Genomic DNA, 251,610 nt, shown 5'->3' on the forward strand with positions numbered 1-251,610 from the left:
GTTCTGGAATGACTATCTCAGTCCCCAGACCTGAATATTATTGAACATTTGTGGTGTGATTTAAAGCAGACTGTCCATGCTCGGAAACCATCAAACCTGACTGAACTGGAGATGTTTTGTAAAGAAGAATGATCCAAAATACCTTCTGCCAGAATCCAGACTCTAATTGGAAGTTTTAGGAAGAGTTTAGAGGCTGTTATTTCTGCAAAAGGAGGATGCACAAAATGTTTCTTTTATGGTGCCTAAACTTATACACATGCCTTATTTTGTTTAAATAATTCTTGCACACTTTCTGTAAATCATATAACCTTTATTTCACTCTCAAATATCACTGTTTGTCTCCTATATGATATATTTAACTGAAATTTCTTATTCAAACTACAATGACTTATAAAGGAAAATCTGAATTCTTTTGGTTATCTTGATAAAGACGGGATTGAATCATCTCCTGTTCAGTAGCAACAGTGTGATATGACGTGCAGATACTCTGCTTTTTGTTACATTTAATTTAAAAACTATGACTCGACAAGAGAAACGATGATTTTAAATTTTTTTTAACCACTTTTCTGACAACGTTTTTTCCCTTTGAGCGTGCGTGTGGAAATCCCTGCAAAACAGTCGGTACAGAAGCAAACAGCTCAATCAATATTTGACACAGCACTCAAGAATCCAGAGAAACATGTGAAGTAACACGTTACGTGATAGAGGTAAGATCTCCGACTGTACATAATAGCAGCTATATACAGATCACAAAAAAACATAGCGACTAGCCATTTTAGTCAGATACCATATATACAAATTGGCCACGCTCTGTTTCAGAGTTCTAGATAAAGAAGTTTCAAGTTCCTTTAAAATCATTCAAGTTATCCGTGTGAGTATGTTTGGGGATGTAACGGTATTTTTTAGAATTCACAATATCGCAGTGTCTGGATACCATCGTAGTGCATGTGATGTATCTTGGAGCAGAGCGATGGAAAGGTAGCCATCATCCTTTCATTCGCCTGTATATGCTCATCCTGAGCGATGGAGATGGAGGTCTCTGGGTTACAAATACAAGTCCAAATCTCTTTCCCTGGGAAGACCATTTGTCAGCTCCATGATTTGACAAAATGCGTAGTCACCGTTTGTATTTACGTTACCATGACGACCAGATCGATAAAAAGACAAAAGTTAATTAACTAAAACATTTTTGCAAAATTAGGATAATAAGCAACAGACGTGACACTGTGTGAGGCTCTGTGTATAGAGCCTCACACAGTGTCACGTCTGTTGCTTATTATCCTAATTTTGCAAAAATGTTTCAACTTGGGGGAGTTAAGTTTGGTTGGAAGTTGAAAATACACAGCCAAGAAACACATCAGACTGTCTAAAGTAATTACGGCGAGGGTCCAGCAGGGGGGCTGTGAGTGACGCTTGTGCCACAATTTGTTTTGTTGTAAAAATGATGGACACAACTTAACTTAACCGTCCCTCTGAGTGAACAATCACAAAAGCGAAGCATGTGGAAATTATTCAGGGCGAGACATTTGCGAGATGCATCGTATTGCCTTTAAAATGCATTATCGGCAAACACACCTCTCAAACTATTATTTATTATGATATTCATTTCACAACAGAAGAGACTAAATGACCTCTACAGTTGGGAACACAGAGAAAAGTCAAAAAATATCAGTATTGATATCGGTTATCGCCGCAAGCATTGCCAATATATTGGCATATCGGATAAAGGCAAAAAAGTCAAATATCTTGTGTTTTTCAGCCCAAAAACACTTTCATGCTATCACGATAAAAATCTTACTTGAACGTCAATCTGTATTATTCTATCGTGGGATTTTGATATCGTTACATCCCCGTGTGTGTTTACATGATTTCCAGGTTTACACAGGAAACTTGTAAGTGGTGTAAATGCATATTCATTTTCATGTTTCATACACAGCATCATCAATTCATGCATAGAGCAACTATACTGAGAAAACAAATGCTACATAAACAGTGATACAGAGCACGGTGCTGCGTTAACGGTGTTCATGAGATACTGAAATCAATAAATAACTTCTTAAAAAAACAAGCCTGAAGCAAATACCTCGATAAATTAAGCAGTGTTTACTGATCGATAAACATGAATGTTTATAATGATGAATTCTTCGGTGTTGCTTGGTGGCATGAGGAAACTTTGGAATGGATTCTGTTCTTTTTGCGACAGTGTTACAGAAGTGTTTTCTTTTAGTTTAAATAAAAGAGTGTCAACTATTCTGAGAAATAATAAAAAAGGATGAGGGTGTAATCAAAAAAAAGAAAGAAGAGAATCGGCTGTAAAATGAAAGACATTGGTCCAAGACTTCGTCCTGCGTCAAACAATGCAGCGCTGTGACGTCCTTTAAGAGTGCATGAACGTCTCGCCTTGTCCTCCTCCACGTAACCTTACACTTTCCCCACATTCCCAGATTCAGTCCAATCAAAGGAATGTGGGCTGCTCACAGCGGTGTATGTGAGTGCATGTATATATATGTGTGTGTGTGTGTAAATGTAACAGATTGTTTTTTTGTAGTTTTTTTACACGCAAGTGCTGCATTCAGTGTAAGACCAGGTCCAGGTTTGCTAGCGGAACTTGTGGAGGTAAATCGGCGTGTCGTCAAACAGCGGGTTCTTCACTTCCATTTCCCCTGTCTAAATATGGAGAGAGAGAGAGAGAGAGAGAGAGAGAGAGAGAGAGGGAGAGAGAGAATATTTTCAGATATCGTGTTTTCACAGTAGAGCAGGGGAGTCAATGTCAAATCCAGAGGGGGTCGAAATCCGAGTCAAGGTTGAGTGACACTGATTAAATAAAGAAATAAATCAGAGATTTATTAATTTGAAAAATTTGAAATGAAAGATGTGTCACTAGATCCACGAGTAAAATACACTAGTGCAAAATTAATACGTTTTGCATAAAATGAAATGTATTGATTTACACATGGACCTGGGTTCGTGACCCGGTCGGAACAGGAGCCTTTCTTCATGGAGTTTGCATTTTTCTCCCCGTGTATGCAAAGGGTTTTCTCTGGGTTCTACGGATTTCTTCCACAGTCCAAAAACATGCAATATGGAGATTAGGTAAATTGGACACTCTGAATTGACTGTAGGTGTGTGAGTGAATAGTTGTTTGTCTCTATGTGACTATGTGATGGGCTGGCGATCTGTCCAGGGTGTGACCCTGCCTACCACCCTATGTCAGCTGAGATTGGCCCAGCATACCCTGCGACCCTCATGTGGAGGATGACGCGCCACAAGATGGATGGCTGGATTTACACATGAAATAACCTTAGACGGGCTATAATATCAACATTAGACAAACGTTTCAGGGTCCATACCCGTGAAACTCCGCAACCGATCCGGAACTGTGATTAAAAACACACAGGCTTCTTGAGTCTGACAAAGCGTATAAACGCAGGAGTAATCTGACTATGAATTGCATTGTCCAGATATGCTCGCTTACATGACATAAAGAAAACCCAATTATTGTCATAGTCTGACTAAAATTGGACTTTAAACATGCATGTAAACACACAAAGTGTGTCCAGTATTGATTCAAAAGCTGCATACCCACAGAAAGGTCAGAAACTCGTAAAGCTCATATAAACCATTCTTATGTCAACGAAACACAGTTAGAATCCACAGATTCCAGCGGTACAATTTTTATCATTCTACGACGAAGATTCACGGATCCAGCCCCAAAATAAGAGCAAAACAACAACTGACTCAAAATATACAAGCAGAAATGTTGTCTTACCTTTGCTGTTAATCAAAGCAAATTATTTCCACTGGAACAAAACCACTTCTAATGAAGAACTACACTTTCCAGCATGCTTTGGGAACAAATCCCGGTCTGATTGATCATTACAGAGCGACATTTGATCGTTCTGATTAGAGAAAGGTGAATGTCCACACAAATGCGTCATATGCATTTTTGTCCTTTTGACTCGCTAATGAAGTGACACACGCATTTGGAGACCGGGGTCTGATTCTACCGGTTTAGAGGTTTAAAACGAGCTGTCAAACACCCTAATTGACCAAGGTAAGCCAGAGCTATGGTGCTGCGTAACTGAAGACGCTGCAGAGTCACATAGTTGTTATTATACACCGCACAGGGAGCACCGATTTACAGCCAGTTATCATACTTTTTTTTTAATTTTATTTTTTTAGACCAATAGTCACATGTAAATGAAATTAAATGAGTTTTAATAATTTTGGTACCTAAGAAATCTCAAATGGCACAGATGGTGCCAAGCTGTGCCAAAAGAGAGAACGCCTAGACATCTCTTTACTAAAACCTCTGTAATTTCACTCTGCTTCACTTCAGCAGCATCAGACTTTGCACAGCTCACAGTCCGCATGTTGTTACATGACCTCCGTGTGTTTTTAAGTTCCTGCTTCATATTTTAAATGTGATATTTGCTATAAAATGCAATATTTTTTTTTTGTTTACTCACAGGTGCCAGTCCAGGACACTCGTATACTGTAAAATCTCCGTCCTCATTCTCTTCATCAGTTGATGCCCCTGAGTCAGGAACCTTTGGCTCTTCCCTGTGTCTGTAAATGCCACACACACACACACAGCGGATTAATCAGATTAAATAAAAGCAGAGAGGGACACTGGATGAGGGGCAGGAGGAGACAGACATGCATGGTCGAGGGGAAAGATGTGTGTTAGTCTGGGCTGGACTGATGACTCACTTCTCCAGGGAAAGAATCTGCTGCTTCTGGTGCTGGTAGTGGTACATCTGGGCGCTGTGTGCAAGCTTCTTGTCTCCGGGCTAAAACGCAATGAGAAAGTCAGTGACGATTATCCACATCCAATCACACTGATAAAAGACCGTTTGACATTCACTGTGCAGGAAATGTCTCTGCTGCACTCCCAACATTGTTAACCCTTTAACACAGAGCACACAACGTGTTTGCGCAAGAGCACTTTGCATTACCGTAATTACGCGACGGTTTGTGCTATCGTAAAAAAATCCAACGGTTTCTGAAAGCTGAGAAGTTGTGTGGTTATTACGGTATTTTCACCCACACTGTTTTAGGAAGCCCGCAAATCTGTGTCTTTGTCACCACAGAGGAAAGAGTTGGAAAAACACCTATACAAAGTTTCCATTTTTTGGCCCGTTTTTGGGCATTGAGACAAAGACTCAAACAAATGTTTTATTAAACATGTTAATGATGTTCAAATTTCAAATTTAAGGCACACAATCTGGTGTTCATGTACAGTGTTTTTCTCAATTCATTTTATTTTCAATACACTATTTTAACATGCAGTAATTGTAAATAACTTAAGTTATTCTGGAATAAATGGGCAAAAGCACTAAGTTGCAGAACATTTTCTGGCCCTTTTAATGTTTAAAATAAGCAAGAAAGTCCAGTTGGACATTTTGAGGCTGAGGTGACAAATAATTAAGCGGACTGGTTTTTTCATGATCTCACAGTTAAAGCTGTAGCTACCAATATTAGGAGGGGGTTTATTTGTACCTGTATGAATGTATGTATATATGTATAGCGATTAGAAGTTTAATCGCTTCTAGTTTTTGTAATTCTATTTCAGGTATTGGATAGTGCTTCCTCCCATCTCATTATAGAGACGAGTTGTGCCCATGTCCTCAGAGTAAAGCCATTTTCACACAGAAATGAGTGGGTGTACCTGTGATTTTTAAACCTGGATGACGCCACTAAAAGAAGGCGTTAAACATCATTCCCATTGCCAGTGGTTGTTCTGCCCTCCTACCCACGTCTCTAACTTAAGTCCATTATTTAGATGACCCAGTTGATGAAATAATCAGAGCCAAAGCTGTAGTTGTTTGTTTTTTAGACCACTCTAGAGATTATCCTGCTCACCAAGTTGTCAAATGCCTGGGCTCTGATCAGTCGATGTGTGGGAGAGTCCATCTTCTGAGTGAGCTGCAGACCTCTCTGCAATCTGTGAAATTAAAAGAGTACTTTCAGATGTTTCCGCAGTGTCCTTATGACATAACCACTAAAGTGGGAGTCCAATAAAATGTCTTTGCATTGTTCTCAAAAGAATCGAAAAATCAATCATTTAAAATTCATCCCCACCCAGTCTAGTTCTTTTTATATCACAATATTCCCATCTGTTGTGTAGATTCATGGATAATTCATGGATTCTACTGCTGAAACATCTTATATTACTACTATATTTTTAATCATGGTATCAATTTTGGCCATATTTCCCAGCTCTAGACACTAAAATCATTTTAGTGGCAGCCCTTAATCAGAGTTAAAAACTTGAGTTAAAAATATGAATCATGTCAAAAAAGAGAATGAGACAACGTGAAGAGCTGCAGAGAGTACTGAGGATTTAATTTCTTACCTGACCCAACAAGCTCCTGCCATTATCAACGCCAGTGACCCTGCCACGATGAAGACGCTGCTCATGACTGAAAAGAAGTACATACAGACGGTGAGGGGGAGAGGGAACCGAGCAGACCTAAAGGAAGACATGATTCCCCAACTGTTGTGCAGATGTGAGTGAAGCAGATACAGATGACGGCACTGGTTAATAAGCCTCTGAAGGACCAAGAGTGGGGAAAAAAAAGCACTCCTAACAGAAATGGAGCGAGGCAGAACTAATGTAGAGAAATGAGCATGTCCTGTTCTGAACAACCGCATATTGAATTGGAGGTCAGTCCCGAGATTTGACTTGACTTTTGGTCTGACAATGGGTTCATTTTACTGGGTCTGATTTTCTTAAACCAGAGTCATCAGGAGAGTAACGTAAGACCTACTTACGTACGTCCACAAAACCTAAAGGAGATCACAGTGGCCTAAAGTATTAACAACAAAGCGTGTTCTCAACTTTCTTCTCACAAATCAAGGCCATTGACATGAAGACAGAAGTGTGATCACTTCCACAGTTAATGCCAGGGGGGTAATGATAATAAAAAAAGTTTTTTCAGCATCTGCCACTGGTCGATTACTGGAAAAGATGGGGTGGTGTTAAATAAAAGCTGAACCTGATCCACCCAGCCTACAGTGTATATGTTAATTATGAGCTGAGCCAAATGTATTTAGGCTTTATTTATCTTATTATAGACCCGCAATTAACAGGAGCTCTCACTCTGAGTGCGGTCCTGACTGCTGATGTTGCTATTATACAGGGGTGGGAATCACAGGGTACTTCACAATACGATACATGATCCATAATACCAATAACATCACGATACAACGATTCTATGATCATCAATATATTGTAAGACAATCCTATAGCGATACATCGCGATAACACAGAGAGCAAAGTGTATAACGTCTGTGTTGTACGTGGACAGGGCATCTCTTAACACAGGGTTGCCAGGGTTACGGCCTGGGGCCGGACCGACTGTACGTCACATCCGATGGGTGATTTGTGTTGGACAGAAACAGAACACATTCTGAGTTATGATGCAGAGTTACCTGCACCATTTGATAAAATATGACAGTTAAATTATTTTAATTCACTTTGCACAGACTGTAAAAATGTAAACGAAAATCGGCAAAACCATTTTAGCCGAGTCATTCGGTTTCGGTTGACAATATCTGTTGCACAGTTAGGAGAATGATGTATTTGAAGTGACTCAGCACAAATGTGTTGTTAACAGCTTCATACGTTCATAAATGGTCTAAAATGACTGTGGGAATAATATCGGTATCAGTAGATAGTGATACTAGAGTTTTCGGACACAAAAAAGTGGCATCGGGACATCCCTAAAAACAAATCGAGTAGGGTTGTCAAAAGATTTACATTTTTTATCAGATTAATCACAGGGTAGCTGTGGATTAATCACGATTAATTACCATTCGTAAATATGGGTCAGGGGGCCCCAAGCAGTTGCCTGCCTTGCCTGTTCATAAATTGCACGTCTATCCGTAGCGCAATGAAAGTGAGAAAGTGCGTTAAAAAAATTTACTTGTTGATTCCACAAATTAATCATCCTTGACAGCCCTAAAACCGAGACATTACCTGGTTTTCTACCTGGAGTAGAGCATATTTAGAGTAGAGACGTTTATCCTCTCCTGCCGCATGAAAGTTACGGCAGGAGAAGGGACAACGGAGACTATGCCTGATGTCAGGCATTAGAGACTTACTGATGAAGATGTTGTCGTTGCTGGGGTAGGGGAGGATGACGGGGTCACTGAGTAGAGTGTGGTTGGTGGTGTTTGTGGCGGCTGTGGTTGTCATCAGTCCGGTGTTTGGTACGCTCTGCCGCGTTGGCGTTTCTGTCATAAACACTCTGTGGTCGTCGACGGGCTCACTGAGCTGCTTGGGTTTGGCCTCAGAGACGTCCTGGGAGAGTGAAACTGAGAGTAAAAAGTAAAAAATATACTAAATGAAAGCCTTTGCAGGGAGAGAGGTAGAGAGGTAAACATAAGCACATCGACAGCCTGTTCATTACCTGGCAGCCTGGTCTCTGTTCTCTGCTCACTGATGATGGCAGACAGGAAGTCGATCTCCTCGTCCAGCTCAGGATATGAGCTCATTTTACCTGGACAGATTGAATGAGGAAGTGATGTTTAAAACCATGATCACATAGTTGGAGGAAACAGGAAACATCAAGCCACAGAAACAGCTTATTCCTCTCTGCTCTATGTTTAGAGACGAATGATGATTCACATCCTCTTCATGGACATTATAAATGACATTAATGTATTCACTGTTGTACAAAAATGTCAAATTTAAGATATGTGTTTAAAAAGAGTAACTTGAACCTGCCACAGACTGTTACTTGTGTCTAAAACTCTTCTTTGACTGAGTTCATCTTTTCTTTCAGAATGAACACTCTGAATTGAGTGAAGAAACCCAGCTAATTTTTGTGCTGAAATCCATATTGGAAATATTTCTAATCACACTTTTATGCATTTAAGAAATGACATGTCGTGATTGACGGCCGATATTGACAAGTGATTGGTTGGGTGGACGGTTTACGTCAATCAATTCCAAAACAAAAGTCCTGGAGTGGCAGGAAGAACACAATGGGGGTCGATGATCCAAATTCACAAACTTCAATAACGTGTGTGTCCACCATTAGCCTCACGCAGAGACTATGACATGTCGTGATACACGCAGAGCGGTACAACGGCGACGCATGGACATCACCAGGTTGTCGATCGTGGCCTGGAATGATCGTGGAATGATGCACATTCAGTTGTGTTGCCACAGCTGTAACGCTCAACCCAGCACTCAGCATGCCAATGGCACGCTCCCTCATGATTTGTGACATCTGTGGCATATTGACAAGTGACAAAAGTCCACATTTTGGTGTGCCCTTTTATTGACCAGACTATAAGGAGTGTCTGTGTACTGGTCACGCATATTGACCACCACTCTGCCATGCTCCATGACTCTCGTGAAATACTTAATCTGAGATTGTAGTCAATAGGAGTGGCCAAGTGACACTGGACTACTGGGTTTGAGCAAAACAAATAATTCCATAAACAAATGCATCAAGAATCTGAGCAAATGTCATGACATTCTATTTTTGTTCACCATTTCAAGTGTGTGCGTTAATATTTTTGTTGAGTATAGTTAATCAGATGAGATCAGCTGATCTGATGCATCTGTTATTCCCTTAATTGCAGCACTAAAGGATCTTCTACACAAAGCGAGATCATGGAATGAAAACAATGAAAAGTGCACTGCTCATAAGAGTCTGTCACCATGGTTTAATAAGATCTACTTGGATCCCGTGCACTTCAACGCCAGTGTACTTGATCCTCGTCATAAAGATCATTATGTGGATGTAAAGATAAAGCTGTGCACAACACAGGAGAGAGAGAAGACCATAGCGCATGGACGGTGCGCAGTAAAAAATATAAAAAATATAATATAATATAATATAATTCAATGCCTTGACTTTAGTGGGGTTATGTTCCTTCAAAAAGGCTCAGAATGCCCCATTTGTTTTTAATGAAAGAGAGAACCAGTGTTCTCAGTGTCCTCAGCTGCACTGCAGCAGAACGTCGCACTCTGCCTGGGGTCGTGGAGTGTGGGAGAATGTGTGTGCGTGTTTGTTAGTAGTGACTGGAAGTGGGTGGAAATACGTCATGCAGAACTATTTGGTGTGAGGTAAAAAAAAAATGTGGTACTCTCTCTCTTTGTCTCTGTGAGTGAGTGAGCGGGTCTGGTCCTTACGAGGCACAACCTTAAGTTAGGTTGAGGATAAGGTAAGGCATAAACTAGTTATGGTTAGGGTCAAGGGATAAGGCTTAGAGAAGAATAGTTGTGTAAATCTGTGTGTGTATTTGTATTTGATTTAGGACCTTGTCAGGACCAGCAGACCTCACAGAGACTAAAACCTGGTCCTAAAGAGGTTAAGTTTAGGGCTGAGATTTGAATTGTGGTTAGGTTAAGGTTAATGCTTTCATTCAGTTTGGTCCAAACTGAATGGAAGTCAATGATGTGACTGAAGAAGAATATCTGCAAAAACCCGTGTGTGTGTGCATTAACGTGTGGTTGGAAGACTATGATGTACTGTCATGCACAGCCGCTCAAAGTGTGGGCGGATGGCAATACACAGGGAGAAGACCTGAGAAAAGGAGAATGGGAAGAGAGAGAGGGTGTGTGGAGGGGTGAGCGTTCCTCAGATTCATGAATGAAAAAAAAACATTACTGTAGAAACAGTGAGGAGAGAGACGAGTGGCTTTTAAATACACCTCAGACTGAGAGCCTGGGTCATTATACAGCATCAAAACAGCAACAAAAAAACATGGGTTGCAAATAAATAAATTAATATATATGACATTTACAGCTTCATCTCAGACTCAACTTGGGACTGAAGTTTTCCCTGTAAAGATCCCTGTGGTTTGGACAAAGAAGACCTGCCCCGTGATTATGAATGGACATTCACAACTGGTACTGCCGCCAGTTTATAACCAGTCATCCATCATTCATCAATCTTCTACCACTTTATCCTCCACATGAGGGTCACGGGGGAGCGGTGTCAATCTCAGCTCGACATAGGGCGATAAGTGTGGAGTGCTAACCTCATAGCTTGGGATGGGGCCAATCCGATCCGTATCGGGTTCCAATACAGACGCAATTCACAGATTGGAAATTTTTTTCGATCCAACTGTAGAGATTCCGATCCGATACGTCAGTGCTTTAATGTTGTCTGCAAGTAGTACAATTAGTGCTGCTCCATGTGTGTATATATACACGCACACAAACACACACACACACACACACACACACACACACACACACACACACACACACACACACACACACACACACACACACACACACACAGCGACAAATGGAAGCTGGAACATCACAATGAATGAACCCACCGGGAGTCCCTGATGTCCCGCTTTACTAAAACTCATGACGTGTGCAGAGGAAGCACAGATGGGAAGAAATGCTGATTAGTATGGAGTAAAATTTGTTCCACTGATATTTGTGAATGATTGAATTATTGAAGTAATTTATTTGTATGCGTGTTTTGAGATCCACAAATAAAAAAATCCAATTTGTATTTTTCTACCCTTAAGAAAGCTCTGAGTCTCCAACAGGATGGTGAGCTCTGGTGTCTTGTCTTGTCGATGTAGAGGGCTAAAGGCTAATAAGCCCTTCAACCACTTCAAATGAAGGATTATGAGATATTTCCCAGCTTAATTGAATCAGAATGAACCATCACAAAGGTGCTATTAGATAGCTAGTTGTGTAGCTACGCTAACCCCAACTAAACATATTTACAGTCTTTCATGTGTACCATAAACTGCTCCACTGGTATTCCTAGTCATTGGAGAGTTTTTCCTACATGCTTACGCTGCATTCTCACGCTTATAGACCACGATAGCGATATCTGACAACAAACTGACATGATGTTGCGTATGGATTTGAACCACCAACCATGCAGTTACAAGCCCAGCTCCCGACCACTTGTCCATGGGCTGCCCCATTGTGAGCAACATGCACTTTGCAATTCTGGCAACTCACACAATAACACAGTAAGAACCTCCCACGCACCTTTAATGAGGTGAGCAGACTGAGTGACATGTCTCCTCTTGACCACACAGTTGCCATGGGAGTTCTCCACCAGGGGGCGCAGGCAGGGGCCACAGTGTGAGCTGCCCGGCTGACAGAAGTGTCTTCCTGCTCGGGCGCAATCTAAACTCCGAGGGCACAAGTGAGACCCTGTGGACAAAGACACAGAAGACACAGTTCAATACAAAAGCCCCAAATCACTTCATACATTTTGACCAGTAGTCAGTTAGCTTAGCTCAGACAGCTACCCTGATTCAAGACATACAAGAACATATCTACAGTGTTTAGATTAACTGGTGGATGTATTTTCTTACCTGATTCGCTGGTTTCTAGCATTTGTGCTAAAAATAAACCGTGTATATCATGAACTAAAATAATAGGTTCTGTATAATTTGACAAAAACACAACTATGAAGAAGAAGAAGTAACTGTTTAAAAACAGTATAGTTCATGAAAAGAACTACATAAGACTCTTTTAACTGGCCTCATGGGTCTCACTTCAAAACATATTTTAATCTTCATGTGCCTTTAAGATAAAAGGTTGAAAAAGAAATGGACACAGGAAATCTTAATCTTGTCAAAGCAAGCGACTTTATCTGAAGGTCAGGAATGATGACGATACTTTATTACACAGCAGTTCAAGGAAAATGCCAGCTGGACAAATGTCCCTGTAACTTGAGAGCAGATGAGAAGGCAACCAGATCTCATTTAAGCTGATGCTCTGATAATATTTCATTTTATGTATGGGGGGTTGATGTGATAACCTTAACCTGTATGGGTGGTTTTCCTACAGGGTCTATATAGGGTAACTTAGTAAATTAGTGTAAGAAAACTTGTCAGGTGACAGAAAGGAAAAACCACCGCTCCCTCCCTTGTTCATTGCGCTCCCTCACTTGTTCTCGGCCCTCCCACTGCATGAAAACTCAGATTATCGGCGCCCTAAACGCCTGATAATTGCTGCGAAAGCCCATGATTCCCGGCAGTTATCAGCCGTTCGCCGCGAAGTTCGCCCGTGCCCGATAATTGTCGATAAACGAACGGGGGAGGGGGGAGGGGGCCGTCGTCTGACCTGCGCTGACTGACACAAACAACCATTGGATGAAACCACAGACAGTTCAAAAGTAAAATCCCCTGTGATTGGACAGCATATACCTCATTCATTGGTCACCTTGGAACACATGGCCATTTGCTCCTCCGATTTTTAATAATGATTATAATAATACAAATATTAATAATAATATTATTATAATGATACTACTACTAATAATCCTTATTGTTATTATTATTTAGTGATAACTACGTCACAATACAGAATAAGAGACATAGGAACGTACATATAGAAAGTGAAGCTTTATTTACAAAAGAAACCACAAATAACAAACGTTATGAAAAATCTCTCTTGGCTGCTTCAGGGTCATAAGTTGGAGCAGGTCTTGCAGAGAGTGGTCCATTATGCAGCCTTGTGTGGTGGGTTGCTCGGTACTCTGGGTCCCTCCCCAGCCTCTCTTGTAGTAGAGAACACAGTTCGTAAAGCTCCTGGCTCCTGAAGAATGGAGGCTGAACTATCCAAAGTAAAAAAAAGTTAAAGTTACTTACATATAAAGACTCCACAGTCTACTCCAAACATATCCAGGATTGCAGAGAGAGTTTCCACCAAATGTAAAGTCACAGCGGAATTGTGGGGCGACTCGAGCTCAGTCGTATTCTGTCACACTTATATACGCATCCTATACAAGTTTTTTGGGGATTATGCGCCCGTCTTTTCCTCTTCATCAGAACAGCCACAGTTTGTTGCTCTGGATCCACAGCTGCTTCCTCCAGAGACACCAGTCTGACCTCCATGGCCCCCATTTTGGTGTCTGTTTCCCTATGGAGTAGATGTGTGAACATTTTATGCTCTTCAGTATTTGGATTCTACAAAATTACAATTCTACTTACTTTTGCTGTTCACGTGTTCTTTCAAGGTCACACTTGACAGCTGATTGGCACAGTTTTTAGCGTCTGTTTGAGTGTCTGTGTGGATAATATGACCCTGGAATAGAAAATAGTAAAGGTTAAAATAATATTACGGATCATACAGAAAAGACTGGCATTACTTTACTTGAATCTTCGTCATATTTACATTAAGTTGTTCTCTACTCGAACAAAATACAAGTCTTTAGCTTTAGCTGCATATCTCAAGTGTTTCAACATATGTAGGATAATAAACACACATTTCCTGCACGGCCTGCAAACAGCTCTTAGCCTGAAGAACGTTATGTTTACCGACGTGAGAGACACATATACACGCAGACAGTTTCTTTGTTGGAAATACTTACAACTTGAGCTGCAGGTAATCCACCAGGTATTGTTGACACTGCTCCTTCGTTTAGATGAAGTCTTCTGCATGGTACTGCCCGAAGTTTGAACAACACTTCTCTGTGAAGTGGTTAGCACACACACAGAGTTTTATTTTGGCAATGTAGCAGCGGCATTCCTATCAAAAATAAAAGATATCCAGTTTCTTCTTGGCCTCAACTCCATCCAGACAGACATTTTTAATGACATCCAGTAGAAGTTTGGAGTTTGCAGGGAACAGACACATCACACCCAGAATGGTTTCTCCCTGTAGAACACATTGCTGGAAGATGTGTTATAAACACATCCACTGTGCAGTTAAGCTGTACTAGAGAAAAGGTGACAGTAGTCATACCACTCTGCACGCTGGCTAAAATTTAGAACAATTCAGTTCTAAGTCTTGGTGCCCTTTCTCTGGAAACCGCTGAAGTGTAAAAATGTAAATGTTTTCATATGTAGAACCTTCTCTTCTTTGTTGGGGGCTGTTTATATAGATATTGTTGTACAATATGAAACATGTAAACAGGCACCATTATAGATTAAGTTATTTTCTTATGTTTTCTCATCATTCATAGTAAACAATGAACAGGGTCCAAATGGACGTTAGCAATAATTATTAATCATTCTATCAGTTACCATGAAAAGCTGGGAATCTCAATGGCTCCCTGAGACTTGTGTATCTTTTCCGTGGAGACACACACTCCTGATTTGCATTTGAACAGATCACAGCATGGTCATTTACATGTGAAAACCTTACCCGCTCCTAGGAGCTGAGGGGGTGACTTTCTCACCTTAGAATGCTTATGTTTACAGCAATTCCTGGCAGTTATCGGCAACTGACTAAAACTTCCAGTTGACTGTGAGTTTCACAGCAATTCTCAGGGACGATAACTGCAGCAAATCCCACTTTCCATGCAGTGTCCCTTATTTATTCTCGGTGCTCCCTTTGTTCTTTGCGCTCCCTGATTTGTTCTTGTGCTCTCCGATTTGTTCTTGTGCTCCCCGATTTGTTCTTGGCGCCTGATTTGTTCTTGTGCTCCCTGATTTGTTCTTGGCGCTACCTGAGTTGTTCTTGGTGCTCCCTGATTTGTTCTTGGTGCTCCCTGATTTGTTCTTGGCGCTACCTGATTTGTTCTTGGCGCTACCTGAGTTGTTCTTGGTGCTCCCTGATTTGTTCTTGGTGCTCCCTGATTTGTTCTTGGCGCCTGATTTGTTCTTGTGCTCCCTGATTTGTTCTTGTGCTCCCCGATTTGTTCTTGGCGCCTGATTTGTTCTTGGTGCTCCCTGATTTGTTCTTGGCGCCTGATTTGTTCTTGGCGCCTGATTTGTTCTTGGTGCGCCCTGATTTGTTCTTGGTGCTCCCTGATTTGTTCTTGGCGCTACCTGATTTGTTCTTGGTGCTCCCTGATTTGTTCTTGGCGCCTGATTTGTTCTTGGTGCTCCCTGATTTGTTCTTGGTGCTCCCTGATTTGTTCGTGGCGCTACCTGATTTGTTCTTGGTGCTCCCAGAATTGTTCTTGGCGCCTGATTTGTTCTTGGTGCTCCCTGATTTGTTCTTGTGCTCCCCGATTTGTTCTTGGCGCCTGATTTGTTCTTGACGCCTGATTTGTTCTTGGTGCTCCCTGATTTGTTCTTGGCGCCTGATTTGTTCTTGGTGCTCCCTGATTTGTTCTTGGCGCCTGATTTGTTCTTGGTGCTAACTGATTTGTTCTTGGCACTGCCTCACTTGTTCTTTGAGCTTCCTGATTTGTTCTTTGCGCTCCCTCACTACCTCTCCCTTAAACCTGCGTATCCCAAAGACCACAACACTGATAAAGAAGTCGACAATGGATGGATGGATACTTCCTGTGGTATCATAAAAATATGTACTATGAAACTGTAGGGGGAGCTTCATCAAGAAAATGGCACAAAAATGTCCAGACAATGCAAAGTTCTGATTAAACAATCAGAGTAAAAATCAAACCTGCACGTCCAACATGGATAATCATACAATAGTCAAAGTCACTGAGATCACATCATTTTTTGACGTCAACATCAACTGAAAGAGATACTGATCTGTGCAGGAATTAAACCATTCATTGCTGCTACACGACTTAACAGCAGAACACTTGGATAAATAAGTTAATAGTTTGTATTGAGCAAATTAAAGCTCCTTTTAACACAATACAGTGGAAGAAATAAGTATTTGATCCCTCATTGATTTTGTAAGATCATCCACTAACAAAGAAATGACGTGTCTATAATTTTAATGATATGTTTATTTAAATAGGGAGAGATGGAATATCAAAAAGAAAATCCAGAAAATCATATAAAGAAGAGACACAAATTTATTTGAATTTCATTGAGTGAAATATTTGATCCCCTACAAACAATAAAGAATTGTGGCTCCCAATGACTAGACCTGCACAAGGCCGGAATGGACTACAAGACCATAGGCAAGAAGCTGGGTGAGAATGAGACAACTGTTGGTGCTCTATTAGAACAGGGGCGGAACTGCTGCCCAGCTGCCCCCCTACCTTTTGTGTTTTAAAAACTTCACTTGTAAAAAAAATCTGCGACTATGTCCACAAGCTTTTTAAAGTAGTGAAACAAACAATAAATTGACCAAAAGTCAATAATTGTAATCTTAGGCCCCTGACTCACTTTGAGTGAGTCTGCTGCAGTGGCTCTACATCCCGGGACAGAGAGGAGCGACTGCACTGCCCCCCTGACCATCTGAAGGTGAAGTCAGTTTCCCCAGGTGAAGTTTAAACACACAAATTTAACTGAAAGTTACATTTATAATGAATATAATCTAAGGTTATTCATTTGTAAAAGAGTTTTGCTCTTTGATTAGTTTTGATTTTAGTAAAGACAACAACAACTTCATACAATATATTAAAACCTGACATGTTTTAATCCATAAAGTTTTGCGGGATCGCCGTTTCGCGGGATTACTTTACAACAACACACTACGCATCAGTGTGTTGTAGCAGTAGACCTGCTATAAAACCACTTACTGTCACCTATCACAGCAATGAGTTAAACCAGGTCACATCCTTTACTTTTCTAACTGGGAAAATAACACATACAGTAGCATTAAGTAGTCTAAACATAACTGTTCTGTGTTAAACGTATTTGCTACATGGCCCTACAGAGTAGTGATACAAGGATAATCAGAGCTTCTCACAATGAAAAGGAGAGCAAAAAGGGGGACATTGAAAGGGTTTTTAGTAAGAAAGGTGCACAGCAGAAAGAGAAGGAGGGAAATGAAGGAGAAGGTAGTGCACTGGAGGCTCAAAGCAGAAGAAGACCACAGAAGGAGATGAAGAAATAAGTGAAGGAGAAGAGGATGTGAGGGATGAAGAGGAGGAGGCTGCTGCAGATTCACAAAATGAGACAGAGACAGGAGTGACAGGGAGGAAGAGGGAGTTTTTTAAGTTTTTTATTATTTTTGATTATTAAACTTTTTTATTTTAGATGTTAATTTTGCTATTAATACTTTTACTTTTTAAGAGATGCACTGGGCTTGTTCCTGTTGTTCATGATAAAACAGTAATTAGTTTTAAAGTATTTTTTATGTTTGTTATGTTAAATCCATTTATTACATTTGAGGATTCTTGCATACCGTCCTCCCATGCCACCCTGCCACCTTGCCCCTGCTTTGCCACCCCATGTAGAATTTCCTTGATCTGCCACTGTATTAGAATATGGAAGAAACTTAAAATGACTGTAATTGCCTCCATGCAATATTTCACCCTTGTGGGGGTATCAATGATCATGAGAAAGTTGAGGGATCAGCCCAGAACTACACAAAATCTTCTTAATGATCTGAAGGCAGCTGGGACCACAGTCACAAAGAAAACCATTGGTAACACACTACGCCGTAATGGATTAAAATCCAGCAGCTCCTGTAAAGTCCCCTTACTCAAGAAGGCACATGTACAGGCCCCGTTTGAAGTTTGCTATGAACGCCTGAATGATTGGGAGAAGGTGATGTTGTCAGGTGAGACCAAAATCGAGCTCTTTGGAATCAATTGAACACGCCGTGTTTGGAGGAAGAAGAATTCAGACTATGATCCCAGGAACACCATCCCCACTGTCAAGCATGGAGGTGGAAGCATTATGCTTTGGGGGTGTCTCTCTGCTAAGGGGACGGGTCAACTTCACCACATCGAGGGAAAGACGGATGGGACCAACACTGTATCTCAGCCAGGAAACTTAAAATGGACGGGTCTTCCAGCACAACAATGACCCAACACATACAGCCAAGGCAACAAAGGAGTGGCTCAAGATCATGGAGCGGCCGAGCCAGTCTCCAGACCAAAATCCTATAAAAAAATCTGTGTAGGGAGCTGAAGCTTTGAGTTGCCAAGCGACAGCCTCGACACCTTAAGGTTTTGGAGAGGATCTGCAAAGAGGAATGGTCCTAAATTCCTCCTGAGATGTGAGCAAACCTGGTGATGAACTACAAGAAACGTCTGACCTCTGTACTTGTATGGAGAGAATTTTGTTCCTTTATTATTCAATCAAATAGCATAAATTTTGCGTGTGCCGGGAGGAGAATTTTTATTTTTTGTCTATAATTAGCACGTTTGAAAGTGGCACAGCCGTGCGCACAAATGGCTGCAGTTATGCTACACCCCTGAGACACAATCCTCTGATTTTGCAAATCAGGAAATTAGCTTTTCCAGAGCATGTTCAACTACACATTCACAGATGACGCACATTAATTTCTTATGTGGTATATCTGAATAAATTAACTATAGATATCCATAGTAGCAATGCGTGTTTGTACTGGTATGGGCTTAACTTGGTCTGCAGTTTGTGATTCAAGGAGGGGTCGTCTATGTATCCTGGTTAAGACCGGAGGAACGGAGATCCCCGCTTTACCTTAAAGCAGACCTAGACCAGAAGTTCACATTAACGCTGTTTTTTAGTGTGTATCTGTGTCATTACCTTGTTTAAGAAGCCCTGAAGGTTCTAAACAAACAGTTCAGCCACTGCTGAGAACGCTGTGTTTTATTGTAATCTCGGGCTCAGCGAGATCTCTGAAAAAACCCGGTCCGGTTACGTAAACAGCGGTTCTCCTGAACAGCAGACCGTCTGTTCTCTGCTCCGGGCACTAGTCCGGCCACATCCGGTTGTGTACATTGAACCGCAGAAGAAGAATAACGTCCGTTGTGGAGGTGTTTCAAGAGCGACAGTGGACAGGGACTGCGGCGGGGAGTCGTGAAGAAGCTATTTTTAAACACTCTTAAAACAATGTTTTGATAATGAGTAGCAGTGCATCCACCGTTCCAGAGGGGGGAGCAGTGCTTCTGAGAGCGGGTGTGCTGTAAAGTATTGGCCAATCACAAAACTCTGTCTTCTGGGGGTGAGAGTTCACTCTGAAATCTCGCGGCTCAGGAACAGCGTCAGAAAAGAGGATTTCTATCGGCTCGTTTACAGCAACTAGGAGGTTTTTGACCATAAAAACAAGTTAATGTATGTAAGTAGACCTCCATAACTAACATATATGTGCAACAGGACCACTCTATGTCCGCTTTAACACAAACGTCACTAAAACCTCACAGGCAGGTTTCCACAGTTCCAGGCACATGCAATAAAGAATCACAACAATCACTATTTAATGTAACTATCTGAACCAGCTATAGATATCTCATCTATATCGATTATCCCGTCGCCTCTGACGTCAGATCAAAGGCTGTTGGCGCGCGTAATGGAAACTCAGCCTGACAGAATGAACACAGATGCAACCAGGGACGGACCGCGCCATGGCTGCCGTTGTGACGATCCGCTTTATTTATTTATTTACCCTTTGACAAAAAAGTCACTCATCCATTAAAAGTAGACCTATGTGTCATCTTGAGAGAAACAGCAGAGCGCCCCCTGGCAGCTGTCAGTGAGCTGCAGGTGAGTCAGGAGGAGAGCTTTTTTTTTTTACGGCAACATCCATAGTCCATAGTTTTTTTTGTTTGATACGTCAGGTAATGATGGAGCTGTCCAAAATACCGACGCAGGAATAAAATAATAATAATATTAATAAAAAAGGACCTATGGACCCGGGAAACAAGGATGTCATATCCCTCGATCCCAGTTCATCGCAGAACGTCAGCTGTACTTTCTGTTCAGTAGCTTCAAATTTAATTTTGCGCTTCTGTTGAGTCTGTGCTTTCTCTTTAGCCATGTTAACAACTCTTGACTCGATCAAAATCCTCATTTAAATAGGGCGGTCTTAACCACTTCTGCGCCTGTAGTCATTTGCGGTCGCAATCTTAATAGTTCACCTGCAAAACGCAAACCAGCAGCAGGCGCAAACTTTAAGCATGCGCACGCAATTTAGTGCTCTCTATTTGGGATCTTAGTAAATCAGGCCCTAAATCAGGGGTCTCAAACTTAAATGACCTGGGGGTTTGGTCAGTAAGGGGGGAGAAAAATACATGTTTTTTTATTTATGATGATATTTCACATAATTTCACATTAAAAGTGATTGTTTTGATATGGAACAAAAACAAGTTGACATAAATATATTTTTTAAACTGTAACATTACATAGTAATAAAAAAACATACAAAAATAACTAATTTAGAGCTGCAACTAATGATTATTTTCGAAATCGATTTATCTGTTGATTATTTTCTCAATTAATCAATTGGTCCATAAAATGTCAGAAAGTGTTCAAAAAAGCGTTGATCAGTGTTTGTCAAACCTGGAAATGATGATGTTCTCTAATGTATTGTTTTGTCCACAAACCAAAATGATTCCATTTTAATGATATAGTTGTTATATTTTTGTTAAATTTAGAATTTGGAAGCAATGAGGACTGATTTATAAGCAAAGTGGTATGTGTTTTTAATTACAAACATTATTTTTGATTGAATGTGAAGAAATATATTCTCTCAATTTTTTTTTTTTTTTTTTTTCAATTGCAGCCTGTTCTGTTTCGATCTCAAAACATTTTTTTTGATTGTAACTTACTCTTTCTTGCTCTCAAATCTCTTTTTTGGTTTCAAATCTATTCTGTTTGATTGAATAATACACAATACACAATTCTCTCCATATACTTGCCAACAAGGGTTTCTCCACCAAGTACTAAGTAATGTTTTGATAGGGGTCAAATACTGATTTCACTCAATGAAATGCAAAATAATTTAAATCTTTGGTTTTATGTGATTTTATGGATTTTCTTTTTGATTCTGTCTCTCCCTATTGAATTAAACATATCATTAAAATTATAGACCCTTCATTTCTTTGTTAGTGGATGATCTTACAAAATCAGTGAGGGATCAAATACTTATTTCCTCCACTGTATATCGGTTTTAAGGGTGAGCTAAAAGGGGTTAATTGGAATTATCCTCCATTAAACCCCAACCATACTCTGAACGGTGAAGTCAGAGCAGAGCTGTGTTTCCCACAGGGAATATCTATTACACTTGTTGTTGGTGTGTTGCTGCATCCATGTACTGCAAATGTACTGAGCAACAGTAGCAGCATGAAGAGCAGAATACAGCAGCTGAGCATATGAAAGTGCGGGGGGGGGGGGGTATAGTTAGAGGCAAATATCAATATTAACCCTTTTTCATCACAAACGCTCCCGTCTCTAACGGAACCAAGACAATGGTTGCCATGACGACTTTCATGGCAACTGAGGAGGTGTGACATCATAGAGGGTGGTGAGTCACCAACACGAATGCACAAGTCAAGGATGGAAGCGTTTGTCTCAGACTGGCGTATAGAGGAAAGGAAAAGGCAAGAATGACAAATGGCTGAGGGAAATGCAAACAACGGCTAAATCAGTGAATCTGCTCTTTTTCAGAGAGTCACGTACTGTAAGTGCAATGCTAGATGCTGCAATGGGTAAAGTGAACAAATCACAAAGCTTGTTTTAATCATTATCAAAATACCTGACAATTCATTTAGTAATCAATTAATAATCGATTCATTGAATAATTGTTGCAGCCCTACATCATACACACCTGTTTACATGCAGGTTTTGTTATCTGAGTTTTCAGCTTTTTAAATGGGTATATTTTCTGGTTTCTTTGCTCCACATGACAAATAAATCATCCAAACTGAATCATTTGTGGTTTGTGGACAAAATAAGACCATCATTTGGAGTTTGGGAAACACTGATCAACATTTCCTGACATTTTCTGGACTGAACAACTTGACCAATTGAATATATGTCAATATATATCAATTATATATCAATATAATATGAAAATAATCATCAGTTGCAGCCCTAGTATGCCACGGCTGGATTTGCACATCTCATACACAGTAGATAATAGCAGCAGCTAATCTATGCAAAGCTTTTACAACTGGAGGATGGAGAGCTCAATACACTGGGACTGCCAGCTCCTCTGCTTCCCATCTGATGAAGTCGCTGCGCTCACTCAGTTCATTAACACAACCAAATTGAAATGGAAGAAGAAAACAGCTGAAACATATTATCTGTGAGGGCTATGACGCACAACTTTACTGCGAATGACGGTGTCCTCAAATGTCTTGTTTTTTTCTGCCAACGTAAAATGCTGATACAAAAAAACACATAACAGAACACGGTGTACTACTGTACAACTGTGCCAACACAACAGTGTGTGTGTGTATACGTGTGTGTGGGTGCACCTGTTGCACACAGGAGAATACTTGACTGTTATTCTGAATGGAAAAATATTTATATGCATTTTGTTCACTGACACTCACTGGTGATACATCACAGTAATAAAGTCACCGTCTCCAAGCAACTTATTGTCCTGGGTACGGTCAGAGAAAATGAAAGCAGTTTCTCATTCTTCTTTGACTTCATCTCAAGTGAATTACAGGAATAGCCCTGATTATACTGTTCCTGTTACCTACATTCTGCTGCCCGCAGGTCAATATTATCGCAGCCTCTGTTACAAAACTCCAGAGTTAAGATTTGAAATTAGGCCGTAAGACGAGACACACGGACAGGTAGGAGGAGAAAAGTGGCTTTTTGTGGAAGGGGCAGTGTATAATATTAGCTCTTTCTTTCATATTTTAATTTTTTTTTAAACTTAAGCCAAAAAGAAGGAATGAGATATTGAGTCCGTTTATGGTTTAGGTTTCATCTCAAGAAGACACCTCTTCGTTAAGCGATATTTTGACGTCAGGGTTCGGTACATTTTTGGTGCCGAAAGAAAGGTGAAAAAACATGAAACAATTCATTCCCATTCAAGTTCACGTTCAGTGTTCAGTGAAATCCCTTTCCGTGGTTTCCACTCTGCTGTAGTAGTGAATGATAATATAGCTGGTAGCTTGGGCTTGAAAATAAGTGAGCTTTTTTTTCCCTGCGGTGGGAAGACGCACTAAGAACATAACCTAAGACAAACCCCCCCCCCCCCCCCCCCCCTGTTTTTTTGGCAAATCGCACCCTGTGCACCAGTGGTGTAGTGTGGTCTACTGTAGTGGGTATACTGTCAGTATGGGTTGCCAAACCAGGAGCACAATAACCTACAAAAATAATTGTATTATATTTTGTGTTTTTAATGAAAACAACTGCCATCTCTAGTATTTACCAAAAAAATTACATGAGTATAATTTCTTTCAAAAACGGAGTTGATAAGTATGAATGCCCATTTTTAAGTTATTATACCAAAATCCTGGCCTATCTTGTAGACTACACCACTGACCCGCACTGAAAATTTGTATTCTTCATCACCATCCATTTTGTATTTATTTCTCCTTAGCACACTCTTTCTTCTATGTTCTGCTTGTAAACTCTCGACTGCAGACGGGCTTCCGTCTCCACTGAATGACATGACATGAAGGCGCTTCATATGTTGAGAGAGAAGGCAGCGACAAGGCTGCGTTTGTGGTGAGAAACTCCGAGTGGAAAATGTGACCGTTTATTTGCGATGCAGGTCATGAAATAAAATGCAGAAGAATCGTTGTCATTTAGAAACGAGAGCAAGTGAAGTTGTGAAAACGGTTTATGGTGCAGCCCTACTGCCATGCAAATCAGTCTTGGACTGTGTAGGATAAAGATCAACTACAGGCTTTACACGATAGATCAGGTTGAGTCAGTTAGCGACAAGGACTAAGACCGCTCTCTATTCCTGATCTTCATCGTCGTCTGAAGAAATGTAATAATTCCATCCATTTATGTCCCTAAAAATAGACGACAGTGAGTTAATTCATATGCTGAAATAGAAACCGATGAGGGATTATTACAGTCCATCAGGCTTCATCTTTTAAATAACAGGCCACTGGGTATCAGTGAATGGTGATTATTGAGTGTGTTTTTGAGTCATCACTGTTACAGAACCCTGCTGTCTACTTACCCTGTTAACAGTTCACACACTATGGTGCCTAATTTCAAGCCCGTTCTGTTGCACAAAGCTACCAGTGTGAAGAAAGCAAATGAGTCCACTGAAGATTTTTCGCTATTTTCTGCGCGGTGACAAAGCGGAGCTCCGAGAGACAACAATGTACTTTTGCTGCGTTCCAGAGCCCATCCAAACAAATCGTCCAATTAGAATAAGTGCACTGGAATACCTGTCGAAGTGGGACCTACTCGTGAAGTCGGGGATGATCGACCTACCCCGACTTCACCAAAATGATGTCGGAGAATAATGGCGGCGCCCATGGAGTCACATGAATAGACTATAAACTTTATTTTTCTGCGTGTAGAGCTGTTGTTGACACAGCAATTTTATCACAACTTGTTTTTCATGTTATGGCGTGAAATTATGTCGTAGTTGTTATCTGTTAGCATGAAGATATGTAGGGCTACGGTAAAAGTATACTCATGACGTTACATATCGATATGTATGGCTTTTACATATGCGGCTTGCTTGTGTATGTAAGTAGACTGAATTGCTGACAGTCAACATGCCTCTTCAAACATAAGTCTAAAGCGCCGCGATCGTCCATGTTATCTAACATTCGACTTCAATTGCTGGAACACTTTGAAGTCGGGTAAGTCCCACATCCCATTTGTTTGGATGGGCTCTAGAACGCAGCATTAGACTGAAGGCGGACCACAAAAACATGAGTGAGTCATCTTTTTTCACACTTTGCCTACTCATAGGGTCTCCGGAGTCGCAAATATAAGTATTAAAATGATTGAAAAGTTGATTTTGCATGATATGTCTCCTTTAAACTACGTATCAATATGTTTTCGATGTACAATACCGTTTAAGTGTTTATCAACGGGGGAAATTAAGGGCAATAGGATGAAAGCAGTGTTGGCGCATGGTACAATACAAGAGTATTGTTTAAAGAAATTGAAATCAAGTGATGAAATAGTGATGAATATGTCAATATCAACATTTGTGACAAAATGTCAAATATTATTTGACATCAAGTGTTTGTTTTGATACATAATCTATAAATACCAAAAATGTGGCAGGCCGTACAAATAAATGTTGTGTTTTACAGACTTCTTGACTCTCAACAACAAGAACATGACCAGAAAAATAGTGATCGAAGAGCATAAACAATTCAGATTTCAGGCTAATTTTCTCATGAACTCACCCCCTGATGGCCATTCAAGAAAATACGACTTTCAGAAAACTCTACATTGGCTTCAGTCTCTCCTCTTTATGTCTTTAATGGATATTATGAGATCACATGCACCTTTCTGGAGTTCCAGCACTACATTTGACAGGTCAAATGTGTGTGCACAATGCTAAGTGGTCGTCCGGGTCAGTGACGGAGAGCTCTTCAGCTCTGACAGGAACGCGTCTCTGACGACAGCCAGACACACACCAACATGTCAGCTCTGATAACCACCAACATGCCCGGTGACACACTCTGAAAACATCCATCTCTCTGGCAATGAATCAGCCAACTGTCCATATGCAAGCTCACTGCCTCCTGTTCTACTGTACATGCAGGCAGAAACACCACACATCACTGGCTGACAAAATGCCCACAGTCGACATGGCACCAAGTGTCGTGACTGCACTTTTGCACAAACACGGCTTCAGATTAAAATGCTCAGCTGTCTCAACGGCAGAGCTTTATAGTTTTGGTGTTCAAGTACTTCTATCCTCTATCTATATGTTTTCCTACAAGTTCCTTGTTCCTTATTATAGGTTGATCGATAGCACTTTTTTGTGACCGATATCTCAGCACAATCTTACATGAACAAGGGGCTGAGTAAATGCTATCTGATCAGGTTGCAAATGAGGAAACACCAGAGAGTTAAGTATCATTTATATGGAGACGGACGGAGCCTAGGTCCGTACTTTGTGTCATTGCATTCGTCATTGCACACGTGACATAAGAAGTTATGATAGTGGACAAAATGGCAGTATAGAGTCAATGGTCCAATCAGTCAGAAAACGACAAAGACAAGTTTCTACGGGCATTTAAAACATTCTTACATTAGATCAAGTACAATAAAATGGCCGTCATGGACGGACAGACTTAAAACAAAGACAAAAATTGAGAATAAATGGGCCTTTATAGATGCAATACAGGTTAGACTTGCACTGCAGTGTGACCATGACCTCCAATTCAACACAGACATGTTGGCAGCGGGGTTGAATATAAAAATAAATCAAATCTACATAAATCGTCAAAATCGTGCTCCAAACAAACAGAATGCATAATTGACAGCAGAGGAATGGTCAACAGCTGTGTAAAAAAAGAAAAAAATGCACTGATCAGGAGCAGAGACGTATCACAATGTCCTGTTATATGAATGTCCGGTAAATCACAAGTGCTTTATTAGTGATATTATTATTCCTGTGAGTCATTTATTGCAGAGATTTAAACATTACAATCCAACTGTGCGTCCATTAGAGAAGGACATTCTCTCCCTACCACTGCACCACCAGTCAGCCACACTGGGACAAATCCTCTTTCTGTACTTGTTGCTTTGAATGGGGGACACAGTATAACTCAAAATGTGATTATGTTCCGATTACTTATGATTCAGTACATAAAACGGTTGATTTGAGGGGTCTACTCTGCTGCTAATCCAAAAAAGAATTATTCAATCCAACGACACGTTTGTGTAAGTACATTTTGCATGGTTGTGATTATGCACAATATGTGCTACCGGACAGATTCCAACAGTTTGTGAAAGCTGAGAAGTTGCATGTCAAAGCCAAAACGGGGTAATTACGGGGCAGAAAGGGGAAAAAGTTGGAGAAACGCCGATATACAGTTTCCATTTTTTGGCTTGTTTTTGGACACTGAGACAAAAACTACAGTGTTTTTTATCATTAAATATAGGCAAAAAAAAGTCCAGCTTTTGAAGCTTAGGTGTTTAAAACTTGTTAAACTAACCTGGGTATAACTTTATGTGAGGATATGACATGGGGCTGGGTGAAAATAACCATTTGGTGATATATTGTTGTCCTTCCTCATGCAATACAATAATCGATATACCAGGGCAAATATCAATATTTTAATTAACAAATGAATGCGCTCTAACGTAAACAGTCCTTGCCAAAGCTACTTTAAGAGTTGCTCCATCCACATCCACTACATTCTGAATAAATACTAAATAGAGAAATCCTGCACTAATAACTTTTCACAGACTTTTTGTTTCCTTCATTTGACATATCGTGGGTACCCTGTGACTCACACCCCTACTTCTTATACACATAAATATCCTTATTGAACGTTACACACTAAATCATATCACCTGAAATCGTACATAAAGAGTATATTACAGTCTTTATAATGTTTTGTTAGTTTCCTGAGAGAGAGAGAACACGTGTGGTCCTGATTTATATTGCATAACCTTACAATACCAGGATGTTATTTATAAGCCCAGACCTACAACAGACCAAAACTAAAAGCAGCCAGTCCTCACACTCTGTCAAAGTGATTAATCAATAACCAAACATTTCTTGATGATTCATTGACTACTAGATTAACTGTAATTATTCCAGATCTCGTCTGCATCAATTCACAACTCAAACACAAAAGTTAAAAATCCATAATAATAATAATAAAGTAGAAAATGAGCATTTTACACTCACGCTCACTCAGTGTGCACTCAAACACGACAGTAACGTTACAGTAACATCATCATCATCATCATCATCACGCACAGTAGTCGTAGCATGGAGGCCATCTGCAGCTTCACAACAAAGACACAGCAGCAGCTTCTCACCTGTCAAGCAGGTGCTCATCGCCCAGAGGGCCGCGAACACGGCGGCCTGGCCGAGCAGTGGAGCCCACATCCTGGGCACAGCTCCGACGACTGTCAGGGCACACGGAGGGAGACCGAGTGAAGTGGGTGAGGAGGAGGATGAGGCGGCTGCGGTGGTGGAGGGGAGTCGCTGTTGATCATCCCCCCATCCCTTGGTAGTCGGGGAGGAGAAGACGACGCAGATGAACGAAAGACGCGTAGACGATGAAGAAAGGACAGACAGAAGACTGGGTGATCTTCCGAGCTTCTCTGTTGTTTTCCGCTCTGGTCTGCAGACCTGCCGCTCACAGGCACTGAAGCTTGACTGCTGCTGCTGCTGCTGTTTCTCCTGCTGACACGTAACGGAGTACAGTCAGTCTGTGACGTCAGCACGCTGCGCGTCATCCGCGTTGCCTTCAGGTGCGACACTGCCCAGATGACCAATCTTTTTACCAATCGTTTTAAATTCAAATGTATTATTGTTATTATACGGAAGAGTAGTATGGCCACATAAAATAGAAAGAAAGGAATGAAAGGAAAGGAAGAAAAAAAAAACAGCATGAGAAAAAGTCTTCAATCTCAGAATTCTGATATTTATTTCAGAATTAAAAACAATAACAACAATATTATCTTAGAATATGTATCTTGCCCACCTCTAATAAACATAAGATAAATGTTTATTTTATTTGTATAACTTTTCTAGTCACCTGCCCAAGGCATAAGCAAACTAAGCAGCTGCTTAGGGCCCTGTGACCACTAGAGGTAAAAAAATAAAATAAATATAATAATAATAATAATAATAATAAAATAAAATTATTCATTATTTTTTTCCATGCATGAGTGATGATGATTCATATATCATCAAATGTACATTCTTGTACAAAAAAAGAAAAGGAAAAAAAAGTAGTAGTTTCCTACTTCCTCTCTGCTCGAAATGTCAGAGCTCAGCTAGTAACGTGTGCATCCAGGAGCGAGGAGCAGGAAAAGTGTTGCAAAAAAGGACTTATCCTTCAGGGGCAGAAAAAAAAGAGGAGAAGGAGAAAAACGTCAAGATAAAATGTATGTCTTGGTAATGTAACATTTGTTGATATTTTGTTTTAAGTGCGTTAGCCTATGACAGCAAATCGCTAGCTAACATGAGAAAATGTCTGACTAGGTTGGATAGCTTACTCTTCAAGCTAACCTGTTTGTGTTTGTGTAATACTTTGAATAAGTTGATTCTCAGTGTATATATATCATTCCATGTCGCTTTTTGGCATCAAAACAATGTTTGTGATGAGTGTTTGATATCAAATGTTTAATAACTAATGTAATTACAAACCCGGTGATGTTTGCTAGCAATATGGTTTTGCATTAATTCATTTAGTTAACTTATTTTGAGCTATGTTGTTTGCAATTGTTTGTGGCAGAACACAGTAAAGTATGTGAGTAAATAAACATATTCCTTTTACACCATCTCCCAATATACTAATATTATAACTATGAAGTTTCATATAGTTATATGAAACTTCACCAGGAGCAGTGTTGGGGTAACGAGTTACAAAGTAACTGATTACTGTAACAACATTACTTTTTTGGTAGAGAAGTAAAGTAACGCATTACACTAAAAATGTAACTACACTACTTTACTAGACTTTAGTAACACGCTCTTCTGCTTTACCCATGCCGTGTTTGCCTGTGTGTTAAATTCTGATCTGTTTAGTTGATGTGCATGCGTGTTGCTTGTGTGTGCTCGCCTGGGCACTGTTGTCATGGCGATCGATTTGAGTGACGGAGCTGCTGGTGCAAAGGAGGGAAATTGAGATGGATATGAGACGCTGGAGAATAGACTTTTAGCCAGCAGGGTGTCCGGGCGTCCTGGGGACCTGTTCTAAAAATATTAAGAAATTAGACGCCCTACAGGATGTCCTAAAGACACAATTTTTTCCTCCCGTTTCCCCCGGTAACCACCGAAACTATGTTGCGATGACGCACGCAAAAACTGCAGCCAGCACACGTCTGTCTATACCCACTTAGAGTCTGTGCAAGATCAGTTTGGAACACCAATTAAACGATTCCAACAAGATGTGAGTACACTGTGGAACAGCACCTATTAAATGCTGGAAAGTCTCTGCACGAAAGTGAAACTTGGCTGCAAACAGAACTGATCATGAACTCCCCGCGACAGAACTCTCTTCTCTCTCTCTCTTTGAGCAGTTAACTAAAGCGATCAACTGATCTGATGCATCTGTTATTCCCTTAATTACAGCGCTAAAGGTCTTCTACACAAAGATTGAGACCATGGAGTGAAAACAATGAAAAGTGCGCTCTTGAGAATCTGTCAACACGTTGTACTAAGATCTACTCTGATCCCCTGTATTTCATCGCGACTGTACTCGATCCTCGTCATAAAAATCATTATGTATGTGTCATATATGGATGTTGGGATGTTAACTTTGCATAGAGAAATTATCCATTCTGCGTTGGATCATATGGTTTTACATGCCATTTTGTATACATTATACAATAAACACTATGTGGGTAGGCTGTGATGTTTGTCCATATATATATATATGTATAAATTAAGACACGGGAAAGTAAATAATAATAAGTAGTGAAGTTACTTTTCAAATCCAGTAACTAGTAAAGTAATCTCATTACAATATACAGAAGTCACTAATAACTAATTACTTTTTTTGAGTAACTACCCCAACACTGCCCAGGAGCACTATTAAAATATTTTGGAGGAGGCACTGACTCGGCCCAGGGGCAATCCACCTCCTCAGGAGCAGCCACGGCTGATGAATCAGGTGATCAAAAACTGTCACCATATATATTTAATTTCTAGTCAAATTATCTCATTAAGATATACTAATATAAGATATAATAAGGGATATATTTTTCATCTCAGGTCCATCTGGAGCCTCTGCTCCTACTGTGCCCACTGTCCTCCCTGCACCCTCAGCTGTACCTGGTAAGTTAACAACAAAACAGCCTTTATAATTGCTCAGTGTACTGCAGAATATCTGAGATTAATAATTTTGTCCAAAAATAATGAAGCTTCCACCATCATTATACATACAGACACCTTGTCAATGGGGAAAATGGGGTGCTATTGGGTTCACGCCTGCCAGTGTTGTTAAAGCTGACACCGTCACTCCGTCAAGGGACAACGGAGACGGCAAGGGCTGCGATTGGTCCTCAGGACAGGCCGAGCTAACGCTGCTCTGTGCCGGCCACAGTGCGCACGGAGGGTCCACAGAGGCGGAGCTGATCACCGCCGACAACACCGCTGCCAAACTATAAATACATCATATCTTAATACACACAGCACATGTTTAGACTCTAAATGACTAATTTCTCGCCTCAAATTATCTTAAAACTGCGTTCCGGGACACAGAAAAGTGAGAAACGGCTACTGTTTCAATGTTTTTCCAATGCTGCAACAACAACAGTCTTTCCCTCTCGGACGCCATTGCTCACTGTAGCCAGAAGCACAACAACCTTGCATAGCGACCCCTACTGATCGGGCGGGATGCCAGGCTGCTCTTTAAGGTATTATATATTGATTCTCTGTGTCGCCAGTAGGGGGAGTTGCTGATATAATAATAATAATAATAATAATAATAACTAGCCTACGCTGTCGGGGGCCGACAGCAAGGGGTATATCCGTGAACTTGTCCAATCCTCAACTTTCCAATATACCCAAAGTATACGCACCCGCACCTGCCACTAACTGTTTTAATTAATTATTAATAAATTCAACAAAATAACTGTTAAATATTATGATATAATGCTGACTACACTTTATACATGTTCAAAGTATCCATATAAACTCGATATTGAACACAGAATACCTGAACTCATAAATTTCTCTCTAGTTTTTAATAAAACTAGTTAACCTATTATACCTTGTTAAATATTATGAATATTAAAATGCTAACCACACCTGCCATATCTTCAAAGTGTCCAAATGTCATGAAAAAGCATACACTATGTTTATTAAATTTCATGAAAAAGCATACAATATGTTCAAACTTTCCATTCAATGCATTAATAAAGAAATGGAGGCTTAACTATTTTTTATATGATAATTAATAGATGTATATTATAATGTTTTGTGTAAACTCAAAATCAATAGGGATCATCTACAGGGGGTATGTGACCCATAACATTTTTTTTTTTAATCTTAAACGCCTTTCCAGTTATCGCGTTAACGGCTAAAATCTGCGGACCACGGACGCGCGAGACCGATTCCATAATATCTGCATTTTTCACGGATATAATAATGATTATTGATCATTCACACACCTACTATACTATACTACTTTGCATGGGCATCACATACCACCTGTAGATGATCCCTATTGATTTTGAGCTGTCTACCATTATTATTAATTAGTTAATTAATTAATTAATTAATGATATAAAAACCATATTTTCGCTTGTATCTTCCAAAGTATTGCAGGTATTGGCTTCAAATTTTGCATGGGCATCACATACCACCTGAGAATTATCCCTATCTTTGTAGCTTTATTATTAATTAGCAAATTAATTAATTTATCATGCTAAAAACACATTTTCGGCTTTATCTTCCAGACTGATGGAGATATTGCCTTCAAATTTTGTACAATGATTCATGTAACAACTATCTACAAGTACAAGTACATTATTACTTTGGCTATGATTGGTAATAGTTACATAATAAGTTAACTGGTTAACTTATTAGTGGACACAGAAAAAATAGTTAAGGCATTTTTTCTTTATTTTTGAGCTCATTTGGACACATTGAGGATACCATGGGTTTATTTAGCACTTATTCATAATATTTATTACATTATAATATAAATGTATTAATCATCATGTAAAAAATAGTTAAGCCTCCATTTCTTTATTAATGCATTGAATGGAAAGTTTGAACATATTGTATGCTTTTTCATGACATTTAATAAACATAGTGTATGCTTTTTCATGACATTTGGACACTTTGAAGATATGGCAGGTGTGGTTAGCATTTTAATATTCATAATATTTAACAAGGTATAATAGGTTAACTAGTTTTATTAAAAACTAGAGAGAAATTTATGAATTCATGTATTCTGTGTTCAATATCGAGTTTATATGGATACTTTGAACATGTATAAAGTGTAGTCAGCATTATATCATAATATTTAACAGTTATTTTGTTGAATTTATTAATAATTAATTAAAACAGTTAGTGGCAGGTGTGAGTGCGTATATTTTGGGTATATTGGAAAGTTGAGGATTGGACAAGTTCACGGATATACCCCTTGCTGTCGGATGAATATTCATTTATGAAATATTTGTCATATTCTAAACAAGATGCATCCAACGATTCTGGTAAATTTTGTCACTTCTGTGTGATCTACAGCATTGTGAACAGTGCAGCTTCAAGATGCATTCAAGGAATCTCTTACCCACCATCCTTTGCATAACATTTAAACTTTATTGAAAACCATTCAAATATACAAATGGAGCGTGCATGTGCTAATTACAGTGAACATATGAAAATGAACAGAAAAATAAAAATCTAAAAGATATCTAAAAATATAACATCAATGTCATGCTTTCCATGTACAAAGTACTTATTATCATTTGAACATGTAATTCCAATATTTTAATTTCAAGCCCAGAAATTAATTGACTCTATGCAGCTGTAAAATTGATGTGTTGAGGAAGCTGGTTCATTGTTAAAAATGACACTTGTCAATGTCTAAGATTTTAGAAAACTATAACGTTGTCAGGTTTTGTCGGATGAAAGCTTCTCATTGGTGTAATGACACACTTGCTGTTACTCCATGACTGAGAAACACCACAAGACTTTTAGGCTAGTTGCCTGGCAGCAAGAAGGTTGCCAGTTTGCATCCCGGTTCGCATCCTTTCTGTGTGGCGTTTGCATATTCTCCCGTGTGCGTGGGCCAGCACTGGAGCACTGCATCTGCTATTCTAACTGCATTGAAGTTGGGAGATGGGAATACTTTGTATTTGAAAGTCTCTACAACATTAATGTTGTTTTATGAATTTTATATTCATTATTTTGTTAATGCAAAGGAGCCAGTACTTATTTAGCAAGGTCTGCTCAACACTGAAAAAACACAGTGCATTAGAATTGACAAGGTATATTTGATCTTATCTGTGTATATGGACTAAACATTAGTAGCAACAAAGTAATATCCTGTCTGCTCACACCAAGGCAAATCCTCCTAATTGACATACAATTTTTTCATAGAACTTTAAGTGTGTTAATTGATCCCCATCGTCACCTGTCATCTGTGAGAGTGTGGTAATACGGTGTGGAGTGTTTGCCATGTGCTTTCCTTTGGATGTAGTTATGCAAAGTAATTCATTGTGGACAGACAATTGGGCGACACGTCCACCGCCAGACAAACGCACAGCTCTCGTTTCTAGGAGCCTAACTTTACTTTGTGTAAACAGGGGCGGGGCAGCAGCGCTTATCTGTGACAAAACACCAATAACACCTACTTGTGTTATTGGTTGCCTAAGACGATTTTACTATCGAATCATAATACTGATTTCAGCATATAAATCAGTCTTAACTAGTCATGAATTAAAATTCTGAATCCTACATGACTGAGACCAAGACAAGATAAAAGTGGTCTTGAGACCAAGACCGATATCAAGTAGTACAACACAAGGGACCACATTTCTTGCTCCAAAATGTTTAACCTTGATGACAGAAAAAATGTTTGTCAGGTCAATACATTCTCATGCTGAAAAGAATCTGAAGATGGCATTGCGCTGTTTGTTTAGTTGATTCTTACAAGAGCTGGCGATGCACTTGGGAAGATCCGGATCCCCTATTTCCATAGCAACAAGGATTTTAGCAGCAGAGCCCCACTTCTTCAAGAGGTGCTGGAAGGTGGCCTTGGCAAGGTTCTCAACCTTTCGTAGGGTAATGTTTACACTGGCGTCATCGAGTTGAGCCCAAGTTTCGTCTACCAGTTGTTGAAAGGTGGAATCCAAGTCCGTAAAAAAGACCTTGTCCCCTTTCACTGCTGAACAAACTCTTTTGATCAGTATTGTAATGAGAAGCCTGAGACAAGTCCTGCTAATCTTTGTTTGTGCTTCATCCTCCAAAAGTTCAGCAGTGGTGGTCAAAGGCCCTGCTTCTGGCTCCTCCACGATGTCTGGGAGTTTTACTCTAGTCACTGTCTCACTCTCCATTAAAGCTGCCATCACTCTCTCACTGTAGGAGTGAACCTGGTTTTCCAGCCACCAGCTCACCAGAGACAGGAAACAGGTCACTCTGTGTTGTATGTCTGCGTACATGCTAGCATATGGCTGAAGTTCAAACACTGGTCGACTAGATGCCTCTGCCCTGACTGTTTCTGTAGCATTCCTACCTGTGATGTGGCTGTACAGAAGATCACTGAGTTTCCCTGTCAATTCAAGAACATCATCGGGTGTAATATTTTCAAGTCTGCGATAGATGCTAATCTCACCATCATCCACTAGGGTTTTACCAGTGGTCTGCAACACAGATTCGGCATCAACCAACAATGACTTCACTGAGTCACTGTCTCTGATTTTGGCCTCATTTTGAAACTTTCCCTTTACTTGTGAAAAGATTCGACAAATTCCAGCTTTGGCGAACATCTTCACAAAAAAATTACAGATCTTATTCTTCAGTCCCAGCTGTGTTCCTTTGGTGCTTGACTGATCAAATCCGTTCTCTCTTGAATTGATGTACTCAGTGACAGACTGACCAATGTCCTGTGCAGCATTTTGAATCTCCAGACTAAACTGCTCTTTCAGCTGCGTGTACTCGGCATCTGAAACATCCTCCAGAATGGGTTCGATGATTGAATTGACCTCATTACTGATGATATCCTGGACAGACTGAAGGACTGATGAGATCTGTGTGTCCGTGTCTGACTGAATAACCTCATTTGGCTGTATTTGGACACTGCTACGTCGAGATTGTGTCTCTGTGCAGCACATTTTAGCTGCAAACCTCTTCAGCATTTTGCACACTGAATGAATCATTGATTTGGATGGCTTGGGATACAAAGAACCAGAGGGGGCAGTGACCTCTTTTGCAATCAACTCTGTCAGTACAGCAGAGCTGGGACCTCTGACTGAATCAACACCCAGAGCGTCTGCAAAACTACGGGCGATCGGTTCGTCCAGACTTTCACGGACACGCTCCTCTGCATTGTCTAGTTTCAAAAAGTCTGACATGACGTCCACAATACAACAGATGACTTTCACCAGCATGTCAGCCAACCTGAGTCTGGTGTCATTGTCAGGTTTACCTAGTGCCAGCAAATTCCACTGCTCTGCAGTCAAACCTTTTGTAAAGGATTCAACATGCGGGCGAACATTGTCAAGCGACATCCTTGGTAGCTCTATGGAAAAACTCATCTTCTCACAGCTTCAAATTCTTCTCTTGTATTTGTTAGTGGTGTTTAACAGCAGTACTGCCTTTTGGATTTTTATTCCTACATGATGTCACTGGCATATCAATGGATCAGTCCTTTGATCTGTGATCCAGTATTTGTGATATCACCTGTGACATATATGGCCCAGGCAACTAAACCAGTCCTCATTTGCTTGGTTAAAAATTGTAGTTGTTATCTGACAGACTATGGTTGCTTGGTGAAATACAGCTGTTGCCTGGATAATACTCTCAACTACCAACTACAGTCTTGCTCACTTTGCATTTCCATCAAATGGATTACAATTGTTTTTTGGTCTTCTATGAATTGTGCTCTACTTGACTCTCTTGCCTGAGCTTTCTTTACATCTTTGGGTTCTGTCTCATGTTTGGCTGTTCAAACACAAATAATAATTCAAAATTTGTCATGGCTCTGCAGAACTAAACAGTTAACCTAATAAGTTCATCAATGGCGCATTTCCATTATACAGTTCTAGCACTAGTCGACTCGGGCTGAACATGTGGTTCGGCTCACAATCGCTGGCTTTCAGCAGTGCTGTCACTAAATACACCAGACTTCGCTGAGATTTTAGAAATGTTGAAGATTGAAGATTATTTTTATGTCATGTTGTTTATTTTCTGCTGTCTTAAAAAGTGCACAAGTGTGAGGTTATTTAAAAATAATGAATTACTTGTTCGGGTAAAATTTATTTTGTATTTTATTTTGTATTTTCACTGCTTTCAGGTTGGTTTGTTACCTGTACGCAGTGGAGCGTGGGTAAATTCCCTTGAAAAGTGTCAGAATGATCGATGCCAAGTAATGAAAAGTAGCCATAGAGTGCTCAAATTTGCCACTAGAGGGCCCTCACACACTTGACTATTTCACATTAGGACAAGCCTAAGCCCTCACAGACTGATTGTGTGAACATCCAATAGTTTACAATGTCATGTCCACCATGGCTGGATCCACAATCCAGTTTGGCAGAGCTCCGATTTAAAGTGAATGAGAAGTGTTCCAGTTGACGCTTCCATCTTGTATGTGTGATTGGGGTTAGGTTACTCTGCAGGTGTAAACGTGAGTGTAAATGGCTGTCTGTCTGTATTACTGCCTGTCTGTATGTTTGCCTCTATGTTGATTCTATGACAGGCTGGTGACCTTTCCAGTGCATATCTCGCCTTTCCTTCTATGTCATCCCAACAGACAGCTGAAAACCTCCTGGTGACACAGAGCAGTTGCTAGGCTGTGGTTGCCAGGTGACAATTTGAGTTAATTCATATTCATGCCTGCAGTAATGGTAATAAAAGCAGAATGTACCTTCAAAAAATATGAGATTTCATAATACTTTCGTAAAAGTAATGTAGTCCTGCACACGCAGCAGCAGCAGAGCATCACGTTGTTTGCCTCGGTCGGTTTATCCAGCTATTTCACAGGTGCCCCTCTGTAAATTTTGGGTTCAGTTTAGAAAAATCAAAGGTCCACCGGCTTCTCTCTATCACATTCACACACCACATCGAGCATAAATAACGTTTTCTCAGCAGTATATTTATTTACAATTTTAAGACATGACTGCCACCTTGTTGTTACACTGTTTTGTGCAATGTAGCTGTTCCACTCTATAGGTTTCCATATTGTCAAGCTGCCTTATGCGAAGAAGGATATTAGAATTTGATTGTATCAGTTTTTTTTTTTTTTTTTTTTTTTTAAATCTCTAAATATCCATATTATCTTCATACAATTTCTAATCACTATTCAACCAGCGAACCAAATAATCAACCTGCAGGAATAAAACCTGATGACCCAGGTCAGATCACCTCCATTGACATGAGTGAAGAAATACATAAATCAAATTAAAGGGAAATACATGAGTTGGGAAATTAATATTGTTCTTTAAATAAGGAAATTAAGAAATATATCATGTAAAGAATAAGGAAATAAATAAATCAGGAGAATTAATCTGAAAAAACAAAACCTGAAACCCATAAAATAATAGTTTCAGAAAAGGAGTAATACACAAATGGAAAAAAAAAAAATCATTTTATTCAAATTTTGATCTTTTTCTCTGCCTTAAAAAAATAAATAAAATGGATGTTTCATTCAATCTTCTTTATTAATTAATCATTGTCTTTAGTCACTGGTTTCTTTATTATTAATTATGGCAGATTTAGTCCTCCATTTATGACACGCTGGGCAACCTGGCCTTTTTCAGCTGGGATGGCACAGAGGGAAAGACTCCAGGTGACATACAACAGTTGCTAGGCTGTGGTTACTAGGTGACAACTGCTGTTGCTATGTGAAAAGTTTCTTCATATTCAAGATCAAAGATAAATTAAAGAAAGCATAGATATATGTATATTTTTTCATAATACTTATATCTAATTTATCTGGATGACATGATCGTCTTGGATACCAACACACCCACATTCACACCCATGAATATACACATACTGCAGCAGTAGTGTTTTTTGCTTCAGTTTTTTTCACTTTGGCTCCAGTTTAGAAAACTGTAGATCAGCTGCTTCTGCTGTCACATTTGCATGAAGCAGCTAAATGATGTATTCTTTCCTTGCCTTGTTTATCTTGGAAAACCTGTGCTCTGCTGTTCCTTTTATCTCTCACTGTAGTATGTGTACTGTATATTCATGGCTGCCACATTGTTTTTACACTGGTTTGTGCACTTGCTTTTTCTTCACACTTCCGGTTTCCATCTTGTCTATACTCTATGGCAGTAGGTCTAAGTTCAGCAGAATGAGGTTTTAGTGTGAGTTCATCTGCTCACATAGCTTATCTCATCTTCGTTCTATTACACCGTTCATTAAAAATCTGCGTTCCTCTTGAAGCCAACCAGGAAATGAGAATATAATGCAGTCACTCGGCGACGTTTTGGTTGCAAAAAGAAGATAATTTGCCTACTTTCAACTTCTTCTCTTGATGATTTACAACAGGTTGTACACCAAGAGGTGCAATGCTGCCCTCCACAGTTTGAAGTTCTCAATCACAGTTCCAACTTCCCACTTGATTTATAATGTCAGTAAGCATCACTTGAGGAATTAATGGTCTTCATCTAAGTCTAAAAATATTTTCCTCATGATCTCGATTGCTTTGGGTCTTCATCGATAGCATAGGATTTCATATTTTGTAAATGGCATCTATGAGTGGACACTTATTTGGAAGTTTACTGTCTTCCAAATAATATAAGTTGTAGGAAACACCTGTCAACCTCTGCCAAATGACAACTCTTGAGGTGTTAAAAACAGAAATACAGGTTCTTATGGAGGATGTCACAACTGGTTGTCACTTGACAAACTGAAGTGTCTGGATTAAACCCCCCACTGAAGATGTTTTCCAGAGGAAAACTGGAGTGTGTGACAGGTATTCTCATGCTGAAAAGAATCTGAAGATGGCATTGCGCTGTTTGTTTAGTTGAGTCTTACAAGAGGTGGAAATGCACTTGGGAACATCTGGGTCCCCTATTTCCATAGAAACAAGGATTTTAGCTGCAGATCCCCACCTCTTAAAGAGATGCTGGAAGGTGACTCTGGCAAGGTTCTCAACCTTTCTTGGGTTGATGTTGACATTGGTGCCTTCAAGTTGATCCCAGGTTTCATCTACCAGACGCTGAATGGTGGAATCTAAGTCTGTAAAAAAGGCTTTGTCTCCTCTAACTGCGGCACAGATTCTCTTGATGAGTATTGTAATGATAAGACGAAGACAAGTCCTGCCAACCTTCATTTCTGCTTTGTTATCCAATTCAGCAGAGGTTGGCAAAAGCCCTGCTTCATCTTGCCCAGGTTCACCAGTGGTTGCCTCCGTCTCCTCCATGATCACCATCTGTTTTCCTTTAGTCACTGTCTCACTCTCCATTAAAGCGACCATCACTCTCTCACTGTAGCAGTTAACCTGGTTTTCCAGCCACCAGCTCACCAGAGACAGGAAACAGGTCACTCTGTGTTGTATGTCTGCGTACATGCTGGCATATGGCTGAAGTTCAAACACTGGTCGACTAGATGCCTCTGCCCTGACTGTTTCTGTAGCATTCCTACCTGTGATATGGCTGTACAGAAGATCACTGAGTTTCCCTGTCAATTCAAGAACATCATCGGGTGTAATATTTTCAAGTCTGCGATAGATGCTAATCTCACCATCACCCACTTGGGTTTTACCAGTGGTCTGCAACACAGATTCCGCTTCAACCAACAATGACTTCACTGAGTCACTGTCTCTGATTTTGGCCTCATTTTGAAACTTTTCCTTTACTTGTGAAAAGATTCGACAAATTCCAGCTTGAGCAAACATCTTCACAAAAAAGTTGCAGATCTTATTCTTCAGTCCCAGCTGTGTTCCTTTGGTGCTTGACTGATCAGATCCGTTCTCTCTTGAATTGATGTACTCAGTGACAGACTGACCAATGTCCTGTGCAGCATTTTGAATCTCCAGACTAAACTGCTCTTTCAGCTGCGTGTACTCGGCATCTGAAACATCCTCCAGAATGGGTTCGATGATTGAATTGACCTCATTACTGATGATATCCTGGACAGACTGAAGGACTGATGAGATCTGTGTCTCCTCTGCGTCTGCTTGAACCTCATTTGTCTGGATTTGGACACTACTACGTTGAGATTGTGTCTCTGTGCAGCACATTTTAGCTGCAAACCTCTTCAGCATTTTGCACACTGAATGAATCATTGATTTGGATGGCTTGGGATACAGAACACCAGACGGGGCAGTGACCTCTTTTGCAATCAACTCTGTCAGTACAGCAGAGCTGGGACCTCTGACTGAATCAACACCCAGGGCTTCTGCAAAACTGCGGGCGATGGGTTCATCCAGACTTTCACGGACACGCTCCTCTGCATTGTCTAGTTTCAAAAAGTCTGACATGACGTCCACAATGCAACAAATTACTTTCACCAGCATGTCAGCCAACCTGAGTCTGGTGATATTGTCAGGTTTACCGAGTGCTAGCAAATTCCACTGCTCCGCAGTCAAACCTTTTGTAAAGGATTCAACGTGCGGGCGAACATTGTTGAGCGACATCCTTGGTAGCTCTATGGAAAAACTCATCTTCTCAGTTTCCAGTTCTTCTCTTGTATTTGGTAGTGGTGTTTAACAGCAGTACTGCCTTCTGGATTGTTTTCTTACATGATGTCACTGGCATATAAAAGGATCAGTCCTTTCATCTTCCAGATGATCCAGATCTCGTGATATCACCATAGCAACTCCAAGTTGTCATCATGCAACCAAAATTTAATTTTATTAGCTCCTTTTGCCATGTTTTTTTTCTTCTTACTCTTCCAATAAGTTCAGGCAGTCTGCACACCAAGAGGTGCCCTCCACAGTTTGTAGTTCCCAGTCATATTTTGACGTATCTGTCATCTTGGATGAAGGGAATGTGATTGGGAACCTCAAACTTTGGCACACACAGCCTATGGCTTTGGCACATCAAATCAGACCTCAGTTGCCTGGTGATATATTGCAGTTGGTGTGTGATGGACTATGGTGATCAATAGTGGTTACTAGGTGATGAATAGTTGTTGCTAAGTGACAGACAGCTGTTGCCTGGATGCTAGATTTCTGTCAACTACCCATTGCAGTCTAGCTCACTGTCATCTCCAGTGTGACGGCTGCTATCTACCAATTCCTATTAGTTGCAGGTAACATCTGTGAACTTCTGTTTGCAAAACAAAATCTCCCACTGCAGTTTCGGAGTACATATTTTTATGACAACACAGTAAAGCATCCATTCATCCATTCATTGTCTTATTCATTTATCCTCACTATCGTAAAAACTTGCTCCCCCCCCCCGCCCTCCTGGTCATGTGCATTTGTTTTCAATGGAGCCGGCTAACAAAAACCATGGAGCCATGTCCATGCCATTTAGCATCTGTTTTGCATGCTTCTGTGTTTTTCAATTCTCGCCATTCTTAAAAAGTCAATGTGATGTTTGTGCATGGCCCCTTGCTCAGATCTTGCAAGGCTGGTTTTCCGCTTGAAGACGGTAGTGGGAATGGTTTTTTACCAGCAGTTATCAAAATACCAAATAAATATTCATCTGCTTGCCTGACCTGTCAATCCGAATTTCCTAAAAATAATGTGGAAAACTGCATAGGTAGATTAGTATTAAACATGCTCCTAATAATTTGTGAGGCTCTGTCCAGAAGGATTTAACCACTGCATTCCCAAAAGCGATGCCAGTGATTGGCTTCCCGGTGTCCGCATAGTCTCCAGCACGTAGCTTCGCCTCCAGCAAAATGTGCCTTTTGTTTGAAAAAGTAGACCAAACACTTACATCCAAACTCCCACCATACATGCCGCTGGTCCATTTCAACTGGGATTGGCAAACGCCAAACCAGGCCTCCTCAGATATTGTTAGATTACCCTCTCTCTCCCATTTTTCCTTAATATATCCTATACTGTGTGGTTTTTAGAGGAACTAGAGGAGATGATACTCTTATTCGATTTACTTTGGTATGCATCAATAAAAATTGCCGGGTCATTAAGGTCGGTTTCCTTTCTGACATGGAATCTAAAAATATATGTTCTTTCAAGATCACAGTCTTCTTTCAACTTCTTTTCAAGTTTTTAAATTGTCCCTTTTCTGTAAGAGAGTAATATGTTGTTATTCCTTTCAATAGCCATGATTTAAATCCCTTATCTATTGTGTTAGGCATAAACTCCAGATCATAGGCACACCATTGAATTATCTGCAATGTTTATAATTTATACTCGTCTCTCATTATATTCCAGATTTTTAGCTGCACTTTGATCCATTGGTTCTGTAAAGCAGTATGTCTGTACGTCCATTACAGCTGGTTGAGCCCTGATTCAATCAGATCTTTCACCCGTGCCTTTAAATTAACCCGTGAGTTGCGAGTCTCTAGCATCAATAACCCGGATCAGTTGAGTCATACTACAATTTCATTTAAACATCGCCACACACAAACATCTTGCAACATTAGCTACTAGTCCTAGCCATCTTAGCTGCCAAAATTTCGAAGGCAACCACAACTCCAGGTCCGAGATAGGAACTTTCTGCAGAGCCGGAAATATAGCTCTTGAGTCAGTCGAGTCACGTGAGTCAGCCGGCTACGTTGTCATGAGTGGATCTGTTTCCTAGCAGACGAGAATAAGTAGGCTATTTCTCCACGAGTCAGTTCTAACAGCAAATCCACAACTGTGGGCAGTTCTCCGTTCCTGTTTCTATGTCTACATTGAAAGCATATACAATGTTTATGCTACACTAAGTTAATAGTGAGTCAAGTTAATAGTGAGTCAAGTGAGTCAAGTGAGTCAAGTAACTCAAGTGACTCGCATAACCCGGATCACTTGAGTGAGTGACTCCGAATAACCCAAATCCTTAAAAAGAATCGAGTTTGCCATGTCTAACGTCCATAAACTGTATATTATTTAAAACAGTACAATTTCATGAAATAAATAACTAAATAAAAATAAATAAATATTGGATGTGTTATTGACTTTACCTGTGACATTTCCCGTGAGTTACCGGTGTCCCGTGAGTGCACTGCCATCAGCCGTCTTTGGCGCATGCAGTTTGGAGCAATCGGGGTTCGATTACTTTCCTCTGTGAGATGCCGGTGACCTATGTCACATCATTTCACAGCGTCTTCACAGTGAAGACTTCATAGTCGTAGAAATTAGAGTTGTATTCACAAGACTTTGCAAGAGCACTTTACCTTAGGGGCTTCAAGTGGCTGACATGGAAGTTGGGGTGGACCTGCATTGACCTTGGTAGTTTGAGCTGGACAGAGGCAGGGTTCATCACCTTTGCTATGGGAAACGGGCCGACGAACCTGGGAGCGAGCCTCTTAGACTCCACCCGGAGAGGCAGGTTCTTGGTGGATAGCCACACTCTTTGGCCGCTGAGATAGTGTGGCGCAAGGGTCCTCTTGTGATCCGCGGCTGCCTTGTAAGACTTGGACTGCCGAAGTCAAGGCCAATGCGGAGGGAACAGAGGATTCAGAGTCCATGGGAGAGAAGAGACATGATTGATAACCGTGGACAATGTGGAAGGGAGACAGACCAAAAGTGAAAACAAAAAAAGTGAACCATCTTGGAGAATCTGTCCACCACCGTCAAGGCCACTGTGTTACCATGTGGAGGGGGAAGTTCTGTGACAAAGTCCATGGAGATGTGGGACCAGGGGCGTTGAGGGATGGGCAAGGGCCTGAGTTCTCCTGACGGTTTCTGGTGAGAGAGCTTGTTAGTGGCGCAAACAGAGGAGGCATTGACATAGTCAGAAACATCGGTGACCAATTTAGGCCACCAAAAATGTTGTTGCAAAACGAATAGTCTTTTTTATACCCGTATGACAAACAGTATTATTGGTGTGGGCCCAATGAATCAGGAAGGATCGTCTTGGGTTCCGAATTTACTTGGTCATGGGTGAATATTTGAGATAGTGAGTCAGGCTTGAGATTCTTTGAACCGGGTCGATATGAGAGGGTAAAGTTAGCGGCTGAAAAAAATAGCCCATCTGGCTTGTCTGGCGTTTCACCTCTTAGCTGATTTTATGTACTCTAGATTTATGATCTGTCCAGACTCTGAGAAACGAATCCACGCCTTTATAAACTCTAGGCTGGATTACTGTAACTCCATAATGTCAGGATGTCCTAGTAAGTCCCTGAGAAGCCTTGTTTTCAACATGGAGAAAGAGAAAGAGCAGACTCAACGGAGGCGCAAAATGAAATTTGAAGCCACTGAACAGCAAGTACAGCTGACGTTCTGCGATGAGCAGATAACTGGGATCGAGGGATATGACATCCTTGTTCCCCGGGTCCATAGGACATTTTTTATTATTATTAGGGCTGTCAAAATTAACGCTTTAACGCAGGATGATTAATTTGTGGAATTAACACGTTCATTTTTTTAACGCGTTAACACACTTTCTCACTTTCATCGCGCTACGGGTAGACGTGCAGTTTATGAACAGTCAGGCAGGTAACTGCTTGGGGGGGGCTGATAGGGGGGCTCCTGACACTCAGCCTAAATGCATCAGTGAGCAGCCGCATCTCTGTCCCACTTAAACAACGATATCTCAGTAGGAAACCTCCATAACGGGGCCCCACGTCACCTCATGTTAACCTGTGTGAAGTTATCGTTCTGCAAGTTGTAAATGAAGCTGAAGGAAAATGAAGAGGAGTTATCAATCAGGGGCGGTATTTATCAAGTGTCTAATAAAGCGTATGTATACACTTCTTTTGTTCAAGAATCCCATTCCATATGTGAGGAGTGTTCATCCACCCCAGCAGAGCCATCAGCTGCTTCGTTATCGGGGGCACCAACTTCGCCACAGACCACAGCTCTGTGCAACTGGTAAGAAATAATAAACATGATTTACAGCATTTGTGTATTTCCTTAATAACCCCTTTCTTCTTCTCTATAGTGTTATGGAGGGAAGAGAAAAAGAAGCTCACGGCTGTCCTAGCAGAGCTTCAGGTGGAAGATGTTCAGTAGCAGGAGTGGAACCGGACACAACGTGACCGCCACACCACGGGAGTGCTGCGTTCAACCACGCATTCCTTTGAGTGATTGGGCAGCTTGTCCAGGCAATAGGTGGCAGGAGCATGTGACCTATTTCCTCCCTCCTGTCCTAGGACTCCACCACCTATGTACAGTTTATTTGATTTGCTGTGCACTTTAACTTTGGTTTGCTGTGTTTTTTTGTTTGAATAAACAACAATGTGACTTATGTGATTACGTCATGCGTATTTCTTTTCTTTTTCTTTAATTGTGGCAGCCTTTACAAACACAACGTATACAGACAAAAGGAGACATCTCTGCAGAAAGTACAAACTTTTATTTGTAATTCAGTGAAAAACAGTACAATAATAAAGCATTTTACAAATTCACAACAAGTGACACATCAGGCCCTCACCTACATCTCTGCCCTCCTCTACACCCTGTGCCACTGCCACAACAGGTTTTACCACTGTAGCTGCTGTGTGTGCATCTCATTCAGTGTCATAGGTCTCACCATGATTTTCACACAGGTTATGCAGAGCACAGCAGGTCACCACCATGGATTTCACCAGCTGGACATCACAGTCATTCCTTTTCAGGAGTGACAGAACCATCTGAAACACACAGGCAGCATGCTTACGTTAATACCAGAATACCAAAAATAGAGATTGCTTTCGGTCATTACTACACTGTACACTTGTACAGTACTATGTAGAAGTCTGAGGCCACCATTAGATTGTTGCTATAATGACAATAGAGGAATCATTATTTTTATTTCACTTTACTGGAACACAATCAGAATATATGTATGCAGTTTTTTGTTGTTTAAAAAAAACATCCTCTACAGGTGTCCAGTATTTAGTGTGATCTACCCTTACACTTGAACAATAACACAACTCTGTTAATACTGGAGTGGAACCTTAATTAATGTTTCTGGTTCAAGACATGCGTGAGTATTACATACTCAAAAAACAACAGCGTTTCTGCACAGTACTGTATATGAGCTAGTTATCGATAGCAACTATATTTAGCTTACCCTCACTCGTCGTCGAGTAACATCTCCTCTTCAGTTTCATGTTGTATGACTTCCCAAACTTTTCTGTACTCCTCCACAGTATTTCTTCTTGCCGCCTGTAGCTTTTTCTGGCGATCTTCTCTTCTGTGTGTGAACAAATGCCACAGACCGAGCAACAGAACGAGTCCACGTCCGTCATTGTTTATGTGCGTGTGTGTCTCGCGTATAGGACGTCATAGCAGTTTCGCGCAGCCGGGTTGCAGCCGTGTTGTGATAACCACGCCCACGTTGAGAAGGTACGTTCTCTGTAGTGGAAACACAACTAAACCGTGCCGTTTCGTGCCGTGTCGCTCAGTGCCGTGTAGCATAGAGCTAGTGGAAAAGCGCCATTAGAGTGCCATTTTACACTGAAGTCCTGAAAATTTGTGAAATTTAGTCCTACTCTCAAACTTAAGAATAAAAGCTATTCATCAACTTTCTTAAGTCTAAGAATCACTCCTACTCTCCCAGATATTTAAGAGACCTGCAGAGGTGTCTTAAGTGGTTAGGAGTTGCCAGCAGGGGATGGCACTGAGGTGAGAAGGATGTCCTGGCTTTGTTAGATGACGAGCAGCAGATCAAACGTCAGGGGCGCCGATTTATGTTTTTGCTGGTGGGTGCTCATCATCGTGCTTGCATGATTGTTGCTATTTTGACACGCGCACATTCGTCTCATAGTAAAACACATTAGATCAATTAACAGCAGCGGCCGCAATGAACGCACGCACGCACACGGACATGATCTTTTTCACAAAAACAGTCGACGTGATGCATACAAGGATTTTAATGTCAATTATGCAACCCTAACGCAAAATACTCAGATGAAGAAAAAAGAAAGAGGAAAAACAAAATCTACAACCCAACACCACAGCCTGGATTGAACAGCGTAGCTACCATAACCGCCTATAAGTTTAAGGTAATAACAGCCTACCAACTCAACAGCAACTTCACTCATTAATTAATCAAAAGCTGATATTAATGATACTGTCAATGATCACAACTGGCTTTAATGACACAAATGTAGGTTAAATAAAAGTGTTACTAACTACACACACCAGGAAAGAAATAATCACAACCACCAAAACTACAGCAAAACGGCTCAAATAAACGCAAATCATGGACCAAATCCACAATTCAAAACCATCCCGACACATCCTTTAAAATATAGTACCACAGTAGGCTATAACAAATATTTAATTTGTCGTTTTGTCACTCACCATTATTTTTAATTGGTGAGGAATGTGTTTCCTCTGGTAGTGGTGCGTCTTATAAACTGATCCGCAATTATTTCCAGGTTGTTATTCCTTGACAATGTCTTGTGACAGTTCAGTATCGCAGGGTGGATCAGCCTTGGTCCATTATTGACGGTTTTCCGACATTACAATGCAACCCGTTGATAGGTGGTGGTCATTAATAAATCAATGACAAGCGTAGGCTGGCACATGTGAGTGCTCGACAATCTCCGTGGGTGCTCGGTAATATCCGGGACCACCCGCGGAATCGGCGATATTTCTTTATTCTTAGACAAGGGATTCCCTTCCGTGATTGGTCATTTCTATGGACACGGAAGTATGGCGTCATTATAGTGCCATATTCCGCGAGCATAAAAACATAATCAGCGAGCAGAAAGACCACTCTCCGCGCGCTCGCGAACACTCTCCGCGCGCTCGCGAACACTCTCCGCGCGCTCGCGAACTCTCTCCGCGCGCTCGCGATCTCTCTCCGCGCGCTCGCGATCTCTCTCCGCACGCTCGCGGTCACTCTCTACGCTCTCGCTGTTTCTCTCTATAACTTCTGCTCGCTCGACTTTGCTGACTTTTGGCACTGGGGGGCGGGTATTGAATAGACGCCCCGTAACACCCCTCCTTTCTGATTGGTCACTTAAACGCCTGGGTCAGAGCCAATCCGAGGCAGAGTAGGGCGGGTCATCATTGCAGTTGGTGGCAGAAGAATGTGATTTAGAACGGAGAAAAAATAAGTAAGTAGAGGAACAGACAGATATTTAAATTAAGAACTTGCTTCAAGGGAGGATGGAGGCTCCTTGAAATCAAAGCACATGGGTTATCAAAACAGACTAGACTTTCATAGTTCCCATAGTTTCTGTAGTGGCCGTTTGTCAAACAAATAATGATTTCAAATCAAACTTCAAATTATGTGAATCAAAAGGCCACTGTTGCACAGAATAACCAAAACTAACTACTCACTAAACAAAAATACTAAACTAAACAGCACTAAATAATAACAATAAATAAATAGCTCCAACAGTTTCTATGGAAGCAAAACGTGTCTAACATTTAAACTGAAATGCATTTGCATTTCATGTTAAGAATAATAAATCAATCAATCAACCTATTTTATTAAAATCTCCTTGTCTTTTTCATTTTTATTAAAATGTCCTTTTCTTTTTCATTTTAATTAAGTGAAAGAATGAGTAGTTTTGAAAGAGTCAATTTTATTTATACTACTCATTCTTTCACTTTTTTCTCTGACATCTCCGTCCGCCGTTCTAAATCACATTCTTCTGCCACCAACTGCAATGATGACCCGCCCTACTCTGCCTCGGATTGGCTCTGACCCAGGCGTTTAAGTGACCAATCAGAAAGGAGGGGTGTTACGGGGCGTCTATTCAATACCCGCCCCCCAGTGCCAAAAGTCAGCAAAGTCGAGCGAGCAGAAGTTATAGAGAGAAACAGCGAGAGCGTAGAGAGTGACCGCGAGCGTGCGGAGAGAGATCGCGAGCGCGCGGAGAGAGATCGCGAGCGCGCGGAGAGAGTTCGCGAGCGCGCGGAGAGTGTTCGCGAGCGCGCGGAGAGTGGTCTTTCTGCTCGCTGATTATGTTTTTATGCTCGCGGAATATGGCACTATAATGACGCCATACGGAAGTGACATCACCTAAAATTCAGTTTACGGTTTACAGTATACAAGTTATTTACAGTATTTTATTGTTCTTTACATTTATATTTTCACATACTTTATTTATCTCTCCGTTCCTACAACAATATAAAGAGAAAATTAGAATTTTTCTGGCATATTTTTACGAATGGTAATTAATCGTGATTAATCGTGATTATTCCACAGCTACCCTGTGATTAATCTGATTAAAAATTGTAATCTTTTGACAGCCCTAATTATTATTATTATTATCTTAATCCATCTGTATGATGGACAGCTCCATCATTACCTGAGGTATCAAACAAAAAAAACTATGGACTATGAGTAGTATATAGACTGGTGCTCTTAGTTCCCATACCTGCCACTAGGGGCAAACATATCTATTTAATATAAACCTAATTAATTATGCATAAAATAAAATTGAAAAAAAAATGAAAAAATGCGCTTTGCGCGACGGGAGGAGTAAGGAGGGGATGCCCCTCCTTTAGGGTGTAATGCATCAAATGGTGACATTTATCCAGGGATGTGTTCATGACCCCGGTTACAAGCAAGAGGAGTGTGTGTGTGTGTGTGTGTGTGTGTGTGTGTGTGTGTGTGTGTGTGTTTGTGTGTGTGTGTGTGTGTGTTATGCTGATAAGCAACGTTTGAAACAATGTATGGGGTTTCTCGTCTCAGACTGCCGAAGTAAATTAGCACAAGGCTAATTATGGTGTAATGCATCAAACAGTGACATTAATGTTTTAAACGGCCCATGGTCCCTTTTCACGACCCCGTTACAGACAGGATGTGTGTGTGTGTGTGTGTGTGTGTGTGTGTGTGTGTGTGTGTGTGTGTGTGTGTGTGTGTGTGTGTGTTTGTGCGCGTGTGGGTGAGAGAGAGAGAGAGAAATAAAAATATTTTAATAAAAGAAGCTTGAATAAGCTTCTTTTAGATATTCTATCGTATTCATGTATATTACACCTTTATCACCATATCTATTTTCTGTCCTCACTCTACAGCATACCCTAAAACAATCAACTTCAACACATAAAAGACAACAGCTATGTACCCTATTCCTAGTTTTGGATACAAATGTAAGCTAAAAGGCTTAAATGTAATTTGTTCCAGATCTTACGAGTCGGATATGAGTCAGTGAGTGTGTGTGATTACCCTACCCGTCTGAAATGTGTACCAAATAGGGTTTCTCATCATTGTCCAGCATGGCCGGACAGAGGCAACATTTGGTGAGTCATACTAGCCAGGTCAAAGGTTGCTGGTCTGGCCAGAAAGGAAGTCAGGAGTGGTGTGTGTGTGTGTGAGAGAGAGAGAGAGATTTTTATTTTATTTTTAAAAATAACATTTATTTACATATTTCTACATGGAAAAAACATTAATTCAAAAAAAGCTTCACATCTAACAGATTAAATTTAAAAAAGTGCAAAAACCAGGTCATTATTTTTAAGACTGCAGATGACATCATTAAAACACCATTGATTTTGTGTCTAAATCTTTTGTCATTTTTTAAAAAGCAAATTCTAGCCGTAGTCTGGCTCTAATGTTGCAGGCTAACACCGCATTGACCTCTTGACCTCTTTGTTCTCTAACTTATTTTTCCTGGTAACATAAACAGCAAGCTTTGTTTCACCTAAGATAAAGTTTAAAAGCTGCCATTTAACTTTGTTTGTTCTGTTAAAACCAACACCAAGAATAAAAACAGACAGAGAAAACGTTTTATTAAAAAGACTAAAAACATGAGTCAGTAGATTAAAAAGAACAGTGAGCCTGCAACAATCAGTAAAAATATGAAAAACCGTTTCCTTTAAAACACAGAAAGGACACTTGTACGCAACAGTCAGGTTAATCACAGTGATGAAAGCATTGGAGGCTATAGCACCATGTAAAATCCTCCACTGGAGGTCACCAGTCCTTTTTTTGAGGGGAGGTTTATAGAAACTTTTCCACTGTGGATAGATGGGGTTTCCCCTCAGTCTCTCTGTCCACACAGTGGATGGTCTGTCACGAAGCTTGTTCTTATGGATGGCCTTGACACAGTTGATGTAGAGGGTTCTTTTGTCTGCTTTCTGGAGGCTCAGTCTCTCTGGGTTGTGTGGAGTCAGTAGGGGGCCACTCAGCTCACCAATATCAGGGCAGAGGTCGAGGTCAGGGAAGCAGTCCAGCTTGTCCTGCACAGCGGGAACTTCTCCAGGCCGAAGAAGAAGCTAGAAGGAGCATCCGTCTCAGTGATGTTTTGGACCCAGGACCTGACTAATGCACGTGTACTTTTGTGTCCAGCAGGTTGGCTAAAGCCATTTTTTTGGATTTGAGGACGTCAATATGTCCTCGATTTCCTGTGGAATCACTCAATGATTCAAGTTCCACTATGTTTATCTCCAGATCTTTAATAGATCTGGTGATGTCTCTGGTGACATTGAGAGTATGCTGTTGACATAGAAGTTTAATCTCTGTTTTCCCGCGGTCCCACCACTGTCTAAGACAATTAAAATCACTCTTTCTTTGTCTAAAAACTCCCCAAAAAAACGTAAAAGCATCTTTAAAACTCTTATCAAGCGTCAGGGCAGAGTTAAAATGCCAATATGCGCTTCTTGGTGAAGTCTTTTTTTAAATAAGTGTGACATAAAATCAAAGAATGATCGCTAAAACCAACCGGTAAAATCTTACACAACTTAAACACATTAAAATCTGAATTTATTTGTGCGTACGACAGTTTCTGGGTTTTGGCGTACGCCAAGATTTAGTAGGAAATCCATGCAAGACTTTGTACATGAGGCCCCTGTTCTTTTTGTGCCTCACCTGTCTGTGCCTGACTCACACACACACCAGTGTTGCCAGTCACTCTTTTCTGGGTCTCACTCACACGCACACCAGTGTCACCAGTCACAACACACTCACCTGCATCCATGCCACTGACTCCACTCTTATTCACATCACCCTGTGTTACACCAGCACCAGTTTTTTCCGAAGCGTTACCGGGTCGCTCAGTCGCAGCTCCTCCTGCGGTCCCGGTCTGCACCGTAGCGATCGACTGCCAGGGTGCGGTCTGCGGAGCGGCAGCGGCTCGCTGCCCAGAGGCAGCGTCGGTGGCATTCTCCCAATCTGAAGTTGCCCCTGCTCGGTTGGGGCAGGTTTTAACTGTATGTCCCTCTTCACCACAACCAAAGCATTTCATTACCTTGGATGTGGCGAAAAGGACATACTCGCACTCATCGACCTTTAGCGGAAAACCAGATCTAAATCAGCATCGCGTTTGTTCATTATCATGAAGAGTTGTCTCCTGTGGGAGACAACATGTTTCAGCAGGGGGCGACTTACAGCCGATACTGATCTTTTTAATGGGGGAGAATTTTACCGGGACGTTGGACAGAATAACCTTTGTGGCAGGTAGTGACAGAGGCTGGACTGGAACGAATGTGTCTTTTAAAGTGATTCCCGTTTCTATGACCCGGTTCGCCTTGTCCACCTGATCTAGAAACAGGACCACCGCACCGTTCATCCGCGCCAGAGACTTAATTCTGCTGTGACCCACGATCTCACCCACAGCCAGACCCACGTCCTCAGTACTGCATGCAAACCCGGCAACAATTTTGATGCCGGGTTTGCGTGTCAGTCGTGACAGGTTGTCACTGCTGACAACCATGTCGGCGTCTGAGACGCCTGCAGCCACGAGGCTGCACACAAACAAATCACACACACACACCTAAACCAACAGTGAACCCCTATGAACACACCTTATACCATTAACTGTGATACTGTACAATATTACCAGAAAATATTAGAGCTAGAGAGAAATTTAACAGAAAGTCAATCGCACTCTCGCCAGACGCTCCGCACACACTCACTCACTCAGAGATTTTGATTTTTGAATCAACTTTATTTTTTCGTTGTTTTTTGTTTTGTTTTTTTCAAAGAATAACAATCAGTTCGTTCTTACTATTTAGAGTAAGTAAGTAAATAAAAAAATATATAAATAAATAAACAGTTTAAGCACACGAGCACATCTCCAAACTGCAGTGTGTGGTTTTCCACAGAACACAAAGCCTGATTAAAACACCAAACCTGCTGGAAATAGTCCAGATCTCCTGCTGCTTTATAATAGTTAAAATCAATGAGGAGTCTGGACTTCATCATGTTCATACACACCGTGACAGGTTCAACAATAAAACCATCCTCCACCTTTCTTCTTCGACTAAAATACACCGCCATTTTGGCCTTCCCTAAAACAAAGTTTAAAAGCTGGCATTTGTTCTTGTATGTTCTTGCTGGCATTTAAAACCCCGAATAAAAAGCTGCTTGGTAAAAACCTCTCCACATTTGGTAAAAACAGTTTGTAAAAACAGAAACAAGGGTAAAAGACGAAGACACTCATAAAAAAACAGTGAAACACAGTCTCTCTTTGGTCGCAGTAGGGACATTTGTCCTCTACTGCTGGATTTATGGTGGACACAAAGGAGTTCACTGCTATGACCCCATGGAGGACTCTCCAGTGAATATCTGCATGTCTCTTTGAGAGTGGAGGCTTGTAGAAGGCCCTCCACTCAGGTCTGGCTGCAGGAGCCAGCTGCAGATATTTCCTCCATGGGGTGTCAGGTCTTTTGTCCAGTTTCACTTTGTTGATTGTTTTTACCAGTAATCTGTATAAAGTTTTTCCCATGGTACCATCCAGTGGTGTGAGGTGTGTATAATCCATTAAAATCCCAGAGCAGTCTTTAAAATCCGGTGTCAGGAAAATGGCAGGAAAAGAGTCATCATCTGTCACGGTTTGATTAAAAGAGGAGTCTAAGAGCAGGCGGTCGTGTCCTGTGAGTCTCTGTCTCCAGTGATCCAGGAGCTTCTGCGTCACCCTCACCAACGTCAGTCCCAGCCGGGCAGCGAGTCCAGAGGGATCGTCCATCTGGGGTCCAGTCAGCGCCACCACCTGCCCCAGAGTGACGACCCTCGCAGTCTGCAGTCTTGTGGCCAGACTCTGACCTGCCCAGCTGGGAAGGTCCAGACGTGTCCCCCACAGGACCGGCTCCTGGAGGATCCAGTACGGGGAGTCCGCCTGCTCTCTCCTCTCTTTCCTTAGCAGGTTCCACACTCTAAAAACACTTTTATAAAAAGCAGGCAGAGGAGATGTGCTCATGTTTGGTATATTCATTAAAAACAAATTAAAATCATGACCCCGGGACAGGGGTCTCCACAGAGTGTCCTTTGGTCCGGTTAGTAGCCTCTGAATAAACTGGAGGCGAAGAGCCGACCCCTGCTAGCTAGATGGAACAGGCCTTGCCCCCCCTCCTCTTTAGGCAAGAACAGGGCACTCCTTGGGACCCAGTGCAACTTGTCCCAGATAAAATCAACTAAAACCGACTGAATTTTAGATAGGAGAGAAACCGGAGGATCGACACAGGCCAGCTGGTGCCACAACCAGGTTGTTGGCTATTAAGGTCCGGCCTCTATAGGACATCTTTGGGAGTAACCACCTCGACTTCTCCAGCCGACCTTTGACCTTCTCCAGGACATTGTCCCAGTTTTTGCTTATGCTGGTCTCATCCCCCAGGAAGACTCCAAGGTAATTGAGTCCTCCCTTTTTCCACTGTAGGCCACCAGGCAGCCTGAGCCGGCCCCCCAGCTCACCTCCTGCCATCAGAGCCTCGCTTTTCCCCCAGTTTACTCTGGCGGATGAAATAAAACCAACATTTTTTACAGTGTCAGTTAAAATGTCAATATCCTGTTGTGAGTTAGTTAAAACAATGAGGTCGTCTGCGTACACAGACAGTTTAAAAGACACAGGACACTGGGGGAAACACACACCTGTAAGTTTAGCTCTTAGCTTGTGGAGCAGCGGCTCGATGGCTACTGAATATATCATCCCAGAGAGAGAGCAGCCCTGTCTTACCCCTCTCTGGATCTCAAATGGGGCACTCAGCCTGCCGTTAATTTTCAGAACACTCGCAATGTCACTATAGAGAACCCGGACCATGGCTATGAAGCCAGGGTTGAACCCAAAAGCAGCCAGAGTCTGCCACAGGTACTGGTGTTCAACCCGGTCAAAAGCCTTTTCTTAGTCTATTGAAATCAGACCAATCTCTATACCCAATGAACTGGAGAGCTCAGGTTCTCTAAAGAGAACCGGGGGCGAATGTGGTGCCAACTTCAGCGTCGTCACGCTGGCTATCCTCCTGTATGCTGACGTCAGATCCATGTGCAGTACAGACAAACAACAACAAACATGTGGATTAGAATCCATCAGTCGCACATTCAAGTCGCCTTAGCTGCTCTGATACTGATCCAGGAGTCATTTCAGCAATTACGCAGAGTCAATGTTTTGGTTTTCGACTGTGGGCTACTCAGTGCTACTAGAGAGAAGTAGAAGGACGTTTCAGCGCATGCGCGCGCTCCTGGTGTTGTTGTATGGCAGTGCTTCACAGCGCCACCTAGCCACCTGGCATGCATACTACTACTACCATATTTCACACACTTTAGGACCCGAGAGAGAGAGGGGGAGAGAGAGAGACGGGGAAAACAAAAAAGCACTTGTTTAATGGTTGTAGTAAGAGGGAGGATAGAAAATAGAAATGGCGGTAAAAGTATAATATAATATAATAATATACTAGTACACATGTGTACTTAATATTGCGTTTTTACTTCGACGTTGGATGCATTGCACAACATATTAAAAGACTTTTATTTGTCGCCTCGTTCTCTAAAGCAAGGAGCCACTGCAGAAAGACTGAAGAGCCACATGTGGCTCTAGAGCCGCAGGTTGGAGACCCCTGGCCTAGATGATGCCTGTGTAGATTGTTTAGTGGAGTCGGTAAGTGCGAGGACAAAAATAGCAAGTATAATATGCATGAATGAAGAATACTATTGAAAGTATTAAAGAGCATTCATTCTTTTTTTTAAATTATATCTCTCTCTCACACACACACACACACACACACAAACTGGCTGTTCGTAAATGGGTTGTAAATAGGTCCACCGTCACTGGGTCTGCCTGGTCAGAAACAAACTTCCAAACAATACCTATGCCAGACTCACCTATCGTGTTAAAATGTCACTGATGACGAGAAACACTAATTGGGGCCACAGTTTCACACTTGGATCATCACATACATCCTGATCATAAACAGATGTCCGCTCTTTCTAGCCAGTTCAGACATTCCTTATTTTATATATCCTTTACTTTATTTAAACGTAAAGTCCCTTCATTTTATTTGTAAATAGATTGTTTAAAACAAAAAATCTCTTCCAAACATGTACAAATAGTCAAACACCGTTAATCTGAAACACTATTTGAGGGCCACCTTAGTCTCTAAAGAGAATATCAGTAGATACAAAGTGACAAAGTACACTGACAAAGTGAGTGATATAGTAGAGAGTGGTGTGGTGGTCGCAGGATCACTGGTGCAGGCGTTACCTCTGGTAACTCCTGCCAAAAAAATGATTATTTCTAACGCACCTCCGTTCCTGAGCAACGAAGCTCTGGTAAAGGAACACAGCACACAGGGTGATGAGGAGGGCAGGGAGGTGCACAGTGAGTACACCTTCTCACATGTCAGGAATTTTTTAACTAAGACAAAGGGAATGAAGGGAGTGAACATTGAGGATCACTTGCCTGATCTGCGTCTCCTCAGTCAGTCTTTAAGGACTCTGATGAGAAATAAAGGAGACCTTGGTCAGCCCACTTTTATGGACACTGAAATTTTTAGGCTGAAAAAGATTTTATGCAAAGTTCGAAACCAGTTAGAGAAAGAGAGTCCTGAATGAGTGGTTTTATTCTTTCTTTCTTTAGCTTGTTAAGTGTGTTTTTGTGTGGATGCAGCTTTTATATTAACATGTGTGAGTTAAAGCTGGGCTCTTTAAATATTAATGGTGCACGTGAAGATGTGAAGAGGGCTTCACTCTTCACTCTCATTCAAACGAAGCAGCTAGATGTAATTTTTCTCCAGGAGACACACAGCACCTCGGAAAATGAGTGTGACTGGAGAAGGGAGTGGACTGGGGAGGTGGTTTTAAGCCACAACGACAGTAACAGTGGGGGGGTCGCAATTCTCTTCTCCAGAGAATTCACACCCTCGTCTTACACTGTCGACGAGATTGTTCCAGGACGGTTTTTAAAAATAACAGCAGAGTTCGAGAGAACTAAAATGGTTTTTATGAATGTATATGCTCCTGTTGTAGCTTTAGACAGACTGGTGTTTTTAGACACTTTAAAAAAAGCGCTTTTAAACTGTTCTAGTGACACTTATCTGTTTTTAGGAGGTGATTTTAATTGCACTGTAAATCCTGTGCTAGACAGGAATCACCCAGAACCCAATGCTGCTTCCAAGAAATGTTTAGCAACAATAGTAGAAGCCTTTGAGCTGTGTGACGTGTGGAGATGGATCCACAAAAACCAGCGTCAGTTCACCTGGACTCACTGCAGGGATAACCTGTTGTCTTTGGCCAGGCTTGATCGTTTTTATTGTTATGAGCACCATGCTAATGTTTTTAAGAGCTGTTTTATTTGTCCTGTGGGTTTGTCTGATCATTCTCTTGTACACTGTGTGGTTTTTATAAAGAAGATCAGATGTAAAAGTGCTTATTGGCATTTTAACACCACACTGCTGTCAGACACTGGTTTTAAGAATGTATTCAGTTATTTTTGGTTTTATTTTAAACAAACTACATGCGAGTACAGCTCGTTACAGCAGTGGTGGGACATAGGAAAGGTCCAGATTAAACAGCTTTGTTTGCAGTACACTCTCAATGTGACGAGAGACATGAGCAGATCTATGAGAGATCTGGACAGAGAAGTGGTTCAACTGCAAAGTCTAGCAGTTTCCACAGGAGATCGAGAACAAATTAAAGTTCTCAAAGCCAAACGCTCAGCTCTGTCAGAATTGCTGGGTTTTCATGCACATCGTGCTCTGGTCCGGTCACGCTTCCAGAGAGTCGTGGAGATGGATGCTCCCACTCATTTTTTCTTTGGGCTGGAACGCAAGAGTGGCCAAAGGGACTGATGCACTCACTGAGGTCTGAGGATGGACAGATACTGCAAGAGGACGCTGACATTCGGCAGTGTGCTGTCAGCTTTTATCAGGAACTGTACTCCACAGAATTTCAGGAGGAACCGGAGGTGGCGCTGTCTTTCTTTGAAGGACTGCCAAAGGTCACAGAGGACCACAGAGACGGTCTGGACGCACAACTTTCTGCCCAGGAGCTGCAGGTGGCGCTACAGACTCTGCAGGGCGGGAAAGCTCCCGGCATAGACGGCCTCCCTGCAGAGTTCTACAAGACCTTCTGGGCAGTCATTGGGGAGGATCTTCTGTGTGTCCTACAGGACATCTCTCAAGAACTGGCGTCCGGTGTCTCTGCTGTGCACCGACTACAAGCTGCTGTCCAAGGTGCTGGCCATGAGGCTCAGGAAGGTGATGGAGCAGGTCATCGGTGTAGACCAGACCTACTGTGTGCCCGGCAGGCTGATATCTGATAACATCACTCTAATTTGAGACATTTTGGAACTCTCTAGTTCATTAGGCTCACAGTTTGGTCTGATTTCTCTAGATCAAGAAAAGGCTTTTGACAGAGTTGAACACCTTTACCTGTGGCAGACGCTGCAGGCTTTTGGCTTCAGCTCAGGTTTTATAGCTAAGATCAAGGTCCTGTACAGTGACATTGAGAGTGTGCTGAAAATCAATGGCAGTTTAAGCGCTCCTTTTAAAGTTCAGAGAGGTGTGAGACAGGGCTGCTCAATGTCAGGAATGCTGTACTCTCTGGCTCTGGAGCCTTTTCTACACAAGCTCAGGTCTCGTTTGTCTGGTCTGTCTTTTCCGGGTTTTGAGAACTGTTTTAAAGTGTCAGCGTATGCTGATGATGTCATTTTCTCTGTGAGGTCTCAGGGTGATGGGTTAGGGTTAGGGTTAGCATCTCCCAAACTGCCGCTGACTTCAAGAAGCTTTCCTCTGCAAAGATCAACTGGGGGAAAAGTGAAGCTGTGGCAGTGGGGGAGGGGCTGGAGAATGCATTGTCTTTACCAGGGGGCTTAGTGTGGAGAAGGGGAGGACTGAAGTATCTGGGTGTTCATCTTGGAGACGCAGCCTCTACCTCCAAGAACTGGGATGGACTCCTTGAACAGGTCAAGGGTCGTCTTAGGAAGTGGAGGTGGATTCTGCCTAAGATGTCCTTTAAAGGTCGAGTCCTCGTTATAAACAACCTGGTGTCTTCCATACTGTGGCATCCACAGAGTGTCCTCTTCCTCCCCAAAGAAGAGGGAGGCCATGGATTAGTCCACCTGGCGAGCAGGAGAGCGGCTTTCAGACTCCAGCACATCCAGCGCTTCTTAACTGGACCTGGTCTGGAGGCCAGTGGCTCGTGCCATACTGGAGCGTTGTGGTGGACTGGGTCTGGCAGACTCTCTGTTTTTAATGGATTTACGTGGTTTTAACCTGGGAAACTTCCCTACCTTCTACAAGGGGCTTTTTAAAGTGTCGGGACTTTTCTCTAAGACACGAGGGAGATGTGACTCTCTCTTCTGGCTCCTAAATGAACCAGTGACTCACGGGACACGTTTTCGCTGCATAATGGGACCGTCCCTACTGCAGAAACTATATGATGCCAGGGTCGTGACTCTGACTCTGGGCCGTGTGGTTCAGGTGTGTGGACCTCACCTGGACAATGCTGCTTCTCTGACACAGTGTCTGGGGACCAGGGGCCTCATTTATAAACGTTGCGTACGCACAAAAGAAGGCGTACGCCACTCTCTACGCAAACCGTGGGATTCATAAAAAGAGAACTTGACGGGAAAATGTGCGGTCCTCCACGCCAACTCTGACCCATGCGTACGCACATACCTGGGTAAGGCGAAACTGCGCCACTGATGGCAGAAGAAAGAAACGGGAGAAATATGTGAAACTGATCGTGTAAAATAAATTATAAGTTATATTACCTCTCATATATGAACAGTTTATTTGCAAGAAATGGATAAAAACAATTACATTTCTACAACGAACAAACAAACAAACTCCCTGGAGTGCACACAGGAAACATATGATTTAGGACAATAGTAAGACAACAGTAGGGCAAATTATGTATTCACTGATATCAGGGTAATTCTAACACGTGTAGCAGATACCTAATCGATGGGCATATAAAGGCAGGTACTCACAATGCGTCATGGCGCACAATGGCTGCTTTGGCACTGTTAGAGGATGTGGCAAACGGAAGGATACGGAGGGAGAGGAACTTCTGAGACCAGCAAGATCCACTGGCCAACAGTGATGAGTGGCTGATGAGCCGTTTCCGACTCCCACGAGCTGTCCTCTTGGATCTGTGTGCGGCATTGGACCCATCCTTAGAGAGGAGCACCCGCAGAAACCACGCCGTGCCAGTCCCGCTCCAAGTGCTCACAACACTCGGGTTTCTGGCGACAGGTGTTGTGCCAATGTAGGTATCCCCGACAGAAAGTGTTTACCCTGGCCACGGAGGCGGAGGCGGAGAAACAGTGGTGCGCTTGCTTTCACCCAAGTAAATTAAAACTAAAAATTGCATTGTTTAATGATTTATTTTATGTATACTTCACATACTAGTCTATAACCTCTGGTATTATGAACAGCTTTCTTCTATTCTAGCCGAAAATATGGGGGGATACAAATTATGGCAGACAGCTAAACAGTCTGAAATAATGTGTTTCCCCCATATCTTTGCCAGAGGTTATAGAGTAGTATGTGAAGTATACATAATATACATCATTAAACAATGCAATTGTTTTAATTTACTTGGGTGAAAGCAAGCGCACCACTGTTTCTCCGCCTCCGCGGCAACACTTTCTGTCGGGGATACCTACATTGGCTCGACACCTGCATGGGTGTCCCCCCAAACCTCCGTCACTTCTCCACTCAGGAGGGATTCCCCGATGATCCCCGCCAGTTTTTCATCCAGCGGGGTGAGCTCCGGTTGGCCCGTTCCCCCGCCCGTGGCACAGACGCTCTGCCTGTGTGACTCCAGGCGCTTTTTTGCGTCTACTTTAATGTCTGATCACTTTTTTTTCACCTCGGCCACACTCCGACCTTCTCCGCCACATGCTGTACACTAGAACATCAAACAATAAAGCCTTCCTCTTCTCCACCTCCCCAACAAGTACTTCCACCTCGTGAAATTACGTTATTTGGCCTTTCTCTCCGATTTCTGCATGATTTCAGTCATGAATCAATATTTATGAGGGGCGTTTCTCTGAATTTTATCGGCAAATATGGGCGTGGTATGACCCGCAAACAGGTGCGCCACATTTAGAGTGGATTGTGATTTATAAAGGGAAATCGGCGTAGGACGTGCGTGTGCACTGTTTTATAAATCAGGATATTTTTGTGCGTAAGCACTTTCTGTGCTTCGTGCGTACGCCAATTTTGACATCGGTCCTACGCACAGTTTTATAAATGAGGCCCCAGGTCAGTCAGGGTGAGCGGTCTCCTGCTGAAGGACTGGAAGCAGCAGCTAACTGACTCTGAACTGACTCTTTTAGCTCAGTATTGTAATGGCTCAGCTCAGCCTGATCCCACTGACTCCTTCCCAAATATGAAAATCACCCCTGTTTTTGAAAGTGACTCTGGTTTTTATTTAAAAATGAATGTTTTTAGTGATTATGGTTTAGACAACATGACAGGTAGGACAATGTACTACCTGGTTTTAAAAGCATTACTGCAGAGTAAGCTCAGGGACAGAGTGGACACTCCCTGGAGGACTCACCTGTCCCTCACAACTGTCCAGAAGCCAGAGTGGAAAACTCTGTATAAGCCACCGCTGACCAAGAAAGCTGGAGACCTCCAGTGGAGGCTTCTCCATGGAGCGGTGGCTGTAAATGCTTTTATTTCTGTCATTAACCCTAACGTCACTGATTCATGTCCTTTCTGTTCACACAGAGAAACCATCTTTCACTGTTTTATACACTGTGTCAGATTAACTTCTCTGTTTCTTTTTCTGGTTCAGCTTTTTTCTTTGTTTAATGAAACGTTCTCTCACTCTGTTTTTATTCTTGGTTACAGATATGACAGGAGGAAGAAAACTCACTGTCAGTTATTTAATTTTTTTATTGGTCAATCAAAAATGGCCGTGTACATAACACGGAGGAACAGAGTAGAGAACAGCGAGGACGTGGATGCAAAACGCATGTTTGTGAGGATGTTAAAAACCAGACTCAAAACTGATTTTACTTTCTTTTAGCTAACGAATAACTTGGCGGAATTTTTGCAAGTGTGGGGAGAGAAGAGTGTTTTATGATCAGTGGAAAACTATTTTTTAGTTTTTGGTCAAATCCTGAGTTGAATGTTTTTTATGTTTGTATTTTTCTTCAGTTTTTTTCTCCTTCAGAAAAATGTAAAAGATAATTTTTTCTGAGCAAATAAAGGAGACTTAAAAAATCAAATCTCTCTCTCTCTCCCCCTCTGAGTGAGTGAGTGTGTGCGGAGCGTCTGGCGAGAGTGCGATTGACTTTCTGTCAAATTTCTCTCTAGCTCTAATATTTTCTGGTAATATTGTACAGTATCACAGTTAATGGTATAAGGTGTGTTCATAGGGGTTCACTGTTGGTTTAGGTGTGTGTGTGTGATTTGTTTGTGTGTGCAGCCTCGTGGCTGCAGGCGTCTCAGACGCCGACATGGTTGTCAGCAGTGACAACCTGTCACGACTGACACGCAAACACGGCATCAAAATTGTTGCCGGGTTTGCGTGCAGTACTGAGGACGTGGGTCTGGCTGTGGGTGAGATCGTGGGTCACAGCAGCATTAACGCTGAATCCCAATTCCACCCCTTAAGCCCAATTTATACTTCTGCGTAAAGTGCTCTGCGTAGGCTACGTAGAGACTCTGCGTCGACGCAGAGACTGTCGAAGAGCCTCTGCGTAGTCTCCGTCTGCACGAAATATTTTTTAAGTGTCCGTCACTCCGTCAAGGGACTACGGAGACGGCAAGAGCTGCGATTGGTCCTCAGGACAGGCTGAGCTAAGCTGCTCTGTGCCGGCTCTCAGTGCGCTCCGGGCGTCCTGACAGAGGCGGAGCTGATCCCCGCCGATAACGCCGCTGCCGAACTATAAATACGTCATATCGTAACACACACAGCACATGTTTAGACTCTTAATGGCCAATTTCTCGCCTCAAATTATCTTAAAACTGCGTTCCGTGACACAGAAAAGTGAGAAACGGCCACTTTTTCAACAACAACAGTCTTTCTCTGTCTTTCTTTCTCGGACGCCATTGCTCACTGTAGCCAGAAGCACAACAACCTTGCGCAGCGACCCCTACTGATCGGGTGGGAAATTGCAGCGAGTGTCCGTCACCACGACGCAGAAGTATAAATGCTCGAGGCGTCTCCGTGGTGACGCAGACGGATAACGCATACGCAGTCGGAGAAGTATAATGTGGCCTTTAGCCCTCCAACTTCCCCCTACCCCTTGTTTTCGCGCGTTCATGTGAGGGGTAGGGCTGTCTCATTTCTCATAAGGGTTAAAGGGTAGGGCCAAGCCGAAGGGCTACGTACCCCTCGAAACGAAGCTTCCTCAGGACCACACTTGAAGAAAAATAGCCCAGGCAACAGACATTACTTGTGAGGACGGCATTTTTGGATTGTTACATCAACAAGCATCGCATCGGCTTGTTGATGTAGCAGTCCGCGAGCGTCAAGTCCGGACGACGTGATGACGTAATGGAGGTGTGTCTCATTTCTTAGGGGAACGTTCGTACCTCTCGCTCCCTCAACTCTGTTTTGAGGGCCAAGGGGAACTCCGACATAGGGGTAGGGGGAAGGGGGAGGGCTAAGGGGTGGAATTGGGATTCAGCCTAAGTCTCTGGCGCGGATGAACGGTGCGGTGGTCCTGTTTCTAGATCAGGTGGACAAGGCGAACCGGGTCATAGAAACGGGAATCACTTTGAAAGACACGTTCGTTCCAGTCCAGCCTCTGTCACTACCTGCCACAAAGGTTATTCTGTCCAACGTCCCGGTAAAATTCTCCCCCGTTAAAAAGATCAGTATCGGCTGTTAGTCGCCCCTGCTGAAACATGTTGTCTCCCACAGGAGACAACTCTTCATGATAATGAACAAACGCGATGCTGATTTAGATCTGGTTTTCCGCTAAAGGTCGATGAGTGCGATTATGTCCTCTTCGCCACATCCAAAGTAATGAAATGCTTTGGTTGTGGTGAAGAGGGACATACAGTTAAAACCTGCCCCAACCGAGCAGGGGCAACTTCAGATGGGGAGAATGCCACCGATGCTGCCTCTGGGCAGCGAGCCGCTGCCGCTCCGTGGACCGCGCCCTGGCAGTCGATCACTACGGTGCAGACCGGGTCCGCAGGAGGAGCTGCGACTGAGTGACCCGGTAACGCTGCGGAAAAAACTGGTGCTGGTGTAACACAGGGTGATGTGAATAAGAGTGGAGTCAGTGGCATGGATGCAGGTGAGTGTGTTGTGACTGGTGACACTGGTGTGCGTGTGAGTGAGACACAGACAGGTGAGGCACAAAAAGAACAGGTGAGTGAGGATAAGGTAGGTGAAGAAAAATTAAATGAGGATCAGGTTGATAAGAAATCAAAAGAGAAAACAAGTGAGGAACAGTTGAATAAAGAAAGTGAACAAAAAAATCGAACAGATGTGGAGATGGTAGAAGAGGCAGTGATGTCTAAACCAACTCCAACTAAAAGAAAAGCAAAAGCAAATAATGTGTGTGGTGAAAGGAAGAGCAGCAGACTGAGTGATCAGAAACAAACAAACAGTGACAGTGAAGGTGATTATATGTCTGACAGCAGTGATGCAACACTGCTGAAACTAAGCAGCAGTCAACAAAAAAGAATTTACTCCGCTAAAATGATTAGCCTGTTTCTCCATGAAACAAAAAATATGAGACAGCCTAATATAAATGAATACTTCCCTGATCTGGAAATGTTCTGTGACTCAGCCAGATTCCACATGAAGAACAGAGGGGAGTCTGCTTTTATAGATCAAGAAGTGTACAGATTAAGGAAACTTGTACGCAAAGTCAGAAAACATCTTGATGGCGACATTGACAAAAAAGTATGTTTTCAAATTTTAATTAAGTTGTTTTTATTTAGCATTTTAAACTTCTTACTCTTTATGGCGTTTTTAAAGGTGGGGAGTTTAAATGTTAATGGAGCCAGAGACATAAAAAAAAAGAGCTTTTATTTTTGAAACCGCTCGTTTAAAACAAACTGATGTTCTCTTTTTACAAGAAACTCACAGTGATGAAAGCATGGAGGTAAACTGGAACAGAGAGTGGGAAGGTGACATTATTTTAAGCCATGGCACCAACACCAGTGGAGGAGTCGCCCTCCTTCTCTCCAGGAGCTTCTCTCCTGTTTCCCTGGAGGTCGAACATGTTATAGAGGGGAGGTTCCTTTTAGCCAAAGCTGTTTTTAATCATTTATCTGTGTATTTTATTAATATTTATGCCTCCAACAACGGTGCAGAGAGAAAACTCTTATTTAACAAGCTTTTAGATAAGCTGAATAACATTTCCCAGGAGGATTTTTTATTCTTGGGTGGGGATTTTAATTGTACTGAAAATGAGTTTTTAGATCGTAATCATGCAGAGCCGCATCCAGCTTCTCAACACGCTCTGAGGCAGCTTGTTCACGCTCACAGCCTGGTGGATGTGTGGAGAAGGACGCATACAGACTCCAGACAGTACTCGTGGTCCCATCACAGAGAAGGTATCATTTCTTTAGCCCGTCTTGATCGTTTTTATTGTTTTAAACACCATTTTAATGTGTTTAAGTTGTGTAAGATTTTACCGGTTGGTTTTAGCCATCATTCTTTGATTTTATGTTACACTTATTTAAAAAAGACTTAACCAAAAAGCGCATATTGGCATTTTAACTCTGCTCTGACGCTTGATAAGAGTTTTAAAGATGCTTTTACTTTTTTTGGGGGAGTTTTTAGACAAAGAAAGAGTGATTTTAATTGTCTTAGACAGTGGTGGGACCGCGGGAAAACAGAGATTAAACTTCTATGTCAACAGCATACTCTCAATGTCACCAGAGACATCACCAGATCTATTAAAGATCTGGAGATAAACATAGTGGAACTTGAATCATTGAGTGATTCCACAGGAAATCAAGGACATATTGACGTCCTCAAATCCAAAAAAATGGCTTTAGCCAACCTGCTGGACACAAAAGTACACGGTGCATTAGTCAGGTCCCGGGTCCAAAACATCACTGAGATGGATGCTCCTTCTAGCTTCTTCTTCGGCCTGGAGAAGAAGCTTGGACAGAAGAAGGCGATCCTTTCAGTGCTTTCAGACACAGAGCAGGAGCTGAATGAACCTGGCCCTAATTCGGGGAAGAGCAGTCCAATTTTATTCTTCACTTTACGCCTCTGAACTCGAAGAGAACGAGCAACTGTTCAACACTTTCTGCAGTGAGGTGCCCCAGGTGTCTGAAGAGACGAACTCTCAGCTGGAGGCACCGCTGCAGATAGGTGAGCTTCACGCCACTCTGCAGGGAATGCAGGGACGGAAGGCTCCGGGCATTGACGGCCTAACAGTCGAGTTTTTTAAGGCGTTTTGGACTGTTCTCGCTCCGGATCTTTTAGATGTTTTTAACGAAAGCATGGTCATGGGTTCTCTGCCAGTGTCCTGCCGAAGGGCAGTGATCACTCTCCTGCCCAAAAAAGGAAACTTGCAGGAGATAAAAAACTGGCGCCCTGTGTCTCTGCTTTGCACTGATTATAAAATTCTGTCCAAGGCTTTGGCTAACAGGCTGGGAAGGGCTATGGAGCAGGTCATCCACCGGGACCAGACGTACTGTGTACCTGGCAGGTCTATGGTAGATAACATCTACCTAATTTGTGATGTTTTGGAAGTCTCCAGTCACTGGTTTAATTTCACTAGATCAGGAAAAGGCGTTTGACCGCGTTGAACACGACTTCCTGTGGAAAACCATGGGAAAGTTTGGGTTCAGCGCCGGTTTCATTGCTAAGATCAAGGTGTTGTACAGTGAGGTTGAGAGTTTGCTGAAGATAAATGGTAGTCTGTGTGCGCCTTTCAGAGTGGGTAGAGGTGTCCGACAGGGCTGTGCACTCTCTGGCATGCTCTACACACTCTCCCTCGAACCCCTCCTACAAAAAATACGAACCAGTATTAATGGCCTCGTTTTACCTGGTTTTAATGAACACATTGTTTTATCTGCTTATGCAGACGACATCATTGTTTTTATTAAAAACCAAAATGACATTGACTTTTTAAACAGCATTACCAAAACTTTTTACACTATTTCAAAAGCAAAAATAAATTGGAAATAAAAGTGAAGCACTTGCTGTTGGTCAGTGGCGTGGTGGCCCCCCAGTTCTCCCCCAGAACCTAAGCTGGATAACAGACGGCCTAAAATACCTTGGCGTATTTCTGGGCAATGACCCTGTGGTCAGGAAGAACTGGGAGGGTGCCACAGAAAAGGTTGAAGGAAAATTTGCCAAATGGAAATGGCTGCTCCCTCAGATGTCTTATCGAGGCCGGGTTCTGGTTTTAAATATCTGGTGGCTTCCCTTTTATTGCACCGCCTTAAATGTGTGGACCCTCCCCCCGGTTTTTTAGCTCAAACTCAAGCAAAGATGATCAATTTTTACTGGAATGGTTTTCATTGGGTCCCACAGGCGGTGCTGTTTTTACCCAGAGAGGAGGGGGGACAGGGCCTCATCCACCCGGCCAGTAGAACAGCCACCTTCAGGCTCCAGTTTACTCAAAGGTTTTTAACAGGCCCAACAGATTTAGTTTGGAGAGGAGCGGCGAGCTGCATCTACAGACGTGTTAATAATCTAGGGCTGGATGCTGCTCTGTTTTTAACTGATTCTAAATTTCTAAATTTAAGGGTTTTACCTCCATTTTATCAGGGTGTTTTTAAATCCTGGGCACTTTTTATCTGCAAAAGGAAAAAGTGTGAGTCTCTGCACTGGCTGTTGAAAGAACCACTGATCCACGGAGCGAGGCTGGACGTCAGCACTGATGCCACTCCTGGACTGACGGCAGCCCTAAAAAAAATCGAAAACTGTGTGCTTGAGGGGGCTCATCAGAACAGCAGGACCTGACATGAAAAACACTTAAGCTTTGGCGTTTTTATTAAATCTTCACTCTAATAGGATGGCCCAGAGGGTTCTGGAGCTCTGGAGGCAGAGGCTCTCTAGAAAGGAGAAGAGCCTCATCGTGGAGTACAGTAAAGGGGCCGCTGTGCCGGACGAGCTGGACTGCTTCCCTGATCTCGACCTCTGCCCTGATATTGGTGAGCTGAGTGGCCCCCTACTGACTCCACACAACCCAGAGAGACTGAGCCTCCAGAAAGCAGACAAAAGAACCCTCTACATCAACTGTGTCAAGGCCATCCATAAGAACAAGCTTCACGACAGACCATCCACTGTGTGGACAGAGAGACTGAAGGGCGGAAACCCCATCTGTCCACAGTGGAAAAGTTTTTATAAACCTCCCCTCAAAAAAAGGACTAGTGACCTCCAGTGGAGGATTTTACATGGTGCTATAGCCTCCAATGCGTTCATCACTGTGATTAACCCGACTGTTGCGTACAAGTGTCCTTTCTGTGTTTTAAAGGAAACTGTTTTTCATATTTTCACTGAATGTTGCAGGCTCACTGTTCTTTTTAATCTACTGACTCATGTTTTTAGTCTTTTTAATGAAACGTTTTCTCTGTCTGTTTTTATTCTTGGTGTTGGTTTTAACAGAACAAACAAAGTTAAATGGCAGCTTTTAAACTTTATCTTAGGTGAAACAAAGCTTGCTGTTTATGTTACCAGGAAAAATAAGTTAGAGAACAAAGAGGTCAAGAGGTCAATGCGGTGTTAGCCTGCAACATTAGAGCCAGACTACGGCTAGAATTTGCTTTTTATAAAATGACAAAAGATTTAGACACTTTTAAAAATCAATGGTGTTTTAATGATGTCATCTGCAGTCTTAAAAATAATGACCTGGTTTTTGCACATTTTTTAATTTAATTTACTGTTAGATGTGAAGCTTTTCCTTGAATGAATGTTTTTTTCCATGTAGAAAAATGTAAATAAATGTTATTTTTAAAAATCAAAAATCTCTCTCTCTCTCTCTCTCTCTCTCTCTCTCTCTCTCACACACACACACCACTCCTGACTTCCTTTCTGGCCAGACCAGCAACCTTTGACCTGGCTAGTATGACTCACCAAATGTTGCCTCTGTCCGGCCATGCTGGACAATGATGAGAAACCCTATTTGGTACACATTTCAGACGGGTAGGGTAATCACACACACATCCTGACTCGTATCCGACTCGTAAGATCTGGAACAAATTACATTTAAGCCTTTTAGCTTACATTTGTATCCAAAACTAGGAATAGGGTACATAGCTGTAGTCTTGACAAGAAGTCTATTAGATAGGAACATTCGAGATAGAAATGTTGGGCCTATTGGCAGAGGAGAGTAAAAAACTGGATTTATGTGTTGAAGTTGATTGTTTTAGGGTTTGCTGTAGAGTGAGGACAGAAAATAGATATGGTGATAAAGGTGTAATATACATGAATACGATAGAACTTATTCAAGCTTCTTTTATTAAAATATTTCTTTCTCTCTCTCTCTCTCTCTCTCTCACCCACACGCGCACACACACACACACACACACACTTCCTGTCTGTAACGGGGTCGTGAAAAGGGACCATGGGCCGTTTAAAACATTAATGTCCCTGTTTGATGCATTACACCATAATTAGCCTTGTGCTAATTTACTTCGGCAGTCCACGACGAGAAACCCCATACATTGTTTCAAACGTTGCTTATCAGCATAACACACACACACACACACACACACACACGCACACACACTCCTCCTGCCTGTAACCGGGGTCATGAACACATCACTGGATAATCGCCTTATAACCCTAAAAACATTAATGTCACCATTTGATGCATTACACCCTAATGGAGGGGTATCCCCTCCTTACTCCTCCCCTCGCACACGCGCATTTTTTCTATTTTGTTTCAATTTTATTTTATGCATAATTAATTAGGTTTATATTAAATAGATATGTTTGCCCCTAGTGGCAGGTATGGGAACTAAGAGCACCAGTCTATATACTACTACTATGGATGTTGCCGCAAAAAAAAAGGTGCTGCACTCTCCTCCTGACTCACCTGCAGCTCACTGAGAGCTGCCAGGGAGCGCTGTTTCTCTCAAGACTACTCTTAAGATTCTCTCATAGGTCTACTTTTAATGGATGTTTGACTTTTTTGTCAATCATTACATAAATAAATAAAGCGGATCGTCACAACAGCAGCCACAGCGCGGTCTGTCCCTGGTTTCATCTGTGTTCATTCCGTCAGGCCGAGTTTCCATTACGTGTGCCAACAGCCTTTGATCTGACATCAGATGCGACGGTACAATCGATATATATATATATTTATGCGTCCAGCCATGGCAAAACCGGTCACAAGTCTACTTAGGGACATTTGGAGTTATTTACAGATTCTGGAAGTGTGATTTCACTGTGTCACAATGTCCAACACATGCAAATCGGATAATATTTGAAGAAGATATGGCCATTTGAATGTAGGCACTCCTCAAACTGCTTTAAGGAGAATTTTAGCCTCAAAGATTTACACCTTCTGAGAGCCAAGAGACAGAATCATCACATTTACATAGAACAACCCCCTCCTGGTCTAAGCTGTCAGTGAAACCACAAGCTGCTCTGTATGAGCACAGATACTATTGTTGTGAGCTCCACTGCTACACAGAACAATACATATACAATACATGAAAAAACTGGACAGAATATCCTGTAGTCATTGGTACAGTCAGTGGTATGCAAAAGTTTGGGCTCCCCTGTAAATCTTCATGATATTCCTTTATAAATCATTGGTTGTTTGTTAAATATATCATATAGGAGACAAACACAGTGATAATTGAGACGTGAAATAAAGTTTATATGATTTACAGAAAGTGTAAGAATTATTTAAACAAAACTAGCCTACGCTGTCGGGGGCCGACAGCAAGGGGTATATCCGCAAACTTGTCCAATCCTCAACTTTCCAATATACCCAAAGTATACGCACTCGCACCTGCCACTAACTGTTTTAATTAATTATTAATAAATTCAAAAAAATAACTGTTAAATATTATGATATAATGCTGACTACACTTTATACATGTTCAAAGTATCCATATAAACTCGATATTGAACACAGAATACCTGAATTTCTCTCTAGTTAATAAAACTAGTTAACCTATTATACCTTGTTAAATAAATGAATGAATATTAAAATGCTAACCACACCTGCCATATCTTCAAAAAGTCTCCAAATATCATGAAAAAGCATACACTATGTTTATTAAATTTCATGAAAAAGCATACAATATGTCAAAACTTTCCATTCAATGCATTAATAAAGAAATGGAGGCTTAACTATTTTTTTATATGATAATTAATACATTGATATTATAATGTAATAAATATTATGAATAAGTGCTAAATAAACCCATGATATCCTCAATGTGTCCAAATGAGCTCAATAATAAAGAAAAAATGCCTCAACTATTTTTTCTGTTCACTAATAAGTTAACCAGTTAACTTATTATGTAACTATTACCAATCATAGCCAAAGTAATAATGATTGTACTTGTAGATAGTTGTTACATGAATCATTGTACAACATTTGAAGGCAATATCTCCATCAGTCTGGAGGATAAAGCCAAAAATGTGTTTTTAGCATAATAAATTAATTAATTTGCTAATTAATAATAAAGCTACAAAGATAGGGATAATTCTCAGGTGGTATGTGATGCCCATGCAAAATTTGAAGCCAATACCTGCAATACTTTGGAAGATACAGGCGAAAATATGTTTTTTATATCATTAATTAAGTAATTAATTAACTAATTTATAATAATGGCAGACAGCTCAAAATCAACAGGGATCATCTACAGGGGGTATGTGACACATAAAAAAATAAGAAAATTTAATCTCAAACACCTTTCCAGTTATCGCGTTAACGGCTAAAATCTGCGGACGCGCGAGACCGATTCCATAATATCTGCGCGTGTTTCTTGCGGATATAATTAGGCATGTGCATAAGTTTAGACAAGAAAGAAAAATTGCATCCTCCTTTTGCAGAAATAACAGCTTCTAAACGCTTCCTATAGCTTCCAATTAGAGTCTGGATTCTGGCAGAAGGTATTTTGGACCATTCTTTTTTACAAAACATCTCCAGTTCAGTCAGGTTTGATGGTTTGCCCCGGCACAACTTCAACTTTGTCACTAATTTCTGGACATTGTCCTCCAGAATCTGCTGTGTTTGTCTCCTATATGATATATTGAACTTAAATTTCTTATCCAAACAACCAATGATTTATAAAGGAAAATCAAGATAATTTACAGGGGTGCCCAAACTTTTGCACATCACTGTATTTCCATCATCTGTTTTTGTTGTTTCATAAAAACAAAATATACTATATATACTTAAGAGAGAAGGATCAATGACAGATATTTCTAATATCAAATCAAAACTGCCTTGCTAATGAAATTGAAGTGGCTCTGTGGTGTAGTGTGGATGGATCAGTCTGTTACTGAATGAGCTGATGATGTCCTAACTCATCTCGTTGCTAAATCATTAGCATCACAGTCAATACTTCATACACAAAGCTGTGTCATCCACACATGATTCAATGATTCAGCATAAAGGTCGCTAACTTAAAATGCTAACGAGTCCACTCACCGAGCAGAAGTGAGCTCTGTCTCTGTCTTTGTTAAGAAGTTCAGCCACAGTTTAATTATTCACATTTCATACTGCACAGCTCAATAACTGTTAGAAAGTTCCAGACACTCTCTCTCTCCCCCTCTGGGCCCCCTTTGGCCGTGGCGGGTCACATTTGTGTTCAACCTCCACAAAGTTCTACCCAGTTTATCAATATTGTCCACAGTGCAGGAGCGTGGGGAAAAGGTCAAATAGATCAATACATCAAATATCACAATCATGTATTCTATGACGATCTCTCTTTAGTACAAAAAAATAATCTATCCTTGAATCGTGTGCTGTGAATAAAAAGTATAGTCCTGTCCTGATATAAATCCCTCCATAAATCTAATATACCAAGCTCTGTCATTAATGCGTTCATTTACCTCGAGTCTGGGTCCTCTTCTGTCGAACCTATGCTTAATCCACTTCTAGAAGTAATCCCTTTCCTCATTCTTTTATGAAATACCCACCAGTGTTAACAAAATCAATCTTTTTGGGGGTTAACCGGTAAAACCTTCGGGAAGCTAAAAGTTTAGGCTGCCATCCTCTCGACGCCGGAACCCCACACACACTCTTTTTTTTTTTTATAAATGTCTTCCTATCATCTTTAAATAAAAATCTTAATCTTAAATCTTAAAAATAATAATAATTCAGATGTATAACAGTATATTTACATGCCACAGTTCACCATAGAGGTGTTTCCAACTGAAGTGCTGACACAGTCAAGAGTTCATATGGGTTCTCTGGTTTACATTACTTTCCTTTAAACAGTCAGTGTTTCCAACGAAGGGAAGTCGGGCTACTGTTGCAGGCTGCTGTGGAAAAGGGAAGATAATATGAGGTCAAGTGACCTTTGATGAAACCCCCTTCTTTCTTTTTTTTTTTTTTGCAACGAGCTGCACATTTAGATGCATTATATGTCTACATATACGTATTGTATACGTATATCATAGTAACTATGACATTAAATATAAGTATAACAAATAAAACCAAAGGTAACATAAAACGTGTATTTTATTTTCTAAGAATAAATACTAAAAATAAAGATACCATAAAAACTTTAATTTAATGAATTACATTTTTTTTTATGTCAAAAATGTATATTAATTTAATCAAAATGTAATAAAACATTGTCCTTTTTAAAATCCCTGAACCTGCAGTAAATCATTTCGACAGGAAGTAGACATATTTTGCATGACAAATGAAGTGAAGATGGTAACTAAAATCAGGGTTTCCCTGAGTTTGTTGACAGTGGTAAACTTTCATCATGTTATAAATGCTGAGTCATGATTACTGTCGGTTTTTTTCTGCAGTGATTTCCACATCTGCTGAAGAGCTGATATTCATCAACTGAAATTTTTGGTTGATCGTCTGTAGTGATCACACACAGGCATTTGTCACACTCAGCATTACTTGAGTACAATGACAGACAGACTGTTATTTAATATTCAGTCCACCCACATATCCTGTTGAGCAAGTGATGACGTCATCATGCAGGGAATTTCCCTTTGAATGGAGTGCAAAGACCATTTACTCTGAACCGAAAGCAAACTTGTGCTGATCCAGAAATGGGAGGAATGGGATTTTCAGGAATCTATCCCTAATAAGAAAAATGTTAATGGTGCTGTTTTAAAATATGTCTCTAAATTGTGCTTTTGTTGAAGTTTAAGTTAATTTCATCCTCATTTGATATTGACTATAAGAATGTATGCAACTATGTCAGTTCCTCTTTACATAGAATACTGACCCCTTATCACGTCATGCCATTTTTTCAGCTTTTTTAATGTGATATGATTTTTAATATAACACTTGCCTTTGCACAAAGACCTTTCTGCATGTTCTCCCTGTGTGCGTGGGTTTTCTCCAGGGTTCTCTGGTTTCCTCCCACAGCACAAAAACATGCAGAGGTTACGTTGACACCCTCAACTCACCATAGGTGTGTGAATGGCAGAGTGAATGGATCACTGAGATTGGCACAGCACTCCCCACGACCCTCATGTGGACGATAAAGAGTTAAAAAATGGATGGATGGATGGATGGATTTTCAAACATATTTTAATAACTTTTTCATTTGGATATGTATACACTGTTCACTCAACACTCAATGTGTTTAGTCGGACTAAGACAATCATTTGGTTTTCCTAATGTCATGTAAACACGTTAGTCCGTCTAAAATCGAGCTAGTCTTAGTCAGATTAACTTACTAGGATAATGCGATTCAAAGTCTAATAACTCCTGCTTATTTTTGAAGGAAAATCATTGTTTTGCAATGAATATAACATTACATTACATTACATAACACACTCTATACATTGTTAATGTGGTAAACTATATTCTAGCTGCAAACGTCTGGTTTTTAATGGAATATGTACATACAGTAGGTGTATAGAGGCAATCATCTCTCCACTGTTCTAATGGTACATTGTGTTTGCTAATCATGTTAGAAGGCTATTGGATGATTAGATTGAACCCTTGAAAACCCTTGTGTAATTATGTTAGCACAGCTGAAAACTGTTTTGGTGGTTCTTTGAAAGCAAAGTTGGAAGGGCAAAATTATTATTTTGAAAAAATAAATCATTATATATTATTTATATACATTTAAAATCTATATTTTATATTCATTTTGCAACTCTTTTTAATGGAAAACACAAAAAAATGGTAGCGGTGACCCCAAACTTAACGGTAGTGTATATGCTTAGTCAGACTGGAGTCAGACATAAAAAATCCTTCTCAATATGTACAGCATGTACGAAACATACAGAACCACAGCACCATCCATCTCACCGTTTTTCTGTGACGTAGAGGTTAACAGGAAACGAAAACCGAAAACGATTAATTAGAACTATACACTTAGAAATAAAAGTGCTAAGTAGAGCCATATAAGGTTCTTCAGCTTGTCCTCATAGGAGAACCCTTTTTGGCGCCAGGTAGAACCATTTTATAAAGGTTCCACCTGGAACCCTTTTGGAGGGTTCAACCAAGAACCCTTTTAAAACCCTTTATTCAGAAAGGGGTTTGAAAGGGTTCTCTGGATCAAAATGGTTCTTACTGGAACCATTAGTGTTACCAAGAACCCTTGAAAAACCTTTTCTTCGGGGAAAGGGTGATAATTAATTGTTCTGTCAATTATTTTCTCAATTAATTAAGTACTTTTTAGTGTTTGAAAAAATGTTGAAACGGTGATCTCAAATGTCTTGTTCTGTCCACAAAACAAACTATTTCCATTTTAGTGATTTCTTTGTCAAATGGAGCATGATGAGTGATTCTGGGAAACAGTCAGGCTGAAGGAGAAACGGAAGGGACAGAGAAAGTGAAAGTGAGCCACAGCGACTGTCAGTGTATAAAAGAGGCAGCACTGGTCAGTAGTGTGTGCATCAGGAGTCAGACTGAAGAAAGAAACAGCCTGTCTTACTGCTTGAGAAATGAACTCAACTGCCATCATCCTCCTCAGCTGCCTGCTGGTCCTCTGTGTTCAAGGTGAATTTTATTGACACGTGTGATATGTAGAATTTGTTGGATTGTATGAAATGTTACATTTTAATTTGTCTGATATGGATATAGATACTGACTATGGTATCAGTATAAACTGTTTAAGTGACCACTGGTTACATGTATGTTCTGCAGTCTGCTGATCAAGATCAACACTTGTGTATGTTTTTCCTCACAGGGCAGCCAGGCAACACATCCAGAAAATGCAAGTGTTTGAACGGTTACATCGGCCGAGTCAACACACAGCTCATCAAGTCAGAGCCGCTCGTTTATCAGCCAAGCAACTTCTGTCCAAAATTGGAGATTATCATGTGAGTAAATGAAGGTGAATGGAAGCATGTGGACTGGTGTGTCATTCTTCATGTTCTCTCTGACACGACTCCTCCTTGGTCTTTCCCAGTGTTCTAGGAAACAAGGAAAAATGTGTGAACCCAGAGTCAAAGCTTGGTCTGCGTATCTTGACAAACAAAAGCAGGTGAGTTCACCTCAGCTGCACCAACTTCACACAACATGATACAGACCTCTAAGCTGAAATAACACTGAGACTCTTTCAGATTCACATTGCTTTGTTTGTTTTTTATACCAACTATGTTTTGTGAATTCAGGCAGGAGAGAAACAGAGCAGCGAGCACGACAACAGCCAGTCAAACCAACACTGGGAGCTCAACGAGCCTCTAACACCTCAGCATCTTCACTCAAGACGTTACAGTGGCAGCAAAACACTGCTGAGTCAGCAGAAGGAATTCTTCACATGTTAGTCATGTTTGCACAATAAGTTCTCAGTGTTTTTTTTCTTTCTTTTTTTTACTGTTTGAGTTGTATTTTAATGTATATATGAATATAAATAAGCTGTACATACATTCTGTAAAATAAAAAAACACCCAATGTACCTATTGTTGTTTTCGTCTATTTATTTGGAAAGTTTCCCAAATTCCAGAATTAGAGTTCCCAATTCCATGGAAAATTTACAAGACGGTGAATCCGTTCAATGGTTTACTGAAAAAAGCAGATGGTACATGGGAAGGAAGCAAACAAACCCAAACTCTCCAGGTCAAAATCTAGACAATGGTCTAAAACACTAAGAATAATGGAACAATGATCTGGCAAAGAATGAGAGAAAAAAAACACAGACTATACAAAAGGAGGAGGGAAGACAATGCGAAACACATTAGAAAGGAGCAGAGAATCACAGTAGCAGGAAACTTGACAGGAAGTGAAAAAGAAACAAAGCAAAGGAAACCAAAATGAAACAGGAAGCACAAATTCAGAAAAATAAGTGGCTAGCACTTTTGCGTCACAGTTTCTGTTTCAAGTCACCATCCAGGCCTTTTTTGTGGAGTTTGCATGTTCTCCCTGTGTGTGAAAACATGCAGTTTATTCCCCCCGGTGCCTTAATGGGTAAAAATTCAAATGCTAAAGTTTCCTCTAGAGTTGTAAACAAGTGTCCAACTTGTTACCATTCATTTGTGGCCTCTAAAGCAAAATATGTAAGGGGTGCCTTTCTAGTGGTTAAAGTGATGCAGTGCCCTATAAGATATCCTTGCAACTTTGTTTCCTATGGGTGAGCTTCCAATCAAAAAGGGTGCTGTTATGAAGTTCCCTACTGTTCCTACATGATAGTGTCCCAAAATGTCCTTAATGGAAATTATATTCAGTGCTGTATATGTATATCAAGTCCTTAAAAAAGCGATGCTGTGCTGTAAAGGATGTCTGTGTATGTGTGAGAATGTGGGAAATTACATAAAAGTGGCACCTGCCCTTCCAAATGTCTTTGCCATTACCACGTTGTAATTATCAGTAACTCTTTTGACAAATGTGCCTTTTGAGAATGTAACAATAGCAGCACCTATAACAAAAAAGTGTCTGAAAGTAGAAGATGAAATTGGAGTGAATTAAATCATAGAATTAGGAACAAGATTGTTGTTGTCGTCCTCTCCCACTTATCTACATATGGTTCACGGGGGCAGCAGCTTCAGCAGTGAAGCCCAGACGCTCCTCCTCAGCTACTTCCACCAGTTCCTCTGAGAACACCCAGAGACGCTCCCAGGACAGCTGAGAGGTATAATCCCTCCAGCATGTTCTTGTAACAGGGCAAGATTAGCTGAGTTGCCTGATGAGGAGGGAGTGGCTATGAAGGTATATTTGGTGCAAAAGTCACAAGCACATGTAACTGCAGATTTCACATGCGCAAACAAAAGTCACAAATGTGTAACCGTAAAGTTGAAGTTGTACATGAAAGTCACAAATGTGTAACCGTAAAGTTGAAGTTGTAAAAAATTTTTTATACCTTGTTAACACAAATCCTTATTACAGGTACACAAATCCGTATTACAGGTACACATATCCTTGTTACAGGTACACAACTTTTTCTCCTCCCGCTAGGTGGTATAAGTGGTGCAAAAGGATTTGTAACTTGTGCACGCCGAGCGAATCGATCGATAAGAAAACAAGGCTTAGAGTGGGCGGGGCTTAGGAAGCTCTCTGCTGAGTTTTGAGTGACAGCTCGGAGTCGCAGATTCACGACATTAAAAGTGTCAAATATACGAGAAAATAAAGTCGCAGATTTATGAGATTAAAAGTACATTTCCATTTTATTAAATATATAGACTCACGCCCACCATTTCTCCCGCTGTTTATGTGTTTTATACATATGAACCGTATCTATATCAGTTCAGTCTGTGTGCTCCCGGCTGCCTCGCTGGAGGAGCATCCAGCTGCAGCCCCGGAGACCAACACCCTGGCGTGACAATACTGGATTTTTTCCCTAAAAACTGTATTTACACACCGAAACGACGGGAGTGGTTTGACGGAAGTGATTATTATTTTATTTTTTTTAACGAAGGAAGAATATAAAAGTACGTTAGCCTGTCCATGTGCTTAATATATTGAGTATAAATACCACAAGTATCTCCCCACGGAGCTCCACGTTTATATTTTTTTCAACTTTTTACACATTAAACACACTATTTAGATTAATAATAACTGTTTTACGTTAGTTTAACTTTGCTATTTTCTTCATTTTCACAAATTTCCCTGCTCCACACCCTGGAGCACCACAGCAGGGACAACGACCACCACCTACCCGCCTCCCTGGAGCCCCAGAGCGGATACAACAAGCACCACACACACCCCCTGGAGCTCCGCTGTTAAACATTTTTTTCACCTTTTCACACTATTAACTAATCTAACCTTGTCAGATATTAAGGTTTCTTCCATGTACTACTACTCACTTACTGTTGTAAGTTTATTTGTAAAACTAACTAAAGAAAATAAAGTTAAAAAATTAAAATCTGTCACGCCAGTGTGTTGTTGTCACTACTGTTGTCGCTACGCTTGGCGAGACACTGCACCCTCTTCCGCCTCTCCTCAGAGATAGGTGCACGATCACGGCTTTGCCTGGGCGAAGAAAAAAAGTAAATTAATCAGTTAAACACTGTTGATTTCTTTTCATGGAGCCGATATTAAAACTATTCTGGTTGAGTAAATGTCTGCTGGTGAAGGCAGGTTATCCAGCCGCTGTCACCCACAAAGACTGTCTCTCCCCCAGCGCAGCGAGTCAGCCGGGAGCACACAGACTGAACTGATATAGATACGGTTCATATGTATAAAACACATAAACAGCGGGAGAAATGGTGGGCGTGAGTCTATATATTTAATAAAATGGAAATGTACTTTTAATCTTATAAATCTGCGACTTTGTTTTCTCGTATATTTGACACTTTTAATGTCGTGAATCTGCGACTCCGAGCTGTCACTCAAAACTCAGCAGAGAGCTTCCTAAGCCCCGCCCACTCTAAGCCTTGTTTTCTTATCGATCGATTCGCTCGGCGTGCACAAGTTACAAATCCTTTTGCACCACTTATACCACCTAGCGGGAGGAGAACAAGTTGTGTACCTGTAACAAGGATTTGTGTACCTGTAATACGGATTTGTGTACCTGTAAAAAGGATTTGTGTACCTGTAATAAGGATTTGTGTTAACAAGGTATAAAAATGTTTTTACAACTTCAACTTTACGGTTACACATTTGTGACTTTAGTTTGCGCATGTGAAATCTGCAGTTACATGTGCTTGTGACTTTTGCACCAAATATACCTTCATAGTGGCTGGCAGACTAAGGGAAGCAGTGGCTGAGAGAAGGGAAAGTACTGAGAGGGAACAGGGCCACTGAACTCTGATGGTTCTGGGTCTGTCCTGCAGCCTCTTACCAGAGGGACATGTCTAGAACACCTCAGCCAGGACGAATCCTTATGAGATGGCCAAAACATCTCAACTGACTTGTCTCCACACAGAGGAGCAGTGACTCAACGCTGAGTCTCTCCCAGATGTCCTTCAAACCTTATCTCTAAGGATGAGCCCAGCCACCCTGCAGAGAGAAATCCTTTCGAATTTAGGATGTCGCCTGTATACACAATCTTCCTTTCTGTCACTACCCACAGATAGTGACCATAGGTGAGGGTTGGACTGAGATTGACAGGTAAATTGAGAGCTTTGTTTCTGGTTCAGCTTCCTCTTCACAACGGACTGGTTCAGCATCAGCATTACTGCAGACTCTTCCCTAATCAGTCTGCCAATGTTAAAACAGTAGTTTCAAGAGTGTTGGACTCGAAAATGCAGAGGAAATCCACTTTTTTATACATATTATGTGCTCCTTTCGTAGTGTTTCAAAAAGTCATGTAAAATAACATGGTCGCGGGCCGCTACTGCATTGCCACGACGCCATGTTTCTACGGGAGCCTGTAAGGACAAACGCGAAAGAACAAATCAAGCGTCTCTTTACTTGTAGCGGAAGTCCCGCCTCCTCTCTCTCCGCTTCGTCTGCTACGGCCGTGGTAGCTCGCCCTGTCCCTCGCCTCACGAACCTCATCTGCTGACACGGAGAAAGACGACGAGGGCAACATTAAACCTGATGAGGATACCGTAGCACTCAGGGAAGGGAGGGGGTGAGCAGAGGAGCAGTTCTTTGTTGTAAATTTCAGCCTCTCCTCTAGCTGGCACTATAAACAACTTACTTCACCTTTAACAAAGAATGATACAATGCTACAGAGGGGGGGCTAGGGAAGAAGGCCGATGCAGCTGTACCGGGGAAGGGCGAGAGCTCAGGGCGAGAGTCAATGTTCTGGAAAGGATCTAGATTGGAACAAACTCACTCGATGTAGATCGAGTCAGGGAGAAGTTCCAGGTGCTGAGTGTAGTGGTAGCAATCCGTAGCTCTCGGGTGAAACAGAGATGTCCGTAGCTCTCTCGACGCAGGAGACGTGGCGACCTGAGGCGGAACAATGGTGAGTCAAAAGTCCAGGGTGAATGGGCGGCTCAGGTTTAAGAAGCCTCCTGATTGCAAATCAGGTCAGGTGGGGAGGAGCTGCCACAGGTGTAGCTGACCACCAGCGTCCTAAGTGGAAGTAGGTCAGCCACACTTCCTGCAGAGAGGGGAGAGGGAGAGAGCAGCACGCAAGAGCCACAAGCCATAATAATGATAATAATGATAATAACAGTGGTGAGGGAACGTGCGATCGTGACAGCCAATCTCCCGCTCCCTTCCTCACTTGTGAACAAGACCCCTGGGATACTTGAACTCCACCTGAGGCAGACACTCCTCCACGACCCGGAGTGGGCAATCCACCCTTTTCTCCGACTGAGAACCATGCCCTCAGACGCTGATCCTCATCCCAGTCGCCTCACACTCTGCTGCAAACTGTTCTGGTGCAAGCTGAAGGTCACTGCCTGATGCTAAAAGAACCACATCATCCACAAAAAGCAGAGAAGAGATCCTCGGGTCACTCAACTTGTTTTCTTGTTTTTATCACAAGTGGTCAAATTTACGTTAAGCACTGTAAATATTTTCAATGACTTCACTGACTTCTTCCTAACGTAATCTCTTTTTTTATTTTTTAAACTCTTTTCTTTTGTGTTGCTTAAATGCTATTATTATTGTTATACATTTGTATTATTATCATTGATCTGCTGCTGGTAGAAAAATTGTCATTTATGTTCATGCATATTTCTTCATTTGTGATCTTTCTTTTTGTCCTGGAGTGGAGTAATAACTGCTGAACTATTCTAAAATATAGACAATATATATATAAAAGTAGAATCACTTCCATAACCTCAACAACAATGACATGGAAAAAGAAACCACATTCTTCTTCTTTTCACACCACACTTTTCTGGAGAAGAGCCCTGATGAGTGATTCTGGGAAACAGTCAGGCTGACGGAGAAACGGAAGGGACAGAGAAAGTGAAAGTGAGCCACAGCGACTGTCAGTGTATAAAAGAGGCAGCACTGGTCAGTAGTGTGTGCATCAGGAGTCAGACTGAAGAAAGAAACAGCCGGTCTTACTGCTTGAGAAATGAACTCAACTGCCATCATCCTCCTCAGCTGCCTGCTCGTCCTCTGTGTTCAAGGTGAATTTTATTGACACGTGTGATATGTAGAATTTGTTGGATTGTATGAAATGTTACTGTTTAAGTGACCACTAGTCACATGTATGTTCTGCAGTCTGCTGATCAAGATCAACACTTGTGTATGTTTTTCCTCACAGGGCAGGCAGGCAACACATCCAGAAAATGCAAGTGTTTGAACGGTTACATCGGCCGAGTCAACACACAGCTCATCAAGTCAGAGCCGCTCGTTTATCAGCCAAGCAACTTCTGTCCAAAATTGGAGATTATCATGTGAGTAAATGAAGGTGAATGGAAGCATGTGGACTGGTGTGTCATTCTTCATGTTCTCTCTGACACGACTCCTCCTTGGTCTTTCCCAGTGTTCTAGGAAACAAGGAAAAATGTGTGAACCCAGAGTCAAAGCTTGGTCTGCTTATCTTGACAAACAAAAGCAGGTGAGTTCACCTCGGCTGCACCAACTTCACACAACATGATACAGACCTCTTAGCTGAAATAACACTGAGACTCTTTCAGATTCACATTGCTTTGTTTGTTTTTTATACCAACTATGTTTTGTGAATTCAGGCAGGAGAGAAACAGAACAGCGAGCACAACGACAGCCAGTCAAACCAACACTGGGAGCTCAACGAGCCTCTAACACCTCAGCATCTTCACTCAAGACGTTACAGTGGCAGCAAAACACTGCTGAGTCAGCAGAAGGAATTCTTCATGTGTTAGTCATGTTTGCACAATAAGTTCTCAGTGTTTTTTTTCTTTCTTTTTTTTACTGTTTGAGTTGTATTTTAATGTATATATGAATATAAATAAGCTGTACATACATTCTGTAAAATAAAATAAAACACCCAGTACTTCATGTTAATTTTTATTTCATATTTTTTCTTCATGCATACAACAAAACATTCTTCAGTCAATATACTGAGCTTACAATAGGCTCACAGTAAATGCAGAGGTGGAAAGAGTACTGAAAAGATACTCTGATTAAAGTACAAAGTAAAAATGACTTGACCAAGACCAGGTTTTGTCTCCAGCAGCTGAGATGTTAGATCTCTGTGCTCTTCCACAGTCATCTTCACCATAAGTCTATCGTGGTGTTGTTGAGGAAAAGATTGTAGTGGAACTGTCTCAAATTGGCATATTTAACAAAATAAGAGTTTGACAATAGTTTTAGAGAAGTACAGAGTCTCTCAGGATGGTGTGGGGGAATACCAGTGTAACTATACTCCCACAGAACAGCTCAGGAGCTTCATGATTTATGATAACATCCAAGGCCAAATTAAAACAGGCTCCTGTGCTTTTGAAGTCTGTGAAACCAGCTGATGGGAATAGTGAAAAAACTCTTCCTGAGACAGAGACAGGAGAAGGGTGTATATTTTAGAACTGTCATACTGAAATGCTTCATTATAACCAAAAGTGTTATTGTCTTCATAATGAATGTGTGTATTAAGTGTGTATCATGTACGGACTGATGGGTAAACTTCATAACCAAGCCAAGAGGAAAAAGTACGGTATCAGCCTCAGATAAGACGAGACAATTAAAGGCCACAAATCTTTAGTGGGGATTTGGAGATTGCAGGTATATATTTTATATATATATATATATATATATATGAATATAAATAAGCTGTACATACATTCTGTAAAATAAAAAAAAACACCCAGTACTTTGGGTACTCTGTTGTTTTTATCTATTTATTTTTATTTCATATTTTTTCTTCATGCACACAACAAAACATTCATCAGTCAATATACTGAGCTTACAATAAGCTCACAGTAAATGCAGAGGTGGAAAGAGTACTGAAAAGATACTCTGATTAAAGTACAAAGTAAAAATTCTCTTGGTACTCGCTCTACCCAGGCTAGCAACTGTTGTTGTTACGGTGTCAATAAATAAGACTTTGTTAAAGTCATAAAACTGACGTGTGCTCTTCCAATTATCTGCTTAACCCTATAACGCCAAACGTATCATATGTGATACATGCGTTTTTGAGCCTTCCACATGAGCAGTTTGATAATTTTTTCCCTGAAAACCTGATGTATAAAATTATGGGAAACCCGACATTGATGCATGCAATGCGTAGGCCACTTTGCCCATGTTTACTGTGAGAAATGCAGAATGCATCTTTGTCTGAACAACTGTTTTCAAGCCTACCATCACTCAAAATAAAAAGGTTGTGAGCCGCAAAAATGCATTGTTTTTGTTGGATGTGTTTGTGTATTTTTTGTTCAAGAAAAAAAAGAATATTTGAGCATTGTGACCCGCTGTATCAAATATGATACAAATTAAAACTCCTATATGGAAATTGATATTTGAAAAAAATTAAAAATAATATTGTTTGTTCAGAAGGACCAATAAAGGCTCCAGTTTCAAATAATTTGAATATTCTGTCAATGATTTAATGGTTTGGGCTTTAGAACACATTAAGTGCTGTTGTTCATAGTTACACCACATCTATGAACATTTAACACCAAAGAATGATGTTTGATGGATAAAATGACAATGGACTGCATTGTATGGTTATTTAGTACATTATTAAGCATTAATTAACTGTTTAATAATATATTATGTATTACTTGGCATTAGTAATAATATTAGTTAATGCATTAATACACAGTTAATTAGTTAGTACAAGTTAGTTATTAAATTATTAAGCATTAACAACAGTTTAATATTGAAATTAGTTATGTATGCATTACTCACATGAATTAACACATTAGTTAATATATTAGTAGTAATCATTTACTAATGGTGTTTATTTGGAGTGAATAAGCATTAAGTAACTATCTTAACTAACTAACTAATGCATCTACTCATCATTTGCTATATGGTGTTTCGTGATTGTGTATTGATAAACAATTCATTTAGGTCTTAATTAATCGTTCACTGTTGTTGTGTTGTGTATGTCATCAGGTAGCCCTGACCTACCCTTATGTTATTGTGGCAGTATGAGCGTTTTGTCTTATTTTCCCCCTCGCTGTTTTTGTTTACATTCGTTGCTATGGTTTCCGTTCTTCACCAGCGGCTCTAACCATTGAGGTGAGCCGGTACAAAAGCCGTAGTCCGCCCACAGCACCGGTTCTTCCTCTGTGCTCCCCTCGTCACTTGCGTCACTCCCGGGTCAGAGACCACGTTCCTGACAGGTATGGCTGCACGCTGCTTCACCACACTGAGTCGCTGGTCCTTTCTTTTGGTCATTATGCTCAAGGTATTTGCGTTGTGTTGTACGACGACTGGTTGTGTGCTGATCCGTGCTCCCTGTGTGTGCTGCTGTGGTTGTTTTGGCGGCAATAAGTGTCGTTTCTCTCTGCGTTATGGTTGGTGCTATAAGGCTAGGTGGCTAATGCTAGCGTGGTCACAATGCTGGTGGCTGCCTGGAGCCCTTTTTCCCTTCCTCCTCTCGTGTGTGTGGGTGTCAGTTGCTAGTAAAAATCTATGTAGGTTTATTGTAAATTATTTATTTATTTATTTTAGTGTATGTGATTCAGTTTGGATTGTTATATTGTGTTACACCACAAGGTGTCGCTGTGTGCATTTTGGGCTCAGAGAAGTGGGGGCTTCTGGGTAATGCTAGTATCGTTGTAGCGAGTTGAAGAAGTAGCAACAGTGTGTTTACACGTTGACCATCTGTGTAGTACAGGGTCTCTGCAGGTTTCAACAAGTAAAATTTAAGACTTTTTAAGACTTTTTTAAGACCATAATGAATACAATTTAAGACCCATTTCACATCCATAATGGCAAAAAAATACAAAAGGAAGAAAGGAAGGAAATTTAGAGCCACAAATCGTTGAACTTGCACTTACCCATCTTATGCAAGCAATTCGGCTTAGCTGTGGGCTTTAGTTAAGTTTTTTTAAGTTAGTGGTGCTCTCTAAATTCTCACCGGGCAGCACAGGTGACCTACTTTAGTTCCGTGTTGTAGTTATGTTATCGCATCCTCAAAAATCGCATGTTTATGCATGTTTTAAATAAAAGTAACGTTCATAGATTTTTAAGACCTTTCAAAATTGTATTTAAGACCTTTTAGGAGATTTTAGGAGAATTTAAGACATTTTAAGGCCTTAAATTCAAATTATTGGATTTAAGACTTTTTAAGACCCCGCGGATACCCTGGTAGTAGCTGCTGAATAAACGAGCATGAACTTACAGCAAGTGAGTCCGTGAACTTCATGACATGGTGTCAGAAGTGGTTTTCCCGACGAGAGAGAGAGAAGAAACAAGTTTGGAGCGGTGACATGGCACCCAGCCATCGACATGGCCGACATGGAGACAGCGTTTCTCTCGATATCGGATTGCTACTAAATTTGACCAAGAAGACGTTGAAGTGCAAGTAAACTCTTTGTTATGCTATGCGGAAGGAAGCAGAGCCCATATTCAGCACATTCACATTCCCTGAGAAGGAATAGGATGATTTTGACGATTACGGAGCAGTAGTCAAAAGGTTTGATGAAAATTTCGTGCCTAAGAGGAATACTTCACACGAACGTGCGTGTTTCCACAGACGCTCTCAGCGACAGGGAGAGAGTGTGGAGGCATTCGTGACTTAAAGGTGAAGTAAGTAGCTTATAGTGCCATCTAGAGGAGAGGCTGAAATTTACAACAAAGAACTGCTCCTCTGCTCACCCCCTCCCTTCCCTGAGCGCTACGGTATCCTCAGCCGGTCAAATGTTGTCCTCGTCGTCTTTCTCCGTGTCAGCAGATGAGGTTCGTGAGGCGAGGGAGAGGGCGAGCTACCACGGCCGTAGCAGAAGAAGCGGAGAGAGAGGTGGCGGGACTTCCGCTACAAGTAAAAAATGTAAAAATGGCGTCTCGCTGCTAACAGTGGCAATGCAACAGCGGCCCGCGACCATATTATTTTACATGACTTTTTGAAACACTACGAAAATGAAACAAAAACTATTATACAGCGAGGAGCAGGAGCACATAATAATGTATAAAAAAGTGGATTTTGGGTCATATAAACCCATAAATACTACACAGTGTCCCATTAACACTGGAAAAAGCCATCAGCATTGCTCGACAGTCCGAACTTATTAAAGTGCAACATCCCTGTGACAAATCGACTGAAAATTAAGTAAGTGCTGTTACAAGTAAATTCAAGAAATTCAAGCCATTCGGAAAGAGATATGCTAAAGACAGAACAAATCCACAGTTTGGACACGTAGCAAAAACAGATTATGGAAAAGACTGTACAAATGGCTACAAGATCTGTGCATTAATGGGACTACTGTGCAATTCAGAATTGACACAGGCGCTGATATAACTGTGATATCAGAAAACACTTACCTGAGCCTGCCACAGTGAAAGCTACTAAAGCTGTTTTCACAAATCCTGGTGGAGTACTCATTTGCAAAGGTAAATGTATGACTGATTGTGTAAATAAGGGAGTGAATTACACTTTCTGGATATACGTGATGGGAGGACCATTCACCACTAACATGCTTGGAAGTGGAAGAGTGGAGAGTGGAGAGACAAAGTGGAGTCATATGAGGATGTTTTTGGGGACATTGCACTATTGAACTGTGACCCTGTGAAAATAGTGCTTAGGCCTGATGCCCAGCCATACAGCATCACTACACCACGGTGTATTCCTTTTCCCATCCTGCCACAAGTAGAGGAGGAACTAAAACGAATGCAGTTACTTGGCATCATTGAGGAGGTAAAGGAGGCAACTGACTGGTGTGCGCCTATGGTGCCTGTGATTAAAAAGAACAAGAAACCAAGAATATGTGTGGACTTAACAAAACTTAACAGAGCAGTGAAACGTGAGAGGTTTATTTTACCCACACTGGAGGACATTGCACCTAGGCCTGGCAAACTCGATTCTTTGTAAGGATTCAGGTTATTCTGAGTCACTGAGTCAGTATTGCTAAATCGCCAAGAGCACTCAGTCCTAGTTTATTTATTGTATTAACTTAACTAAGTATGTAAACAATGTATAGGCTTTCAGTGTAGACATAGAAACAGGAATAGATAACTGCCCACAGTAAATAATTATTAGCTAGCTATTATTATTATTATTATTATTATGATAATAATGAGTATATTATTATTATTATTACTAGGCTATTTAACAACTAGACCAACATAATTATAATAGGAGGATTGTTTTCTTGGCGATTCTTAGGCTAGTAATTAGCATGCATTTTTTCCTTGTTTCTATATTTATTTGACTTAAATCTCCCAGTAAACACAGTGCAGGAGTCGGTGGTATAGTGTGTTCCATGCATGCTGATAGGTCCTCACATATCTTATACCTTAATGTATGTACTGGTGTGCACATCCATAAAGCATGCTTATAATTATCGGCTTTGTCTTCATTACAGTTTAAGCAGGTGTTTGATTGTGAATACCCCATTCTGAACATTCTTTTTTTCTTGTATTCTGTGTAGAACTTTGTATTGTATGAGTTGTAAGTCTGGGGCTTTAATCATTTTGAACATTTTAGCTGATATTTGTCTCCAGAAATTTTCATCTGGGTTGATGCCTACGTCTGTCTCCCATTTGTTAGTTGGTAAATAGATTATTGTGTCATTTTCTGTCAGTAGAGCATACGTTTTTGATAATATTCTGAGAGATGTGAGCAATTTGCTAGTTCTAAACCTTGTCCGAATTACAGATTTAATTTGCAGGTACTCAATTAATTTACTACTGTGGATGTTATATTGGTCCACCAGGTTCTGGAATGGAATGAATGTGTTATGTTCGAGTATTTGTTCCACATTACTTTATTTTGCAGGATGTCAGAATTATTCCAGATTGGGGTGAGTTTACAGGGTATATGAGCCAAATAACGGCCCGTCCACACTCCGCAACTCCAACAAACTGGACCGGACCCACGGACGGACCACACAACTTGATATCGGCTAACAGTAAGAGGCAACGTGTTCTGGGCAGAGTTAGGTTATGTTTCTGTGTTTGTTAACTTTTATTTGTGTTGAACGTGTTGGATTGCACCCACACGCTCGAATTTGTGTAATCGTCATAACCACGTTTCCTTGTTTACGTTTTGTGTTCGTTATTGTGGTTTTACTGTTGAATGCAGAGCAGCGTGGCGAGAGCAGGCAGATCACGTGGTGAGATAATGGCTGTTTAAACGTTATGACTCACAGACTGGCCTGGCTTCGCCTGCGTCAAATCTGTGTGGTTTACACTGCCATCAACTTACGTTACACGCGATCCTGTTTTTCATTCATAGAACACGCTGGGTTGAAAAACACTCATTCACTCTCTCTCAGCTTCACTCTCTGTCTCTTTCATTCATGAATGAAAGGTCTCACAGGTGCCATCTTGAGCAGAACCAAGCTCCTACAGCCATGCTGTCGCGCGTTCACTGTAAGATCAGCAGCCTGGTGTTAATGTGTTTGGCGCCATCTTCGGTGGAGGCGTGCATTTACAGTCACAGCTACTGCGCATGCTCCACCATCTTGGTCCCAAAAGGGGAGTGACCATCAACCGCGTCACTCCCTTCTCTTATCTTATCTCTTCCTGTTCACTAACACACACACACACACACACTGGTGTTTATGTTGTCGATAGCTTGTGTGAATTTAGCTTTAGCAAGTAAGATTTATTGATTCAAATTACTAAATTATCATTATGCTTTAATGTTCATTGACTTAGATCATTCAATTAACCTTGGATATTTAATGTTGGTGGATGAAGTTGTTTATTGATTCTTATCAATTTATTTGATTTAATAAATCAGTTATCAGTTATTTGATTTAATAAATTGTTACTTTTGTTTACTTAAAAAAATGGTCTGTGTCTTTTGTACATGAATATTGTGACAAACAGGGGTTGAGAGAGTCAGTGCTCGGATTCATACCTTCATTACTGTTCAATTTGGATATCTTTGATATTATAGTCTATTACAGTGATTATTTAGACTGATTTTGAAAGGCATATATTGATTGTCTTTTCTCTGATTTCAGGGTGGTGCCCCGATCTAAAGTTAATTAATTATTAAAATTAATTAATTAATATTTATTACTTTATTTTTATCAATCAAATTATTGCCACTTTTGATGAACCACAACATAATGGTGCCCCGTGCAAGGGTTTAAGAAAATGAATAATTTAAATTAATTGTTAAAAAATTAATCATTCATATTCATATTTTCTCACCAATTACAAGGCTGGATCACAACAATGTGTCTCTTGTGTCTAGGGATGAAAGAAGCATCCGCTGTCTTGACTTGGCAGTGTTGGTAAAATAATACACACACATACTGTATGATGTATATATATATACGTGATATTTGAGAAGTGAAATAAAGTTTATATGATTCACAGAAAGTGTGCAAGAATTATTTAAACAAAATTAGGCATGTGCATAAATTTAGGCACCCTTGCCATTTTATTGATTTCAATACGTTTAGCCCTAATTATTGGAACTCAAAATTGGTTTGGTAACCTCAGTGACCCTTGACCTCCATACACAAGTGAATCCAATCATGAGAAAGGGTATTTAAGGAGGCCAATTGTAAATGTTTCTCCTCTTTGCATCTTCTCTGAAGAGTGGCAACATGGGAGCCTCAAATCAACTCTCAAATGACCTGAAAACAATGATTGTTCAACATCATGGTTTAGAGCAGGGATGCCAGGGTGAAATTGGACAGGGGGCGTCAAACACTGACTCAACACATGGAAAAGGTTGGCGATTTGAAATTATTCATGAAGGAATATCATAAAGAAATTGCATTGGCACCAAATCGGAGGGGAATCGTGCGTGTGCCGTTCCCTTCATCGCGCAGCAGTCTCGCCCCCTCCGAAACCCGCCGGTGATCGTGGACTTTTCTACACTGTCCCACACTGTCAGGATCCACCGGCAGGCCCGAGCAAAAGCCGCCTCGCTTGTGGCCAGCCCCAGTGAATGATTTCTCGCGCGCTGGTCATCCAAGCCAAGGGTTCAAAGCGTGTGAAAAAAGTAGGGGCTTATAATCCGGAAATTACAGTATATATATTTTAAAATGAGATAAAAAAATAAATATTTTCCCCTTATCACCCCGTGGGCCGGATGTGATGTACAGTTGGGCTGGGTCCGGCCCGTGGACCGTAACCCTGGCATCCCTGGTTAAGGGGAAGGATAAAGAAAGCTATCTCAGAGATTTAAGCTCTCAGTTTCAACTATGAGGAACATTGTGAGGAATGTGAAGACCACAGACACAGTTCTAGTTAAGGCCTAAATTGGCAGACCAAGAAAAATCTCAGATAACCAGAGGCGAATGATGGTGAGAACAGTCACAGTCAACCCACAGACCAGCTCCAAAGATCTACAACATCATCTTGCTGCAGATGGTGTCACTGTGCATCGTTCAACTATTCAGCGCACTTTACACAAGGAGATGCTGTATGGAAGAGTAATGCAGAAAAAGCCTTTTCTCTGCACCTGCAACAGAGTTGGGTGAGGTATGCTAAAGCACATTTGGAAAAAGGTGCTGTGGACTGATGAAACTAAAATAAAGTTATTTGGGCAAAACAAGGGGCGTTATGCATGGTGGAAAAAGAACACAGCATTCCAAGAAAAACACTTGCTACCTACAGTAAAATTTGGTGGTGGTTCCATCATGCTGTGGGGCTGTGTGGCCAGTGCAGGGACTGGGAATCTTGTTAAAGTTGGAGTCGCATGGATTCCACTCAATATCAGCAGATTCTGGAGAACAATGTCCAGGAATCAGTGACAAAGCTGAAGTTGTGTCGGGGCTGGATCTTTCAACAAGACAACGACTCTAAACACTGCTCAAAATCTATTAAGGCATTCATGCAGAGGAACAAATACAACATTCTGGAATGACCATCTCAGTCCCCAGACCTGAATATTAGTGAAAATTTAAGGTGTGATTTAAAGCAGACTGTCCATGCTCGGAAACCATCAAACCTGACTGAACTGGAGATGTTTTGTAAAGAAGAATGGTCCAAAATACCTTCCGCAAGAATCTAGACTCTAATTGGAAGCGTTTAGAGGCTAGGTTATTTCTGCAAAAGGAGGATGCACAAAATGTATCTTTTAAACTCATGCACATGCCTAATTTTGTTTCAATAATTCTTGCACACTTTCTGTAAATCATATGAAGTTTATTTCACTTCTCAAATATCACTGTGTTTGTCTCCTATATGATATATTTAACTGAAATTTCTTATCCAAACAACCGTTGATTTATAAAAGAAAATCATGAAAATGTACAGGGGTGCCGAAACTTTTAGATTTATATAGATTATATATATATATATAGATTTATATACTGTACATGTATAAAATCACCATGCTGAAATTTGGACAGCACACATGTTTGATAATAATAGAATTTAATTGTATAAATTACATTGTCATCATCATCATGTGCATTTCTTTCTGCAGTGACATATTTCATGTAAAGCTGGAAGTTACTTTCAACAGGGTTCCCACACCTCAGTTGACATCAAATTCAAGGACAAGGACTTTGGAAGGACCAATTTCTTCAAATTCAAGGACAGAATGTGCTGACGTGCTTAAGATGGGAGCCACTTTGCCCAGGGGGTCCACTTTCATTGATTTGCAGCATGCTCTGCATCTGGACAAGTGATTGTCCTTGGGATCTTGGTCAAAGTCAGTTTCTGAAGATCTTGGAATTTTTATTTCCCAGACATCATGTCGTCATTTTCTCAATCTTGCTTAACATTACTCACTCAGTGGACAGTGTCCACAACACCGCTAGTAATTATGAAACCATGTTTATTCTGCGCAGGCCTAGGTAAACAAAGCATTTCAAGGACCCGTGTCTATTTCGGGAGAATTTCAAAACCTTTCAAGGGCCTTGAACATTTTTTTTTCAAGAACCTGTGGGAACCCTGTTTCAGAGTCTTAAACCACAGATATGAATATGAACCATGTATGTTACAGAACATTCACAGCATCATCACAACATCAGTTTTTTTTTTTTTTGGTTGTTTCTTTTTCTTCAGGGTAAATGTGCCAGCTGTGCAGTGTGAGCACGAGGGAAGAGGAGAAGTGCTTTTTCTTGGGTCAGAGGAATTCAAACACACACGAAAAGACACAGTAAAAGGGATGAGTGAATTCATGTATATTAAAAATTCTGGCTAATACTTTACATCACAGCACAGTAACAACATGGTACTGAAGTCATTATGTGTACACACACACCTATATATATATAAACAGTTTTATTACTACACTATTATCTCTGTATTACCAAAAATAAGACGGTATTATATAATGCCTCTATTGCCTCTATATTAAGATTGTCGCCACGTTATTACCATCTTGTTACTGTAATTACAATATATAAATAAATATTTATTCTTTTAAGTGGAGCAGTTTTTACATTATAAAAGTAAATAAATACATCAATTCAGCTTCCAGTACATTGGTAAGCAGTTTAAATGCAGCCTCTTTTTTTTTTTAGTTGACTGCATCATTCCTTTTTCAGTCAGTTACTCTGACAAAGTCTGAGGGTCAGCACTGGCTGCGGTCAGTGGTGTCCCACAAAATGTCCCACATTTGTTGGTGGACGAGACGGAGTCTGAGCTTCACAGCGTGGTCTCGCTGCTCATGTCCCGCGGCCGATGGTGGTCGATGTCCGAGTCGTAGTCCGACTCCATCTCAATCTTGACCTGGGGCACAGGGCAGGTCACCCCTCTGCCCATGGGCACGGCCGGAGAGGACGGGCAGGAGATCTTCAGGTGGAGGGTGATGCTGAGGAAGGGCAAGCTCCAGTTACCACACACACACACAGCCAAATACACTGACTGAAGGGGAGGGAGGAGGGGCTTAACTCAGGTGTGAGGCGTGGTGACTCAAGTCTAAAGACCCTGGTATACTCGTGCGTCAGGGTCCTGTAGTATCACACTTCACCATTGGGTGACGGTACAAGTCTGGAACCAGGGAGTAGGATGCATTCCTACTAAAGAAGAATAGAGCGATGCTACAGCTACCTTAGGGCGCTTTCACACCACTAGTTCGATTATTTGATCCGCACCAGGCGATACAATTGTTATTATGTAACATATGACTCCAGTGTGGTCCGCCTTCACACCAGCAAACGAACCAAAATTGGCCCGATTGACGTTTCATCAATGTGTTTATATCTTCCGGTAGAAAAGCACCAATTTTGACTCACTATGGAGCAACACGTTCGCACATTGCTACTTGCTCTGATCTTCGTTTATTACATTCTCTGTATTGGCCATTTTTGACAAAATATCCAATTTGAGAATGAGTCGCGGCTGCGTCTGGAGAACAATCTGCTGATGCACTGGAGTAGGCGAAGATAGCGTCATTTCAGACAGAGGAGACGCGCTATTTTCATGAATGTGGTCGCGCTAACTATGAGACGAAGATTGCTCCAAAGACCTACAAGGTAGGCTATGTCCATGGCATTTACTGCAGAATCTAATCTGTTGGGCCAATAGGCTACAGGGTAATTTCCCACTGATAGCAAATGAGTTTATGTAAAATAACTGAATTAATAGTCTAGCCTATTTGGACCTGAGTTCGCGTTCTCACCAGAGGGACCGCACCAGAGTCTGACATTTGGTGCGGAGTCAAGCGGACCGAGACCACCTCTTTTTGGCGGTCTCGGTCTGCTTGATTTGGTGCGGACCCGAGTGTGATTGATGCTTTCACACCAACGAAAACGAAATGAACTAGAGTTTTTGGTTCCAATGGATCGTTTGGTGCGCACCAACTGCTGTTGGTGTGAAAGCGCCCTTAGACACATCTGGTTCGAGAGGATCATCAGCCGAAAGGCTGGTTTGAGAGTCACCAGATCAAGGCTTGGATGACTATGTTTTTTCTGCTTGGTGAGCGGGGCTTAATACTCCACCTATTGGTGGCACAAAAATTCAGTTTGCGCATGTGCTGTCCACGCGCACCCAACACGCGGTTCTGGGCTGCATGCGCAGCCTCCGCTTTGATGTCGCACGGACGTATACCAGAGCCTTAAAACTACAACCGCTCATGTTAGTGATGTGAAAGAGTATATGGCCTGAGCTGCTGTAGTGTGGTGATTCTCTGTGGCCATAATATCTTGTGCGGAAGACTGAGACTGGTGACATGGTTCGGTAACTTTAAAGGTGAATTGTGTAAAACTTATTGGTGAGGTTGCATGTTGCTGCTGATTATCCCTTGTTCCCGTCTAAGTGTGTTAGAGAAGCTTTAGTTCAATGTTTAGTTTGTCCAGTAAAAACATGGTGTTTATAATAATATAATGTTACATTTATTGTGTTTTTATTCTATTTAAAAATTGGAAGGAACTTATGAAGCCATAATATCACAACTACTACTAGAGATAGTAAGAAAACACAAAACTTCATAGCAAATCTTAGTTTCTCTAAATATTAATATGTACAAGTTCAAGATTAAACTACATCTCGAAAGTTGACTCCAAACCATACTTCTTTCAAAGCAATGCAGACATGTTGGGGAGCAATTTTAAAATCCTCTATCTACCACAAAAGGAATTAAAAAAGTCAATTTGTCATAAAAATGTTAAATGCTAAATGATTTTTAGTACAGAATAGTTGAATCGAACCTGCTGCAGTTCCAGGTAAACGGATCGGAGATTTGGCACAGGCAGGAAAAAAAGAAACAACCAAAACAATGATGCTTGTTGCATGTGGACGATTATACAGTAAAGTTGTGTACTGATCAATGGTATAACAGATGGTATATTTATCAACAAATATTCACAGCAGATTTAAGATGCCACACAGTGTTTCTATATTATGTTAATCCACACAGGTCTAAAGCAAACATGTCTCTTCATCACCTCTGGGGATTCCTTTTCTTCTTTTTTTTTTAATGAACAATGCACATCAATGTAAAAGTACAGTACAGAGCAGTCAGTGCACAAAACACAGGGAGAGAAGCAGCAGGATTATACATTGCAGGGATCTGCATTGCCTTAAAGTGCATGGAGTGGAGACATGACAAAAGAAAGGACCGTGTGTATGTAGCGCCCCCTTAGGCCTGGGTCATGCTTTTCATGTTCGTCCTCACTAGTACGATCATATTACACTTTTACTATATACTGTAAGTGTTTGGGTGCCAATGAAAGTATAACCTCAAGCAAGTGTCCATGGTTGCCGTCTTCACCCAATGCCTCTTTTGAGCAAAACTGAAGTGCGCCACCAAGTGGACAGAGAAGTGTTGTGCTACAGGAAGCCTGGAAGATTTAGCCTCAAACTGAGGGAGGAACAGGGGTACAAACATGTAGCTGATTCCAGAAGTGGTTTGTGTTAATGAACTCACTTGAGGAGTTCAATTGAACATGCACTGGACTGACAAAATGAGAAATGGTCTCTATGAGGACTACTGGTACTGTCAAGGTAAATGTTTATACCAGAAATGTTCAGAAAGTTTAAATTGTGGTGAAGTTAAGTTTAGGGTTAACTGGTGATGGTTCATGTACGGAATAAGGCTTTGGGTCAGTGCAGTGTCCTAAGAAGTACAGCCGTGTAAACCCGTGTAGAGTTTACTCTGGTTCTGGGAAGAGCGTGAACGTGAACACGTGAAAATTTTTTTACAGAGCTGAGAGAAAAAACAAAAGTCTATCAACTCCAGAGCAGGAATCTTAGAGGCAGAAGAAAACTTTGGATAAATATTTTGAATTAAGCTACACTGTTACTGCGTCACAACATATTATAAAAGATCCTTATTATCATAGCATTCAATAGCACTCTTATACCTAGTATTACAAGTCTCACAGTACAGTAAATCTCCATGACGTTCCTCTGTCTCTTAATCTGACCCTTATTTTTTTCTCCCCACTATAAACTCTCATTTGTTTTGCAAGTCACGGCTGAACTATTTATTGTATCTATTGAATTGTATCAACTTTGTCTTGTGTTAGTATGTTTTGCTATTTTGTACTCTGAAGCACTTTGGTACAACTTGACCTTTTGACCTTAAAGTCTTGGCCTGTGGAGATAATGTGCACTGTAATTTGGCGCGATGTAAATGTCATTTAAGATATAGTGACATCTTGTGGCGAAACTGCAGAATGCTTAACAGATGTCATTACAATGTCAGTCTATTTTGCTTGTCTGTTTGGCTTCTATAGAAACAATAGGAGCAAAAGATGCAGTGTCTGTGGGGCCCGGCTTATTACATTTTTGCCAATAAACCTTCATAGATGTTACGTACATACGCAAGAAGCTGTGTGTGTGTGTGTGTGTGTACAGTTAAGAAAAATTAAATTTTTTGTAAGATTTTTGAAAGATGGGACATATGATTCAGAATTCTAATTAATGAATTAATGATGGAGAGCGTGTGTGAAAATGTGTCACTTAGTTAAAGAATTTGAACAAACCAATAATACTTAAAAAAAATAATAATAATCGAACTAATCGATCTCTCATTATTTTGCTAACAAAACAAATAAATACGTCTTTATGACATAATGATGCACACTTTCTAACCGGTTTCATTTATGTGTTCCCAGACCTGACATGAAAGGGTCCTCTATTAACTCTTTTTTTTTTTTTTTTTTTTTTTTTTTAACCCGGAGTAGCAACACATGTGCAGAAGTGACAAAACAGACAATTATTTATTTTATTTTTGTTCATAAAAAAGAGCCAAGTGAACTTTGAAATGTGATGTGTTTCCAAATTTCAAGAATTCAATCGGATTTTAAAAGATTTCAGTACTTTTTGCTCAGGTGCGTTAAATTTAGTTGGTGAGCAAGTTAAAAAAATCACTCTGTATTGCACATTCTATATGTTCTTATATCTGTATATATTTTAAAGTAGTGGGAAAAAATCAGCCTAAATGCTCTGTGTTCTAAGGGTTAAGAAATGATCTTTGATTACATGACTCACAGAATATCGGGTTTATCCTCTACACGCGGGTGGTACGTTTTTGTTTTTACATAATTGTTTGTACTAAACTAAAACGACATTAACGGACGTATACAGAAACATTTAAGGGAGACTGTGTATGGCTAAAAGTTCACATGTACATCCTGGACATCTTTGTAACAGTTATGTCATGTGTGTGACTGTGTGTTAAAGAGCACTGTGTGCAGTACATGCAGGCTGACAGTACGCTCCCCACTGAGACTGTGCCACATCAGGATATACCAGGTCTTTGTAGGGGATGTGCAGTTTGAGGACACAGTACCTGCGATCCAGATCAGATTCCGAACTGGGCGAGTGGTTGTAGTAGGTGTGATACTTGTCCTGTGGAGGAAGCCCACAAGTGACAAACATTAGACACGCATGCATTAATATTGTAGTATTCCTATAGGTGGCAGCATAGGCTCACATTACCCACCTCTTCCTCACTGTCATCTGGTTTGGGCTTCTTCTTTTCCTTTTCTCTCTCCTTCTCCTTCCCCTTCTTCTTATCCTCATCCTCAACCATCGTCTTCTTCTCTTTCTCAGGCAGGAGGTCGTCCACCCAGGCCAGGTCATGCTGGGTGAAGACCATGTCCAACATCTTCCTGACCACCATCAGACCCAGGATCTACGTGTTTGGCAGAAGGAAGCAAAGTCATTTTAAATCCCATTGACTGTATGTTCATCTAATTTGAATACCTATTTCTTTAAGTTTATTAGAGATTGTGAAAAAACAACTCTCCCTTGATTGTAGTGAATATCAATCATTAAAATAATTATCAATTGGGGAAAAAAAAGGTAACATTTAATGTGAGTGACTTAAAAATGCTGCCTTATCTCCTTATCTCTGTTTACTCTGAAGTACCACTCGAGGGAGTCTGGGTCCTTCCAGTCATTCTCCGACTTCATGACTTGTCACAATCGTCTAAGATTCTTGTTTTTCCATGATTAAAAATGTGAGGTAAAGTTATTTCATTGTGCTTTAGAGGAAAATGAAAGGTTTAAAGGATAAATGTGACTTTATATCTTCACAGAGGGTTTTTGTGTTGTCATTTATATTCTCTGAAAAATGGCCAAGAAATTGTTAAGTCTGTCAGGGTATGTACACTTATGAGCACAACTGTAATGAGTGACAATGGAGGCAGGGAGCAGATGCCAGGTGGCCCACAGGCAGCCATTTGAATAGACTTGCCTTAGAGTCCAGTGGTATGCATTGCATGCAAGTACATTCTGTCACGTACCATCACAGGGAAGATGATGGCCAAGAAGGTAGATTTGAGGATCCAGAGCACAGCCAGACAGGTGATCTGAATCAGTGTGAACAGGTGGACTCTCCTCAGAGGAACATGGCGGAGGTACGAAAAGTCTGGCTGGTGCTTCGATGGCATCATGTACAACTTTATCCTGTCCCAGAACTGTGGAGGACAATGAGAGGAGGAGGTGGGAGAGGGGAGCAGGTCTGAGTGGAATAGGGTTAAATACATGCAGAGCTGTGATATGAATGATTAATCATAAGTGATTGAGGGGAGATTTAAATGCGTCACAGCTCCACTTTTCCTGTGTGTAATGAGTTGGAGAAAAGTTACCAATAGAGCACCTGAGCCTGAGTGCTAAAGTGGCTTCCGAACTCATCTAAATGCATATGTAAGTGTTATTCTACATATAAATTAGACGACCAGACAAAATGAGTGCATATGCAGCTAACATACCTAACATGTGATATCTAAGTAAACTTTTCACAAATATTTATTTTCCATGTGACTCTGTCGTCTCGTCGTCCCGATTGCTTGGCAGCTCTAAATAAGTGTTTTCTCGCCCACTGTCAAAAATGCAATATGTGAGACGTCCAGGGATGATAACTCAATTCATGATGATAAATAACACCGACAGCTGCTCACAGTGTACCTGGATTCCACTGAGCGAGGCCACACCCATGTAGAGGAAGACGCCGTACAGCACAGGCATGGGGATGAACTACGAGCAACAGCAAAGGAAAGAAAACAATAAAATGCACTCAGTAAAATATGATACCAAATTTTTTTTTAAATCTTTAACATTATTCATGATATTTTTGGGAAAATGTAAAAGTTAAACTTACAGTTATTCTATTCCCTAATTGTTAACCATTTATTTAACTCATGTCTGCAAATAATTAAATAAAAAATAAATGGAAGAAGGATTCAAGGACAACTAAAACCCCTCTTTTAAATCTAACTCCGCCCAATGCCTGATTTTGAAAATGCCAAGAAGCGTGCTGAGAGTGGCGGAGTGAGAACGGTGACAAAGCCAGAGCTCTGGCGTTTATAAACCGGGAGGAGTTTGGGACAATGTAGCATTGCACTGATTGGGCAAGGAATTGATGAAAGCATAGACTCAGGAAGCCAATGTCAAAATGTTGTGTTTGATCACTTGTATAAGTCTATATTGTGAAGATTTGCAGTTAATAACATTGTTAAAATACCCATTTACAGTGGTTCACACCTGAAAAAGTGATTCGGGAGTTTAGTTACACTTAAAAGTAACAAATAATCCACATAGGAGTGAGAAACACCAATAACTAAGTGTAAAATTGTAAAATTCAAATAAACTACAGCCATATCTTGAGCACACAAGATAAAAATACACTTTTTTCCGACTTTGGATTTGCACACAAAGGCCATGAAATGTTCATGTTGACAACACAAGCACATCATGCACTTTATACCTTAAGTACAGGTGCGAGGAAGATGGAGACTCCAGTGAGCACAAACACCAAAATCCCTGTCACTCTTTGTTCTCTGCAAATTGGACATTGATTAAAAGTACATTAAGTCTCTGTCATCAGACGGAAATTTTGTAAACAAGTTTTTTTTCCCCCAAGTTTTGTCTCTCTCTGTGACTGACCTGACACCGAGGAACTGAGGCTGTTCTCCGGGAGCGCTCGACTCGCTCTCCATCCTCAGAGAGTCAATGTGTGCGATGGAGATGACGGTGGCAGCGACGTACCAGGGCAGACCCATGAGGGAGCAGGTGACCATCAGGATACCGACCCAAAACAGATCCAAGTGGTAGCCACAGCCTTTCTGTTAGGGAAAGCAGACACAGCAGTTTTTGGATCAAGAATGAGGTCAGCGAACTACCTAAATACACTGAATCACTGGGCATACTCCAAGATGAAAATGTCATAGTGAATTGTAAAAGAATGGTTCAGAGAGCATGAGCCATCATTTTCCACACATGGATTGGCCAACACAGAGTCCTGAACTTGGAGAAGACTTAACACAGAGGTCTAACTCTCCCATCAATACTAGAGTTTGGTGGAATATTAATGCAAATGACAAAGCCCAGGATTATTGAAGCAATGCCACAGAGAATTTATAATTATATACTTTTCAGTTTCTGCCAATTTAAAAAACGACTTCACTTCAATTTTACACAGTGAACATTTAAAGCCACATGTGACATGTTATGTATTATACTAAATGGGTGTGGGCATGAATAAAATGCTTGGGAGGATTTTGCAAAGCCTTCCTTACAAAATACAGCCTTAACTAAACACAAAATAAAAAAAAAAGGTCTGTAATTTCCAATGTAATGTGAGTTTTTCTAAAGATTTAGTGTCTTTCTTCCGTGATGAACAACAGTGGAGCACGAACCTTAAGTTTGTTCTCTTTGCGATTGACAATGACAGCGCTGATCTGCTGGTCCATGAAGATGAGGATGGTGACGAGGAGCGCAGGGACAAAGCTGGCCACATACACCCACCACGGGTTCTTTCCAAATGGCATCACCAACCAGCCTCGATCAGATCGAGTTGGCTAGTGGGAGAGGGAAGGCGCCATTTTATTTTCATTTCCACAGTGGTACATAAACAATTTCAACAGGGTAAGCTGGAAACAATTTAGATGAGAAGATCAATTCCACCTTAACAGCAGTCTAATACTACAAGATACAGCTATGAGTTGGCTCACCTAACTTAGACTGAAGACCGGGTTTGCTCTTCTGTACATTAATAAGGGGGAAGGCATTTTTGTGCGACTTTTACTGTGTACAAATGGAAACTAAGTAATGAGCATTCTGATTCTGTACAATATTGATCATTACCTTGGAAAACAATGGCATATACATTCATTATTTTAAGTACTGTATAAACTACATTCTTTTAGGTGTGGTCTTCATATAATCTACAGCAGCCATTCTCAACCTTGGGGTCCTGACCCCAATTGGGGTCGCAAGATGATTTCTGGGGGTCGCCAAATCATTTTGGAAAAACATATATATCTTTTTTTTTAAATTCTTTTTTTTATTTATTTTTTTTAAATCAAAATAAATGTAGCGTCCGATCAGACGTTAGAATGACGCCGAGTGGTTGGGCCGAAAAAGTACACTGGATACACCAGCTTTTCGCGGACAGCCGTGCATGTTTAATTGGGGTTCACGACTGAACCACTGATCTACAGTGGGTTTCTCCTCACATATGCTTGTATTTTTGTGTGTGAAATAAATTATATGAGCCACTGACTGTTAGTCTTCAAGTTTTAAAGTTTGATTTGACAAAAATACTACTTTGTCTAATTACTTCATTTTTTAAAGGTTCAATTGGACAAGAAAACTTAACCTCATGTTGTTCCTGACATCTGTGCCGGCTCATCAAGACTAGAAAAGCGATATATACAGCCATTTTTAATACTAGACTATTAATCAACCCCAGGCCAAGCTAGGTTATTTATCTTTTGAAAGCCTTATTCTTAATGTGTCTCATCCTAGTTGGAAAACACAAAAAACAATTATTATAGTCACAGTTTACGGTCCACCTGCACCTTATTCAGACTTCCTGTCAGAGTTCTCTGAATTCTTAGTTAGTACTAAAGACAGATAAAATCATAATTAGGGGGGGGACTTCAACATCCATGTAGACCGTGATAGTCTTAGCATTTAATTCACAGCTAAGACTTGGTTGGTTTCATTCAACATGTGAATAAACCGACTCATTGCCTTAGTCACACCCTCGATCTTATTTTAACTTACAGTATTGATATTGAAAACTTTTTCCCCCAAAACCCTCTCCTAACCGATCATTATTACGGCGGGTAAAACCCACACTACGGCGAGTATAATCAAGGCTTTAGATTCTATTGCCCCCCTGAAAAAGAAAGTGGTGTATGGTGTCATTATAGTGCCAAATTCCGCGTGCATAAAAACATTATCAGCGTGTAGAAAAACGACTCTGCGTGCTCGCGGTCACTCTCAATTTTTGCATGGTGGCCACTGTGGGTACTGCAACAAAAATCCCATGGGGCCCAAAAAGCAATTTTTCCACTGACCGCAATAGTAAAAGAGACGCGTGTAAAAGTGTCCACAGGACACCTCGAGACATGGACACAGGCTTTTATAGATCTTGATATTCTATAGTTTTAATTCATGGAGTTTTATATTTGAAAAACAAATATACCTAAAGGCCCAGACAAATCTTATTTCCCAGAGTGACGTTACAGCTGTGGACGAGCACAGCCAATCGCGGTCATGTGGCGTCTCTGGAATGGCGCCCCTGTCAGTGAACCGTAGGACATGAAAACTTTATGAGAAATGTGAATAAATTAAGACAATGAGGGGGTTTCATGTACAAGTTTTGCTGCTGTGTGGATTCATTGAGGAGAGGAGACATGCTGCAGTGTATCACAGTGTTCAGTCCCGTGACACTGCTGACGGTGTGGACTGTGGAGCTGTGACCGTGTGATGCACCTGCGGTCACTTCACGACTGATTCCTGTTAGTTGAATATAAACAGGTTGAGTGAATGAAATAATCGGGAGTTTTAAAACTACTTCTAACAGGCTGTTATTGTTCCTAATGAAAATGATATAATTATATAATTATATGAGGGAAATCAGGCAAAAACAACATGATTCCTGTAACAACACATAAACTAATAGCCACGGTTAAATAAACCATTTTTATTGATCTTTTTAATCTTTAACTATGTCATTGTACTTTTCAGCTTACTATATTCACTTCACTATGATTGGTTTTGTATTTATTTACAAAACCATGGTTTAAAGCCGAAGTTAACATGACGGCGGTATTCATGAAATCCACTAGCGCACGCCATTAGCGTACTCCCATCATGCCTTTCGCTGTTCATGAACACGCCGAGCAAGATAACGCGAAAGGCTCGTTCACATAGCCGAGAGGCATTATGGGAGTGACACTACTGCGCATGCTCTATGGGCACAACACTAGACTTTCATAGTTCCCACAGTTTCTATGGAAGCGAATGATTTTAATTTAAATATTAGTCGCGATTCACCTCCATATGTTGCAGCAGATATAAACAGTTAGGGTTAAACAGCCTACATCATTACATCTATGTGTGTTGTTGTTGTTGTTGTTGTTGTTGTTGTTGTTGTTGTTGTTGTTGTTGTTGTTGTTGTTGTTGTCTTGTTAACTAACTTGTACTTAATACTGTGCTCAGCAAATCAATCTGCTTATGGTAGGCCCATACATATATTAATGTTACTCCATGTGGACTGTAATAATAGGGAAAATTGCAGGATGCTGCGCACCAGCTGGTGTCGTTGCTGCAGAGTACCCTGGCTGGAAAGATTCTTGGGGAAATTTCACATGGGCACATTTCAGGCTGAGCAGAGAAGCCGTGGTTGTGCTTCTGGACCATCTCAACTAAGACATTTATATTTTATTTAATGTAAATGTTGTTAATATCGTGTTAATAGTGCTTGTTTTTTAAAAATTATTATACATATATATATATACATATATAGAAAAGGCCAATCAATTTTGTGAATATTTGCGCATTAATGGCCTGTTGGAAGATTTTCAGTCAGGTTTTAGATTACATCGTAGCACAGAAACAGCAAGTCTGTACTTGTCCTGTTGGCAGCGCAGATTCCAACTGTACCATTTTATCACTCTACGACCAAGATTCCAAAAATAGCACGGGACCTCCCGCACAAGAGTCCGAGGATCCTATTGAAATAGCTCAGATTCTAATTAATATTTTTCTCCGCCAGGAAACTCGAATTTGACCCACTAAATGCGTGAAAACTGACAAAAATTGCCAAACACCAGAACTGGCGAAAAATTCGATAAAATAATGGACTTGCGAAAAACCAATGCAAAAAGGCTCAGTATCGCTCCCACAGGTGAAACCCCTATGGAACAGGCCTAAAATTTAGTTGGTGGGAGCATTTTCCTGCCCGAGACAAACAAAATAATCCTCTTGACACCATGACCTCAAATCAACAGGAAGTCAGCTATCTTGGAGTTGGCTTTTTGCAAGTTTTGTTACTGAGCTTGCTAGTCTGAGGGCGTTTATCCTAGGAAGATGAAAAAAGTGTTAAATTGTACTAGACCCATCCAAGATCAAATGTTATCAGAATATTTCGCAGATTCCATACATTGACCGATTGGCATGAAACTTCATAGGTGACATAAGACCCCGCCCTTGAACATGTCTACGAACGCGAATTTGACCCAGATGCAATGTCAGCCATCTTGGATGTGTTAATCTCCCACCCAAAACTTTGACATGTATCTCCACCCACAGTTTGGCGAAAACCCTCACACATCCTATATCAAAATGTGTGGTTTGATCGGGAATAGCCGGCTATGACTTTTCTAAGCATTTTGAAAAACGATTACTGGCAATAATTGGGTAACTGGAAAAAAATCTTTAAGGTGTATATGTCTCTAAGAAATCAGATCAGACAGAAACCTAGGTGTGTTAAACAGGTTTTTCAAATGATAATGATATTGGTTTATTCCGTTTACATGAACACTTGAATAACCAGATAACTACAAAAACCCAATAATAATCAGTTTTTTAGTGTGCATGTTAACGCATTCGTTGACTCCCATGTTAAAAATTCTGATTTGGAGTTTTGAAAAATCAAGACGAATTGATTTTAAAACTGTCGTTACTCAGTCAATTCACGATAGGTATTCTAAATAGATTTACAGATTAGATGGGGTTACTCAGCCGTGGAAACCTAGAGGGAATTGGGTTACTGATAGTGTATTGCTGGCATGACAATCACCATTTCATCAAAAAATATGGAAACTCACTCCATCCATGCTGTTACTTAAGAGTAAAAAATGCTACTTAGTTCTTATGGAGCCCAGGAGGTAACATCTGTGGTAAAAAAAAAAAATCAGCGCATTAATGACACATAGGACCTAGATCCATAACTCGTGGCCATGCATTAATACACTTGTTATTGTCTGTTATGTGACAAGCTAGAACATTTTTTTCTTCCTGTTAAATTGCTGGCTGTATTGCTGGCCTACATTTTTGATGATTTTATAGGCTCTACACTATGATATTAACTGATAGCCTGAACAAAAATTGCCCACAAAGTAACGGAAAAGCATGTTCTTACCAAACAGGTGTTGTAGTATACTTCAGTGGAGACATATAAGCTGTATAGCCATTTTAGAGACATTACACTGTATTATGGTGAATATATTGAACATTTGCTTTGTCAGTGTTGCAATTCGTAACGAACAATGACAATAACATGCGTTATTAAAGCATGGCACGTGATATTTTTTTCCCCACAGATGTCTGGCTTCGTAAGTTGTTACTCCAGAAAGAAACTACGACTTGGAAATGTCTTGATGTACCTTGAACTCTGTTGGAACGATTAGCTTGGGAGTTTTGAGTCCTATCAACATGTCGAGCCCCACAAACGTCATTATGGACATGAAGATGGAGAAGTCACTGATGAGTTTCCTCAGCTGTAGAGAAACATAGAAAAAATAGAAAGAAAATATTATTTTACTGAAGTGAAAGCAGAGAACACATCAGACAGGAAGTGAAGTAACTGATGCTGAGAAAGATGTGTCTTATTGAAAAAACCAAAGGTCACCAGATTTCTGATACCATTCAATCCCTCAGCTGTTGAATTTTTAAAACAGTGTATGTGATGTGAAGTTGGTATACGCTATATGATGAATAACCTAGACGTATTCTATGTTATACTATTCATGCAACTTTTATTTCTGTTTCTAGTTGGTGTGAATTTGTGTGTGGACTACTGTTACAAACCAAACTCATCCCTGGAACCAGAGCCATTGACCTAGGGCCCAAGTTGAGAACTGGTTCAGCCACAAGGTCATTTGTTAACTGCAGAGAACAACGAAATGTCAGGATACCATCTAACGGGGGCCCAATTAGTTTGTTGTCAGAGTCTGCAGTGATGCATGCCTCAGGACATCTACAAGAGACATCCCCAATGTCCCTCTTTGCCCAAAAAACATTCCTGCCCAGAACAATGAAGACATTTATTTTTCATTTTTTGTATGTGTCTGGCTATACTCCAAGTTTCTGAGGTCAAGTTTCAACATTGCTTTTCAATCAACAACAGATTACATTTAATTTGTGACAACACATTGACCATCTGTGATCTGCTGCACTTTCTTATTAAAGTAGCTTTTATCTTTTAAATAGTTTGTGTTATAAAGAACATAAACATAACTACAATAGTTGTGTTTTGTTGGTCTGTCTGTCTGTCTGTCTGTCTGTCTGTCAGTGTCACACTTTTAGTAGTATGAGCATAAGAATTTATTTTCTTCTCCATACTTTTTGATTAGTCAGTATTGTTCAAAATCAAAATTGGATAGCAGGAAAACTGTAAAACCCAATATGAACCCGTGACACATAAATGCTCCATTAAATACAGAACGCTATATCCTCCACATGAGCTGGAGCCAATCGCAGCGGGCACTGGGCAAAATATTAGTAGTATTGGGCCATGCTTTTAATGGCCTTGATGGCCCTTTATTTAGTTTCTCTGTTCATGCACAGTTTCACCTGCAGTTCACAGGTGAGCATCGATGCTCATCTATTCAATTTAATGTCTTTAATGTGTCTTAATTTAAAGGTTTTCTATCAATTATCATTAAACTGCCCATAAAAATCCAGATAAATCATTTTTTTCCCAAAATAACATTGCTATTCAAAGCTTAAATATTAAAGTTTAAAATGTATTGATTTTGAATCATTTCTCACAACCCACATGCAGTACCTTCACAGGCCACTAGAGTGGAAACTTTTTGACAGTTTGATTTACTAGTGCAGTGCCCGTAGGAAGTATGTACTCCTATAGTGGGAGCTGAAGAAGATTTTTCAGTTATGGCCAAATGAGGCTGTGTGTGAAGGTTGGATGTACAAAGAGGAGTACTCTTGTGTAGTATTAATACACAAAGTGTATATTGGGTAAGACATGGATGTGTACATTGAGGTATAAAGAGACACAGAAATAGTTATTTTAAGAAAAATGAAATTATGTTTGCATTGAGAAGATGCAGTAGATGGTAGTATGGAGAGTGAGGTAGAACCGCGTCCATTGTGGCCACATCCATGCATTTTTAAAACACTCACTCACGTTAAAAATGTTTTGTCACAATAAAATACTCGTCAGTCCTTAAAGTTATGAGCTTGTACATGATGTCTTTACAACAAACACACATTTTTTTGTGTTTGTGACAGTGTTTGCAGATGCATTACTTTAAAAGTAGCCTGGGAGGACTGTGCTTACTATGAAAGACAATCCTGACAGCATCCCTGCTTGGTGTAGAGTGTTAAATCAGCAAAATTAAAAACTAAAAAAACTTGAAAATCAATGATGCACACCATCGGGCCATGCTCAACGCATATCCAAAATGTTAGGTCGATCTAACGGTCAGAGAGATACTGTATGCCCGTCACATACACACACACAGATATAACTTTTTTAGATAGATGCCATTACATACAGCCTTACACGTTACAGTCTTTATTTTGTCAGTTATTTGCATTTAAAGATTGCCTGATTAAGGCATTTATAAATTCCTCAAATTGAAACAAACTATTTTTGAAAAGATTAAAGATTCACTACGTAAAACCTCACGAAAAAAAAAAAAAAAATATTGTGAATATAGTAATAATAATAATTGTGATAATATTGTGAAATTTCATCTAACATAGATATACAGAGACTTTTGGCACCTTGGTGGGGAAGTAGCGGCTGAACTTGAACTTCTTGAGCGACACAGTCATGGAGTAGGTGCCAAAGAAGAGTATGAAGGACATGAGGGCTAGGTCAGGGACATATTTGCAGGACTTCCCCACCAGAGAGCCTCCGTACGTCAGACACTCCTTCTTACTCAGCTGGCTCCAGTCGAGAGCTGTCACATTCAACTGGGATGGTGGTTGACAGTGACAGGGATTCAGGAGAGGGTTGTTTTGACAAAGACATACAGGGAAAAACCAAACACAGACGGTAAAAGTTGTCAAGAAGAATGTGAAGGTATAATCTCATGGAGGTGTGTAAAATGTTGATGTACAGCGTGTGAGAAACAATGGAGAGCAAAGAGACTTCTCCTTTAGAAAGTGGATATCTGGAGCATGTTCTGTCATTTGAACATATTGCTGCCACACCAGAAAAATCTATCACATCACAATCTGCATAATGCTACAAAAAGACGCTTTTCCATATTATGAGAAAGTGGCAAGGATGTAACCAACTCCCCGTCATCATCATGTGCTGTGCTCTATCATCTATTTGGTAATGTTTTTTTTGTGCAGTTCATAATCTAAGCTGTCGATGACTAGTCGACAATTGAAATAGTAATTAGTTGCAGAACAGATTTCACAGCGTATTTGGTATTGATTATTATCTGGAGATATGAAGACTGTAAACTAGAAGATTCCAAACAGAATATGGCTGTACATAGTTTTTAGGGGTTGGTGTGGGTGATATGGGAAGGTCATGTCAATAGGACATAAATGTGAAATGACCGTAGAATAGTTTGCTTATGTTGGGCCCAGCCATAGACTCTTGAGGCCTACTGGGAAACTGAAAGCCTAAAAAACCACATGTTGAGGACAAAGGAAAACTCCTGACCCCCCAGGGGGTCCAGTCTGTGATGGACTCATTCCCCACAAGCCACTGCGGTGCATATCATCAGCAGCAGGCAACTCGTTCACCCATTGGTGGAAGTCATGGGATGCTATAAAAAAAGACTATAAAAGCGATAAGCCCACATAACTTTTTCCCTTCCAACCGGACTCCGTCTGCGTTAAAGGAGGTGATCACCACCTGAAGAATCGTCTCATCCTCGCTGACCGAGCTGAAGATTTTTCCTTTGTCCGTCCCTGTTCGTTTTTGTTTTTGTGCCGCAGTTTAACTGCTGATCTCGGATCCCTGGGAATAACTCACAGTCAGAGTTATTCCACCATTCCATGGCAATCATGCATACTTCTACTCTAGTCGGCTGCTGTGAGGTGTTGTAAACAACACTTATGTTAGAAAACAGAATTAATATTATTATCATTAATAAAATGTATTATATGATGAGGACGGAGGTGTGATACTTCTTTTCTGGTGTGGCATCGATATGCTTCTGTACATTTGAACTTCAAAAAAACCCCCACTGTGATACATTCTGCAAAAACTTAAATTCTCTTTAAACATTCAACTTTTGGTTGATTGGTATGCATGAAAACTGAACGATAAGAGGCACTTACCCCAGAGACACTAGAGCTGTTATCTGGCATTGGGACTAAACCATCAAAGATCAGCCACTGTTGATAGAGAGTGATAGACACAGAGACAGCGAGGTAATGATAGAGAATGAAAGGAAAACTAAAATGAATGCATAATATAATAAGAATCCAGCAAGTGCACAATTGCAGAGAGTAAAAAAACAAAAAACAGACTGACTATGAAGTACTCACTTTGCAAGAGATGGCAGCCAAGTGATTAGTGCATGGCAAAAACAAACAAGGGACGAATCAGTTACAGATATATCGATGTCTATTACTGCAAATCACAGCCATTTTCACAAAACAATGAACTGATTGTTTGTTTGTTTACTATCATCATAACTGATGCTTAAAATCAAGGTTCATTTCCATCACGGCTCACTGTTTAATAGACATGAATTGTTAAATGTTGATTATCAGATAATATTATTTGAGAGTTTTGAGAACCCTCCAGTTTTTACCTAATACCAGCTGATAGATTATATTTGAGCCTGTTCCTTGTATTCAGGAAATGGACATAATCTCAGCCATTTTGCATGTTGACTTGGAAGGAATTTACAGTTCATGAGGCCAAAAGTAGGATATGTGAGGCCAGTGTGAATGCGACCATTACCCAAAACAGCATTATGATTAATTTATGATTAATTTGTTCAAGGGCTAAAATAAATTATAATCTTTATGATTTTATATTTCCTTTGACAAAATTAATCATATCACATCAAAATACCACATATCATGTGTCTATATGTGTATATTTGCCCTGCTTCAGCTGGGATTGGCTCCAGCCCTTCTGCGACTCTCGTGTTGAGGATAAAGCGGTAGACAATCATGGACTGATTGGTTTCAGCAAAGCACTGAAGTTAAGCTGAATCATTTTCATAACACTGTGACGCAACAACATCACAAGTTAGGAAGTCAAAAGGCTCCTAAGCAGCAAGGCAGCGTAATTAGATTCTGAGGTGCTGACAGTGCTGTCAGTGCTCTGCAACAGAGCGGGAGGAGTTTGGGGAGGCTGTGGAAAATAACTGGAAAAAGAAAAATCACAGGAAATTTCTGACAAACCATCACCTGGGACAGTGCCTGTGGACTGATGGACTGAGACGGTGGAAGAAAACAACACAAAATAAATGACAAATCTGCACTACACGGATGTTATGGTGGCGCTACAGCAACTGTCTGAATTTCAAAATCATTCATACGTGCTACAGAATTGCAACTCACAGCAAAATGTAAATAAACATTATATTCATTTAAATGCTGTGCACATTATGAAATAACTGTTTTTTATTCAAATCTGTAAAACTAATTAAACATAATCTTCTTCTGCTCAATTGTCACCAAACTCTCAAAAACTGAGCCAACTTTTGCAATTTTACAGTGAACAGTGTAGAATGTGAGGCCACCCATGATTGTTCACTTGCAAATTAAAATTTGCCCTTGGTGAAAGAGTTCAATGATCAGATGACGCAAAACTGCTGACATCTGTGTGACATCAGTACAATAATGCAAGGCCATGGTCAGTGCTGCCTGCAGGTTTAATATCTGAAGTAAAATGGTCAGTATTCATCATTTGTTCTTTAAGTGTGACCATATAAGTTTCCTCTATAAAGATTTCATGAAAGGAAACTGAACAGGAGAAAGATTTCACCCTCATCAGCGACGTGACTTTGATATCAAAACCCTCACTTCCATCGCCCCGAGTCAAGGAATGAACTCACCCGGGTCTGGGGCAAGGCACTCGCACTTGTAGGCGGTGACGTAGTCGGGCTTGAAGTCAGTGTTGATGGGGTAGTATTTGAAGGAGCCCACCATCTTCTTGATGGCGTCTGAGATAAAGATGAATGAGATGAGGCTGGAGAAACCTTCCTCTGTGAAGCGCGTCATGTACTTGATGATGTAACTGGCGTCAGTCGCGACCAGAATCAAACACTGCAGGCAGGAGTGGATGCCAATCCACAGACGCAGCTCCAAGTAGTCTATGCTGTTGTTCCTTTAGGAGGGAAAAGTCGGAGAAATGTGGTGAGTGCATCATGGAATACAAAACAAACACATCCAATCATGCCTCTGTGCCCGTAAATCACAGTTAGGGTATTACCTGACATTAAAGAGGGTGAAAACAGTATTATCCCATATTATTCCTATTCCCCACAATACCTTGCATGAATTGCGGGCTAGACTTCGCTACGCTAATCAGCAAGCGCAATTGTGAAATATAACATGTGGGAACATGAACCTGTTACACCTCAAAAGGGATGATGTCTTCTTCTACACAGTCAAATCTGTAGTGTGAAAGTAATGTTGTGTTCTATTTGTAGTCAGCTCTATGCTCTGTCTTGGAACTATGTTAAACTGCAATGTCCATATTGAATTAAAAAAAAATTCAATATGGACAAAAAATATATATATATATATATTTATATATATATATATATATATATATGTATATATATATATATATATATATATATATTCCCGAGAGAGGAAACTCCTCCCGACCTCGTATCTACTGAACATGGAAAATTGGAGCAACCCTCACATACCAAGTTCAGGACTCCAAGATTTTGGAAAATACTAGGTACAGCATTTTAATCGACTGGCATTGCTATAAATGGTTATTATTGACTAGATTAGAGTTTGTATTTCCAACTTCTCAGCTGGAATGTGGTGAACACCGGGGGGGTTACGGCTCCTAGCTCTGAGTAGTGTTGTGTCGGTCATGAGTGATTCGTTCGAATCATTTCAGTGAACGAACTGACTGGGATCACTTCATGAACTGATTCGTTCCTTTCTTAGTTCAGTTGAGCTCAGCAGCAACCGTGGTGGCCGGGAGTGGAACTGCCGCGTTCTGTGAATCACTCGTGAAGTCGTTCGCCGACGCCGTCACTCACTCGTGAATCTTCGGCAAACGACGCCAGCCAACGTGCGCCAAGAGGGGAGGGAGTGACTGGTAACAAGAACTGTGTCTGCCGTGCTGCTGTGATTCGTTCGCGCTGTCAGTACACTGCCTCAGTCATGATTTGCGAACGAACGAAGAGAACAGAGAGGACTGAACTGTGGCTGTGTACGTAAATCTCGCGAACGAAATGACACTCAGAGAACTGAACTGTGGCTGTGGACGTGAATCTCGCGAACGAACTGACACAGAGAACTGATGAACTGTGGCTGAGGAACAAACTGACACACAGAGAACTGGAGAACTGTGGCTGAGGACATTAACCTTGTTCGCGCTGTCACTCACTCAGTGACCCGTGGTGCGAACGTACTGCACTGAGGGAGGACGTGAGTCACATAGCAGGGCACTGGGCTCCTGCTAAGCACTGAACGATTCTGTGAACAAATCTTTTGAACGAATCATTTTAATGAACTGATTCAAGTGATTCAGTACACTCAAATGAACTGCCGATCCCATCACTAGCTCTGAGTTCTAATGTAAAAGGAATGCAGAAAGTGTCAATTTATCTACAATATTGATAAGACACTATAGAGATTTGTGTACAAGTTAACTAATTTAGTGTTAACATAACATTACTTTGTACTTTAACACTGTTGGACAGCTTTACTCTTACTGTATAAATATCACATTTGAACAATGCAATGTAAGTGTCTGTATTTCCCAAATAACAATAAATGTAAAGCATTAAATTGACTGTTTTCAACTGTTAGATTTACTGTGTATTGTGGGATGGGATAGACGCGCTGTAGAAGCAGCAACAGCTAACGTCCACTTGCACATATGGCCACTTCATTAACTTCTTGAGACTGTGAAGCTCGGAAGACTCTGAATAATTTACTGATTTAAACAACAATACGTCATGTTTTGTTCAGGGGAAGTGTGATACAATCTTATTTATTTAATAAATAACACATCACCAAGCCTGGGTTTTAGTTTCAGCATCTGGCGAAATGCAAACTGCAGGATGATCATGCATTGCAGGAAGTGCAGGTTCATTGGGTTCAGAAAAAACTCACTTGCTGAATTCAAACAGGAGCTTTTCAAAGATGAGGATGGGTCCAGTGGAGCTGAGGATGATGAGGGGCTGACCGCTAAAAAGACAGAAGACAGACCCAGCCAGAGCCGTGCCCAGGAAACTCTCCATCACACCCTGTTTGGTGAGTCAGATCAAAGGCAGAAGGTGATTTTATACTGAAACATACGAGGAAGACAGGAGCCTTAAGTTTGACAGTGAACTGAACTGAACTATTGGTTTTGATGGAGTCAACAAAACAAGCAAATTATTCATGTGTACAACTGTGCCAGTGTGTGTACATAAGAATGACTGACATTATTTTAAACCAAGCATTTAAGTCAAATTAAAGTTGTTTCTTTCTTTTTCATAAAGAAAATTAATATTCTGGAATAGAAAACCTGATTTACTTCAGGACAAACTAAACGTAATACAGCAAACAGTGCAAGCGTGGTTAAACACTGTCTATATATCCGAGCTTCACATGACACACAGATTACAACTTCCTGGGCAGTTACTGCAACATATTTACATGCTTTTTCATCGTACACTTTAAATGTACATGTGTATCAGATTCATTTGTTACATGCCACATGTTGCGGAGATTTGATTATTTAGTGAGTCGACCGAAGATGGAGTTTCCTGGAGTCAGAGATGAGTTAAGTTGAAAAGCTTTATTGGAAGCTACTCAGATGTGAGGAGAACTGAGACAATGCCAAACATAAAACAAGTATGTTAACAGTTGGGCATCCTCTGTCAGTCTGCCTGTGAGTCCCAGAGTTAGGATACTTAAAGGTGCTCTCTCTGCTGATACATGGAGCTGGCCTTGGGGAGTAGCAGTAGCATCATCAGTCGTCTGCCCCATTCCGGTCAGGCTCAGCGAAAATATGAAGAGACGAATGAATTCTGTAGACAACAGTGCTATACCGAGGTCGCTGTGATTACAACAGCTGCAGCAGGCGCCGTCCTGAATTGTTTAGGCTTGTGCTTAGGAAAGGGAGCTGATAACTTTAGAGAAGGCCGAATAATGTTTTTACCTTACACCACACATAAGATTTATTTTTTTACTGTATTATTAGTCACCACTTCTGTTGTAGATGGTGGGGAGGGAGCCCCAGGGGACCTGGCCGTGGCTTGCCATGACTCCTTGGATGGGTGGTGTTTGGCGGCGAGCCGGTCGCTCGGTGGGCTCGGTGCTCTGGGTGCCTTGGCCTTTGGATGTACGGTGGGTCCCTGTACCGGGGGGAAGCAGGGTCCGCCATGACGGAACCTTGGGCCTCTGACCCATGCCTGTGCTGGGGGGCTTGCCCGGGGCGGGTCCGGGATATTGCCGTATCCTGTTTCCTGGGGGCCCCTGGCTGGAATCCCTACGTGAGCCTCTGCCTGCTTCCCTCGGGAGGTTAAATTGTGTGGTTGTCTCCGGGGTAGGCGTCGGTGGTAGCTGGGCAGGCTCTGGCGGTGGGCTGGGTTGCCCTGGGTGTGGGGACCTGGGGCCTCAGGACCCACCTGGGCATTTGATCTGTGCCCGTGGTGTGCTCGCCTCCTGCCCCCTCCGGGGGGCTTTGGGCTCCGACCTCGTGGCTCCCTGCCCTGGTCCTGTGTGAGGTGGATGTGCAGCTGACCCTGGGACTGGTGGCTGCGGGTCTCTCCTGGCCCGGGTGGCCGGTGGACGCTCCACGTGCCTGGGTTACTGGTGGCCTTCTCCCAGGGGGCTGAAGAGCGGCTTCACGGTTTTCACCACGGATTCCCGACCACGCCAAGTGACAACCTCCGCACATACATATACACGGATGCACGCACGCATTGTTTCGTTTCTTGCCAAAAGTGAGCTGAGGAGATCAATAACATGCTAATCTGTCTGGTAAATATAAGACTGCAGACAGTAGCTGGTTAGTTTAGCTCAGCACAGACAGGAAGCTGCTAGAAACTGCTATCCTGGCTTTGACACAGAACAAACCAGTAAACCAGTCTACAGCTTGATTTGATTTGATTTGATTTATGCAATAGAACACACAAACATAACAAAAACGTTAAAAGAGTAACTAAAAAGTGGCATAAAGTACATTAGACTAATTAGAAGCCTCAAACTAAATACATACATTTCACTGCATATACAAATAAAATAATATGTAATAATAGCTCCCTAGTTAATGTGCTTTATGTAATGTAATGGGTATTTTAGGAAGGTATTTAAGATAGTCGATGGTCTTCATCAATAGAACATTATTTACTTTTTGTAAATGATGTTATCCATTGTAAATATTGGTGAACACCGGTGTTCGTGAGACTATTATCATCCAATAGGAGCTTTTATCAGCAGCATAAGCATTCTCTAAGAGTACACCACTGCCACTGCCTCACACAAACAAGCTCATTTGTTGCTCAATGTGGTAGAATATACCATCTGAATAAAACATCTGAATATATTAATACTTTTTTTCACATCTCTTTTTGACCAGGGCCAGTGATTTGTGCCCCACTGGAATCTCAAAGGTGCATTCATCTCTGTAATGAGGAGTTTATGCACTGCACCTGTTTGGCTCTTTATACAGAAGCTATAAGATGCCGCCCGACAGAGCCAGACATACATTTAAAAGCATAAACATGAAAGTTTTATGTATCTCTCGGAGGAAAAAGGAGTTTGAGAAAGAAAAGCAGCAAAAACTGACAAATATGACAATAACTGTAATGTGATGTGCTATATTTTGACATTTAGGGAGCAATGTTTTATTCTCACGGTGAAAAATTCAGTACCCTGTGTTTTATTGAACATTTTATTTTAAGATTATTCATACAACTTTGATTTTTATACAATATTTAATACCTTTCTACTTTTTTATTTACTGGTGCACCTTTATACACTTTGTTGTCAGGTAATTCTGTTGCTTCTTTGTTTGACTGTAAAGCTTTACTGCTACTAAATAAATGACTGCAATTCCAAAACTTGATTGGTGAATTTCCTAACCATATTGTGGTAATTTAATTATTGTGACTAATTTATACCTGGTAGTTGTCTGTAGCGTCTCCTAATAGGCCACCAAAGGTGATGGCATTGGTGATGCAGCCCAGATAGATGAAGAGCACAGCGGAAATGGACTGGATGTGGAAACCCTCGTAGAAATCGCTCGGCAGCCATGGCAATTTTCGCTTTATGTCCAGGTACAGCCCCCCACAGAAACTATTACACATGCACAGAGAGAGTGTGGTAAAGAGAGGACACTTTAGTTTCTCTAAGGCAGGAGAACACAAGCCAACACTTCCCATGACGACATGAATGAGATACTAGATACACTGATTTTCAGAGATGCAGTCAGATGAAATACTTTTTTGAAAAGATAAACCTACGCTGTGTTTTTGGTTTTGACAAATTGAGGCCATGGCGGTAGATGTTTCATTGTGTGTTCAATAACAAAGGCAACATTCCCACACTGCACACAGGAAATGATTTTATGCCAAGACAGACAGAGCATTGACATCATTGAGCTCGTAAAGCAAGACTGATGAAAACAATGAAATGCCTATATAAAGTTTCAGAAGTGAATTCTTCCCTTTCAAACAACAGAGTTTGGAATAAATGGTTCTTGTCCCCACCTGCCCCTGCACTGCTTGTGTATACACACAAATCCTCCCTCAGACAGGTCTGATAGTATTGCTTCAGACAGCATCCAAATAATCTAAATTTTTTTCTGTTCATACAGACCAAACAGAGGCATAATAACATCAAAAAGCACCTAAAGTTGTACGCTGCTGGCTTAAAATCCAATTTAATTATATGTCTCTTGCTGTGAAACAACACTAAATGAGGAATAATAGTGTTGTTGCTTCTGTTGGTTTAGGCACAATTAAAACTGCCAGCAAAGCATTAACCTGACTGAGGATTAATCGTTGTGTCCTCATTTAAAGGGCTTATTACGGGCTGCCTGCTTCTATTGTAAGCAGTGAGATTTCCCACTGCCAAAAATTTGGAGTAATTCATATTCACATTTCATTTCATATGCCAGGGCCAGGTTAATATTGACCCAACCCTCTCAGCAGTTTGCCAAATGGCCTGGACTACCTACCGTCCAGTGAATGCCAGCTCCTCTCCAAGCTCATGCTGCTCTGGCATCGCCTCGTCCTCGGCCAGGCCTCCTCCTCCCCCAGCTGTACCGTTCATCTGTCCCAGCTCATTCAAGGAGAACACTGACTTCCTGCGGAAAGGAGGTAACCAAGTACAAAGTCGAAACAAATAGTAGCTCTATCCATTCATCTATTTGTGTTTTCTGAAGGCTTGTTCAGAAGCTTGCAAGCTTTGACTGATAACACGGAGAGGCCCTTTTCACTGTGTATTAAGATCTAATCTCTAATCTTTCATTCAGGAATTGCCGTGGGTCTAATTCTATCACAAAAGCAGTTGATTTTGGTCAAGGTCTAACGTGTTTGTTGTGGGTTGCTCATTGTGCCACAGGCAAAGAAGATGAGTTATTTATGTGTAAACTGAGGCGGATGATAAAACTCTAACCTTTTGTCAGCTGACGGGACTTTCTTTGGCGGCTCAATGCGGATTTTGGGATCCCATTCTCCAGGTGGAAGCACAATCACTTCATCCAGAAACTCATCTATGCCTGCAATGAGGTCTTCCCGATCTCTGGCCTTGTAGGCTACATCACTGAAGAGCTGTGAGGAAGAGAGTGATAATATCAACATATACTGACAATAAGCAAAGGAGAAAAAAAAACCAGCCCTAATTCAATATCAGTCTTAAGCTTTCTTTTCAAATGGAAATTAAAAGGTGTCTACAGCCTGAGGGAAAAAATAATCTTTTTCCCATGAGGGGTTTGTGGTGCATTCATTGATTTTCCTCCTCTCACACAAACAACCTAACTTGATTTTGGACCGGAGAACAATCACTAAATGTATCGGAGTAGTTTGCTCTATGCTGCCAAGTTTATAGAATGACTAAAATCCAGCTAATAACTGGAAATAGATTTGAGTGCCGCTTGCACCAACTGTATGTTAAGTAAACACAAAAAGACAAATTAAAACACTAAAAGAGACAAATGATGTTTCACAATTGAAGTCAGTGTTCCAGTTTTAAGTTCTGCTTTTTTGTCAGCCAGTTTCATGCACAAGAAAAAATCCACAAGGAAACATCCGCTGCCATGGCCTCAGCTGCCACTACTATGCTAACGACATCCAGCTATATCTCACTACATTTACCTTTAGGCATTTAGCATACACTGTTATCCAAAGCGACTCACAAGTCAGGAATATGCTACATGATTGTAGAAGTCTTGGAAGAAATCCACTAGATATGAACAGTGGCCTGAAGGAGGGTGAGATTGTGAAGGGGAGGGGTAAGGAAGGTAAGTGTTAGGACAGAAAATGCTCTTGGAAGAGCTGGGTCTTCAAGAGCTTCTTGAAGATAGAAAAGCCCTCACTACAAACCCTCCACCCTGGAGGAGATTAAAGCCTGGATGACACCCAACCTACTCAAACTCAACAGCAATAAAACTGAAGTTATGATCAAAGTTCTGAGAGGTTGGCAATATCCTCTTCTCTGATATTGATACCATTACCAACCGTCTGGACTAATGCAACAGAGTCCTATTGAGTAGCCACAACCTATGTGGGTAACCACTGTCACCTGCAATGTTAGTGAATGTTAGAGTGGTTAGACAGTGTAAGGGGGTAGTTAGTCAACTAGTGATAACAGTAAAATGCAGTACTCAAGTTGCCAACATTGATTAGGGCTTCTACCTTGTGGCTGAGGGGATTTGTTGTTGTTGAAAATATGTCATACCCCAATGAAACAGAGACCAAATCACTTTTTGGCAGCTGGAATGCTGCATGTTACTATTTGCACTAACCCTTTACGGGTATTTCAACAGTTAGAAGGGCCAGAGAGGACGATAAATTATGTCACAATCCAATGGAACAAAGTGACTTTGACACAAAAATGTCCCCCCAGTTAAAAGGTAGAAGCTAAAACCTGGATACTACAAGTACTGTTTGCATCAACCCTTTACAGATATTTCAACAGGTAAAAGGGGCTGAGAGGGCTATGTTTAAAATATGTAATAGAAGTAATGAAACCAAGTGATTTTGACACAAATTATCCCCTCGGTCTGTAAAAGAAAATGCACATTTATATCTTTTCATCCACTACTGTAAAGAATATTTTGAGTTCTAGGGGAGCCCAAGTTTTGACTTGTCTGATCAACTGACTCCTGTGTTTGTCCATTAAAACTATGATTTTGTTGCGTGAACTCTTGTGCCTCATGCCCTGTGTCTTTGTCTAGGCGTGACCAATCCTTACAGGTTGGCCAACATTAAAGGATGTGAAAGTGTAACTTGATGACATAGATAAAGTGTTTTCAAGCAGGATCAGATGATTCTTCTTCTTTTGTCTTCTCCCTTTAGGGATAGCCACAGCGGATAATCTGCCTCCATCTCGCCTCATTCCTGATCACTTCTGTTACACCAACTGTCCTCATGTCCTCCTTTTCAACAGCCATGACCATTCGCTGTGGTCTTCCTCTTTTCCTCCTGCCTGCCAGCTCCATCTTCAACATACTCTGTCAAGTATAATCACCAAACTATCTCAGCCTCTTACTTTATTTCCAAACCGTTTAACCTGAGCTGTCCCTCAAATATTCTAATTTCTAATCCTGAGTCACTCCCATCTCTTATTGTGGTAACATTCAATATTCAATTAATGTTTTCATTGAACTTATTTGTTATACATACCCCCAAGATTTCTACTTTCCTCAATTGTAAAAATGTATTCAATCTTTGAAGACTACATTTCTGTTTCTATTTAAGTTTTTTAATGTCCAAATCAAAAAGAGGCTGATGGAGAGCACACTTTTTACAAGCCTCTTATTTCTTCACTACTTATTTTATAAAGTCCATCTGGTGTAGTGTTTAGTGATTTTACAGCAACATCTGCAGTCACAACAACAATCTTATCAGCACTCTGATTAGCAACCACAAGCAAACAATGGGTGATTATTATAGGGGAGGGTTAACCCTAACCTTGACTCGTCAAGCAGATGCTAAACAATTAGCATCACTCGCTTGTGTAATTTAAACACAATAAGTGTGGGTTTCTCAGTGGTTCGGTAAAACTCATGCACTGAACCACACTGGCTTTGTTAGGAAAAAAAGGCACACTGTCTTTTTTTGTGACATCATTAGTGAGCTGTTGACAAAAAGGACATGGCATGCAAATATTTGAAAATGCAGAAGCTACTTACATCATCCACCATTAGGGTTGCTATGGCTCGGCCAATCTCATTATACGACTTGGCCTTTCCTTGGGGCCCCAAGAGAATAAAGAGGAATCTGTGCATCAACAAAACAAGTGTGAGGTGTCGATGGCAATTGTCTGTAAAAAAAAAAAGGATCTGTTAAATGATAAATAATTGTTTGATACTGTAGATGATCTCACCTGGTGGGTACAGGAACCTCAGTCAGGCCTCCGAGTGTTGTGGCTTGGGCCAGTCGGACAAAGGCAACAAAGGGTTTGCTGAGGAAATCCACTTCACCCACTAAGACGTTGGATGCCTCTGCATCTCGAGGGATCTTCTTCATGAATTTGTTTTTTAGCTATAGGAAGTAAAAACAGTGAGACGCCACCTTGTGGTAGAAGAGTTTGCCCCAAAAATATAATGTGTCACAATTTTTGCTGCAAAATCGTCAAAATGTATATTTATTTTGAATAAGCTTGAAGCACTGACATAATGCGGTTTGAATCTGTATTGGAAAGCTTTATATTGTGATAACTGTCACTGTTTATACTCGGTGACACAAGTTTCTGACAGTAAATCTAGGAAAAACCATTCCAGTATCAAACTGCTATTTATCCAATCAGAAGCCAGAATGCCACAAAGGTTAGGCTGTTTGTCTATGAATAAATTCACCATATGTACAAGGAGGGAGGAAAATGCTAACTGAAGATATTGATCACTTATGAATAATCTGCGTCGGTCAAATACTACCTATAAATTGGCAACCTATTAATAATGTATGTAGTTATGTATTGATAGTATATATATCACCTATTAATAAAAACATTTGAATTTGAATTTTCAGAAGCTTGATAAATGCTGCCAAGTCACCAAAACTTTATTGTTAGAAAAGGTTTCTGGAGCAACATTAGCTCCTCCTCCAGGAAGTGTGCAGGTTGTAGGAAATCCTACTTGACCTTCTTGTCCGACTACTTGAAAAAAGTACCAGGAATTAGGTACTATCACTGATAGAAACACAAAATAACCATGCCGAGGCAAGGTGAGTCGAGTCGAGCCAGTGAAAACACGCCATAAGTGAATATTAGTGACTAGTGTAACTCTAGGCCCAGGACTTTTTTGGAAGGAGGCCAGAATTAGAGGCCAGAATTAGAGGCAGGCCTCTATTTCTATTTGAGCAAAACAGACTACCAGTTGAATGAATAAAAACAAGATTGTGTGTCTATTAGAACCTATAAAATACTAGGTTCATTTATTGAAAAAGTACAGTTACCATAATATATGGTATGTATACAGAACACCAACAACAAATACCGGTAATTCAGGCTAAATTAACAAAAACGTAGCAAACATACCAGTAATGCATTTAAAACACTTAGTTAAAAACCATAAAAATCATCCTCATCAGTTTCCTCCTCCTCTTCATCTCTCCCTGTAATCTCCTCATCACTCACGCCAGCCTCTAAAACAAGTTAATTCAGGGATGCACCAATTTTTGGGGCCGATTTCGATTTCCGATTTTTCAAGAAGTTTTACCTGCCGATACTGATTTTAGCCGATTCTGATTTAAATTTTTTAAACCACTTTACAGCATACAGAAAGATATATATTTTCTTTAATAAAACATTATAAAACCGTGCCAACAATGCCTCTCTCTCTCCTCACACAGGTAAATGACAAACAAACAAATGCTGAGTGCTGATCAAATGTTTTGTGCAAGTGATTTAAGGTCCTGACTCTTCATTCAGTGATTTAAACAAATATATAAACATTAATGAAACGTTTACATGCAGAGCGAGCGCTCACTCGCTAAGCAGACAGCAGCGCCGCGGCTGCGCAGATGTTGTGTAATCAAATACACCGGTGTGGCGGTATATTAAAAATTCATATCATAACGGAAAAAAAAGCGGTATTCGGTATGAACCGGTATACCGCCCAGCCCTACACTCTACTACATGTGCGTGTAGCCGCGTGCACGTGTGTTGCTGATGCTGCGCGATGCGGGTGCCGGCTTATTAAAATCGGAATATTTCTGTCTGACCGGCCGGTCGCCGATTGCAGCCGATCACGTGAAAATCGGCCGGTTCCGGTCACTGGCAGATTCATCGGTGAATCCCTAATTATTATACAGTTCCTCTTCGTCCTCCTCTTATCCCGCTGCGTGTCTGTTCTCTTCCTTGCACAGGCGGGCATCAGTCAGGGTGCAGCCTCCTGAGATCACCAGAGTTGTGATGTTGTAGAGCCTCAATTCCTGGTTAGTAGAGGTGGTAGGCAACCCGCACTAGCAGGCGTGGGCGAAAACTGAATTTGCCTACCACTCATCACGAATGGCCCCCCAGAAGAGGACATACGGCTTGAGTTTAGTGCCATCAGCCTTGGCAGCAAGGACAACAGTGAGATGACTTTTCTCATAGCCTGTTGTTTTGAGCGCAACACTCTTCGTCCCTCTTTCGTCAATGGTGGGAAACACCATATCGAACCAAACAGTCTCATTCATTGCAATTATGTCCTTCTCTGAAATCTTTTTGGAGACGGCAGTCTTGCTCACGTAGTCGACAAGTTTCAGTTGTCAACCCCTGCTAGCCAGAAATCGCTCACCTCAATCACTCACTAGGGTAGAGCCTTGTTTCTGATAATTTTTCTCGACACTCGGTTACGATTGTCCCTCATTGAATGGATCCACTCAGAGAGTTTTGTGTCCTCGCTAACCTTTTTTCTCCCCCCTCCTCATGGCAGTCTTGCTCTCTTTTTGTTTGCCGGGGCTGGATCTACTTTCTGCTTTTTCCAGTATCTTATTCTTTTCGAGTCAATGTTAAAATGTTGAACAGCTTGCTCCCAAGAGTGCTCTGCAGCATATTCCAGCACGGTCTCTTTGAAGTTGATGTTGAATTTTCCTCTCCTCTTTGGCTCCGCAGCTGCCATGGTTAACAACGTTAGCCTACCGGTGACTGAAGTCTCACGTGCTAGTCAGAAAGATCGCTTGGAGGAAAAGCGCAGAGCGCAGCAGCGACGCACAACGCAGCAGAGAGAGAGAGAGAAACCACAGTGCAGGTGCGGTGCACAGAAAAAAAGGCCCGTCTGCACCAGATGAGGGGGCACACTCTATAATATAATATACTATAATTGTAATGCCTTGACTTTAGTGAGGTAAGCACACACAGTCCCTGCCATAACAAAAGTAGAAGAAGAAAAAACAATGGTACAGAATTAGCACAATAACTTATTTCGGTTTTCTGGTTTCAGCCAACTGTTTCCTGATTTTCGGTGCATCCCTAGTTATATTGCTCTTGCCAATAAAGACATTTCATGCTCATGTGTTCCCCCAGCTGCTTCTCAAAGTAGATGTTTTCTGTAATACAGAGTTCTGTAATGTTTTGAGTTACTTGGCCTTACTTCATGAGTCACCATAATGGTCCTTCAAAAAGCCTCAGAATGCCCCATTTTTACCTCAAATTTTCAAATGATCCACACCAACCCGCCACCGCTCAGTCGCTCCACTCCCTCGCCATGTACTCTCCATAGTGATTCCCAAGATGGCGGGGCGGGCACACGCAGCGGCTCGAGGCTCTTGGCTTGTTATGTTTGTTTTCATGTTTTTGTTCGTGTTCTCACCTTTAACACGTATAGTTGAGGCATTGACCCAGTACAGTAGGGCTGAACTATGGGATTTGGGGAAAAACTCCGGACTTTGCCCACCTCCAAAGCTGGATTTTATCAGAGGCTCTCATCACACCCCTTTTGTGGCCAAGGAGACGGAGGAGAAAACGTAAACAAAAGCGGGGCAAGCGGAGCGGGGTGCGTGCTAGGCTACAAGCTAAACCACACAGACCGGCGCTGCCCAGTCTCCTCCTCGCGAACGTCAGGTCACTCACCAACAAACTGGACGAGATTCGACTGAGGATCGTCTCACGAAGAATGGACAGCTGTGTGGCGATTTTTACCGAGACCTGGCTGGATAACAACATCCCCGATGCAGCGGTGGAGCTGGCAGGACGCTCTCTGTTCCGGGCCGACAGGACTGCAGCTTCGGGCGAGACCAAAGGCGGAGGTTTGGCACTGTACATTCACAACGCGTGGTGTACAGCCACAAGCATAATTGGAACTTTTTGCTCCCCCGATTTGGAATATCTGGTCATGAAGTGCAGACTGTTTAAACTAGTTAGAGAACTCACCTCTGTCATAATCATAGCAGCCTACATACCACCGCGAGCTCACGCTAAACTAGCACTGGAGGAGCTGTACTGCCTGATTAGCAGCCAGATGAACGCTAATCCAGAGGCGGCTGTGATTGTGGCGGGGGACTTTAACCATGTGGAATTGAAAGCTGTTCTCCCCAAGTTCCACAAATTCATAAACTTTCCGACCAGAGACTACAACATACTGGACCAGGTTTACTGCAACATCCGAGGGGCATACAAGGTTGCAGCAGCTCCTCACCTCGGCATGTCAGACCACATCTCTGTGGAACTGACCCCTGCATACAGACCTCTGATCTGCAGGACCAAGCCCACCACCAGAACCATTCAGGTTTGGACTGAGGAGGCTTCCTCAGCCTTACAGGATTGTTTTGAGCAGACAGACTGGGGAGTGTTCAAGGAAAGCACTGATCTAGAGGACTACACGTCATCTGTGCTGTCCTTTGTTCACTTCTGCACTGATGCTGTCCTACCCACAAAGACAATCATGGTTTTTCCTAACCAGAAGCCTTGGATGGACGGCACAGTGCGGCACCTGCTAAAAGCCCGGAATGCAGCCTATAGGTTGGAGGACAGGCTGGCGTATAGCAGGGCCCGGAAAGATCTGAAAAAGGGCATCGAGCTGGCAAAGCACAGGTACAAGCAGCGCATTGAGGAGCACTTTAAGGACAACAACCCACGCAGTATGTGGAAAGGCATCAGAACCATCACAGACTACAAACAAAGCAACCAGCAGGTCAGCCAGGACCCCACTCTACCTGACACCTTAAACAACTTCTTTGCACGCTTCGACTCTCCAAGCAGCAGAAGGACTGTAACCTTCCCCGACAGAGACACATCATCAGCCTCTCGTCCTGGAGCTACACCAGGTGACATCCGTCTTGATCGGACCCTGAAATCATGTGCTGACCAACTGGCAGGAGTTTTTCTGGACATCTTCAATCAGTCTATGCAGCTTTCCACGGTCCCTGTGTGCCTGAAGTCCTCCATCATTGTGCCTGTGCCGAAAAAAACCACCATCACCTGCCTCAATGATTACCGCCCTGTTGCTCTGACCCCGGTCATCACGAAGTGCTTCGAGAGGATCCTCCTGAAGTACATCAAGGACGCCATCCCTGCTGGGCTGGACAGCCTGCAGTTTGCCTACAGGGAGAACAGTTCTACGGAGAATGCCGTCTCATTAGCACTTCACACGGCCCAGACTCACCTGCAGCATCCTGATACCTATGTTAGGATGCTATTTGTGGATTTCAGTTCAGCCTTCAACACTGTTCTCCCGGACATGCTGGCCCTGAAACTCCACAACCTGGGTCTGTCAACATCGCTCTGCTCCTGGATCAGAGACTTCTTCACCAACAGGCCACAGGTGGTGAGGATAGGGGAGGCCACATCTGCCTCACTAACCCTCAACACTGGCACGCCGCAGGGCTGTGTGCTCAGCCCTGTCCTCTTCACCCTCTTCACACACAACTGCTCTGCCATTCACGCCACAAACATGGTTGTGAAGTTTGCAGATGACACCACCATAGTGGGTCTCATCTCCAACAACGAGACCCACTACAGAGGAGAGGTCCAGAACCTGACCCAATGGTGCTCCGGAAACAACCTTGTCCTAAACACCAACAAGACCAAGGAGGTCATAGTGGACTACAGGAGGTCCAGGAAGACTGAACACGCTCCCCTCAGCATACATGGTGAGGAGGTGGAGCGTGTGGACAGCATAAAGTTCCTGGGCATCCACATTTCCTCTGACCTCTCCTGGTCTGTGAACACTTCACACCTGGTGAAGAAGGCCCAACAACGGCTCTTCTTTCTCAGGAAGTTGAAGCGGTCTGGTCTTAAACTTTTACAGAGCCACTGTAGAGAGCATCCTGTGTCTCAGCGTGACAGTGTGGGGCGGGACCTGCACCGCACAGGACAGGAAGAACCTAGCCCGGGTGGTGAGGACAGCACAGGGGATTGTGGGACGCCGTCTCCCAGATCTGGACTCAGTTTACACTGCCCGAGTCCAGAGAAGGGCCAGACGGATAGCATCAGATCCCACACACCCGGGCTACACGCTGTTTGTTCCGCTCCCATCAGGAAAGCGGTACAGAAACATCAAAGCAAAAAACAATAGACTCCGGGACAGCTTCTTCCCCAGAGCTGTGAAAGCAATCACCCCCCTGCAGTGAAAACGACTCACATCGCTTCTCTCCACCCAACACCCACACGCACCCTCTCGCTCCTTCTCACACCTTCTCACAGACCCCTGCTGACCAACCCCCCACCCAAACTAAGCCCCCACACACACACACACACACCATCTACACAAATGACTGGACTTGCACTAAGCTGCACTTTTATATTTTGTTATATGTTGTTGTTAGTCATATATTTTGTCGTGTTTTACATTTTTGTGTCTGATTCAAGTGTTTAAGTCTTCTGTTGAGTTTACATTTTGTTGTGTCCTTTTAAGTGTTAAGTCTTTCGTCAATCTTGTTATTTTATCGTGTGCTTTTAAGCCGGGAGTCACTGCAAAATTTCGTTATGTCCCCATAATGACAATAAAAATTCTTGATTCTTGATTCTTGATAGTGAAATTTTACTAGAAAAACCCCTGACACCCTTACAACACACGTGCCTAGATGTCCTACATTAGTCGGCTCCGTGGTGGTCATGGCCCCGAGGAGCCACGGTGGGGCGTCCCTTATTTTCATTTCTGAAAGGTGGCAACCCTAATAAGGACTCGCGTTAGTTGTGGATTATAATGAATGAATGAATCGTTTGTTTTGATTATAATTGTTCAGATGAGGAGCATTCCAGCTGTCATTTAACTATTTCACCATTATACAGTAAGCAACTATTGCATGCGTTTAGCAGAGTTTAGTTGATTGTATAGCAAAGAAATCTAATAGTCTTTGCTTTTAGATTTTTGATTAGGCTACCATTGATGTAATGTTAAAAGCGATATAAGCTGTACAGGGGTGTGCAGGATAATGTATGGCTACAAGAATGACTGGAGGAGTGCAGGTCTCTTGCATTTTGATTCGTAACGTTATAGCGATATTTTAAGTGCTCTGGTGACTTTCTAATGAGCTAAACAGTCTCATCTGTATATTTTTGCGTTCAATTAGACATTTAAAAACGTTGGTTCTAATAATAGCCCCGGCCTCTATTAGAGACCGGCCTTTATTTACCCCCGCCGACAGCGAGACCCGGCCGCTAATGGAATACAGGCCAATATTAGAGGATTTATGGTAGTATCCTCTATCTGCCTCTCAATGATGTCATATCATAAAATAAGTGGCTGTTTGGAACAAAACAACCCAGTGTTTTTGCACCAAAACATAATGTATCCACACACAGGAAACAGAGGAATGGCATTATTAAGTTAAGCTACAGAAAATAACAATAACACACAGCAAAGGAGAGCTCTGCCAATAACCCGCAGCCCGACTGTGCTGCTACATGTGAGGGCCCAGCACGCGGACTAGGACAATGAGATCCATGCTCTCTCTCAATGTCAGTTCAATATTGACACAGGAAATGCAGCACGTATACAAATACACAGTAGCACAATGTCATTTCTCTGTTGGCACATGTGACCTAGTGTAGGCCTGTAAATGAAATTTAAAAATCCAAACACTCATAGCTGAGACAGCCAGCACTCGTACATCCTCATAGCTGCACAAACAAATAAGGTTCACAGCCCACATTGCACACTGCTAAACAATTTCCCATTAATGGTTATTTTATATTATCCATTGAATTGAAAGGCACTTGATACCGACATCTCTGTCGACAAGCCCAGTGTCCTAATCCCATCAACAACAACACGCCCTTGTAACTGCTCAAGCATGTGTCACCAGGGTTTAAGCCATATCATGACAATCAGCCAAAAACAATGAGTGAGTTATGTGTTTGCACGCTTCGTCCATCACAAGCTGTCACCTTCTCTGGCAGCTGCAATTAATGATTGATGCCTCTCAGGACAGAACTCACTCTCACCACATAACAATGCCTTACCTCCACATGAGATAGGTTATCTCACAATAATGGAAGCAACAAAGTGAGAAATGAGTGTGTTCTCCAGAGACTGTGCAGATAAACACATGCATTAGAAAAGACTGCAGCATGAATTTGGTTGTTGTATTTAGTCTTGTGTATAAAAGTAAAGCTACACATTTTTTTAATTCATGTACTGTGTAAAGATGTACAGTAGACGTGTGATTTACGACTGACTTACCTGGTCTGTGCTGGGAGTATCTGCAATATCATTCATACTTCTACTCTGAGCATGACCTGGGAGACAACACAGGAAGAGTAACATGAATAACAACTACTGTAAACTGAACATGCTCTTAGATAATTTCATATATACACATACATTTACATATTTATATACAGTACTGTGCAGAAGTCTTAGGCCAACATTGTTGTTCTAGCAATGCTAGACAATAGAGGATCATTATTCCTATTTCCCTTTACTGGAACACATCCAGAAAAGTATGTATGCAGTTTTTTTTTTTTAATTTCATAAAAAAAAATCAAAAAAAAATCCTCTACAGGTGTCAAGTATTTAGCGTGATCTACCCTTACACTTGAAGAATAACAAAGCTATGTTAATACTGGAGTGGAACCTTAATTACTAGTTAGTTACTGGTAAATCCTGTTTGTTCTACAGTGAGTGCGTTTACATGCACACTAACGACTAACAATTACTGGCAATAATCGGGTAGCTGGAATAAACCGTTTAAGTTGTATACATGTGTCTAAGAATCAGATTATTGACAGAAACCTCGGTGTGTTAAACAGTTTTTCAAAAGCTGATAATGGCAATAAACTGATAATGATATTGGTTTATTTCGTTTACATGAGCACTTAAATAACCAGATAACCTCAAAAACCTGATAATAATCGTTTTTTTTAGTGTGCATGTAAACGCATTCTATTTAATTTAAAGAAATATCTGCTGTAAAAAACGTCTTTTACACCAGGTTTATTCAAGACATGCTTGAGCATTACATACACATGTTGCATGAGTTAAACTCATTGACAGCTCGCTATAATAAAACCAGCTTTGAGTCACATCACTTCATTCCAAATTCCAATGATCACAGAATTTGACAGACAGAAAAAACAACAGAGCTGGTGGTGCCTGAAACTTTTGCACAGTGGTGTACATTAAATACATGATACAAGCAGCATAACATGTTCATTTAACATTCACTCTATTTTGGAACTTGTGAAACTATACTTAAAGAACAGACATGGGGGGTCATACAAAACCAGCTCACTGAGCTCAGACGTTCTTCAACCTGTCAGGACACCCAAGTAAAAAAAACCCACAAAAGTCATACATTATAGCTGGCCAACAAAATTATATTAGGGCTGTCAAAATTAACGCGTTAACGCAGGATGATTAATTTGTGGAATTAACGCGTTCATTTTTTTTAACGCATCAACGCACTTTCTCACTTTCATCGCGCTACGGGTAGACGTGCAGTTTATGAACAGGCAAGGTAGGCAACTGCTTGGGGAGCCCGAGCCGATAGGGGGGGCTCCCGACACTTGGAGCCTAAATGCATCAGTGAGCAGCCACATCCCCGTCCCCCCTAAACAACAATGGTTGATTTGCAATGACATCTCAGTAGGAAACCTCCCTAAAGGGGCCCCACGTCTCCTCACGTTAACCTGTGTGAAGTTATCGTTCTGCAAGTTGTAAATGAAGCTGAAGGAAAATTAGTTATCAATCAGGAAGTTAGAAGAGGAAGAAAAAAAAGAGGATGAAGAAAAAAGAAAGAAAGACACACAGTTGTAAGTGGCGCTACTGGTGCAGATAATGATATAATCATAACATTAACAGTCACTGTCTAACTAACGGGGACACAGACAGCAGCTAACGTTAGCGTCAGCTAGCATTCTGACGCTAATGTTAGCTGCTGTCTGTGTCCTGTGCTAACTAGTAGAAGCAGTGCTTCTCCTGCTGTGGGTTTAGTTCCCCAATAAAACTATTTAACTTCTATACTTTATATTTTGTTTATAATGTGAGTTATTTACAGTGCAATGCATTAAATAAAAGTTTTTTAAAAAGTTATTTACAGTATTTTATTTTTTCTATTTATTTATATTGTATTAAAATGTGGATTATTTACAATGTAATGTTTATTTTTTACTAAGTTTGTATAGGTTTTTTTAAAAGTTATTTACAGTATTGTATTGTTCTTTACATTTATATTTTCACATACTTTATTTATCTCTCCGTTCCTACAACAATATAAAGAGAACATTTTAATTTTTCTGGCATATTTACGAATGGTAATTAATCTTGATTAATCGTCATTAATCCACAGCTAACCTGTGATTAATCTGATTAAAAATGTTAATCTTTTGACAGTCCTAGTTTTTAATGTAGAAGTTATTGTTTCTTGCATTTATTGTAGCAAAAAAAACACATTATGACATTATGACCTGTTATTACATTATGAGTTTCTATATAGTTGGGCTCATAATATAATAAATTGTTACATTATTACATTACGGGCAATTTACGTTATGTTCTCATGATTTTATTACATTATGAGCCGATTATTACAATATGAGCTATTATAGGGTCTTAAGAGTTCTGGGATAATTTATGTGGAGAATGGTTCATGGATGCTGATACTGCAGAGCAATCACTCACGCAGGTGGCCATAGTTGGCAGATTGTTGTTTCATTCTGAGGTCTTCTGTGGATCGGTTAAAGTTAGCCATTGGCCCCGGTCCTAACCCTGGTCCTGGTCCACCTCGAGAACCTACATTACGATCTGCCAAGGGACAGGAAGCAGAAGAAGACACAGTCAGAGGGGACGCTTTGGTATTTACAGTGTCCATGAGATAAGATGAGGTAATCCCACAGCGGTAATTAACTCATCAAATATTAATACACTCCCCATGGAGGATATGAGCCTTGTTGACTTCAGGACTGTGTTGATTTATTTACCATGTCAATATGTATAACGAACACTCATATGTGGGCCTGAAATAAACCAATCGGTGGTAAGAATTGCTCTATCTCAGGCATGCACAGCGTTTCGCATGATGGCATGTTATAATTCATGCATGCACTCATTCGTGTACGCACTCACCCACGCAAAATTACCGACATAGACATTGAGTGGAGGGGGGGCGGGGTTTAGTGGGAGTGCCCTTGATCAGAAAAAGCATTTTTTTTCTCCATGTGCCAAAAAAAGAAAAATGACGTAATCTTGATGGAAATCATTCATGTTTTTTACTTTATAACAAAAATAGTGATTTGAATGGGTTTCAATTAGCACATTTTGGTGCGTAGGTGAGTATTTTAGTTCAAGTTGTTTAAAATGGACTAGAAATACACATGTCCATTAGTACAATTTTTTAACAATATGCATGAAAAAGATATGCTAAAAGGTGAACACAAAAGGTAACATGAACCTTTAAAAAAGGTCAATAAAGCAATTTTTAAAACATGACAGAATAATCATGGTTTTTGTCAGTGTTCAAACTCAAGGGAATTTTAGACCTATTAGGTGAGTTTGAATGGATCTTGGGCTCCATTCAGACCTGGTCTTAACATCTGTCCATAGTGACATACAACTGTTACTCTGCTGTACAACTGCTGTAACATGAAGTAATGAATGAGAACAAAATTAGTGTAAAAAACATCAACTTAGGAATGTTGTTATGTGGGACCTAAAAAAGAATGTGATTTTTGGACAAATTTTTTGGAGCCTTAAGACCAGAACTTATGCATTATGTTGGGGATAAAACAACTGTACAATCAAACAGCCACTTCATATTTACTTTATGTAAAACATGATCAAAATGATGTACCCCCATGAGATTATACCAAGGTTTTACCTTTTTGAACAATGTTTTTATGTTTCATATTAAACTGCTGCCAATCGCACTTCTCCCCCACGGGATTACACCTAAATAAATAAATTAATAGTCAACCACTCAAGCCGTTTCCCCCTGTAATATTATTGTGATTGTGCAAAGGACGACATTTAAACTTCCTCATCAGCAGCAGTGTTCTCTCCGACGCCGTCTCTCTCTCTTTTGCTGCTGTGTTACACTTCCTTCTAAAAACTTGCTCAAACTCACGCATTAATATTTTCAACTCCAGTGGGTGAAGAACGTCACCCTCCGCTTCCCCGTTGTCATGGTGACTCGTCGAAACGGGGCTCCGTTCATGCTGTCTTTTTATACTTGTGGTGCAAACTTGAACAAACTAACTCAAATCAGCTGTTGTTGAACCGAAAACTCAGAGTTTCCTATCTCAGAGTAGATCAACTCAGAGTTCAGGGTTAGACTGAGTTTGTTGAACCTGCTTTGTGAAACGGACCCCAGTAGGTGTGTGATTATAGTCTATGGGTGTAAAATTATATAATTTTTAAAAGCCTTAGGACAGACACTCACTGGTGCTGGAGGAGCTGGACTTGCCGATGTCGGCCAGTGAGCGGTGGATTGGCTTCTTGGTCTGGTGCCGATGTTTCCTCAGCAGGACAAAACTGATCTTCTCTCTTAGGTCAGGGGATATCATGTCCTCCTCTATCTGCCTCTCAATGATGTCATCTGGAAAAGACACATGTATGTTACATGAGGAAATATGACATAATACGTAAATCTAGGGTTTACAATGGTATGCTTTCGAAAAGTACAATATTGTAGTATATTACTCTATTATACACTAGGTTCTATGTATAGATTCCATAGGGTATAGTATTATCAATAGAAAAATAATTCAAATTCTATTTATTTATTAACTGCTTAATTCAAAATATGGTGTAAACATGTAATAAATAGATGTATAACAAGTAAAGATAAATGATAATAAATATAAAATCGGTCAAAGTGATTGACCTAGTGATTCTGTATAGAATCAGACGATTTATGACTGTCTGTGAGATAGTATGATAGTGTTTGTGAGAGAGGATGAGTGTTTGTGAGAGAGCACGATAGTGTTTGTAAGAGCATATGAGTATGATAGTGTTTGTGAGAGAGTATGATAATGTTTGTGAAAGAGTATGATAATAAATGTGTGTGACTATGATAGTGTCTGAGAGAGAGTATGATAGTGTTTGTGAGAGAGAATGAGTGTTTGTGAGAGAGTATGATAGTGTTTGTGAGAGAGTATGATATTGTTAGTGTTTGTGAGAGAGTATGATAGTGTTTGTGAGAAAGTATGATAGTGTTTGTGAGAAAGTATGCATATGGTAGTGTTTGTGAGAGAGTATGATAGTGTTTGTGAGAGAGTATGAGTATATTAGTGTTTGTCAGAGAGTATGATAGTGTTTGTGAGAAAGTATGATAGTGTTAGTGTTTGTCAGACAGTATGATAGTGTTCGTGAGAGAGTATGATAGTGTTTGTGAGAAAGTATGCGCATGGTAGTGTTAGAGTAGAGTATGATGTAACGTGAGCGCAAGACTGAATTATTTCTCAAACGGCCTCTCATAGAATCTTGTTCCTTTGTTCTTAACATGTTTGAATGACAATATTTCTACATCTGAGTTTCCTCTCTGAAATGGAAAAACGCTGCGTTTCTATCATTTCAGGTGTAATAATATCTGAGTTTTCCCTAATCCTGCTTTCCACTGCAATGGACCACAGATGTCCATTGCAGTGTCCTCATCATTATTATCACCACAGTGACAGCGGCAGTGGTGGTTCCTGAAGAAAAAAAATGTTGGGGGGGGGGGATTTTTTCTGATAATAATAAGGTGACCTATTCAATAGGTGTATAAAGAAAGACAGTATCAATTTGCTGTTAGATGATTAACAGTCCTTCTACTAGAACTCCATAAACAAAAATGATTTACATAAATCTAATGTTGTATGATGTAAAATAGCTAAACAGGACACAAGATGTGTCCAGCAACCACATAAAGACAGGGGCAGCATATTAAGTCAAGTATTTATTAACTGACCAAGGATCAAGAGCTTTTACAACCTTTACCAGATACAAACAAGATAGTGCAGTCAAATGATCAGTCAAAATCATTATTGAGATGAGTTGCTAAAGGCATCTTAGAATACTTTACTGGGAGACGTGATGTGAAAAGAAGAGAAGTTATCCCCTCCTCTCTTTGCTCAATTTACATATGACGCAAAGACGATTCTGATTGGACAATGACAGATAATATGTCTAGAACACTGATAATAACTACCTTTGCTGGCAGAGACAGCTGGAAGGAATATTAGTACTAAGGATTTTTGGAATTGCTTAGGAAAAAAAATTCTCTTTCTCCTCCTCTGCATCTAACCAATCTGATAATGACTTTAAAATATTAAAGTCTGTCTGAAGCTGTGAAGTTCTACAATTACTGCTCCTCTCTTCTCCACTGTTGGCTGTGCTCAGATGTTGCTTTTCTTTTTATTATTTATTCAGTAAAATTACTTTTTTGTTGTCCTATAATTTATTTGCTCAAAGTTTGTTAAATGCCCGTCACCATGCTGCTGTGACACAACCAATTTCCAGCTTTCAATGACATCAATTAAGTACCAATCTGTCACTCTCTATATATGTGAGGATGCATCAAAATTAATCTGGGAATCATTCACACTTTTGTGTTGTTTATTTGCATCATCATGGATGTTCAAAGGCCTTTAGGCTGTTGAAAAAAAAAAAAAAAACGACTAAAAGGTAAATGAACTGCGATCGTACTTACTGTAGGTCAATGAATAAAGTTTATTCTGTCATCTTCTATGTTCCGTGCGCTCAGCAGTGAAAACACACAGCTGCACCTCATCACTCCAATCAGAAGGCGTGTGTGATTCAGAAAGCAGCTGTCAGCTGGAACACAGTGGCTGAATCTAATCCTTAGTTTTGAGTTAGTTTTATATCATGACTACTGTGGATAAATCTGTTGGTGTCACTCCTAGTTTATAGTCTGTCTACCTACCTACCTACCTATCCATCCATCCATCCATCCAACTATAAATAGGATCAAAATTATGCTTCGTTATTGAAATGACAGCAGAACATTCCCAGAAACTACTGGATTCTCACACTTTATGAGAAACGATCAGGAAAGAGACAAAGCCCTGAAGATCTCACCAATTATTTGAGGCATTGAGTAGCCGTCCAAGTCCAGCAGCACCGTTCCTGTCTGGAGACATGTCCTGAGTTCGAAAAGGCTGTGCAGCGACAGCGTGGACACATGGGGTTTACTCCACCGCTCGCCACCCTCCTCTACCTTCTCCTCAAACTTCACCCACCTGAAGGAGACAGAATACACAGAGAATAAAGTCAAGGTGGGGAATAAACACATCTGCTTGAACTTTTGTTTGAGTTTGGCACTGAGGCTCTGCTGGTGCTGAGTGCTCTGTGGATGTCTGAAGTCTGAGTTGGTGGCTTTAAGGCATGACACGGGTTGAATGTAAAGTAGAGCGTTTGTGCTAAGAATCACAAGCCTCAGGTCATTCACAGAGGAACAGTGAGCTGCTCAGCACTGGCCTTATATTGCAGTATATTTTAATGTTGCAGTACATAACTTTTTGTGATTTATTGTTGAAAACAGTCAAACTGTATGACGCAATACTATGAGACCTGACCAAGGGAGTGTTTGTGTGTATATCAATCAATCAATCAATCAATCAAATTTCAACTGTCAAAAACAAAGTTTGTCTCACAGGACTTCACAGGGTTGGTAACATCCTCTGTCCTTAGACCTTCGACCAGGGTAAGGAAAAACTACCAGGGAAAAAACCCTTATAACAGGGAAATAAGGTAGAAACCTTAGGGAGAACCACAGGTGAGGGATCCACTCCCTGGACGGACAGTAGATGTTACCCAAAACATACAATACATAATTACAAAGACATATGTATAAAGCAACGGAGGCGAGAAGCATTTACCACCAACCTGCTAAATGGGTGGGTTTTTAGAATTCAAAATAGAAAGGTTTGATGGGACAGTAGTCATTAAAGATTGACAACGAGAGTAATAGTGAAAATAATAACATTCAATTTATGATTAATTTTATATTGCTTTTATTTTATTTTTGTCAAGTGAACTTTGAACTGTAAGGTATTTTGAAATTTCACAAATTCTGTCCGACTTTATACATTTTGAGTACTTTTTGCTCAGGTGTGTTTAAATGGTTGGTGAAATGTTAATATGTTTTTCATCAGATTGTCAATAGGTTGTGCTGGAGAAAAAAGGATATAAGACACTCTATAGTGCACATCCTTATAGCCTCTGTATATACAGTACATTTTAACATAGTGTTGGAAAAAAGCAGTTAAATGTGTTCTAATGGTTAATAGGTGGTACTTGGTATAAACACTTTGAAAAACACTGCTTTAAATGTAGGCTGTCATCTCATTAGCATCCATTTAAGTAGTATCCCTTTGAATCCAGCAGATAAGTTAAGGTTTCTTGGACATAATCATTTACAGCACACGATGTATACTCCTATTTCGTCTCTCTCTGCAGACAGCACCAAATACCTGCTAATAAATCAACCTAATACTCTCTTTAAGCTGGCTCATAAATATCTGTGTGTTGCAGGGACATCTGTATGTTCTCATCTCCGGGCAGTAAATAAAGACAAAACCCTCCAATACATTATTTTTCGGTCTCAGGGAAAACTTGTTCCCAATAATCACAATACCTTAATAAATTACTCAACTTAAAAACAGATGGATAAAGTTACACATTTCAGTGACTGGTAGGAATAATTATTTTTCAAATTTTATATGAAACAACCACTGCCCCAGGCTCACAGTCTAAATAATGTTTAATTAACATTCCTTATACATGAAAATTGAAATTAATTAAACAGACTAAAAACAGTTTGGCATGATTCCCATGTATATTTGGGAGAAATCACTGACTTAGCCCTTGTTTAGACTGCAGCACATATCTGATTTGTAAGCATATCCAATCTGATCTTCCTGACCAACTGTTCACATTATGTTTTGCAAGTGATCAGATCAGATCTGATATGTCCACATTGACATTGTCAGGTAGTCTAGTCGTCCACATAGATTTCTATAGTTAGAATAGTATAGAAATCTGTGTCTGTATATTTGGAGCCACGTTTCAAACTTCCTTCAGATTTTTAAACTATTGTCTTCCACTGTGTTGATCATTTTACATGCCTCCAATTAACTTCCGTCTCTCCAGATCTACATCATTGTTGTTGTCTTAGGCCGTTTCTCAATATTCATACTTGTCCGTACTTGTGTACTCCCGTACTTGTGAAAACGTCATCAGCCTCAGTCCAAGTTCTGTTCCATTTCTCAAGAACGCAAGCAGCGAGTACGGTTCTCATACCCGGAAGTGTTCTCGCTCCGCCCATTTTACCAAGTATGCATCGGGTGGTGACTTGAGCATACTTGGGAAAGCCATATATCCCAGAATGCATTTCGGCGGAACATAGCAGGATAAAATACTAATTTAAACCTGAAAGAAATATTTTTCTGTGTCCCGGAACGCAGTTTTGAAATCATTTGAAGCGAGAAATAAGTCATTTAGAATCCAAACATGTGGTTCGTGTAATAAGATTTGACGTATTTATAGTATGACAGCGGCGCTGTCGGAGGTTATCAGCTCCGCCTCTGTGGACGCTGATATCCATAGATAGAATCCATAGATTTGTTGTTGACATGTTGTTTTGTTTTAATGCAAACGTTTTGACCTGACAGTGTGAACTTTTGTATAATATTAATGTTTCATTTATTGTAACTTTGAATTTTAGATTTATATTAAAGTCGCACTGTCATTGTATATGTATTTGCATATAATGGACACATTTTATAGTGTATAAAATATTTAAAATGTGAAAATAACAATATATGTATTTATTAAAAGTATTTTATATTTTCATTCATCAACACTGTAGGTGGCGGTAATGAGGCTTAAGTGCTTCGCGCCACCCGCCATTCAAACGGTAGAACAAGGAAGTACGCTGCTGTTCCAATTGAAGAGATCGTGCTCATGTACTCCCGTACTTGGCAAGTATGTACTTCAGTCGTACTTCTCAAGTATGTACTTTCCAAGTAAGCCAGTACTGGCATACTTGGGTATTGAGAAACGGTCTTAGTGACCGAGAAGTTCAGACAGAATCACATTCAAAACCACCTCTGCATGTAGTTTGAATCAGCTTTGGAAAAATCAGATCTCGTGTGTTTCGCCTGTGTGTGTCAATCAGCTGCTCAGCTGGTCTTCACCTCCTACACACCTGACTCCAATCTCATCAGGTTCCCTATATCTACACCAGCTCTCCTCCCACTCGAGGCCAGATTGTTGTTTCACTTCATGTGGTAACCGTGCCAGGCTCCTTCAGTATTTTTTTTGAAGACTCTTGTTAAAGTTTTGATCCTGTTTGCTTTACTAATTCTCATTATCCTCTGCTCAGTGTTCCTGACCTGCCATCTGCCTGCCTGCTCTCCACCAGCTCACCTGCCTTACCACCCAGCTTCCTCTGCCTGTCCAGCTGCCAGACATCGGCATTGTCTCCCCCTGGCTTTATTTACTGCCAGTTGCTCCCACGCCATGCTATCCTGATCAGTTGAACAAATGGTTATCAGGGGAATGTGTTGTCATTTCATTTAACATGCAATATACAGTATGGGTGTGGGCTGATTTCAAATCTTATTGTTCAGTGTAGAAGCATGACTGGGACTAAAATAATGTCCGTGTATGAGTGTGGTCATTCACCTGGCAGACTCCTTCCACTCCAGCTCGTCTCCTTCCCGCTGCAGAGTGTCCATCTCAGTGAAGAGTGTCGGCGTGCGCATGTCATCATCCTCTCTCAGGATATAACGCAGTCGCTCTGCAGCTGGAGACACTAGATTACATGAGAGAATTTTTATCAGATTTTTTTTGTCATTTTTAATACTACATCTTTATTTCATTTTTTTAGACAAAACCAATATATATTGGGTATTTTGTAGTGTTATTGGTTGATTAAAAAGTAGTTTTTCCTGTTATAATTAAGAAGTTGAGCTAGGTTAGATTTACAGTAGCTTAGTAGTGTAGATTTCTGTACTTTTTGGATACTTTTTGTTGTGAGCTTTCTTGGGCACAAAAACACAGCAGGATTCTTCATAAAGTAATAAACCTGTTAATTAAAGATACGAACAAATGAAAGTCAAGATTAGATTTCACTTTATTGACTTTAATGGGGGATATCCACTTGTTACAACAGCATGGATGGGAGCAGATGTACTACACTAGGATATAACTTAGGCAATATGAAATATACAAAGTACACAATGCAAATGTACAATAACAAAACCTTAACTTGCAAAAATACACCTTAATTACATGTTGTCCTTGATGAGGAAGTGAGAAGAAAAGGAAAGCTAATGGACGACACATGAGCATGGACGATTTTCTGTCCTACTCCATCCCTGGCCATACATAATACACGATAAAACCAAAGCTGCATGCCATGCAAAATCTGACCGAGGGCTGTGATCGGCAAAAAAAAAATACATAAATGTGAAGATGAGGAAGGGTTTTCTGACTTTTTCTTTATTTAATTTGCATTTTACATAACTTTGTATATTCATATATTTGGTACAGTGATAAAAGTTTAACTTTTGCCTTTTTAGACACTTCAGTCCATTAGCCTTTTTGCCATGATGTTGAATCTACTACACTGTATGGAGACTGATTAGAACCCTGTGTTCATGAGGAATGAGATGTCAGCTGGACGTGGGTTAGCGAGCGTGTGGTATTGACCTGTATGACTGTACATGGGCTGAGGCTATTAATGCCAACAAAGATCAATAATATTGAAGCACTTTATTGACAGCACCAGTGAAATCCACTAATATGTTGTCTTTTCTGAATGGGGCGCATGGTGATGGAAATCAATCTTACATCTTTCAGTCGGATGGGTTTTTACCATGAAGTTCAGCAGCTCTTCCACGATTTGCCACTGTAACTGGAAGAGAGGCAATTTGTTTTTCTGGACGCAGGACATGACATCCTCTTATGTTTGTTTTTGTTGGTTATGGTTAAAATGGTGGAGTACACAACGGGATTGTACAATAGAATAATGGTGATGGCAATAGGAAATGTGTCACAGTTCAGACCAGAATGAAAACATCAGCCAAGCTTTCTTGCGTTTGTAGCTACTTTCGTTCTACCTGGACAATTATCATCTCTGTCTTTTTTTTGCTGTCCTGTACATTTTTTTTTTTACCATCAAAGATGTTTTGTTTTTGACCACGACTATTTTCAGCATAACGTAGAGAACTGATTTGGATGAGATGATCTGTGGACGAACGTTATGGCCAAAGGTGATCCAGATATTGGCACTACTGTAGGAACCTCAGCTGCAGATGCAAGAGTGCTTTCTCTTGTTTCTTTTTTTTTGCTTTTATTTGACAGTAGATGGTTAAAAAGGGAGAACAATTGCAGACTGATGTCAGAACTGGACTTTGCAGAAGGCCAGAGCCTCAGAGGAAACACCTCTAACAGAAGGCTGCACTATAAAGTATGTTCAACAAAGCCGACCTCCCATTGAATGAGTTGGCTTGACAAAAAAAACAAAAACAACCTAAGGTCAGCAATATTGCGGATCACAACAGTGTTTGTTTTGTCAACCCAGGTTTTTCTCTTCTGGCTCTGTGGGTGTTCAGATAAAACACATAAAAATGTGACTCCATTTCCACCCAAAATGGGCGGATTTCAGTTGTTTAAGTATTTAAAAATATTTTTGACAGATGAAATAATCGACATTATAGACTTTAAGTTTCAGTGTCCATTCAGCATCAGCGAAGGTTAGCACAAAGGGAGGGACATGGTTTATTATTTTAATTTGACGAAGTGTCACACATTAATGTCACACTCATAGACATAGATGAAAAATAGATGACGATGATCTGTGTTAGTGAGAGGAAAAGAGACAAGTGGCTCTGATTTCGACAGGTTGATGAACGCTTATTATTGCATTTTAAATGATGTTTCTTCACCTAAATCCGGTAGATCTTACAAGGAAGATGACACCATATTTAAAGAGGCTGATTAAATGAAGTGCAACACTTTCTTTTAATAATTGTTTTCATGCTAAAACTCTGAACAGAAGCTGGTTGTTGCCATAGTGATGTAGCCAAGTTAAAAGAGAGCCACATGCATGACACGGAAACCCACTAATATTACTTCCTAGTGCAGCCTTCAAATTAGTAATTCAGAGTACATCTTTGTTGTCCTTAATATAATCCTACCAAAATGCCTGAGTCAAATAAAATGCCACCTAAGCATCTACAGCACACAAAAAATCCTTCCTTCCTCCAATAGGCATTCACTGCTATTGTTTACCGGGCTGCAACCTGAGAGTGGCTACTACTAAAACATGGAACGGTTTGTAAATAAAATACGTCAACTCAAGCCAAATGAAGTAAAAACAGGCCCAGATTAAACAGATAATGTTACTAAAACAATCACTGCTGATGATTTAAAGATGGACTGGATTTGGATTTACTGACGGTATGGAACACACATTATATCTTTTAACTTTTAGTGCATTTGACATTAAATGTCATTGAGAGTGGTATTGAAACATTGGTTAAAATCTTAAAAATTTATTTGGACCATCATGGCAGTATCCTAGTGAAGAACCATGTTCTGAATATTAAAATTGCAGAGAAGAATTATCAAAAATACTCCTGAAACATAATATTTTACAGCTGCATAAAAAGGCCCCTGTGCTGGAGCAGACATGGTCCACAAGACTGTGTGTCCAGAGAGTGTAAACAGCTCTGTTGCCTTGTCACTACTACACCTGTTTAGTAATTTGGACAACCAGTTGCAGCCAGAACAGCAATGTTCTGCCAGGTCACTCATTACTCAGGCGGTGTCTCAAACACCTGCAGCTCACTGTTAAAACTGCTAGAGGGAAGCAAAATGAAATCCAAAACACAAGGTGCCGTAGCGTGCTTCATGTTGGTGCAAAAACAGATTTATTTTGCTCTATAAGCTTTCAGAAGATATATCTTTCTTAACACTGGACTAAAATGCTGTATCTTTACCAAAACTACCACAACAACGAGTCACATTTTTTTTGACTATTTAACTTCATTTCGAAAGAATATGATGAAATGAAAGACCCCACAAATCACTGAAGCAGAGATAACCAAACTGGGTTTGTGAAATGTCCTATAATGCGACACAACAGGGTCCTTCAGATGACTTTGATTGCTTGCTAAACCGCATTGTTTTCAAGCACCATACGCCTCAGGATGTATATTTTTTTTTAAATGGACTTAATAGTATTGTGTGTATCAGCTTCGATGTCACCTGACACTGCGGCCACATGTTGATTATCGACCATTTACATATCTACACCAATTATTTCATGTAATTGAGAGACCTGTGTTGATATTGAGCTGCATTTCTGGCAGATTATGTAACCACTGATTAATTATTTCCTTATCAATAATGCATATCAGTTATCACCTGCTCACAACCTGCTTATTTTTAATAGGAAATATTTATTTTCCTGTCCCATCCAATTGACAGGTCACAACTGGTCACAGAGGACACACACTACATACATTATAGCACTGACGATGACAAGTAGCTTGACAACAATTGGTATCACTGACACACAATTTGTAACTTTTGAAGTTAAGTGTAGTAAAAGTTAAGTAGTACTTAATGGTACATTTTTTATGCCTGCTACTGAAATCACAACCTATCTACAATAAAGTATACCAATCGGATAACAATCCAACATTTGTGCTGGTGCATCTATGAGCTAGACATAACCAGCCATTTCGAAAACATAATAATGTAAGTGTGAACATTCTGCTTTCCATAATGAAGAGAAATAAACAACCCATTTACATTCTTCCTATCTGGGCTTATGGTGTGTCTCATTCACTTTAAATGGGGTAGTGTCAAGTGTTGCCAATCAAATCACATTATGAGAATATTCCAAGTTTCCAACACAGACACTAGCCAATCAAGACTCTTCTCTGTGTTGATTTTCTATCTGACAGAGTGCCCACAATAACAACAGCAGATCGTCTCATCGTCATCAGCTTAGCAGCTAACCCTTGAATTTCTGAATAACCACTTAAAAATGCATGATATGGAAGCAATTTGCAGATAAAGCGTGAAGACATTTCATTCGAAAAGTAATTAAATACAATACAATTCATCGTGTGCACTGCTTTTGTAGGAAACTGCAGTGATGGTCTGGCAACCCCTGTTGCTTTGAGGGTTAGGGTTTTTGTGACAGGGTTAGAGTGGGATGAACTTGACATGCTCATACTTGACAGTATAGTCAGTGCAGTGGACCACACTACACCACACCACTTAGTGAAGCATTTATGTGATATTAAGGATTTTTTTGTTTATTGTGTCTGCTAAGTTTTTCCAGGCTTCTACTATTCCGATATCTGATCCAGTGATCCAGACCATAAGAGCATTGTACCACCTCATCCAAAAAGCATTCCGACAAAGGTTGGGGGATTGACATTGAGTTTATCCACTCACAATTTCAGAAAGGTGTGGTGATAACCAGATTTTCTCTGTTTTTATGGCTCTGCAGCTGCTGACTCACTTGTGTGGTTGATGTCTTGGAGACTCTGCTCGTTCAACTCCATCAGTCCCTCCTCCATGTCTATGTCTCGGTATTGGTTATGCTCGTGGTGTCTGTGGTGGTTGTAGTGTCTGTCTCTGTCCATGTCCACTTCAGGGACCTCACGGCTGGAGCGCCTTCGCCTGCGCTTTCGTCGATATCCTCGCGGCACGGGGACACCAATGTAGATGGACTGATGGTCTAGGGGACAAATATGGACAGCAGTCGCATACTGTAAATATGTGCTCCAAAAGGAGTTACACCTTGTTATGCAAAAAGTGAATTTGAGTTAATTTTGTTAATTAGATAAGCATGAATGTTTAATGTTGTTAAAATGATTAATATCTCATGTAATTATGTAAAATTCTATCACAGTCCTAAAGATTTATTTTTAAGTGCCAGCATATTTCAAATCATTCCAACTAAACCCATTTGTTTCTTATCAAAATGAAAAGTAAAACTTTTGTTTTAGTGGAATTGAACAGTTCAAAGCATATCTTTACAGTTATGGCAATAATATAGTTAATTGTAATTCCATTGGTCTGAGTTTTGCAAACCTTTTAAAATGATCAAATTTAACAATCGTAGGGTTTTCAATAAACCAGCCCAACTATTTCCACCAAGATTCAGCTTATGATGCAGAGATGTTCTACAGTCGGTGTCTGCAGAAGTGACCAGAGAGTGCATGACAATTGAGATCATTTCAGCAGAGGCTGTGAACAGAGGGATGCAGCAGTTCATTTTAGGCCATATTGAATCCCTTGGGGCTAACTACTAAAAGCAACTCCTAAAAGACAATGATCTAGAAAGCTGGGGAATCTTCTAGAAATCTTCTTTGCCCAATTTTACCCATGAAAGTACGAATCATTTGAGTGAACGAACTGACTGGGATCACTTCATGAACTGATTCGTTCCATTTTTAGTTCAGTTGAGCTCAGCAGCGAGCGTGGCGGCCGGGAGTGGAACTGCCGGGTCCTGTGAATCACTCGTGAAGTCATTCGCCGTCGCCGTCACTCACTCGTGAATCTTCGGCAAACGACGCCAGCCAACGTGCGCCGAGCGGGGAGGGAGTGACTATGAACTGTGTCTGCCCGGCCGTGCTGCTGTGATTCGTACACTGTCAGTACACTGACTCACTCATGATTCGCGCGTACGAACGAACTGACACACAGAGAGCTGGTGAACTGACGCTGAGGGACGAACTGACACACAGAGAACTGGTGTACTGACGCTGAGGACATGAATCTCGTCCGCGCTGTCACTAACTCACTCTATGACCCGCGGCGCGAACGTACTGCACTCAGGGAGGAGGTGAGTCACGTAGCGGGGCACTGGGCTCCTGCTTAGAACTGAACGATTCGGTGAACAGATCTTTTGAACGAATCATTTTAATGAACTGATTCAAGTGATTCAGTACACTCAAATGAACTGCCGATCCCATCATTACTATACCATGACGGTCTGTAGCAATTTACTACAAGAACAAGCTATAATTGCGTTTTGCAGGTGACCTACTAAGATTGTGACCGCAATTGATTACAGGTGCAGAAGTGGTTAAGAGCACTCTATTTAAATGAGGATTTTGCGCTAGTCAAGGGTTGTCAACATGGAGAAAGAGCAGACTCAACGGAAGCGCAGAATGAAATAGATAGCATCCGGTCTTAACCGGGGAACATAGGTACGACCCCTCCTTGAACCACAAACTGCAGACCAAGGTAAGCCCATACCAGTACAAACACACATTCCTCCTATGGATATCTATATTTAATTTATTCAAATAAGAAATGAATGTGCGTTATCTGTGAACGCGTAGTTGAACATGCTCTGGAAAAACATAATTTCCTGATTTACAAATATAATATAACTATAAATAACCGCAGCCATGTGTGCGCACCGCTGTGCCAGTTAAGACCTGCCTTTCAAACGTGCTAAATACAGACGCAAAAATAAGCAATCAGTTTCAGGTTTGATAAATCACTTTGCGTGTGTGTAAACGCCCCACATTGCATATGCATTAAGGCGAAACCGCTAAATGGGTTGCAAGTGCTATTTTGCCTGTCTGCGGGACGCACTCCTCGTTGCGCCCTGTTAGTAGATCAGCATCAGCGCAAATTTGCGTGAGCAACCAGTTTGCGCATGTTCAGAGAAAAAAAGTGTTTGAATGCAAAAAAAAGTATTTGAGACTCTTAAAATTGCATTTGTACGGAGCCCCCGTAGTACAGACGAGAAAAAAAATGATGAAAAAAATAGAAATCTCAAGTTTCCAAAAATTATGATTATGAATTATGAATAATTCTTCGTCATTTTTTGGAAGTGAGTGGTCCGTGGGATTGTCTGACGTCAGCTCTGACAGCGATTCATATTCTCCCTGTTTGCAAAAAAAAACACCGACTGGAGTCTCGTACTCCTGCTTCTACTGTCACTAATTCAGGTAACTATCCAGGTATGAAGTGAAACGCTAAGTAAAAAGCATTAGTAAACAATGGTATTATCACAGTCAAAGGACAACGAGCTCTGTGACGAGCTGGCTCTGGGACTGCCGCTCATAAACTGGAACAAACCAGCTGCCTGCAATAATCCCACAAACACAATACATTTTCACCAAACATAATAGCCACTGCCTATGACAATTTTTTTTATTTTGTAATAACGCAATGAGTCACGGTTGTTGTGGTTGTTGTTTGTTTGCCTATACACAAACTACTAATACTGACCCTGGCTGTAAAATCCAGTTGCTGGCTCTCCCCCGCACGCAAGCAAGCAAGCAGAATTGTCATTCCTTTTCAGTTCACAAAATTATTTTGTGTTTAAACAGATGTATTTCTTTGCGTAAGCAAAATGCTTCCTGCTAATGAGGAGCATCCCACTCTCTCTCACCGCTGTCCTTGGTGCTGAACCAAAGAAGCCCTGAAAAGGGTACAATTGAAAATGTTTGAGCGGCTGGCAGTCAAAAGAAACTTGAGACTTGAGACTTTGAAAGTCAAGATCGAAAAAAAAAAATTCTCATGTCACTTTGGGGGCTCTGTACATTTGAACACTGTTTTTCTTTGATTTGTTTGAGGCAATTTTTTTATTGAAGTAATTTTGATTTTGTGATTGGGCCATATAATGGGTAGGACATCTTTCTTTATAATTCAATCAAAAAAAAAACAACTTTTCATTCATAGAAAAAAAGTTTTTGAATGCAAAAATATTTGATTTTTATTATGTATTTTATTTTTTTATTTTATTTTTTGAAGTGATTTTCTTTTCTTTTTAATGAAGTGAAAACAGTTTTGAAGTGGTTTTTTTTGTTGATTGAATCATTTTGACACAAATACCCCCCAGTGGGCGGGTGCTTCCCCATTGGTCAGACATGTTGGAGTGACAAGTGTCTACACCAACGACGTCTTTCTGACAAGCAAGTCATGGTCGCCAGTAAGCCAGGGAGCAGTGGTGGAGTGGACTACTGTCGTGACGTGATAACGACAGTGAGGGAAACAAGAAGTGTGTGTGTGGTGTTGTTGTTATGTTGGAAAGCCGCGGCGAGAATGTTCTCCCCCTTCACGAGAGAGTCTCATTGTAACCAGAGAGGCTGTGCATCACCACACAGTACTGGAAATAAAGTGCCATGTTCAACTCAGACGTAGTCCCGCTGTTGCCGAACAAGATAATCCAAACTAAGGAGTTAGTGGTCCGGTTCGGGGATCTGCTGGCTACTGGGTTTGTTTAGGGGCTACCGGTTAGCAGATGAGAGGCTGACAAACTCTCAAGTTAACATTAGGCTACATGTACATTACCTTAGCTGAATCAGCCAGATAGATCGGCGTTTGTCAGCCTCTCATGTGCTAACCAAGCAACATGGAATTCAACACCACACGCAATACGTGACCTCCCGACTATGACCTTTTTTTACCAAACATCTTAAAGTTTGGCTATTGGAAGAAGAGTACTGTTGCCACAACCCTGCCTAAACATATATATTGTGTGGTGCACATGTGTTTCATGAAACACTAAACTCTCCATTGTTTTTGCCTTTCTTTTTTATTCTTTGTCCTATTGTGTTTTCTCTCTCAGTAATTATTCCTCCTTCTCATACTAGCCATGAAGGCTAACTATTCTATTTGTTGTTACTGTTGTTTTAATGATTTTACTATCCTATGTTGTTGACATCAACCTGCCTAAGGGACTAAAGGTGGAAATTAGCCATTTGGCTATCATCTTGCATATTTACATGTTTATTAATATGTATTGTCCCTGCTTTAAATAAACTCAAACTCAAGCAGTTCTCCGGATTTAGACCCACGGGAGGAAGATATATCCCTGATGCTAGCCTTAAAAGTATCCTCAACGAAATGTGTGAGTTCACAAGAGACAACAGGGAGCAACTCTCTGACATTAAACAGGAGTTGAACAGAGCAAATGACAGACTGGACAAAGTAGAAGGGAGAATAAGTGAAACGGAGACTGTGCTTCAAGCAACATCTAGGTTAATCAAGCGGCTAACACAGCATCAGGCTAACTTGGAGGCGAAACCGATTGGCCAGAAGGCTCGAGCACAGAGGGACAACCTGCGCATCTATGGCGTACCCGAGGGACAGAGGGCACCGACATTGCTGGTTTCCTGAATAACATGTTGAAATCTTCACTCAACTTTCCACATGACGGTGACCACAAGATAGAACGGGCACATCATGCTCTGACACAGAACCCCTGACCCACTGGCAAAGCCACGCTCCATAGTCGTCAGGTTTGCAATTGGAGGACCAAAGAAGCTATGCATGCAAAAGACTGTCATAAAGCTTTACTCTATCTGGTCTAGACTCACTTTTAATCATAGTCCACACTTCTATTTCATTTGTTTAATCAGATGAGCAGGACTTGTTTGGCAAGCCATCCCCAATTTAATTTATTTTATTCTTTTTTTTTTTTTCACTTGGACTGGCTGAAATGCAGCTGCAATTCAGGGCCCCACCACTGCGACGTGTGTCGTTCCCTTGCGAGGGCTTTGACTTTACAAGGACCCACAAGGTTCCTTTGAATCGAGCCTCAGCATCAGAAGCAACTGTTCTGAATTGCACTGGTGATGTTCTGTTTCTGTTTGTGTTTCTCGGGAAAGATAGGTTCAAGTTTATCAAGTTGCCATATAGTGGACACAAAAAGGACTGTTAATCACCTAACAACAAATTGATACTGTCTTTCTTTATGCACCTATTGAATGGGTCACCTTAATCATTATCAGAAAAAAATTCCCCCCCCCCCCTAAAATTTTCTTCAGGAGCCGCCACTGCTTCATCCATATAAGTTTCTTACCTGATGCCAAAAATTAACATAACGTTAACCGATATGGAGTGAGCATGGCACTGCTTCTTTTATCATTTGCTCGTTCCAGTCGCTCCTCCTGATGTCTTGCAACCAAAGACATCTCCGGCTAGCCGTGAAAGGAGTGCAACTCCGTATCCGGTAAAACTTCAGGTCTTTGTCTTGTTTGTTAAAACTATTAGTGCAACCGACAGCACAATAAGACATGTTGTTGTGTTGCTCACAATATCGCTTTCTGCAACCGACATGCGCAGTAGAGAGAAGGTGACGCGCGACATGACGTAGGCTGCCAAGAGGTCTATAGCGCGTCGTATTGTGTGACGTAACGTGTAAAAACCTGCGGCCTTGAACGCGTCATTTAAAAAAACAGGAAGTGTATCGTCATTAGCAACATGTGTTCATGGAAGCGCATCTCAGCGGCTCTGTTATTGTTGTAAATTAGACTGTGGCAGCGGATTTAAATCGGGCCCGGGCTCGTAATTACAGTTAAAGTGTCGGGCCGGGCCAGGCTTGGACACAACGTGCATGGGCTCGGGTCGGGCTTGATTTTTTTGGGCCCGATCTAAGCTCTAACGTGGTTCGAGACAGGGAAGCAAGATTTCACCCCTGCGATTTGCACTCTACATAGAGCCCCTGGCTCAGTGGATTAGACAGACTCAGAGTATTAAAGGCATCTGCATTAATGGAGACGACCATAAAGTGGCGCTATAAAAGTAACCCTCCTAATTCACTCCCTAAATTAATGGTCCTTCTAGAAACATTTGGTAATTATTCAGGATATAAATTAAATATGCAAAAGACACACACATTTTGACTATCAACTACCAACCCACAAAGCAATTTAGGGAGAAATTCCATATTAAATGGGATCAAAATTGATTAAAATATCTAGGAATAAACCTGCCGAAAATAATTTGAACACTGGCAGAGATACATTATGGCCCTGTTGGACCCTAACAGTATGGCGGAAATATATTGTTCTCTGACTAAGGCCTGTATGCAGGATTCGAAGCCTGACTGTGAGTTAACAAATCTTGCAGGCTCCATTTTGTGACACCACATGGGGTTTATTGCTCGTTCCAGTCGCTCCTCCTGATGTCTTGCAACCAAAGACATCTCCGGCTAGCCGTGAAAGGAGTGCAACTCCGTATCCGGTAAAACTTCAGGTCTTTGTCTTGTTTGTTAAAACTATTAGTGCAACCGACAGCACAATAAGACATGTTGTTGTGTTGCTCACAATATCGCTTTCTGCAACCGACATGCGCAGTAGAGAGAAGGTGACGCGCGACATGACGTAGGCTGCCAAGAGGTCTATAGCGCGTCGTATTGTGTGACGTAACGTGTAAAAACCTGCGGCCTTGAACGCGTCATTTAAAAAAACAGGAAGTGTATCGTCATTAGCAACATGTGTTCATGGAAGCGCATCTCAGCGGCTCTGTTATTGTTGTAAATTAGACTGTGGCAGCAGGTACAACAATCTCCCGCTCTGGGGAGGACGTGGACGTATCTGTACATTTACGCCTCACGTATTAAAAAATTGTCGGATTTAAATCGGGCCCGGGCTCGTAATTACAGTTAAAGTGTCGGGCCGGGCCAGGCTTGGACACAACGTGCATGGGCTCGGGTCGGGCTTGATTTTTTTGGGCCCGATCTAAGCTCTAACGTGGTTCGAGACAGGGAAGCAAGATTTCACCCCTGCGATTTGCACTCTACATAGAGCCCCTGGCTCAGTGGATTAGACAGACTCAGAGTATTAAAGGCATCTGCATTAATGGAGACGACCATAAAGTGGCGCTATAAAAGTAACCCTCCTAATTCACTCCCTAAATTAATGGTCCTTCTAGAAACATTTGGTAATTATTCAGGATATAAATTAAATATGCAAAAGACACACACATTTTGACTATCAACTACCAACCCACAAAGCAATTTAGGGAGAAATTCCATATTAAATGGGATCAAAATTGATTAAAATATCTAGGAATAAACCTGCCGAAAATAATTTGAACACTGGCAGAGATACATTATGGCCCTGTTGGACCCTAACAGTATGGCGGAAATATATTGTTCTCTGACTAAGGCCTGTATGCAGGATTCGAAGCCTGACTGTGAGTTAACAAATCTTGCAGGCTCCATTTTGTGACACCACATGGGGTTTATGACCGAAGAGCTCTCTGTGGGGGGGCAGAATCCTTTAAGTCTCTGTTTTATGATCCCCCGACTGATAAAACTATATAAATTGGAAGACAGAACTTTCTTCCCTCTCTTTTACTCTTCCTTGGTCGCTCCTCTTGGTTCCTCTCTTGCTGGTTCTCTGGCCTCGGGCCGGGGGCCCCTGTGGCCCCGGGCAACGTGGCTCCCGCCATGCCCAGCGGCATGCGGCACGAACGATGCCCCCTTCCACTCACCCACCTGTGAGGATCGCATCTCCGCCGGCGCATCGCTCCATACCTGACGCCCGCAATGCTTCCACTCAGAGGAGGATCAACAGCTGTGTGAGCCAACGGCCCAACCACACTCCACGGCTCCAACAAACTGAACCGAACCGAACCCACGGACGGACCGCACAACCTTACAGTAAGAGGCAAATGTGTTCTGGGCAGAGTTAGGTTATATTTCTGTGCTTCTTAATTTTTCTTTGTGTTGAACGTGTTGGACTGCGCATCCACACGCTCGCATCATAACCACACGTTTCTTTGTTTACGTTTGGTGTTCGTTATTGTGGTTTTACTGTTGAATGCGGAGCATACGCTGCAACGCTGCGCTCCGCATGTATCCTCCCCTGCTGTGAACGAGCAGGCAGATCACGTGGTGAGATAATGGCTGTTTAAACGTTATGCCTCACAGACTTGGCCTGGCTCTGCCTACGTCAAGTCTGTGTGGTTTACACGGCCATTGACTTACACGCGATCCTGTTTTTCAGTCACAGAACACGCTGGGCTCGAACCACCCTCTGTGTCTGCACGCAAGATCAATCGTGAACTCCCGATTTTTCTCTCGCTCATTCACTAACTCTCTCTCTTTCTTTTGAAAGGTCTCACAGGCGCCATCTTGAGTCGAACACGCGCTCCTACAGCCATGCTGTCGCATGTTCGGTCTAAGATCAGCAGCCTGATGTTAATGTGTTTTGGCGCACTCTTTGGTGGAGGCGTGCGTTACAGTCACAGCTACTGCGCATGTTCCACTATGTTGGTGTCAAAAGGGGGAGTGACTATCAACCGCGTCACTCCCTTCTCTTATCTTATCTCTTCCTGTTCACACACACGGTGGTTGCGAGGGTCAGCGCTCGGATTCATACCTTCATTACTGTTCAATTGGGATATCTTTGATATAGTCAGTTACAGTGATTATTTAGACTGATTTTGAAAGGCATAGATTGATTGTCTTTTCCCTGATTTCAGGGTGGTGCCCCGATCTAAAGTTAATTAATTATTAAAATTAATGAATTAATGTTTATTACTTTTATTTTTATCAATCAAATTATTGCCACTATTGTTGAACCACAACATAATGGTGCCCCGTGCAAGGGTTTTTAAGAAAATTAATAACTTAAATTAATTATTAAAAATAATGAATCATTTGTATTAATATTTCTGACCAATTACAAGTTGAATCACAACAGCCCCCCTCTGAACAAAAATTAAAGAAGACATACACAGGTGGAAGTCAATTTCTTTTCTTAGTCTCAGTCACAGAATTGATTCTGTAAGAATGAATATCCTCCCACGATATCTTTTCTCATTCCAGGCACTCCCTTTACAATTTCCAAAGGAACAAGAGGGGGATGGCACTACCCCCTGATTTACCCCTGAGGTACCTAATCGCCTTGAACATGTCAGAAAGTAATCCAACCTTAATGACCCGTCAATTTTTATTGATACTAACCAAAGTAAATCGAATGGCGGGAGTTTGGATGGAAGTGTTTGGTCTACTTATTCAAACAAAAGGCACATTTTGCTGGAGGCGAAGCTACGTGCTGGAGACTATGCGGACACCGTGAAGCCAATCACTGGCATCTAGTTTGGGAATGCAGTGAATAAATACTTCTGGACAGAGCTTCACAAAGTACTAGGAGGCATGTTTAATACTAATCTGCCTATACAGTTTTCCACATTATTTTTAGGAAATTCGGATTCACAGGTCAGGCAAGCAGAGGTGTTTTGATAACCACTGGTAAAAAAGCACTGACAAGGCATTGGCTTCTCCCTGATACACGCTCAATACAGGAGTGGATAGGTATAGTAAACGACATTTACCTCATGGAACAGATAACCGTCTCCCTTGGACTTAAAGAGATACTTCACCGATTTGAATGTGGCTAGAATAGCAGTAGTACTTTTTAGAAAATGTGCTTCCCTCCCTCAGTTTTTCCCTGACTTGTAAAAAAATCTGTTTTCCCATATCCAAATGTGCCCTACTGTGAGTCAAATGACGCGTTTTGCATCACAGTAGGGCAAATTTTGAAAATGGAAAACTGAGGGAGGGAAGCACATTTTCTAAAAAATACTACTGCTATTCTAGCAATACAAAGCCACATTCAAATCGGTGAAGTATCCCTTTAAGAAAAACATATTTATGGGTAAGATATGTTAGTCTTGAACAGACAGAAGTACAGAATGGATAACCCTGTAATGCTGTTTTTATGCTTTATTTTTGAATGTTTTATTTGAATTAACGACTAGTTTGTATTGTTTATTTTATTTCAAGAACTCCCTGATAGATATTTCTTTACTTGCTCTCTGACTATGACTATATTCCCCAATGTGTTCAAAGTTCTCAAATGTAATTTAATTTGACATATTTTGACAGTATTTTGTTTCTTAAAACAAAACGAAAAAAAAAAAGTAAAAAAAAAAAAAAGAAAACATAATCTCCCTGTGTAGGTAATAAGAATGTGATTTTCCAAAAACATGATACTTAAATGAAAGTTTAATGAAAAGACCCCAAAATAGTTGAGTGACACTATCACACACACTGAGATATTTCATTAATCTCTCATACACATTGGAGTGCTTTCATGAATGTTAAACCACTTACAACGCTGAATTAATTACATTTTACATGGCTCATGTCTGCTTGTTATTCACAGCCGTATTCTCTGTTGACACAGTCGCCAAACAAAAGCAAATCAGGCCCTTTGAGAAACGCCGATCTTCGTTTATAATCTTGGCTTTATAATCCTTATTCCGCCAAAACAAAAACCTGGGCAATGTGAGTTTGATCATCTGCTGGCAATCAGAGAGCGACTGTGAAACTAATTACACACAAAACTCCACGTGGAATAAGCAGACAACAGGGAAATGCAGAGCAATATGCTGCAATGTTTGGTTGAAGCCACAGAGCTTACAAATCTGCTGCTGAACACACACACAAATCAGTCAAACATCTGTATACGACTCCCCAACCTACTGAAACACGCATTGACAGACACACGAAAACGAAAAGCAATCTTGTGTCAACCCTACCTTCTCATTTGCAGCCCATTAACAACCCTCCTCATACACACACACACACACACACTCTTGGAACAAATATAAACTGGAGAGGGTGTGATGAATCAGCTGTCTCATGATAATATTAAGAGCCAAATAGGTGTAGTGACTCAATTTCCTGTTGCTATTAGCAAAGGACCAGGCTGTAATGGATCAAGCCAGGATATGAACGACACACACACACACACACACACACACACTTACCCTCCTCCTCCTCATAGCGAAGGTGAGAGACGCCTATCCCTCGGTCTCCATGGTTCATCCTGGGAAAGGAGCAGAGATAGAGTTTTTGAAATGCTCAGAGGGAAAAGACACTTATTATTAATTGTAATAATACATTCACATCATGAATTTTATTCAGAACTTTGTACTTGTATTAGAAAATAAATCTCAAAGTGCGACGGGAAGTCACAAAAACAAGTGTATAAAAGCAAGGTTCATTAAAAACCATATATGTTTTCCTGAAAACAAACTTTTTTTTAAGTCCTTTTTAATCAAATCTCATGTCACATGTAACATAAGACAGTGCAAATGATTGGGTACATGTGTGTCGATCGTGCACACACAGTAAATGAGTGTTGAGTGTCTCTTCTGTGCACACATGCATGTTGTGTGGTAGTGAAACACATGTATGAGTGTGTGAATGATTATATGAGGAATGCCAGCAGCAGCTCTTGTTTACTGACCTGTATGTCGGGTTACAGTACAGATCGATATGGAAATAATTAACAGCAGAGGCCAAGTCGATGGGAATGTGCATGATTAAAACATATCTCATGTGGCACTAATTCACCCCTGGAAACCAGCAGTTAAATTTAAGGCCACCATGTTCCTGCTGGTGAAGGTTTATCGAGAGTATATACATTCCCTGAATTATTAATTAGACTTAAGTTAAGGAAGCCTAATATCCCTTAGAGCAGTGTTTCCCACAGACTGGGTCCCTACCAAACATTATATTGGTATTATAGATATTGCTGAAAATGTGTTGCTATATTGTGCCTATATTCATGTTGTTCATGTTTCACACTGTGGTGGGAGACACCTCATGCTTCCACTTGTGGAAAAATACAAAACTAAGCACAAATCAGCCAGGAAAGGATGAAGTGAGGGAAATGGTCTATGGCCACCACCTGATCCATTCCTTAATAGGATTTGTCTTGCTAATTGCCTCTTCTTTCCACTTCAATTTGCACAACAGCAGGTGCTGATTTAGTTGGGAGATCACTGTGATTCTGTTCCCTTTATTTTTTTTGAGCAGTGTAGTATTTGGGTCACAATAGTTTGCCATTTTTAAAAAGTGGGTTCTCGTATAGAAAGTTTTGGGAAACACTGGTTTAAAGCAGAATTCATTTGAATTGATTTTTATTGTTCCCACTTGAGGTAGCATACAAAAAAAACACAGACTCCAAAGCCTGTAGATAGATTCATTTTAAATGGATGTTGAACTGCATTGCGGATCAATTGTTACTAATTGTGCTATGTAAATATTCCAGCCCAGGTGCTAGTCTGTTCAATTGAAAACATTAGCATCAATACCTCTTGCTACATAGTTAGCCATGGCAGGCACTGTCTGCTACACTAACCTTCCTATAGCTACCTCCAAGCTAACTCTCCGTAAGCCCACTCAAAGATCGTCTATAAAACAAATTGGACTTCTTTTTTTTTTCCTCTCACTGAATCCAGCCAAGAAGTAGCAATATATTGAATACAAACCAGGGGCCGACTCTTCTATAATAAAATGCTACTCACTTGATTTGCAACATAAGTAAAAATTTTGTCTAGTTTCAGATGTGATTCTCTAGAATAATTTAGTGAATTTTGGGCCCATCTAGAGTATAAGAGACAGGATATGACACATGAGTGGACACAAATGGAGCCTGCACCAGTCAAATCACAATTCTGGGAGCTTCAAAAATTTGTTTGGACTGCAATAGATCACAGCTGTTTTCCACTTGGGCCTGTAATGGCCAATTTCCTTGTCTCAGAGCTAGAGCTGCCCAACACCCCTTTCCTAACACAAGCTACCAGGTCCTTTTGTGTATTCAGATTAGGATGTCGAGGCTCAACTTTGCACCTGAATACAACATCCTGCAGGATACCTCTGGGGGATCAGTGCCGATACCTGCAATAAACAAAGGGTGTGAAAGCACGGCCTGCAGGGGCAGACCCCTGCAACAGACAAAGGAATATGAGAGGGGTGTTCCTTAGGTATAAAAGTTTAGCTCTTGCCATGGTCTGGGTCTTTCTTCATCTTCGACCACTCGTGTGTTGATTGACCTTTTATCTGCAAAGAAAATAAAACCTTGTCAGCTGGCAGAAGTCTCTATTTCATTCTTCACCACCAGCAGCAGAATAGCATTTCTAGCTAGAAAAACATGTTAGCCTCCAACCTCAAAATACTCTTCTGAGAAGGGAGGACTGACCACAAACGCCCCGGAGCTTTGCCCCGGGATTTCCACAAACGCAATTCAGGAAATCCATATGGTGAGTACTGAAATATTGACATTTAAATTAGTTTTCTTTAAAATTTCTCACATATCCACAATCAAAATGTTGCTTGTAGCATTTAACAAAGCAACCTGGTTTTTAAATCACTTGTAAAGCCATAAACTGATAAAAGTGATATTTTTTTTCCTTCACTTGTACAGACAAAGCGATCATGTCTTATTATTTGTCCCGTAAACAAAATAACAAGGTCTTGTTTTGCTTGTTCCTTATACAAATGAAATATGGGGATAAAAAGGATTAAATTATTTGAATGTCTGGACAGCTGAGTTCTGGGGAAAATAAGGTTCTGTAAGAAAAATAGAAAATATGGAAGAAGAAAAGTTTTCAGTTGTGGAAAGGGGAAGCAGAGACACAAAATAGGAAAACAATGCAGAAACAACTCCCCTTTGCATGTAAAAAAAATAAAATAAAAAATAATAGTTAAAACCAATGAAAAGCAAATTTCACACACACAAAGAACACCAGACTCACAGACTTGTAAGTGCGTCCCGAAGACAGGGCCAGACACCCTGCTGGCTAAAAAATAATAAGAAACTGAAAATAATAAGAAATTAGACGTCCTACTTTTAGGCAGGACGCCCTAAAGACACCCTATTTGTTCCTCCCGTTTTCCCCTGCTAACCACCAAAACAATGACGCAAGCAAAATCTGCGGCCAACACTCGCCTGTCTATACCCACTTATAGTCTGTCCAAGATCAGTTTGGAACACCAATAAAACGATTCCAATAAGATGTGAGTACACTGTGGAACAGCACCTAAATGCTGGAAAGTCTCTCTCGCAAAAGAGAAACTTGGCTGCAAACAGCTCAGATTATGAACTCCCCTCGACAGAACTCTCTACTCTCTCTCTCTTTGAGCAGTTAACTGAAGAGATCTGCTCATCTGATGTATCTGTTATTCCCTTAATTACATCGACAAAAGGGTCTCGATTGAGATTGGAGTGAAAACAATGAAAAGTGCACTCTTGAGTATCTGTCTACACGTTTTACTAAGATCTACTCAGATCTCCTGTATTTCATCGCAACTCTGCACTTGACCCTAAAGATCATTATGTATGTGGGGATATAACTTCGCATAGAGAAATTATCCATTCTGCATTGGATAGGGAGAGCATGCTTGGAGTAATGCACAATGCAGGAGAGAGAGAAGAGCAGCAGGGGCGGTGTGGTGTATGTATCTTGTTGTTGTTATATCCCCAATGAATAGGAGAACATCACCAACATCATCAAACACATGCAAGATGACTCATGGTTCTCTTGGTTAAAGTCTTGGTCATCATGGTTTTTAACAATGATATCCCAGTCATAGTTATTTTCTTTTTGCTCAGCACCCTGATGTGGTGTGTGTTAAAATGTCTATCTAATGTACTCCCCAAATGAATAATCCAATCCTATACATATGTTCATGCAAACATATTACATAATATGATTGTACATATGACACATTTGGACAAGCCAGCTTCATTTTGGAATAAGGTGCTGTGGACTGATGAAAATAAAATAGTTTGGACAAAACAAGGGGCGTTATGCATCCAAGAAAGACACTTGCTCCCTACAGTAAAAAAATTTGGTGGTTCCATCATGCTGTGGGGCTGTGTAGCCAGTGCAGGTACTGGGAATCTTGTTAAAGTTGAGGGTCACATGGATTCCACTCAATATCAGCAGATTCTGGAGAACAGAACAGGAATCACTGACAATGTTGAAATTGTGCCGGGGCTGGATCTTTCAACAAGACAACGACCCTAAACACTGTTCAAAATCTACTAAGGCATTCATGCAGAGGAACAAATACAACGTTCTGGAATGGCCATCTCTGTCCCCAGACCTGAATATTATTGAACATTTGTGGTGTGATTTAAAGCGGACTGTCCATGCTCGGAAACCATCAAACCTGACTGAACTGGAGATGTTTTGTAAAGAAGAATGATCCAAAATACCTTCTGCCAGAATCCAGACTCTAATTGGAAGCTATAGGAAGCGTTTAGAAGCTGTTATTTCTCTCTCTATATATATGAATATTGTTCTATATGCAGAACCTGTAACCAGGGAGCAATTTGGCTAAATGTTAGATGGTAATGATTTAATTTAATTAAATTCAACTTTATTAAAGACTCACAAGAGGCTCCATACCAGGTACGAAGAAATCTAATAGGAGGCAGGTATAATAAACCACATGATTCATTGAATTCAATTAATATACATGCTATGTTGCCACTGGTTTTTTTTTTTTTTTTGTTTCCATGTGTTAAAAGTTTGTTGTGTTGAAGGTTTAAATACAAGTAATGAAAAAACAAGATTCTGCTACACTTGTAATGGAAAATTAGTTTATGAGATTAAAACTGCTGTTTAGTTGATTTTGACATTCTCACTGTATTTTCCAAAGCTGAAAAGGCCAAGCAGGTTATTTTTTTTGTCAATTTTTATGCTCTTTGAATCCCATAAGGCAAAGCAGTTAGTGCCTTTTGACATGTCTCTTTGTGGGCAGTATCTCATTTTGGCATGACACTGTTTAGCCCAGAGGGATGTGATGTGTAAAGTGGTTGCTGGAGGATGGGTTTAGCTCAGCAAAGCCTAGCTGAGCTGCTGCTGTGGATGTGTGTGGTGCTGGCTTCCTGTCTCAGTAATTAGTGCTGTCACATCAGTGTCCTTCACACCCAGTGGGCAGCTGGAGCGAGAGCTGCAGGCTGACTCCCTCATGGGCTGATCGATGCACTCACCCTGTCTCCAACATTAACTTTTGTTAACACTAACATTCACTGTACATTGTATATATTTCCAGATTGTTTAATATATTATTGTATATTTTGTTTCATTTTAGTTTTATTGCCTATTTTAATTAATTACAATCGCAATTAATCGCACATTTTTATCTATTCTAAATGTCCCTTGATTTCTTTTACCATTTATTTTTCAACATAGAAAAGTGTATTGGCTTGCTTTGTGTAAATGTTATTTGCATATTTTGACATATACTGTAGTGTAGGGCTGACGTCAGAGAGGTGCGTAGGTGAAGCAGGAAGTAATGTGTTCCGTGTGTTTACATTAGCGAGCTGCAGGTGAATATCTCTGTCCCTCTGCATATTTTCAGTTATTCCTCTCGTTGTGAGAGCCGCACAATAATAACAGAGGCTGTGAATCAAGAGCCGTTCTTCAACGCAGACGAAGTCCCGTGGTTTAAGTGTTGTTGCCGTAACAAGCTAATGCGAGCTGAAGGATCTAGCGGAGAAGCACACAGCGTTTGCTCGGCCAAAAAGAGCGTTAATTGCGCGATAAAAAAAAATTGCCGCCGTTAAAATGGGTTCAGGTTAACACGTTAATTAATGTGTTTAACTGACAGCACTAGTATATTTAGCTCTTGTTTCCTCATGCTGTATTTCTTTCCTAATTTGATTCTGAACACCCCATACTACACACACAAGCCCACATATTCGTATTAACATGCACACGTGCACATGGGATAATGTGATCCGCTGCTATGCATGCAAAGTACACAAGTGGTGGCAAACACCAACAGACTAAAAATAAATAAAATGAGTCAAGCTGCCTATTGATTATGTCTTTAAGGCTGAAAACATCTCACAGTGAGGTGGGAGTAATTAAAAATTATGATTTTATGTCTGTCAAATTCTGTGATTTTTGGCATTTTGAAAAGAAATATGTGATTGAACGTTGGTCTTATATATACAGTATGCAAGCTTCCAAATGAATTGAACTCACACAACATGCATGTAATGTTCTGCCATGAATTGAATAAATCTGATCTAATAGCAGCCATTTTGTAACATGGAATAGGAGAACAAACACAGGTGTTACCCGTGACCTTAAATAGGGTTCCAAATAGGGCTGTTCAAGTGAAAATGATGTGAGACTGAGAAATAAATATGGTCGTTATAGCTTTGATGTAATAGAGGTTAAGTCAAATACACTGTTTATTACACTTTGTTTATTTTACAAGTCGGATTTCGGCCTCATTTACAGACTTAATACTGGAAACACAAGCAAAATGACTGAGCAATCAAAAACATTACCTTAAATTATACTTTACTGCACTGTACAAATCAACCAAATAGTCACACATTACGTATATATATATAAGTATTAGCATAAACCTACTTGTCAAACGCACAAAAGTTGCAGCTAATTAAAACTTTCAGTTTTATTTCTAATAAATGTGCAGATTAAATTGCACGCGTACATACAGTACGGTCACATCTGAGTGGAGATGAAGTAAAAGAGAAATTACATTTATTAGGATGAGGACTGCTCTTTGCTTCAGAAGGTTTAAACACATCAAATGTTAATTTCATCAACTTTTCTGGAGGTTTTGACATACTTTTTAACAATATATTTTTATTTGAAGAAAATGGTGTATAGCTGTGTAAGCAATACAATTTTGTTTTGTTCTAACAAGATGTATTTGGTGCCAAAGGCCATACAAAATTGGTGTGACAATTGACTGATAATTTAAAGCTGTCACACTGTGACCATTATCATAACATAATAGATGTGTGACATGCAGTGTGCAGTGTTTTCACTGCACACTTTCAGAAGTTGCTCGATTGTTGAGCACCACTGCTAAAATGTCACATGATCATTAATATCAATGTGCCACTGATGATTAAGCAGGGTCCACACGGTCACACGGTGGTTCGCTGGCAAGTATTGTTGGGGATTCGGTTAATTGGACTCTCTAAAAGATTGGACACTCGACGTGTACCCCACCTTTTGCCCTGGATTGACTCATCAAGAGGATGTCAAATATAAAATAGATAAACTAAATGCAACCATAAAATTTGGCAGATACTTAGGAATATGTAAGTTTAATCAGAGTTGTTTTAATTATGCTTTTGTTTTAGATATTAAAGAAAACAAAAAAACAACAGGTGTTCATTTAATTTCAGCAGTGGAGTAAGTTCTATACTATACTGTACTATAACAGTAGTAGTAGTAGAATGAAAATCTTAGACAGTAAGACTGTGAGACTTATACTTGTAGAAAAGTTGTCCAGAAGAGATGCATATTGTGTCAAAGGATGACGCAGGGTTGTGTTTTACTTACTGTCCTCTTGAGTCCACAAGTACCCATGTTTGAGAATCCTGTGTAGCTATCAATTGAATCCTAAAACTGTCACATTTCAAATAGTGGTAACATAATGTTGTTAACTCATGACATAAGTGAGCGCTAAAAGACTGCAAATGAAGAAAAAAAAGGGCAAAAGATAATCATTTAAAATGATTTTCAAGCCAAATAGTTTACTTTAAAACTATTTCAACAGGCCACCATGGTATCCTTAAAGCCACCCTACACCAGCACCACTGCTGAAAATGTTTTTGAAGTGTATTTGTAACAGCTGAGATTGATATTCAAGACACCACACACAGTGTTTTGCCCACACACTATGACATTTACATTTAAAAGACCTAGGACTAAGGAATGAAAAACATATAATCCCCCAAAAAGGACTTGACAATGAAACCTACCTGGATTAGTTGTCAGCTGGGATGAGTGAAAGAAGAAGAGGCTGCTGCTGCTGCTTGTAGGGTTGCATCAACAAATACATGCCAGTGGAGCTCCAACAAACTACTGAGTGGCCCAAACTCAGAAAAGAGAAAACATCCTTTCCATTTATCTGTGGCTGTCTGTCAGTCTGGCTCTCTCTCTCTCTCTCTCTCTCTCTCTCTCTCTCTCGTGCAATAATAGGCAAAGCAGGATTTAGCAGTGAGCTCCAGGCAGTGAGTGTCACCGTCCACATATAGAGAACCCTTCAATATACTGTACCAGTAGGTCAATACAGCCTAATGTGTAGCGTTGTGGAAAAAGTGATGCTGCTCAGCAAACACACTGCTGGTTAAAAAAATGTATGGTTATATACCTTATATGATTAGTACGGACAATTTATACATGACTTGTGATATATTTTTTATGCTATGGCCATGAGAGCTTAATGCATTCGAACCTAATAAACACATAATGCACCAAACAAATGGAGAGAACTGCATGCTGCAACTATAATCATAAAACCATGTAGCCCAAGAAAAATAAAATACTCAAAACACAACCACATATTCATTTGAAAACCAAAAGTACTTAAAGGTGAAGTAAGTAGGTTATAGTGCCATCTAGAGGAGAGCCTGAAATTTACAACAAAGAACTGCTCCTCTGCTCACCCCCTCCCTTCCCTGAGCGCTACGGTATCCTCAGCTGGTCAAATGTCGTTCTCGTTGTCTTTCTCCGTGTCAGCAGATGAGGTTCGTGAGGTGAGGGAGAGGGCGAGCTACCGCGGCCGTAGCAGACGAAGCGGAGAGAGTGGAGGCGGGACTTCCGCTACAAGTAAAGAGACGCTTGATTTGTTCTCTCACGTTTGTCCTTACAGGCTCCGGTAGAAACATGGCGTCTCTCTGCTGACAGTGGCTATGCAACCGCGGCCCGCGACCATGTTATTTTACATGACTTTTTGAAACACTACGAAAATGAAACAAAGAATATTATACAGCGACTAGACAATGCAGGAGCACATAATATGTATAAAAAAGTGGATTTTCGGTCATAAACCCATAATTACTACACAGTGCCCCAGTGTATCATGTGCTCCTGCATTGTCTAGTCCGTGTATAATATTTTTTGTTTCATTTTCGTAGTGTTTCAAAAAGTCATGTAAAATAACATGGTCGCGGGCCGCGGTTGCATTGCCACTGCAGCGAGACGCCATGTTTCTACGGGAGCCTGTATAGACGAAGAGCTGTCCCTCGTCCTCGTCCTCTCCCTTTCGTTGTCTGAATAAATACTACAACCTCATCTGCTGACACGGAGAAATACGCCGAGGACGACATTAGATACTGTAGCGCTCAGGGAAGGGAGGGGGTGAGCAGAGGAGCAGTTCGTTAAATTAAATGTCTCCTCTAGATGTCACTATAAACTACTTACTTCACCTTTAAACAAAACCAAATACAGGACAATGTAGTCTTTACAGGGGAAACAAATGTAATCAACACACAATTATCTTCATGGATATTGACATAGCTTTAGTGTTGTGCTAATAATTAGTGTGGGTGAATATATAGAGAGCTAATACAAGGCCATGGCTAATACATAACTTTAAAACAATTTCCAGAACAAAATAAAATACTTACAAGATCTGGACCTATCCCGGACAAGCACACAATTGTTATGACCAGGTCTAGGGGAAAAACCTGATCACAACATGAATAATGAGACTCCCTTTTCCCAACTCCCTAGAAACCACCAGCAACACATCAAACAAACCATTTTAAAGGTTTATCAAAACCAAGCAAAAAATGTCTGCTGGCAGTCTGGCTGTGAGATGACATTTGAGTAAGTCCACTGCAGCTGGGATGTTCAGGCTTCTTATACAGATTCCTCCTGTGCAGGACCAATCAGCTCCCAGGATCCACCTTGACTCACTCAAACATGCACACCTGCAACCCATGTCACTCATATGCAGACACATACACACCAAGGTCGTAACACTTTTCAATCAATTAAGGTCATCTGACTGAATATATAGAAAGCTAATGCAAGGCTAACATAATCATTTTAGTGTGTAGACGAAAAAGATGAGTTTTTTGGATAAATGGCACTGTAGCATTTTACTGGGAGCCACTAAGTCTGGTGATTACTGTTCATAATGATCACAATGGCCAAGGAATATGAACATTTTAGTCATTGACTGCCTCTCACTATCACTGTTCAACCAATGAACCTAAGTGAATGTCTTAAGTACCATCTACCTATTAGCTATACTCCTTATTCCCTGAGGGTCGCAGTGAGGCTGGAGCCAAACATTAGAAGAGAGGCAGGACTCACCTTGGACCAGGGCCAGCATACAGAAGCAGAGAACCCTCCATGCTCACACTCACAGTCCAGTCTTCAATTAACCTGTACTCAGTGTTTCATTTAACTGTGGGAGGAAGTTGGTGTACCAGGAGAACCCCTGCTCTCACTGTGCCAACATGAAAAAACTAAATCTACCTGCATGGTTTGAAAAGGAAATGGGTATGGAGAGATGTGTATGTATGTGTTGGTGTTTCATTTTTGAGATCGAAAAAGCGCTAAAATATTCTACATATGCAAAAGGACAATGACAGTTCAGGGTTGTTTCTTATGAGGATTTATGAGGCACTGACACATTGAGTATCCGATGCTCAGGAGGAGAGGCCTCACACAAGACTTAGGGTGAATTCCAATTCCTTGCTCCCTCTAGTGCAAGTGCTGTCCCATTCCTCAGAAAAATTAAGTTGAGGGGCGAGTTTAAGGGCTGTATCGCCCTCAATATTGAGATTTTCCGAGACCACCCTTGGGAGCAAGGGCTACCCAGAATGCATTGCGTGTTTTCACATAAGAAAGATGGCGTCGAAAGCAGCGAATCGAGTGCGATACAAATTAAATATTTTCTTTGTTAATAAAGATATAAAAATTATGAAAACCATTGTATTATCTTAGTTTAGGCCCATATTATTTTACTGACGTCATTGTTGCGTAACATTTATTTTTATCTTACAATCTTTTGTCAATAGCCGGCCAGTGCGGACAAGCGATCGTTTGCTATGGTTTACTTTTCAATAAGCCGTGGTGTGTGGTAACTGTCAGCTGAATATGTCCGTGGTTGTGGTATTTGTATGAGTATCATCTTATAACTAACTGACAACCTAATAACTTGACTTCTTCTTTTTTGGAGTTGACAGACTGGACGCAGCTTTCGCGTTATTCTGCCCCCTACAGTCTGAAGACGTATATGCATTTAAGGGCTGTCCCATTTCTAAGTGACAAAATAACCCTCAACACTTGGTTTTGAGGGCCAGTTAAGATAAGGGTTGAGCTTGAGGGTTAAGGTTGAGGGTTAAGATAGGAATTGGAATTGGCCCATAATCTACCCAAACAACTTCCACCTCATGTGGGACAGATCAGCTGAAGCTTCAGTGGTTTGAGTCGACAAAGATTAACCTTCCTTCACATTGTACAAACTCATTGATTGAACAAGACTATTTGGCTCTTAAAGACAGTCTGTAAAGCCTAATGAAGTTGGACTGCAGTTCAAAGAGGCTCAACTTTAACTGCACAGAGTACAGATTTAAGTAGGAGGATATAGCACAAAGGATTTTATCATATGATGAGACAAGTCCAATTTAAGGAATATGTAGCTTTGACATTATATCCACAAATACACGGACACGGCTGTGTGCTCATGGTACTTTATTCCTAACACGTACACATAACAACAAGCCAGCCTCAGCGCAATGACGTCACACTCATGCAACTACACTTCATTACAGCTGTAAGCCGGCAAACCTGCTTCGGGTGGTTGCCCAGGTTTCATTTTTGAGATAAAATATTCTACATATGCAACAGGACAATGACAGTTCAGGGTTGTTTTTTATGAGGATTTATGCTGCTCAGTGCTGCACTTCCTGTGATGAGAAGCCTTAGGCAACAGGCAGTGAGAACATGACTGCCAGCAGATCAAGAAAGGGAAAGAGACATAAATATATGTATATTACTTTAACTGAAGACAAGCTAATTTAAAATCAATATCTATATAAAATATGACAACATGTGAATTAATAACAATAAAAAAACAACATATAATGTGTCGTTTCAGTGCAGACCATCCCATAAACGATGAAACCAAGAAATCACTCATTTCTACCACTTTATCCTCAGGGTGACACTTGATGTCCAGTTAACCTCTGCATGTGGGAGGAAACCGCAGAGTCCAAGCAGGATTCAAGAGAGAGAGGGAGAGAGGGAGGGAGGGAGACACTCGATAGAAGTTAGTAGCATAACACAATAAGGCAATAATGATAACATTATAACATTAACATCACTGATATGCGTTTTGAATAAGTACAGTACCATTAGTATTTGTTAACAACCACATAATATATTATAGAAAAGGTGATCTAGTTTACAACAGCTGTATCAGTTTATATTGGTTCTATCATGAACCAGAATGTGTATCTGTATGTCTGTGTGCGTGCATCCATGTATATGTATGTGCGGAGGTTGTCACTTGGCGTGGTCGGAAATCCGTGGTGAAAACCGTGTCGCTGCCCTTCAGCCCCCCGGGAGAAGGCCACCAGTAACCCAGGCACGTGGAGCGTCCTCCGGCCACCCGGGCCAGGAGAGACCCGCAGCCACCAGTCCCAGGGCCAGCTGCACGTCCACCTCGCACGAGACCAGGGCAGGGAGCCACGAGGTCGGAGTGTGTGTGTGTGTCTCTGACAGGCACATCTCGCTGACCGTCAGCTCCACCTAAGATTTTGGATATGGGTTGAGCATGGCCCGATGGTGTGCATTCTTGATTTTCACATTGTTTGGAGTAATTTTAATTTACGCTGATTTATCACGCAACACCAGGCAGGGGCGCTGTCAGGAATGTTACTGGATTTGCATCTTTCAAAACAATGCATCTGCAAACACTGTGTTAAAAAAAAAGATGTGTTTGTTGTATAGACATTGTGTACAAGCTCATAACTTTAAGGACTGATGAGTATTTTATTGTGACAAATAGTGAGTGAGTGTTTTAAAAATGCATGGATGTGGCCACAATGGATGCGGTTTTACAGGTAGTGAATAGCCTACTGCTCTCGTCATACTACTGCCTACTGCATCTTCTCAATGCACACATCATTTTCTTTTTATTAAAATAACAATTTCTGTGTCTCTTTATATCTCAATGTACATCCATGTCTTACCCAATATACACTTTGTATATTAACACTACACAAGAGTACTCCTCTTTGTACATCCAACCTTCACACACAGCCTCATTTGACCATAACTAAAAAATCTTCTTCAGCTCCCACTATAGGAATACGTACTTCCTACGGGCACTGCACTAGTACTAGTAAATGCTACCTCAGTCGGGTCTGATAGTATTGTTTGACAGAGCCCACTTTCAGATGAAGGGCACAGCACACGAATACTGTTACCTCGCTTCGCACCTTTAGCAACAAACTCATCAGCTGCAGGAACGAGAGGCCTCATACAAGACTTATTCTACCCAAACAACTTCCACCTCGTGGGACAGATCAGCTGAAGCTTTAGTGGTTTAAATCGACAAAGATTAACCTTCCTTCAAATTGTACAAACTCATTGATTGAACAAGACTATTTGGCTCTTAAAGACAGTCTGTAAAGCCTAATGAAGTTGGACTGCAGATTCAAAGAGGCTCAACTTTAACTGCACAGAGTATAGATTTAAGTAGGAGGATATAGCACAAAGGATTTTATTATATGATGAGACAGGTCTAATTTAAGGAATATGTAGCTTTGACATTTATTATATCCACAAATACACGGACACGGCTGTGTGCTCATGGTACTTTATTCCTAACACGTACACATAACAACTAGCCAGTCTCAGCTCAATGACGTCACACTCATGCAGCTCCACTATATTACAGCTGTAAGTCGGCAAATCTGCTTCGGGTGGTTGCCCAGGTGGGATTTCCAGTTGTGCCTCAGGGAAGTCCCAATCCGACCAGGCTGCACTGCCGACCAGGCAGCTGCACTGGTCGGCTGCAGCTGCCTGGTCAGAGGTGGACAGTGGTTTCACCCAAGACGACTGGCATGCCAGCGTGAATTGTCAGCCAGGCGAAAGGTCGCAGTTGTGCGGTGATTTGCTGTGGTTCAGACCAGAATGAATTGGTACTAAGGGACGCCGTGAAGTTCACTGCAGATATCCACTTGGATGTGGGTCCACGGTGCTGGTGGCCACGTTGGGGGCAGGACTGTCTTACCACTGGTGAGGCAAGCTGTACAGTCCTTCACCACGATCTTCACGTCCCTGTCGATGCCCGGCCACCAGACCAAGCCCCTGCAGCGTTGTTTGACTTTCACAATGCCTAGGTGACCTTCATGCAAGATGGCTAGGACACCTGACCTCAAAGCGATTGGGACCACCGTGCATAGCCCCCCTGCCACACAGACGTCGCTCAAGCAGGAAAGATCATCTATGATGCGGTGAAAGGGTGCTAGTTCCTCTGAACATTTCCTGCATAGCTGACCCTTATAATTGTGTTGTTTTGATTCCAACTGTTGCATGAAAAACTAAAGAGCTGGTGGTGGATCTGAGGAGGAAGAGGACACCAGTGACCCACTTTCCATCCAGGGGCATAATGTGGACATTGTTGAACACTATAAATATCTGGGAGTGTTCATCGTTAATACATTGGACTGGACTAAGAACACTGAAGTCCTTTACAAGAAGGGACAGAGCCGCCTCTATTTTCTGAGGAGGCTCCGCTCCTTTAACATCTGCCGGACAATGCTGAGGATGTTCTATGAGTCTGTGGTGGCCAGTGCTGTTGTGTGCTGGGGCAGCAGACTGAGAGTAGCAGATGCCAACAGACTCAACAAGCTGCTCAGGAAGGCCAGTGACGTTGTGGGGGTGAAGCTGGACACTTTGACAGCAGTGTCAGACAGAAGGATGCTGTCAAAGGTGAGGGCGATACTACAGCATGACTCTCACCCTCTCCACAACGCTCTGGTCAAACAGAGGAGCACCTTCAGTCAGAGACTGATTGCTCCGAAATGCACCACAGAGCGCCACAGGAAGCTCTTTCTGCCTGTGGCCATAAACCTTTACAACTCCTCCCTCTGATGATCAGACTCTTTATAAATAAATAAACAAACAAACTATAATTACCCATTCTCATCTAACTTCTTTCATTTGTTTATACTTGCATTCACTGTATATTGTATATATTTCCAGATTGTCTACTTTATTATTGTATTTTATTTTTTATTGTTTATTGTATTGTTTATTTTATTTCATTTAGCTTATTGCCTATTTTACTGTTTTATTTTAGTTATATCTGTATATCTAGCTCTTGTTTCCTCATGCTGTATTTTCTTCTTACTTTGTACGGAGCATCTGGAACAAAAACAATTTCCCCCCGGGGATTAATAAAGTATTCTGATTCTGATTCTGATTCTGATGATGGGATTGCGTGACATCAGCTACCAGAGCTCAATAACGGTAGCTGTAACAGATTTAATTCACGTTCACAGAATGTCTCATAGTTTTTCTCTTTCCTTCACACTCGAGAGGTGATGAAAACTAACATACTCAGTATTAATAGATGAACGCATTAAGAGTCTGAAAATAGAGGGAGAGATAATAGGCCCAGTCCACATACGCGGTTATTTTTTAACAATGGACACGTCATATTTTCCTGCTCATTTCATCAGGGTGAAGACTTTCACAGTCTATGTTCACAGTGTTTTATTGGGAATAAATAAATCTGCTTCCTGTGAAAAGTCTGTAGCTGACTTTGCTCGGCCGGTCTACACCACTGCATTTTAATGTTGGTGATAATGGTGTTACTTCAAGAGCTCAATATTTTCTCAGGTGGTAAAGTTTGACTTTGTTAGTAGAGGTCTGAAGCCCTAGTGATCATTAGATCATTCACCACCACTGTGTCATAATGTGGAAATGTTATGATCAAAAACAGTACGAGTCTGTGTGTGTCTCTGCTATTCACCATCTCGTCTAAACATAATATGTTTATAGTACTGTATATATATGTGTGGGTTGCTGACAACACGAGCCATCAGCTGCTGCAATTTGAACCATTTTCAAAGACCCTTAGGAAATGATATGTTATTATCTGAGCTGCATGCAGGTGCTCCTTGCAACAAGTGATATTGATACCAAAGCTGCACATATGCCCAAGGCTGATGGATAAAGATGGGGAAAGTGAGCATTTCCTTGCCCGACGGCAACAGCAAAACTCACATATTTTATAGAATATTTTTATATAATAACATAATCGCAGCCTGTTTGGGTGTGTGCACATCCTGCACTCAGGCCACTGAGTGCAAAAAACTTCAAAAAAAGCTTCACATCTAAAAAAAAAAAATGGTCATTGTATTTAAGACTGCAGGTGACATCATTAAAACACCATTGATTGACCATTGAAAGTGTCTAAATCTTTTGTGATTTTTTAAAAAGCAGTAGTCTTGCTCAAATGTTGCAGGCAAACACCGCATTGACCTCCTGACCTTCCTTGTTTTCTAACCTGTTTTTCCTGGTAACATACAGTGGTATGCAAAAGTTTGGGCACCCCTGTAATTTTCATGATTTTCCTTTATAAATCATTGGTTGTTTGAATAAGAAATTTCAGTTAAATATATCATGTAGGAGACAAACACAGTGATATTTGAGAAGTGAAATAAAGTGTATATGATTTACGGAGAGTCTGCAAGAATTATTTAAACAAAAATGCATGTGCATAAGTTTAAATACTCCATTATTTAGTAAAAGAAACATTTTGTGCATCCTTCTTTTGCAGAAATAACAGCCTCTAAACCAGGGGTCTCAAACTCAATTTGCCTGGGGGCCGCATGAGTTAGAGTCTGGGTGAGGCTGGGCCGCATCAGGTAATTACTCAAAAAAGAAAGTCCGGAACAGAAGATTCTCAAGAGCACACTTTTCATTGTTTTCACTCCGTGGTCTCAATCTTTGTGTTGAAGACGCTTTGGCGCTGTAATAAAGAGAATAACAGATGCATCAGATGAGCTGACCTCTTTAGTTAACTGCTCAAAGAGAGAGAGAAGAAAGTTCTGTCGCGGGGGGTTCATAATCTGCGATGTTCCGCTTTTGCGCAAAGAGGCTTTCCAGCATTTAATAGGTGCTGCTCCACCGTGTACGCACATCTTGTTGGAATCATTTTATTGGTGTTCCAAACTGATCTTGGACAGACTCTAAGCGGGTATAGACAGGCGCGTGCTGGCCGCAGTTTTTTATTAATATTATTATTTTTATATAATTACATGGAAAAACCTTGTAATTTTGAAAATAAACAAAGTATGTGAGAATATAAATGTAAAGAATAATAAAATACTGTAAATAGCTTTTAAAAAACTATAAACTTAAATAAAAATATACATTACACTGCAAATATCTCACATTATAAACCTATAGACAAAATATAAAGTATAGAAGTTAAATAGTTAATAGTTAAACCCACAGCAGGCAATTCCACATCATCACCTTTTAAGCACTGCTTCTACGAGTTTGCATTAGCGTCAGTTAGGGTTCTGACGCTAATGTTAGCTGCTGTTCAAGTCGTTGTCCCGTTAGTTAGACAAAGTAACAGTTCAATCACAGCAGTCATTTACTGTTAATGTTCATTATATCATTATACAAGCTGCGTGTCTGCTTCCGCCGCTCTTCCTCATCGTCACTGTGGGCCGCACTTACATTAAACTTTGATATCAAGTGAAGGGGCCATAAAATATCGCCCCACGGGCCGTGTGTCTGAGACTACTGCTCTAAACGCTTCCTATAGCTTCCAATTAGAGTCTGAATTCTGGCAGAAGGTATTTTGGACCATTCTTCTTTACAAAACATCTCCAGTTCAGTCAGGTTTGATGGTTTCCGAGCATGGACAGTCCGCTTTAAATCACACCACAAATGTTCAATAATATTCAGGTCTGGGGACAGAGATGGTCATTCCAGAACATTGTATTTGTTCCTCTGCATCAATGCCGTAGTAGATTTTGAGCAGTGTTTAGGGTCGTTGTCTTGTTGAAAGATCCAGCCCCGGCACAACTTCACCTTTGTCACTGATTCCTGGACATTGTTCTCCAGAATCTGCTGATATTGAGTGGAATCCATGCAACTCCAACTTTAACAAGATTCCCAGTCCCTGCACTGGCCTCACAGCCCCACAGCATGATGGAACCACCACCAACTTTTACTGTACGTAGCAAGTGTTTTTCTTGAATGCTATGTTAATGCCTTGTTTTGCCCAAATAACTCTATTTTAGTTTTATCAGTTTACAGCACCTTATTCCAAAATGAAGCCTCAAGCGACTCTGTTTGCGGCAGGTGCAGAGAAAAGGCCTTTGCTGCATTACTCTTCCATACAGCATCTCCTTGTGTAAAGTGCGCTGAATAGTTGAACGATGCACAGTGACACCATCTGCAGCAAGATGATGTTGTAGGTCTTTGGAGCTGGTCTGTGGGTTGACTGTGACTGTTCTCACCATCCATACCCTCTGCTTATCTACAATGTTTCTCACAGTTGAAACTGAGAGGTTAAATCACTGAGATAGCTTTCTGTATCCTTCTCCTCAACCATGATGTTGAACAATCATTGTTTTCAGGTCATTTGAGAGTTGTTTTGAGGCTGCCATGTTGCCACTCTTCAGAGAAGATGCAAAGAGGAGAAACACTTACAATTGGCCTCCTTAAATACTCTTTCTCATGATTGGATTGGTGGTGTATGGAGGTCAAAGGTCACTGAGGTTTCCAAACTAGTTTTGAGTTAGTGTTAAACGTATTGAAATCAGTAAAATGTCAAGGGTGTCTACATTTATGCACAGGCCTAATTGTGTTTAAATGATTATTGCACACTTTCTATAAATCATATAAACTTTATTTCAGTTAGCTTGGAGAAAAGGACGCTAAATTGTCGGTAAAAGTCTTCTATAATGCAGCGCGCCGCCGCGACTGTTTCGCCGTGGACTGTTTCGCCGTGGACTGAATCCGTGACAGTTCTGTGTTCGCGAATCATGAAGGGTCAGTGACAGCGCGAGCTGAACGTGTTTCATGTCCTCCTCCGTCCCTGACAGCTCTCTGTCTGAGTTCGTTCGTACGCGCGAATCATGACTGAGTCTGTGACAGCGCGAGCTGAACGTGATTCATGTCCTCCTCCGTCCGTGACACCTCTCTGTCTAAGTTCGTTCGTACGAGCGAATCATGACTGAGTCAGTGAACTGACAGTGTGAACGAATCACAGCAGCAGCACGGCCGTGACACAGTTCTTCTTACGAGTCACTCCCACTCCCTCCCTCCCTGCTTTTCAGGGAGGGAGGTACAGTCTGAGTTTTTTAGGGCTGCCGTCAGTCCAGGAATGGCATCAGTGCAGATGACCAGCCTCATTCCGTGGATCAGTGGTTCAACAGCCAGTGCAGACTCACACTTTTTCCTTTTGCAGGTAAAAAGTGTCCAGATTATTGACACGTCTGAGAATGCAGCTCGCTGCTCCTCTCCAAACTAAATCTGTTGGACCTGTTAAAAACCTTTGAATAAACTGGAGCCTGAAGGTGGCTGTTCTACTAGCCAGGTGGATGAGGCCCTGTCCCCCCTCCTCTCTGGGACCGCCACGCCACTGACCAACAGCAAGTGCTTCACTCTTATTCCAATTTATTTTGGCTTTTGAAATAGTATAAAAAGTTTTGGTGATGCTGTTTAAAATGTCAATGTCAGTTTGGTTTTTAATAAAAACAATGATGTCGTCTGCATAAGCAGATAAACAATGTTTTCATTAAACCAGGTAAAACGAGGCTATTAATGCTGGTTCGTATTTTTTGTAGGAGGGGTTCAAGGGAGAGTGTGTAGAGCATGCCAGAGAGTGCACAGCCCTGTCGGACACCTCTACCCACTCTGAAAGGCGCACACAGACTACCATTTATCTTTAGCAAACTCTCAACCTCACTCAACACCTTGATCTTAGCAATGAAACCGGCGCTGAACCCAAACTTTCCCATGGTTTTCCACAGGAAGTCGTGTTCAACGCGGTCAAATGCCTTTTCTTGATCTAGTGAAATTAGACCAGTGTTTAAGCCTAATGAACTGGAGACTTCCAAAACATCATGAATTAGGTAGATGTTATCTACCATAGACCTGCCAGGAACACAGTACGTCTGGTCCCGGTGGATGACCTGCTCCATAGCCCTTCCCAGCCTGTTAGCCAAAGCCTTGGACAGAATTTTATAATCAGTGCAAAGCAGAGACACAGGGCACCAGTTTTTTATGTCCTGCAAATTCCCTTTTTTGAGCAGGAGAGTTCGGCAGGACACTGGCAGAGAACCCATGACCATGCTTTCGTTAAAACATCTAAAAGATCCGGAGCAAGAACAGTCCAAAACACCTTAAAAACTCAACTGTTAGGCCGTCAATGCCTGGAGCCTTTCGTCCCTGCAGAGCGGCGTGAAGCTCATCCATCTGCAGGGGTGCCTCCAGCTGAGAGTTCGTCTCTTCAGACACCTGGGGCAACTCACTGCAGAAGCTGATGAACAGTTGCTCGTTCTCTTCAAATTCAGAGTCGTAAAGGGAAGAATAAAATTGGACTGCTCTTTCCCGAATTTGGCCAGGTTCAGTCAGCTCCTGCTCTGTGTCTGAAAGCACTGAGTGGATCGCCTTATTCTTCTCCTGGCTGAAGAAGAAGCTAGAAGGAGCATCCATCTCAGTGATGTTTTGGACCCGGGACCTGAACGCACCATGCACGGATGGGGCCAAGTACAGAGCCTTGGGGAACACCAGAGGAGAGGGCAGATGGTTAGGATGTGAAGATTTTCAAGTGGATGAACTGAGTGCGGCCAGAGAAAGATTTAAACCACTCCAAGGGAGATGCCAATAGATGCTAATCTGTCATGGAGGGTGGTATGGGAGATTGTGACGAACGCCACACTCAGATCGAGGAGGATGATGATGGATAATAGTCCGGAATCAGCTGCCAACAGGAGGTCATTAGTGATTTTGAGGAAGGATGTTTCTGTGCTGTGATGTGGGCAGAATCCAGACTGGAACTGTTCTTAAAGGTTATTGTTATGGAGATGTGCATGTACCTGTGAAGCCACTGCTTTCACCAGAATCTTGCAGAGAAATGGTAGGTTGGAGATCAGTCATAGGTTGTTGAAGTGACTGGGGTCTAAACAGGGTTTTTTGAGTAAAGGGGTAAAAGCAGCAGATTTAAGAGTGGATGGTACAGAACCAGACGTGAGGGAGGAGTGAATGATGGCAGTTATCAGAGGTAACAAGGAGAGGAGACAGGCAGTGACTAAGGAGGTAGGGAGGGGGTCAAGTTGACATGTAGATGTATTAGATTTCTAGATGAGGTCAGCAACAGAGGGCAGTTGGAAGCTGGAGAATGCTTGAAAGAAGGGGGCATGGAAAACTGGAGGAGACGGAATGCAGGGGATTTGAGGGGTCAGTTGCTAGTGGATCCTGTGTATTTTTTCATTGAAAAATAACATTAGGGAGTTGCAGTGATCTGAGGATTAAAACTGTGGAGGAAGTGAGGTCGGAGGGCGTAATGTGTTGAGGACTGAGAACAGGACTCGAGTATTCCCATGACCAGCACTGATTAAACCTGCATAGTATTGAGATTTAATTGAGGAGATGGTGTCTTTATAGAGAAGGATGTGGGTATGATACATTTGTTTGTGAACGGAGAGTCCGGTTTTCTTGAAGAGCCGCTCTAGTTGACGTCCCTTGGCTTTGAGTTGTCGTAGATGCGGTGTGAACCAGGGAGCAGAGTTGGTGAATGACACAGTCCTAGTTTAACAGGAGCAAGTGAATTCAACAGGGAATGGAGGCCATGATTGTAATGGGTAACCAGTCGATCAGGAGTCGATGAATAACTGAGACTGGGAGGCTGTTAATGCCTGTGGTGAGATCTGCTAAATTAATATTTTTAATGTTTCGAAAAGAAATAAGCCGAGACTGCTTAAACTTTCGATAATGTTAAGGTAGCGTTGAAAGATATTAACAAGTGAACAGAAATGGGAAGGTCATCAGCAGAACAGTTAGAGGGAGTGATGCCAGAGCAACAGACGAGATCTAAGATATGGCTTTTAGAGTGGGTAGGGAAATTAACATACTGTTTAAAATCAAAACTTTGGTTTGGAGAGGGTTTGGTTGAGATTGTCCATGTGGATGTTAAAATCACCAAGCAGAATTATATTGGAGGAGAGTGAGGTAAGATGGGTGAAAAGAGCAGAAAAGTCATCAATGAAATCCTTATTTGGCTTAGGTGGACGATAGTGACTAAAACATTTGGAGTTGGACCATTCAGTTGAAGAGCCATGGATTAAAAAGATGAATAGCTTACCCAGCTTTAAATGCTAACGAGTCCACTCACATAGCAGAAGTGAGATCTGTGTCTGTCTTTGTTAAGAAGAACAGCCACAGTTTAGTTATTCTCCGGTTTTCCTTGTCTTATTTTGTTCCTTATCTTCATTCAACAGTGAACACACACACACACACTCTCACTCACACACACAGTTAATATGCACAGAGTCAGCGTGGCTCGATAACCCGATTCACTTAATTCAAATACAAAGTTTATGATTTTAAGACCCACGATACTGTGATTTGAAGCATTTAGTGGCTTCTTCCAAATTTTAACTTTCCCAATTTTGAAAAAACGAAAATCCCTCATTATGAAAAAAATGATTTTTTATATTTTTTCTTGTTTTGCGCTGGGCCGACTTGTGCACCCTTCAGCCGTGGCAGGCCACATTTCATCCTCCTTGGCCCATTATGCATTAATCATAATTTCCTACCTTCCAATCTCGACTCTGCAGATTTGTTTGTAAATTGGACATACGTTGACTTTAAAAAGCTGTCAGAGGAGCATGGATTGCCTCAAAGCAACGTTTTTCCGCTATCTTCAGGTACGCAGTTTTCTACAAATTCTACACTACATGGCAGCCTCTCCTCTCATATTTTGATAAGGTAACTAAAACCCCTTTCACTTAGAGATGAACAAAACTCTCATTTTATTATTATTTTTTTTAACCAGTTGTATTGTTGAAACAATGCCAATGTTCAGATGCAAGATATTTGATGTGATACAATGATGGAAAAAAGGGGACCAACTTGAGGTGGGTGATTGGGAGGGTTTCAAGCTGTGTATGTGTTTTGTATTGTTGTGTTGTTGTTGTTGTGTCCGGTGGTCACATATGTAAGATTACATTTCTCAATGTTATGTGCTCCAATAAACACATTTATAAAAAATATATATATGCTGATTTGCAGGCTTCCTGCAACAGCACGAGTGACATTACTGAAAAACCACGTTGGCTTTGAAGTAAATTTTTCCGAAACCATTGGAATTTTTCAGATCGCACAAACTGTCGCGTAATTACGGTAATGCAGAGTGCTCAAACGTGTCATCTGCAATTACGCTCGGTGTAAAAGGGTATATACTAATAATTATTGTAAATCATATTCCAGCAACAATTGTTTATGGAATGACGAGTTTAAAGGGAAAATGTATGACTTGACTCAATTGACTTGATTACAAAAATATTTATACCAGCTTTATACTATAAATCGTTATATTTTTTGGAAGTTTTGGCTGATTCGAGGTTAAAGCAGCAGTCAGGTTTCGAAGAGCAGGAATTGGCGAATTGTTTTGGTGAGACCGTCTCATTTCTAATATCGTCTGACTTCTATCTCCTTCAAGCTCACTTGGAGAATGCAGCCTTGACTATTGAGACAGCTCCTATGACATGTCCTTCTACTTAATTGGTTTTAATGCTTTACGTTTTCCTCAAAAATGTAAAGTAAAAACGCATGTTTGGCTGGTTTGCTCCTGTAGAAACACGGTGGCCCAAGATGCCTCTAGTACCAATAGTCACTCACTCCAAGGCTGCAAAAAAGGAAAAATAAAGGTATTATGCAATTATGAAGTATACATACAAACACATCCATGTCTAGTATATTAAATGTCTGCCAATGTTACACACAGGACCATTAAGTCTGGATTTTACATCATTCTGACAGTCACGTCACCTCTGGGGTTGCTTTTCATTATGATGCATGATTCTGCTTTTTTCCCAGTTCCTCACTGTTAAACCATGGACTCAAACTGTGGTTGGTAGGATATTAGTTTCGAGATGACTGAAGGCAGGAAAAAAAACAAAAAAACAATGTCATTTATACTGCAATCTACATGATGTTTGGAAGCGGCAACATGTGACAAAAACGAGTAGACAAATTCAGCTTTATTGACAAGAACAGTAGTGCTGATACAAGGCATGAGCTGGGGGAAGCTCAAAACAGTGCATAACTCAGATACAAAAAAAACTTTCACTGAATCCGTAGTCTGGATGTTCCCTTTCGTCATTTCTTTAAAAGATGGAAGGAATAAAATGACCTGTTTTTCCCCAATGAGCGCCTTACATATATAAACCACTGTTTTGTTTTCATTTTTCACTTTGTAACGTCATATACAGTACAAAACATGCATTCCATGTTTTTTCTATCAGTCTTAAAATGTACACCAATTGCACAAAATCAAAACTGAAAATAAATGAAAAAAATTAAAACAATACACAAACTGTATACATCCGTCACAGACGCTACACACAAGACATACTTGGCTATTCCTATTTCTCCGACACCGAAAAACATCTTTTTCAAGCTACCATTTATTTACACACCAAATAAGAACTGTCCTCGGACTAATGGGCTGTTTCCACAACAGCCTGAGGTAAGCCTTAGCACATGAGACATAGCTCAATTTTCGAAGAATTTAAAACTACATAAATAAAACACAACATAATGCCATCAATCTTTGAATAATAACTGTCACAAAAAAGAAAGAAAAATTAAAGTTTTCTTTTAAAAAGAAGCCAATGTTGCAGTTCGTCCCTTCATAATTTAATTGTAAACAAATTCATCCACAAATTCACCCCAAAACCCCAGAGAGCAAGAAAAGGGTAAAAAGAGGACTCAGTGTTCCCTTTTTTGCTTCCGACCAACGTCGACCTCGTCGAGCCCGGTGGCCGATCTGGACTGCTGCATCTCCCAGAGCTGAGCGTGTGTGCGCGGCTGCTGCTTCTTTAGCTTCTGCAGGTGAACGTCAATGGGGTCCAGTCCCGGCTCGACGGCAGGGACGGGCAGGTAGCCACCGTCCCTCGGCAGGCACATACACCAGCCGGCACCGGCCAGGTCCAGTTCGCTGTACTTGAACCCGATTTTCTTCAGCTTGAAGTCCACCATGTCGGCCGACTCGCTCATGTCTACCAGCAGGTTCCAGAAGACACAACTCAAGACGATGCCCAGCAGCTGCAGGGGAGAAATGGAGGCCATGCAGATATGTTACACACTTTTTACCGTGTAAAAAAAAAAATATATACATAAAGTACTTGTCCAATAAGATTGAAACCATACACTGTAAAAACAAATTGTCATCAAATTTAGACAAAAAGTCAGAATCTTGGAAATGTGACCCTTGATTTCTCCAAAAGTACACAACGAAAGTACTTCATACGACTTATGCATGAAGTACATAAAGTGCTTTGTCAAGTCGTCAAGCCCTACTTTGTTCTTCTCAGCATTGCAGGGAGAAAGAAACAATATTCAGGGCTGCACATCATGAAGTGAAAAATCATATTGGATGACATCTTATTTTTCTGTTAAGAACTTCAGTATTCTTTATTTCTGCTCTGACAACATTTTTTGTAGCTTGTGTGAGCCACAATGTATTCCGGAGCAAAGCTCTGGAGGGAACCCGAAGCTATTTATGCAGTCTTTTTCCCAACAGTGATTACTGTAATTACTCCTCTGCGAGAAGGCCGCGGCAGGTCTGCTATTTGTGATGTGGAGTTGTAGACGGTTGCAATAAAATATAAAGTAAATAAACTGTCAAGAAACGAGTCAGTGAATCAGCTTATTTTTGTGCTTTTTGTTGGGGGAAACAATGAGTTTGTGAATTATTTACCATGCAGCATTGTTGGGAGATGAATAAAATGTAAAGTAGATTTGAGAGTCTTATATGGGAAGTTTATAGTTCAAATATCAGGGCCTAGTTAGAAAGAGGGCACTTCAATTTCAGCGAGTCAGTGCTAAGATTACCTGTGGCAGCCCGATGGCACAGCAGAGTGCGATGGTTATTCCAATGTTGTCACTCATCCAGAGGTTGACTGCATGGATACAACCTCGCACATGGATCAAATCCTGCAGGGCTTCGCGCTGATGGACAGACCAGAGGGAGACAACAAGAGGGAAAGTTTACAATTCCAAACTCTAAAAAGTGAACGGCCTCAAACTGAGGAATGAGAGGGGGAGAAAAAACCCCATCTCCACCCGCAATCAAATCAGGCTGCATGACCCCGATCACAGAGGAACTGAACTCCCAGAGAGAGAAAATCATTGTGACCGCTTAGAAAATCTCAACAGGAGAGGGTCTGACAATGTGACTACACTCAGCAGCTGGACCGGTGTGAAACACTGATTTAATGTCAGGCTTTAGATTTTGAGAAGAGGACTCTCCTACATATCTCCTACTTATCACCTACATACAAGTATTTGGATATTTGGGAAAGTAAGCTTTAGGGAATAAAGATGTCAACTTTAGTGCAGATAGGACAGTGTTTGACTGCACTTCCTGTGTTGAGGTCATCTTTTGCAGACATGTTCAAGACGGGTCTCTGATCTCACATATGAAGTTTAGGTCTCTACGTTAAAGTTTGACGACACAGTGAGGCCTCGAAATGGGCTTGTTTGTTTCCCATGTATGTGTATGTAAAAATGATTGCGCAGTTTTTTGGGATTTTTGTCACCAAGGTTACTCAAAGCGCTTAGAAAAGTCATAGCACACCATTCCCAATCAAACCGCACATTTTGATATGGGATGTATGGGGGTTTTCTCAAAACTGTGGGAGGAGTTAGGCGGTCAAATTTTTTCACGCACACACCTGTGTTTCTGTCCAAAACCTCTGAGAAAGAGAAAACAGCACCTTTTAAAGTTGTCATATTTCATGATGATATAGCTAAAATATAAATAAAAATAAATATTGGTTTGTGAGCGCCACGAGGCTTTCAGCAGCGCCCACATCTCATTTTGTGAGAAACGGGTGAGAATTGACTGAGTAATGACAGTTTTAAAATCACCGTCGTCTTGATTTTTCAAAACCTCCAAATCATCAATTTTAACATGCGAGTAAATGGGAGCTGTGACCAGAACTTGCTGCGATTATAGGTGATTTTAAGAAAAAACGCAAGTCATATGAACATGAAAACAACACACAGGGTTAGACAAACAACCATAGCAACGTTTTGATGTAATAATGTTTGTTTAAGTTAGAAATTGTGGCCAGGAGAGGAGTTTGTTCAGAGATTTTTGTGATTAATTATCTGGATCTCAGCAGAGTGCGCACTCTAATGGACGCAATACACACCCATTATAAAATTTACAAACTACAAAAAAACTACAAAACTTAAACTACGATTGTGGAAAAACCGTAATATATGTCAAAACCTTGACTTAGGTGATGAAAGTCCCAAGTCTTGTGACCCATTTAAAGTGTCAATGACGTTTCTACGTTAAAGTATAAAGACTCTGTGAGGCTCCAAAGTGAGCTTGGTTTTTCTACTTTTGTCGCGGTTGGTTTCGTCGTGGCTAAGCGAAACGCTTATAGAAATCAAAGCACACCATTCCCGATCAAACCGCACGTTTTGATATAACCTGTGTGAGGGTTTTCTCAAAGCTGCGGGACGAGTTACGCGGAAAACTTTTTGCCGGAAGAGGAATATCAAGTGGAAAAAAAACGCAAGTCAAATAACAATAGATGCTTGCTCTGCAATGCATTTCAGCCTGAACTCTAGTTCTACGAGCATACATATACTTGCATATATCGCCCAGTTGTAGACAGCATTCCAACCATAATCTCCTCACAAATGTGCCTTAAATGCAAGACCGAACCAGATACCCCGACTTGTTCATGGTCATGTAAATTGCAAAGATACTGGTCTAAAATGTGGTCGGAAACTGAAAGAAAATTAGGTTTGGAACTAGAGATGGACCCAATATCTCTCCTCCTAGAAGACTCCCAGGCAGATATGCATGATGAAAGAAAAAAAATGAGACTGTGCAGTATTCTCACTGCTGCTGCAAGGAAAAATATCCTATTATAGTGGATCAAAAATAAGGCACCAATTCTAAAAGGCTGGCAGAGAATTAGGTTTGTGTCTTCTTCTTTTGGCTTCTCACAATAGTGGAGCACCTGTCTCCATCTCACCCTATCACTCGTGTCCATCTCTGTGCACCAACTATCCCTGTGTCCTCCTCCACAACATCCATGAACCTTCTCTGTCGTCTGCTCGCATAAATGGGGAGGGTTGCATCAGGAAGGGCATCCAGCGTAAAATCTTTGCCAAATCAGTATGTAGATATAATAAAGAATCAACTTCATCTGTTCATTTTATTGTTAAATATTTACATGATGGACAGATGCTCAGCTTCACACTGAAGAGACCAGCCATTTTGTTTATTACTGTAATAAACAAAACTCGGTCGGAACCAAAGAGTGGGTAGCAGGACTGGACAATACTGTTTCAACGTAAAAATATTTTTCAGTTTGACATTTGTCAATGAAATTGCATCTTTACGCTGCTACCGCTTTCTGTCAACGAGGACAGAGAAAGAGAAAAAACTGGAATGATGTGAGCACAAGTTTGTCTTATACTGTATTATATACTCATGTCTGATGGGACCTGACGGCTCTAACCCTGGGTATGTAACATAAGATGCCATCTATACGACACTAACCTGATGTTTTGAGTTTTTTGTTTCCTTGGCTTTGTTTTGTCAAATTATGTAGACTTATTTTTTTTTGCACCCGTGTCATCTTTTCATCTCTTCCGCATATTTTTTATATATCTCCCCAGTTCTCAAATGTAGGTAAAAGGGGAAAATCGATTAAATATTTATAGAAAACCATAAAACTAATAAAATCCAAATAAATGGAGAAAACTTTTAGGCTGAAACTCATTCTGATGTTAAAACTGACTGCATGGTGTAATGGTGATCGAAAATGTCAGCACCCATGTTCATATACGCCTTATTATTCCCTTTGCTCTGGGATACACTCTTTGTTTAAAGAATAACAACTCGATTTATGGCACAAAGAAACTGCATTACCCATTCCATTACCAAACACAATAAAGACAATAGCTTTCTCCAGGCATCTATCTCCAGTGACAAAAATGACAGGCGAAGGAAGTGACAGAACTGGCAAAAACAACTCAATCTCAAAAGGGAAAAAGTATTCTCTGCTCCTCCATACTGATGGAGAAATAAAAGCAGAAAAGGGAGATTGATTGAAACAAACTTGCGCTGCTTTTACTTGTCTGTGTAAAGCAACAAGTATTACAATACAATACACAGTGTTACAATAGCTTTAGCGTTTGCACACTGAATATTTTAACTTCCACTTCTCTCTCTACACACATATATACTTCTCCAAACAGTGTAGATGACTTTCTAAGAAAAAATACCTGCAGCTTTACTAGCATCTTTCTACTGCTGTGTCTCAATAACAGTGACTAAACAATACACCTGAAACTATGAAGCTAAAGGCATTTGTGTCTTCTCTTTCCTCAATTTTAAAAATCTTGCTTCCATCAAGAAGTCATGATGGTAGAAAGCATGTGCTTTCTAAAGCCACAAAGACTGTAAACCACCCACTTTACAGCAGGTAATCATTGACGTTAAGTGAAAGCATGTGCCAAATTTTAAGAAATTTAAAAAGAAGAAAAAAAAGTTTAGACCTTTCATCTGAGCTATGTTGGGAGTCAAGAGGAAAAAACTTAACATTCCTATTTGACTACAATGAGCAGAAGTAGCTCTTCTTACCTCATTCATCAGAGTCTGGTAACCACAAAGAGTGTTGATGACCTCTCCCAACTGTGGAGAAGATTAAAGAGATCAAGATTTAGAGATGAGGATTTTAACTGATCACACAGTACCATAGTCACAAACAGGGTATAATATTTACATTTATTTTTTTGTATAATAAATACATAAAAATATATACATATAAATATACACATACACATACACATATGTATATATACACACATATATACATATGTAAATATATGCATACATATACATACCTATACATATATATACACATACATAAACATATATATATATATATATATATACTAATGCTGTGCAAAAGATTAACGTTAACACATGACACATTTCCATGACAACTGACCGGAAATAAGACGCGCATGACGTCATGTCATGGAGTCCAGGCACCGTTTACCAGTTAGCTCCGTTAGCTGCATTAGTGCGCCTACATTAGAACTGGAGCGGTCTGTTTATTAAACGAAAGAGCAGCGCTACAAATAACCAGCGTACCTGTGTACTGCGTATGTGTGCCTCTGTTTTTAAAGTTTACCGTTACTTTACAGACTCATTTTAACAATCCTGAGTCACGTAAACATGACGTCACACGCGTCTTTTTCCATGTATGTATATATAAGTAATGTTAACGTTGACGCGTTAACGCTTGAAAGCACTAATACATACATACATATACATATATACATATATATATATATATATATATATATATATATATATATATATATATATATATATACATATATATATACATATATATATACATATATATATACATATATATATACATATATATATATATATATATACATATATATATACATATATACATATATATATACATATATACATATATATATATATATATATACATATATATATACATATATATATACATATATATATACATATATATATACATATATATATACATATATATATACATATATATATACATATATATACATATATATATACATATATATATACATATATATATACATATATACATATATATATACATATATACATATATATATACATATATACATATATATATACATATATATACACATATATACACATATATATATACATATATATACATATATATATACATATATATACATATATATACACATATATATACATATATATATACATATATATACATATATATATACATATATATACATATATATATACATATATATATATATATATATATATATATATATATATATAGGCTTTCAAGCCATGTAGAAAATTCACTTCACGACATTTCTATGAATGCAACTACTTTTGACACGTCACGCTTCTTCTTCTACATGTTGTTCTATCCAGTTAGAAAATAAACCTTTGTTTTTCCTTTATACATACATGTATATATACACATATACACATTTTTATTTTATTTATTTATTTTATTTAACCCACTTTACCAGGAAAGTCCCATTGAGATTAAAAACCTCTTTTTCGAGGGAGTCCTGGCCAAGAGGCAGCAAAAATTACAACGTTACAATATACAAACAACAAATAATATTATGAAAAACAGTTACACGTAAAATATTGTCGTCTCAAGTGCTCTCAGTCTGGATTTAAAAGAATTCAAAGAAATCAGTTCAGTTAATTTTCAGTCTTTTTGCAGCATGTTCCAGGTAAAAGGAGCAGAGTAGACAAAAGCCTTTTTTCTCAGTTCTGTGTGGGCAAATGGAACAGACAATAACAGCTGATCATTTGAACGTAAACCATAAGAATCAACACTTCTCAGTGTGATTTAAATCACAGATGTAGGATGGCAGTTGCCCAAGCATGGCCTTATAAATAAAAGTGCACCAGTGACCCAGCCTCCTGGTGGACAAAGAAGGCCATCCCACTCGAGAATACAACTCACAATGATGAGTCAGGGCTCTACAGTTATTTATAAACCTCAGAGAAGCATGATAAACAGCGGCAATCTTACTTAGATATTGAGCTGAGGCATTCATATACATCAGGTCTCCATAATCTAAAATGGATAACAAAGTTGCAGTGACAAGCCATTTTTTTTACCTCAAAAGAAAAAAAAATTTTTCGGTAGAAGAAACCCAATTTAAGTTTTAGTTTCTTCACAAGATTGTCAATATGGGGTCTGAAGGTGAGGGAGTCATCAAGCAAGACACCGATGTATTTGTATGTATGAACCACCTCTAAGACATTTCCCTCAAGAGTGGACACTGTGGGAACAGTTTGATGTACTTTCTTAGTGTTGGAAAACAACATTAGCTTAGTCTTGTCAGCGTTGAGGACTAGTTTTAGCTGCTGGAGGGTGTTCTGTACCACATCAAACACTTTCTGCAGAGATTCAACAGCTTTAGCAGGAGTTGATTCAAAACAGTAAATAATTGTGTCATCGGCATAAAAATGCATGTTAGCATCTAACAAATTTTTTCCCAAATCATTAATATACATAATGAACAGGAGGGGTCCTAGTATTGAGTGGCACCCCCTTGTGGACACTCACAAAATCAGAACACGGACCATCATATTTAATACACCGAGTCCTGTCACTCAAATAATTTGTAAACCAGGAAACTACATGATCTGACACACCCAAGGAAAGAAGCCTATGCTTTAAAACAGCATGGTCCACAGTGTCAAAAGCTTTTGACAGGTCAATAAAAAGTGAAGCACAGTACTGCTTTTAATCTAGAGCAACAGTTATATCATTGATCACTTTTGTAGCCGCAGTGATGGTGCTGTTTTTTCGTGAAGCCTGATTGCAGTTTCGAAAGATCATTTGAGTTTAGAAATTATTTTGGTTGATCCCACACAAGTGATTCAAGGATTTTTGACAAGGCACATCCATTTGATATTGGCCTGTAATTGGTTAAAGCTGCTGAGTCACCTCCTTTAAATAAGGGGGTAACAAAAGCTGCCTTCCAAATGGATGGAATTTCTTTGTTATTGATTGAGAGATTAAAAAGGACTGTTAGAGGCTGTGCTACAAAATCAGCTGCTAATTTCAAAAAATAGGGCTCTATCAAGTCGGGTCCAGGGGGTTTTCTGTGATCTAACGTTTTGAGGGCTTTATGCACTTGCTGCACAGTAAAAGGTACAACATTAAAAGCTTCTCCTGAAAGCCATGATTGGTCTGTGCAGGGAGTCACAGGGGCAGCTCCAGTAGACTCAAACAAAGAACCAGATGACACAAAAAGATAAACTGGGCCTGCGTCTTTTAGGACAAATGCCGGAAGAGCCTGAGGACTTTTAATTACAGATATAGATTTAATCACATTCCAACATTTCTGTGGATTATTAAGGTTCTCAGTTGTGACAGATACGAAATATTCTGATTTAGCCTTTTTGCCTGAAAATAGACCAGTCAGAGGCAGAATCACTTTTTCTGGCTTTGGTCCATGCCACATTACGTTGATGGACGATATCTGACAATTCTGGGGAGAACCAGGGGTTTTGTCGTCCCTTCACCCTGAGTTTCCTAATAGGAGCATGTTTATTTACCATTGTCATAAAATGTTCCTTAAAGAATGTCCAAGTTAGCTCAACATCTGGCATCTATATGCCCTCAATCAACCAATGACAAATCATGATGAAATGCTTGTTCATTCATTTTTTTTTTTTTAATTCCTCTTGAAAATAATGCGTGGTTTATATTTGGGAATTTTAGTGTCCCTGCAAGCAGCAACAACACAATGATCACTAAAATCATTGCAGAAGACTCCCAGGGATGAGAATTTATGAGGAACATTTGTTAGAATTAGATCAAAGTGGACTTTTTAATATTTGGCCTTGTAGGTAGATTGACCAGCTGTCTAAGATTAATAGAGTCACAGAAAGATTTAAATTCCTGAGATACTGCAGATCTCCAGCCATTAAAAGTTCATTATAATTTAGTTTAGACAGGAGATACTTCAAGGATGATGTCTCCTTGATGGCAGATGGAGACCTATAACGCCAGAGATACCACAGTCATAGAAAGGGACTTGGCTGTTTCCACATTCAATGCCAAAAATTCCATTTGCTTACAGATAGACTCAGACAGAACAATTGAAGCCTCAAATCTTGATTTAAGTGTTTGTTTACGTGCGCACAGTTCAAGTAATTTTATTTTAAGTAAAATGCCACATTGCGCTGCTTTTGGATGCAATTTCCGGTCAAAATGACACAAGGGGATTGATGTGAGTTTACACTGCTTTCCTACTGACAAGAAGAAGAGAAAGGAGTGGGAAGATGCCTGTGGACGGACACAACTCCCCAAAGATCCGTGGCCGTTTTCTCGTAATTTTTCTCCTGATGAACTTGAGGCCTTTTAGTCGACCACAACTGCTGAAAGAGCTCACCTATTTTCCCACATAAGGAGCATAAACGCCCTCGGGAGCGAGTCCAATGCGCATTAAAAAGCGCCACAGACAAGAGACGCTGGATGCTCTCCTGAGCAGACAACCCACTCCTGTAACGTTAGGCGAACTATCGGACAAACCACTGCTCACAGAGCAAGCTGATTATTCACCTCTTCAGTCAGTTAAGCAATCAGTAAGTGTAACATTACAGTGTTCTCCAGTCTGTTACTGAATGAGCTGATGATGTGCTGTAGCCTCGGCTGGGAGCATAAGTAGTATGTTTTGTATGTGTTTTCTTCGTGATCATCAGCTGATTTGCCAAAAAAACAACAAAAGCTCTGGAATGTGATATCACCACACCCTAACTCTGAATCAATATAATATATATAAAGATGGGGCAGGCCACATATGACCGATGCTGCCACTCAGACAGAGTTATCCAGACACGTCAGATGCAGCGGTACACTGGCCAGCTGATGTGCACCGAGTTGTTACCATGGCCCACGCTTACACAGATAAACGTGAGTTGGATAATCAAGAAGAGGAGGACACTCATTAGAGTCTCCTCATTAATGTTTTGTTCAGGTTCAAAATAAATAGGCTGAACAGATGACATGTTTAAGTCACTTAACAGTTACAATAGGGTCCTGAAGCCTGCTAGTTCAACCTTTTTACGACATTTGCAACGTTAATAACAATGGCGACCTACGAGTTAAACTATTTTTAAAAATTTTATAAAAACTAAGACATCAAGAGGGTTTCTTTTATGTCACTTAATTATCACTGATACTAACATTTATCTTTTAAGAACTACAAGTCTTCTTCATAGGGGTTCCTTTTAGGCGAAGGGTAAGATTATATAGAGCAAGAGAACTTTGAATTTTAGGCAAGTCCCTAGGTGGGCCCAGCCACAAGATACATATATATACATATATATATGTATATTTCTCGAGGCTTCATGTGCACACAAAACCACCTACTGGCCAAGTGTATAATCACAGGCAGCTGTATCTGAACCACATAATGTGTGATGCATGGAATTTTTGTGTCTGTTATGTTTGTTGGAAATTAATATGAATTACAAAAAATGTATGAGCAAATAATTTCTGTACACACATGATCACATATGTGTAAAATCATGGCTGGCCCAGTTGAGGTTACCACCACACACCCAATATCTTTATTTATAGTGATATTTTATGCATCCCAAGCTTATTAATGCTTTGTACAATATGCTTTACATATTAATAATGCTTAGTACTCATAATACTTTATACAATAACAAGGTAAAAAATATTAACCCTTCTGACTCTATCCTACGACCTTCCTGACACAAGTCCACCTACTTAACCACTGGACTACCACTGTTATTCTTTTAAACAGGTGTCAGAAGAATATTTATGGATATATTTCCTCAACCAGAGACAGTTCTCTATCAGATATATTCGGAACCGTTTTTAACCTTCATGTACTTCAGCGTGAGAAATTGGAGGTGTGGCGTAAGTGCGTGAGAAGTCCATCAAATGCGTGTGTCTCACGGCCAATGTGTGAGAGTTGGCAGCTATGTGGCTCCATCCTATCACCTTCCTACTCTCCTCACTCTCCTAAATCTTTCTCTCTCCCTAAACTCTCCAAACTATCTCCAAACTAATTAAACGCTATCCAAACTCTCAACTGACCACAACTCTCCTTCAAAAACCCACATTTTGAATGGAGCCTGAGGGGTCTATATAGCTGTAAAACCTCGCTGCAAACTCTGAGGCTACGTTTACACTAGCTGGATATTTTTATAAATGGATATTTTCTTCCCTCCGTTTTCCAAAATAACTTTGTGCACACATCATTGTTTTCAAAAAAAATTCTGTTTATATTAACCTGCATAAATATGCTGTCGAGAGCCATCATAACTACGCCAAGCCTGTGGGCGGCAGTGTAGGAAGAAGGAGAAAGCCATACAAGCCAGGGATTGACCAATTATCGGCCTGGCCGATAATTGGCCAGGCCGATTATCGGTTTTCACCGATAACCGATATAATTAATTAATATATTTTAAAACGCGCTCCTTTGGCTATGCAGCGTCTCTGCCTGAAGTCACCACTCTCTTGGTTGTGTAACAATGTCCCACCCACAACCCTCACTGATTGGCTACTTGGCGCAAGTGAGTCAGTGACCGCCAATCAGTCCACACTGAAGCCTCTACATGCAGCGCCACAGACTCGGAGGAGAAGCGGAGGACTGCTCCGATGGACAGCAGAAAGGTAAGGCAGTGAGAGTGGAAGTTTCAAAGCCCTCTAGGATGTTGAAAGTTTTAAAAAATACCACAACCTTATCCTCTAGTATAAGGGAGGAAAACCTGCGCTTTGGCTCTGGATATTAAACTACTTCAACACGGAGTACCGCTACATTATAATTGCCGCGACTGCTTTAGACCTGGGGACAGACGCACAATAATAATAGGAGACCCTTACGGTTATTATTACTTTGTGGGAATAATTCATCTCCTAATGTGTCTCACACACTCTCTAAATATATAAATAAATATAATAATAAATAAGGAACTATAAGTGAACAACTATGGTAAGCACTGAAAGTTGTGTCTTTATTTACTCATTATGCTGTTTGATGTAAAAAATTTCATAAATAACTATTACATCTATAAAATGAATGTGGTGAGCCAAGATTCTGGCCACCCTCTTTATTGGTTTGCTCTAAATCAGGCTGAATCAGATGTAGACTACCTGCGAGAACATAAGACATCATTAATTAAATGTTATTCATGTAAGCTATCATAAGAATGTTATGTAGTGGAAGTTTAATAGACAGTTTTGCTCTAATAAATGAATATAAATTTTCTCTTTTAATTCTCACTCTTTCTTTTTGTCTCTCTTCTCCAAATCCTCATTACAGGTGGATGGATCCAAGAAGTGGGTGAAAAGTATAGTATGGCAGTAATTTCACACAGCCAACCCCAGGAAGGGCAGTGTGTAATACCTGCAAAGACATTAATGATTATGTGATTATGTTAATTATGTATTCATGTTATTTAAAAAAAAGTTAAGGCCATTTTGTCAGTGTAAACAAACAGTATACCGTATTCAATTTAATCCCAGGTGTGTTTCTCTAAATTTTGACACCAAAATGTTCATTTTTACTGCAAATAAATATCGGTTCTACATATCGGCTATCGGTTTCGCTTGGTTATTAATAATCGGTATCGGCCCTGAAAAACCCATATTGGTCGATCCCTAATACAAGCCAATCAGAATCCTCAACGACAACAACAACAACGACTGACCTCTCACCCTCGATGTATGGACGTAACTATTTAAGTGACAGAATAACAGCAGCAATGATCGCTGCTGATTCTAAAATTCTCACGCCACTCCTCCGGGACCTCATTAATAACCTCATTCTCAAAGTCCTCCCACCAGACAGCAGTCCCCCCAGGTCGGACCCAAAACCGGCGATGCTGACACGGTCTGGCTCACCTCCGAGCCCTAATACGTCTCTGCTCCTCTATGTAATATAGGAGCTGTATTTGCAAATGCAAACATGTAAAAGTTATCATTACCAAATGTAAAAAGGTCACATTTTTGGAGCGTAGATTGCCCTAAAACTGTTTTTCTCAGTTTTTCTCCGTTTACATGCAAACTCGAAAACGGAGTTTTCCAAAATCTCCACTTTTTTAAAAAGTTTAGAGAGTTTTTAGAAAGAATTGTTTTCAGAGGCGAAATCGTCGCTTGTGTGTAAACGAAAGGCACAAACGCAGGGGAAAGTCTCAGTTTTTAAAAATACCCGTGCTAGTGTAAACGTAGCCTGAACCACTTCCCGAAGCAATCACGCGATACAGCCGGGCAGCGAGGCTTCGGACATCATCATTTTTGGCTCCTCCCCTAAATAAAGCAAGCCCCGATACAGGATTCGCAGGAATGACCCCTTCATTACTCAACACAAGCTTTGAAGCATTGGCACATCTCGTAACATCACTAGTTTGCAGTGTTGGGAGTAACGGCGTTCATGTATAATGGCGTTATTTTTTCAGTAACGGAGTAATCTAATTAATTACTTTTCCTATCGTTGCACAATGTTATCGTTGAGAGTGTAAAGTGTCACGTTACTTGAGTTACTACATGAGTGGGTTGAATAAAAGCGCAGCAGTGTCAGGCTTTCTGACAGCCTCACATCAGCTGCAGTGAGAGAGCAGAGGTGGAGATGATTGATGACGACACCGTTGCAAATGCGATGATGATTAGCTGGGTGGGCGCTTGCTCTGCTCACTCTGTCTCACTGTACGCTCTAACACAGAGACAATGGCGACGAGCCAGGGAAACGTAGCGTTTCCAAAGTGGAAGTACCAACACTACTTCTTGCCTACTGAGGTAAAAGGAAGAATGTGTATGTAACATGCACACTATGCCCGGGGAAAAGGAGTTTATCCACGTCTGCCTCACGCAGCGCAAACCTTATAAAGCACTTGTTGCTGCTGCCGCTGCTAATCCCATCCCAAGCCCAGAAGCAGTTAGCGTGAGCTCCAGAGAAGGAGACGGAGCCACTCCGTTAGCTCCGTGGCCGAGCTGAACACGCTGATTGTAAGGTATGTTGTTGAAAACATGCTCCCCCTGTCGACTGTGGAGTCTGAGTCATTCAGAGCTCTCCTTGATAAAATACCAACCCAAGGAGTAAGGGGGGTTAGCACATGGTATAATATGTCATGGGGTAACCCCATATTAAGTGTGTCTTAATTGTGCCCTTCAATGTAAAGTGTCAATTTTATTTTCACTATTTATTTTGTATATATTTTTATTTCTATGCCGGTTGAAATCTATTCAAATAAGTTTAAATAAATACCAAATGTTCTAAAATACTATACATAGTGTTTTTCAGCTATTCAGCTACGATAAAACATGATATGAAAAACATGTTTGATGTTATATAGGATGTAATAGCGTTATAGAACATCAAAAAAAAATTTAAATAATGTCAGTAACTTTGCTGAGTAACTAATTACTTTTACAATGTGGTCACTGAGTTACTAACTAAATTTTTGGGAGCAAACATTTTGGGAGAAGTCATTTCACAAGTCACAAGTAAGATGCCCAACACTGCTCGTTTGAGCCTGCCTTGCCGGTGAGATATCTCCATTTCCCTATTGTTTGTGCAATGCATTGCTAAGGACCATTTTTGTGTGTCTTTGGACTTTGGTGTTTTTTGGTACTGGACTTTGTGAGACTTGGGGGCGGAGGGAAATGTAAAAATCTTATGGTGTATACTTGACTATTTGGGGTATGTGATTGATGGTGTTTATTGGAGATGAAGACAAGTTTACAAATACAACTTAAAGCCTGTGGAAACATGGCTTGTACTATTAAAATGCTTATATTATATCAAAGTTGAGTGTTGCATTAAGCATCCACAAACGTCTGAGTGAAAATAACTATTAAAAAACCGGGTTTGAAAACAGCTCTTTTTGCTGTTTAGACTGGTTTAGACCACTGGTTAGTAAAGGTACTGGTTGGTTGAATTTCTCATATCTAGGCAACACATTAAAAATGTTTACAGCTGCAGGTTAAAAAATATGGCTGAATCTGCTATAGGGTGGAAATATTTATGAATACTATTTCACTTTAACCAAAATGATGGCCTGACACTGGGTGAGTGGATAGACTAGTGTTTTCTGCTTCCAGTCAGCACCACAGACAGCGCCAAGCCACTCTGTTTTGGCCCAGCCGCTGTCCTGACCACAAGCCATCACATGATTAAATGGGACAAATAAACTTGATTTATTGCTTGATAACAAAGGTTATAAGACAAGGGTGACTCGTGATAAGGCTCAGCAGGGCGGATCAGCAGCAGGCTGACTTAAGTCTCTGAGCTCTGTGCAGCAGGCTGACTTAGGCCTGGAAAAACAATTTCTTGTCAGACATTCATTTTAAGATTTGATGAATATGTCAAAAACATAGTTCAAAGGGAAATTTGTCCCTCCCAGATATTTGTTTCCAATATTACTTGGTAATGATAGCAATAGTTCCCGCTTAGTAAAGTGGCTGATAGAAGTATTTTGTGCACACTAGCAGGCGCTAGAGGCGAATGATGTATGTGAGGTACACCTTGCTTATGCCTGTGTGTGTATTCAGATGTTGCTGACTCAGTATGGGAGCAAATGATGTGATGGTAGTCTTGAGACATAAATATAACTAGGTGCAGTGTAGGAAAAAGCCACTGGTTGGCAGCAAAAGTTAAATGACAGTGCAGTTGTTGAAACTGGTGTATTAACAAATTAAAAACACTACATCTAAAAAGTGCCATGCCAGAATAAATCATGCCTGTAAATGTATTACAGTCTACTGGGTGCTGAATGCAGCCTAATTGCGACCTACTGAGAAAACAATCATCCACTAATTTAATTGAACAGGGCTTAAAATAAATGTGTATTGTATGCCTAAGCAGTTCCCCTCTGAAGGAGTAAATCATACTCAAGTCCTCACAATACTAAAAATTACTGCATTGCTGTTCCATTTTGCCACCAATGACATGAAAGTTCCAGTTAAATGACCAATTCGCAATCCCAATATAATATAACCAATTACTTCTTTGTAGGCAATTTGTAAGACAAATAAATACACGACCACAGCATTATGAGTGGGATTTAAATGCCTTATGTATGTGTGTGCTTGAGGGATGCAGCTGTGTGTGTGTGTGAGAGTAGTCAAGAGAGAGATTGGGGTTGGGGAGTCGGGTTCTTTTCTTTACTTGGAGCCCACAGATATTTTTGTCTGCTTTTCAGGTGGTTAACGCGACATATTTCCCAACTCTCACTCTCTCTGCTGATGGGAGTGTGTTCACATATTATGTGCACATCTGGGAGGAACTCAAAGAGCAGAGGAGAATTGTAAATGCACGACCATATAGAGAGAGAAATTATATGGTGTTGTGTAATACATTACATAAGGCTATTTTGTTTAATATACGTTTAAGTTATAGCCCTGTTCTGTAGGAAAGGTAAATGTCTTCTGTTGTAATCTGGCACTTTATAGAAAATAAAATTAAATAAAATTCACTTGACATTCAAGTCTCCTTTAGGTTAACCCTAATATAATGGTAAGGGAAACACTGACAAGTTTTGGTTTAGGCTCAGATTGGCTTCTTACTGGCATGGAATGAACACAATAGTCAGAGCAACAGACTAAGAAAATCCATGCATTGTATAATTTCATTTTAGGAAAGGGCCCAACAAGCCAAAAAGAAACGACATGAGTCCAGTTGCCTGTTAATTCACACGATTACTGAGGATCAAGGCATGCTGCAACACCTTCAAGTGAGTTTGTCAAAGGCATTTTGTGTGGGATTTGTGTATTTATACATGAATAATACCCAAACTAAAAACCTAACTAAACTAAATAAATATATAAATAATATATTTATAGAAAATCATCAGAGGCAACATCGTGTCTCCCTGGGCCAAGAAGGAGGACAGGGTCTTCATTGTTCATTAGGATCAGTATCACATTATAATGTGATACTATATTATATAAACGTGATCATTATCTGGTGAGTGCGTATGCGTCAACTGGCGTGCAGCCTTTTATAGTCGCTCCTGTCCAGTCTTCTACTTTTCAACTTTTTACTTATTTCTCACACTTGTTTTCGTTGTATGTCTTAGTAACTTTGTTTAAGTAGTTTCCCTCTCCAAATATGTTGGTTGAGAGAGTGTTTTCCTTTGTTATCGCTACAGAGCTTCTACTTTCTCTGAAAGATGGGACCGCAGAGCAACAACTCCATGCCGCCCGCTTTGATTACTCCAGAGATCAGCTGATCGTGCCGAGTTCCACCGGACTATTGGTGAGACCTACGGACATCCCGGCCGAGATCTGGAGAAAAACACACTAATGATGCAGAGGTGCAGGGCAGAAGAGGAGGAAGAGAGAGGAGGTGAAACAGTGGAGGCTTATGGCAAGAGAGAGCAGCCACTGTGACTGCGACATTAAGTTCCTCCGTGCTGATCTCTAATTCCAAAAAAACAAACAAACAAACAAACAGAATAATATTGTTTTTTTCAAATTTATACATCATAAATTGATGCATTGATCATGCACTTTCTTTCTTTTTTCTATTTATTTTCCTCCTTTGCTGCGGCATTTGTCATTGTTCTTCAGGAAGCAGGCGTCAGAGAGGGTGTTTTAGAGTCATTTGTATATTAATTTGTGGGTGGAACAAGGCCGTGATGTACTACTCATTCACCTCTGCTCAGTTTCACGTTTGATGGGGAGAAGGTGCGCAGGACTTGGCGTACGCACGGTTTTATAAATCTGAGAATTTCTTTGCGTACGTACTTCTCAAATGTTGCAAGTACGCCATTTTTCAGTATGAAAGCTGCGCACTCTTTTATACAAGTGGTACCTTGGAATGGATGTTTTGACCCACCCCTAGGTGTTTGAGTGTGTGAGTTTGTGTGTGCGTGTGTCTGTGTAACCAGCACTGACCTTGTGTTGAACACAACAGGTGTATGGAACCCCGCAGGCCAGTGGACCAGTACCATTGCAGAAGTGGTACTGGTTGACTCCCCAGTCTTTATAATCATCCCCTCCACAGCATGAAAACTGTTGGGGGAGGAAACGATTTAGTGATGGAACAGGGAGCATGCTTAAAACACAAAGAATCAGAATAACAACAAGCTTTCAGATGTCTTAACATAATAACAATCACCATAACCCACACCTTTGTTTCACCCTTGTGCCCTTGACTCTTTTATTGTCTTTGTGTGCACCCAATTCCTAAGTGGTGATGTCTGCAGCTATTCATGTGACACCAACTGCTGATTGACAATCAATTAAAGGTATTTCATATCTAATTGTTTCAGAAAGAACATTCAATCAAGCGTCCAAGATCTTTAGACTGTTCGTAAATGAGGAAAGACGCCTCTATCTCTGTGATTGCCTATCTCTGCAGCTGCCAGCCATTTTACCAAGCAGATGATATAAAACAGTGTTACACGTGGTGAATGAAAAAACGGGCGCAGACAAGTCAAGAGTCAGAGGTCTAATTTGCGGTTGAGAAACAAGAGCTTGTTTGCTGAGCTTGCCTGATTCCAGGCAATGTATGAGGTAGATGGCAACGTGTCTGTGGATGAGAGCATAATACAATTCAAAGGGCGTTTCTCCTTCAGGCAGTACCTCCCCATGAAGCCGACAAAATGGGGTGTAAAGGTATGGGTAATGGCAGAGAGCTCCACAGGATACGTGACTAACTTCCAGGTCTATGCTGGTTGTGAAGGGTCAGAGAAATGCCTTGCACACCGTGATAGATTTAGCCAGGCCATATTATGGCTTTCACCTGTCCATCTATATGGACAGTTCTTACACGAGGTAAATCTCTTGGAGGGGATGAAGACCCATGGCCTGTACGCTTGTGGCACTGTTTGTGCCAACCAGAAGGGACTCCCAAAAAATTAGAGGCTTAGAAAAAACACCTCAATGGAAAAGCTTCGAGTTCAGGGTAGCTGAACTAGGGACAGTGAATCGAAGAAAAGACGGAGCCAACCACGTCCCGGTGGTCGTGCCAGCTTCCCTCGCAAACTACCAGAAGCACATGAAAGGTTTGTTAGATTTTGTTGGTCTTTTGAGTGCAAATGTGTCAGTGCAAATGTGTGAGTGTCGTGTGTGTCAACTAAGTGTCGTGTGTGTTCCAGGAGTCGATCTGCTTGATCAAATGGTTGGCTACTATGGATTCCAGCATCGATCGAAGAAGTGGTGGAGGAGGGTGTTTTTCTATTTCTTGACTGTGTCCTGCCACAATTGCTGCGAGGTCTGTTGGAGGAACAGCCTTCAGAAACAAGTACAGAGGCTACAAAAACTGGCTGGAGGACCTGGCAGAGCACCTCATCACACCACTCAGAATAAGGGCTGTTCCTGTGATTCCTCCTCTTCCTCCTCCATCTGCAGGAAGCAGAGGGGACACATCTCCTCCACAGCATGACTTTGGAAAGGTCTTTGACAAGCGTAAACAGTGCAGGGAGTGTCAGCTTGTCCCTCACAGTGAAAAAGTTGGTGGGCCAACTGTATGGTTGTAAACAGTGCACATTGAGTGCTTTGGCAAGCACTATCGACATTACTTGCAAAGCAGACTAACGTCATTGCTGTTCTTGCTCTTTTATTTTTTTTGATGGTGTATCTAAATAGACTTAATTTCACAGGAAAGCCACATGTGTAAGCTCTCATTGTGTTCCTATCTGCTACAGAGGCTAAGAAATCAATCATTTATTTTAGGCCTTAATGGGTTAAAAGAAAAAGCAAACAGAGAAATGCTTTTTCGTTTTCATGCTCGCCCGCAAAAAGTGTCCCAAAATTCATATGAGAGGAGAGTAACGTCACTGGTCGCACTGGAGATTAACCCATGTTTTTTGGATTGGTAAGTAGTTTTAACTGAACTACAGTTGTGTAAAAACGTTTCTTCCTGTGACGGCACTCTGGCCAATCAGTTGCCGGCAGTCTGGCGACGCCACGCATAGTACCTCCTCAGCACTATAGCTATGTAAAGGGTAGATGTGTCGTCCGCTCTGCTGGCCAATGCGGACGTTCGACACTCCGCCGTAAGACATCTACCCTTTATACATCTATGGACGAAGAAGGCAAGCGGCCAGTGACGTCACTTTCCTTTCGTGAACACCTCCGGCGATTGATTATTTTGTCAAGTATCAACGTTTCCCAAACCTCGAAATTATTATGTTCTCAAAAGCCTTGTTTTATCCACAAACATAAAATTAATCATGTTTATTGTCTTTGTTTATATCGTGAAGAAACCAGAAAATATTCACAATTAAGAAGCTGAAAAATTATATAACATCTTTTTTTTTTTTTTTAACCTGGCCTGTCCAGTACCTTGGGCATGCACTATGGTTGACTGCATGTCTGTTGGTGTTGAACAGACATGCAGTCCCCCCCCAGTCCCCGGGGCCCCCCATGCCAGGAAGCCCACCCACCTCTACCGCCTTACCCGCCCAGGGGAAAAGAGACGCGCCGGTCCACCCCAGGGCACCGCCGGGGCACGGCAGCGAGCACCCCCCCCCACCTCACTGTGGAGCGACTCTAGCGGGGCCCCCCCGCCACCGGCAGGGGCCAAGCCCACCCCCAGCATACGGAGGCCCAGGGCCCCCCCCCCCCACCCACGACGCAGGGCAGCCCAGCCCACACCCGCAGCCCCCCGGCCCCAGCCCCCCCCAGCGCCCCCCGCACGAGGGCGGCAGCCGCCCAGCCACCCCCCCCAGTCTCGACGGGGCAGGCCCACAGCCACCGAGAGATGGCCGGAAAGCGGGACCATCAGACACCAGAAGCCACCAAACAGCCCCAGCACCCTGGACCCCTGGCCCCCACCCCAGGAGGCCGGCCAGCAGAGACGCCAGCCCCCCACTACCCTAAGTAATATAGTTAATTAAAGGTGCCCAGGTAGAATTGAAGTCGGCCGACTGTTTTTTAATTGAGGCAGACATTCTCTCCATAGAGATGTGGTCAAGCAGAAGATTTCTATATTGGCTTATACTTATTTTTTGTTTGTTTTTCCAGTTTATGAGGATTGTTTTCTTGGCGATGCTTAGGCTAGTAATTAGCATGCGTTTTTTCCCCGTTTCTATATTTATTTGACTTATATCTCCCAGTATACACAGTGCAGGAGTAGGTGGTATAGTGTGATCTAGGCATGCTGATAGGTCCTCACATTTATATTAATTAAGATTATATTACATCTTAATTATATTCAAGGATCTCCTCAATCCCACTGACACGTCTTCCCTAGAGGAAGCAGAGGCTGGGGACTCAGAGGTCGACTCATTCATTACCCAAGCCGAAGTCACTGAGGTAGTTAGGAAGCTGCCCAGTGGCAAGGCACCGGGAGTGGATGAGATCCGACCGGAGTACCTAAAGTCTCCGGATGCTGAAGGGCTGTCCTGGTTGACACGTCTCTGCAGCATTGCGTGGCAGTTGGGGACAGTGCCTCTGGACTGGCAGACCGGGGTGGTGGTCCCTCTTTTTAAAAAGGGGGACCGAAGGGTGTGTTCCAACGATCGGGGATCACACTCCTCAGCCTCCCGGGGAAAGTCTATTCCAGGGTACTGTAGAGGAGAGTTCAGCCGATAGTCGAACCTCGGATTCAAGAGGAACAATGCTGTTTTCGTCCTGGCCGTGGAACACTGGACCAGCTCTATACCCTTCGCAGGGTGCTCGAGGGTTCATGGGAGTTTGCTCAACCAGTCCACATGTGTTTTGTGGACTTGGAGAAGGCTTTCGACCGTGTCCCTCGTGGCATTCTGTGGGGGGTGCTCCGGGAGTATGGGGTCGGGAGCCCTTTGGTAAGGGCCGTGTGGTCCCTGTACGACCGTGCAGGAGCTTGGTTCGCATTGCCGGCAGTAAGTCAGGCTTGTTCCCAGTGCATGTTGGACTCCGGCAGGGCTGCCCTTTGTCACCGGTTCTGTTCATTATTTTTATGGACAGAATTTCTAGGTGCAGCCAGGGGCCAGAGGGGGTCCGGTTCGGGAGCAACTGGATTTCATCTCTGCTCTTTGCAGATGATGTGGTCTTGATGGCTCCTTCGAACCGGGAACTCCAGGATGCGCTGGGGCGGTTTGCAGCCGAGTGCGAAGCAGCTGGGATGAGAATCAGCACCTCTAAGTCCGAGGCCATGGTTCTCGACCGGAAAAAGGTGGCTTGTCCCCTCCGGGTCAGTGTAGAGATCCTGCCTCAGGTGGAGGAGTTTAAGTATCTCGGGGTCTTGTTCACGAGTGGGGGAAGGATGGAGCGTGAGATTGACAGGCGGATCAGGGCAGCGGCCGCAGTAATGCGGTCATTGTATCGGTCTGTTGTGGTGAAGAAGGAGCTGAGCCAAAAGGCAATCTACTTTCCTACCCTCACCTATGGTCATGAACTTTGGGTTATGACTGAAAGAACAAGATCCCGGATTCAAGCGGCTGTAATGAGTTTTCTCCACAGGGAGGAGCTTGGAGTAGAGCCGCTGCTCCTCCACATCGAAAGGAGCCAGCTGAGGTGGCTCGGGCATCTGTATTGGATGCCCCCTGGACACCTCCCTCGGGATAAAATCCAACTGACTAGAAAAAGTAATAAACCTAAATTATATGAATAATAATAATAATACAATTAGTCCTTGTGAGGGTATTTGGGTTAAACAACCTTTTAGGTTGGTCTCAGAAAAATTAAGTTGAGGGGCAAGTTTAAGGGCTGTATCGCCCTCAATATTGAGATTTTCCAAGACCACCCTTGGGAGCATGGGCTACCCAGAATGCTTTGCGTGTTTTGACAGAACAAAGATGGCGGCGAAAGCAGCAAAACGAGTAAGCTACAAATGTAAGTATTTTCTTTGTTAACAGAGATATAAAAATTATGAAAACCATTGTATTATCTTAGTTTAGGATTTTACCATTTTATGGATTACTAACGTCATTGTTGCGTAACATTTATTTTTTATATTACGATCTTTTGTCAATAGCTGGCCGGTGCGGACAAGCGTTCATTTGCTATCGTTTACTTTTCAATAAGCCGTGGTGTGTGTCAGCTGAATATGTCCGTGGTTGTGGTATTTGTATGAGTATGAGGGAACAAGATGGCGCCGCTGTGTGAGGCTGGCCGTCTACCTCTGCTACCACTTCTGTATATTGTCCTGTTTTTGTCGCTTGTATCTCACAAAGTGTCATCACTGCTGGTGTATGATCGCCTGAGTCTTTTAAATATCCGCGATTGTGTGGACAAACTACCGATCCAGGACTTTAATGGTCAGACGAAGCCACCGCCACCGGTTCTGGCGTCTGTACCCTGTTTCCTATGGCGTCTACCTGCTCGGTTGCTACGCAACAGCCGTCGTAGAAGACGGGGAAAGAGAGGTGGAGTACTATGCCGGTTGAGAGCTTACCTGGCTTCATCCTTCACATACAACCCTCGCCGTCCGCCGTCTGATCTCTCCTGGGATTGCGCCGGCTACGATATTCGTGGCTCCGCGATCTACTCCTACCGGTGCCTGCTGCCGGCTATACCGGAGGCCGGGCTTCCAGTTCCATGTCGCCGGCCCGTGAGGATCCGCAGACGGGGATGCGCACCGGAGAATCTCCGCCCGGTAAACCGGGCCTCCCAACTGACGGGTCGGCGTTTGGTTCGTATGGCGTTAATCAACGCCAGATCCGTTGTAAATAAGACTTTCATACTAAATGACTTTTTTACTTCACATTCCTTGGATTTTTTACTGCTGACTGAAACCTGGCTGAAAACGGGTGAAAACAGCGCGTTCTCTGAGCTCCTCCCACCCGGCTGTTCTTTCTTCAGCTCACCGCGAGCTTCGGGCCGAGGAGGGGGTCTTGCTGCTGTGTTCAGGGACAGTTTTAAATGTCGGCTTCTTCCCACAGGTACACACTCCTCTTTTGAACTGCAATTGTTTGTGGTGGAGTTTGAAAGTCCTGTGTTGTGTGCTGTTGTCTATCGCCCTCCAAAATATAATAAGAACTTTATTCATGAGTTTTCTGAGTTTCTGGCAGATATTCTCCCAAAATATGATAAACTTCTGATCTGTGGGGATTTTAATGTCCATGTTTGTTGCACATCTGATCAGTTCGCCACTGACTTCAAAAGCTTGTTGGCAACTTTTAATTTAATTCAATCCGTGGATAAACCAACGCACCATCTTGGGCACACCTTGGACCTTGTTATTTCATCTGGGCTCTCAGTCTCTCTCAAAGAGATATCTGAGACTGCAATCTCAGATCATTTCCCTATTGTGTTTGAACTAATAGCCCCCCAAGCAATTGGTAAACCTCCTGCTCCATCCCATCGGCGGCGCATCATCACCTCCTCCACAGCTGTTGAATTCACTGCTGCCTTCAATGACTCACAGTTTTTTACCTTGAACGGTCTGGCTTCCCCGTTTTGCCCTAATGAGTTCCTTTCCATCTTCCACTCTACCTGCACTCGAATTCTGGACTCTGTTGCCCCTCTTAGGCAAAAATCTGCCAAGCCAAGAACAGATCCCTGGTTGAATGACACTACCCGGGCCGCCAGGCAGCGCTGCAGGCAGGCAGAACGCAGATGGAAGAAGGACAAACTGCATGTGTCTCTGGAAATGTTAAGGACCTGTCTTAGTGACTATCAGAGGGCTGTACGAGAAGCGAAGTCTCAGTACCTCTCTAATATTATTTCTGCCAGCAGTCATTGTCCCAAGGTGTTATTCGACACAATCAATGCTACTGTTAATCCACGCATTTCTGCTGTGACTGATGTCTCAATTGCCGCCTGTGAAAATTTTCTCTGTTCCTTTGTTGACAAAGTTGATTCTGTCAGAAAAAACACCAGTATAGGTGTCTCCACGAGTTTTAATAAGGATTTGCTTGCCTCCCCAACCCATTCTGCTGTGTTAGACCAGTTTGAAGTGGTTTCTCTCTCCTCTCTCGGTAACGTAGTGAAATTTTTGAAACCTACGAATTGCCCATTGGATATTGTCCCTGCCAAAGTACTGCAAATGGCTTTTAACACTGTGGGGCCCAGTCTACTGATTTTTATCAACTCCTGCCTTAGATTAGGAACTGTCCCAGTTGCTTTTAAACATGCTGTGGTCAGGCCTCTTCTTAAAAAGCCTAATCTTGACCCCTCAGTTTTATCTAATTTTAGACCTGTTTCCCATTTGCCCTTTCTCTCCAAGGTTTTAGAAAAAGTTGTTTTTATACAATTACAGTCCTTTTTGGAAGACAACGCTATTCTGGAGAAATTTCAATCTGGTTTTAGGTCTCGTCACAGTACTGAGTCTGCACTGTTAAAAGTGCACAATGATATTGCGCTGTCTGTGGATGCCAAGAGCCCTGTTGTCTTAGTGCTACTTGATCTCACAGCAGCCTTTGACACGGTGGACCACTCAGTCCTCCTGTCACGTTTAAATAATTACGTTGGCATCCATGGCACTGCACTAAGGTGGTTCACATCGTACCTGTCCTGCAGGACCTTCTCTGTTATGGTTGGTGATCTGTCTTCTTCCAGTGCTCCTCTCTCCTGTGGAGTCCCACAAGGTTCTATTCTTGGCCCCATACTCTTTTCATTATATATGTTGCCACTTGGGTCAATTATAGCCAGGCACAACCTATCTTTTCATTGCTATGCAGATGATCTACAAATCTACCTGCCAGTGAAGCCTAACAGCAACAGCGCACAATCCTCCTTGTCTAGCTGTCTTGCTGACATTAAGCAGTGGTTGGCCCAAAACTTTCTTAATTTAAACAACGAGAAAACGGAATGTATTGTGTTCGGGGATACTGTGATGGATGGCTTTGGCTCCTTGTCCTCAAAACTCAGTCCGAACATCAGGAATCTGGGAGTGACCTTTGACAGTCATCTGAGGTTTGATAAACAAATTAGTAACGTTGTCAGGACTAGTTTTTTCCAGTTGCGTCTGCTGGCCAAAGTTAAAGCGTTTTTAAGCCGTCACGACCTTGAGAAAGCCATACATGCGCTAATCAGTTCCAGATTAGACTACTGCAATGCACTGTATATTGGCATTTCCCAGACTTCTCTCAGTCGCCTTCAACTTGTTCAAAACGCTGCTGCCCGTCTTTTAACCAACACTAATAGAAGAGAGCACATCACCCCTGTTCTACACTCTCTCCATTGGCTTCCAGTCTCTTTTAGAATCGATTTTAAACTTTTAATGTTTGCCTTTAAAGCTCTTCATGATCTTGCCCCATCTTATTTATCTGAGCTTTTAACTGTTCGTGATCCGGGTAGAGCTCTGAGGTCAAACTACCAAATGTTGCTGGAAGTGCCCAGGTCAAAATATAAACACTGGGGTGATCGAGCCTTTGCTGTTGCTGCTCCCAGGCTCTGGAATAAACTCCCTGTTGAGATGCGTCTTATCTCTGACCTGGGCCTCTTCAAATCAAGGCTAAAAACCTATTTATTTAGGATGGCTTTTAATACCGAGTAGTATGGTGACACTTTTTATCTTTTGTCTTCTTATCTTTTATCTGATTCTATCTTATTTTATTTTGCACTATTTTATTGTTTTTATTGTTTTTAATTACTTTTATGTGTTTCCTCTTTATTTATTTATTTCTTGTAAAGCACTTTGGATCACCGAAAGGATTGTTGTAAAGGGCTGTATAAATAAAGTACATTTACATTTACATTTACATGATCTTATAACTAACTCACAGGTTATTACGGTATCATTTATTTATTTATTTTCTACAACAACCCGTATTTGCAGTCTATTCTACATACCTGAATCGGTTCCATCAGTATTACCACACATCTGAAGCGTTTTGTTTTTGTTCATCTCTTTTGGACATCTCTCCGTTTGGCTGCGGACATCCTCAGAAAGATGCCTACAGCCCACGCAAAAGACATAACCCTAGCTGCAGACGGCATTGTCACTGTTTTGTTTGTGTTGACACACGTCGCGTTTGTATGCGTCAACGGTAATAGTCGAGTACGGATGACACCAATGTGTTCTTCTTTTTCGGAATTGACAGACTGGATGCAGCTTTCGCGTTATTCTGCCCCCCACAGTCAGAAGATGTATCTGCATTTAAGGGGTGTCCCATTTCTAAGTGACAAAATAACCCTCAACACTTGGTTTTGAGAACCAATTAAGATTAAGGGTTTTGGGAGTTTGAGGGTTAAGATAGGAATTGGAATTGGCTCTTACTGGAGGATGACATCTGCTTATACCTCATCTATTTATTATCTCAATAACACATCATATCATTATTTTCCACTCCCTGTATGCAAAAGGTAAATATAGGCTCTTTCCAAAAAGTAATCAATTAATTCCTGATTTCTGGTTAGCCCAAATATTATTTTACATAAATTTGTTTATTGGAGCACATCACAGTGAAACCATAAATCTGTGATATATGTGACCATATATATATATATATATATATATATATATTTTTTTTTTTTTTTAACACAACAGCACAACAATACAAAACACATGCATGACTTAAAACCAGGAAGAGCAGTAGACATTGAAAAAAGAACAAAAATCTAGGCAAAACGTTGATTTTTATAATTTGTATTCTGCCAGCTAATGACATTGGTAGACTGTACCATCTCTGTAAGTCAGCTTTCACTTTAGACATTAGTTTGGTAATATTGTTTTTATGTAACCCTTGAAATTAATCAGTAATGTTAATCCATAGATACTGGAAATTTTCTGGTGAAATAGTGAAAGGAACTTGTCCCTGTGTGAGTGATATGGCTTGACCATTTATTGGGAAACACATTGTTTTTTGGAAATTGATTTTGTAGCCTGAATATTTACCAAATTCCTCTAGTACCTGTATGATTTTATTAGCACAGTTGACAGGATCTGTTATATAAATGAGTAGATCATCAGCATAGAGAGAGACACAATGCTCAATATTTTCCCGGCTAATACCCTGCAGATGTGTTTTTCTCAGCAGAAGTGCTAACGGTTCGAATACAAGGGCAAACAGTAAAGGTGACAGTGGACACCCTTGGCGGGTTCCGCGGGACATGGGAAAGTATGTTGAGTATTGTCTATTTGCTTTAACACGGGCAAGGGGTGAAGAATAAAGCAGGTACATCCATGTTATAAATGTCTCTCCAAACCCAAACTTTTCCAGCACTTTAAACAGGTATTCCCATTCCACCCCGTGAAAGGCTTTTTCTGCATCCAATGAAAGCACTACTTCAGGCTTCTTAGCATTGGATGGGGAAGAGATAATGTTTAATAACCGTCTTATATTTGATGAAAGCTGACGACCTCTAATGAAGCCAGTTTAGTCCTCAGACATTATTGAAGGAAGAGAGGTTTCCAATCTTCGCGCCAATGTTTTTGCTAGTATTTTAACATCAACATTTAGCAGTGATATAGGTTGATGGGAACTGCATTCAGTAGGATTCTTATCTTTTTTAAGGATAACTGAGATAGATGCCTCTGTCAGAGTTTTTGGCAATGTTCCTATAGACAGGGAATGGTTAAACATATCTAGTAATAAAGGAGCAAAACTAATGGAGAATTTTTTATAGAACTCAGACGGCTGCCCGTCAGGTCCTGGTGCCTGGTGATAACTGTGTTACGATATCAATAGTTTGTGTATCTATGCTGTCCAAATACATGTCCAAGTTTGAATCTGTAGGAGGGGGTTCTGAAGTATAAAGTTTGGAATAGTATGCTTTAAAGACTGCATTAATATTCACTGGACACGTTGTTGGACTGCTCGACTGATCATTAATGTGAGCTTTGTGTCGTGATGCCACTTGGTGTTTGAGCTGGAGGGACAGCAGTCAGCTTGCCTTGTCTCCATATTCATACAGCATACATTTAGATCTCAGTATACTTTTTTCTGCATTCCCTGTATGCAGGGAATTGAAACTGAGTTTGGAGGTTAACTTTTTCTAGGTACAATTCTGGTGTAGGAGTTATTGCATATTGTTTATCGATTTCAGATATTTTATCAGTTATTTCTAGGGCTGCAAAAACGAATCGATAAAATCGATTACTAAAAGCGTCGGCAACGAATTTAATTATCGATTCGTTGAGTGGCGCGATTAATACGTCACTCCTAGGCGCGGAACTGTTTACGGATGCCGACTGTTTCATGCCGGTTGATGCACGCCCACAGCAAGCCTTGTGTGCGCGCGAATAGTCGAGCGTATAAGCGGTGCGGTAAAGTTTTAGAGTGAGCGACAACTTATATTTTAGACTTGAAACATGGCGGAGGCGGAGAAAACCGTTCCGCCGAAATCTTCTAAAATGTGGGAACACTTTACCATTCATGAACCTAAAAAGTGTGTTAGCTGCAATCTTTGCAAGAGCGAAATGGCGTGGCACGGGAGAACCACGGTGATTAACCAGCACCTAAAAAGAAAACACTTCGGAGTCCTCTGTGACAAGGAAGGGAGTAAGGAAGTAAGGACATGTAGCATTAGTCTCTCATGTTTCCCGTATAGTGGGTTAATTTATTCATTATTCAGCTTTACAAACATGAACAGTTTATTAAACTAACGAAAGCTGGTTAAAGTTTGTGTGTGTGTGTGGGGGGGGGGGGGGGTGTGGGGGTGTGTGTGTATAAGCACTTACAGCTTAGGCTGTCAGACAGGGTCAAAATCAACATATTAAATATACTTAAATTAGTATAAAAAAAAATACATGTTTACTTTAACCTGTAAATGTATGTATATCATACATTGTATGTTTTCTTGTGTTATTCTAGTTAGTTTTGATTTTTTTTTAATCATTTAATATTACTTTTGATTACTCAGAGACATTGGAGTAATAACCAGTTGTTTTTACACTTTAGTCTGCACTGTGAATTTGAAATGTTCCGTTTTTGAATAAAGATGTGGCAATTACAAATGTTTCTTTTTTTTTAACCGATTCATCGATTAATCGAAAAAATAATTGACCGATTAATCGATTATTAAAATAATCGTTAGTTGCAGCCCTAGTTATTTCACTTTGAGTCTTCCTGCGCTGTTTATTAGAGTAAGAGGAATATGAAATTATATGCCCTCTGATGGTAGCTTTTAGAGTTTCCCAAAGTAATGAAGAATTAATTTCTTCAGAGTAGTTAAAACACAAAAAGTTTTCAATAGCCTGTGTTACAGTAGAGCAGAAAAAAATATTGGACAGCAGTGATGTATTGAGTCTCCATTGTGGGGTTCCAATTGAAGAGGAGTCAAATCTACTACTACTAATACAACTATTGCTGAATATTCAATTCAACAAAAATAATCTATCCTTGAGTAGGCATGATGTACATGTGAGTAGAATGAATAGGCTCTGGTATCGTTATGCAAGACTCTCCAGGGATCACAGCTTCCATAATCCTCCAAGAATTACTGTAATGTTTTTGCCATTTTTGATAGATTGGTCCCGCTAGGGCTTGAGCGATCCAGCTGAGTATTCATTACACAATTCAGATCTCCTCCCAAAATTAAATGATGCGTATTCATATTTGCAATATTGGATGAGAGCTTAGCCATGAATTAAGCATCAACAATGTTGGGAGCATACACAGGCAACATAAATACTAATGTAACAGGCAACATACATACTAATGTAACAGGCAAGTGGAATAATCTGCCTGAAACAATGATGAAGCGCCCACCACTATCAAGCACTATACTCTCTGATATAAACTGGATTTTTTTAGAAATTAAGATGGCAGCCCCTCTGGTTTTTGAATCAAATGTATCATTTATCTCGAGATGGGTCTCCTGAAGAAAGATAATGTCAGCCCTAAATAGTTTAATATGTTGAAACACTTTTGCCCTCTTTACAGGTCCATTTAATCCTCTCACATTCCATGAAATTAATTTCACTTGTAGCTTATCCCTCCCACAATGACTATTTATTTATTCATGTAGATATATCAATGTATGACATAAATAAATAATAATATTTTTTTTTTTTTTAAAGATTAACAAATAAAGCCAGTAAGAACCAGTTGTACATATAATAACAGATGACGTTTGTTTCCAAAGGTGACCAACATACTCCCCCCCCAGGAAAACATACAGAAAAAGAATAAACCCAGCAGCATTAGAACAGTCTGCTGGAGTTTTTTTTAAAGCCTATGCTCGTCCTTCCTTGGAAGCGAGCCGCAGGTCTACACAACAGTTCCACTCCTAGAAATGCGGTAGAAACTATCCCTAAACTATCCCCTAACATAAGGGATGTGCTCCCGTTACTGAACACAATCACTACAAGTGCAAGTTTTTTTTTTACGTTTGCCCTATTAAACAGAACCACAATCAGTATAACTTGGTTATATTAATGTTCGCATATTTCAACCATTTCGGATGTGACACGCCTTTAGTCTTGAGCTCCATCAGTGTTGGCTGGAAAGTTCCCTATTATCCGATCGTAGTATCTTTCTGCAGCTTCAGGAGTGTCGAAAATATGTCTGTCCCCATTGACAGTGATGCACAAACGAGCAGGATGACAGAGGGAGAATGTAATTCCAGCGGTGTAAAGTTTAGCCTTAATGTCCTTGAATGTTGGCCAGGCTTGCACTGCAAGCTTGGGAGATGTCGGGAACACATCATTTCCAATAACTGTTTGGAGAAGCTCCGAAATGAATTCCAACTGCGAGCCTCCCTCCAGACATCATTGGCTCCCTTCGGTTAAGCCAATGATTCTTAACTTTTGTCGTCTGGAACGATTCTCAAGATCCTCTGCTTTGAATGCAAGTGCAGCATTAGCTTTCTCCAGCCGAACAATCCTTGTTGTTAGCTCAGCTAGCTCATCACTATGAGTGGTGAGTGTATTTTCAATTGTGGTTATCTTTTTGTTGTGAGAGTCCAAAGCCACGTTGATAGTATCGAGAGACGCCCGTAAAAGTGCAAGAGAGGTCTCTAAAGATGTCGTGAGAAACTCTGAGTTCTGCGGCCAGGCGTACTTTGTGTTTGTCAAGTTCCTGCACCAGGCTAGCAACTGTTAGCGACTCCGCCACCTTAGCCACTGCCGATGTTTGAGTTGAAGCAGAAGCTTTCTTTTCTCGCTGTTGTCTCGACATTATTCCAACTGAATCGGTCCAAAATGTTTGCAGATTTACTTTGTTAACTAACAAATCCGGTCTAATAGGGTAAACGTCAAAATGGTGCACGTAAATTATGAAATATTAGGAGAGCAGTCCCAAAGCGTGACCGACTTCCTACATTGCAAAACCGGAAGCCCTGCCCAAATATTTAAAGCTCCCATAAAACGGAAGTACCAATTAAACAATTAATTTTTTTTGGTGTGTATCTGCGCCACTACCTCGTTTATGAAGCCCTGAAGGTTCCAAACAAACGATTCAGCCACTGGGGAGAACGCTGTGTTGTATTGTAATCTTGGGCTCAGCGAGATCTCTGGAAAAAATCTGTTCCAGTCACGTAAACAATATTTCTCCTGAACAGCAGATCCCTCCTACTCCGGGCACTAGTCCGGGCACATCCAGTTGCGTGCAGAAGAAGAAGAATGTCCGTTGTGGAGGTGTTTCACGAGCGACAGTGTCTTCTGACGATGTTTCCGACTCCGGGTCAAAGGCGTAAAAGGGGCGTGTGCGGGGAGTCGTGACGAAGCTATTTTTAAACATTGTTAAAACAATGTTTTGAGAATGAGTAGCAGTGCATCCACCATTCCAGAGGGGGAGCTGCACTTCTGAGAGCTGGTGTGCTAATTACGTCACTTCCAGGTATTGGCCAATCACAAGACAGTTGGGAAGGCTCTAAGCTGGCCAATCAGAACACATTCTGTCTTCTGGGGGTGAGATTTCAGTCTGAAACAGCACGACTGACGAGAGCTTCAGTGAGGAGTGATTTCTGTCGGCTCATTTACAGCAACTAGTAGGTTTTTGACCATAAAAACATTTATGTATGTAAGTAGACCTCCATAACTCACATATATGTGCAATAGGACCACTCTATGTGAGCTTTAAGATAAAATTTCCATAGAAAATATACAAAATACCTTTTGTTGCACATAGTCCAAGATGTTTTTGAAGTCAAGATCATCATAGTAGTGTTTAATTCCTTCCCGTATGCTGCTCTGAAACAAGGCGACGGTCTGAACACATCAGCAAAACAAAGAGGAAAAGTGGTTAGGAGAACATACAAGAAAGAACACAGACGTGGCCTGACTGTATGACCGCACGGTATCATTAGAGGTAATATACAGGAAAGCGCAGGCCCTTTGAACAAGCGACTCAAAGGCGCTTTACCTTCTTTTCAAAGATGAGAGCCAATGTGAGAGCGATGGCCTGCAGAACCAGCAAGACACAGAGAACACAGAGGAACTGTAGAAAGAGAAGACAAAGAGTCTTAAGAGAGCATTCTCGCAGAATGTTATTAGAACAAGAGCACCAACACAAACACACACTGAGGACATTACCTAAATAAGTCTAAAGATGTCAAAGCTAATTCTAAATTCTCCTTTCGTGGGTCTTTTTGTGGGGTTTTGGTGACTGGTCCAAAGAGGCAGGATACATCCGGTCAATCACAGGGGCAACTCCAACAGACAACCAATCAAATGCACACCTACAGACAAGGGCTGGGTTCAAAAACTTGGATTTTCTACATTTCTTCATTCATTTTTATCTTCATTGAATCTTTCAATAAACGATTCAAAACTCCATAAATCAATCTTTTAAAATACACCGTTTCCTGTTTCCTGGGATGCACAGACACCATTTTTTTATGACTGAGTGATTACTAAAAACTGCATACTTGCTGATACTGAATACTTAATAATACCAGAGGCGGGACCAAGTCTGTTTGGCAAGTCCCAAGTAAGTCCCAAGTCTTAGCGGTCAAGTCCAAGTCAAGTCCCAAGTAAAGACAGAGAAGGGCAAGTCGAGCCCGAGTCCAGGTAACACCAAAGCCAAGTCGAGTCCAAGTCCCAAGCTTTTTCGAGTACTGAACAAGTCATCATGTACAATCCCTGGCAAAAATTATGGAATCACCAGTCTTGGAGGATGTTCATTCAGTTGTTTAATTTCATAAAGAAAAAGCAGACCACATGACCTGACACGAAACTAAAGTCATTTCAAATGAAAACATTCTGGCTTTAAGAGACACTAAAATAATCAAGTAAAAAACTTGTGGTAGTCAGTAACAGTTACTTTTTTAGACCAAGCAGAGGGAAAAAATTATGGAATCACCCTATAAATTTTCTTTCCCAATAACGAACATCTGCATCAGATCAGATCTGCACGTTTGTCAGTTAAAAAAGGAGTGATCACACCTTGGAGAGCTGTTGCAAGTGGATTGACATGAATCATGGCTCCAACACGAGATATGTCAATTGAAAAAAAGCACACAGACTGAACTAATATAGATAGCCGTCATTGACCGTTTTTTTTTCTTTTTTCATATTCTGCTTGATGTGTGTATCCACGGTGTGGATTATTTTTTCACCTTTTTTGGACTGAATATTAATTAAAAATGAATTAGAATTAAATACAATTGAATATTTATTATCATTTAAAAAATTTAAGTGACCGGTAAAAATAGCTTATGACAGGATTTTTATGACCCTGTCAGTCAAAATGACAGACAACAAAAAAGTCTAGCGCAACCTCTGGTTCATATGTATAAAACACATAAACAGTGAGAGAAATCATGGGCGTGAGTCTATATATTTAATGAAATGTAAATGTACTTTTAATCTCAGAAATCTGCGACTTTATTTTCTCATACATTTGACACTTTTAATCTCGTAAAATCTGCGACTCCGAGCTGTCACTCAAAATTCAGCAGAGAGCTTCCTATAAGGACCGCCTACTCTAAGCATTGTTTTCTTGTCGATTCGCTCGGCGTGCACAAGTTACAAATCCTTTTGCTCCACTTATACCACCTAGTGAGGTGAAAAAGTATCCGTCTGGAAAACAACAGCTGAAACTGCAGATTCGAGCACTTGTATCTATTGACTTGTAGTTGTACAAGAAAATGTTCATTGATCTATAGAATTTTATTAATGAGAAATTATTTCACAGATGCAGAACTTCTGATGCATTAGTTCACATTTGGGTTTACAAATGTACAAATGTTGTGCATGTTCTCAGATTATGAAACACGGAACTGCACCGCAACGATTGGAGCAAAAGTGTTGAGTGCATGACTGTTGGAATTTGTGATGCACAGGATAGGATTTGTGTACCTGCAACAAGGATCTGTGTACCTGTAGCCCTATTTTGTGTTAACAAGTTATACAAAAATATTTACAACTTCAACTTTACGGTTACACATTTGTGACTTTAGTGTGCGCATGTGAAATCTGCAGTTAAATGTGCTCGTGACTTTTGCACCAAATATACCTTCATACTAACTGGTCTTGTTTGTAATGGAACGCCACATTTTTAGTAAAAGTAACATAATTGAATTAGACTGAAAAGACCTACACGTATTGGTTATTACTTATTAATTTGGGAGATGATCCTTTGCTGTGCGTCCCGTCTATATTCTAGCAGAGCACAGGTTACAGTCGGCTATACTTTTCTCAACATTGCTTATCTAAAAGTATTTCAAACGTGTTGACACTGCAACATATCCTTTTATTGCTGCACACCTGCTTAGTGACAGAGTCTGTGTCAGACGGATTCGTTGAACAAATTTTTTGAACTAAACTTTTTAATTTACCCATTCTAATGATTCGGTACAGCTTTGCCCGTCACTAGTTTGTGGGTTTCTGTCACGTATAAAACAATGTCGACAACCATCGTTAAAGTAATGGAACACAGCATGACTGATACCAACCGAGTAGAGTCCAGTTGAGCCAAGTAATTCTAGAACTGTATAATGGAAATGCCATAATGTAACCACAACACATTTCAAAAGTTCCTCGACACCTAATATTTCAACTTAATACTTTTAGCAGAGGCTGAATATTAGAGCTATTAAAGAATTAAAGAATTTATTTGTAAATTATGGTGGAACGGTATCTGGTCACCCGAAAACAAGTAAGATCTCTGGCTCTCACAGACCTGTAAGTACTTCTTTAAGAAGCTCTTTTGTCCTCCACAGCGCAGAAATCTGTCTGCACCAGATGAGGGGGCACTACCACTTTTTTATTTATGTTAATTATTTTACTTTTAAATGTGACCAGCATTGCATGGCTTGTTTTAAGATTCATTGGCATTTACTTAATTAGGATTTAACTTAAGTGAAAACAATTGAACAATTGAGAAGTCAGTGGATTCAAGAAGAAAGTTGCATTTCAGTGGACATTTTATTCACTGACATAAAAAGCACACATTATATGGTGGTAAGGTAAGTATAAAAGGTAAAAAAAACTGAATAAAAAAATTAAAATGGAAAAAACGGAATTCTAAAAAATTTAAACGGAAAAAACGGAATTTGGAAAAAAATAAAACGGATTTCATAGGGTTCTAGAAGACCTACATGAAACGTTTGACCTCTGTCATTGCCAACAAAGGTTGTATTACAAAGTATTGAGATGAACTTTTGTTATTGACCAAATACTTTTTTTCCACCACAATTTACAAATACATTCTTTAAAAATCATACAATGTGATTTTCAGGAATTTTTTTTCACATTCCATCTCTCACAGTTGAAGTGTACATGATGAAAATTACAGACCTCCGTCATCACTTTAAGTGGGAAAACTTGCACAATCGGTGGCTGACTAAATACTTTTTTGCCCCACTGTATACCTAATAAACTGCACACTAAAGTAGAGCGTATACTAAAGTATATCAACAAATCTGTATAACCAGCAGTCACCCTGATCCCCTCTGCCTCTTCCAAACCTACCATGTGTAGTAGGGTCTTGTTGTCCCTCAAGGATCCCACCATGCCCACCACAGACACAGTGAACATCACCAGGCCCAGCAGGATGAGCACCACAGCAGGAGCCAGGAAAAGGCCCTCCAGGGTTCGGTTCTTCTGCCTTTCCACCTCAGCATACACCCCCACACACAGCACACAAAGACCCATCAGCTGGAGAGAGAGAGTGGATGGTTTGTCAATATAGCGCTTGCCAATCCTTAGTATGGAAAACAAATAATGATGCATTTAGATATAAATATTTGTATTATTGTGAAGAGACTGTGAGACATTAGGGTGTTAACCAAAGCATTGTGCAGTTTAATAAACATTATATAGAATATTGGTTTATACCACTTTACTGTTTACTCAACCCTTTGCTAGCTATTTAATTGAATTATGAATAAAAGGTAGCAGAATGGGTAGTTTTCTGACAAGAAGGTTGACAGTTTGATCTCTGGCTCATCTAGTGTGCATGTCTAATCTTGTTTACACTCACACAAGGAATCATGACACAAACATCCAGAGACGGGGTAAACCCTATGGTCAGCCATAGAGGCAATTATGGTCAGCATACAACGCACATCAACATGCTCCAAACAGCTAGGTGGTATACAAGGAAACTGTCTCCACTAAAGGGAAGTCAAATAATTTAGGCAATATGGAAAAAAATCTTATCAGGATACATGTTTTTAGATCATTCACTGTTAGGAGGTGGGTCAAAATATTGATTTGGTGATATATCGCCATCCTTCCTCATGCATAGTTATAATAGTTACCTAGCTGAATAAGAGGGAGTTTACAGCAGGATAATGGTGGACAAAGCTAGGTTAGAAGATACTCCAGCCACATTCAATGAGACATTGGTTTATTTCTTTGGCTTTTTAATGTTAAATGAAGGATACTTTTGTTTATTAAAACAATAAAATTGTCTATGAATATGGTCAAATTCTACTGTAACACAAATAATAGGGCAGAAAATTAAACGTGATATTGAGTGACATAGATAGATAGATAGATAGATAGATAGATAGATAGATAGATAGATAGATAGATAGATAGATAGATAGATAGATAGATAGTCTTGCTTAAAATTACAATTTTCCCATAAAAGTATGAAACTGAATACAATAAGTAAACTCTGCCATTCCAGTGTTGCGTTCTTTACCATTTAAACAAACTCATCTTTAAGATAAATACAAGAGACAATCATTTTTCCCTTAGGGAGCCTTCCGCAACAACTTCCCCCACCATCAGTGTTGCCCTCGTACTCTTTTTTTCTAATTATTAAAAACCTTGTTTATAATACAATATATTATATTTCAAAAATGCATTCAATATAATGGATAAATAAATAAGGATGACACCTTGTCTAATGTCACAATATATATATTATATATAATATATTTATATTATAACATATCGCCCAGCCCTAAGATAGTGTCTGCCAATGCAATGTTGTTACAATACAAAAGATACAGTGAACTATTTTCCTCCAAACTTTTCTTTTTGCAAATTTGAGTTAGTTTTACACTCCTCACATATCAAAAAAGTAACATTAAAGCTATAGAAGAGTCTCACCCAGTGACAACATTTTCAATTTTCCCATGAAACTGCTCAAAAACCTTTTTTTTTTGGCATTAATATAACTATTGATGCTGTTTACAATTGTCTAACTCAACCATTACATATTATTGTTGTTGCCTCTGTCTTGTAATAAAACAATCATGCATTATTATTATAATTATTATTATTATTATCATTATTATTATTATTATTATTATTATTATTAACAATAATAATAATAATAATATTAATAATAGTAATAATATTTCCTGAGATGGCAAATGGCAAAACTGTAGTGTAGCGCTTTGAGCAGTCATCATGACAACCAGAAAAAAAATACAGATCAATGACCTTCAACTTCCATGTATAAGAGAAAAAGATTGTTCGATATAGACTTCAGAGAAGATTAAGTAACACACATTAAAAAGAAATGCAAGAAAAATACCATTCCTACTTAAACTGGATCCAAAACCTGTACAAAAGCACTCAGGGAATGCAAACCTCTGTCAAAATCTAATCATTTCTTTATTGGGCCATATCCTACATTGCCAGAGAATTTAATCAAAATCCGTATCAACTTTAAGTTGAAGCTGCTCACAAAGAGACAAAAACAAAACCTGCATTGAATATGTAACTAACCAAACTAATTCCAGGCCATCTGAACCGTCAACTGTCTATAATGTCAACCAAACAAAAAAAATTTACAATTTAATTTAGTCTAATTTATTGAGCTGCCAAAGTGCCTATTGGTACACATAAATAAATGAATAACTTAATTATTAATAATAATAACTTTGAGTAATGAGTCATTAAATGTATTTCATTGCATTTAATTAATTAAATTATCTGAATAAATTCATTGAATCACCATTAAAGGAGCAATTTAGCGGGCTTCGCATTTTCTGTCGGCCAGTCTATAAATCACAGCCATCATCCCTTTAACTGGATCCAACGCCCTGCACCACCACCGTGCTTATTGTTAGACTGACATCGCAGTGTATTGTCTCAGAATGCGATTCTGTTATTAGATTGGCCACAATTATTGTGTCATGATCAAAGCGAATATTTTCAGAATCGGTAGTGTCCGGGTTGGTTGTGTTTCGCTTGTCAGCTTACCAGTCAGGAGCTAGCTAGCATTTGGAGAATTCCACACCAAATCACATTTAAGATGTTGCAAACAAATGATCACGTTGCGAGAAAATAACACACACAAGTTGTAATCGTGACATATGACTTGTTTATAAACAATTACAGCCTTGTGGTATATACGGGATGTGTTATAGCTATTGTGATTATTCATTTGAATAAAAACAGAGATCCATGTCGTCCCACATTATAATGTGTTGAGGTGGAAGTTCGCTGGAGTTCGAGGCAAGTCAGTGTATACATCTTTACATTGTACTCAAACGCCACAATTTGCGGGTTGGAATTATATGCCGAATTGTGCGGTGAGTCGTGCAGATTCCATATATTCCTGCACTTGTTTGTTACGATATGTCAGTTTAGCTAAGGCAAGTAGGACATTTAAACGTACATGTTTTTTGAATGGAGTTTGGGGAACTGTCATGTCGGTGCTTTTGGGTGGTGACACCGATTACAGATGTACTAGGACACACACAGCGCTAATGTCCACGTATGGACCAGGAACTCACCGAGAAGACCATTGAGTAGACGTTCAGGGAGAATTTGATGAAGTAGTAGAAGTGGTTTGTTTTTCTTAATTCAGAGTAGGGCGGCATGGTGTCAATGAATCTAGCTAGCTAGCTAGCTAGCTATATATTCCGTTTGGTTAAGGCGAAATTAAAACAATGTAGAGGAATAAAAAAAATCTTCATGTAATAAAAAGCGCTTTCAGTAGAGCGAACGAAACGTTAAATATATCCCAGCTCTCATTTCTCACATAGTACTGTGCGTAGCAACGAAACAAAACCACTTCCGTGCTTCTTACGGCACAAACACCGGCCAGAGCACGCTTTGTTTTGACTCCATTCTTAAAGGGGCAGTGCACTCAACCGCAGTTTTAATTGCATTTAGCCGCCACTGACTTCTCTTGTACTATATTAATTAGTTTTAACTGTATATGAATAATATAACACAACATTTCCATTAAAACACCTGTATTAGACTATCATTATTATTATCATACTTTTAAAACCCTAACCCTATTATAACAGGTGGAAACATTTGGTAGAGACTTTTCTTTAAGAGAAAACGGTGTGTCCGGAGCCAGAACCGTTTCCTGTGGGGCCCCCTGTACTGCAGACAGCCACGTCAGACACACAATCCCAAATCAGTCGATCAGTCAGATAATCCACAATCCAGGATGTGAGGTGAGGATCCACACCTGCGTGCTTCCAGCTTGTCCTTCAGAAATGCTGGTATGGTGTTGAAAGCACTGGAGAAATCAAAAAACATGATCCTCACAGTGCTCCCAGACTTCTCCAGGTGAGAAAGAGCTCTGTCCTGCAGGTAGATGACAGCGTCGTCCACCTCGATGCTAGGCTGGTAGGCGAATTGCAGCGGGTCCATCGCTGGTCTCACCACACACTGTAAGAAAAGATACACCATATCTACTCAATAAAAATGAGGCAACAGATTACAAGCAATATTATTAATTAAATTTCACAATGTTTGGTATTGAGTAAATTTTAATTAAATTAGACCCTTAATAGTTACCCATTTAATATGAGTAGATCTGAATAGAAAACAGTACAGAATTAATTAAAATCTAAACAAACATATTGAGTTGATTTGAAAAAGATAATGTGTAAATTGTACTAATAAAAATTTATTTAATTCTACATATTAATGATATATAATTGATTAATAATCAACTACATTTATCTGTGCATTAATTTGAATGTATTCAATCCAATTAATTAAATATAAAAAAAAATATTTCCCAGAAAATACAGAACTAAACAAATACTCAAATAACATGTTTATTAACAATTAACAGCTGTCCTATTCTGTCCTATTTCAAACCAGAAATTTGAATAGGACAGAATACTGACTCCAAACTTTTTTGTAAAAACAAAAATAAATTACATTTTACACAGTGATGATGTATTTCCATGCTTGCGCACCTCACAAAGCTAATAAATTGGATTAATAATGATCTTAAAGAAAAATTCTCCAGAAGTGCATGTACCAAAACTATTTGTATTTAGAACTAACCACAATAGAAATGGCATTGACATTAGTGGGATAAGTGTCCAAATCAGTGCTAACTTACAAACATAGCAGCACTTTCAAATGTGCAAATCGCTAGCTCTGTAGAAGTATGAACATAGCACAACATGTAAACTGCAACAACAGTCTCATTTTCAAGCCAGAAGTTGCTGTGCTGTAGTCTGTAATGCTGCAGAAGATCACCCCTTGTTGTCGCTCTGAATCCAAAGACTTTACACTGCCATCTCATTTGGCTGCACCTAAGGAAAACACAAAGTTTTAGATATGAGAAGTGCTTTTCAGCTTCAAATTTCTGCAGATGATAATCATACCCATGTGAAAACTGAAAGCATTTTATTGAAATGAAATTTCCCCAACACAAATATAAACACCAATGTCAACATAACGTGATTTTAATCTATAATTAATATAATATATTTTCCAGTCTAAAACGTTCATGGACTGAAATTGAAAAATTGAAAATTGAAAAAATCTGTGCCGTGTTAGGCCTCCCCTCCTCCCCCCTGCTAACGTTTAGTGCTGTGGACCGGACATTACAACACTAAAATTAACAGATTTAAGCATGAAAATAAATATAATTGCGGCTCTAAAACGTAACACTGTTGATAAACTTACTTCACGTGTGTTTAGGTAAGTTGCCTTCACATTTGCAAGTTGCAACACAACAGCGAAACAACAGAGAGTACTTACGTTAGCTGCCCGGGAAAACGAGCCCCACACAGGAAGTAAAGCTAACGGAAGTGCGTCAAGTGCCGTCCGAAATATAAGATGCTCTTTCAGCGATAACTCCCAATATATCTCTTTATGTTAATGTGTCTAACCTTAACATTAAACCCAATGTACTTATTTACGTCATTTTATAAAAACATACTGAGGATATATCAACACGCAAGTGACGTAGGAAGCAAGATAGCAACCATGATAGCGGAATGCTAATCCGCATCCTTCAAAACAAGTTTGACTTCAATACATGAATTCTTCCTAAATGTATAATGCAGTGTTCATATTATAGCGCAACAAAATCACACTAGGCCTACTGATGTACATTAACATAAAGCCTTGGCAACAGAAGCCAACTTTATGTTGCTGCTGAGTCTCTTTTTCTGTGATAGCTCATTTTATATTGTAATATAGCCTTCATGCGTTCTTCTTACAAGCCAGGTGATAATAAAATAAGTTCTTACCTTTGAGCAATGTCGAAGTAGATGAACATTCACTGTCTATGCTCCTCAAATGTCTTGTGGCTAAATGATAGCCTGCTGCATTCAAAAAATGCACACTTTGACAGGAAGTGCTTCTCAATTAAAATTTGCCTGATTACATTAATTTGAATTCACTCAATATTCAGTTTTTTTGGGATTAAGCAAACACAATGCTTATATTTTATTTAACTACAATGGGTGGATTTTATTCCAAATATTTTTATTTGAAATGTAATTAAATATTTGCTTCAAAACCAAAAACACAATTATATTGAATATATTTTACCTGATACATTAGTTCAAATCTACATCACCACAGAATCGTTTCTTACAGTGCAGGGTGAAGATGACACAGCAACAGCCGGTCCGGGATCTTCAGCAGGTGGGATGTTAGTACCACCAGTGGTACTGTGCTACTCTCCCCAGTTTCAGGCTCATGTTGAAGATGGTCCCCATAATCCCACACAGCTGTGCCGCACAGGATTTGAGGAGCCTGGAGCTGATGCCATCAGGACCTGCAGCCTTTTTTTGCCTTGATCTTCTCGAGCTCTTTTCTCACCAGGGGCCTCATGTACAAAGACTTGCGTGGATTTCCTACTGAAATTTGGCATACGGCAAAACCCAGAAACTGTCGTACGCAGAAATAAATTCAGATGTATCAAAGTGTGCGTACGCATGGATCCAAGAACGTTTCCTTTGTACATCCCAAATCAACGTGGAATTGAGCAGAGGTGCCAAACTCCTCCCTGTCTAAGCAAGAGATTCTAGTGAATGAATGAAAACGCGCATGGAGATTTGTTTGGTACCCTGTCAACAGGGATAAATATGACAAAAAGACGTGAGGTGTGTGAGTCTGTAAATGCCGTAGGAGCCGTGCAGCACACACACACACACACACACACACAGAGAGAGAGAGAGATTAAAAAGAAATGGTCAGATCTCAAGGTGGAGGTGAAGCGGAGGGTTTCTGCTCACCGCCGAAGCAAAGTGACCGCAACAGGTCATACAATCAGCTGCTCACAATACACATCGCTCGTGCGTAAAGATGGCAGGATGTTAAACACTTTGACTCATGTTTAATTTTTTTTATTTATTTCTCACAATTAATGAATGCAGAAGTGCGCCACGGCTGACATTTCCAACTTTATGCCTTTTACCGACATGAATACTGAACACAGGGAGACGATCAGGGGCTTGTTAGAAAGCTCTGTAGCTCTAATTTCACCAGCAGAAAATAAAGAAAACCAAAAACATTATATCTGAATGTGCACATGACCAAATGTGCATGGTGCTGGTTTACATACGGGACAATTAAAATCATTAAATATTTACTCACCCAGAAGCCACCCATCGTGCACTGTGCCAGCCTCCAGCCTGTTCCCCACCCTGCTGTTAGTCATAACGAATGAGTCGTGCATTGAACCAGGCCACCTTGCCACGATGTTAGTTAGCTGCATTTGCGCATCACATATGATTTGAACATTGATGGAATGAAAATGTTTCCTATTAACGTAAACAAATTCATCCTGTGACGACGCTTTTATAGCGATGTGTGTGTAGTCAATAGCTCTGATTACATTAGGGAATCCGGCTCTCGCTGAAAATTGCGCTAATGTTGGCCTGTTTAACAGCATTGTATGAGAATTTGATGTACCTGGATGACATTCAGAGGATTCTGTCCCACACAGCTGACATGGCTCAGCTCATGGTTGACTGGCACACTCCTGACCGAAATCAGCTTATGAGCCAATTATTATCATTTGCAAGTAAATCCTTGCGTTCCCTAAATACTCGCTCATGTCGGATTGCACCATTTGCAAGGTTCGTAAGTGTGTCTCTGATGTGCACACCACTCTGACGACTATTCGTTTTCCCATTATTAAAGCGGACCTAGACCGGAAGTTCCAATTAACGCTGTTTTTTAGTGTGTATCTGCGTCATTACCTTGTTTAAGAAGCCCTGAAGGTTCTAAACAATCAGTTCAGCCCATGGATGTATAATATGAACTGGATAGAGCACCGCCCCTCCACTTCCGTTCATTCCTATGAAGCTGCTCACCCAGCGCATATGCCAAAAAAGTTTTTGACTTCCGCGTTTATTTCCGGGTTATGGGGCCCATAGAGCATGCGCAGTAGTGTCCCTACCATCATTCCTCTCGGCTATGTGAACGAGCCGTCCGCGTTATCGACTTGCTCGGCGCGTACATGAACAGCGAAAGGCATGATGGGAGTATGCTAATGACGTGAGCTAGCGGATTTCATGAATACCGGCGTCACGTTAACTTCGGCTTTTAACCATGGATTTGTAAATAAATGCAAAACCAACGATATCGAAGTGAATATAGTGAAGCTGAAAAGTACAATGACGGAGTTAAAGATTAAAACGATCAATAAACATGGTTTATTTGGGTTAGGACCGTGACTATTACTTTATATGTGTTACAGGAATCATGTTGTTTTTGTCTGATTTCCCTTATATAATTGTATAATTATTATTACGAACAATAACAACGTGTTAAAGTAGGTTTTTTACTCCCGATTATTTCACTCAACATGTTTATATTCAACTATAATTCGCGTAATTGTCACATTTAACAATAACTTTATGAACTGATAGTGACGATAAGACAAACAGCCTCCCCGGGAATCAGTGGTGAAGTGACCGCAGGTCTCAGTGCATCACACGGTCACAGTTCCACAGTCCACACCGTCATCAGTGTCACGATGTCCGGGACTGAACACAGTGATAAAGTGCAGCATGTCAGTCTCCTCTCCTCAATGAATCCACACAACAGCTCGTTAATACATCGATAATATGTTTGAAAATAAATGTCAATGAGCGCCGAATAAACAACTAAAACCTGCTTTGTCATAATATTTTAAAAATGTGAAAGGAAAACCCCTCATTGTCTTCATTTATTCACATTTCTCATGAAGTTTTCATGTCGTACGGATCACTGACAGCAGCACTGTTCCCGAGACGCCACATGACCGCGCTTGGCTGTGCTCGTACACAAGCCCAGACAAGATTTGTCTGGGCTTTTTATGGCCTTTAGGAATGTTTTTCAAACATGAAACTCCATATATTAAAAAAATATAATGTAAAGATTTATAAAAGCCCGTGTCCATGTCTCCAGGTGTCCTGTGGACACTTTTACACGCGTCTCTTTTACTATTGCGGTCAATGGGAAAATTGCTTTTTGGGATCCATGGGATTTTTTGTTGCAGTACCCACAGTGGCCACCATGCAAAAATTGTCTTCAAGGCAGAGGGGGCGGTGCTCTATCCAGTTCATATTATACATCCATGGTTCAGCCACTGCTGAGAACGCTGTGTTTTATTGTAATATCGGGCTCAGCGAGATCTCTGAAAAAACCCCGTCCGGTTACGTAAACACCGGTTCTCCTGAACAGCAGTCCTGCTCCGGACACTAGTCCGGGCACATCCGGTTGCGTACATTGAACCGAAGAAGAAGAATAACGTCTGTTGTGGAGGTGTTTCACGAGCGACAGTGTCTCCTGACTTTGGGTCTGACTCCGGGTCAAAGTCATAAAAGGGACTGCAGCGGGGAGTCGTGAAGAAGCTATTTTTAAACACTGTTAAAACATTATTTTGATAATGAGGAGCAGTGCATCCACCGTTCCAGAAGGGGGAGCCGCGCTTCTGAGAGCTGGTGTGCTGAATATATTGGCCAAACACAAGACTCTGGGTGCGAGAGTTGAGTCTCAAATCTCGTGGCTGGGAAACACCGTCAGAAAAGAGGATTTCTATCGGCTCGTTTGCAGCAACTAGGAGGTTTTTGACCATAAAAACAAGTTAATGTATGTAAGTAGACCTCCATAACTAACATTTATGTGCAACAGGACCACTCTATGTGAGCTTTAACAGTTTCCCAGCATCACCACTAAGTGTCGCCAAAGTAAGAATAGCTATAGAAACGTGCGTACACCAGCCATGAAATTGGCTTGGGCACCGCACATTTCCACGTTCATTTCACATTTCATACATCTGAACGTGAAAAGCATGTACGCCATGTTTTTGTGCAACCTTTGTACATGAGGCCCCAGTTTAGTTGTGAAGGACAGAGTGGAGCGGGGGGGTTGTGTGTTGAAAGGAGTTGAGCTTGTGGGAGGTGAGCTGAGAACAGTAGGGAGGGTGTTAAGCCCAATTTATACTCATGTGTAAAGTGCTCTGCGTAGGTTACGCAGAGTCCTCTGCGTCGATGGAGAGCCTGTCAGAGAGCCTCTACGTCGTCTCCGACTGCACAAAATATTTTTTAAGTGTCCGTCACTCCGTCAAGGGACAACGGAGACAGCAAGAGCTGCGATTGTTCCTCAGGACAGGCCGAGCAAAGCTGCTCTGTGCCGGCTCACAGTGCGAACCGAGCGTCCACAGACGCCGAGCTGATCACCGTCGATACCAGCTGCCAAACTATAAATACGTCATATCTTAACACACACAGCACATGTTTAGACTCTAAATGGCCAATTTCTCGCCTCAAATTATCTTAAGGGTGAATTCCAATTCCTTGCTTAACCCTCAATCTTAACCCTCAATCTCAAAAATATGCTGTCTCGATTCTCAGAAAAATTAAGTTGAGGGGCGAGTTTAAGGGCTGTATCGCTCTCAATATTGAGATTTTCCGAGACCACCCTTGGGAGCAAGGGCTACCCAGAATGCATTGTGTGTTTTCACATAAGAAAGATGGCGTTGAAAGCAGCGAAGCAAGTGCGATACAAATGAAGTATTTTCTTTGTTAAGAGAGATATAAAAATGATGAAAACCATTGGATTATCTTAGATTAGTCCCATATTATGGATTACTGACGTCATTGTTGCGTAACATTTATTTTTATTTTACGATCTTTTGTCAATAGCCGGCCGGTGCGCACATGCGATCGTTTGCTATGGTTTACTTTTCAATAAGCCGTGGTGTGTGGTAACTGTCAGCTGAATATGTCCGTGGTTGTGGTATTTGTATGAGTATCATCTTATAACTAACTGACAACCTTAACTTAAAATAATAAATAAATAATCGTAACTTAAATGTGTTCTGCTTCTTCTTTTTTGGAGTTGACAGACTGGACGCAGCTTTCGTGTTATTCTGCCCCCTACAGTCTGAAGACGTGTCTGCATTTAAGGGCTGTCCCATTTCTAAGTGACAAAATATCCCTCAACACTTGGTTTTGAGGACCAGTTAAGATTAGGGTTGAGCTTGAGGGTTAAGATAGGAATTGGAATTGGCCCTAAAACTGCGTTCCGTGACACAGAAAAGTGAGAAACGGCCACTGTTTCAACAACAACAGTCTTTCTCTCTCGGACGCCATTGCTCACTGTAGCCAGAAGCACAACAACCTTTCCCGCCCTACTGATCGGGCGGGAAATTGCAGCGTGTATCCGTCACCACGACGCAGTATGAAGGCTCAAGTGGTCTCCGTGGTGACGCAGTCGGAGAAGTATAATGTGGCCTTTAGAGGTTGTGCAGTGTACTGGAGATGCAGATGAAAGGGGGTTGCAGCAGGGCTGGCTGGGTTGGGGGAGGGGTGGGAGGCTGATCGAACCTATTGAAGAATAAGTTTAGGTTATTTGCCCACATCTGGTACCCTACAGTCTGGGAGTCCAGCTTCTGGGAGGCCAGAGATGGTTTTCAGGCCTCGACAGACTCGACTGACATTATTCTGCTGCAGCTGATCCTCCATCTTCCTCCTGTAGCTGTCCTTGCCCTCCCTGATCTTTCTCCTCAGCTCCCTCTGTACAGTCTTCAGCTCCTCCTTGTTTCCTGACCGAAAAGCTCTCTTTTTCTCCTTAAGGAGAGCTTTTATGTCAGGATTAATCCAGGGTTTGTTGTTGGAGAAACACCGTACTGTCCTGGTGGGTACGGTGCTCTATACACAGAAGTTGATGTAGTCCGTAATGGTGTGTGTGAAACTGTCGATTGTCCTCCCCATGTCCCACACAGTAGACTCAAAGCAGTCCTTGTTTATGAAGTTGACACACGAAGGACTCTATCATAAGCACATAATCATTTAACAACAAATTGATTCTGTCTTACTTTATGCACCTAATTTATGGATCACCTTAATTACTATCAGAAAAAAATGCCCCCCTCCTGACATTTTCTTCAGGAGCCACCACTGCCAACAACCATGCCTTTTGTCCTCATTCTGATGCTCAGTTTGAACTTCAGCAGGTTGTTTTGATCATGTCTGAGTTACTGCCATATGTAATTGGCTGATGAGATGTTTACGTACAAGCAGTTGAACAAGAAGAAGTGCCAGTTCTCCCCTTATCCATATGAGGCATGTCTGTCAGTATTACTAAATCATTTATACAAAATGTGAAAATCTTCAGTAAATAAAAGATAAAAAATAAAACAATTTGACACAAACGGGTTTGAATGGCTATTATTAGTTATGGCTATTATTAACAATAATAATAAATATAATAATAATAATAATAATAATAATAATAAATTAGTGGGTGTGTATAAAGACAGACCCTTGCATCATTCTTCCAGTGCTGCACTGACGTTTTTTTGGGGATTCTAAGTCATGGGGAAAGCAAAAGAATTGTCAAAGGATCTTCAGGAAAAGTTAGTTGAACTCTATAAAACAGGAAAGTGATATAATAACATATCAAAGGCATTGAGAATGCCAATCAGCAGTGTTCAAACTCTAATTAAGAAGTGGAAAATGAGCGGTTCTGCTGAAACCAAACCATGGTCAGGTAGACCAACTAAAATGTTAGCCACAACTGCCAGGAAAAGTGTTTGGGATGCAAAACAAAAACCCACAAATAACTTCACGATAAATACAGGACTCTGAAAAAATGTGGTGTGGTTGTTTCAAGATGCACAATAAGGAGGCACTTGAACAAAGATGGGCTGCATGGTCGAGTTGCCAGAAGAAAGCCATTACTACGCAAATGCCACAAAGTATCCCACTTACAATGCGCCAAACAGCACAGAGACAAGCCTCAAACCTTCTGGCACAAAGTCATTTGGAGTGATGAGACCAAAGTTTAACCTTTTGACCACAACCATAAACAATACATTTGGAGAGGAGTCAACAAGGCCTATGATGAAAGGTGCACCATTCCTCCTGTGAAACACATGGTGGATCGCTGATGTTTTGGGGATGTGTGAGCTACAAAGGCACAGGACATTTGGTCAGAACTGATGAAGATGAATGCAGTAAGTTATCAAAAAACACTGGAGGAACATTTGTACTCATGATCTACAGCAGCTTGTCCTGACCATGTTGTGTGTATGAGTCCCAACTGGAAAGCATTTTGTGAGCAGCACAACAATTACAAAACCAAGTGTTAACTGAATTAAAATTGAAAGACAATGGCCGCGTTTCCCAGATTCAAGCTTTCTTAAGGACTTAAGAAGGCTCTTAAGAAGGAATGGCTAAGAAGGAGCGCTAAGATACGGGAGTTTTGCAGACACGTTCTTAACTGCCTTCTTAGGAGAACCGTAAGATCAAGCCAAAGAAGCTTCTTAAGAAGCTCTTAACGAGAGCTGTTCACCACGGTGGTGCTGAAACTGAATCAATCGATGCCAGGTATATCGATCACCCACCGCTTTATCAGCGCATAAGTCACACACAGCGCCCCGTGGTCCCCCCACACAGGTGCAATTAGGCTCAGGGGCGCCTGCAGGAATTAATGCTATGGTACGACGCCCATCAACGTTACACAGCCCTATAAAGGTTAAGTTACCTATAGATTTGTTCTAGTGTGCCGTTAACGTATGGCGTTTTGACAAGCACACCAGTTGTCTACCTTGTTATTGCCCATCTGGAATAACTCCTCTAGCTTTACTGCGTCCATCCTCCATCCTTTCTATTATCGTTGTTTATAAGAACTTGCGATATCCATGATGAGTACTGAGTTAGTGGATTAGCGTCACATTATGTGCTGATAACCATATATATATAAAATGAAAAGAAAAGAAAAGAAAAGAAAAAATAACAAAAAAGAAAACAACAAGTAGCCTAGTTGCGCGTCTCTCCCGCACAAACAAAGTGTTTGCACGTGGATATAGCATTAAGTTCATTTTGATAACGTGTGTGTGTGCCATCAGGTGTATCCAAGTAGTGATCAAGCCCATTAGCGCATATATATCCCAGTGAATATTGGCACACACGTGAGAATGGAAGAAATCGGCAGCAAAAAAATCAAGCGGGCACCGTCGTTTACCACGGAAGAGATGGGCGTGTTGGTGGACGAGGTGTGGCAGCACCGTGAAGTTTTATTTGGTGGAACTAAAGGAAAGAAAAACATCACGGTGAAGAACCGTGTATGGCAGTCTATAGCGGAGAAGATGTCCCCCTCCAGCCCATGTGGCCTACATGACTGGGGTGCTGTGCGAAAGAAGTGGCAGGAATTCCAAAGCCAGACAGGGGGCATTGATGTTGAGGGGGAAGAGGCCTCTCAGAAAGTGAGGAATTATATTATTTTATTATTATTATTATAATAATTTTATGTGTAGTACTATAAACTCATAAACGTGTAATTCAATAAGAGTTTTTTCTTCTCTACTATTAGCCTATGTTTCTTGCGCCAGTGGTCCACAGCTATGAGCGCATTTCAACATTGAACATTGTTTTATTATTTCAAAAAGTGGAGGATATAAATTTCCCTGATGCAGCTTGATCACAGTAGCCTAGAAATCTAGACGCCCCTAGCTGCTATTATCACTGAACATGTGATCGCTAAGAAGGCTGTTAAGAGTGGGTCAGCTCGATCTTATGTTTCCTTCTTAGTGAAAGATCTTCTTAAGCTAAGAGCGACTCTGGGAAACACGTTCTTCTTTCACAGCGTTCTTAAGAGCGCTCCAAAGAAGATCTTAGTGTTAAGAGCTTCTTAACGAATCTGTGAAACATGGCCAATGTTGGTTGGTTTATTTTATTTTTTATGGTAAAAACTGAAAACAATAAGCCGACTGAAGAGATATTCTTCTACCACTTTATTCTCCACACGAGGTGATTTAACACACAAAATGAGCTGTGTTTATTTCTAATTTAATGTCAATTCTTTGGTCCATGAAAACCGTCTCCAAGTTTTGCACGATGTTCCTTTGAAACAAATATGCCGATTCCTTCAAATCGAAACGTATACTCAGCTATTTATGTAGGATTTGAGACCCTGTTTTTTGCCCTTGATGAACTACTAATATCCCAAATTAATGTGCACAGATGCGATTCCTTTAATTCCCTCCTTAAAGGAATACTTCGCTGATTTGCATGTGGCTTTGTATTTCTAGAATAGTAGGAGTATTTTTTTTAAATGTGCTTCCCTCCCTCAGTTTTTCACTGAGTTGTAAAAATCTGTTTTCCCTTTTCCAAATTTGCCCAACTGTGAGTCAAATGATGCGAAACACATCTCTCTGCCCACCTATATCTGCTCATTGTCATATAAGGATCGGTGCAATCTCAGCAAGCAACATTGATACACTATCCTTCGATTACAGAGCAGTGCATGATAACTTAATATTCTATTGATCCCAGTGGGGCACTTCTTGTTTTGATGCTTCCCCAGAGGTCAGGGCCTGCCACAGAAAGGCCAAGCTTTAGTCAAGGAGACATGATAAGTGTAGATAAGACAGAGGACCGGTTCAAGGACTCACCTTATTGATTATATGTGACCTAATGATGGATTGGAAGAGATGAGGTTGCAGGTCACCTGAAATGTGTGAGGATGCACAACAGCTCTTTACATATTTATATTAGTAAATTAAGAGAAATTGACACTGGTTCTGTTCGGCACATCTTGATATTTTGCCTCCTGTGAAAATTCTGTCTATTTACACCACTGTATTTTAACATTGGTGATCGTGTTGTTACCTTAAGAGCTCAATGTTTTCTCAGGTGGTGCGTGGTATAAAAAGTTTGAGAACCACTAGTTTAGGTTATTTGTCCAGTTCACGTATTACAGCCCAGAATAATTATTTCCCAGGGTGTACTACATGATAAAGCCAAAGCCTGCTATGGGGATGCATTTAGCTTCGCAATATAACAAGACAGTAGCAGTGGATCTGCAGTTGAAACCAGGTGTATGGTATCTTCACATAACTGACCACTTCACACGTTTCAACGCTGGAAGTCATCTGATATCGTCAACTCCTTCATTCACACATAGATTAGTGTCCATGGAGCCCCCCAGAGGCTGTACAGAGACAATGGTGCAGAATTCAACAATGAAGAGGAATGGAAGGGTCAAGGGGTAGTCATTGGTCAAGATGGAGCTGTTGTGTTTGTAAGACATGCGGCAGACCGGACCGACCGTAACATTTATGAAACAGGATGATGGTGGTCTACAGAGAGCCAAGGTTTTAGGCCGAGCAGGCAAAGCCTCTGGGAAAACATAAAAACTGGTTTAATCTGCAGCATGTCAACCCTGATGGCAGTGATGGACAAAAGGAGTCACTTGATGTGTCATGTGTTGATAGTTTTAACATTGAATCAATTGATGGTGAAACTGATGTTCTCATAACAAAATATTTTTCAAATTTCATTTGTTGCAGCCAAACAAGATGAAATAATGCCTGTTTTCGAGGAAGTTGATGATGCAGGCTAAAAGTGTGTCTCTACTCGATGGGTCTGTAGTCTCAAAGAAACTCCCAATGGTATTGTGCCAAAAGCACAACATGTCTAAACAGTCACTCTATTCCAGAGAACTACTGCACAGACAACCTTGATTCACTGTGCTGTCTGCTCCTCTTGCAGAAAGATACTACAATTCACAAAACAGCTACTGTTTTTATGTCCTTATCTATCCACTCACTAATCTGTAGTCTGTACACTCATGATGGTCTAATTAAGAATTTGCCAAGACAATTTGTTGTCAGAAGTGGGATCAAGTAGAGTTGTGGTCTGAGGCTCCATGGGAGGTAACACACACACACACACACACACACACACACACACACACACACACACACACACACACACACACACACACACACACACACACACACACACACACACACACACACACACACACACACACACACATATCCACTATTGTTTATGTCGTAGATAGCTTGTGTCATTTTAGCTTTAGCAAGTAAGATTTATTGATTCAAATTACTAAATTATCATTATGCATCAATGTTCATTGACTTAGATCATCCAATTAGACTTGGATATTTAATGTTGGTGAATCAAATTGTTTAATCGATTTTTGTTATTTGATTTAATAAATTGTTACTGTTGTTCACTTAAAGGAATCTGTCTGTGTCTTTTGTACATGAATGTTGTGACAAACGGGTGGAGAGAGTCAGTGCTCGGATTCATACCTTCATTATTGTTCAATTGGAATATCTTTGATATTATAGTCAATTACAGTGATTATTTAGACTGATTTAAAGGCATAGATTGATTGTCTTTTCCCTGATTTCAGGGTGGTGCCCCGATCTAAAGTTAATTAATTATTAAAATGTATGTTTTTTACTTTTATTTTTATCAATCAAATTATTGCCACTATTGTTGATCCTAACATAATGGTGCCCCTTGCGAGGCTGAATCACAACATAATGGTGCCCCCGTGCAAGGGTTTTAATAAAATTAATAACATAATTAATTATCAAAAATAATTAATCATTCATATTCATATTTTCTCATCGATTACAAGGCTGGATCACAACGCAATGGATACTTTTTCATTTAAAAAATACTGTGATTTAAAACATAATTAGCCTCAGATGGGCTAAATATCAACATTGGAAGACTTTTTCAAAGTTATATACACATCACAAAAGAACAAACATGTAGAAGATGCAGTAAATGATTTTTGAATGATTTGCCATTGAAATCAACAGTATAGTAATGCAATTTCCATCTGACTGACCTGATTCCCTCTGCTGTATTTTAGTAGATCCGCACATACAGGCCTGTAGTCTCATGGATCTTCATTAGACATACAAAAGTAAAAGAGAAGGAACAAAATACAAATTATGGGTTGAGCCCCCTTATAACCCCCCTCTGGTTCCGGCTCTGTGTTTTCAAACTCTGTGTGTTATCACTTTTATGACCGAGGTAACTTGATGTGTAGTTCTAATAATTGTGTCAATGGAGGAGGAGGAAAGACATAATATATTAACACACATGCCAAATACAACTGTAAGGCAGGCAGGATGTGGCTCGCTGGTGAAATCCTTTTTAACTGCCCTTGTGCATGCTGTAGCTGTAAAAAAAAGCAGGCAGTCAATGTTGTTTGCTTTTGCTGTTATCTCTTCCTCTCACTCCTATTTGAATGTGAGAATAAAGGTAAACAATAAGTTTGTGTAAACATCTATCACAGTTTACACAATTACTTCCTGTTCCAACATTGCCCTGGCACAATAACACATCCATGACAGTGTGACCTAAATAAGGTGGAGTGAAGATAGACAATAAGACAAAACTGCGGATTTATCCGGTCACCTTTGCATCAATTTCCACGATGACCAGAGATTCACTGGTTTAATAACAGTGATAAATTGTTATTATTCCTCTCATGAACCAGAGGACCTCACACAAAGCAAAAACAGTCAATAATGCATAGTCATAAAATAATGATAATGACAATAATGTGACAACAATAAAAGATAAACAAAAGAATTGTTACAATAGTTGCAGCGTTTGTCAGAATTAGTGACATTGAACAGTAAAACTGCAGATTGGGCAGCCAATGGCCGAGTGGAAAGGGAACTGGGTTTGTACCCGGAAGGAACATCAAGGGTACATCTGAGAAAGGTACCTGATTCCCACTGCTCCTCATTGATTGGGTGAAGTAGACACTCTGAATTGATCTACATAAATCTAACATTTCATTTTTAATTGATTATACACTTAAAGAAACATCAGTCTGGGTAGACTATTCAGTTTCTGCCAGTAAGCGCAATGAGAACATTTTATAATGAGCCAGAATATGGAGAGTTTTTTTTTTTATCCAAGGTGAAGACATTTGAAGAAGATACAACATTCTGCAGGAAGCCAGTGCTGTTGTTGAATGGTTGGGGTTATTAAAGGATAACTAAACCCTTCTTCTAAGGCTAACTCCTCTTTAGGTGACAATTGAAGTTCTGCATTGGAGGATGAAGTGGTGTTCATCAAGCTACCACTTACCGTCTTAGAATGTATCCCAGTGGTATACTATATCCTTAATTAATGACAGCAGTGGTTGTGGAGACTTTCACTCAAAATCTAAAAGGTCAACCTCATAAAAATATGGCAAAAAATGCCATAAAATACCAAAAAATAATCCTATTCATACAGCGCCTTCATCCACAGGAAAACAAAAAAACACTGTTCAGTGCTGTCAAAAGCCTGCCAAGTCAACAGGTGGCGATATAACCGGAATATATAGCCTTGTTGGCCAATAAAGAAGATAGACAGACAAAGGGGCTGTTCAAACAAAAAATAGTCTAGGTGTATCCACTTAAGTGTTTGTCTGTAGACAACAAATATATATAGTATATATATATGTCATAATCCCACCTCCTGAGCATTCGCCGTCGCTTATCTTCTTGGCAGTTGTCTTCCTCTTCTTGTGTTTGGAGTTACATAATTGAGACTGTTTTCTTTATGATGACTTTTATTTTGTACTAAAGTGTACACAATTGAATTTCTCAAAGTTCGACTAACACAACTGAGTGTACTATAGTGTACATTTTGATTGTCGTCTAGCGGTGCCAACACCCCAGACAAGACAATCCAGACTCTTTTTGTGTGACCAGAACAAGGGTGTTCCTGTCTATCTTCAAGAAGCTCTTGAAGACCCAACTCTTCCAAGAGCATCTTCTGTCCTAATGCTTACCCCGTCCCCTGCACAATCTCCCGCACTTGAATTCACTTCTTCAATTTTAAGGACAACTGCTTCTTCTTTGAGCCTAAAATATGCAAGTAGTTATTTTACATTGACGTTGACAGCAAAAAAACAGTAGTTTAGTTGAACTGTCAATTCTACACTCTTAGAAATAAAAGTGCTAAGTCAAACCATATAAGTAAGGTTTTCAGCTTGTCCTCATAGGAGAACCCTTTTTGGCTCCAGATAGAACATTTTTATAAAGGTTCCACCTGGAACCCTTTTGGAGGGTTCCACCAAGAACCCTTGAAAAACCATTTCGTCAGGAAAGGGTTTTTCAGAAGCAAATGGTTCCAGGTAGACCCTCAGCCCTTGTAGAAGGACCCTTTTGGAACCCTTATTTCTAAGAGTGTAGCAACAGAATAGTTGAATATACTGATGCCACATACTGATGCTGGCAGGCCAGTTTTGGCTCACGGACCAATTGCTGACCACTGTTATAGGTTATATATTATCAGGAACCTCACTGTCCAGAACATCAATGTCTGTAACACAAAAATGGACATTGTTTCAGACTGAGCTCCCCCTCAGTGTCACTCCCCCATTCATTCATTTTCTACTGCTTTATCCTTCATATGAGGGTCGCGAGAGGTGCTGGTGCCAATCCCAGCTGACATACGGCGAAAGGCACCAAAGGGCCAACATACAGAGATTAAGCATTCACTCTCACATATACACATAGTCGATTTAAAGTGTCAAATTAGGCCAAATCCCAAATGTTTTTGGACTTTGAGACCAAGCTGGAGTACCCAGAGTAATGCACCCACAGGGAGAACATGCAAACTCTACCAAGAAAAAGCAGGAACCGATAAACTTCTTGCTGTAAGGCAACAATGCCTGCTACTGCAACACCATCTTTACCACACTTCTAGAGGAAACAGAATCAGATGTACTCATGATATACTGTATCTGCAAAAAGCCACAAAATAACCACGACATTCATAGTTGTTTATATGAATAATTAATACATCCAGTCTGCATGAATGGAAGTCATCATAAAAATTATTTTTGATTTATTTCTACACAGAAACAGCTGTTAAATAGTCAATTGAGTATCACTCACAGCAGCAGCTTGAGGAAAACTAAAGCTGTTTTTATTTCTTGTAGGGAGTGTTGTAGAGTAGTTTGAATGCCTGATGACAGAAGGAGCCTCACGTTTGAGCAGCACTTGCTGATTGGAGCGGGTAATTTTTTACCAGGAGTGTTGAAGTGAACAACTTGTCATCATAATCAGCCTCATTTACATCACATGAGACCAGATTGTTTTTCCTGCCGGTGGTGATTATGGGACGTAAAAAGGCTTAAATTATAACCAGTGACTGGCAGATTATGAGTTGCCTGTTTTGATTCACTCACACATTTAGTTTGCACTTTTCCAGCAAACCTTAAAATTAAATGTCATGGTATTGTAAATCTCTTTTTGTGGCTTTTGTTGTGCCAGCCTCCTGCCACAAGGGAGTGTCACTCTTGCTAATTATCCCCAAAGTGCTATATTAATGAGGGTAACAGGTTTGAGATGTAAAAGTGTCAGCTACGTTTTTCATGTTGGTTTTTGGATTAAAAGCGGACTGCTTTTTATTAGAAATTGGACATTTTATTTACCAGTAGTATATTTGACACGGAGGAGTATTGGCTAGCACTGTTGCCTCAGTCCGAGCGAAGGTCTTTCTGTGTGGATTTTCCATGTTCTCCACGTGTGTGGGTTTTTCTCTGGGTTCTCCGATTTCCTCCCACAGTCCAACAACATGCAGAGGTTAATTAGACACTGTCAATTGGGGACGTGTAAATACGAGAGTGAACTGTTCTTCATTTTCACCTCTACATGTTGGCCCTGTGATGAGCGAGTGAGTGAATTGCCACGGCTCATACACAGTGGGCTGTAATACTGATGCAGTCTGTCAAAACATGGTCGTTTGCATGGAAATTGGACCTGGAATTGATCTGTCCTCGGAGTCATTTGGTTTCACTCATGTTGACCTTGTTAGAACGATGGCCATGTAAGCAGTGACAGATGTTCAGGTGTTGTAAGTGGCGTGGTGAATCGGTGAGAAAGACAAGTTTACTGAATCTTGTGTGGACAAATAAAAAAACAGGGATGATGTGAAAACAAAGATGATCGTTGGTTGTTTGGATGTTTTTCTGTCCTGTCAGTGAAAAAAACAGGGTCTTTACATTCAGGACATTTGTTGTCCCACTTGTTTACACCAGAAAAGCACCTGTGTGTTCTTTATATGTTCCTTTCAGAATGAAATCCCCATCTGTTCTGTGAAGGAAGTTTTTCATTTCTGTTTCTTTTTTTGTTGTTGCTGGTTTTTTTTTAAAAACATATTTTGAAAGACCCTGTCAGTGAATGTGGGACAGATATCGCACTTCAGCTCCCTCATTTACTCTACTGCATCAAGCTACAGACTATGTTATAATAGTATGACAGCAGCCATGCCCAAATGTCCAACTGAAATACGCAAGTTATTTTTGTACATACTTGATCGCAAGTTGTTGCTCATTTTTTCTTCTAGTCCTGACTGGCTGAAGTGAAACAGACCATACATGTTTTTAGATCAATTTGTTCACAGAAGCACAGATGGGTGGATTATATAGGTGTCAGAACCCCCCCCCCCCCACACACACACACACCACAATGCATATTTATTTTAAGTTTCTTCTTCTTCAAGTGAGTTTTAATCAAGCCAATAAAGAAATGCATCTTTCTATCTTTCTACAAATTCAAATAAAAAAACACAAACGCAAAACAAAAAACAAAAACGCAAATGGTCCGTGTACCTTCCGTTCATTCTATTTCCAATTTTGAAATGAAAATTTTTTATTTTCAATATATGTAGCAGGTTTTAAAAGACCAAACAGGAGCCATTTTCGATTAAAATACAGCCATAAAATTGGATTTTGTGTTGTTTTCCTATTATGGATTTTTATATTCCCAGATAAACACGAAGAATGCAATCTATGTTAATCCAAAATGCAAAAATGTGGGGATTTTTTAACATCTCTATTATTACAAGGGCAACCGGAAGCAGTATACCCGGACCCCAGAAGTTTTAGCCTTTTCCCACGATTACGTAAGTGTTCACCGAGTCAGTGAGTTAGCATTAGCATCTCGACGGCGGGAGCAACGATGGCTCAATACAAAGTTAAACTTCAGGAGCCGTTGTCAAGGCGGAAGAGTGGACGAAGTGGATTAAACGATTCCACAGATTCCACAGCAAGTCATGATTGGATACTCAGGAAGAGGAAAACCTTTGTTATTTTATTCTATGGGAGAACAGGCAGAGGATGTTGTCGTTTCTCTGCATTTAAACGACGAAGAGGCGGGAGACTATAATACTGTGAAAGCTAAGCTGGACGCGCATTTTGTAAAGTGCAGGAACATTATACTGCACTGCACTGCCTTGCTGAATACTGCGGATACGGTGCTCTGCATGACGAAATGGTGAGAGATCGTCTAGTTGTGGGCCTGAGGGATGAACGCCTATCTGAACAGTTGCAGATGGACCCTGAACTGACGTTGGAGAAGGCAATTAACAAGTCACGACAAAGTGAACAGATAAAGAAGCAACTTGAAATGCTAGAAAGAAGCCAGTAGCACTCAGCTTGACAGTATGCAATCGTGACACAGCAGCGGCTCAAAGCAAAGCAAGCAGCAAGATAGGCAGACATTTCATAAAAAGACGCTGGAAAGACAAACACAATGTAACCGATGTGGTGACACAAGGGCATCATCCGCAGAATGAAACGAATGCTCACTTACACTACATGTAAGGCACTACTGAGGCAGTAGTGGAGTAGCCCTCGAAGATGTCCAAATATGCCTCTGGGTCATCTTCCACGGTCATCCGCTGTAGGGCGACGGGCGGAGACCGGACCCCGACCGGGCTCTGGGTCGGCGCCTTGGGCAGCCGGGCGTTGCAGCAGCTCCCGCAGGAAAGCACGATCGTCCCGCTGCGACGCCGCAATGTCCGCTAGGAGCTGGGACTGCTGCTGCAGCGTTGTGGTGCTCTCCTGCATCGCAGCGAGGTGCTGAAGGGCCAGTGACAGGGTCTCATCCCGAGACTGTGCGAGTGGAAAATCTTCCATGCGAGCCATCTGTGGCTCGCATGGATGCGGCACCTCCGCCTCACCACTAAGGACTGCACATAACTCACATTTCCCTGACTTACGTGACCGCACCCTCATGGTTTCCCCCGCTCAGCTCGTAAACCCCGGCCAATTTGTTCCCCAAATTAGAGGGTGCGTGAGGCGAGTACTAACTCCAGCCTTTACTCTGTTTTTTCCCTTTAAAATAAATTTCCAGAGCCACCACCGGATAATCGTGAATCCCCATGCACACACCTCACCCTCACCCACGATGCCTCTAACAATGCCCCCGGGCGAACCAAGCGCTGATGGATCATGGTCTGTTCACAACCAGAATCCAGCAGAGCTTGGTGTGTACCCCCTTGTGTACATACCGGTATACCGTACGTCCCTTCCGAACCGGGGGAGGGGGCCGGTGGCCCGGCAACCCGAACCACTTGCCCCACTTCCATGAGAGGGCACTCTGCCCGGATGTGGCCGGGCTGCCCAAACCGCCAGCACACCTGCCCTGGCGTCTGAGGAGCCCCCCGGGGTGCCAGGTGATCAGACACGTAGGCTGGGCCCTGTGGGAAAGACAGCAGAGAGTAATTAGAAGACCGGAGCGATGCATGCTCCGGCTGTGTGTGTGTGTGTGTGTGTGGGTGTGGTGCAGGAGCCGATGCCGCTGGGAACCTCCTCCTCGGGGCTGGAGTGGGACGGCTGGCATGGATCGTCGCTGGCCTGGCCTCCTCCTTCATGCTCCGCCGGGCAAAAGAGAGCTGGTCCTCTGCGAGAACGATCGCTGCCTCGATGTTGGCAGGGCGGTGGCACTGGACCCAATTGGCTGTAGCTGATAGTAACCCCGCGATGAACTGCTCCAGCGCCACCTGTCCAACGACGTCCTCAGTGGAGTGGGTCCCCAGCTGGAGCCTGCGCCTCGCTGCGTCCAGGAGCTGCTGCGCGTAAGCAAAGGGGCGCCCGGCTTCTTCAATGGAGAGACGCCTCGGCCGTGCCCTCGAAGATGTCCAAATATGCCTCCGGGTCATCTTCCGTGGTCATCCGCTGTAGGGCGACGGGCTCTGGGTCGGCTCTGTGGGAAGCCGGGCGTTGCAGCAGCTCCCGCAGGAGAGCACGATCGTCCCGCTGCGACGCCGCAATGTCCGCTAGGAGCTGGGACTGCTGCTGCAGCGTTGTGGTGCTCTCCTGCATCGCAGCGAGGTGCTGAAGGGCCAGTGACAGCAGAGATTGTCCTTCCATAGTCCCTGTTTAGGTGCCAATGTGAGCTATTTCCAACTCACTGGGGTTCGGGAAGGACGAGGAGGCGGCGTTGAGGAAGTGAAAAGTCCAGTTTATTGCAAAACAAAAACAATCAAACAAACAAAAGAAGACAGCTGTTGCTGCTATGTCAGCACTCTGGGGCGCTCTTTCTCTGTTCCTCTCTTCCTCCGTCAGTCTCTCTCCGTCTCTCTCGCTCTCTCTCTCTCTGCTTGTGTGTGTGGACCCAGCCTACTGCAAGAGACCAGAACCAGGTTACAAACGTGCTTATATAGCTGACTGATTACCTGATTCTGTCCAGCTGTCTGATCACCGGCTTAGCCACTCCTCCCTTCTCTCCAGCAGCCGTCGCTCTAACCAAGCCCCACTGCCACACATGGCATACCAGACGTGGTGCGCTCAGACAATGGGCCACAATTTGCATCAGAGTGCTTCAGAAAGTTTGCACTAGAGTGGGGTTTCAGCCATGTCACATCCAGTCCCCACTTTCCACAGAGCAACGGTGAGGCAGAGAGGGCCGTTAGTACAGTCAAAAGTATACTGAAGAAGTCCAGTGATCCTTATCTGGGCTCCTCTGGTGAATGGACAGAGATCCTCATGAGCAGAAAAATCAGAACACATGTCCCTGTCATCCCATCCCAGCTTCACCCAGGCTAGACAGACATGAACAGCCTCAAAAGAACTAAACAAACCTACAGACAGAAGCAGAAACTGAACTACATCAACAGGGACTTAGTGGAAAGAGTCCACTCCATCAAGATTTCTGGGTGTGCATATATCCGACGACAGTCTCCTGGACTGTCAACACCACGGCGGTGGTAAAGAAGGCCCAGCAGCGTCTCCACTTCCTGAGAGTGCTCAGAAGGTGACCTTCTACAACGCCACCATAGAGAGCATCCTGACCTATTGCATCACAGTGTGGTTTGCAGGGTGCTCTGCAGCAGACAGGAGAGCACTGCAGAGGGTCATTAACACAGCCCAGAAGATCACAGGGAGCTTTCTGCCTAACCTGTAGGATATTGCCAGCTCTTGCTACCGAAGCAGAGCTGGAAACGTTATCAAGGACTCCTTCCACTCTGCAAATCACCTGTTCGACCTGTTACCCTCGGGCAGGCGGTACAGGTCACACAGAGCCAGGACAAACAGACTCAAGGATAGCTTCTTTCCCAGAGCTATCACAGAAGTAAAAAACATCAAATAAAAATCAGATAACCTGCACACATACACATATACTGATCATATTGATCAAGTACAATAAATGGACAATAAACTGATGTATACTTGCAAAAACAATAAACTGTTAATGTTATTTTTAATGTTGTAATTTTAACAAAATTCCTTTTAATGTTATTTTTATTTATACTTGAATGCAAATTGCACCAAAGGGAGTGGCACTCAAATTCGTTGTACACAATACAATGACAATAAAAGGCTATTCTACATTAAGTGTGTCTTAATTGTGCCCTTGAATGCAAAGTGTGAATTTTATTCAAAACCAATGATTTTAAATAAGTACAACTTGTTTGTATTTTATAAATAAATACAACTTGTTTGTATTTTATAAATAAATACAAAATGTTATAAAATACTATATATAGTGTTTTTATTCTTCATTCAGTTATTATAAACATTTTTGATGTTATATAGGATGTTCTAGAATGTAATAGCGTTATAGAACATTACAAAATAACGTCAGTTACTTTGCTGAGTAACTAATTACTTTTACAATGTGGTAACTGAGTTACTAACTCAATTACTTTTTGGGAAAGAAGATTTTTTTCACTCATAACTCTTAGCAGGGTTCTTAGGAGTAATTCTAAGACGCTTGATAAATGCGGGCCCAGGTACCTGTCTGCAATGGGAGTGGTTGCTGGTGAACGCCGGGTGGGGAACATTTTGAGAGCAACTCATCGTCCCTATCACGAAATGCGCAAATGTGCAAGTATCTTTTGCAAGCCAATAATGTTGTGGTATATGGTATCATGTATTATACTAGCTGACTTTTACTTGCTTTTTTTAGAGTGGCACACGTAACCTTAACCTCATCCTCTACAGTGCAGAATACATGGGACACAAAGTCCACATCGACCAGAACGAAAAATTGGTCATGTTCGGAGTAACAGAAGCCATGTTCTCGCAATAGATGGGTACAGCAGTAAGGTCGTTGCCCGCGCAACTATGCATGTCAAAAATAACCTCACGATCTATGAAGATATTTACAGGTTAGTACGGTGCTTCTCAACCTTTTTTTTTAGCTTTTTGCATCAGAAGCCTACAGATGACTCTTGATGTGATTTATTAGCTCGAAAACACAATAGGGACATAGCTTGAAGCCTCACAGGGCACTAAAAATTTGAGAACAATAAATCACATCATCTGCAGGCTTCTGTTGCACAATTTATTTAGGTGTCATCTCATGTAATTGTGGACACAATGCACTCATCGATTGCAATGTTCTTGATCTAGTCAAGACCTTGAGTCAACATTTGATTGAGTCATGTTTCACTATTTTATAGATCAGCAGTTCTTGAATATGGCATGTGGGACCATGGTTGGGAATAGGGACGGCGCTACACCGGGGCTAGGGGGTGCTATAGCCCCGTCAAAAATCTGTGTGTATATATATATATATATATATATATATATATATATATATATATATATATATATATATATATATATATTAAGTTAAAAAAACATTTAAAAAGTTCACAAGTAGCCATTCTGTTCCAATCCCCGCTTGCGTGTTTGTGCTGTACCCCATTGATTAGTGTACCTGTGTGTGTGTGTGTGTGTGTGTGTGTGTGCGTGTGTGCGTGCGTGCGTGCGTGCGTGCGTGCGTGCGTGTGTGTGTGTGTTTGTGTGTGAGGGGACAGGAGGTCAGGGGAGGGGCAGGGCCCGGGGGAGTCTCACTCCTTAGGCTAAGGCTAGCTAGCTTAAGGCGCTTTTCCACCGGCCCGACTCTCAACGGCACTAGCAACGTTTAACTACTGCTGAGAATAAACAAGACATTTTAAAAGTAACATCATGTGTGCCGGCAAGTTAGGTAGTCGGCAACCTCTGTCCGTCTGTTTACACGAGCAGATTTATGTTGAGCATGCCAGCTCCCATTTTGGTTTTGTGATTTGTCAAGAGAACAATAAATAAACAATCTCTCTCAAACAAAAGACTGACTGCCTCAGACTCGTTGCCCATGGATCCAAGCTGAGAGCGTAGCGTAACACAAATTGGTTTGCCGCAACACATCCGACAAGCGAGTCATCCTCTGGGACCACGAATGTGATGAAATTTGCCAAAATATCAGTGTCAACATCAAACCTCAGCCTCATAGCAGCAAAAGCAGTTGCTAAACATTAAAGTGTTAAGGGTTAGTTTAGTGTTTGGGTCTCTTTTGTTTATTGCCATCAACGGACCTTTGGCAAGCCTGGAAGTAGAAGCTGTAAATTAGCTCATTCTTTTTCCTCACACGTCTTTCTGAGGAAACCCCTGCGAATCCAGAAGACAAAGTGGAGCCAGACACATGGCTCTGATCAGATATATCAAGCTTTGTACAGCACAATACGAGGGCGGTCTCCTGAGGACAATATTGGAGACTGCTCTGCTTCTATAAAGTGTACCTGCTGTAGTTAACATAAACTATTAAGAATGTCTTTACAGTGTGTTTTCCCCCCCAACAGGAATCGAGAGAGTGCAGGGGTGAAAACAGAATAATTACCACCTAATTGCTTTCCGAATCATTTCTTTCTTAACCTTGATGCAAAACATCACAAGGTCCTGCAAAGATGTGAAGGAGTGAGAGAACCGAGGTGTTGAGAGAATTAGACTGCAATTACACTTCACTACAATCTTCAAAGTAAAGAGCTTTTCTGTATGTTTGCATTAAAGCGGACCTAGACCGGAAGTTCCTATTAACGCTGTTTTTTTGGTGTGTATCAGCGTCATTAACTTGTTTATGAAGCCCTGAATGTTCGAAACAAACAGTTCAGCCACTGCTGAGAACGCTGTGTTTATTGTAATCTCGGGGCTCAACGAGATCTCTGAAAATCCCGTAATAGTTACGTAAACAGCGGTTCTCCTGAACAGCAGATCCTCCTGCTCCGGGCACGAGTCCGGGCACATCCAGTTGCGTACATTTAACCACAGAAGAAGAATAACGTCCGTTGTGGAGGTGTTTCACAAGCGACAGTGTCTTCTGACTCTGGGTCTGACTCCGGGTCAAAGTCATAAAAGGGACTGCGGGAGTCGTGAAGAAGCTATTTTTAAACACTGTTAAAACAATGTTTTGATAATGAGTAGCAGTGCATCCACCGTTCCAGAGGGGGGAGCTGCACTTCAGAGAACGGGTGTGCGGAATAGTACTGGCCAATCACAACACAGTCTGTCTTCTGGGGGTGAAAGTTCACTCTGAAATATCCGCTGATGAACAGTGTCAGAAAAGAGGATTTCTATCGGCTCGTTTACAGCAACTAGGAGGTTTTTGACCATAAAAACAAGTTAATGTATGTAAGTAGACCTCCATAACTAACATATATGTGCAACAGGACCACTCTATGTGACCTTTAAGATAAGAAACCAGTCATCTCAGCTTGTGAGTTCAGTTTCACAATTTCTTGGGTCTCCAGGAGAGGTGAGGTGAGTAGTTGTCAAAACACATGCAGCAGATCACAGTCCTCAAACAGAAGCTAGCACTTGTGTTCAACAAAGACAGAACACACCGAGCAGCTCTGGAAACAGCCAGCAGAGAAAAAGGCATGGCTGAGGCAATGCTCGGGGTCCGAGACAGAGGAGATGGGTCAGGGACAGGTAAGAAGTCAGGGAGTTAAAGCTGGAGAGTCATGAATAATGTAGAGGAACAATCTGACACTGAGTGACTGGACTGATCAGGGTGTGCAGCAAGCTGATTAGAGATGAGACAGGGGGAGTGGCTGCTGTACCACGGATGACTGTGTCAGCGAGATATGCAGCGTGACATTGTAATAAATGAGACACATAAAACAACAATGGAGGACATCCATTTGCATCTGGGAGAGTAGGAGTGATTCTTAGACTTAAGACAGTTGATAAATAGCTTTTATTCTAAAGTTTGAGAGTAGGACTAAATTTCACAAAATCTCAGGACTTAAAGGTGAAAGTAAGTAGTTTATAGTGACATCTAGAGGAGAGGCTGAAATTTACAACAAAGAACTGCTCCTCTGCTCCTGAAACATGGCGTCGTGGCAATGCAGTAGCGGCCCTCGACCATGTTATTTTACATGAATTTTTAAAACACTACGAAAATGAAACAAAGAATATTATACAGCGACTAGACAATGCAGGAGCACATAATATGTATAAAAAAGTGGATTTTGGGTCATATAAACCCATAAATACTACTAAATCCCTTTAAGTGTAAAATGGCACTCTAAGATGCTTGATAAATACGGCCCCAGGTTTTTTAATGAGAGACTGCAAGAGACTTTGTCAATAAAAAAGTGCATAAAATTCCCACAAACAGGCCTCCATACAAACATAGGATAACTAACAATTAATCATAATATTGCAATATGTTACAGGTGAAAGGTGATCCCACGGGTTCTCGTTTCAAGACAACGGCGATTAGAGCATGCGTAGGCTGCACAAAAGTCTGTCATCTTACCTGGTCAAAGTCAGTAATTTCCTGTAGAAATCATAATGTAAGATGTATTTTAAAAAAAACAACCCAATTGAAAATCATGTGAAAATTCAGTTCCTTATTGTGTAGTAAAACCTAGCTATAATGTAAAATACCTTGATAACTTGCGCAAGTAGGCTAGATAATGTAGCCTAATCGTGATACACAACTAAGCTGGAAGATTAAGTAGTTTTCCGAAGAGAAAAGCTGCAATTTCAACGTGTTAAAGCACCATCCAGAATTATAACAACGTTGATAACGTTTGTAAGGAACCAAACCGTTTGTAAATCCGTCAAGATTTCAGCGAGATAAGAGTATTTACGTTTGTGCAGATCACTGCCCTCACCTCAGGTTCCACAGATCCCACCAGAGAGACTGTGGCAAGATGGCCACCAGTGTGGACGTTCAACGATCCGCTGTAAGACATCTACCCTTTATATATCTATGAGGTACCCTACCATTAAAGGTCACATAGTGGTCCTGTTGAAAATATATGTTAGTTATGGAGGTCTACTTACATACATTAACTTGTTTTTATGGTCAAAAACCTCCTAGTTGCTGTAAACGAGCCGATAGAAATCCGTCTTTTCTGACGGTGTTTCCCAGCCACGAGATTTGAGACTCAACTCTCACACCCAGAAGACAGAGGCTTGTGTTTGGCCAGTATATTCAGCACACCAGCTCTCTGAAGCGCAGCTCCCCCCTCTGGAACGGTGGTTGCACTGCTACTCATTATCAAAACAATGTTTTAACAGTGTTTAAAAATAGCTTAGTCACGACTCCTCGCCGCAGTCCCTTTTTTGACTTTGACCCGGAATCAGACCCAGAGTCAGAAGACACTGTCGCTCGTGAAACACCTCCACAACGGCGATATTCTTCTTCTGCGGTTCAATGTACGTACCGGGATGTGCCCTGACTAGTGCCCGGAGCAGGACGATCTGCTGTTCAATTACACAGCGTTCTCAGCAATGGCTGAACTGTTTGTTTTGAACCTTCAGGGCTTCTTAAACAAGGTAATGACGCAGATACACACTAAAAAAACAGCGTTAATTGGAACTTCCGGTCTAGGTCTGCTTTAACTCTGGTAACCCAAGGGAAGTGAACCAAGAAATGCAATGAGTTTAGGGCTGGTTATTTTGAGATTATTCCTAATGGAAACAGAGTTGTTCCTGGACTGTGGGGAGCCCCAGGCAAAGATGATGATGATGATGATGATGATGATGATGTAATTTACTGCTTTATTAATGGCATTGCATGATAAAGGGCCCCAAAATCCCCATGAAGGCTTGGGCCAGCCCTGCTAATAATAGTAAT

The 251,610-nt window shown here is 40.9% G+C and overlaps 4 protein-coding genes across 4 annotated transcripts; 1 reads left to right on the top strand and 3 right to left on the bottom strand.

Annotated features, from left to right (window-relative positions):
- Positions 1–2,598: 2,598 nt before the first annotated feature.
- Positions 2,599–28,492, bottom strand: npdc1b (neural proliferation, differentiation and control, 1b; the record flags this gene model as incomplete). The annotated part of the gene is made up of 9 exons (XM_083886435.1): positions 2,599–2,667; positions 4,470–4,569; positions 4,714–4,793; positions 5,866–5,947; positions 6,359–6,425; positions 8,110–8,322; positions 8,418–8,507; positions 11,990–12,157; positions 28,423–28,492. 9 exons carry the CDS (start codon positions 28,490–28,492, stop codon positions 2,599–2,601), a joined length of 939 nt encoding a protein of 312 aa, XP_083742561.1.
- A 48,876-nt stretch (positions 28,493–77,368) lies between these two features.
- On the top strand, positions 77,369–78,178 carry LOC310925375 (C-X-C motif chemokine 10-like). Its single transcript, XM_083887319.1, has 4 exons — positions 77,369–77,455; positions 77,646–77,778; positions 77,868–77,942; positions 78,073–78,178. The coding sequence occupies exons 1-4, from the start codon at positions 77,401–77,403 to the stop codon at positions 78,143–78,145; spliced, it is 336 nt and encodes a 111-aa protein (XP_083743445.1). The 5' UTR covers positions 77,369–77,400; the 3' UTR covers positions 78,146–78,178.
- A 17,217-nt stretch (positions 78,179–95,395) lies between these two features.
- Positions 95,396–142,354, bottom strand: slc4a5a (solute carrier family 4 member 5a; the record flags this gene model as incomplete). The annotated part of the gene is made up of 24 exons (XM_083886640.1): positions 142,287–142,354; positions 138,678–138,838; positions 136,039–136,194; positions 134,283–134,405; positions 131,844–131,899; positions 123,623–123,780; positions 123,429–123,516; positions 120,692–120,846; positions 120,252–120,380; positions 119,194–119,368; positions 116,195–116,328; positions 113,944–114,215; positions 113,393–113,397; positions 112,208–112,264; positions 110,687–110,878; positions 108,322–108,435; positions 103,339–103,500; positions 102,587–102,765; positions 102,408–102,480; positions 101,609–101,677; positions 100,945–101,118; positions 100,140–100,331; positions 99,987–100,045; positions 95,396–95,561 (listed from the first exon to the last, which is right to left on the bottom strand). The coding sequence occupies exons 1-24, from the start codon at positions 142,337–142,339 to the stop codon at positions 95,396–95,398; spliced, it is 3,102 nt and encodes a 1,033-aa protein (XP_083742766.1). The 5' UTR covers positions 142,340–142,354.
- A 40,519-nt stretch (positions 142,355–182,873) lies between these two features.
- Positions 182,874–222,931, bottom strand: LOC310925416 (tetraspanin-15). Its single transcript, XM_083887364.1, has 8 exons — positions 222,713–222,931; positions 219,483–219,668; positions 215,932–216,006; positions 215,682–215,777; positions 200,708–200,824; positions 187,867–187,917; positions 184,086–184,202; positions 182,874–183,296 (listed from the first exon to the last, which is right to left on the bottom strand). The coding sequence occupies exons 1-8, from the start codon at positions 222,797–222,799 to the stop codon at positions 182,961–182,963; spliced, it is 1,065 nt and encodes a 354-aa protein (XP_083743490.1). The 5' UTR covers positions 222,800–222,931; the 3' UTR covers positions 182,874–182,960.
- Positions 222,932–251,610: the final 28,679 nt, after the last annotated feature.

This window comes from Microchirus variegatus, assembly GCF_963457635.1.
Source record: "Microchirus variegatus genome assembly, chromosome: 3".
Lineage (NCBI taxonomy): Eukaryota > Metazoa > Chordata > Actinopteri > Pleuronectiformes > Soleidae > Microchirus > Microchirus variegatus.

What these genes read in the sequence shown, in the direction of transcription:
- LOC310925375 (XM_083887319.1), top strand. Translation starts at nt 77,401, where the DNA reads ATGAACTCAACTGCCATCATCCTCCTCAGCTGCCTGCTGGTCCTCTGT. An exon ending in GCTGGTCCTCTGTGTTCAAG is followed by an intron (nt 77,456 to 77,645) that starts GTGAATTTTATT and finishes TTTTCCTCACAG; the next exon opens with GGCAGCCAGGCAACACATCC. An exon ending in ATCTTGACAAACAAAAGCAG is followed by an intron (nt 77,943 to 78,072) that starts GTGAGTTCACCT and finishes TTGTGAATTCAG; the next exon opens with GCAGGAGAGAAACAGAGCAG.
- LOC310925416 (XM_083887364.1), bottom strand. Translation starts at nt 222,799, where the DNA reads ATGCCGCCCTACTCTGAATTAAGAAAAACAAACCACTTCTACTACTTC. An exon ending in TGGACTATGTGCAACAAAAG is followed by an intron (nt 200,825 to 215,681) that starts GTATTTTGTATA and finishes CTCCCCCAACAG; the next exon opens with TTTTCATGCTGTGGAGGGGA. An exon ending in CCTGTTGTGTTCAACACAAG is followed by an intron (nt 187,918 to 200,707) that starts GTCAGTGCTGGT and finishes TCTTCTCCACAG; the next exon opens with TTGGGAGAGGTCATCAACAC.